Source organism: Miniopterus natalensis, chromosome 1, assembly GCF_054644295.1.
Source record: "Miniopterus natalensis isolate mMinNat1 chromosome 1, mMinNat1.hap1, whole genome shotgun sequence".
NCBI classification, from domain to species: domain Eukaryota; kingdom Metazoa; phylum Chordata; class Mammalia; order Chiroptera; family Miniopteridae; genus Miniopterus; species Miniopterus natalensis.
Genome location: NC_142081.1, coordinates 157,796,535 through 158,084,892, shown reverse-complemented (window position 1 = coordinate 158,084,892; position 288,358 = coordinate 157,796,535). Strand labels below are relative to the sequence as shown.

Sequence of the window (288,358 nt, the reverse complement as noted above, 5' to 3'; positions counted from 1 at the left end):
GTTTAGGCCCAAACCTCAACTCCTCAGGAACTGAACAGAAATCAATGCTGCTTAGTAGGGATACCGAGTTCCTCAGAAATGCCCTCCCATCTATTATCTGCCAACACACGTTTCGCCTTTCCTATTCCTGCCATCCTCATGGTCTGACAAGTCTTATTCAAGCATGACCAGTGTTCAAGCCATTGCCTCAGATGGTGAGGGGAAAAGGAGAGCGAGGGGTAGGGAAACAAGTTTCCTGGATGCACCCCTCAGCCTTTTCAGAATGAAGTACTCCTTCCGGCTCCTTTGCACAGCACTTCTTGTGTACCTGGTGGTACTTAGTTGTCCTTTCCCCGGATCCCAGATGCAGTTGCCATAAGGATACAAAAGGCTACAGGGCTTTGTAGTTAGTTCACCAGGTTAAACAGCATATAAACACGATGCAGCATGGACTGTTTTCTCCAACCAGCAGAGAAAACAGTAGGTGCTCAGCCCCATCAAGGCCCTTTTAGGCCACTGTGCAAAAGCACCTGGTAGGAGTAATAAAGGCACTAAGGATAACAGCCTCTCTGAGATGTGCTCTTCAAAGGCTCCGTGGGTTTGTTCGGTGGTGGTGTTACTGTTGCTTAGCTTCACCTTGCTTGTTGGTTTTTGTTTTTCGTTGCCATTGTTTAGGATTTCAATGAGCCCCCCTAAGGAACTACATGCCACACTTCCCCCTCTGATTCCCACTTTCCCACTTTCAGACTCAGTGAGTGGCAGCCTGGGTAAGGCCCAGGAAATGGGCCAAGTAGGCCGCTGAGATTGTTCTAATTTAGGCCCTAAAGTGGAGGGGCAGGAGGGGTCTTCATTCTTGAGGTCCATCCCACACCATTGATGAAACTTATATGGATTCAGAACAAGGAAGAGGCCATCCCACGCCTTCTATCATTTTTTGTTGTTGACAGTGTTCCAATGTGAAGAGAACAGAGAAATAAATGCTCTTTCCTTAGTTGCTACCTGAAATAAAAATAATATCACAATTTGACAGAAAAAAACGTATTCCAGATTGTTCCAAAGCCCTCTAAAAATCTGAATTCTCTTTAGAAGGTACATTTTTAACATCATGGAGAAATTCACTGAACAGAAGCCATGGCTGAATTTGACTTTGTAGGTCACAGGAATGCTGAGCAATCTGCTGAGAGGGAAGGAGCATTATTATTGGCCCAGAATACCCAGTGTGCTGACTGGGCAAGCGGGAGAAGGGGAGTAGGATGCTCTGGCTGCTGTCCCTTGTCTAGGTTTTGATTGACGGCAAAAGTAAGGAGATACCAGGCACTGCGACCCAAGCAGCTCAGTTCAGTTACCCTCCATCCTAAAGCTGCCATAATGACGCTGTCACTTACACCTGCCCAGGCCCGTTATACACTGTAAAAATTCTTCCTTCTTCACACACTTCAAAGCGCCCAGCCACCGTGGCTCAGCAGTTGAGCATCGACCTAGGATCCAGGAGATGGCGGTTTGATTCCCAGTCAGGGCACATGCCCAGGTTTGGGGCTTGATTCCCCAGTGGGGGGCGTGCAGGAGGCAGCCGATCAATGACTCTCATTGATGTTTCAACTCTCCCCTTCCCTCTCCCTTCCTCTCTCTGAAACCAATAAAAGACGTATTTATAAAAAAAAAACCCACCAAAAACTTCAAAGTGAAAAGACACAGCTGGCTGAGCAAGCTTTGCTGCTTTGTTGGCAGAACAGGCTTCCTGCGAGCCTCTCTAAAGGAGCATCCTGGAGCCTCTCTAAAGGGGCATCCTGGAGCCTCTCTAAAGGGGCATCCTGGAGCCTCTCTAAAGGGGCATCCTGGAGCCTCTCTAAAGGGGCATCCTGGAGCCTCTCTAAAGGGGCATCCTGGAGCCTCTCTAAAGGGGCATCCTGGAGCCTCTCTAAAGGGGCATCCTGGAGCCTCTCTAAAGGGGCATCCTGGATCCTCTCTAAAGGGGCATCCTGGAGCCTCTCTAAAGGGGCATCCTGGAGCCTCTCTAAAGGGGCATCCTGGAGCCTCTCTAAAGGGGCATCCTGGAGCCTCTCTAAAGGGGCATCCTGGAGCCTCTCTAAAGGGGCATCCTGGAGCCTCTCTAAAGGGGCATCCTGGAGCCTCTCTAAAGGGGCATCCTGGAGCCTCCCTAAAGGGGCATCCTGGAGCCTCTCTAAAGGGGCATCCTGGAGCCTCTCTAAAGGGGCATCCTGGAGCCTCTCTAAAGGGGCATCCTGGATCCTCTCTAAAGGGGCACCCTGGAGCCTCTCTAAAGGGGCACCCTGGAGCCTCTCTAAAGGGGCACCCTGGAGCCTCTCTAAAGGGGCATCCTGGAGCCTCTCTAAAGGGGCATCCTGGAGCCTCTCTAAAGGGGCACCCTGGAGCCTCTCTAAAGGGGCATCCTGGATCCTCTCTAAAGGGGCATCCTGGAGCCTCTCTAAAGGGGCCACCACCCTGCAGCCATAGCCCAGAGCTCCCTCAGGTCACCGAAAGCAGGGCTTGACCAAAGCTATTGGTTTCTTCATTTCATAAAAGCCTCTAGTTTAATATTCTGGTTATTTAAAATCCCTCTCCAAGTGCAAATGCTCAGTGGTAGGGAGACTCAGTTGATGTGGGTCAGGAATGTTTAATTTAAGGAAAAATTAAGTTTCATAAAATGTTGACTTTAAATTGTGATAAATCTCGAGGTCTGCAGAACAGTTCGGTGCTGCTGGAGCCAGGTGCTACTTACTGTCCAGGCAGCTGCCATGTCGATTCCTAAGCTTCCTCAGCCACATGATATGAACTTGCCCCATAATAGATATAAAAAATGATGATCTCCTTTCCATTCGGACGTACACGGTCAGGGAAAGAGAATCTGCACCCCCTCATGATTAATGATCACTAAATATTGCGCAACCACACTCACTTGAAGAATATTTTCTTGGAACTGGGCGACAGGTAAAGTAACTGGGCCTGTATGTTTTGGAGGCTGCAGAACAGGTAGAAGCTCCCCTAAGCCCCTCGCAGTTGCCTGGCGCCCTCTCTGCCCCGCAGGGCGCGGCGCGCTGTCACCACGAGAGATGGGTCTGCCCCGGGTCCCCGAGAGGTGCTGCACGCCCGGCGCCCCCAGGCTCAGCCCCAGTATATTCACAGAGAAACCGTGACAACATGGCTACAAAAATGGAGTGTACTTTGTGTTTACACTGATAAAACATAAACTTAATACAATGTAACTGTGCTGTTCACAAAGTAAGTTATAAAAATTCAGGGTGTGTAGTATGAAAATGACACAATTGTATAGTTCAGGGAAAAAAAAACTCCTTTCACTCCTCTCCTGGATCGCTGTGACAATAAATGTAACCTCATTTGCAGTAAAAGAGAAAGTCCCATATGATGACACGAGGCCTAGGCCAGCTGGGTGAGTCATCCTGGGCTAGGCTTCTACTCTCTAAGGGACACAATGGGGTCATATTTTACTTTTTTTTTTTTTTTTTAATAAAGAAACAAGATCATTAAATTTGGTGAGAGAGGGCTGGTCTTAAAACCAAGATGTTGGCAGGATTTTTTCTTCATTTTGCTAAGGTGGCAATATCTCTGGTCATTCAGTATCATGGAATATCAGGGTATTTATCTCATGGTGAGTCAGCTGAACATGAGCTTAAGAGAATTCAACAAGCAGGTGCTACGTATCAGTGATTTAAAATTCCCTTGTGTCAAGTCAGTGAGAGAAAGACAAATACTATATGATTTCACTTATATTGAACAAAATAAACAAACATAACAGAAACAGACATAGAGAGAACAGAGTGATGGTTGCCAGACGGCAGGGGGCCTGAGGGGATCAAGAAGTACAAATTGGTGGTTACGGAATAGTCCTGAGGATGTAAAGCACAGCAGGGGGAATATAGTCAATGATATTGTAATAACTATGGATGGTGTCAGAAGGATATTAGACTTACTGGGGTGATCACTTTGTAAGTTATATAAATGTCTAACCACTATGCTGTACAACTGGAACAATTATAATACTGAATGCCAACTGTAATTGAAAAATAAAATTTAAATTAAAAAAGAAGAACATTTCATATGTTCACAGGGAAAGCAAGAGAAATGCCCTGGGCAAGAGATGCAGGCAATGACCTAGAGTGGCCCACAGACCTGCATCGCCAGGACAGGCTCTGACAGGAAGGAGAGAAGGGCTTTTGTAGAGATTACTGAGCAGCCTGTTTCCCCGGCTTCAGTAGAATAACCCACTTTTCCACATGTGAATAAAGGGCTGCTGTTGGTCAGGGCCACTTTGGGGGATAATTTTGCAATATGGGAAATTTTATGGCAGTGGTTAAAGGCCAGGAACAAAAGAGCTAGACAGCAACCGAAAGCCGGGTGGAAATGAAGGCTAGCTGGACGCCGCAGCTCCTGCACAGGACCCGCGGGCCCAGCTCAGAAGGTGGTGCCAGAACTGAGAGGCGGAGGGCTCCACCGTGGTCCACAAGCGATGGGACGACGCGAAACCACACGGTGTCTTGGCGTCACGGGGCTGCCGCTTCTTACTCATTCCTCACCCAGCAGCCTCATGTCGAAACTCCGTCGAGGCTTCCCTGCCTGGCTCTTCAGAAGTAAGTGCAGCACAGACGTCCTTTGTTCACAAGTTGGTCAGCGGTGCTCAGAATAAAATCCGGTAAGTCTGGCGGCTTACTTGCTAAACTAGTCAAAACAAGAAAAGGAGGCTGTGTTGGAATGTTCCCCTCGGTGAGTGAGGCCCTCAGTTTCATGTCCCCCCCCAGCTCGCTCGGGCCCCACTCAGCGGAGGAACTGCGGGGACAGCAGACTTGCACCAGCGTGTGCCCGCTGCAGCGTGAGGAACACGAAGCTGCGGTTCTTCCTGCGGGAGCTCGCAGCCTCGCTAAGGGTGCTACGTCGATAAGTGCTGTGTTCTGCGGGGCTCATGCCGCCACGGAGGCGGGTGCTCGGCAGGACGGTGGCTGGAAAGCGGGAGAAAGCAAGCTGCTTAGCTGGAATCTTCACTAAGGCTGATACCTGCGCGCCAGGCGCTGTGTCAGATAGGTCACCTCCGACAGCCCGTTTAATTCTCCAGTGACTGTCACGGTAAAGATTAGAAAACCAAGTCTCAAAGAAAGCAAGTGACACACCCAAGGCCATGAAACTAATAAGAGGTAGAGCCAGGGTTCGCGTCTAGGCCTGTCGTTTTAGTTCTCGGATACCCCTCACCAAGGGGCCGATGGCAAGGCCAGCGAGCGTGGAGCTGCCAGGACGTTTGGCCTGCGGAGTAGGGGCATGGAGAGGGGTGGCAGCGGGGTGTGGACGGGCTTGAGCCAAGGACGGCTTCTGCGCCTGGTTGCGACGCACCTGGATGGAGGTGGCAGCCGTGCTCAGGACTGGCCTGAACTCGGAGAGCGCCCTCCCCTCCCACCCTTTGCTCCTGTGCGTCCGCCTTCTCGGCCCCGTCCCCATCCTTAGAGGCCTTTGGGACAGCGAAGGGCACGGGCACTGGTGGCCAAGGGGATTTCTGTCTTGCTTCCTTTGCAGGATCTTGACATCCTCTTTTTACCCTGGGTAGATTCAGGAAAGAGAAAACTGGTCTCTTCAATGAAATGTTGTGATTCTGACATTAATTTTCCAAGAGGCCAGGCCCCCCCCCCCCCCATTTCCACCATTACAGTCTTCATAGAAAAAGTTCTAGTGAATGCTCAAATGTTACTATGAATACGTAGTATTCATACTATATATTCACAGTACATAGTGAAGTTGGGTACATACTTTATTCCGCTGTTTCTTATCGCCGCCCCTACCCTTGAGGCATGAGACAAACTATGATTCAGAAGAGTGGGACACTGCGATTGGGGGGTGGGGAAGCAGATGGGCCCTGACCCTCAGGGACTCTGGGACCACACCCGCTGCCCCGCTCTGAGAATCCCTCCTCGGGCAGGAAAGAACATTAGTACCTCAGACTCTAGCCAGCCTTACAGATGCCCGGCCCTACAGGCTGCTGACGGTGGTGGTGCTAGCTGAGAGAGCAAACCAGAAGAATTATTTTAAAACCTGTTCTCTTTCCTTATCTGTCCTTGTCACATGCATGTGTCATCAGTGGATGTTCTCCCCAAAACTACCTACCTGGCTGTTCTGTCTTTTAAGCTCTGAGTTATCTCTAGCCTGAATGGATCTGACTCTGCCTTCATTCTTTCAGTCTGTTCTCATGGATCCTCTCTCTCCAGGTCTTTCCTGGGTTAACCTCTTAGGCTCTGCTCACCGCCCCCCACCCCCATCTCAAACATAGATAAACAAGAACAAAACTGAAACCCCCAGAGCAGTTACCGCACACGACCCTTAAAATCACTCAGTGAAGTCATAAAGGTAAATTAGACTGAGGAAGACTAGGTTAGAAGATTCCCTTTCACAACGACCAGAAATGAAAATTACCCATTGTGGTTGAAACAATTGCCTCTGAGCCACTTCTATTTTCAGTTTGTCTGAGTTTCTATTTCAGGCTCATGTGGCTTCCTAGGCTACAGATTACTATAGACTATATACATTTGGAAATTTACAGAAGTTCTTGCAAGGACCTTGTTTTGATCGCACGCAGGGTGGAGGAAATTGTTGAAGTTCTGCTTCCTGACCCCAGGGCCAAGCACCAAGTGCTTGGCATAAAGCTGGCATTTGGCAAATGTTCGAGAGAGGTTGCTTGCTTTTCTAGAGTCATGGAGAGACTTTGAAAGATATTCATGCTTTCAATTGGCTCATTCTGTCTAATGGTTCTTTTTTTTAAATCATCTAGACATAGGAAGTTAGAAAGAGGTTCATTCAGTTTAATAGACAACGCACAGACACACAAGGCAAACATTGCTCTTCTTTGCTTTTTTCATTCCCCTAAACACCTACATATACATTCCCCGCACTCAGTTCATGGCCCATGACGAAGCTCTGTGAAGTTTATTGATGACTGAAGTACATAGAAGATGGTTTTTATTACAGGGTAATCATAGCTCCTCAGGGTTTGCAGGGAAGTTCCAAGTCAGAGACCTTTGCATTAAGTGGCTCTAGAAGATGGTAAGATATATTTTAATTAAGAAGAGAATGACTTCCCAAATTTCCATATAAATTGCTAACCACTTACCACCCATGTCAGAAATGTCCTTTTAGAGAATGTCTCTTCTTTGTCTTTAGAAACCAGTTTCCACAGGAGGAAGAAACAAACGTAAAGGGGAGTCTTTCCCTTCCAGTAGAGCAATGTGCGGGCCACGGTCAAAAGTGCTTATTCAAGTCACCATCCTACTTCAAAGAAGCTGATGGCTGTGGGGGATTCACAGAGGCAATTTATGGGAAGTTTGAACTTTCCCCTAATTTCAGCCAATACAAGCATTATTCCTTTTTTAAAAAGTAAATTATTTAAATATAATTGCACATGGCATCATAGTTTAATAAAGCAAAACACAGTATCAAAATGTTGACGATAAATTTACCTCTAAGCCTAAATAACTCTTTCTCCATAGAACAAGACACATTGCAATCCCTTCCTTTTCTGCTCCTGGGTTTAAAATCTAAAAGCCAATGTAAGTACTATTGACACGCCAGTAGCCCACGAGTTATCCCCTCTCCTGCAGAGATGCCCCTCACCAATTCTGTCAGGGGGTTAGCATGTGTGTAGCTCTGTTCTCCAAACCCCAGTACAGGGCCAGTGTTTTTGCTTAGGGCATGTTAAAAACTCTTTGTGCCATGTAAAACTTATCCAGGTAAGAAATGCTACCTGTCTCATGCTATGTGTATCATAATATTTACGGCTTGTGTCACATACTAGGAATGGTTCTCAAACTTCAGAAAGAATCACTATCACCTTGTGGAGATTTTTAACATTGAGATGTAATCGGCATACAACATTGTGTAAGTTTAAAGTGTTCAGTGTGTTGATTTGATATACTTAAATATTGCAAAACGATTACCACCATAGCACTAGCCAGCACCATAGCATTAGCCAGCATTCCATCGCATTACATAATTACCACTTCTTTCTTTGTGGTGACCACACTTAAGATCCAGTCTCTTAGCAGCTTTCAAGTACCTGACACAGTACTGTTGAGTATAATCATTACTCTGTGCAGTAGATCCCCAGAACCTGGGCGGCTTGTTAACCGTGCAGCTTTCCTGGTCCGACCCTGGTCTGGATTTCAGATGTAGTAAGTTGGGCTCTGGAATCCTCATGTGTGTAAGTGCTCCAGATGGTCCCGATGGCTACAGGATCCAGGCCACACTTTGCACAGCCCTTGCATGGGCTTCCCATCTATGTCATTCACCACAGTGACCTTCCTGCCCCCAAGCGCCTGGCACAGAGTCTGTGTGCAACAAGTATGTGCTGAATGATGGACTTGGGAATCAAAAAACCTGGATTTGACCGTTCATTCATCTTTAACTGATCACATACTCTGAGCTCCTAATTTGTTATCTATAAGGAGGGCACAGTGTCTCTCCACACAGGATTCTGAGTTGTTAGTGACAAATGAAAAACAGCAACAAAAACAATTCTGCCTACCTATCAACAGTCATCGGAAGGACATTGGAAGGACACTGGAAATCCAAAGGAAGGCTGTAAACCCAGGGGAAGCCATGGAGAATGGGGCCACAGGAACAATGCCCAGATCATGCCACAGGGTCAGTCCAGTTAAAACAGACTTTGCATCATGCAAGAGTTAAAGCATTGGTGAGAACACTACGGTTGCCATTCTGGGCCTTATGCCCTGACTGCCAGAGGCCTTTCAGATGCTGAAGTGGAAATGAGACCTTACTGTTCCCCAAGACTCTCACATTAGGAGGTTTCTCCAAAACAAGACATTTTGAATGCTGGGCAGCTAAATGTACATTACAGTATGGTTAGCTCTACTTTAAAGATGGAGCAACCCAGAGAGGTTAATAATTTATATACAAGTGGGCAGGGTTGTGATTTTAACTTAGATTTTTTTTCTCTCTCTAGTACTCCTTTTCGGCTCTGTCTTTTCATCATTTCTTGGATTTTGATGACCTCAGGCATCCATTCTTCTGAACCAATAAGGTAAAAAATTCTTGACCAGAAGATTATCAGAAACTGAGAGCTTGCTTCATTTCCCCAATTGTGTGCTATCATGAATCACTTGCTGATAAAACAAAACTGTTTCTCCACACAAATTAAACATTGTAAGAGCCAACGAGTCTTGGAAGAGCAGAGAGAATCACCTTCAGTTTACAGGAAGAAGGAGCCATAACCATTGCATCACATCATCTCCCGGACGTGCCTGCTGTTGGGAGTCATCCCAGAGTCAGAGATTTGCCACTGATGCTGTCACGATGAATGAGTGGACATTCCCTGAGGCCTTGCCATCAAAAACAAAGCTGAGAAGTCCAGGGCAGCTCAAGAACAACAACTTTCACATCTCCAGCTCCAGATTCCAGGGAAAACCTTGGAGTGTGTGAAGATAAGGGTGTTCTTGGGCAAAGAAACACCTGCCAGAGAGGCATTGCCGGCTGGGCAAAAACCTGTCTTCAGGCAGCAGAAGGGAGGGAAGACCAGTGCTGCCCTGGAAGTGGGAACACACAGGGAGCTGCTTGGAAGTGGGAGGACAGGGGTCTACCAGCATTCAGGGCCTGAACCGGAGACTGGGCCGGGTGAGAAGGTAAAGACGGGCTGGGCCTCTCTCTGAGCACCAGCCCAAAGTCAGTGTTGCTCCTGGGTGTCGTGGAAGTCATACTCAGAGCCATGGCAAGGCTGCTTTCCCTAAGAAGTGACAGCTGCCTCCTGGCAACACCTGCTGCGGTGCAGGTGCCTGGGGGCCAGCCTAATGGTAAGAGCACTGGATTTTGAGCCAGAAGGGATAGGTATGGGTAAGTATCTCGAGCGTCTACCAGAGTGAGTTATAAAGAGGAGGAGAGGAGTGTGCTCTTAGATAACCAGCTTCAGGTCATATTCTCCCTCATCCCTGGACACCCGGGTCCATGAGCAACCTCATTTGCCTCGAGCCCAGGGCAAAGGCCCTCACAGCACCGCTTCTCTGGAAGACAAGGTCATTGGAGCCAATTTGTCTCCTCCACAAACAGGGACAACTGTAAAGATGTTGACACAGTGAGCTGGTCAGGGATTCCACTGATACCTGAATCAAAATCATCCATTTTGGCCCTGGCAAGTGTGGCTCAGTTGGTTGGAGTGTCACCCCATATACCAAAAAGGTGGCGGGTTCGATCCTGGTCAGGGCACATACCCGGGTTGCAGGTTCAATCCCCAGCTGGGGCATGTATGGGGAGCAACTGATCGATGTTTCTCTCTCACACTGATTTTTTTTTCTCTCTCTCTCCCCCTACTTCCCTCTTTCTTTCTTTCTCTCTCTTTCTCAAATCAATAAAAAACATATCCTCGAGGGAAGATTTTTAAAAAGTCATCCATTTTGTCAGCTTTATCGTTAGAGCTACGGGCAGCATAGCTCAAAAACTCCCCGTTGGCCGCCCACTTAGAGAAGGCGGCCCGGCCGGCCCGGCCCTGCTGAGATGAACCTCAGGGCGGAGGGCCCACACTTCCCGTCCCAGGGCCCAGGCCCAGGCCCAGGCCGTGGTGCCGTCGCCGGGCAGGTGGCTGTCCCGGCTGTGCGGGCACTGGCGGGCTCCGGCTCCACACTCGGCGACCCCAGGTGGGTCGTCTGAAGATGGCCATGGTGGTACTTACATCGTGGAGACCGGCGAGTGGACATGATTCCCTCGCTCCCGTTCCCTGAGTTAGAGTGGGGGGCTGCTGCTTTGGGCCCCTGCTGAAACCTCGTGGGCTTTGTAATTACGAAAGCAGGCTGTGCAGGAACATTTCAGCGCCCGCGGCCGCGCTGGGTGGGAGCGGTCCCGGCCTGTGCTCCGAAACGCCGGCCCAGGGTGTGCTGTGCCCGCGGGAAAGAGCGCTACATCTCGGGCTGACCTGCGCAGGGGCCGGAGCACGTCCTTTTCTGTGAACACTGCATCATGCTTGGCGGGTGGCAGGCACTTCAGCGTTTGCTCATTTGAAGGCAAGAACGGAGCAGCGACGGTGACTTGGCTCACTCGCGGAGGCGGGACTGGCGTCAGTGACCCGCAGAAGGGGGCAGCCGAGGTGCGGAGCCACAGCCTTCGCGTGTAGCTGCAGCCGTGTGCAGAGTACCGATTCGGCACTTCCACAGCTTTCGCCTGCTTGTCCACAGGGCTGTTACCCCACACCCCCGAGGGGGCCTGACTGATTCCTGGGACATGGGGACCAGGACTGTTAGCAGTTTTTCTCTGGCCTCCTTGTCAAGACATATCACTACTGTCCCGCAAGGGCCTTCTGTGAGGATGCTGCTTTGTCAGCCCGAACCTTCAGTCTTGGAGTTTTATTGTTATTTGCAGAGTAGTTACAGGAAATGGCCTTCTCTCCAGCTCTCTGTCCTACTTCCTAAGACAAAGTCCCCTGGCCTCCGAAAAGCATTCTTCTATCCAGAGATGTTATCACACAGAGAGTCCTCAGCTTCACATTCCAACCCTCTCTTAATGGTCCCAAATAATCTTTCAGCTTGGGTAGGGATGGAGAATTGACTACCCCCATGCTGCTCCTTTATTAGCGCTGTTATACTCAAAAATTGTGGCCTGCATCTTGCGAACAAAGCGACGCTCCTTTGCGTATCACTGAGGCAGATAGAAGGTAGCGTAATAGGAAATAAGGTGGTATTTTTCCTGGTGTGTGTTAAGAGCTAAAGCTGACAAACCAAAGCACTAAGGACATGTGTCCATTAAGAAACCGGCAGTTAACAATCAATACATTTAGGTATTTGATCATAGAGTCTAGGGATACAGGCATAGGCTTTAACCAAATGTCTCAATTGCTTTGGTTGTCACATAGCTTAGAGTCAAAGATTAAGAAAGTATGTTGGTCATGTCCTCGAGGCCTGCCCGTAAGGCAAGTTCCAGGAAAAATGTTTAAAAGTACACTTTGCTTGAGATAATAGAAAAATGTAGCTAGCGAAGCACAAAACAGTGATAGCTTAAAAAATAACAACGATCACAAGATGTTCAGTTTCTGCTTTTTGCTTTAAAGTAAACCATATGATTTCGCTTCGATGTGGAATTTACAAAACAAGTAAACAAACAGAACAGAAATAAACTCATAGATACAGGGAACAAACTGATGGTTGCCAGGTGGGAAGGGGGTTGGGAGGCTGGGTGAAAAAAGTGAAGGGATTAAGAAATACAAATGAGCAGTTACAAAATAGTTATGGCGATGTAATAAAGCATAGGGAATATAGTCAATAATATTGTAATAACTGTGTGTGGTATTGAGGGTGCTAGGCTTATTGGTGGGATCACTTCATAAGTTATATAAATGTCTAACCACTATGCTGTACACCTGAAACTAATATACTATTGAATGTTAACTTTAACTGAAAAATTAAAAAAAAATTTTTAAATCCTAAAAATTATCTCAAAATTTTAAATAAAATTCAAATGTCATTTAAAAAAAGATAATGTCACTGACAATCCTGAGATGTTTTGCAGAATCTTGGTTCCTGAACCTGGTTAGATCATCCAACTACAGTGATGGTGACACCAGACAAGATGTCAGGAACTAAATTAATCAGACTAAGAAAAACTTGCATAAGAACTAACCGATCAGCTTCATGACCTCTATCCCCTAACTCTCAATCTTTGTCTTTAAAAATCCTTGATTAAAACCACTGGGTAGTTCAGGGTTCAAGTGCTAGCTCATCGGTCCCCTAGCTTGGTGCCCTGACAATAAACAGCTTTAGTTTCTCCACTGCCAAACTCAGTGTTCAGTGTTTGGCTCTGCTGTGCAAGTGGGTGGACCCTGATCCATTTGGTAACAATTAGGATGTTTTTTTAAGTAACCAAAAATGCATCTAAAATGTCTTAAACAATAAAAAAATTGTCTGAAATGATTAGGTCATCTCCATTCTTTTGACAAGAAATTCTTCTATGTGTTGCACTTGTTAGTTCTGGAGACGCCACCTAGAATTGCTGTACCCATCTTGTGCATGAGAGGTTGTAGCCTGGGGACAATGTCCAAAGTCAGGAGGAAGCTGTGTCTGATACTATCACTATTTTAACAGTTAAAAATGTCTTCCCCAGACCCCAAACTCTGAAAAGTGGAATTGTCATGATTGGCTTAAGATAATGACATTTCCCCCTAAGAGTCTTGGAATAGCCTCATCTGAAGCACAAAGCTGTGTGGAAGGGTTCAGATATTCAAATTAAATAGGATTCTGTTAAAAGGTGGGCGTGCAGGAATGGATATTGGGTGGGCAACCTGCAGGATCTGCCCTGTGGTCGCATTCTATGTTCAGAGCACCAACAGCACCAAGGCCAACCACCTTCCCATAGATGGCAGCCTAAGAACCCTCCCTTCTCCCCCGTTGCCCCAATCAGTATAAGGGGTGGGGGGCGGGGGACTAGGAGAGATGATTTCCAGGTGTGTAAGAGAAGCTTCTCCCTCTCTTTGTCTTCTGAACTTTGGCAAGCCATTAAAATGATACAGTGCCTGATGTGGTTGGAGCTTGGAGAAAGAGGAAACAGGGAGACAGGATGCCGAGAGAGGAGGTACCAGTGAGGCAGCCTGCTTTCCCACCACCTGGCACAGCAACAACCCCTTAATCTTCTGTGAGTCTAGTGGACACTGGAGATGACCAGGAATAGTTGTCTCACCACTACTCCACCTCCAAAGGGCTGGCATGGGGTGAGGTGATCCCAGCAACAAGTGGCTGTGGAGTGTGCCCCGGCTGTAGGGGCTGGAGAGTTGTTGAAAGAGTTGGTCTAGAGTCAGCTCCTGCATTTTAGGGAGCTGTGCAGTAGGGAGGCTCCTCAGGATGTACCTGAGAGACGCAGCCCTGCCACACAGCTGGCATCCACACACTAGGAGAAAATAGTGATGAGCAATGGGCAGGGTAGGGCTGCCACCTTGCCATGAATGGTAGACATTCAACTCCCACCCCACTTCCCTCCCCCATCAGTAGCAAAACTTATAGTAAATACACAGAAGAAATGAGAAAGGAATCTAAACATAACACTAAAGAGAGTCATCAAACCAAAACATAACACTAAAGAAAGTCATCAAACCACAAGGGAAGACGGGAGAATAAAGGAGCAGAGAGAAACTATGCTCAGCAAAATAGGTCATAGAAAGACAAATATGACACGATTTCATTTATCTGTGGAATCTAAAAACAAAACAAAATCCAAACTCAGAGACACAGAGAAGAGATTGGTGGTTTCCTGAGTAGATGGGTTTGGGGTGGGGGGTGGGTAAAGGGGATTAAGAAGTACAAACTTCCAGTTATAAAAAATGTCATGGTAAGTCATGTACAGCATGGGGAATATACCCAATAGCATCGTATTTACTAGGTGACACATGGTAACTAGACTTACTGTGGGGATCGTTTCACAGGCATGCGAGGGTCCCATCATCATGTTTGTACACCTGAAACTATTATAATATTTATGCCAATTATTCCTCAGTAAAAAGACAGTGGTGGCTTGGAATATGAGGCTGCAATGGAAGCAGAGAAAAGTAGATAACACCAAGGCACTTTAATAGATACAAGTAGCAGTTCTTGGAGACCAAATAAATATGGGGATAAGGGAGATGAAGGAATTAAAGATGATTTATTAGTTTCTAAGCAACTTGGTGAATGATGATACCCTTTACCAAGACTGGGAATGTTTAAGGAAGAGCAGATTTTGGATAAACTAAGCTCAGTTTTAAATTTAATTGGTTGGAGGGACCTCAGAGGTCTCTATGAAGAGATGACCAGTAGGCTGTTGGATAAATACCAATACGAGTGGACTTACATCTAAATTTGAAGCAGGGAAGAGAGGTGCTTGCTTAGGGAAAGCGCACAATGAGAAGAGGCGCTTAATGTTGGGTTAGAGAAAAAGGAGTCACTGGCAGAGGAAAATGACACCAAAAGAGTACCTGGGGGTACCTAAAGTCTAAGGATCAGCAGATATTAAAAGAACAGAGGGATATGCCAAGAACTTTCAAAATTATTAGATGTGTTCTTGCTGGAAGATGAAGCCACTGACTTTTATTTCTAACATCCAGGACTGCATACATGGTTATAACACAAAGATATGCTAAGTGAAAAAAGCAGGTGATGAAATTATAGACATGATGGAATCCGAACAGGAGAAACAAGGTGATTATGCTGTGAACTCTCACCGTGCTGTGCCTTAAAGGGCTAGAAAAGTTGACCAGCACCCTGGCATTGCTATGTGGTGGCCTTACTGTTCTCGGAAAACTTTCTAATCACAGAAGGCTCACTCTCAGCTGTTGCTGAGGCCTAACAGGATTGCATGCCAGCAAACTGATACACAATCTGATTTTGCAACCTCAGGGCCAAGAAGTTGGAGCTGGACCAGAATTTGTTGGATTACTTGAGATTTTTAGGGGTTTTTCTCCACTCCTTGATTAACATTTCAGCCTAATCAAAAAATCTCAAACCTCACAATATATTTTAAATAGCAATAAACCAAGTCAGATAACTGATCTGAATGTTGAAATAATATGCAACTCAGTTCTCTTGCCAGCACCGCAGGACCTGTACCTGAGGACGAGACTTTCCCTTTCTGCAAGCTGGTTTTGTAAGTAACACTGCCACCTAGCAGTCTTCTGGCAAGTTACCATCTCATGAGCAGAAAAGGATTGCAGATGGCCACACTGTCCGTTTGTCTGGGATTCACTGCATTTGAGTTAAACTCGAATAAAACTTGAAATAGAAATACCTTTGAAAAACACCTTTTTCGCAGATACTTGTCTTGAAACCATTGTCTGGCAAATAATAGGCTATTATAAGTAATTCAGTGGAGATGAAAATGATGGCAATAAAACATAAGTACATTTGTAACTGACCCAGACCTACCTAGGTATCTTCTTAGGAAAAGTAGATCAGTATTTTTGCTGAAAGGCGGTAAAAATAGAGGGCGGGTGATCAGTTTCAGAGGACAGATTTTTGACCGGAGGACCTTTAAACTCAAGGAATCATATGTGTCCGATGGAAACCTAAGTGACATTTTGATTCGTGTCAGGAGCTTCAATCACAGACTAAGCCACAGTTGCTTCTTAAGAAAGATAAGTCAGTTCTGGAGCTCCGCTGTACAACACTGCACCTACAGTCAGCAACACTGCCTGGTGCACTTAAAAATTAAGAGGGTAGATTTCATGTTAAGTGGTCTTATCACAATAAAATAAAATAAAAAAGAAAACAATAAAAATAATAAATTTTTGTGTTTTTACAAAAGTAAAAATTATCTAACACTGAGTATTTTCGGTTTGCCCGAACCCCGAGCAGAGCTCTCTCCCGGCACTGTCAGGCTCCCTGCACGCTCCCTAAGAAGCTGTTACTGTTAGACGCCCTCTTGGTGCCGGAGGAACCGAGCCCTGGAGACGTACAAGGCAAGTCAGTGTTGGAGCGGGGATAAACCCGGAGGGTCTGAGTGCAGAACCCGGGCCCTTCCCTGCCAGGCCACACTGCTTTCCTGTTGCGCTGAAAGGTGTGTGGAAGCAAACAGATGTCAGATTCTCAGCAGCTTAAAACATTTGTTAACAGAATAGTTTCTGTTTTCTAGTTGAGTTGCTTTGCAGATGGAATGAAAAAAAGTTCTCAATTTGGGCAGTGACATTAGTCTTGTCTCTTATTACAGACTACTTAAAATTGTAAGATTATCCCTTTTGTCATTTTAAACACTTCCAGTCATTACCTAGTGGCTAGCTAGATTGGTAGGTGCTTGGAGCAGTTCCGCCACCCCTCTATTATAGTGACATTTCACTCTTTGATATCTTGAGAGAGAATTTCCTTGTTGTTCCTGATCTGCATGTAGCTTTCAGTGAGCACATTCGTCCTGTTCGCTTTCACGGAGGAATCTGTGCATCAGACCCTGAGGAGGTGACTTGTGCAAACATTTCTCTGAAAACAATCTGAATATACATGTGGCTCATGCTATACTAGACCAGTGTTTCTCAGAATTTAAGGTGCATTCAAATTACCTAGGAATCCTATTAAAATGCAGGACCTGAGATACTGCATTTTTAATAAGCTCTCTGGGGAAATTGATTGTACTACTTTATGGACCACTGTTTGAGTACTAAGTTCCTCAAAACCACACAGTTTTTCTTGGGTCTGGAGAGAACATCTGGTTTGATTCCAAAATCAGGGAAAAAGCTCTCCCTATAATTTTCTCATTTTCCCTAAATTTTTCTATATCTGATCATAAAAATCAGGTTGGATATAAATCAAGTTATATGTTTTTATGTTTGCAAACAAAAGTATCTATAAATGCTATTTTAAAAATAAAATGTTTCTGTTCGGGTCCTAAATCTATTGGTTCAAAATAGTTTTCTTTTTGCCTTCCAAACTTTTGAAATTTGTACCCCTGATATAAATGAGATTACCGTGTCATACTTAAAACTTCTTGAATCATCTGGCTACCAGAGAGCTGTGCAACCTCCAGCCCCATCTTGGGGCAGGCAGGTATAAGTTTCTTTGGTCAGTATAAGCTAAATCCAGAGCTAGGGGCATTAAAGTAACAAAAATAAAATTTTAGAATTGCTCTGGGATTAGCACCTTGACCCAGCAGTCCTATTTCAACAAGAGTGAATTATGGAATTTCCTAGATTTTTCAGGTGCCTTTGTCCCTATGCCCTTCCTGTTATTCTCAGCATCACTTATTTTTGCTCCAACAAGGAGATATATAGTATACATAATAGAGGCAAATGTAAAACTCCTATACTTGGGTCCCAAGATCAAATTGCAAAAGAGTATAATGCAAGAGACATAGTCAGAAATTGACCATTTTCAAAAGAAACAAAATTTTTGTTGCCTGTCAATGCAATATAAGTGACCAGAACACTGTTACTCAGTTTAGGAATGCATTAATAGAACAGTAGTGCCTAAGGCAAAAAAAAAAGGTAATGGCTTCCTCTACTTTGTACTGGCAAAGCCATACTTGGGATAGTATGGTATTCAGATGTGTGTGCATCATACATGTGTGCACGTATGTTTACGTGTCAGTGAGTCAGAGAGGTATGGGGAGCCAGAAGAAAGGGCATTTATGACTAAGGAGAAACAATGAAAAAGATAAACCAAATGGTAGTTTATCTTTTTGGAGATAAGTGATGAAAAGAAGATGGTGAGTGAGCTTCACATTGTGTTATAAGTGAAAAGACATAGAGATATTTACCTCTGAAGTGTGTACATGTGGGTTTTAGAGTGGAAGTTAGCAAGACATTGATAATGGATGGGTGGGTGGAAGGACATATAGGCATCTATTGAATTAATTCTATGTGCTAGAAACTCTGCTGAGAACAGTACATATACTAAATAATGTTATTCTCCAAACTATCCTTTAAAATTAGTATTATTCCATGTGAAAACTGGTAAATATTAGGCCTAGATAAATTAAGTGACCAGTCCAAAGTCACTGACCGGGTGACCTCATAGTTTGTGTTCTTAACCTCTAGTTTATAACCCTGTGTGGCAACCACAGAGTTCCACTGCTCAGCTCCCCCTTAGAGAAATAACATGCTGGCCAGCTGTGAGAAGTGCAGTTAGCTGACAGCCCCCAGCTGTTAACACCCTCAGAATCTGCTTTGCAGTTTTACCAGAGGCCACGATGCTTCTGAGAGGCCCTGGCCGGTGGCTGAGCATGGCAGGGGCCGCAGGTCCTGGGCATCGCTGCCCATTGTGGGGCTCCTCGAACACAGTCTTCTCGGGAGTTTCCCACTGGTTCCCGTGGACTTTATCAGAGCAGAATTGCAACCTGAGGCTCTCCTTGCCCACTCCTGCCTCTTCCTCCCTTTTTCTATTACAGAAGTTGAAAAACAAAACAAAACAAAAACTTTCATTGCTCCACCATCCATTCTCAGCATCCACTTCCTGTGGGACCCACCCCACATATTTGGAGTGCTGTCATATGAAAGAGCATTTAGAATTGTTTTCATATGGTGATAAGGGGTTAATTAGGACAAACTGACCGAACTATTAAGGAAGCAGCTTTCAGATTTTATATATACATGAATGCTTTCTAATAACTAGACCTGCCCACACAACGGAACAGGCTGCCTGAAGGCCGATGAGTCCTTGCCCCTGCAGTCGTTCAGGCCAGCCAGAGAACTGTTTGTTATAAGAAGGCTGTGAGACATTATCACAGCCCCTGTGTGACACCGAAACGCCGAGGATGCTAAATATCCACAATGCTAACTGAGTAGCCAAAATCAAGTTGCTGAGAAAGCCACATCAGGAAAACCAAACCTCTGATTTTTCCGCGGGTCACCGAGTCTGGTTTCATGCACGCACACCTGCATACTCCCAGGTCAACCCAGTGGTCCTCTGGGACACACCGGCCTTTGTCCACATGCTTTTCTATTTTTTCAATCAAAGAGTTCCTAGCAAGTGAGTTAAGGCAGTGGGTTGATTGTTTCCATGGGTTACCTGGTCAGATGAAAACCAAAGTGCACGTATGCTTTGTTAAACTATAATATGAGTTCAGCACCTGATGAACTTCTAATGACAACTTCCACTGACACCTGGTTCTTAAGCCCCATAAATGTATCCCAGAGCCAGAAAGATTTAATTCCTCACAGCCATCGCCTCCTTCCCTTCATCAAGACACCAGCACACCAATGAAGGGACACACACTTGCCCCCTTCCAGTATTTCCATGATAGTCATGACACAAGTAGCCATTCATGGCAGATAGTACAACAAGAGGCGAGAAAGTCTGGTAAAGAACCACCACCCAGCAACCTAGTCAGCACAGGGATCCGTGTATAAGGAGGCATTCATTAGATCTGCAAATATTTACAGGCCACCTGCCAAAGGGCAGGCTCTCTTGCAGGTGCTGGGGACACAGTGATGGGCCCGACAGAGGCCCTCGTTTCGTGGCGCGTACATTTAAATGCCTTTGAGAGAGCCTGCTGACCCCTCACTGAGAGCAGCACTCCCAGCCATCATCACTGACAGCGACCCCAGGGAGAGGACTGTGGGGCCTCCAAACTGACGTCCTTTCCCTCTCTCCCCACCCCCAAATTCCTGCAGCATCCCTGCCACCATCTACGCCTTCAAGAAACATTTTATTATACTAACACTGCTTTGAAGCAAACTCCATAAAATTTGCAAGAGAAGTTACAAAAAACAATCTCAGCAATATTTGGGGGTTTTTAAAACTGATGATGCAGCTGACCTACTGGAGACAAAGGCAGTGGGAGGGCTCTCAGTGGGGTAAATAAATAGGAGTCTCTGTGCTGAGAACCCAGAGTTTAGACTCAGAGCTGAAGCCTGAACTCCACCTTCAGGCAGAATGAGGTTCATCGCTGGATGCCTGCTTCTCCTGCTGCTGGTCAGCAGCCTCTCTCCAGCCCATGGTGAGAACTTTCACTTCTGTTGTCATTGTCTTTTGAAGAGAAATGGTTTTCAGCCATTTCAATATATTTTTTTCAATTAGAAAATGGGGGGAAATATGACTTAAGGAGGAAAAAACTGCTCACTGCTCCTGGATTTCTAAAACTAAGGTGCTAAGAATTCAACTCTTGGAAGCATTTATATTGTTATGATTGCTAGCCATAGAAAGGAGGATACCGGACGCCCAATGTCCATGTCACCTATTCTTGGTTTGTCTGTCCCTGGCCCTTTTCAGTTTCAGCTCTGCTATCACTAATTCTTTCCATGTACGTCTTCTTTCTTCTGCCTGTCAGTGCTACTCCTCTGACCAAACCCTTGATAGGAGTTAAAGTTTATCGACTTCAGCGGGTTGGCCCAGCAGGGAGCATCTGATGCAATTCTGTACGTTAGCTTTGGCCTGAACCATTGTAAGGCCAACAGGAGCACTTAAGTACAAGCTCTCTGCACAGCAGCCCATTTCCAAGTCTAACTGGGAGGCGGCCTTTGTGTAAATAGGTAAGTTCTGGTTGAAGTTTCTAGTGGTAAATTTCTATGCACTGGAGGAACCAGACGCATGTGCAGAATGATACACTTGGCTTGGGTTTAGAGGACACATTTCTGTTCTTAAAATGCAGGATTTTTTCCCCCCAATTATTATTTTGCTTCACATGTTATTTTCATTCTTCAAGACCCTCTTCTCTTTCCTCCTCCATCGGGCTTTTCCATTGCTCCGGGCAAAGCGCTCTGTTCCCATTATGAGTTTGAACCTTGGGTGACATACAACATTCTGTGGTATTTTAGTTTTTGCTCATTTGTTTCTTCCAGTAAATTGTAAACACCTTGAGAGCTGGGTCTCTTATATTTGCAAATACATGTCAAGCATGGTGGTAGGCACTGGGATTAAAAAGGGAAAAATTCATTAAAATACCTGAGATGGGTTACTAATACTACTTGTCTAGTACCAACTTGTTGTTGGATAAAAATGGGGTTGAATTTTTATTATTGGCCTTTGTTTGGAAATGATTTGCAACTGAGATGGAGGACCAATGTATTAAACAAACACCAAAAATACCTTCTATGGTTATTTCCTCAAACAGAGGTTGACAAGTGGGGGGCGTTGAATCTGATAAGAGGGAGAACTGTCACTGCTTGTTACTGCTTCAGGGACTCTCCGATGAGTTCTTGTCCTCAATTTCTGTGTTAGGAGTGAAGGTCAGTTGGTTTTCTACTGCACTGATTAAAACTGAGTTGTAAGTCCCCATTGTTGTGGCTCTCAAATTATTTGGACAATGACCTGATTGCCAATATAATTCTACCACAAACTTCAATAGGTGTTGTGTTTTACAAAAGCTAATTTTATTTTTCAGATTTTGGTAGGAAGTGTTTTAAAATAAGTCAAGGCAAGCAGAAACACACACTAAAGGAACATGGGTTGAAGCACCAACTAGAAATTTTTAAGTCTTCAACTGCACTGTATGAGCGATTAGTAGTTAAGTTCTAGTTATGAATTATATGCCAAAGGGATGAAAATAACTGATTCTGTGTTTACAGGTGTCCTGGAGGCCAACAACGTATACTTAAGGTGTAGATGCACCAAAACGGCCTCCTTGCCAATCAGCCTCAAGTTTATTGCCCGGGTTTCAGTTTTCCCTCCTTCAAGTGGTTGCTCGGTCCTGGAAGTCATGTAAGTCACAGACACATGGGACTCCTCTCTCCCAGGGAGAACCAGGTCATATCTTGCTACATAGTATTTAACAGTTTTTAAATTTTTCAGTTATAGCTGACATTCAGTATTATATCGGTTCCAGGCATATAGGTAATGGTTAGACGTTCGTATAATTTATGAAGCGATCCCCCCAGTAAGTCTCGTTATCTACCTGATTCCAAGTATTCCAAGCATAGGTCCTACAATATTATTCACTATATTCCCCCTGCTGTGCTTTACGTCCCATGACTGTTTCGGAACTGCCAATGTGTACTTCTCAATCCCTTCACCTTGTCACTCAGCGCCCCAGCCCCCCCCCCCCAGGTCCCCTCTGGCAACCATCAGTTTGTTCTCTGAATCTATGAGTTTGTTTAGGGTTTTTGTCTGTTTGTTTGTTTTTTAGATTTCACGTGTAAGTGAAACTACATGGTATTTGCCTTTCTCTGACTTATTTAACTTAGCATAACACCCTCTAGGTCCACCCATGTTGTTACAAATGGTAGGCCACATAGTATTCTTACCCAAGAGTCTCGAAGTGATGAACTCTGAGGGTCACTGACAACTCTCAAGCTAATCATGAGAATCAGCAGGATTTGTTCAGTTGCGTATCGTGCAGTGGCCCTGAACTAAGTGCTTGACATACATTTACTCATTTCACTCCTTAGCCCTATTAAAGTATGTCTGTTGTTACCATTTCTTTGCAGATGCAGAAATGGAGCCTTAGGGAGGTTAACTGACTGCCCTAGGCACACCATTCCAAAGGGCCAGGGCCAGGGCCCTACTCACATTCCCCCCATTCCCAAACTCCTTCTCGAGTCCACAAAATTCGAATTGCCAGCAGAAACTTGGTTTCCTACCAAATCAAGGAGCAAGAAAAGAAATATCTACAACAGTCCTTTGTCTGAAGGTCTGGTTTATGGAAATGTCCTTTAGCTTTTGGTTCTATCAACTTTGATCCCATACCTCTGAATAAAGAGTTAGGCTAAGGGGAGAGTAGTGGCTGCAAGAAGTTTAATAGATATTTTCTTTTATTGAAATGGAATGACCCCTTGCTTCTGGGACCCTCCCTTTTTTGTAATCCCTGAGAAATCTGTGGCTACTTCTACCACAGCATTTTTCACGGCACATCAAATGAGACGTTGCACATTGCATGTAAAGCCCCTGCCACAGTGTCTGGCCCAGTAGTAAATGTTAGCTGCAATTATTATAGCATCATTGTGTTGAGACAATCAAGTTTTATCCCCCCTCTTTCACTCCTGCCAGAAAACAAGTTCTTTATAGACAGGAATCAGATATTATTCATCCCTCCATTTCCAATGCTTTATCCCTTACCTGGTATGTAGTAGCTGCTCAATAAATATTGGATTGTTACATTGAGTATTTTAAATGGAGCCTGTAGATCGTTTTGCATATCACTACTTAGAACTTTGGTTTCTCCTTCTTGAATCTATCTTTAATGAACCAAGAACCCACAGCACCTTGAAGTATGAGGCACAGCATCTTTCTAGGGCTTTGCTGACTTTGTTTCATTAGAAGCTCTTCCTTTAGACTTCTTTAGATTTTTGAAATGTTTATAAACAACTCACTTTTTGTTTGTCCCATTTTGATATCAATGCTTTGGGCCTCAGACTAATTATATTCAACTTGTAAAAAAGAAATACATAATATCAAAAATGTGTATAAAATTTTTCATTAAAAAGGCATTATACTGCCCGGCTGACATGGCTCAGTGGTTGAGCCACTTATGAACCAGGAGGTCACGGTTTGATTCCCGGTCAGGGCACATGCCCGGGTTTCAGGCTCGGTCCCCAGTAGGGGGTGTGCAGGAGGCAGCCGATCAATGACTCTTTCATCATTGATGTTTCTATCTCTCTCTCCCTCTTCCTTCCTCTCTGAAATCAATAAAAATATATTTTTTAAAAAGGCATTATACTTTCACAATGGTGCTTGCCAATTGGTGTGAACAACAACCATTGTCCTCAAACTCAGAGCTCTGAAGTCTAGCCAGGACCTGTTTGGGAGCAGTTCCTCTGGTGTGCAGAAAACTGAGACTTCTTTCTTTTTATTCCATTTCCTCTGCCATGAGTCAAGGCTCTCACCTCTCTGTCAGGGAAAGTAATGCACTGTAATTTCCTCGGCTTTAACTTCAATCGTTCTGAAGCGACAAAAATTTAATTCCATATCTTCTCACCAAATTCTCCATTACTAAATTATAACCAGATATTGAAACAAAAGATGCAGATTATTGTAAGAAACTGGTTTTCCATCATGAACTCAGAAACCAAATTAGAAGCCTCTGTCCAAGAACCCAACTGTTCTATGATCTCTGACCTCTTATGATTTACTTAACAAGGGTGGAGTTTTAAAGCTAGATGGATAGATCCTCACTATTTGTCATTTTATAGCTAAGATAAACGACACATCAAGGAATTGTGTTTTGTTTGAGGTCACACCAATGAAGAGTAGATTTTCCCAGTGTGCTATCACCTGGGAGACCTCATTTCTTCCACTGCGGGTAAAACATGCAACGCAGTGTCTGCCACTTGGAGACCATTCAGATTATGTCCATATAAAGTTGTGGCAACAAGTGTGGGTTCTAGAGTCAGATAACCTTCATTTGAACCCTGCTCTCTCGTGTATTTATCGTGCAATCTTGGAAAAGTTATATAATAAACTCACTAAACCTCAAGTTCCTCACCTGAAGGTGAGGATATAATTGTTCCTCTTGCACAGAATTTTTATTAGATTAATTGAGACACTTCACTTTACCTGCTGAGCATAATGCCTGGCACATTGTCAGTGCTTGCTCAATATCAGCTATTAATTATCTTTGCTGCTTTTGTTATCACTTAATTTCCTAGAGCAGTGAAAGCCTTACTAACTGGTGGTTCAACCCAAAAATGCAGCTGTCGCTCAGAGCAATCAGCTCTGTAACTTCCCCCACGTTAAAACATTGATTTTTTTTTTTCCAAATAAAAGGTTCTCAAGAGAGTGGGCTTTATAGTCTATTTTGTTTTCCCAAGCTCAATGGTCACAAACATTTAAAAGATTTTATGATATGGCTTTAGAAGTGAGCCAACCTTAGAGTCAGCTATTTGGCCTGTCTCCAACTCACATAAAAGTTGTCAACAGAACATTAACCTCTGACTTAGGAGGTTCTGCCAGCTTTGTAGTCAGTTCCACCAGCTCACACATACACGTCTGCAAATGGTATTTTCATTATTCCTCAGACCTCAGGCTACTAATCACCTACTCCAGATCCCAAACTGCCTACCCTCGGTTCTGCTTCCTGTGGGAATAATTATTTTTATATTCAAGTCTTAAGTGCAGGATTGACTAAAATGTAACACTGCTTTATTTTTATTTTTGTTTCTTTTCTCCCAGAATCTGGTTGAAGAATAAGTCTGCTCTTTGCCTGAATCCTAAACTCCCATGGACACAACATCTGCTGGAAAATATACATAAGTAAGTCAGGCATTCAGAGGGCTTTCAGGTTCTGATTTGCACTGAAGGGTCCCCTCCCTGGCGGCCCAGCAGGCGCGGCTCAGCGGTTGAGCGTCGCCCTATGAACCAGGGGATCACGGTTGACTCCCCATCAGGGCACATGCCCGGGCTCCGGCTCTGTCCTCGGTAGGGGGCGTGCAGGAGGCAGCCCATGCATGACTGACTCTCTCTCTTATCGTGGATGTTTCTGTCTCTCTCTCCATCTCCTTTCCTCTTTCTGAAATCAACAAAAACAGATTTTTAAAAAAATGTGTGCCATTTTAAACTTATGAGAAGTTCCTAAGACAAATGTCAATTCTCCTTTATTCTTACTTATCAGATGGGGTTGGGGTGACTCATTCTAGCAGCTCAATAAACTAAACTGGAAGCCAGTATCCACAATATTCCTTGCTTGATGTCTCCAGGGGAAAGCCACAGTTTCTGGCCTTTCTCCAAACATGACTGTCTTCTTTATGTTTTTGTTTAGCCTTGTCAAAAACTCTCAGTTACCAGCTCCAGTCAAGACAAAGAAGACCTGATGCCAATGTCCCCAGGAAGGACACCTGCATTCCTCCTCATTCCTGCTCTGGATTTAGTTTTATGGTCGGTTGAGTCCCCCCCCCCCCCAAAGAGCATCCCCATTCAAGCAAGCATGAAAATACATGTAAAAATCACCCTTCAGAGGCTGATAGGGCAAACTGGAACTTTTTAAAAATAAAGTATCCTACATACCTGGAGTTGGTATTCTTATTCACCAGGGGGGAAAGTTCCATGTAAGCATCTTTTGATAATATACCTATTGTTTAATGTTAAATTTTCCTAGAAAAATAAAGGAATGAGAACTTAAACCTCAAATCTGACCCTCTGGCTTGAATTAAGAAGGAAATGATGGAGTGCATTTCAATCATTTTACTCCCAAAGAAAAAGCAGCTTCCATAAGAGACTAAAAAAAGCTGCCTGGGAAACCACGAAACCTCAGCCTGACAGGAGACGGGGGTCCACAGCTTCCATTCACAAGGGCATTATTAAGAGGAATGGGGTCCTTTTTTCTACTTTCATAAGTATTATTGCTTCAGGTAAAAACTAATGACATTCAAAGATCCCCAGGCTTAAATTCATAGAATATTCAGGACAGGCATTTATAGGGTGATATTCAGATGTATTCTTTTATATGTTTGCTTTGACACACTTTTTACTCATGTCTTTTGCACAGACTTGCTGTTGTTGGTTTCTGGTATCCAAGCCTATAATGCTTCTTATTAATCTAATGCTATTCAATGAACTTGAGCAAACATTTTACTTAATTATAAGCAATTCGTTCTTAATGGAGCATTTCCTCAAATTTAGACATTCTTGGAATCATCATGATGCAAAGGAGAATTTTATCATGCTCATTTTTATTTGCATGCTTCTTACCTCTTACAGATTATCTAAATTCTATGGCAAAGGGTGAGTGAAGTTATTCCTGGTATTGACACAGTGGGACAATGCTTGACTCTGAGAGCCCCTTTCCCTTGATATATTCAATGTGATTTCCTCCAGAAACTGCCAATCTCTTACTAAAATCCATTTTCACTGTCTCATGATATTGATTCTTAAAGTCTTCAGTTCCATTTGAAAATGTTTTGCATCAGGTTTGACAAACAGAAGTGGCTGATGCGTAACCTCCCCTCCCCTCCCTCCCCTGCTGCAGCCCAGCTCTCGCCCCGCCCCGTGCTGAGTTCAGCTGGGTCGGCACCCCTCCCTCTCCCTCCTGCTTTTGGGGTTGGGGGACTCTCTGGCAACACAACCAGCTTTCAAGTTACAGCTGACTCCACTTTCATTTTTCTCTTTTTATTTAAATAATTTTCTGGGGAGGAAGTAAAAAGCATCAATAAATACGGAGTCGGGCAAAAGTAGGTTTAAACTTGTTAGGGTGGAAAATATTACAATAATTAATAAATAATAATACAAGAATAAACTGTGTTTTGTGTACTCACAACTGTAAACCTACTTTTGCCACCCCCTGTGCTACGTTTTCTGTTGTCTACAATTCAACTTTTCTTTATTACAAACACACACACACATAAAGGATTGTAAAATGTCACCCAAATCCTGCATTCTTAGCATTTTTCAGACTTCAATATTTAGGGATCAGGAATCATTTCATTCTTCAGTTTGATTTTGGTCTTCTTGGAGATATGCAGCTAGACAAACATTCAGGAGCCTCAAATAAAAAATGTTGCCTTTTCATATGAGGTACTATTATCACTGTGATCTTACAGATGTAGAAGCTGAGACACAGAGGGGTTAAGTAACTTACTCAAGGCCTTACAGCTACTCAATGGCAAGGAAGCCAGAACTTGAACCCAGTCAGTCTGGCACCAGAACTCTGTTTCTAACCGCCCCACTCTGCTGACTCTGTATGGGACAGCTGTCAGCTCCACTTCACAGAAGCAGAAATGGAGGCAGACAGACCTTCACTTGCTCCAAAGCATGTAACTAATGAGGCAAAACCACAATTCAAACCCAGAGCCACCTGACTCCTAAGTTAATATTTTTAATCATAACACTACTCTGCCTACATTTTTCTTACCCCTAAATGTGTTTCTTACCACAGCCCCTTGGCTCACCCTCCTTTTCAGGGCCAATCAAAGCCAGGGGAAGGGTGGGAGCTCCAGAACATTCAGCGTCCCCTGGGTGGAGATGTCCGTTGAGTGTAGTGCAATCCCCAGGGGACTGGACAACTGAGAGGGCATCATGAAGGCGCGGGGCAAATGTGGAGTGAGAAACAAACTGCAGGGCCAGGGAGGACTTCTAAACTTGCTTTTCCACCATACACGCACCCATTCCTCAAAAGCCACAGTAGATTTGGGGGCATTCAGCCTGATTTAGAAGACGGATCTTAGCCCATAGTTAGATGCAGGGTAATTTACTGAGCCAGTTAATGGAGTGTCTGAAGAGAAGGGACCTTAGGTAGTCCGAGTGGGTTGGGTCTAGAAAGGGAGAATGGTGAAGCAGTAAGCAGATGCTGGGAAATGTGTGGCTACATATATTCATGCATGTGCAAGTGAATTAAAATCCACAGTGAAATAGAATTGAAGGGAAAACTAAAACAGGACGTGGCTTTCTTTCCCATCACCCTCCTTTCTACAGTCATCTCCCTGCGGTGTGCCATGGAAGGATTGGTATGTACCCCAGGGCTTTCCTGCTCTGAGGTAAAGTTTGGTGGTAACTTTGAACAGAACGAATGTGCTAGTTTACAGAAAACTTTGTGTAACTGAGAAAGAAAGGAAGTCCATGAGTCAGAAGGGTAAGAATTGACAGATCAATTACACCATTTTGTGCTGTAATTTATCCCTCAAGGACAGAAGGACATTCTCCATGAGTGCCATCAGCCGCATCTGGAAACTTGTTAAAATACATATTCTCAAGCCCCCGCCCCAGACCCACTGAATCAGAAACTTGGGGGTTGGGCCCAGCAATGTGTTTAACAAACTGTGGAACAATAAAAAATATACTTGGTCTTTGTCCCTGGTTCCAGGCATAGAGTTCCAAACACCCTCGGAATTTCCTGACTAATAGGAGTGATTTTTGCTATTCACGAATGAGCCCCTTTCAACCATACCTTAGTTTATGCTAGTGAGGTGACTGTGGGCATACCCCTAGACAGCTTCAGGATGGGGGCTGGTTTCCAGAGGAACCAACCATTTCAGCCCCAACCCTGAACCTCCACGGAGGGGAGAGGGACTGCAATGCAATCACCAATGGCCAGTGATCTAATCAACCATGCCTTCCTAATGGAACCTCCTTTAAAAATTCCTAAACAAGTCCAGCCAGGTGTGGCTCAGCGGTTGAGCATCGACCTAGGATCCAGGCTATCAGGGTTCGATTCCCAGTCAGGGCACATGCCCGGGTTGCGGGCTGCAGCCGATCAATGACTCTCTCATCATTGATGTTTCTCTCTCTCCCTCTCCCTCTCCTTTCCTCTCTCTGAAGTCAATAAAGATATATTTAAAAAAAAAAAAAATTCCTAAACAAGAGGATCTGGAGAGTTTCTAGAGGTGCCGGGCGGGTACACCTGGAGAGGGCATGGAAGCAATGTGCTTCACTCACCCATGCTTTCCTTGTACATCTCTTGCAGCAGGAGTCTTCTAACTTGTTCTTTTTCAAAATTATTTTGTACCTAAGTTCTTTGCTTTTCCATATGAAGTTTTGAATCACTGTATCAATTTCTACACTCTCAAAAATGATTCTGATTGGGATCATGCTGAATCTACAGACCAATTTGGGAAGAACTGGCATCTTAATAATACTGAGGACAGTCATGAGGACAGCATCTCCCCCCCTTACGTAAGACTGCTCTAAGTTCTCTCAGCAGCGCTCTGTAGCTGTCCACATTCAGATCGTGCAGTTCCCCAAAGCCAAACCATGAGCTACAGCCTTTGAAGAACATTCATCTGTGGGAGCAATGCAAGCACGTGTGTTCTTTATCATTCATATCATTTGGGAAGTGGTCAGATGTGGCTTCTAGCCTCATTTTAATTGGACAATATTTCTTCCTCCTTCAAAGAAAATAGGCAAATCACTTAAAGCAATTAGATAGGACACCCTCAAATTCTCCCCAGCAGATTTGCAAGTCTACCCAAATCTCCTCCCATTCTTACTAATCCCTTTGGTTACACTTGGTACCCCCCTCCTCATTCCTCCAAGGCCAACCCCTCTCCTTGTGTTTAAATCTCATCTCACCCCCTCTTACTATCTCGGGAGACAAAGTACCAACTCTCCTTTTGTTCTCTGTAATCAACCACTTCCTCCCAATTGGTTTTATCTACCTACTACTTAAACATTGTCTACTCTCTCCCAACTCAAAAAAAAAAAAAAAAAAAAGGAAAAGAAAGGAAAAAAAAAAAGCAAAACAGCCTCTTCCAAGGTCCCCTTCTGGCTGTTGTCTCCTTTTTCTTCCCTCCATCACAGCCAAACCTCTTGAGTTGTCTGTACTTAATGTTATTTCCCCAGGGCTCTCTCACTCTGCAGCACCCTCCAAATAAATAAGGATTCTACTCTATTACTGGTCCCAAATAACTGTCAGTAAGGTCACCAATGACCACTGTAGCAATATCAGTCAGCTATCTCAACAGTGCTCTGCAGCTCAGTGGCTTACAACAAAAGCATTTATTTGTTGACCATGTATCTGCAGGTCAGCTGAGGTTCAGCTGACAAGGGTGAGTTTGGGATTAATTCAGGTGACTTGTTTGGGTCAGATCTACTCCATGTGTCTCTCATTTGGGGGCAGGGAACAGATGTTATTAAAAGGCATATTCTTCCCATGGTGATGGCAGATCCAGAAGAGAGGGGAGCAGAAACGTGCTTTGCCTCTCTGCTCTAGGCTTGGACTTATCAATTTATTACTTCCCCTCATATTCTATCGGCCAAAGCAAGTCATATGGCCGTGCCCAATATCAGCAGCTCAGGAAGTTTATTTCACCTTGAGTGGAACTGCATAACTACATGGCAAAAGGCATGGGTACGGAGAGCAGTCAAGAATCAGGAAAAATAATAAACCTGCCACAGTTACCAAATACAATGATCAGTGTCTCATGCTCACCCTGTGGAACTCAGGAGTGTTCTGCAGGAAAGGAGAACTAGTGTAGTTACAGTTCTTCCCTGGCAGCGCAGAATGGCACACTTCTCCTGGGCTTCCTTTTACCTTTCTCACTACTCCTTCTCAGTTTTAGCTTCAAGTTGTCTGTTTCCCTCATTCTCTCTGATACCCCTCCACAATGCAGCAAACTAAGGTGGCCCTTACAAAATGCAAATCAGATGATGTCACTCTCGCTTCTTTCCAAGCTGAAGGGTCACTTGCTCATGAAAGCCTTCCACATTGGTCTAGCCTAGGCCAGATCTTCTTGTGATATCCTCTCATGTAACGATCTCTTTTCCTTGAAAACACTTACCTGAGTTACTAATAACACACTTGTTAGTGTGGCCATGTAACAAATATCTGGCAAATATTAAGCTATAAATTCCATGAGATCAAAAACTATGGTTTTGCTTATCCTTGTATCCTTAGCATCAATTATGACTTGGCACATAGTAGACCTTCAACAATTATTTGTTGAATGAATGAATGAATGAATGAATGCCTTGTAACTGACTCACGAATTATCATTCAAGATACTACAAGAAAAAACTTTTCACATATTTGTCCTGTTTCTCTAACTAGATCACAAACTTCTTGGAGATAGTGAGTCAGACTTTTATTTCTTTGTCTCCCACATAGCAACCCAGATATGCAGTCAGCAACTCTGATGCAAAATGAAGAACGTCTTCTACAGTATAGATATAATTTGTTTGGAATATTTACAAAACAACATTTTTTTAAGCACATTACCTAGAACATATGACCAGGAGAGAGTAGAACCTAACCACATGTTTGTAACTACCATTGTGCACCTGAAGATGCTGCAGATTTGAATCAATTGATAATTGTCATTGAAATTAAATATAATTGTGAAATATTAAGATCTTCAAGTTAAACTCCAGTAAAATTATGTCATGGTATTAAGGCACTAGCATATATTACCGGAAAATGCAAAATCAATAGTGAATCCATCTCGCCATAAATTCAAGATGACTAACATTTATTAAATTCTCACATACTGTTTAATTTAGAGCCCCATTAGGGAACAGAACACTCAGCTGCAATTTTAAAGAGAACGCAGTGAGGGAACTGCTTCAGAGGTGTGGACAGGGTTAAAGGAAACCACAAGGAGTATTGAGGTACCTGGGGTCTGGTGTCCACTCCTATGCCTGAAGGAAAAAGGGGAGGAAGTGGTGTTATGGGAATGGGGTTATTTGGAGAGCTGTAGCTTAGAGGCCAGATTGCCTGACAGGAACCATGGCCACTGAGAGATCAGCCACAACCAGAACTGAGGGTGACCAAGGACTGGAGGAAATAAATTCTTCTACCTCCATTTCCTCTCACCCTCCAATTTCCTATCCATATTCTACCCCCTCATTGATCAAACTTATCCAGAAGGGGTCAGATGAAAAAACTAAGGTTCAGAGAATACTAACAAAGCCTACACACATGTATTTTTGTCATGTTCCGCTATTGAAAAAAATTGCTCACTCCTGTGGTAGACAATCAATTCGATCAATTTGCAAGCATTTCCCCCCCATCTGGATGACAGCCTCTTCATTTGAAATCTGAAGATCAAAGAAATAAATATTTTATTATAGTCTTAAATACGGTGGAGCTAGAAGCCTCAGGAAAAATCCCTGATATGTCCCTGTCTTCCTATTAAGCAGACAGTGGGACTAACACCTTTCTCCCTCAAAGGCGGACAATAAAGAGGCCCACCTCTCTGGCAGTGTCTCCTTGATCTGATTCTTTCTGCTGATTTCTGGGCAGGGTTCCCAGCAGAGGCTCCAGCTCTGTCTCTGGCACATCCTCTGGTCTGAAGGCCCTTCTTGTTTCGCATCCACTAGCGAACACCTGCCCTCCCCACCCATCCCGAGGCCGGCCTTAGGACCGCTGGGAGCACTCTAGTAACCTCCCAGGGCTCTGTTTCTTTTAAAGAGATTCATCAGCACCTCCTGGTGGCTAGTCCAAGGAATATCATGACTGGGGCAGTGAGGAAAGTGGCATTAACTCTGAGCACAAACTCCCTGCTTCCTTCTCCATTCAGAGTGAGACCCCTAAGAGTGTCTCCTAGAGACTGTGGACAGGTAGATCCCATGTCTCCCTTCTGCCAGCGCCCAAACTCAGGACCCTGGGTCATGCCTCTCAAAGTATTGCCCCTCAACCGGCAAAATCAGCATCATTTGAGAGCAAATGCAGAAGCCGAACCAGAGCCTGCCTTTCAACAAGATTCCCAGATGATTTATAAGCAACTAACACTAAGATGCTCTTTCTTTTATACTTCTCTCTGCCTCCTTACTGCAAAACACAATATGCATCAAATCCGAGGGCACACCACAGTTCTTCCACGCTAGGTTTGCAGTGGGGCTAAGAAGAATAAAAAGATGTGGAAGTTAGAAGACCTTGAATCAAAATTTGGTTCTCTTCGTGATTAACTGTAATATAATTAAATCCTCTCAGTCTCATTATTGCAAATTTTCAGATGAAAATAATAGATACCCCTTAGGGAACTAAGAATAAAAATATTTTCAGGTCAGCTACATCTACCTTGGGGTCATTTCTGGGATTTAAAAATTCCAGAAAGTTAGGATTACATTTCCATTTCTAATGTTGTTCTACTGCCTAGAAATGGTCAGTCAACTCTTGGAATTTAAGCCACAGTCCTCTACTGGCCTCCAGTGGTAAGTGGTAGGATGTGGCAACCACAAACTCACCAAACATAACCCAGCAAGCCCTAGAGGTGAAGATGGAGCTGAAAGCCAAAAGAGACCAAAGAGAGAAATGGAAGAAATCAGACTCAAACTTACTGTTCTGAGCAAAAAAATACATACCAGTTCATTATCAGCTGCCAGGTGCCAAGCTAAAGGAACATGTGCTCGCTTTCTTTCATGCATCATCTCAAATTAGATGTGAAATAATTGCAGAGAGTTCAGTAAAGCTGAGGCCCATTGTTCAGTAACACAATTAACATTTCTACAGTACTTTATCACAAATGACAGGTTAGTTCACTTATCTTCCTTGCCTGAATCGTGGCCCTGATTGTGTCTTTTTATTTGCCTTATCTGCATGTTCTGCCCTTTGTGCCTCCCGCCTCCTGAAAGTAAAAATGAGGATAAGCGAAGAATGGCACAATGGCTCTCACTTTCAGTGGAGGAGGTATGCCATTGACTAGGTATCTAATATCTATGGAGAGCATTCTATACATACTCTGTTTCTATCACTTCAATTTTCCCGATAGACAATCATGGTGCCCAAAATGACAGAGGACATTTTAAACTTTTGCCTGACATCTAGTTTTGGAAATTGTAGTGTGTTCTCTCATTAACTGCAAGTGGTAGACTCGGCCTAGGAGCACATTAAAAAAAAAATCCAGTTTGGAAATTTCCAGCACATCATTTTTTAAAATGAAAGCACCTCCCTGCATTCTCCCACTTAAGATAACCTTCTAGGCAGATACGCTTGTTACTGAAGGCAGTGAGAGCCTGAGATTTCTCAGTTGTGAGGAGGGCACAACCAGGTCAACAGGATTCACTGTGCCGCAATTATTCTAACCTGGAGTCAAGTCTTTGGAGTTTTTCCCCCCACCTTGATAAAGTCAAATTAAAAAAAACTTTCTTATTCATGCCCTCCTTTTATTATCCAGCTACTCTTATAGGATTAATACAAGAGAGAGGTTTTTTCTAAGTACTTAGACTTGAATGTGTGTGTGAAGGAGCCCCCCTGGTGGCATGGCGAGGCCAGCAGCTCTGTCTGCCTCCAGCTGTGGTACTGCCCTGTGACAGACAAGTAAGGTGGTCCCACTTTCTATGAACGCCTGTGATTCCTGGACACACTCTGGCCAGTTCTAAACCCTACTGACTAGAAGGGACCTTGAAGGTCTTTCTATGTTTCTTTTGTCACAGTAAGAAGTAGGTGTTTTTTCTTCCTAGAAAAAGCTAAAATTCCAAAGAATATTAAAATTGAGGAAGTCTCCTAACTCTTTTTTGGCCTCCTCAATTGTCCGTGTGATCCAGTTTTGCACTCTCTGGTTTCCCAGAACAGATCTGGAACGCTGGTGTTAGCCTATGACTAGTAAGATCGTCCAGCCAATTTAAAGTGAAAAGTTTATGTAACTTTGGGAAAACCTTGGCCAAAATCTGAGGTTGGCTATTGGCAATGCTAACGTCAACATACATTAACAACAAAAATGCTGCTTTGTGTTGAACCTGGGACAGGCCATAATATGATCTTGACGTCTAACATTCACCCTCAAACCCAACCTGTGAAACTTGAGGTGGAGTGTGGCATCTTACCAAAGGCAAAGGGACAGCTTGACTGTTGTGCATGCTCTGTTCCTGCTTGGCTTATCAACACAATTAAAAAAAAAAAAAGTCCTCATCTTGTATTATCTCTGGTTGTGTGTGGAATCATGGGGGCAATTTTTCTATTTGCTTGGTTTTTTAGTGTCCCCGTACTAGCAGGACGAGAGTGATTTTTAGCAGGATCCAACTTCATCCTGTCCGCCGGTGAGAGAGATACTAAAAGGAAGTGAATCTAGGAGAAAAGTGTGTGTCTCTCTAGCTAGCTACGTACATTGAAAAAGATGTGCGTGTTTTTAAAGGTTTCTTACTGAAAAAAGAAATCACTTGATTTTTGAGTCTTAGCTTGCTCACCTATAAACGAGAAGAGTTGTTTAGACAACTGCTAAGGCCCTTTCCAGCCCTAAAACTTACACTGCTACCCTGCCCACATCCTTTCCCCCGTCTGATCCTTCCTGTCCCAGGAAATTCTGGCACTATTATCCATGAAAATGTATCTCGAGTGTCACCTTTGACTCTCTCCCTCCCCAACTTTCCTCTTTAAATCATTCACCAAGAGTGACTGTCCCCAGCTCCTCAGCATCTCTGGATCCATCCACTTTATCCCACCGTTGTGTCTGGCCCTGTGAATGAGCACTCCTTTTTTGGGGAAGTAACCTGAAGCCAGGAGGGTTTAGAATTACATTTAGAGATGATGGAATTAGTCAAACTCATGGATGTCCTAAGTAAAAAAGAACCTGGACTCTCAGAAAATTTGAATTGTATAACTAATTTAAATCTGTGATTTTAAGCTGAAAAGTTTATTTAGTATCATTTTAAAGCAAGTTAGAGTAAGAAAACTCAATATGCAAAAATTCATAATTTTATGTATTTGATTAAAGAAGTTTTACTTTCCATGGAACAGACTAACAAATCTCAGAGGGAAGGCAGGGTGGGTGGGGCATGGGGAGTGATTAACCTAAGAACTCATGTGCATACATGCATAACCCATGGACACAGACAATAGTGTGCTGAAGGCCTGGGGGAGAGGGTGCAGGGGAGAGGGGGTCAATGGGGGGAAAAGGGGGACACTTGTAATAATTTCAACAATAAAGATAAATTAAAACATTAAAAAAAAGTTTTACTTTTATTAGTAGGGAAGACTTGTTAAGATTGTGATTTTTGTCTTGCCAAGCATTTAAAATACCTAGAAAAAGCTGGAATATATTACAGTAAGATATTTATCCTAAAATTTTTAAAAGAAATTTATTGAGCCAAGTTCATAAATGAGCTTAATTGTTTAAGGTGAATTTTGGTTGTTGAATTGGAGTTAAACATTATTTAAACATCAAATAAAAGTGATATTAATATTTACATAAATATTAGAATAAAATGAATTGGCTAAACTTGATAAAAATGTACATTGAAGACTTTACTTTTAAAATTCACCTTAATTCTAAACCCAAGTAACTATTAATGGTCCTTTCTGTACTCAGAATTCCCCTCCAGACATTAACCTCACTGACAATAGTAAAAAGAGTTCCCTTTTATCATGGAACTGCCAATGTGTGGGGATTTAGACCTTAATACATGTTTCAGCTCTTAATTAAATACTACGTGAGTGCAAAATCAAACTCAGTTATAGAGCATACACCAATTTAAATACTTTGACTGCAGTATAACTTTTTGTCCTTAATGAAGAGAAAATCCACATGGTATTTCTTAGGGTCCTGCTCAGATTGTGAAACTCCAAATATATTTCAAAAACTGAAAAAATGTCTCAGCAACTTGACTTTCACCAAACTGATTCAGGCTCTCCCAAAGATTTGTCGCTTGCTTTACATAACTAGAGCTGCATCTCGGCCCCTTCTTTAATCTGGCTGGGATTTGCTACTGCTTGGGTGATACTCCCTAAGACGTAGCTGTTACGGGTTGATAACATCTGTGGACATGAACTAAGCCAGCCTAGAAGAAGCATGTTCTCCGGGTCCCTTCTCTGTATCCACTCTGCTGATATCTGGGCCCTGCCATCAATGTTTATTATGTGACCCAGCTAATGTGACTTGCTATTTTAAACTCAAAATAAATGAGCAGTGAGAAGTCCTCTTCTACTTTACTGATTATCTCTTCTTTTGCCTTAAGAAATCCTGGAAGAAATACAGCTCGTTCCACGGACTCAGAGCTGTGCACCAGCTTGCGGAGTGGAAAGCCTGCGGGGAGGATGCCAGGGCTGCCTCACTGCGTCCTCTCACTCTGGGCTGAGCTGAAGGCCCGCAAACCAAGCCCGAGTCTGTGTGTACAGACACCCACTGCGGGCTCATCTCCTGGGCCTCCCCTCCTCTCACGATCTCCCTCAACAGCTGACGCTTGTCCTTCAAAGGACCTGCTGGCATTTTCATTCCTGTGGTGAGGGCCTCCTGCACCCTGGAGATGCTCCCCATCTTTTCCCTTACGCACTAAATCCCACCAGCCATTGGGGTCTGTGGGAACATCTTTGTTTGCCACCAACATCTTACACGGAAGGGCAACTCTCCTCCACTCCAAGAATCACTGGACCTCAGTAGAACAGAGAAGACTTTCCACCACGGTTTTTACTCTTGAACTCTGAGTAGGGGCCCAGCTCTTTGTTATATCTCTGCTTTAACAGACAAATGACCTTGGAAACAAATGAAACAGTGAAGCTAATCTGTGCAGACATTTCCTACCCCGCCCTTCTTCGGCTGAGGCACAGTGGCCCCCGGAGCAATGAGAGGAAGGAGCAGATATTGTGATAGAAGCTGGGCAGAAAAGGAGATGCTAGCACATTAGAATTGGAAGTTATCTCAGTAGTGATCTAGTCAAACACCTCAGTTTAGAGATGAACAAAGTGAAATTGTGAATTGTTACCTGTAAAATATATTCCAAATGTTAATTATTGCTGTGATAATTAGTAGTTACTATATTTACTACTACAATATCTGTCTTAAAATTGCTTAGCCCCATGGAAGGCTGTTTGAGTTCAGGGGTTCACCAGAAGCTGACCCTGACCCAAGGGTCTGGGTGGATGTACTTTATTCTAGAGGTGATCCAGGCAGCAGGGTGAGGATTGGGAAAGCGATGCAGCGCAGAGGCCGTGCTGGGCTACCCGCCCCCCCTTCAGGACTGACGCACTCATTCCCCCAGCTGCCGGGTGTGTGTCCGGCAGCAGCTGGCGGTCTCTGGGAAATGTCATGCTCCCTTCCTAGGAGCAGCCTGTATCCAAGGACTGGTTGATGCAAGGGTGTATAAGTCTTACCACCACCTCCCTAACTCCCATCAAGTCTGAATGGTCACCCCAGCTCCAGAGCTTCCTGTGGGGTCACTGACACCTTTGCTGTGACTGCCTCAGGTTCAGGTTCTCCTTCAGCCCAATCCTGCTTGCTTTCCTTCCCCTGCATGTGTTAATCTTTAGATAAATGTGCTGTTTGCTTATCTCCCTACCCATATGATCACAGGGAGCCTGGCCTGCAAAGGTGGGTACTAGAAGTTACTCAAGAAAACAGAGGCTGACAAGGGTTTCTGGAGCTGAACCCCACGCCAGCCAGCTGTCAACAAGGGCCACATTACTGATTGTACAGGAACCCACACAGCCCCTGCACGAGATAGCAGTGAAATTGTGAATACTTTTCCCTGTTGTGAACCGAAATGGATGTCAAACTGGTAAAAGGAAATGCACCAGGAAGTGCAATGTATCAAGCATTTGAGAAATATGAGGGAATTAGTAATTCTAAGAAAATGGAGTTGGATGGCTATTGCTGGAGGCATTGGATGATTTACTAAAAGATAACAGAAGGCACAAAATGGTGAATCAGCTATTAAAGGTGAGATATGAAAGCTAAAAGCCCTCTTTGGAGCATATTAAGAAATTCACCTCTCCTGCTAGTGAAGAGCAGGGAAATCTGAGGATCTGGTGCCGGACTTAATCCTAACAGTAGCAGAGCAGAGAAGGTTGAACTCTCAAGCTAGCCAGTCTGCGACAATGGGAACCTAAAACCTGAGATGGGGACTTCCAGGTGATGCACTTGAAAATATTAAATCCTCAAAATCCACTAGGACCTTGAACCTGCAGAAGTGGACACCGTTGTTAGAGGCAGCACATTCCGCCCGGCCTTGCAAGATAACATGTGCATCCTTTGGTCTCTGCCCACCCCTTCTCCTGCCACCAGACCAGTAAGTAGAGTGAGCTCACAACACAAATGTTGGGCCTGCCAAGGGAGGGAAGGGACTACACTCTGAAGGACCTGGAGGACCTGGTTAACGCGTGCCAGCAAGACCTGGGAGAGTACATGTGAAAGTAAATTCCTGAGTGCCAAATCAAGGGCTTGTGAGACATAAGGTGGGATAAAGAAAGAGTTTGCCAAGCTGGGAACACTTTCTTGGAATAAAGGATTTAACACCACAGCAAAGACTCCAAGGGAATCACTCTTGGGATGGTTCCCAATCTGGATCGTCATTTTCTCAAGCTCCTAAATGAAATGGAACTGCCAGATGTGCTGTGGCAGACAGTGAAAGAAGGGACCAAAAGTGGGCATGCAGAGTGGATATACTATAACCCAGGAAACCCGTCACACAACCATGGTTGGTGGGAGGGCCTGGAGCATATTCAGTTCACTAAGAGTAAGACATGTGCTGAGAAGCCTCAGCCATCCCAGATGCTCTCTTCCTCTGTCGGTCAGGGCACTTGTAGGAGAAGCCATCATAAAATGGGGCTCCTTGATAAAAATGAGGGTATAAGTTCTAGAAATAATAGAAGTGAGGTGGCAGCAATTAATTACCAGAAGCAAGGAGGACACAGTTATCGCATTGAGTAGCAAGGACAGTGTGGCTCCCAGGAGGCTGAATCACAGGAGCTAAAGAGATGGTTAACAGGACATGTCATCCACATGGGCAAGACAGATGGGCTTCCAGCAAAGGCATTAATCAATCTATATGACCACACACACAAAAATCAAGATGGACAGACAGGAGGCTAAAGTCAGACATTAAAATAAACAGTGATGTTCTCTTGCCCAGTTTTTGGACCTCAGCCTGATTTTGGCCCCATAAATCATTGGCTGAAAAAGGCCGGTTCCCTTGCAGAAAAGACCCTTTTCACGCAACATCATGGGAAGTACATGTAAGAAATGATTTTCCCAAGACAACTCCAAACAGACCTCTGGCCACTTACTATGGAAACTATAGACCGGGGAAAGAACATTACTCACAGATGTTAGGAACTCTTAGACTCACAGGGAGTAAGCTGGCACTGACTCCCAGGCATGTAAAACACTTCACTGGGTAGCCAGTAGATATTATTCCAATCACCAAATGCATAATTAAAATGGGCACACTTGGTAGTTGGCAGAATGCCCACATTGGGTCTCTGGCCTATAGGATAGGAGCTTTTGCAGTGTGAAAGATCAAGTGGACCACTCCCTCCCTTCCTGCTACAATCAGGCAATATAGGAAATAAAAAAAGGGTATTGTATCATGGGGAAAATCGCACAGTTTAGTACCACTCTTAAAGACTTAAAGGGGGCAGGAGTGATGGTTCCATCATATCTTCACTTAATTCACCAGTTTGGCCTATACAAAAGCCAGATGGATCCTGAAAATAGCCTATTACAAGCTTAACCAAATATTTACACTAACTGTACATTGGGCCAGCTGTGATCTCTCTGATACAGTAGATTAACAAGTCCTCAGCCACATGGTATACAGTCATTAACCTGGTAAATATTTTCTTTCCATTCCCATCAGAAAGGAAGATCAGAAACAGTTTAGAATTCACCTGGAACAGACTATAATATACTATAAATACTATATTTCTAGCCTTGCCCCAGAACTAGGTCTACTCTCTTGTCCTCTGTCATAATATAATCTGACATTCCTCTAAAATTTCACCCAGGGTCACTAGCTGACTAGATGAGCAACAAGTGGCAAGTATGCTAAAGATTTTAGTAAAACACATGTGCTTCAGAGAGGGCAAGACAACACCTAACCAAGATTCAGGAGTCAGCCCTATCAATGAAATGTTTAGGGATACATTGGTTGGGACATGCCAGACTTCCCCTCCAAAGTAAAGGAAAAATTATTGCACTGTGTGCTTCCCACCATGAAGAAGAAAGCCCAGTGCCCAGTGGGCTTCTAAGGCTTCTGAAGGAAGAATATTCCACATCTGGCAATACTACTCCAACCAATATACTGGGTAAGTAAATGGATCAGCTGACCATGCATTTGTTCAACAAAAGGCCCCCAATAAAGTGCAAGGTACCCTGTTTCTTGCCCACATGATCCAGCAGATCTTACCATATCTGTGGTGGAAAAAGACAACATGTGGAGTTTATAGCAAGCCTTAAGAGGAGATTGTAATGTAGATCTTTAGAATCAGGATCGAGGACATGCCATCTGTAGTGGAAGATTATACACTTTTTGGAAAAGCAGTCCTGGAATGCTACTGGGCCCTGTAAGCAATGGAGCAATATGCTATTATGTGGCCAGAGCTGCCATCATTAGGTAGGGTCTATCAGACCTATAGGTTGTGAAAAAAAATTTTTAAGTACATGAAATGAGCTGGCCATGGTGTAGGGATGGAGATTATGCATGGGACCAACAGCATGGCCTTCCATTCAACAATGCTGACCTAACTATTGTTACTGTCAAATGAGCATCCTGACAACAACAGAAGCCAATGCAGAACTTCTGATTCTGAAAAGCCACATGGTGCCAAGGTAACGACATTTGACCCCTTTCAACCTAAAAGGAGCAGACATTCATTTTGACTAGAATCAACACATATTTCTGGTGAGGATTTTCATTTTGTGCCTGTAGGGCCTTAGCCAGCACCACTAACAAGGGCTTAAAACGTGTTTGATCCACATAACAACACCTCAGAACAAGGGGTCCCCTTTACAGAAAAGGAGGTACGGCGCTGAACCCAACACCTCTGGGCCTACCTGTGCCGTCCCTACTGTGCCGCCCAGGCGCTGCTCGCCTAACTCACCGGTGGAAGGCCCTTTGAAGGCACAGCTGAGGCGCCAGCTCAGAGGCAACACGCTGTGAGAATGAGGCACACTCAAGGATTCAGTGCACACTCCAGTCAAGGACCACTGTATGGTGTTGTGTCCCCAACATGGAGAATATGTAGTTCCAGAAACCAAGGGGTGGGAGTAGGCAGGATGCTATTCATCATTATTACCACTGACCCTCTTTGGGATTTTTTGTTTCCTACCCTTGCATTTTTAAGTATTCTTGTTCCCTCCTCCCCCCAAAATGTTTGTACTTGGGGATAAAGCAGAAATCGCATTAAGCTTTAACTTATGGAAACCTCTGGGAACTCCAGACTACTCATTCCAAAGCAGAAATAATCAAGGAGAGTCACTATTTTGGCAGATTATCAGGGGGAAGTCAAGCTTCCTTTACACATGAAAAGAGGCATATATAGAAACATGTTTGGCACCCAAGCAATTCACTTAGGCATTTTTTATTATTCCCCTGCACAGTTTTGTTTGTAAATGAATAAGTGCAGCAGCCACAGCTTGAGAAGGAAATGGTGACCAGGCTAAGAGCCCTCAAGAGTGAGATAAGCCACCAAGACCAGCAGAAGTGCCAGCTGAGGCTGAGGGAAATCCATAACGGATAGTATCAGTCATGGCCTTGAGATTAGCACTAGCTATAGGGGCTACAGTGCACCCCCTAACTTGCCTCTTACAAGTTTACCCCAGGAAAAAAGCCCACCAGAATCCTAGTGAATCCGAGCGAGGGATGGACTGTAGTGAATGCTTGTTGCATTGCTCAGGTCCCCCTCCCTGGCAGAAGGGCTTATATCCCAAGCTGCCGGAAGCACTGCTGGACAACAGCCCCCTCCCCACTTAGCTGTCAGCCCTCTCCAAATATTGCCCTCTACTGAAGAGACTCACCTAGCTAAGTCACTCTCCATTCCTGGGGACAGACTGAATTTGATAATAACTTGTCAATGCAGGGGTATTGTGTCCTGGCCTCTTAGTCCCAACTCAGACAACTTTGAAGAGCCATCTCAGTTTCAGATCTACCTATGGAGTCAGCTGGTGCTTTTTGAAAATTATTACATTACTATTCAACTTTTCCCTCAGCCCAACCTTCCCTTCTTCCCTTCCCTTCCCTTCCCTTCCCTTCCCTTCCCTTCCCTTCCCTTCCCTTCCCTTCCCTTCCCTTCCCTTCCCTTCCCTTCCCTTCCCTTCCCTTCCCTTCCCTTCCCTTCCCTTCCCTTCCCTTCCCTTCCCTTCCCTTCCCTTCCCTTCCCTTCCCTTCCCTTCCCTTCCCTTCCCATAGACTAATGCTGAGAGCACTTTGCAGTAAATTTCCTGAACACTAATCTCCTTAGGGTCAGCTCCCTAGGAATCCCTATCTGCAACAAACAAGGGAAGGTACTGACAAGCACATCACTACTGTGGACAACTGAGGCACAGCCTCCCTAGGATCCCTCTCAAAAACTGTGCCAAGCATATCTCAGAATTTTGCCATTGAGGAATGACAATGTGAGAGTATTTATATACTAGTTCCTAACCTTCACTGGCCCAGGGGTGACTCAGGGTTTTAACACTCTGCTACTTTCTTCTTGCTGTGTGTGTGGGTTGAGGAAGTTCCTGCAGCTAGAGAAGCCATTACCCTATAAAGGGGACTGTCCCTAGGATAAGTGTAGGGATTACAAGAGGAACATTGACATATCTGCAACAGAGGTCATGTGGAGCCATGTCATGTATTTCCATCGAGGGGAAGAACACTAAATTATGAATAACAATAGAAATGAACCCAAAATGATTGCTGGGATAAAGTAGCATGTGTTGAAGCCATGAGGAGGGAAAACGTCTAATGATTCTTTGTTATCACATATTTTTAATATGGAGTCCATGAGACACCAAGGGGAGCTTATGGGAGGGTGTGATAGGGTTGCTGTGGAGGGGAGGCACATCATGACCTTATTTTACAAACCTACAAGCATTTCACGGCTCCTGTCTAGAAAGGGAAGGAACTGTCTTGCTCATCTCTGATGTGGTGGAATGTCATAGGTTTGGTGGCCACTCTGCCTCCCCAGGCCACGCACAGTAACTGATGTGATAGAGAGAAAAACTAGGTCTCAGATATCAGCTCTGCCACTGAACAGCTCTGTGATCTGAGCTCTGGTACTCTCTAAATTGCTATTTCCTCACTTATAAAATGAAGATAATAATACCTATTTCATGGGGTTGTTGAGAGGGGTTAAGGAGTGCAAAACAGCTAACATAACTCGGCAGGTAGAAGTCCTCAATAAATGTTCATTGCCCTTTCCTAAAAAATATCTTTAGGGTGAATGAATGAATGGATCGAAACTTACCTGAAAAATTCAGTAGCATCACATAAATCCAAAAGTTGTCATGAAGGGGTTAATGAAGGATTATATTGTGCCGAAGTATTGTTGTTGTCATGAAGGACATGACAATTCTTCAGTTGTCATGAAGGATCATATTGTTAGGAGCCAGATTAGTTTTATGAGTTCTGATTTTAGCAAAATCATCAGAGAAGGCTTCTAAAAGGCTCCAGGATAAACATATTTTAACTTAGTTTTAAACTACAGAATATCTAATGTAAACAAAAAGACAGCCACAGTGGTAATTGATTAGGTCACTTGAAATATATTTATTATTAGCGTCTTTAAAATGTCTTTTTGAGTCAAAACCACTCTACTTGGTCTTTTTATAACTTTGGAATTTAAGAGCTTGTCCTAGTTCTCCAGAGCTGTTTCTAAATTATTTTTAATGTATCATATCCTGAGTGGAAAAATAAAAAACTTTTAGTACTTATTCCCACTATTCTCCTCTGTTGAGTATAATCCATCTTCCCATTTGTTCCCCATTCATTTTACCCACTCTCTGAAATGGAGTTTTGGAAAGAATAAAATAACTTACTCAAGACTACTGGGCAAAAGGACTTCAGGATCAGTTTTCAACAATTTCATTCATCGTCCTGAAACTTCAAATCCTTGCAGTTGTTGGCTATGCCTCAAATCCCTGAATTTGTCATCACCATGTTTTTTAGGGAAATCGCAGAATGGCCTTAAGCTTTGAGGATTAAAAAAAATAGTTTCAATGGAGGGAAGACTTGAGAAAGCCACATACACACCAAGAGAAAAAGAGTCAACCCACAGGGGCTGCCAGGCAAGCAGAGGGGGCTAAGGCAAGTGAAGGCTATTGCGGTGAGAAGTACAGGAGGTGGGGCTGGGCTTTGTAGTCTAATGATTGCTATTTCAAATGAATTCCCAGTCAGGTGGCCCAAAGCCATCTCAATTTTTTTCCAATTGCAAGCAGTAATAATAAAAACAATATAACAGGTAATCTTTCCTGAGATAATGCTCAGTAAGGTACGTTGTATTAATACTCAGTGCTTTGTAATGCTTTATAAGCATTATCTCAAGTAATCATCAGTCTGCCCAATGAAGCAGGCTCTTTTATTACACCCATATTCCAACAAATGAAGAGAAGGAGGCTGACAGATGTCATATTCATCAGGGTTCTAGCAGGAAACATAAAGACTTCTTTAAAGGGTTTAAATAAAGTGTTTAATGACGAATCCCTTTGGCCTTCCTTATACAATCGTGGGCAGAGCTAAAAGGAACCAACCAGGGACCAGCCGTGGAAGAGGGTCCACTGCCAACATCATGGCCCTGCAGTGAAGGGTGGGACCCACTCCCTGCCCTCGCATCTCCTGCCGGTTCCTCCCGTTGGCTAAACCGTCCAGATGCCAGAGGGAAAGGGGGCCCGGCTGCTGCCTGTGGAGGAGGTAAGCCTCCCAGGGCACAGAGCAGGGGGAGGGATGGCTTTGGAAGGGCAAATGCAAAATAACCTCTGTTATGTGACTACATGACTTGCTCGTGGTCACTCACTGGAAATGATTTGAAAACTCATGCTATGGAGCATATCACAGGTCCAAGAAAACTGCTTCATTTTTGTTCATAACACAGGTCCTAGAAATGAAATAGAATATCTTACCCATCCATAGTCCACCTGTGACAAGCTCATCCTTCATCCTACTGAGCCTGAAGGAAGCAGAGACCAGAGGCGGGTAGAGCCAGCTGACTCCCAGAGTTCTCTTAGTGGTGATGAGCGGGGCTGGCCTTCTTTGTAGGTTATGATCTTAGGGGCTAAAGAAACCTTCTATATAAAATGAAATTACCACCCTATTTTCTTTCAAGGCAGGGATACTTCAATTCCAATAGATGAGACAAAGGTTGTATTAGTTTCACCACCATTTTAGCTTCAACTTTGATCCCTGCTTGCTCATTCAACAGAGATACCTAAGGTAAGATGAAATATGATTGGCAAAGGGGTAAATATACTTGGATAGTGTATTTTTATGATAATAATAATAGCATTAAATTTCAACTAAGCAAAGACTCCTGTAACCTTTTTAGCTTATTAGTTTATATGTAAATGTATTAACTCAAGAGACTTTTCAAGCCAACCTGTGAAGTGGGCAAGGCAGATATTGTGAGCCCCATTTATAGGCAACTCTTAAGCGGCAAAGATGGGGTGAGACCTATAAAATCATGTTTCTTGAAATAAATATATCAGTGTATATATAAAACCTCTTTATATAATTTCCTCTTATATATAGCTTTAGAGGCTCATAAATATGTGCATATGTATATGTGTGCTTGTGTGCTTGTGTGTGTGTGTGTGTGTGTGTGTGTGTGTGTGTGTGTGCGTGTTTATAGCACACCAGTCAGGTAAGAATTTTTGTGCATCAACCCTGGTGGAGGCAGAGAAAGAATTATGAATAGATGACAAGTTTTAGAAGAGAAATACTGCAAAAGTCACCCATGCGACCTTCCTCATTACAGACATCCCAGTTTAAAACAGGCCTGAGCTAGAGAGAAGCTTTTTTGGATTAGAGATTTGAAAAATCCCAGTCCTATCTAATACAAACATTTCAATCTTCTTTAAAAAATTAAATTCTTTATTAATCCCTGAGAGTAACTAGAAAAACTATGGTATCTGCACAAGATTTTGTCCAAGTCTTGAGAAGCACAAATGGCAACAAAGAAGAAAGTCGCCTTCTGCACACACCTAAAAAGTCACGCTCGGTCCATCAAGTAGGCACTGAGGTCAATGGTGACACAAAGGCAGTGGGGTGGTTTGGGGGCAGGGCCAACTGGACTAGGTTGAGGAATGAGGGGGACTGAGAAAATGAAGATTGTGAGAGTAGAAATTTATCCTTTTTTAAAAAAAGTAATTCTCTTTTGAGAAGTTTGGTTATTAAGGTAAAAGAAAAGAGGGGGATCGGCTGGAGATGGATGTGAGATCCATGGAGAAGTTTCTTCTATGAAAGAGAATAATGGAAAAGTATTTAAATATTATGGGGATGACCTAACGGAGAGGCAAAGGTTGAAGACAGAAGATAGAAGAGACAAGACACGGCACACCATTCCGATAAGGAGGGAAGAGGGAAGGTCCCAGGCACAGAGGAAGGCATTCAACTCGGATGGGGAGGAGGGCAGGATGGGGGAAATAGGAGGGATTGTGTGAATCTAGAAATGCAAAAGTTCAAATTTTTTTCTAGAATAGTTAGAAGATAAAAGAATTGACCCACGTCTTCACTGATTCTGTCTTGCATGCTAGTGGCCAACAGATACTTGAGAATCCAATAAATGGATAAACTTTGACATCCTTTGTGTTTTCATAATGATTGATAATGCTTTTAGTAACATTGCTGAAAAGAAGGTTTTGAAAATTCCAAATGATCACTTCCAGCTAGCTTTTTGTACCACCTATAAATAAATTGTTTCACAGTTTGGAAGTCCCCTATTCAAATGTAAACAGGACACTCTTACCAATTCACTTTTTTCTTTCTTTATTTTTTTTAAACCTGAGTCAGCAGGGCCCCAAAGTTTCTTTACTTTGAATGTGAAAATCAGAGAGAAGCAGTGGCTGTTTGGAGTCCCTGTGGACATGGACAGATGTTAATTTGCATTTACGGTCTCTGATCCTTACTGAACAAGCAATGTTCACAACCTTTTTTGCTTTTTTAAGAAAAAAAATGTTGATACAAAAGGGACAGAGATTAAATAAATTCCCATGTACTTACTTCCAGAAACAACAAATGTGAACATTTAGTCATATTTACTTCAAATTTTATTTTTTATTTTTACTAAAAGGTATAAAACATAACTGATAAAGTTGAAGTTTCCTTGAGTATGGAAAAGCCAATAGAGAGACAAATTGGAGATACAGCAAAGCAAAGAGTAATTAGTTGACCAATGTCCCTGGAAGGCAACTGGAGGTTCATGGCAGTTTTGAGGAGGAAATGGTGACATAGCACAGGTAAAGATTAGCGTAGGACAGTAGGGGGCTCCTCTTGGCTTTAGCAGGAGGAAAGGAGCAAAGAATGGCTGTCAATTCAGAGTTGGTGGCAGGAAATCAAGAGAATTTTTGTCTTATGATTTCTATTTCTTTCTGTGAGATTGAAGCCTGTTTAAGTCCATTCATTTGTTGAGAGTGAAGGGGAAGATTGTATGCTCAGGAGCTTGGAGAAAATGGAGATTTGAAACAATCCTTGCTACAGGAGGTAAAATGGGACCTGATATGGTTCTAACTCGGCAAATTGCTTCCTCTGGGACTTTAGTCCAATCTCCTGAATTTCTTTTGTAAAACGATACAAGTAAGATAAAGAATGTCTCAGATTTTCTTAAGTCATGAATCATAAGGCCTACCCTCCGGTTCACCCAAACCATTGGAAAGGCTTTCAAAGATTTCTCCCAGAATTCTCAGATTAGGAGTGCTCCAAGGCTCTGCCAACCTTTACAATGTGATTCTATTTCATGGGCTGGTAGGCTTGGCTGGTTGAAAAATTTCAGTGTGTATCTTCTCCTTTTGAAAAATGTGACTTTGCTATCAAGAACTTCATTGTTCATGGAAACATTCTTTTTGGAGAAGAAAGTAGTGACAATCAGTCCAAAGCCCTGAGTATTTTATGTCATGTCAAGAAGCCACAAAATCATCAAATATCACCACTGAAAAGGGTCTTTCAATCATTTCACTCAAACATTTATCCAGATTAGGTATTCATATGGAACATTGCATGAATTGCATTGGCTGATTTTCCATCCTCTGTGATTTTTGGGCACAGTATTATTTTCCTGACCTATGCAAGATAGACTTTACTATGGCAAGTATAAGTTATCAGGAATATTGTAGCAGTATGGACACTATCGCTGGTCTTTGTCACTGTGACAGCAGACAGACTTCTTATACTGTTTAAATGCAGTTCAGAACAGTACAAACTCCATTTAGCAGCAGAAGCAATAAAAAAATTGTTTGCCAATGCTTTCTCTAGCTACCTTTTGGTTGGCTGAAGTTTGCCCTCCAGTAAATTTCTGAAGAAAGGCCCTTGGGAACATTAGTTTATGAGTTCTTACATGTCCAAAACTTTGCCTTTATCCTCGAATGGCAATTTGGCTGCCACTATCCCACCACAAATGACCACGGTCATGAGCTTCTCATTGCATCATTGCATCCTTTCTCTCTTTGAAGAAAGGTGGCATAACCAATTTTTCATGAGCATAGTTAACACTATTACCTGAAGGGCTAAGGAATATTTCAATTAATATTCAGTACAACTCTACAGCTTCTGTGTTTATGCCTTTAGGGAAAAGTGGTGTCTGTTCCCTGAGGACTGGCTATTAAAACAAGAACAAAATGGTCTTGGATGAGAGTTGGCTGGAAAAAATATATTTCTAATCTGTTTATTGTTGGAGAAACAAAACAAAATAAGCTACTCTGTGAATCTTATGATTTGACCACCACATATTTGGTTAGTGGTCAGCAGTAATTATTAACAGTCCACTTCTATTTGCCAATGAGTATTGATTCTAGTTTCCCCATAGAGGAAAAACACACCAGAACCTCTCTCTTTGCCATGAAGCAACTTGTATAACAATATAGTGTTGTTCTCTATTATTGAGGGGATGGTAAAATATCTCTCTAATTGGGACTTTTTTCTTTTAGTTTCAACATGAACTAAATGAGCAGATAGTGTTGTTTGTTCAAGATAAGGATCTTTTACTGGAACCTTTGTAAAGGAGAGAAAAATGAAAGTCAACATACCACAGTGTGGTCATGGATGTGTGACTTCAAGCAGGGTCGTATTTTTGGTGTTGGGCTCACCCTATCCTGAGAAATGTTTCTTTCCCATTATTAAACTTTCTCACTAGAAATGGAGATACATCTAATTTTAAGTTAGTTGGAGAAAACATGATGGAATCACGGACTCTCAAAGTCAGAACAGACAGCAGAGGTCATCTAACCAAATTACCTCCCTCTCCAGATGAGGGAAGAATAATCCACCCTGATTAATAGCCAAGGTCATATCTCTAGTAGATGCAATAATGAAGCCAGGGCCAAAAATGGCTCATGCTTCCTCATATAACCTTTCTTTCACCTGGTCCTAATTTTGGGAAGAGGAAACAAAGACAAAGACACACAACTTGAATTAATTTAGTTTGTTTGAGAGTCTAGTCTTTGAAGTGTTTTCACAAGAAACCATGAAGACTGGTTGTCCACTTCTTACAAAAGAGAAAAGTTCTAAGAAAGCTGAATTAAAAAGAAATATTAGGGAGTTCAAAATAGCAGCATACATCCTGAGATCATCTCCTCTCACAGACACAACAAATCTACACCTACATATGGAATAATTACCTCTAAGGGGGACCTGAAAACTGAATGAACCGAGCATCCACAAGGGATAGCACTGTGCACAGCAGTAGGGGAGAGAGAGAGTCCTGTTATGAAAAAAACACACACCCTACTTGCAGTGTTTCATGGTCAGGAGGGATCTCAAAAGTACAGAACTTTCCCCTGAGGAGTGAGGGATTTATGCTCCACATCAGGCACTCCAACTCTTAGATCCTGCACAGGAATGATGAGCCCCCAAAACACCTGGCTCTGAAAACCAAAGGGGAATACATTCAGGAAAACTATGGAACTGCAGGAAAAGGAAAACCCAATTTTAAAAGGTTCAAGCACATACTTAATCCACACAGAAACCAGTACAAAAACAACACATGGGAAAGGACATGGACAGTAGGTGAAGAAGACCCATTTATTCGTCTTGAATATTCAAATAGAAAAGGAACGAATGTTTCCTAACTCATTCTATGAGGCCAGCATTATATTCTGATGTCAAAACAAGACAAAAACACTAAAAGAGAGAGAGAAAAAAGTCACAGGTCAATATTCCTGATGAACATAAATGCAAAAATCCTCAACAAAATATTATTAGCTAACCAAATTCAACAATACTTTAAAAGGATCATATACCATGATCAAGTAGGCTTTATTCCAGGGATCCAAGCATGGTTCAATATCCACAAATCAATTAATGTGATACACTACATTAACAAACCAAAAGATAAAATCATATAATAAAATTAATAGATGCATTAAAAGCATTTGACAAAATGAAACATCTATTTATGATAAAAAGTCTCAACAAACTGGTTATAGAGGGAGTGTTCCCCAACATAATTAAGGATATATATGACAAACCCATAGCTAATATCATACCCAATGGTGACAATCTGAAAGTTCTTACTCTAAGATCAGAAAGAGGAAAAGGCTGTCAGGTTCACCACTTTTGTTTAACATAGTGTTGGAAATCCTAGCCACAGTAATCAGACCAAAAAAAAAAAAAAAAAGCCATCCAATTTGGAAAGGGAGAATTAAAACTGTCACTATTTTCAGATGGCATGATACTATACATATGTAAAACCCTGGAAACTTCACAAGAAACTATTAAAAGTAAATTAATTCAGTAAAGTTACAGAATACAAAATTAATATACAGAAATCTGTTGCATTTCTACACACCAAGAACAAACTAGCAGAAAGAGAAATAAAAAAAAAAAAATCTCATTTACAATAGCATCAAAAAGAATAAAATACCTAGAAATAAATTAAATCAAAGAGGTATAAGAACTGTATTCTGAAAACTACAAGACATTAATGAAAAAATTAAATATGACACAAATAAATGAAAAGATATACCATGCTCATGAATTGGAAGAATAAATATTGTTAAAATGTCCATATTACCCAAAGCAATCTACTACCCAATGCAATTTCTATCAAAATACCAATGGTATTTTTCATAGAACTAGAAAAAATTCATCCTAAAGTTTGCATGGAACCACCAAAGACTGAATAGTCAAAGCAATGTTGAGAAGAAAAAAGCTGGAAGGATCATGCTTCCTGATTTCAAACTATAGTGCAGAGCCATAATAATCAAAACAGTTTGGGGCTGGTACAAAAGCAGGCACACAGATCAATGGGACAGAGTAGAGAACCCAGAAATAAACCCATGTTTATATGGTTAATTAATCTATGAAAAAGGAAGCAAAAATATACAATGGGGGAAAAAACAGTCTCTTCAATAAATGATGTTGGAACAGCTACATGCAAAAGAATGAAACTAGGCCACTTTCTTATGCCATATACAAAAATAAACTCAAATGGATTAAAGACTTAAATGTAAGAGCTGAAACCATAAAACTCCTAGAAGACAATATAGGCAGTAAATTCTTTGATATTCGCCTTAGCAATATTTTTTTGGATCTCCCTCCTCAGCAAAGGCAACAAAATCTAAAATAAACAAATGGGACATCAAAGTAAAAAGCTTTTGCATAGCCCGGCCAGGTGTGGCTCATTGGTTGAGCATCGACCTAGGATCCAGGAGATCTGGTTCGATTCCTGGTCCTATTCCCGGTCAGGGCACATGCCTGGGTTTTGGGCTCGAACCCCAGTCGGGGGTGTGCAGAAGGCAGCCAATCAATGATGGCTCTCTCATCATTGATGTTTCTATTTCTCTCCCTCTCCTCTCTCTGAAGTCAATAAAGATATATTTAAAAAAAAAAAAAAAAGCTTTTTCATAATGAAGGAAACCATCAACTAAACAAAAAGATAACCTACTGAATGGCATAAGATATTTGCAAATCATGTATTTGATAAGAGGTTAATATAAAAAATATATAAAGAACTCAGACAACTCAATAGCAAAAATAACCAACAATCTGATTACAAAATTGGAAGAGGACCTGAATAGACATTTTCTAAAGAAGACATAGAGATGGTCAAAAGGCACATTAAAAGATGCTCAACATCACTAGTCATAGGGAAATGCAAATCAAAACCACAATGCAATATCACCTCACACCTGTCAAAATTGCTGTTATCAGAAAGACAGCTAACAAGTGTTGGCAAGGATGTGTAGAAAAGAGAACACTCGTGCACTGCTGGTGGGCGTGTAAACTGGTGCAGCTACTCTGGAAAACAGTATAAAGGTGCCTCAAAAAAATTAAAAATAGAACTACTATACAATCCAGTAACTCCTCTTATGGGTCTTTATCTAAAGAAAACAAAAACACTAATTTGAAAGGATAAATGCACACCTATATTAATCACAGCACTGCTTATGATAGATGAGATGTGAAAGCAAACTAGTGCTCACTGATATATAAATTAATAAGGAAGATATAAGACACACATGCTGAAACATCACTCAGCCACTGAAAGATAAACTCTTGCCATTTGCAACAACATGGGTGGACCTAGAGGGTATTATGCTAAGTAAAATAAGTCAGACAGGGGAAGACAAATACCATATGATTTCACTTATATGTGGAATCTGAAAAATGAAACGAAACCAAAACAGACTCACAGGTACAGAGAACAAACTGATGACTGCCAGAGGGGAGGGGTGTGGCGGTTGGGCAAAATAGGAGAAGGGGATTAAGAGGTACAAACATCCAGTTACAAAGCACGTAAGTCACAGAGACGTAAAGTACAGCACAGGAAATACAGTCAATAATATTGTAATAGCTCAGTGTGGTGATAAATGGCCACTAGGTTTATCATGGCGATCACTTAATAAGATACATAAGTGCTGAATCACTATGTTGTACAACAAACTAATATATGTCAACTGTTTCAATAATAAAAAAATTGGAGACAATACTGAATGAATTACATATTTCAGGCACCACAGTGAATGAACACATTACTATGAGGCCAAGAAATCATAAAATTTAGTCTGGCCCCGGCCAGTTTGGTTCCATGGTTAGAGCATCGGCCTAAAGACTAAAGGGCCTCAAGTTGGATTCCAGTCAAGGGCGCCCGCCTTGGATGCAGGCTCAGTCCCGCCAATGGATGTGTCTCTCTCACATCAATGTCTCTCGCTCTCTCCCTTCCACCCTCTCTGAAAAGCAGTGGAAAAAATATCATCAGGTGAGGATTAAAAAGTAATAATAATAATAATAATAATAATAATAATAATAAAAACATATAAAAAAATTTTCTGCATCCCATTTCAGATTAGAACTAGGCCTGAAAAAAACACACAACTCAACAGAATATCCTTGGCACAGTCAAAAGAAAGACCCCAGACCTCTGACTTCTTACCAGCTGTACCATCTTAGGTAAGTCCTTTAACCTCTCTACACCTCAGTTTCCTAATCTATGAAATGAGTATAATAATAGGACTATCCTCATAAGGTCATTACGAGGACCAAACACGTGAATACACACACACACACATAATTTATATATAGAATAATTATATATAATGTATAATCAATGATTTTTTTATACAATATGCTATATTATATATATTTACAAACTGTGTGGCCACAGTGAAACTATATAGGTATTTGCTATTCTACTTCTTGTTACTGTATCTGAAAGGGTCTTATTCAACATAACTCACTTTGGGGAACAAAAGCATAGAAAGGAAGTCTGAATTAGGAAAAAATTCCAGATGAAATTAGGAACAAATTTCCCCCATGGTACAGAATTGCACAACTGAGTAAGTCTGAGAGCAGGAGGTCAAGGGGGAAAGACTTGAGTGTGGTTGCAGAGGTTTGAGGGCACAAACTTTGTGTCCTAAGATTAATCACCTTAGGCACACTAATGTATATGTATATATATTTAAATATATCTTTATTGATTTCAGAGAGAAGAAAGGAGAGAGATAGAAACATCAATGATGAGAGAGTCATTGATGGGCTGCAGCCCACAACCTGGGCATGTGCACTGACTGGGAATCGAACCCTGATCGCCTGGATCCTAGGTCGATGCTCAACTGCTGAGCCACGCCCGGCCGGGCAGGCACTAATATTTTAAAGTGACACTCCCACCCTTTGCCACAAATGCGGGCCAAACTTTCACTGGAACTCTTGGGGTGCCAGCTTCCTAAATGGCAAGCTAGCATGTTGAACAAAATGCAGGCTGAGGTTCTGTGACTTTAAAGAATTTACCTGAGGCTGCAAAGGTAGTTCTTGGCAGAACCAGGGCTGAAACCCAAGTTTCCCGACTCTCAGTTCATTTCACTTCTCCATTCTTGCTCCTATTGCACAATTACTTTTTGTTTCTGTTGGGTCACTTTTTACTTTTGATTTCTCTTCAGCTTTCTTTGAGGAATAATTTACAAAATGAAAGTTATATGTATGTAAAGTATAAACTTGATGTTTCGATGCAGCATGTATGCGTTGTAAACTAATCAGCACAATCAAGTTAATTAACATGTTTATCACCTCACTCCCTGCCCACTTCCTTTTCTTTACTGTGAATACTGAAGGTTTACCCTCTTAGCAAGCGGATCTCATGTTGCCGTTAGTTGCCATGTCTGTTTATCCTTCCAGTTTGGAGTAGTTCCCTAGTCTTTCCTTAATTTTCATGATTGTGACATTTTTGAAGATTACAGGCCAAATAGCTTGTAGAATGTTCCTTCCTCTGTGTGTGACGTTGCCTGTGATTAGATGCAGGTAATGCATCCTCTGTAGGAATATCACTAACAAGATGCTGTGTTCTTCCCAATGCATCGTATCAAGCCGCACAGGATTCTGATTTATGTCATTATTGGTGAGGTTAACTTTGAACACCTAATTAAGGTGGTGTCTATCACGCTTCTTCACTGTCAAGTTACATCTTTATACTCTGTAATTAATAACTATTTTGTTGTGAGTTACTTTGAGTTCATGTAAGTATTCTGTTCCTCATCAAATAAAACATTTTCATGTATGTATTATATCGCTATGGACTCATAGATCTGTTTTATTCAATGAGTTGTAATTTATTACTGTTATTTACTTTGATGCTAAAATTGTGCCAGATTTGGTCAGTGTCATGTGCCTTCAAGCTGGCTTCTGGGTCATGGCGAAATGTCATCACTTTTATTTCTGTATTTCATATGTTTTTATCGATTTTTAGAGAGGAAGGGAGAGGGATAGAGAGAAACATCAACAAGAGAAAGATCATCAGCTGCCTCCTGCACGCCCCCTACTGGGGACTGAGCCTCAATCAGGGCACGTGCCCTGACGGGGACTTGAACTATGACCTCTTGGTACCTAGGTCGACACTCAACCATTGAGCCATACTGGCCAAGCAAAATGTCATCACTCTTAAAGAACTAACTTACTTTTTGGCATAACAAAATGTTCTAGGTTCATCTTGTATGTTCTTGGCTCCAACCCTGGAATCAGCCGTTCTTCTAAAGAGCTTTGTCTCTTTCTAGTAAAGAATGATATTTAAAAAGCTGTATCTGGGCCCCAGGTATATGAATTGCTATTTGAGGGTTGCAGCTCCTGGACTTTCTCAATGGCCAGAGCTGGAGAACATGAACACACACACATTCACATCTATATTTTTGCTCTTTTTAAATTTTAATTTAATTGGATAATTACTTTATCCTAATTTTTTAAAATAAGCTATGCATTCAATTTGAGTCATTTATTTCAATATTTGAGAGGCAACAGGCTGTATGGAAATAATAATGAGTGAAGAGACAGACCTAGATCAAATTCTAGTTATTTAAGAGCCATGTGAACTTGGCCCAACTACTTAACTTTGCTGATTCTGCTTCTTCGTCTAGTCAGAACGAATAATACCCACTTCTCAGATTTGGGTGAGAATTAAGGTAACATGTTTTTCATAGACCTGCCACTCTACATCTCCTCCCGTGTGTTAGCCAGTACTCAGTGATAAGTGATAAAATGTTTTTAGCTTAATTATGAAAGAGAATTTGTGCCATGTACCTCAAGAGGGGAAGGCAAGAAAGGGGGGTGGTACAAGCAGGAAGTGAGGCGCTGTCAGTTTGTTCCCAGGTGAATCAGTTGGAGCCCACGAGGGACTAGAACCAGAGACAGCTAAGAGCAAGAGGATCTGAAGTGGTGATTGAGAGAGAGAGAGAGACGTGCAAACAAACCACGTCCGCTGTCCTCGACTGCAGGCAGGCGCTGTGAGCGCGAGGGTCCGATTCGCATCACAGCAGTTCGATACTCATTCAGGCATGTCTTAGGCCAGGGGTGCAGTATCCGAGTTAATCCCAGCTCACGTAGTATATATTCTAATATCCTGCTGCACCACAGCAACGTTACCATTCTAGACTTTGACTTGAAGAACCAGCAGCCAATCTGACTCCCCTATTTGAGGGCACTGAGGGCATGTCCGTGGGGAATGGAGAGACGGTCAAATCCTACTCACAGTTATAACTCATAGCTGCATCGTCTGAATTGGATGGCCTTGGAGATCCCAGCCAAGCATTACTGAGCTCCCAGTTATGGAACTGGAGGAAAACGTGAATCAGGAAACACAGTCTCCACTCTCGGGGTGCTCATCATCTCCCTGGGAAGCAACTGTAACACTAGGCAAAGGGTAGCAAGAGCTGTGACAAAGGCTCACAAGAGAGGAAGGCTGGACCCTTATTGGATCAACAAGGGAGGATGCACTGGGCTCTGGAGATTAAGTGCAAATATAAGGGACACTAACCTCTCAGGCAGAGGAAAGAGCTTGAGCAAAGGCATGAAGATATGAAAGTGTATGTGAGTAGAAATGCTTGGAATGGAGTGGCAAGTCTCCTAGGTAATGAGTCCGCTGTAGAGCCACAAAATAGGCCTTGTCCTTGTGCATTTCCTTCTTAGCACCTATTTTAATTAATAAGTACATATTTGTTTATTTTTTATTTGCTTATATTTTCTAATTTCTTTATAGGTTTATGGATTTGTAACAATTTAAGCACACACATACACAGGGGTGGGCAAAAGTAGGTTTACAGTTGTGAACACGTGAAACACAGAATTTATTTTTGTATTATTATTTATCAGTTATTGCATTATTTATCTGTATTATTTCCATATGAACAACTGTAACCCTACTTTTGGCAAGCCCTGTATATAAATTGTGTGCTATCACCACACCAGCCGTCTGCCACTCATATTACTTTTCATTTCTAGTAAGGGTTCTTATGTTCAGAATTATAGAAGGAGACAAATATTTTTATCATCATTACTAAAATACCAGTTGAATACCTCTCTTACCAATTATTCCATTTGAATATTTGGAGCTAATGTCTTGAGAATACACTGTTCCTGATGAATCACTTCCCTCTGGCTCCCATTGAGACATCCTGCCTGTGTCAGGGCTTCACAGCCCGTGAGCAGAATCTCCTTGCACGGGTTTTACTTGTGCAGGGTTTGCAGTGAGTTCACTGTTACCTTTGTCCACAAGAGACAAAGGGAAGTAGTGTTTTTACTGTGCGTTCCTTAGAAGTGGCAGAATAGGCATGATTGAACCCAGGACTGTGCAAGAGATTTACAGATTTAGCTGGACAAAAGGGTTTGCCACTACCCCCTCCCCAGGTTCTTCTGTTACTCTCAGAAAGGGCATGGCTCTGAGTTGGTGCCTGTATGGTAGCATTGCATTGGGACGATTCAGCCTGGATTTAACCCTCCAAAATCAGAGCCATTGTCCCTGACTATCTGTAAATGGGATCTAGAACATTGACTTCATGGAAGAACGATTTAAGAATGATTTAATGACTTGACTGAAGAGTGGCACAGATAAAGCATTTTCACCTGGATTCAAACATTACACCAAGCACAGTAAAAGAGAAAATTATGAGACAATTTATCTAAGAAAAAAGTAAAATTATTAGCTCAGATCCTCAGTATCCATCTGTCCTGGTACTATTCAGACATTTATTCAGAGCATTTTGTTATTTGGAAATCAAACCATATCTTCATTGAATTAACATGTGCACATTGCATAAATGTGTGATTAATTATGTAAAGCATTTTAAACATTTTGCATTGTTCTTAAATATTCAGTTAGGAGTAAAGCCCTTTACAAAAACTACTGATTATATTTATGTCTTGTGGCACTCTGAAGTTGGGTATAGCTATTCAAGAGAGTGTCCACTTTTATTTTGCTTTATTATTATTTTTAAAAATTTATCTTTATTGTTGAAAGTATTACAAATGTTCCTCTTTTTCCCTCCCATTGGTCACCTCCACCCTGGATGCACCCCACCCCCAGGCCTTCCCCATACCAATGTCTGTGTCCATAGGTTATGCATATAAGCATATAAGTTCTTTGATTAGTCTCATCCCCTCCCCCACTTCTACCTTCCTTCTGAGATCCTTCAGTCTGCTCCCTGCTTCTATGTTTCTGGATCTATTTTGTTCATCAATTTATTTCGTTCAGTATATTCCACATATGAGTGAGATCATGTGGTACTTGTCTTTCTCTGCCTAGCTTATTTAGCTTAGCATAACACTCTCCAGGTCCTTCCATACTGTCCCAAATGGTAAGAGATCCTTTTTACAGCTGCATAGTATTCCACGGTGTAAATGTGCCACAGCTTTTTTATCCACTCATCTACTGATGGGCACTTGGGCTGTTTCCAGATCTTAATTATTGTAAATTGTGCTGCTATGAATGAACATAGGGGCGCATATACTCTTTCTGATTGGTGTTTGGGTTTCTTCAGATATATTCCTAGAAGTGGGATCATTGGGTCAAATGGCAGTTCCATTTTTAATGTTTTGAGGAAACTCCATACTGTTTTCCATAGTGGCTACACCAGTCTGCATTCCCACCAGCAATGAACTAAGGTTCCCCTTTCTCCACACCCTCGCCAACACGTGTCATTTGTTGATTTGTTGATGAAGCCATTCTGACAGGTGTGAGGTGATACCTCATTGTGGTTTTAATTTGCATCTCTCTGATAATTAGTGACTGAACATTTTTTTATATGTGTCTTAGCCATCTGTATGTCCTCTTTGGAGAAGTGTCTATTTAGGTCCTTTGTCTGTTTTTTAATTGGATTGTTTGTCTTCCTTTTGTTAAGTTGTATGTGTTCCTTATATATTTTGAATATTAACCCATTATCAGATGTGTCATTGGCAGCAAGTGTCTACTTTTAAAAGAGAGATGGTTTGTCTTCCTTTTGTTTCTCCAAAGGGGACGTACAGATGGCCAAGAGACACATGAAAAAAAATGCTCAAAGTCATTAGTCACCAGAGAGATGCAAATTAAAATGACAATGATGTATCACTTCACACCTGTCAGAATGGCTCCATCAACAAATCAATGAACTACAAGTGCTGGCGAGGGTGTGGGGAAAGGGGAACCTAGTACACTGCTGGTGGGAATGCAGACTGGTGCAGCCATTATGGAAAGCAGTGTGGAGGTTCCTCAAAAAATTAAAAATTGATCTGCCATTTGACCAAGTGATCCCACTTCTAGGAATATATCCTAAGAAACCCAAAACGCCAATCAGAAAGAATATATGCACCCCTATGTTCATAGCAGTGCAATTTACAATAGCTAAGATCTGGAAACAGCCCAAGTGCCCATCAGTAGATGAGTGGATAAAAAAGCTGTGGGATATTCACACCATGGAATACTACGCAGCTGTAAAAAAGGATCTCTTACCCTTTGAGACAGCATGGAGGGACCTGGAGAGTATTATGCTAAGTGAAATAAGCCAGACAGAGAAAGACAAATACCACATGATCTCACTCATATGTAGAATATAATGAGCAAAATAAACTGATGAACAAAATAGATTCAGAGACATAGAAGCCTGGAACAGACCGACAAATCTCAGAGGGAAGGCAGGGGTGGTGGGGGTGGGTGGGTAGGGAGAGATTAACCAAATAACTTAAATGCATATATGCATAACCCACAGACAATAGTGTGGTGAAGGCCTGAGGGGGCAGGGGCAGAGTGGAGGGGGTCAATGGGAAAAATGGGGGAAATCTGTAAATCAACAATAAAGATAGAGATGGAGAGAGAGAATGGACAATTATGGTGTCCCATGGGGAAATTTTTCTAAAATGTTAAGTGAAACAGCATACAGCCTGGACAGTCTTAAAGGAATGAAGATGGATAATCCAGGCCAGTGGACACATTTAGCCAAGAGGAAGAGAAGCCACATCCAGAGGAGTGAGCTGAAGCAGAAAGGCAAGGAAGCAAGTCAGGACAATCACCTGAGGCAGCCCCATGACCCAGACCAGGAAACAAAGAGACAGAGGTCTGAGTTACCAGGACTCAAGAGTTAGCCAAAGGTTTTGGTTAGTAGGCATGGAGCCAGGCCAACTGAATACTAAAATATCTTGCCAACTATAGCCCCTGCTCCCTAGTTTTAGAAATGACCCATTTATTTTCTCTCTGAAAGTTTAAAGGTCTCCTATTTGACTCAGGGTTCAGGAATATCATAACGGTATGTTTGATGTAATTCTTTTTCCCCCTTTGTTTTAAACACCTCCTTCATAGGGTTCTATGGAATGAACAATCCCTCTTCAAGATTTCCTTGATTGTCAAAGAGGATTCTACTTTCTCTGGTCCATAAAGTCAGTTACCATGTGTCCATTGTTATATAGCTTCCTTTTCTTCTCAGGTTTTTGCCTTTTAAACAATTTCTTTCATGTCATTTTAGTGGAATTTGAAGATTTTCAATCTCTGTTGGAGGGAGGGCCCCACCATGACTGAAGGAGGGGCAGTGGTTGTCAGCTGGGGCCCAGAGCAGGCCTGGGCAGCTTCCTTCCCCTCCCTGTGCCAGACCCTTCTTGCTCTGTGACTTCCAGTGTCACCCAGCGCCAGCGCCAGCGCCAGGCAGAGCAGGACTTTCCATTTCCAGGTGGAAGGTAACCAAGGATGCCTGAGCCAAATCAAATGTTGACAGTTCTTCTGGCATTTCTATCACAACATTGGAGTTGAGCACAGTGGCCAAATAAAGTTACATTTTTAAAAAAGGAGTTGAGTGAGAAAAAGGGAGACCTCATTCAACCTTGAAAAGTATGGACTCAGCCCCTAAGGCACCGGGAATCCCTCCTCCCCAGAGAATCAAGGCAGCTACAGCATTTCTCCCCTTGGCCAGTGGCATCCAAAAATATTATTAGTATAAATCCATTTGTGATTCATATTCTTGAGAACTGGTGAAACTCAACGACCAGCATTTCAACCACCTTCAGCTACCCCACAATCATACTAAGGATGGAATTTTTGGGAGCTGGCTGATGACCATGGCATGTGATAATATAGTGGATTTTTTGGAATTGCATATTCATCAGCTTCCTGATAATGGCCACTCTTCCCAGCTTACTTAAATGGTTGTTGGCAGGATCAGTTCCTGGCAGGCTGTTGGACTGATAACCTCAGTTCCTCACTAACTGTTGGGCAGAGGAAACCTAGTTTCTTGCCATATGGCAGTTTGATCAAGTGGGAGTACGAGCCAGACAAAGTCACCATCTTCTGTGACCTACTCTCAGAAGTGACATCCCATGACTTTTTCCACATTATATTAAAAATTATAAGCAAGCCCACACTGAAGGGGAGGGTATTACACATGAGCATGCATTTTTAAAAAATAGGAATCATTGGGATCCATTTTAGAAGCTGCTGAACTAGAACTTCATAAATATGCATAATTGGGCATTATTATTTTAAAAGTTGCTATTTATTCAAAGCTTATTCTGTTCTGCTCACTTTTCTGAGTGTTTTGCATACACTTATTTGATTCTCAGAACAATCCTGTGAGGAAAGTATCATCCCTATTTTACATATAAATAATTTCAGAATTTAAGTTTAAGAAATGTAACAATTTAAATAGTTTGCCAAGGATTTGCAGAACGTAAACAGTTAAGCCAGTATTTAAACCCAGGCAGTATGGCTCTAGAGCCTCTCCACTGGCACAGTCTACACCTTCTTATAACAAAATGTAGGACACTAGGGAGGAATGGATTTGTAGCTGGATCTAGACATAGTGACGTGCCCATTAAGTACAACAATATAAAGCAATTTTCTTCTGAATTTTTCATGGTAGTGTTGTAAATGAGACAGAATGATAAATATCTCTATATTAAAGTTACAGTTTCATGAACTTTCTTTTCATGGAAAAATTATGATTAGAGAGATTTGAGTGACTTGTCCTAAGACATTAAACTGCATGCTGTTTTTTTCATACTATATAATAAATATTTTCCCATATCATTAATCATTCTTAAAAATATGCCAGTTAATGTCTGTACTTCTTGAACTTTAACTCAATATTTATAACATACTGCTTTATTGAGTATGGCACTTTAAAAACCTTTTTTTTTTTTTTTTAGATCAGAAGTCCACAGAGCCATTCTTAGAGCGCTTGAAACATCTGAATTAAAACCTTTAAAGTTACAGTGTGTTGCTATGTGGAATTAGGAGTTCTGGGGGCAAACAATGTTTAAAGCACCATAGAGAGCGTCAGGAAATACGTAAGCTAGACTCTTCTCTCCCACACGCCTTTGAACTTCCCACTGGAAGGGAAGACCGATTATAAAATTAGGGGAACAGAGCAACAACTCTGGGACCACTGTCCACATAAAGGATTCTTTGAGGAATTTCTGTTAGATACAGTGGGATAAAAATGGATTTTTATAGCACTGATTTTCTTTTAAATTATTATACAATACTATTAAAGTGTTAAGAAAAAAAACAAGTATGCACAATTTAACATTACTAGCACAATATTTCTAAGATTCATCCATGTTTTTGGCACTAACTTGCTGCATGATCCTAGTCAGCAAACCTTGAGTGCTTTTAGGAGATGTTGCAAAACTTATCACCTCTATAGTTTTCTATATTTACGAAAAAATTATTATTTGAAAATAATATGTGAATTTTTTATCATAACCTATTTTTTCCTTAAATGTGTGACTCACATTTCCCTGTTTATTTTTTATGTATAATAACATTCATTATATGCTGAATACAATGGAATACTACTTAGCAATAAAAGGAACTATTAATAACTATAAAAATCAAGAGAAAAAATGAAAAATAAAAGCAAGATGTAGACATAAATAAAACTAACCCAATAATTACATTAAATTTAAATGATCTCAACACTCCAAGTAAGAGGCAGAGATTGACAGACTAGATTTAAAAATAAGACCAAACTGTATGCAGTCTATATTAGTTGGCTGGGGCTGCCACAACAAACCACCACAGACTGGGTGGCTTCAACAACAAAAATTTCCTTTCCCACATTTCTGGAAGCTGGAAAGCCAAGATGAAGGTGTTGGCAGGCTGGTTTCTCCTGAGGCCCCTCTCGTTTGCTTACAGAAGTGTTTATGTCTTTTTACATTCATACCAAAAATGTACAAGCCTCCTGGTTGCTCCACATGCTTTCTAAATCTCAGTATTGCTAGTGTTGTTAATTTTAACTGTTCTATTCTTTGGGTAATGGTATTATATTATAGTTTCCATTTTCACTTCTGTGACGACTAATGGTATTGAAAATTTTTATGTGTTTAATGGTTATTTATCACTTTTCTTTGTGAAGCATCTACTCAAATCTTTTGTTCATGTTCTTCATTTTTTTTTAATTATAGAATTGTAAGAGTTCTGTATATATTCTAGATACAAGTCCTTTGTCAGATGTATGTTTTACAAATATTTTTTAAATTCTGTGGCTTGTCTGTTTTTATTTTATAATGCTGAATTCGATGAGCCTGTTTTAAATTTTTGATGACATATAATTTAAATCAACTTTTCTTATTATAGTTACTGCTTTCTTTGACCTATCTAAGAAATCTTTACCTACTCTCAAGTCTCAAAGATAGTCTCCTGTGTTTTCTCGTAAAACTTGATAGTTTTTATGTGTAGGCCTTTGATTTATCTCAAACTGAATTTTGTGTCAGATATCAGGTAAAGTCAAGGTTCATTTTATTATATGGATTTAATTAACCTACTTTTTAGATACTGAAAATCTCTTTCTTCCACTTAAACAAAACTATAAGGCAATTCTCATTTTTTGTATAAAACATAGAAAGTAATTGTATCAGTTATTTTGTATATCTTCTCAATATCTGTATCAGTATGATTAGGTTTGCCTGTGTGTAATAGAGATTGGAAGGACTGACTCGAGAGAGCTAGATGTTTCCTTCTCCCACATTAAGGAGGTCGGGAAGCACAGCCCCAGGCACACAGAGTCCCTTAGCAGTCCCCAGACACTCAAGCTCCTTCCAGCCTCGTGCTTGCCACCCCACACGGGTGCCCTCATTCCCATAACCCAGCGTGGGAGGGCGTCTGTAGCCAGTATGTCCATGTTCCTAGCAACAGGCCGGACGGAGGATGGAAAAAAGCATCTGAGCACCTTTCAAGTGGCTTACCAGAAATCCCACTTACATATCAGAGGCCAGATTTTTTCATTTGACTATATAGCTACAAATGAGTGTTTTAGCTAAGCTGCTGGGAGATCCACTAAAGTTGGGGTTTTATTGAGAGGAAGGGGGCATGGATATAAGAAGCACTCAGTACTCTCCTCAGTGGTATCCAGCACTGTGACACTTTAGAAAAAAGTGTCTAACTATCCGAGTTTTAAAAAAATGAAACAGCCCATAAGCTTTTCTTTTTGGAAAAAAATTCACATTTGTTTTTCCTCAGTTTTCAATGAAACTTTTTCATCAGTAATACCAATTATAACAAAAGGTGTTTTTCCTTGCTTTGGTATCACTTCTATCCTTCCTTGGCCTGTCAGGGGAAGCTTTAGAAAAAGTGTAACAACTAAACACCACTATGTAAAAGAGGCTATTTATTTAATACCTACAGGGAAATAATGACCCCAGTTAGAACTGAATCTAAGAAAATAAGGCATTTGAGATCATTCCTAACCTCAATTTTCCCTAAAGTAGGGTTTCATAAAATCTTAGAGGGATTAACACCCTAGACTTAAGTATTTTATAGAACTTCACTACACATATATACTTGTCCCACTTTGCTTTCTTATGTTGTTGTTTTCTTTTCTCCTTAGACCCTAAAAGGCTATTTTAGAATTGCAACCGCTGATTAAAATTGTTGTGAAAAATGGTCACATACACCAAAAGCAAAAGCATCAAAGGCAAAACTAAATACATGGAACTACATCAAACTAGAAAGCTTCTGCATAGCAAAAGAAACAAACAACAAAATGAAAAGACAACCACAGAATGGAAGAAAATATTTGCAAATGATACCTGATAAGGGGTTAATATCCAAAATATATAAAGAGTTCATAAAATAGAAAAAAAGAAATCTGATTTAAAAAATGGGCAGGATAATTGAGTAAACATTTTTTTCCCAAAGAATATATACAGATGGCCAACAGGTACATGAAAAGGTGCTCAACATCATTAATCATTAGGGAAATGCAAATCAAAACCACAATGAGATACCACCTTACACTTGTTAGAAAGGCTGTTATCAAAAAGACAAAAGATAACCAGTGTTGGCGAGGTTGTGGAGAAAAGGGAGCCCTTGTGCACCGTTGGTGGGAATGTAAATTGGTACCACTGCTATGGAAAACAATATGGAGGTTTCTCAAAAAAACAAAATAAAATAAATTGAAACATACTATTTAGCAATCCCACTTCTGGGTACATATCTGAAGGAAATAAAAACAGAATCTTGGAGAGATATCCGTACCCCCAGGTTCATTGTAGTATTATTCACAATAACCAAGATATGGAAACTACCCAAGTGTGTCTGTCAACAGATGATTGGATAAAGAAGATGTGAGATATTATATATATATATATGTATATATGTATATATATATGTGTGTGTGTATGTGTGTATATATGTATATATATATATATAATGTAATATTACTCGGCCATGAAAAGAAGGAAATTCTGCTATTTTGACAACATGAATGAACCTTGAGGGCATTATGTTAGTGAAATAAGTCTGACAAAGAAAGACAAATAAACTTATACAATGTTTTATGCTAATAATATCTCAGTAAAGTTGGGGGGAAATGCAAATATGAAAGTCTAAAAGAAGGTGCGGGGGTTCTTATATATAAACAACCCATGGCAGAGACAGTAATACTTACCGAACAGTCCATTAGCACCCACTGTGCTCAGCCTCCTAGTCCATTGTCCACTCCTTGCTTGGCCCCCTGGTCTATTGGCTCCGTGTGTGCTCAGTCCCCTTGTAGTCAGAGAGGACCAAGTGCCTAGTTCTGATCCATGGAATGTGAAGGAAGTGAATGTGTGTTACTTCTAGGCTGGGGCAATAAAAGCCCACACAAACTCTCCACCTCCTTCCCCTACCTCTGTGATTGCAGAGGAAGTCTTTTGTTCAGAGAGGAAAACCACAGGACCAAACCAGCCTAGATATCTGAGCCATTGCATGGCAGACAGATGCCCTGAAGAGCTATCTAGATCTACAGATGACTTCACATTAGCAAGAAATAAACCTTTGTCTCTTAAACAATTTCTATTTTGCAGTTGTTTGTTGCAATAGCATAACCTAGCTTATCCTGACTAGCACACAACCAACAAAGCGATATACAAATGGCCCATAATGGGAAAATGGTAAGTTTGGTACGCTGCAATTATTTGATGAAGTATTATGTAGCATTGTTACAAAAAATATGTAACAATGTAACAATTATTATGATATAATGTTAATTGAAAAAAGCAGAAAAGAAAAATATGATTAGAAAGGTACGTGGAAATAAAATACAAGGCTTTTCCAGTAAAGTTGACAGAATGAAAAAAATTGTGATTTAGAAGTCTCCTTAAAATGTTTTCCAGAAAACTGTCAACATACCAGAATTTGTGTATTTACTGGGTGGGATGGAGATAGAGAGCGGGGTAGTCCCAGCCAAGCCTAAACCAGTATTCAGGCTTGTTTGGACATATGTTGACTATCTACTAAATACGAAGCTTCTAGGAAAGACTCGTTTTAAGGAAAAATAGAATCAAGACACAAATTTGCTCAGTAACAATCAGTCTTTAGTGTGAAGTGGAACTCATGCCTGAGCACTTGAATTTGTTCTGACCCAGACCCCTTGGACTCATGTCAACACTTGACAGATATTTGGCACATAAGTCTTGTGTGCAATGCTAGGAGCATAAGGCCGTGCTGCTTCGGGAAGAGGACAGGGGTGTGACACAGATGTAGGAGTCAGTGACTGACCTGGATTCAGTGAAGGGCAGCAGTGACCCCGTACACGGGGCCGGAGCGTGACAGAAGATGGCCAATGTCAAAGGCACAGCAACGACATCAGCAAGTCAGCTTCTAGGGAGGGGGCAAGCAGCAAGCAGGGCTTCACTCGGTAGGCTCAGCATGCCCCTGAGGGTACCTGCGGCTTGGAGGCAGTTTTTGAGCCGGGGCAGCACTCCGTGCAGGTGTCGGTGCTGTGGGCGGCAGCCCTTAGTTTTGGGACGGTTGCAACCTCAGGAGTCAGTGGAAGTTGTGAGAATTTATTCATGAGCATATGTAAGTGGTATCCCCGAAGTCTCAGAAGAGAAGGCAGGAGATTTGCAATAAGTCAGGGAGCCTGCAGAAGCAGCAGGAGATCCCGTATCAAGTGAGGAGATTAAGCCAAGGAAACATGGTGTGTCGTTGCACAGCTTAGGACATGTATGTTTCCAAAATGATGGCCATTTAACAGAATAAAGGGATCACTTGGAAACAAGAGTCGGGGAGGTAGTATTTCCTAGAGTTTATCCCTCCAGCACTATCCACAGAAGAGATACTGAGTCAGGGGAGGGGGGCTGACAAAAAGCTTTAGATCAAGGGAGAAAGGTTTATCAGGCCTACATGAAACCTCTCTCTACGAATACCCATTCTGACATCCTAGATGCCTTAATACTTGAAAGATGCTGCTCTGGAGAGGAAACGTAGACATTTGAATTACTGTAAACTAATCCACTGGTATGGGGAGTGAATGACTAATGATAACACAAAGCACATGGTGCCCTGTATAATCATTAAAAAATAAAGAGGCATCCTGGTTATTAGGCCAATCTCTTGGTAAGAAAGAACCTGTTCTCAAGAGACTGAATGCTCTTGGGTTACACTGGTGAGATCATTATTGAACCCACAAAGCTAAGGTTTGTCACTCCAAAGTAATGGCGCTGTGAGACATCTGATCCCAGCTGCTGACTGAATTGCTAATATCACTGGCACACTCTCCAGCGGAAACAAAAATTATAGGCAAAATATCACCCAGTTATTAAAATTTCCATAATGAAAATTAAATCAACACAAATATGTACACGTAATGTGAGAACAAAGGAAAATGAAGAAAAGAAGAGTGCTGGATATTTTTTGTTTCTCCAGAGAATATCTCCACCCTTCCCCAGCCTGGTGGATGACTTCCCCTGACTATACCAACCCAATTTGTTATTGATGACCTTTATCTGTGGAGTTGGCATGGTCAACTCTATCAACATTTTACCCTGCAGTTTATGCTTTTAGGCTATTTTAAAATACCATTTTTATTCCAAAAATTCTAAAAATATTCTCCTATGCTTTCAACTATTTGCTCTGTGGCTTTATTTTATATTATGTCTGTAACCCATCTAGGATTCACCTTTATATGGTATGAGGCAAGTATCCCACTTTTTCTCTGGATAGTAAGCTACTTTCCCTAAATTCATTTGAAAACATTCTATAATTTCCCCATTGATTGTGAAGTTACTTTTATTGCATAACAAATACTTATATGTAACATTTCTGTACTTTGTTCTATTATATATTTTTTTCTATATTTCGTTACATTGCACTCTTTGTCTTGCACTGTGTTTATGAATATAGATTGCTTATAAGTATTCTTATTACCTGTCATATTTTCCAGTGTTGGCTTGGCAACTTTTATGAATCTTTGTTTTTCCAAATTTCATTATAAATTATTTAGGTTTCTCAAATAAACTTGATAGAATTGCACTGGATGTATCAATTACCTTAGAATTGAAATCTTTATAATAACACGTAATACTATCCAGGAATACCTCTCCATTTACGCCAGTATTCTGGTTTGTCATCTACCCTACTTTTAAATTATCTTAAAAGGCCTTACGCATTTTTGTCAGGTTAATTCCTTGATACTTTATGTTTTTCTTGCTGCAGGTAATAGTAAAAAGAATGGGGGTAAATACGGGAACAGACAGGGTTGAGCAGCAAGATGGTAGAAGGAACATGTTTATGAATAGAGCAGGATAAACATTTTAATGGCTGGATAAATGTAGACATTTAGGGAATGGAAAGAATGTTTAGAGAAAATCACTGGGAAGACTTCTATGTGGTAAACTGTCTAAACCCCCCACATTAAAGGTCTGTCTGATTCCTTAAGGCACCTGGAGTCATATTTGTGTTTTCATTTCCTATGACTGTGCTGAGGCTCAGCCACTAGGGCCTTGGCGTTTATTCAGAATATTGGTAAATAAACCCTTTGTCCAGGTGCAAATTAGTTTTACTCTGTTTCCTTTTCTAATTCATCAAATCCTGAGTATCTCATGTGTATCCTTTAACACAGCATTTGCCAAAATGTGTTCAGTGGTTATAAGTAAAGACGGTTCTATAGTCAAAAAAAGTTTGGGATTTGTAGGATTGTACAGTTTTAACATCAGTTCTTTGCTGCAGGATTTCTGAGAGCCTTTAATATACAAATGTTACTATAATTCCCCAAGAAGGAGACATAGTATGCCACATTTCTCAGGATAATACTGTTTCATGGAGCAAACTCTAGGAAATATTCCGATGAATTGCCTATCTTTGTTTGAGTTACAACGTGAACTTAGCAGATACCGTCAAGGGCGACTTCTTTGTAGTTGTTACAAAACAGCATCTTGCCAGATGCAGCCTTCATCACATTACACAATCTAGTAAGTCCTATAACCATGAAAGTATTATCTTTCATTTCTGTCAATATGCATGATCATATTCAATTAGTTTATTTCAAAGCATCTTGTATTCTTTCCTTTTTGCGGCCCCTCGTGTGGTTAGTCTTGTTTTCCTAGAGCGTAATTTCTATAAAAGTTGGAATCATGCCTATACCTTTGAATCAAGCATAGCGCTGGTGCAGTGCCAGATGCAGGATCAAGATTCAATAGGTGCACCTTGATTGGAAAAAAGAAAACTTAAAAATACATCAGAAGCAAACTCTTATAAACTTCTAATATATTTGATAACATGTCATCTAGATACTTCTGGGCTTTAATTATCACTCCTCACTCCTTTTTTCTCTCTGTCCCTTTTCAGCATTAAATAAACCCTGGAAGGAAAATGGGGACAATAAATCTAAGCAAAGCAGCCCTGAAAAGTTGTTTGGTTTTTTCTATTTGTTCCCATATTAAGGATAAATCTTTGGCTACAACTTAAAACTGTTTCAAGTAGGTTTTTGCTGGATTCCCACCCAGTTTATTCATTAATTGGCTTTTCCATTGTTCCTGCTTTTTTGTTCCTTAAATACAATACAGTATCTTTCATGACATTCTCTTTGCTCTGCAAGTCAGGAAAAATTTCCCTACCATTTCTTTATGAAAGTACTTGGCAGGTAAAGTTCTGTTATCATATCCTTGTGTATCAAGGTCCTTAGCTTAGTCTAATGGTGTTTTGCCAAGTAAACAATTTACAGTCTATTATTTCCACTGGAAATCCCCTTTTTTGAATTGAAGAGTTTCGCAATACAAAAGGCGCTGGTCAGAGAAACCCCAAGTTCTTAGCACTGGTATTTAGGTTTTGCAACTTGATGGGGTCGTTGTTCATAGGACAAGTGAGGCGACACCAAGGCATCAAATGTAGAATGAAAGTCGGCACCAAGAGGTTCTGTCAATAGCTTCATTGTTCCCGCTTCCCTTGGCTGCCTGCTCCCTCCCCGTCTCCTTCGTCTACACTCTCACTGGCACCTCCGCAGGGGCCTCTCCAGATCTTGCCTGTTACCCCTCAGCCTTATCTCTACCCCTGAACTTGTCCCTTATCCTTGCTTCTTCCCATTAACGGTCCTTGCCGGCTTCTTTCTTTGTTTCTTTCCAAGCTCCATTAGCTGTCCACATACTTCCCCTTTCTTCCCAAGTCTCTCAAATAGTGGCCTTCGTTTCTCCCACCTCAACCCAGAATCAAGACAAGAGACGTGGTTGGCATACTCCTCTCCGAAGCTTTCAGACCATGGCTCCAAAACAGTTAACCAATAACCCCACTTCTTCTTCTTATAAAGGGTCCTCCCAACACCCCTATGGCCGCCATCGGTCCGCTTCCTTGGTGCCAGGCTCACTATTTTCATTCCTACCACATTCCCTTCTACCCTGTAGATGGAGTGCCATCAAAGCCGAGGGTCCAGCCAACATCCTGGCCTCCCAGCTTCTCAGACATTTCCTCTTCTCTGACTTTCTTATTCAGTCCCACCACACACAGTCATGCCTTAGAGGCTGGCATTGGGTGCTGATCTACCAAACAAGCTGGACTCAGTAGGGGTAATAAGTTTAATATTTATTTTCACACAACTGTCTTTGACTCCATTGAGCTCGGTCAGTCCTACTGCTGAATAAAATTTTAGGTACATCCCATTATTATTATTTTGGTTACTCTCGAGTATTAATAAATAGCCTCATCTTTGATTTAATAAAACTGTTCAATTAAATCTAAATCAAAACGTTACTCTCAGTTCATTCAAGTGTTTCCTCTCCCTTACACTTTGAGCTACTTCCCTCTATCTTCTCCCCCTGTCACTGGTTAACTACCCACTCATTCTGGCCCCTACGGAAGGTGAGGGGGGTGGGAGGTAATATTCAGGGAAAAGGAGAGAAATCTCTTGACATTGATACCACTGAAATACCTCGGTTATAAGCTCATATTCTGGCTCTTTTTCTCTTTAGTGCTTTTATTAGTTTTTAGGAGAACCCGTCAACAGTCCTTTAATAAGGGTGATATCTCCTCCTGATAAACATACATAACATAGCTCTCAGTCCCTGCCTTCTGGTGGTTTCTGGTGGTTTGATCTTACTCTTCCCAAAAGGCCCATATGGTAAAGACACTTTAAGAAAACTCAATATCAGCTACCCATAACTTAATAATAAAAAGACACATTTAATTTAAAATATGGACAAAAAGATTTGAATAAATTTCTTCAAAGGAATATATAAATGGCCAATAAGTGCATGAAGAGATACTCAACATCAATATCATTAGTGTAATGAAAATCAAAACCACAATCATATATCACCTTATACCCACTAGGATGGCTATAATTAAAAAGATGGACAGTAACAAGTGTTGGGAGCAATGTGGGAGATTGAACTCTCATACACTGTATTCCCACTATTGGTAGGAGGGTCTGACGGGACAGCACCTTTGGAAAGCCTGAGAGTTCCTCAAAAGGATGAGCACAGAGAGACATAAGACTCAACAACTCCACTCCCAGCAATTAACCCAAGAAGTTGAAATTAGACAAACAAAAATTTGTAACTCAAATGTTCATATCAGCATTATTTATAATATTAGAAAAGTAGAAACAACCCAAACCTCTCTTAACTGATGACCAAATAAACAAAATATAGTATATTCATATAATGGAATATTATTCAGTCATAAAAAGTAATGAAACATTGATTTGTGCTATAACATGGATGAACCCTGAAAACATTATGCTAAGTGAAAGAAGCCAGACACCCCCCCCCCAAAGACAATATATCACATAATTCCAGTTATATAAGATGCCTCAAATAGGCAAATCTATAAAGACAGAAAGAAGATTTGTGGTTGACTAGGGCTGGGGGTAAGAGGGATGAGGGGTAACTGCTAATGGATACAGGGTCTCTTTTAGGGGAGAGGAAATAGTCCATAATTAGGTAACGGTGATGATTGCACAATTCTGTGACTATAGTAACGTACTGAGTTATACACTGTAAAAGGGTGAGTTTTATGGTACAGTAAAGCTAAGAAGGATGAGCGAGAGGAAGGGGAGAGGGAGGGGGGAGAACAGTTGCTGTACCGGGTCCATCTTGCTGCCACTGTGGTCCTTTCTCCTTACTCTAACTGCTCCGCCTCTAACAAGGCTTTCTCTCGTACACATGTTTTCAGAAGCGCCTCAGGAATCAGCCCCTGTGTCATCCAAATTTCAGGAAGTATATGTTAATCTCTCAAAGTGATTCTTTTGAAGTCTCCTTCTCTTGGCTTCAGTTTGGGAATGGGGGTGGGGAAAGCATCTGCTTACTTTGCATCGTGGAGACGTAGCACACTAATCCTCCAAAGAAATCCATATGTCTGAGAAATCATGAATTCTTAGCTTCTTCTTAAAAAGCTGGTCATTGGCCCAGCTGGTGTGGCTCGACCTGGGATCCAGAAGATCCTGGTTCGATTCCAGGTCAGGACACAGGCCCGGGCTGCAGACTCGGTCCCAGGTAGGGGACGTGTAAGACAAGTGTAAGAGGCAGCAAACAGATGTTTTGCTCTTGAATCCAGAGTCAGTTCAGACATCCAAAGCTTAGGATCAAAAGTCCAAAGGAAATTTCTTGTCTTACTCAGGTGATTAGAAACCACGAATAGAAGATTCCACTCCCAAAGAACAAATGGAAGAAACTCCCAGTAGATTTGCATTTGTACTGCTGCTAGTTATGTGTAGCTAAGTAATAAGGAGCTTGATCTAGAATTTAACCCAAAAAGAGTTCCTAAAAGTAGACTGAAACAGTTTACTAACTGAAATTTGGGAAATGTGATTATGGAAGTGCAGATCTACCTCCATCTTAGTGAAGACCAACAACTATTAGTGTTTTGGTGGGATTTCTGCTATTTCTTGTGTTGTTTTTTAATATTGTTTTTTGATTCTGCATAATCGTTAACAGTGAAAGGAAAAACGAAATCTTCTTTGAGGAGGTAGGGTGGGAGGAAATTATGTTTCTCTTTCCTGAGACTCATTGGAATTTGAACCCAGCTTCCAAATGGAAATAAAATCCAGCAGGTCAAATCCTTGGGGTTTCCAGACACACACACACACACAACTGCTACCATTACAAGGCCCCAAGCTGGGCTCTTACAGGTCCCTTATTCCTTAACAAAGGAGAGTGCTACCTCCATTTTTACTATCACTTTCTTCCCAGTCTATCAAAACTAGGGCTAGCAGCTTGATTCATCTGTGAGTTTCATCTCTGAATGTCCTTGAATAAAAAACAGTCTCTTCAAACCTATAGTTTCAATGTATAGTCTCCAATAGGCTTCTGGTACAGAGAGATCTTGTTGTTAGTAGACTAATAACCAGAATTTTGAATTTGAGACCTTGCTGCGTAGACCTTGTCAGATCTCTCTGTGTACAGATGAGAGAGAGAGAATTTGTGTGTGAATACTTGTGTATGCATGCATGCCTATGTATAACATGGTACAGAAAGTAATGCCAGAATAAAATAAAACTGGCATTTCAGAGAAATTTGAGTTGCTCTCAAAAGTAATATTTGACAAAGGAGGCAAGGACATACAATGGGATAAAGATGGTCTCTTCAATAAATGGTGCTGTGAAAATTGAACAGATACATGCAAAAAAAATTGAAACTAGACCACCAACTTATACCATACACAAGATTAGACTCAAAATGGATTAAAGACTTAAATGTAAGTCGTAAAACCATAAAAATCCTAGAAGAAAACATAGGTAGTAAAATTTCAGAGATTTTTTTCATAGCAATTATTTTTGCTGACATATATCCTAGGGCAAGGGAAACAAAGGAAAAAATAAACAAATGAGACTATATCAAACTAAAAAGCTTCTGCACAGCAAAGGAAACCATCAACAAAATTAATAGAGAACCCATTATATGGGAGAACATATTTGTCAATGATACGTCTAATAAGGGGTTAATTTCCAAAATATACAAAGAAATTATACTTCAACATCAAAAAGACAAACAATTTTTTAAAATGGGCAAAGGACCTGAGTAGACGCTTCTCCAAAGAGGACATACAGATGGTCAAGAGATGTATGAAAAAATGCTCAACGTCGCTAATCATCAGAGATGCAAATTAAAAGCACAATAAGATATCACCTCACATCTGTCAGAATGGCTCCATCAACAAATCAACAAACAAGTGCTGCTGGCGAGGGGGTGGGAAAGGGAGCCTGGGGCACTGCCGGTGGGAGTGCAGACTGGGGCAGCCACTGTGGAAAACAGTACGGAGGTTCCTCAAAAAATTAACAATGGAGCTGCCTTATGACCCAGTGACCCCACTTCTGGGAATATATCCTAAGAAACCCAAAACACTAATTGGAAAGACTATATGCACCCCTGTGTTCACTGCAGCGTTATTTACAATAGCCAAGATCTGGAAGCAGCCCAAGCGCCCATCAGTAGGTGAGTGGGCAAAAAGCTGTGGGGCCTTCACACCGTGGAATACGATGAGGCCGTAAAAAAAAAAAAAAGGAAACCTTACCTTTTGCTACAGCATGGGTGGACCTGGAAATTATTACGCGAAGTGAAATAAGCCAGTTGGAGAAAGACAAATACCATATGACTGACTTACATGTGGAATCCAATGAACAAAATAAACACAAAATAGAAACAGAGGCTGGATACGTGGAACAGAATGGCAACCATCAGAGGGGAGGGCAGTAGGGGGACTGGATGAAAAAAGTACAGGGATTAAGCAAAAAAATTTACATATATATATAAAACACATAGACACAGACAACAGTGTGGTGATAGCCAGAGGGAAAGGGGGTTGAGGGGGGGGTGGAGGTGGGCACGGGGGGGGGGCGGGCATGGAAAGAGGCTTTGCTTGGGGCGACGGGCACATGGTGCAGTGTCTAGATGATGTTTTGTTGAGTTGTACACTTGAAACTTGCATGGTTTTGTGAACCAATGTCACTCCAATAAATTCAATTTAAAAAAGATGTTTACTAAGAAATTCTCCCCCAGAGGCAGCAGGTGAAAAGAGTAAAAGAGATCAAAATGTACAAACTTCCAGTTATCAAATAAATAAGCCCTGGGAATATAATGTACAGCACGGTGACTATAGTTACTAATACTGAGCTGCATATTTGAAAGTTGCTAAGGGATATCTTAAAAGGTCTTATCACAAGAAAAAGATTGTAAATATGTGTGGTGATAGACATTAACTAGACTTATTGCAGTGAACATTTCATAATATATACAAATATTGAATCATTATGTTGTACATCTGAAACTAGTACAATATGTCAATTATACCTCCATAAAAATAAAAGTCCTCCTCCCACCCCCTAAAAAGTAGGTGAATCTGACTTCCTATCAAAGAACACAGCATGGAAATGGAGACAAAGAGGAACTTCACAGTGAGGAAACCTGATAAACACTGTCAAGCAGGTGGTCCAGTCGGCATCAGCAGTGAGAGGTCAAGTTCATAGTACGTACCCTTGATACGATGTAATGAGAATGGCCCTTTATCTCTGTGGCCTTCCTCCCCCATAACTCCTGTCTAGTCATGATTTTCTAGTCATGAAAAATTTTAAAAATCAGAAAAATCCCCAAAGTGGGATATTCTACAAAACACCTGATGAATGTTCCTCAAAGTTGTCAAGGTCATCAAAAACAAAGAAAGTTTGATAAATTAGGTAAAAACTAGGGGATTAGGTAAAAATTAAAGGATCTTAGGTAAAATCTAAGGAAATATGAATAAATTATGGATTTAAGCTAATAACACATCAATATTGGTTCACTACTTATTGAAGATGTGTCATAATAATGCAAGATGCTAATAATAGGAAAACTAGGTGTGGGGTATATCGGAAATCTCTGTACTCATATTATTCTAAGACAAAATGATTATTAAAAATAAAAAAGGAAAATGTTTGTTTTCTCTAGTGTAGGCCCCTAATAGATTATTAAAGAAAATGAACAGAAATGGCTTAGTATGAACTTTGCTATGATAAATCCTTGAGTCCATGTCACAGAATTATTTTACAAATAAGATCATTGGGGGACAGGCTTCTGCTAGTGCCTGTGTAATTAAATGTCCAAAATCGTATCCCTCCCCTCACCAAAAGAATGGGTGGATCCCTGGGTTGCACTGAACTTGAACAGATAACAGCGTCATCATGGTCCAATTTATTGCCCACTCTGGTACTGGCTGAAACCCACTGTTATTTATGCTATTAATCATTGGGTTTTCTTGGAAAAAAAGTTTTTCTCAATGTAATAAAAATACAACAAAGTTCAAACTCTAAATAGCAATAGGCAACTCTTAATAATCCAGTATGCTCCCCATTGCAAAGTGAACTAAATAGGTAAGAAGCTTGTACACATAAAGTATTTGTTTAATATGCTAACCACATTTTTCTGTTCCATTTTTTTCTCAATTTAGGTAATAAAAGTTATAGACTGTCTAATACTAGTTTCCAATCAAAAAGCAGAATCCCTGTAATTGCTCTTTAATTACTTGATTTAGAATGCAAAACTATGTATGTTTTTTTCCAAAAGATGCCACAAATTGAATAATAGGGTATTATAGTTTCACAGATTACTGCCTTCAGAGAATTTAATTATCATTAGGAGTGTTTGCAATTTCTTTGTTAGAAAACAAAAATGCAATAGTGAGAAAAACAGATCATTCGTGCTACCCTTTCAGCAAATACCGAGCCAGCACCTGCTACGTGCCAGCCCCTGCACCGAGCACAGGAATATAGTGGTGGCCCAAAGAGATGCAGGCCCTGTCCTCCTGGGGCAGGATGACATCTGCCAAGTAATTTATTTAAGATTATGCAATCAAATTGACTGAGCAGCCTCAACAACTTGGGTAGAAACATAAAACTATTTTATTTTTCTGGTGTTTCCAGTTCTGCTCTGTCAACCCTCCTTTTCACTGCATATTCAAACCCCTGACATCATCTCAGTCCTAGTCCACACTTTTCTGTCTCTTTAACTTATTAAAACAGAATGTTTTTGCTTAGGACTCAATTCGGTTTATTTTGTGTGTGTGTGTGGCATAATTGACATATAACACACTAGTTTCAGGCGTGCAGCTTAATGATTTGATACTTGTATACAGTATAATTGGACCACCACAGTACGTCCAGTTACATTGGTTATCATACACAGCTACAGTGTTTCTTCTTATGATGAAAACTTTTAAGATTACTCTCTCAGCAGCTTTCAAATATGCAATACAATATTACCGCTTTGGGTAATATGGACGTTTTAACATATTAATTCTTCCAATACATGAGCACAGAATATATTTTCTGTTTGTGTCTCCTTCAGTGTCCTCCCTGCCTCCTTATTTTAAGTGTACAGCTCTTCTGCTTCCTAGAATTTATTCCTGGTATTTGATTCTTTTTGATGCAGTTGTAAATGAAATTGTTTTCTTAGTTGTTCTGGATGGTTCATTGTTGGTGTGTAGAAATGCAACCAACTTCTGCATACTGATTTTTGTATCCTGCAGCTTTACTGAATTCATTTATTAGCTCTAACACTTTTTTTTTGGTGTAGTCTTTAGAGTTTTCTATATATAAACCATATCATCTGCAAATAGTGACAGTTTTACTTATTCCTTTCTAAATCTGTATGCCTTTTATTTTTCTTGCCTAATTGTTCTAGCCAGGGCTTTTAATACTATGTTGAATAAAAATGGCAAGAGTAGGCGTTCTTGTCTTGTTCCTGAACTTATTAGGAAAAGCTTTTAGCTTTTTACCACTGAGTGTGATGTTAGCTGTGGGTTTGTCATATATGGCCTTTATTCTCTTGAGCTGTGTTCCCTCTGTACCAACTTTACTGACAGTTGTTTTTTATTATAAATGGATGTTGAATTTTGTCAAATGTTTTTTCTACATCTATTGAGATGGTCATAATTTTCATCCTTTATTTTGTTAACACGGTGAATCAAATTGATCGATTTGCGAATGTTGAACCATCCTTGCATCCCTGGAATAAATCTCAGTTGACCATGGTGCATGGTCCTTGTTGAAACTGGTTTGCTAATATTTAGTTGAGAATTTCTGAATCTCTGCCCATCCAAGATATTGGCCTGTAGTTTTCTTTTCTTGTGGTGTCCTTGTCTGGTTTGGGTATCATGGCAATGCTGGCCTCATGAAATGAGTTTGGAAGCATTTATTCCTCTTCTATTTTTTGGTAGAGTTTGAGAAAAATAGGCATTAAATCTTTCAGTGTTTGGTAAAATTCACCTGTAAAGCCATCTGGTCCTGGACTTTTGTTTTCTGGGAGGTTTTTGATTATTGATTCACTTTCCTTACTAGTAATTGGTCTGGTCAGATTTTAAATTTCCTCCTGATTCAGTTTTAGATATTATATGTTTCTAGGAATTCATCCATTTATTCTAGGTTGTCCAACTGTTGGTGTATAATTGTTTATATTAGTCTCTATGACCCTTTGTATCTCTGCGGTATCAGTTGTAACTTCTCTTTCATTTCCGATTTTATTTATTTGAGCCATCTCTCGGTCTTGTGGTGTCTATTAAAGCTGAACATATGCATACCCAAAGACACAGCAATTATGTTTCCAGATATACACGCAACGAAGTGAGTACATGTGCACCTCAAAAGGCACAACAGGGTTCATAATAGTATTTTCATAATAGTTAAAACTGAAAAGAAGTAGAATAAATTTAATAGAATGGGTAAATTGTGACATTCACAAAAAGGAATCGTTTGCAGCAAGTAAAAGAGACAAAGTCCTGCTATAAGCAACATGGATGAATTTCACAAATGTGATATTGTAGAAAAGGAGCCAAAAGTTAAAAAGTACATAATGTATAATGCCACTTATATGAAGTTCAAATGTAGGGAACACTGAAGGATGGCACTAGGTGTCGGGATAATGGTAACTCTTGGGGAGGAGGGGTGTACAATGCTGGGAGAGTGGGGTGCGGCTAGTGTTCTGTTTCTTGATCCAAGCGTGTTCATTGAACTCTACCCTTGTATTCTATGCAGTTTTCTGTGAAGTACGTGAACTACACTCCAACAAAATAATTACTTTTAAAAGAAGACAATGCAATTCCTTCATTAAAAAAGTTAGTGGTTGTGATATAAAAACTGTGTCCAAAAAAGCTGATTACCATCTGTGCCTCCCTAGAAGTTAGACATATCCCCAGGGGAAACATGACTTTTCCTTTTCATTTGGAGCAAACTTATCAATTATTTTGCTCATTTTTAATGTTAAGTGTTCTTTGCACGTATAAAAGTAAAGTGAGAACTGTCAATGTGTTGGCTCAAATAGCAGAAAAAGAACTTCTCAAAGTGTTAAATTAAGTCAGTTTTACATCAAAGTCTTCGGATGCTTCAGAGGGAAAGTCAGTTAGATTAAGATCAATAATAGCTCATTGCTTTTTTCCACTGAAGGAAATCAAGGTTAGAAGTTCATTGTGATGAAAGTAAAATAGCTCTCATTACTGTGAGTGTTATTGTAAATTTAGTTTAAATGTCAACATTGAAGATAAATTTACTTGCTTTTCATAGTTACAAGATTTTGTTTTAATGTACATAAGTATATGATATTTTTATGGCAAGTATTTTTAAATAGAACTCTTTTATAGGTATATCAATATAACGAAACCAAATGCTACATAGTTAATAAATTTTAAAAATTTACATAATTTTAATGATTTTACCCACTCCCTGTCAAAAGTGTCCCAGTTAAGTTATATGATATGTATATATATTAAGTTCACTCTCAGTAGTGTCCCAGTTGAGGAGTGGTATCAACAACATGATAGAACTGAGAGCCTCAGACCTCCTTCCCCAACAAAGACACCAATTTAACAACAATATATGATTCAGAAAGCCCTTCTGAGAACGCCAGAAAACAGCCAAGAAGTCACAGTACCCTAGGCAAGCGCAGAGGCAAGAACAACTGTATTGAAATGAGTAAGAAAAACCACTGCCTTTCACCCAAAAACCACTGCCTTTCACCCAAAAACCACTGCCTTTCACCCTTCCCAGAAGCTGGCACAGCTCAGCACAACCAGGAGAAAATACCCAACTCATGGCTTCTCCCTCAGGAGGGAAAGAGTAGAAAATCTGTTCAACTTTCCAGCTTTTCAGGGGCTACCAAGTATAGTTTTTATTAGCCTTACTTGGAACACTGATGGGGAACTGAAATACTTTGGATGCCTGAGGGCTACTGGGGACAGAGGATACCTCGGTGACATATTTATTGCAGCACCAGGGAACCTCAAGTTCAGACAGAAACCTGAGATCATCTCAATTGATACAGAAAAGGCATTCGACAAAATTCAACACCCTTTCATGGTAAAAACATTCAACAAACTAAAACTTGAAAGAAACTAGCTCCGCATAGCAAAAGCCACATGTGAAAGGCCCACAGCAAACAACAGTGAGAGGTTTTTACTAAAATAAGAAAGTCTCCCAGTTATACGTTATGCATAGGTTAAGTTATATTATATGGCCTTCCTACCCATGGCACATAGCTGAATCATTCAATTTTCTTTCTGAGGTAAGACATCTCCAACATTCCTCCCCAAACTACTCTAGAAAATGAATCACACAACGCTGTGTGTTATGGTGAGTCTGCTGAGGTGGGGGTGACAGAAAGAACATTCAAACATCCGTGGCTTTACTTATGCATTTCCCCAATTTGAAAAGTACATGATTTATTTGAGGAACTAGTCTATCTGGTGAGGCAGGAGAATTAAGGGTGAAGGGGTAGGAAGAAGGTGAGGCTAGGAAGGTCCAACTTTATGCAGGGCCTTTCAAAAATCTGACCCCATTGAAAAAGTTGGAAGTTTATCTGCTAGTCAATAAAAAATTATAAAAAGTTTCCACAGAAATGAGTGATAAGATTCCATTTATGTTGCTAGAAAAATAATTTTGATAACTGTAAAGGATGGATTGGCAAGAGCAAAATCTAGAAGCAAGGAGAACAGTTGTGTAGCTCAGCTGGTGTCATCTGTACTTTTGTAAAAACTTTTCTCAAGAAATTGTGGAAGGGATGAATTTAAGAGATGTTTCTGAGGTAGGATTAAGAGTATTCAGTGACTAATAGGTCATGGGATTAACTGAAAAGCAAACAAAGGAACAAATGTAATCCATCTAGCATAGGGCCTGGCACATAGTAGGTATCCAATAAATATTCAGTTCCCTACCTCTTAAGTGCGTATGTCTTACAACTAGAGCGATGCTTCTGTGACTTGGTCACTGAAATAAATATGCTTTTTAAAAAATAAATATTTTCATCTGGGAAAAAATTTAAATACAATGGAAATTGAAACAACGCTTTAGAAAACTTTGGGTAATATTTAGCAACATTGAGTAAAGTTGAAGATACTCATACTCGAAGACCTTGCAGGTCCACTCCTCACTATAACCCCTGAAGAAACTCATGCATCTGAAAGCTGGAACCACCTAAACGCCTGTTATGAGGAAAACAGATAAGTGACTTGTGGGATATCCATATAATGCCATGCCAGACGGATTTGTCAGCACGGATAAACTTCAAAACTGTGAGCAACATAAAATTTAAAAGTTGCAGAGAGATATGTATGATACCATTTAAATAAAGGTTTAAAACCTGTCACATAATACTATATAATAAACATGAAAAGGTTTGTATAGAGCGGGGCACAGCAGGTCTTCATTTATGACACTTAATTTCTTTGAAAGAAGAACTTGAGCAACAATAGCCTGATGTTAGGATCTGAAGAGGTTCACACACTGGTGTTCACGACAAGGTTCTCGGTTCTTAGTCACATGCTTGAAACATTTTGTGATAAAATGGAAAGAAAATGTAGCAGAGCAGTCAAATGCCTAACATCCTCTAAACTCTAGAACAATGTTGTGTCTACTATTTGCTAAAAACTTTAGGACAGAAATGGGTTTACGAGAGGAAACAAGCTGGCGGGTAGGTAACAGCTGCACCCGCCGCCTCCCGCAACCACATCAAAATTACACCTAAAATGCAGAACCACCGTCACTCAGAGCCTCCTGAGAGCCGGCTGCACAGAAGCCCCACAGCCGGGGAGCTGAGGAAGCACCGAGACCGGGAGGAGGGGCGGAGACGCAGGCGGATCAGGGCTGGATCCTGGAGACACAGCTGCGGGCCCACACCCGGTGCCCTGGGGTAAACCCGGGAGGGAATCTCGGCGGTGGAGGTTTCCCAGAGGAGCGAGGGGTCCCAGCCCCACAGCAGGCCCCCAGCCCAGGGCTCCAGGGCCAGGAAGAGACGTCCCCACAACTCCGGGCTGTGAAACCAGCGGGGACTGTCCCTGAGGGTCGCGGAGGCTGCGGGAGCCCCAGCAGCTCCTCTAAAGGGCCCGGCACGGACTCACCCGGACGCTCCCTCTGAGCCCAACGCCGGGCAGCAGCCTGAAAGGACCCGGGACACTCGGGAGGAACTAACCTGCCTGAGATCCGGGCGAGAGGTGAGGGGCGGCTTCCTCCCAGGCAGAAGGGCTGGCGGAGGCCATGGCTCCTGTGGCGAGTCCTCCCCGCACACAGCCGGCAGGCAGGCGCCATGTGTGAATCGCCAGCACCTGACTCGCACCGTTGGCCCCGCCCCCTGATTCCCGGAGGCCCCGCCCCTCCCACCTGCAGCTCATCCGGGCCATTTCCAGGGGCTTTTCTGAGCAAGGGGCCTCTCGAGCCTCATGCTTAGGACTTTCCTAAAATCTCTCAAACAAGCAGCAGCGGGCCCCATACGGCTTGATAAGCGGCCCCAGGCCTGGCACTAGCGGCAGCTGCACTGGCTCATAGCTGGGCCTCTCCTGGGCACCTCCAAGCCCAGCACAAGCAGTAGCCAACTACGGTTTGCTGTGTAGCTCATGCTGGGTGGCCCTGGGCAAGGCACTGGCACAGGCTGCTTTGCACCTCCCTGGAGGCCCCAGAGACAGTGCATCTGGTGGTCAGACTCGACCACGCTGGATTACAACCCTGCCACGTCCACGAGTGACACACTCAAGGGGTGCACTTGGTGAGCACCAAAGCCCCACTGAAGTAAATCCTGTTCCATGGGGGTGTCTCCAGCACAGCAGCTCTCTGCCCGTAGTTGCAGCTGGTCCTCACAGCTGTTTGGCCTGGGGGTCAATTCCTCCCAGGGACGCCAACAGCAACCAAGGCTCAACTACAACAGGACAGTGCACACAGCCCACATAGGGGAGCATCTAGAAGGCCCAGCTCAGGTGACTGGGGAGGCTGAGCCACTGGACCCTACAGGACACCTACTACACAAAGCCACTTGACAAATTCCAGGAGACATAGCAACTCTACCTAATACATAGAAACAAACACCTAAAAGCAGCCAAAATGTGGAGGCAAAGAAACATGTCACAAAGGAAAGAACAGAAGAAATCTCTAGAAGAGGAACTAAACAAAATAGGCCCAAGCAAGCTAACAGATACAGAGTTCAGAATTTTGGCTATAAGGATGTTTAAGCAGACTATTAGGGAAATAACTGAGAAAATCGATAACATAATAAAGTACCAATTTGAAATGAAGGCTACATGAACTGAAATTAAGGATAATTTACAGAGAATGAACAGTAGAGGACACTGAGAATCAAATCAGCAATTTGGAACATGAGGAAACAAAAAACACCCAACTAGAAGAGCAAAAAGAAAAAAGAATCCAGAAATATGAAAATAGTATAAGGAGCCTCTGGGACAACTTCAAGAGGTCAACATTTGAATTATTGGGGTGCCAGAAGGGGAAGAAAGAGACCAAGGAATTGAAAACCTATTTGAAAAAATAATTACAGAAAACTTCCCCTACCTGGGGAGAGAAATAGACTTACAAGTCCAGGAAGCACACAGGGTTCCAAAGAAGAGGAACCCAAAGAGGCCTACAGCAAGACATATCATAATTAAAATGCCAAAGGTTAAAGACAAAGAGAGAATCTTAAAAGCAGCAAGAGAAAAGCAATTAGTTACCTTCAAGGAAGCACCCATTAGACTGTCAGCTGATTTCTCAACAGAAACCTTGCAGCTAGAAGGGAGTGGCAAGAAATATTCAAAGTGATGAAAAACATGGAACTACAAACAAGATTACTCTACTCAGCAAAGCTATCCTTTAGAACTGAAGGTCAGATAAAGAGCTTCACAGATAAGAAAAAGCTGAAGGAGTTCATCACCACCAGACCAGCACTACAGGAAAAGTTGAAGGGTCTTCTTTAAGAAGAAGCTAATGAACAAACGAATCTGACTAACTAAATAGTTCCAGAAACATTGACGCATGCAAAAAATGGTCATATCTCAGAGGGAAAAGGGAAGGGGGGTGGAGGGTGGGAAGAGACTAACCAAAGAAGTTATATGCATATATGCATAACCCATGGACACAGATAATGACAGGGTGAAGGCCTGGGGAAGGGGAGGGAGCACACTAGAGGGGGTCAATTGGGGAGGAAAAATGGGACACCAATTTTATTCAACAATAAAGATAAATTTAAAAAAATAAAAATAAGTAAATAAAATAAATAAAAATAAAATAAAATCTTTGGGGGAAAAAAAGAAAGAAATGGGTTTACATCTTTAACTTTGAATGCTATCCATAGAAACAGCCACAACCTTGGTGCACTGGACAGGGAGTTCTGAGAAATTGGTGCTAAGTTTGGCTGTGATATTGAGCAACTTGACAACTGTCTTATGACCTTGAGCAATTCATTTTACTTGGGTCCTCAATGTCTTCACCTCTTCTCCAACCAATACAACTAAGGGGACAGCCTGAATCTTACAGTAAATTTAAAAAATAACAATAAGGATAGCTACCATACATCACATGTGCCAGAGATTCTGGTCCTCACTTTAATTAGGAGGTTAACTGGTATAATGCATTACTCATGTCCTGTTCCTATCTCTAATCTAAACATCAGGAAAATGAGACCTATAAAGGTTGAATAACTTGTCAATGACACACAGACAAAGCAGGGATTTTAACCCTGACACATCTGTCACTTTCTGACTCCAAAGCCCATGCATGGTCTTAACCGGCCTCAAGGACTCTTGCTAGGTCAGATCCATGCCATTAGTGAGTATCCCTCCTAATGTTCTGAATAGAGCGGCCATGTCACTTATCCTCCAAACCAGGACACTCTGAGAGTGTCCCAGGCAAACTGGAATACATGGTCATCACAGTTCTGACGCTCAAACAAAATCCAGCAGCCTTTTGAGAAACATCATAAAACAGTGGTTTTCTAGTAGCAATCAAGCAGGTCATTTAGACGCCCAGTCTAAGGTTCTGTTGCTATATTAGTACCAGAAGTCCTCCCAACCAACTGGCAGAAGCAGATGGCCGGGATGGTGCCTTGCAATGGCATCTTCACACACAGCTGCTGCCCGCAGAGGGGCACGGCAGCTGCTCCAGAGTCTTTCCGTGGTTCATCTCGTCCTGCCCTTTTCATGTTCTGGAATACGAGTTTCTGCTCCCTTCATCACTAAGGCCTTTAGAAAAAGTCTGCGGCGAAGGCTCCGGCTCCTGGAAGCCCTTGATATAAGAATGGGGCGATGTCGCCCTCTGGTGTTAGCAAGGGGCCGTGGGTGGCTGTGCAGCCGGTCAGGACGAGGGTGCCTCCCTCACGGAGGCGAAGGCAAGGAGAGCAGAGCACTAGCCCCTGCTGAGCAAGTGCAGTAACACACTTGCCTAGTGAATTCTTACGACAACTTTGTGAAGTCCATTTTTATGTTCTCCAATTTTATAGATAAGAAAAGTCATCAGAGAGATTGAATAATTTATTCAAAGCCACACAGCTAGGAAATGGATTGAAATCTGAACCCAAGTCTGTCTAGCATGAAAGCCCATGGTCTTTTCTTTCATCATTCCATAGGCCATATAAAGACTAGGTCCTCAAATAGTCAAAATACTTCCACGGAACACTCTTTTATGCCAGAAACTGAAGTCGAGGATAGGCTGACTTACTCCATTGGCATTGAGCTCCAACATCGTTGTTAATATTTTCCCACATCTTTTATAGAAATTCAGTCTTCGTCACTGATCCTTGTCTCTCTCTTATTCCTGAACCTCCTACCACTTTCCCTGCACCAGTTTTCTCAGTTACCTTGTATTACAGCCACCGGTGCATCTAATTCCTCCGTCCACCATCCTTATACCTTAAATTACATAATAAACTACCTGAAAGCTGGGGCTATTTTTTTTTTTTCCACTTCAAACCCCCACAGCATCTATCACTGCTCCACAAAGAATAAATCATCAACAAATTTGCAGAATTGGACTGCAACCGATGTCAGCCGCTGTCCTGGAGATTTTAACTCCAAGACGTTAGCATCTCCTTCCAACTCAATAACATCTCACCGTATCCTCTTACAGTGTGAATTCGCCCTGTTAAATGTCTGCCAGCCTGGAAAGATGGAAGCTCTTCTAACTTACACCCACATGCTGGCAAAACACAGGACAGTGAACCTTTGAGGTGGGAAGTGGGCCGGAGGCATGGTCTCCCACCACATCCCAAGAGTGGAGGCTGGCGGGGCGGAGGGGCAGCGCTCTGCCATCCTGGCCTCTGTTTTCCTTCCTTTACCCGTCCCCCTCCCCCGTATTTGATAGTTACTATATTTTACCTTAGTACAATCTACCCTCTCATTCAATGGCTCCCTTAAATAAAACCTTTCTGCTTTCTCCTTTCCCTAAATGGCTCTCACGGATCCTGACTCGGGTGTGTCCTCTGTTTTCAGGGAAATGGCTAAACTTTTGACCTCTGATGGTGCTACAGACCAGCTGTCTTTCCGAGGCCTCGCCTTAACCCTGTTTAAGCCAGTCTTTAAATTCCTGGGATGCATGAGCAGCAGCGCCATCTGCTAGGAGTTTAGCCCCAGCTCCCTGGGCGTCACCAGTGGAGTGGGTTAGAAAGCACCTCCTGGGCCTGAGCCACAGAGTAACTTCACACTCCTCTGCAACCGCACTCACTCTCGGTCTCAGCAAAGCGAGTTTTGATATTGAAAAGGGAAAAAAAATTAGTACATTCATGTTTGTTTCAGTGATATATAATAGCAAAATATTAGAAGCATGTTATATTCTCATTAAATACAAATTTCAGCCCTATGACAGCAAAACCAAAACATTCCGAATGGCTTTGTAACATTCTGAGATCCTGAAGTACATTTATAAACCTGGAAACATGCTTGTTACAGTGTTAAGTGGAAAAAGTAGGATATAAAAGTGAATTTAAAACTAGTAATCATTTTGTTGTATTTTCATCCAATCATTTTGGCTTGTACGTATATTCTTAAAAACATGAAAAGAAAACTGCTATTAGTTTAAAAAATACTTTTCCCCAGTCATAGTATTAATGAGTCAACGTAAATGCAGCAGTTGTGCTGCGGGCACAGCATGTTAACCAGCATGAACCCAACAGCTGACAGGTGGGGTAAACCATTTGGATCACTTCCACCAGTTCCTGGAACTCTTTTTTTTCTACTACCAGTTCTCCAACACCACCACCAAAACTCAGCCTTTTCATTTCTCTCCTTTCTTCTTTCTCTTTCTCCCCAAAGTCATCCCCGGCCCTCTTCTTGGCACCTCAGCGTCACAAATTAAGGACGCAGAAAAGCAGAACAAACACTTTTCCCATTTCACCTTTTCACCAAGACTCTCCTCCTTGCATCTGTGAAAAGACACAGGGCACTGCCCCTAGAGAAAAACTGGCTGCCCAGGAGTACGCAATTCCATTAGGTCACAGTCCCACCACTGCCCTTTTAGACAGGCAAGATCAGAATTCTGTATAGTCATTGCCTAATTCTGGCACATGGCACTGCTTTTAAAAACTGTAATAGAAGGCATTCTCAGGCCTTTGCATATATTCTGAAAGGATTTCTTATTTCTCTCGCTGGGGTTTGTTTTCAGGATAGGACAAGAGACACTGAGAGCCCACGTGACCTAACACTTGTCCCTCCAGACAGCTGAGCATTTCCATGGATAGGTGATGGCATTTACTTGGAGGAGCTACTTTAATGCGTATTTAGACAGCAGGTGCTAAAACATAGTTCACCCCTGACAGACAAAGAGCCATTTCCAGTCATTCCATTTGTATTCGGAATGTAATCAGGCCAGAGGAACACACCTGCGTGACATTGGAGAAAAAGAGAGGGTCAGTGTAAGCCGACAGCAGAGCCAGCACCTTGTGGCTTGGTATTTGAAGAGGACATTTACAGAGGGGAGCTACAGTTTCAATTAAATTCCTTGATAAGTTTTCCATTGTTATGAATTCCCACATTTGATTCATTTATTACTCTGTGTGCCTTTAGGGGAGGGAAGCTAAGAACAAAGGGTTAAAGAAAGGCTCAATAATTAATTCCTTTCCCACATAACAATTTTTAAACATTAGAAGAGCCGTCATAGTCTAAGTCTTCTTTAATAAATTCATTTAATAAACATGATTAAGGGCACTGTGCAAAGATGAGAAACACTGCTCTATCCTCCAAAAATGAAAGATTGCAAGAAGAACCTAGTTTTTGGTATCCGCTCACCTCTCTAACCCTATGCAATTCCCAATGCCTCTATACCAACCCCCCACCTTTTTTTTTTTTAAGTAGGCCTATGAGCTGGCCTGCATCCAGATAGAAGAAATATTCACATTTTGCCTTTTTCACACTGAATCCAATATTCAATGTCACATGGTTTGTAAGTGGTGAGTTTGTAAAGTCAGCTGTGCATAGTAATTACCAAAGATATCCCCTTAGTTCTAATGGAAGGCATTACCATGTAAAACTGAGACCCCGGCCATGTGGACAGCTTCCAAACCCCTCAGAAACAACTGTTTGGCCAGTTCTGTTGAGGAGAAACCCAACCTGGAGGGTTACAAGTAGCAGCACATCCTCATGCCATCGGCCTCTCTAGCAAATCTTTCCTCCTCCTACTGGGAAGAAAACAAAGTAAGATGTTCCATGGATCATTGGGCCGGTGCCTGCATCTAACTTTCTGATCACGGAGTAGAGAGAAGTCACATATTCAAAACATAAAGTCCTTCTTTTCTGACAGCTTGATATAGAACGCAAACTTTTCAAAAACTTTCCAAATTTATCTAGTTTTTGGTAGGTATAGTTCAAAACTATTAAGGGTATAAGCAAAAATTTGGGAAAGAATATTTGCAGCTTAGAATAAGACTCTTAAACACAAGGAAGGGGTTTCCCATTTTCTCCCCATAGATTATTTTATAGATGTGGAAATACTAAAAATGAAGATTAAAGTTTCTACAGAAATAAATATCTCAAAGCAGGATTCTCCATACTATTTCCTATCCATGTGTTTAGTACCTCAATTCCACACATCATTTGTGGTCTACTAAATTTAGACAAATCATCTTGGCCACATAGCTGCAAATTACTAAAGAAGACCAAGTTTATAGGAGGGGAGGTGTATGTTGTTCTTTGGGTTTTCTTATTTTCTCATTTAACAGGTAAGTTTTGAATAAAGTAGTCAGAATAAAGAAAGTAGGTAGAATCTTATTTAAAAACTTAGCACTTTAAGTAATTTCATACCTCTCATAAGCTGATATCTATGATGATTTCTTTCTGAAAATTATGTAGGTAACCCTACCAGGAAACAATACTAGGATGATGTAAGATTTGTCTGACATTCATGCTGTTACTACTAATGATATCTAAATAATGACATCTAAATATAGTCATACATTTGCAAGTTTTTCTGAAGCAAGGTCTATATCTATCATCTCTATGAATCCACCTACAGCGCCAAGTGTATACATAATTACAAGAAAGGGATATGCTTCTTGCACTGTTCATTTGAGTATTTGCTCTCAGATTCATTGCCACCCCTCTTTAATTCTGCCTCTGTCTCAGCGTCTGCGTTACCCAGGGCCCCTTGACAAGTGGCTTCTGAGTAGTTTTGGCAAATGAGAAGTGCTGCTCGATCACTTGGGGGACATTCCTTTCTCCACAGTATTAAGAAATGTACTAGTGACAGAAGCATATTTCTGTGAAGGATAGCTGCATCCTGTTATGCAGCAGCATCAGGTTGTGGTTGTATTGAAGTTTAAAATGGTTAGAGGTGGAGGAGGGTTCTGGGAAGATGGCAGAGTAGAAAGCACCAGGAATCTGCCTCCCTACCTAGACAATTGCACTGGCAGGATCTGTTTAATGTAACTATTTTAGGACTCTGGGGTCTATTAAAGACTTGTAACTTCTAGGGGAAGATAAACTGTGATTAATTCTGTTCAATGTCAGCTCTTAGCGTAGTAGAACCCACTCCACCCCCAGCCACACGGCAGGCAGCTGTACACCTGTTCCCGGAGCAGCCGGCACACAGCTTGCTGGAGCCAGGGTGAGCAAAAAGGATCCGCTTCTCTAATTCATTGGGGATCGGTGCTTTCATTGCTCACTTCTGCTTCTGAACACAAAGATGTGGACAAAGAAACAGGCAGCCAATGCTGCTGCACCTCCCCTCACTGTTGCAAGCCCCTACCCCTCTGGCTGAAGTGACTTCCAGGTCATTTAAAGGATCAGTTCCCCCTACCCCTAGCTTCATTTTTCTCTTTTCCCCCTTCTGAGAGCCAGAGAGTAAAGACTAGAACATTGAAAAGCAACCGCACTTACAGCTAACATTAGAATGTGATCATGCGTGATCAGAGAAAGGTGCAGGCTTAGAAAAGACCCAAGAAGACCTTAAGTTTACACTTCAGGCCGATTCTTGGCACAAAGATGGCCTACAACATTAAAAACAAAACCAACAAAGAAAAACCTAGCAAACCCTGTGGAAGAGGGATAAACTTATTTCCAGAGTTACCACATTATTATTTTTTGTATTACTTATATTTAAATATATTTATATTTAAATATACCCCTTCAACAAAATATAACAAGCCACGAAAAGAAATAAAAAAGTATGGCCCATTCAAAGTAAAAAAAAATAAAAATAAATCAACAGAAGTTGTCCCTGAAAAAGACTTGATGACAGGTCAACTAGACATTAAAACAACAGTCATAAAGCTAATAAAAAAAACCTCAAAGAAGATGTGGAAAAGTAAAGAAAATAATGTATGAGCAACATAGAAATTTTGATAAATAGAAAACAAAAACAAAAAATTCTGGAGCTGAAAAGCTCAATAACTGAAGTGAAAAATTAACTAGAGCAATTCAAAGGCAGATTTGAGCAGGTAGAAGAATCAGTAAACTTAAAGACAGGACAGTGGAAAGTATCAAGATTGAGGAACAGAAAGAAAAATGACCAAAGAAAAATTACCAGAGCCTAAGGGGGCTGTGGATTAATATATGCATTGTGGGGATCCCCAAAAGAGAAGAAAGGGGCAGAGAGAGCTTCCAAAATTTGATAAACACCCAAGAAGCTTAATGAACTCCAAGAAAGGCCCAAGCTGAAATACTTTATAATTAGACTTTCAAACGGCAAAGAAAAAAATCTTTTAAGCGGCAACAGGGAAACAACTCATTACATACAAGGAATCCTCAATAAGATTACCAACAGATAATCATAAACTGTGGAGGCCAGAAAACTATAGCACTTGGCATATAAGATAAATTCCTTGTATGTATGTATATATTTCATACATATATACCAAACACTTAAAACTGTGCAAAGCACAGAAATAAACATCTGGACTTTATTTAAAAGGTCAATGTATATCAAATGGTGCAATTTATGGGGATGTGTGATCTTTTCATGTGGATTAGGTTGAGACATGTCTATAATAAAGGATTGCATTAGTTAGGGTTCAGTTGGGAAAAACAAACAAACAAAAAACACAGAAGGAATTTATCATTACCAGAAGTAGCCCAAGAAAGCAAATGCTCAAGATGGGATTCTGGACCTAGATTACTCTCCAGTCTCCCCATTGCTAGTTCATGACCCCAGTGTACTTTTACTAGTGGTAGATTTGAAGTACTGGTGGAAGGGAAGCTTTAGCATATGTGGGAAGCAGTAGCAATTAAACAGTATGGCGCAATGTAATTTTAAGGATTGTGGGTCACCTGTTCTCAAAACGGACTTTAGACACCATGAAAAAAGAAAATGACAGCCTCAGGTTAGCCAACTACAATTTGAAACATGATGTGAAAGTCAGAAATATCCAGGGTAGTGTGTCATGACTATTATTTCAGCAGCCATGGGACAAACAATGCTAAAGATCAGGCCCAGGATTTGCAAAATAGTGGCAGAGCCACAACAAATACAGGCATAGCCTTGAAGATTATGAATTCAAAGTGAGACTAAAACCTAGGATGAGGACATTTGGTAGAAAAGTCAGAGAAGCTGGACCCCTCAGAGCCCTCTCCCTTGCTAAAGGAAAGAAACCTCCCTTTGTCAGAATAACTTGCAAAGTTCTCACTTGTAGCAGGTACTCCAATGACAATGCTTGTCCTCTTGAGCGAGCCATGCATCCTTTCTTTAAGACTCAGGATCAATAACTAGGGTGACAGCACAGCACAGCTTGAGCAGAGCATCTACATCAGAAGAAAATAGCTCTCACATCCAAAGAATTCTAAGACCTGGCCTAACATTATGAACAGGACCTGAAGAAACATGTGGAAGTGGATCTTGAAAGTATTGGACCAGTGAGACCCGAATAAGCCTGCATAAAGAACAATTTATTGACACAGTAGCACTCTAGTGATTCAAGATTTTAAAGTCTTAGCAAGGAGTCCTGGAGGCAGTTCTGGTATCCTCCTTGAAACGGTGTGGCAAGTTGTGTTCGTTGGGAAGCATACTCCAGATGGGGATTAGTACACAGGATATGTATTAATGAGTGCTCTCAGAATCAAACCCTGTAAAAGGAATCAGGACTGAACCAAGGAAGTAGGGGGGTCACAATGCAGCCTCAACAAAGGCACCTTGAAGAACTCTGAAGATGGGATGGCCTTTCAGAGTTGCTGAGGTGGACTAAGACCGATCCTTTATACCCACGCGTTGCGTAGGCATTGGATGTAGGCTGCCCCACTAAAAGGGGTCATTTGGGGCTCAAAGTGCTGGTGTACAAGCAAAAATTCATCACACTGGTGTGAGTAGGTAGGGTTTCCGCTATGCAATAGTATTGCAGCTACACAATTCACTAGGCAGCTCTGCGTTCTTTCAAGCCCAAGGATGAGTGGGCAATTTCAGTAACCAGCGCCCAAGAAATATAAAAATGTCGTTGGGGTGCAAGTCTGGGTCTCCCTTTCTTAGGGAAGCAACCTAAACCCACTGTGTTGGTGCAAAGCTGAGTAAAATTTGAAATGCATAATGGCAAAGGAAAGATGGCAAATACTGACCACAGCCTCGGGGCAGCTGCGATAATGGGCTGTACCTTGTTCCACCGCTCCTTGTAATGAGATTATTGCATCATGACCTAGAAGGCTGTGATGAAATGGACTTAACAGTGGGTCCAAACAGATCTCAGTGGTACAATGGGTACACTGTGTTGTCACTCCTCCGAGCTGCCGCACATGAATTCTTAACTCACCATCTTACTCTCACCACTGCCTTGGCAACCAGTTGCACACAAGAGTAAGTTGATAGCACTTTGCCTCAGCCATACTGCATGGTTGTTTTCTGCACCCCACCACCCCATTTCTCCACTGCTATTGTATGAGATACCTGCAGGAACCTACTTAGAGAATTTGATTGATGTACAAACATGGATAGGAAAAGGAATTAACACGCATGGGGTAACTGTCCCCTCATGGGAGATGGAGCCTGTAAGTAAATTCTCTCCTCTCCCATCCTTCATAAAAAAACAATGTTCTATCTGCTCCTCAGAGGGTCTGTGGTAGCTTTATGGCCTACTTGCCCACAGAGGTTACCAGCTCAATAAAGTACCCTTGACTTGGACTTCTCTCCTTCCCAACTGTATTCTTCCTAGTCCCCTACTCTGCTTTCATGGGATCATTTCTCCAAGTAAACTACCTTCATTCAAGTCCTTGTCTTGGTGTGTTTTTTGAGAGAACCATTTCATGATATTTAGTTTCTTATACCCATTTTACCAATGAGGATGCATTTTGTCCAAGGTCACATGATGAAATGCAAGGACGTTTGGTGAATGTCATAACTGCCCTATCTTAGGAGTCTCTTCTTCATAAGGCAGTATCCTAAAACTTGGCTTCTTCAAGGTCCACTTAAGGGATGAGTAATTCTACTTTTGAAGAACTTCCTCAAGGCTGGACATCAAGGCCTCTGTAAAGAGAGGGTCCTCGAGGTCAGCAGGCCCACATTGAATCCTTGGTAGAGAAAGCAAACCTGTAGGCATTGAGTTTTCACCCTGGAGATTTGTCCGTTAGTAACCTGGTCCAAAATGAGCTGCCATTACCTTCTCTTGGCACTTATTAAGCTGGACAGCTGTGTTTAGTTTTTCACTCTCTTCAGGAATAACCTGGTCTCTATCATACTCTGTCTTAAAATCATTTTTCAACTGGATATCCCTAAACATAGTTTTTGGAATTCCTAAATACTTTACTGTACCCTTTCCTTCCCCCTCCTAACATTCTAAGATTTAAGATAACTTTACACTGAATAAAACACTTCATTATTTCCTCGTGTTAGAAACAGAAGAGAGTTGGAATGTGAATTCTTGCAGGACAGGGAGCCTGTCCGTCTTATACCCCCCAAAACACCTTGTTCATAGTATTTTGTCATCTGACATAATAGTTAAGGTTCTTAAGCACCTCCCTTCTGAGCTGCTACAGACTTAAAAGGCAGGGCTGCTTTGTTTAGGCAATGTTTGTTGAATGAACTTACTCTAGGTTTGGGCAGGTTCACCTGTTTACATTGGGATCTCAGCAGACCTGTGTGAGGGTGTCTAGTAGTCAGGATGGGCTAGATGATGCCTTAACAAACCTGTATCATATTAAGACACTATGATTCATCAGTTGTTTCTCACACTACGCATCCTATGTAGGTCAGAAGGGGAGCTCTGCTCATCGAAGTCACTCAAGTATCTAGGATGAGGTCTGATCTCAACATGTTTTTATGAGCATCAAGGCGGGGAACGGGATTAAGGCAAATTGCACACTGGCTCTTAAAACCCCACTAAGAAGTGACACATGTCCTTCTATGCAGATTTCTTCAGCCATTGTAAGTCTCATAACTATGACTAACTTCTGAATCTATTCTAAACAAAGTAGAATCTATTCTAAATAATGTAGTTTTCACCAGAAGAAAAAAAAAAAAGTAGCATGAATTTGTACTTTTTTGCCTGAATTACCTTGGCTCTCCCTACTTGGCTTTGTAAGAGATGTACTGACCTAGACACAGACACTTATCCTGCCCACATAGAGTAAAAAAACAAGACAAAGGTATGCAGTTGCAAAATGGCCATTTATTGCCTACAGGGAAAGAAAAGTGAAGGAGAGAAGGGGAAATACACAGGTGGGTGCAAGGAAACAAGCATATATTTAGCCCTATACATCATGTGTGAGCAGTACCCAATCTCCAAAATGGAAAAAAGTATTTTGTCATCTGACGTAATAGTTAAGGTTCTTAAGCACCTCCCTTCTGAGCTGCCACGGATTTCAAAGGCAGGGCTGCTTTGTTTAGTCAATGTTCACATTAATGAAAAAAACTACCACTCAACTGTGTCCTTTTGCACACACACTTTGTACAGTGTCTATTGTGAAAAACATCTCAGCTGAGCAGCTTGGTCAAGATTCAGACCTCATCAACTGTTTAACTGTAATAAATAGAAAAATAAATCAGCTGGTGATTTTGTCAAAGAGAATGTGTTCGGTAAGAGTAGAACCACTTTCTCCAGGGATGACAGAGTGTTAAATGATTAGAACACTACAGAACCAATCTATTAAACATTAAACACTAGTAAGCTACAATTACATGGCACTTCATTAAATCTAATTTTTTAAAAAAGAAAACCTTAGATTTTAAACTGATTACTAGAATACAATAACAAATTTAGTGCTAGACTTTTTCTTTTTAGGACAAAAGCAAAATAAATACACAACGGAAAACAGATTTGTTTTGGAATAGTATCAATAGAAACTACCAAGTATTCAGGGAAAAAATTACCAAAACAAGTTGCTCAGTTTTAAACTCATGTATTTGCTTTCAACCATTAAACTAGTTACAAAAACACTTTCTAGGCCACAGAATGACTCAAGTGTATGCAAAACAATCAATTTAATGCCAAGTACTGAAAATAAATGAACCCTTCCCAATTCAAATGATAAACTGAGTAGAAGACTAAGTCATCTCATGGACAATGAGTTGGCACTTGTTTTATAGTCAAAAGAAATCACAATAGAAGATACAAATTAATTCATGGTGAATTTGACCAATACCTGGCCCTTTCAGAGAGAAAAGGTACATATATACTCTTTCTCTTAAAAAAAACCTAACAAAAATCTCCATTCGTACCACCCCACTCAAGATAACAAAAAGCAAAACTGAAATGTACACCCTCCTCAAAATACTTCGAGTGCTCCCATAAACTCTATTCCTCAGTCTCTCCTAGATGAAAGAATCGCTTGCATTTGGACAACTGTACGAATGCCCATAGTGCACTTCTCAGTGCTGCTGGTGTTTACGAAGTTTGCCACTCATGACACCGAACAATTCCCGATCCAGTGTGCAGTATCACAGCCATTCAAACCTCCCCCCCCAAAAAAGCTGGCAGAGCACCGCTCAGGAATTTCAAAGGTAAGGGAATATATTTTTAGCAAGTCAAGCAGAGGAAGGGCAGTACAGTTTCTGCACACACACCCAGACTATTGTATCGCTTACTGCATCAAGGCTGAAACAAGTAGCAGGAAACTAAGCCTATTCAGTAAGAAGCAAAGCCATTATCTGACACATCAACGCTGAGCCAATCCTGTGAATTAAAGATAACTAAACAAATGTGGTACATATAACTACTGCTAGCTTGAAAGCAAACACAGTCATGTATCAGTATTTAGAAATTAACACAAAACTGAAATGAGCAAGAAAGGACCACTTCTTATGCTTCAGAGTTAAAAGTAACAGACATACCAACAGGGAAATTAGCTAAATTTGGGGAGATTGCTATAAAAAAAAATAATTACTAACAGGAGCCAAACTATGCCTTCTGAAAGTTTCTGAAAAGCTGAATGTACCGATGCCAAAAGAACTGTATCACTTGGCATTTGCAGACCTTTTGCAGTGTGATTTATTTCTGATGACATAACTTCTAATTTCAAGACAACGCTGTTTATACTACGTGCCATTAAAAATTAACATTTAATAGGCAGAAATGTCTTTATTTCATATGCTTTGAATGTAAAAACTATTTTACTTAAAAACTTCCACTGCTTCAATGGCATGTTTGTTGAATAAAACCTCAAGGTGCTTGTTTTCCTTTGGTTCCAAGAATAACCCAACTCTAACGAAACAAACTTATTATGCCAAAAGAAATTACTAACTAGGTTAATAAAGCTTGCTTTTCCTGGTGTCTCCCTATTTCTTGCTGTAGGACTTGTGATTTAACAGAGAAACAGACATAAAGACGGTATTTGGTTTAAACAAGAAACATGCACGCTCCCCCTTACCACCTTCTTAAAAAGAAATGTTGGTTCCCCCCGCCCTTTCTTTCTGTGGATCTTGTTCAGAACACTCTGCAGTATAGGTATAAGGATTTTCTTTTTATCCTTAAGCTTTTAGGTGACACCTACACAATAAAGATTTACATTATCATTTTGTAAAATGAAAGATGCTGTTGGCATCCTGTTCTTAAACAGAGTACAACTTTGGTAAATAAGCCAGGTTTATAGATGTACTAATTTACTTATGCTTGAATTCAAATTTGGTGATCATGATGCTATTAAAAAATTTAAATCACCCAAAGCAACCACAGTATAAAATTTCTCAGCTGTGTATAATTCCAAAACTTTAGTTGAAGTTCCTGGCTTAGAAAAATATTCTAATTTCCCTAGTTAATTTGTCTACCAATAATTCAGAGTTCTATAAAAATGATACAATTCAGAAGAAAAAGGTTAAACAAATCTTCTACACATATTCAGAAAGGTTTTTTTTGTTTTTTTTTTAAAGAAAGAAAGAGGAGACTGCCTTACAAATGTGAAAATTCACATTTCTGTCAAAATCATGGATGAATGAGTGCTATTTTGAAAATGTGCCATAAAGTCTTTGCTTGCTATAAACCATTATTCTTATGGCCTGCCAAAGGTATTAGAAACTGGTGATGTTTTCTGGGACTGATACTACTGATCAGTCAATGTATTTTACAAAGCTATTAAAATCCCTCAGAAACTCAGAATATAACACCTTAGAAACAAGTGAGTACTGGGACACAGTCAGTTTTTATTGCTAGAAAATCTAGCCTTGGATTAGAAATGATGAACCATATGTCTGTGGTTCTATCAAACACACTTAACCTATTTTTTTCTTGTGCTTTCTCTGTGCCTTGCTATTTGATTTCAACATATAGGTGGCATTAGTGATTTTTAGAAACTCTTAGAAATTCAAATACAAACTTAATTAGAAGATATAATTTTAAAATGGAGCACAATACGTTTGCCCATGTTCCAGTTTTAATATGCCACATCCTCAATTCTAATATAACCCCCCCATAGAATCAAGTGATATGAACGGTAGATATCTTCCAACTTTCTCCCTCGCTTCTCTGTGATTTAATACATAACCTTAAGACACCAAAGAAAAGGGACAAATTAGAAATGAAGCTTTATATTTCTGCAAACTACAACACTAAAACACAGTGGCTTCTTTAATACATTCACACAGGATGCTTATTAGTAAAATTAAATATTTGCCTAAATATCAGAAAAGTAATTTGAAAACAAAGAACTTGGAACAAGGCAAATGGGAGGGGGAAAGCTGGTCTCAGAACCCATTGTGCCATACCTGACTTTAAACATGTGATATTCAAACAATCGTTCACACACCTTACATCAAAGAAATGAAACAAAAATATTCAGCTACGTTGTACAAAAATTTTTTTTTACATAAAACATCATAAATCTTGAACAGATTTACTATATCTGAATTCTAAAAAGTTGCCTATAGAATGGTGCTGGGATTCTGTTCTCTGCTTGCTTTTAGGCAGTGCTGTTGCTTAAAAGTTGACACCAGGCACAATATTTTAAAACAAAGTCAACAAGCAAGGAGCAGTAAGTGGATCTGAGCCTTTCCCAGATGTCAGTCCTGAGGATGCTGCGATATTCCCCGTCACAATGTGTAAAGCTATGAGGCGGATACTGATGCCTGAGAGAGTGGGTGACTTGACATGCACTTGCATGGCTGCTGTAACGGCAAACAGTGCAGTTTTCCCTTCCTCAAACAACACTGTTTTAATAAACTGAAAGAACACTCCAGTTCTTAGATAAATACCAGAAATCATATTTAACAGTTAAAAAAACACATTAGCACAATCTAAAAATGCCCAAATTTTCTTTTATCTTCAGATAAAATATGCAGCAGCCCAATGGCATAAAGCTTATTAACTTATTCTGAGAACTAGAAAGTATATGAGCATAAATATTTTATTCTCATTGAATATATACCATATGTCATTCACCTCTTCTTCCTTTTGGCTTGTCACTGCCAAAGTTCCAAATGGCATGGGTTTTAACAAGACAATACGGAGGAGAGCAGCATTTCTGATCATCTGAATTGGCAGCTCAAAACAGATACCACTCCTTTTACAAAGGGAACAAAGGGTGAAGGGTGTGTGAAAGTTGGGCAGTAGGCTAAAGGGAAACCGTGCACATGAAATTTGGGTCACCATGCCCCAAGTAAGTGTGCCACCCAAAACATAACACAATTACCTACTTCAACAAAGCTACTACCAACATTTACTAAACCACATTAAAAATACACAGGATAATGAATGGTCTGAAAGAGTGCATTTGGAAGCAGAGAGAACCCAATTACACACCTTCCTGCAACAGAGTGCCTCAATCATACACAAAATAAACTTAAGCTGTTTACAATGTTTCCCAAATTTTTTTATTTTTCCCTCTACATTTAACTATTAAAAAAGTTTTTTATTAATAAATGGGCTCCTCTGTGGTTCATATACAATCATAAGTGAACTTTAAATTCCATTTTATACAAACATCTCAAAAAATATTGGGAGTGAAGTATGGTAGGAAATATTGCTCACATTGCTAATTAACATGCGTATATGAAAGGAGGAAAATGTTTTGTTAGTGCATATACCTCCAGAGCAGAAAACCCACTCAAAACAAAAGATTTAAAATAAAACATACAGTAGCTGATTACAAAAAAAGGTAATGTCCACAAAATTAAGTTTTTCATGCTATTCTACTTTCCAGTACTATGCTTCAGGTAATCAATTTGCATGGCTAGATGTTGAATGCTTGAGGTATATAACAAGGGATACCTGCACACTGAGGAAAATCTGTCATCTTAAGGGTTGTCTCTTTGTGTGTTTATTTATTCTGGTACTTTAACATTTTTAAAAGAATATTTTACTTACATCAAACTTCACTCAACTACAATGACATTCCAATTTTAATAGATGACAAACAATGCCTCATCACTAGGCACTTTTAAAAGGGAGTTTAGGCTTTACAGAAACCTTCTGATGCAATCCCATATATGATATTACACCATCCCACCACCCTCATTCCACTAAAATTACCCTTCAGGGAAATATTATATTATATAGCCTGATTAATTTACTATGGAAGAAATTAGTATGAAATAACCAAAGGAAAAGCATCATTTAAGACTAATAAAACAGCCTAAGATGTCAGGTTTGAAAGAGGAGACTAATTGTATATATTTAAAACTAATTAAATAATTTAAATTTGACTTGTACTTTATATATTAGTGAGACACAAATATAGGCTATTTTCTTTTAAAATTTCATTCACATAATGGAAAATTTCTTGTTTATTAAAAATATCACATTTTGAGACTAGAAACAGTAAAGTGCATGAAAAGTTTAAAATATAAATTCAGAAAACTCTTATAGCAGCAAAAAAGCAGAATAAAGAAAAACTTAAAAACACAGACACAACCTTTTCCTGTTACTGTGCCATAATTAACATCAAGTAGCCAACCAATTTTCCCCCCAGAAAACAATATTGTCTTCACTGCCTCTTGAGTCACAGATTTTCAACTGGCCCTCATGGGCAAAAAAAGGATTCCAACATATCTAAAGAGTATCAACAGTTGGGAATAAACCAGTAGCTTCTTAATTCAACCCTGACAGACAACAGAAACAAAGATTTAAAGCATATAACGGCCATTTGGCAACTAGAGTCAGGAAAAATGATCCAAGATTTTCAACTACTCCCTGTCCCTCTCCCCTAAATCCTTTCTATTGTCGCCTCAAAAAGCCAAAGCCAAAAGCCACTTGACCTACTTTGGGAAATACATGAAATATTTGAATAGCTTTCCCCTTCTAAAACTTTGCTCAGGGTGTTTTCATTCAGTAGGTTTCTTTTAACATTTGACTATAAGAGCAAAAATGACATAAATCATATAATATGTTTCTCCAGCACAACCAGGCAGTAAAGGGTAGATGGGGATAATGAAAAATACTGGGCACTAATTTTGTGGGCTTCCTAAATATACCAGAAAACCCTATTTTCAAAATGTGTGGTAGTAAAATCACCTGCTGTTTCCCTATAAATAAACTGGAGAGACAGGCTTGGAATTAATACTTCTAATAAGGCTACAACTAAAAGGGGAACAAAATTCAGAGTGATTCCTCAAAAAACAAAAAACCAACAAGCATTTGCCCAACAAACTGTCATGTGCCGTTAACTGCTTGATTTTGAAAGCATATTGTGCAACCATCCTAAATTTCTCAATTTTTCCTATTATGGCTAGAGGCTATATCATAGTTTATGTACAGATCTAGTAAATTTAAGTGCTTTGTTAATGTGCAAATGATTTTGGGAGCCAAAAATCAGTTTGTTATAATGGAAAACAAAAATTCCAGAAAGTTTTCCCTGCAAGGCATACCATCAAGTTTAAAATCTTACACGTTTTTAAAAATTGCCCTTTACAAAAATGGTTGGCTCATTTGAAACCATTTAAAGGAAAATATTTGTTTTGGGGGGGAAAAACACACTTGTTGGGCCTCGAATTGGTGATTTATCAATTATGAATGCTGACTCCTAATATAATATGAAGAAGGTCCAATTTAAAATCATGTTATAAATTAAAAATTTGGAAAGAGTAATACTTTGGTTCCAGCTCTAGTGCCAAATGATGCCAATATGCACAAAAATGTACAAAATCTTATAGCAAACACATAATGAAAGGAACCTGAAGAAGCAGCTTAAGGATGGCCATACTTCACTCCTACATACTTTGATTTACAACTGTACAGGTCCATAGCAACGGATCCCCGTCTTTGCGGGGCAGTACTCCACTACCTCCGATTAGGCAAGTGAACACCATTGACAAGAGGCAGGAGTGGAGGGTGGAGTTCAAGTTGTGTTAACAGTGAGAAGTGGTCTGAAGGGATGTGTGGGTGTGGACACCCAGTGATGTTGTTCTCAACCAGCCATTGAGGATCTAAAGGCCCCAGGACACCAAGCACGTTCATATGAGTCTTGGAATAGAAAATGTAGTCAATCACGCCCTGAAAAGAGATTAGGGTTGGGAAAAAGGAGAAAAATATATGCTTAGAAAAAAGAAACACTTAAGGTATATAAAGAACAATCCATAATTTGCAAAAGCCAAATACCTGAGTGACCTGTACTTCTGGTTGTCTTAACAATGGGTAAAATAAAAAGCTCAAGTCTTCAATGGGTATTACGTGAAATAAAGGTGGTTAAATAGGGAAACATAGTGCCCTACTGAAATCACAAAGTCTTACACTTGTGCATAAATGATAAGCAAACTGAGAAGCTAAGCACCCCAAATTATTTCTACGCATCTTTAGAATTTGCTTGCTTGGGTTAGTAAAATCTAACATATCAGTATAATCATTATAGAAATTGCAATAATTCTAATAGTTACAATAAATAAAAAATAAGGATTTTATATGAATACATATATAATTAATGAAAAGGTATCCCTCAAATTAATTCCTTTAATGATAACTGGAATTATTTTCAATTATTTGCACATCAAGATATCCAAACACATCTGAAAGCAGCCATGGTAAAGCACCTTTTCAGAATTGTTAATCCTACTTCAGTTTTCCCCTATTTGTTACATACATACAAAAAACTGCATACAGTTAATTGTTCTAATCTGATCTTTAGAATACTCATTTTCACAAATCCTGGTATACTCTAAATTCTGGATTCCTTCCTTCCTAACAATACCTTAGCAAAAAATATTCATCAGGAACCATATATATTATCAGTTGTCTCTCTCAGAGTTTGTCTGATCAGTAGATTTCAAAACTATCCTGCTTTTACTGCCCCAGGCTGTGTATGCAAGAGTAAAGTCAAATTTACTTCCTACCCATATCAAGAGAGCCTGAGCCTGGCAGGCATGGCTCAGCGGTTGAGCACTGAACTATGATCCAAGAGATCGAGGTTTGATTCCCAGTCGGGGCACATGCCAGGGTTTCGGGCTCCATCCCCAGCAGGGGGCATGCAGGAGGCAGCTGGTCAATGACTCTCTCATCACTGATGTTTCTCTCTCTCTCCCTCTCCCTCATCCTTCCTCTCTCTGAAATCAATAAAAATATATTTTTTTAAAAAAAGAGGGGCCTGAGCCCCAAGCATGAAGAATCATCTCCAGACCTGGAAGTATCTATTTACAAATACTATAAATAATGAGTTTCACAGTTATATGCTTCACAGTGAAATGAGATACTTTACGAAAAAAAAAGGAAAAAAAGAAAAAGAACTTCTAATTTAAAAAAATTGTATCATAAAATTCTGAGAATAATTACCTTAGTTTTCTGATTTTGACAGGGCCAAGACCAAAATAATAAAACAGTTCTTTAACCTTACTTTATCACAAATTAAGAAACGTACTTGAATCTACAAGTGGACTTTCGGCCACTAATACTCCAAGTCCAAACAGTCAAATCATATTAGTACTAGGTATTATCCCTTCATTTGGTTAGTCTACTTTTGCAGTGACATTTTAGAAAAAAGGTTAACAAGGGTCAGAGTGGTCTTATTTTTCTTTATGAGACTACCATTTTCTTCAGCAATAAAGTAAACAAAACACAAATAAAATATTCTCAATTACTTATGTTGAATAAAACCTCCTATATTCTATCACTTTATTAGACTGTCATTATGCACACCAGCTGCTAGTTAGAATCCTCTGCAAACACAGGCCCCAAGAAAAATGTTAGACACTCCAGAAAGTAAGATTTTTTTTTAAACAAATTCTTAATGTTTTTATTAAATCTATTGGTGTGACACTGGTTAATAGGATCATATAGGTTTCAGGTACGGATTTCTGTGACAAGATCTGTATCTTGCACTGTGTGCCCACCACCCAAAGTCAATTAAGATTTAATTGGCGTAATAGCTTGTAACTATTCCTTGGTTTGAAACATCATAGAGTAAAAGCCTCTTATCAAATCATTTAGCAAGATCATGTCTGTGAACCTGCCCAAATATTTGTGCATATGCACATACATTTGTCCACTGTATCATTTTCACAAAGGAGGTTACAGACTGATTCTTAACCTTTTTTGATTCAAACTGTTTCTTTTTTTATAAAAGACTATAATATGGAAAAGTAGCCTTTATATTAGTAAAGACTATATTAAGTCTGTAGACCTGTATTTGGGAAAAAAACAATAAAAATAGCTTACGAGCTAGCATTATGCTAAGCTTTGTTTTGTAAAAAGAAATGTTAGAAAATTATAAAAAATATTTTTCATAATTTAACAAAGATTTACTACTTGACATAGGAATACTGTCCTTTTTCATTAAATGGTTCAGGCACACCCTTAGATTCAGGAAGAGCAGGGTGGGGAGAGCAGCAGAAATTCTGAATTAAGCTGTTTATTCAACTTACGGACTGAATGTTTGTGTACCCCCCAAAATTCGTACGTTGAAATCCTAACTCCTAATGTGATGATTTTAGGAGGTGGGGCTTTGGGAGGTGATTAGATCATGAAGGTGGAACCCTCATGACTGTGATTAGTGCTCTATAAAAGAGAACCCAGAGAACACACTCACCCTCTCCACCATGTGAAGATATAAGATATAGCTGTCTGCAACCCAGAAGAGGGCCTTTATCAGAACCTGACCATGCTGGCACCCTGATCTTGTACTTCCTGCCTCCAAAACCAGGAGAAATACATTTCTGTTCTTGTATAGGCCATACATTCTATGGTACTCTGCTATAGCAGCTCAAATTCACTAAGATACCTGGTCTGCAAGTAATTCTCCTAACTGTTTACCCCTTGGGTCCCTCCAAATCAGTTCTAGATTAAATGAATCTGAGTTCTAAGTACCACTTTTCTAGATTTCTAACTTATTCAAGGACTGATAAAGTAAACAAATGCTAAGTCAAGTAAATAAAATTTAACAATACTCCACTGGTGCAATGGCAGGACATTGCATTTGGATCTGTATTTAATGCTAGTGACAGGACATTTTTATCTTTGTCGTTACCTATCCTTTTTTACTGACTGCTTTTAATATTGGTATATAACTATTTCCCATATATGCCTCTTTTCCACAGATTTCTATACCTCTCCTTTCTCTTCCTATCCCACATACTGAAACAGCAAACAGTCTCTGAGCCATGTACTTTTGGTTCTTTAACTATACTTATTTGGGCAATGTAAATGGTTTGATGAGAATATTAAAAAAATTTTTTTTGTATGTTTTTATTGATTTCAGAGAGAGGAAGGCAGAGGGAGAGAGAAATAATGAGAGTCATTAATTGGCTGTCTCCTGCACACCCCCTGCTCGGGATCAAGCCCACAACCCAGGCATGTCCCTGTCCGGGATTTGAACAGTGACCTTCTGGTTCATAGGTCAGTGCTCAACCACTGACCCACACTGGCCAGGCAAGATTTTTGATTTAGTAACACATGTACGATCTTTTGAAAAACAACAACAAAGGATTTCAAAACAATTCAAATGACTGAGATGAATAATATCCCAAATTTTGTTTCTCTAATTTTAACTTTATGAGCAAGGCAAAAGTAACCTTTATGAAAGCCTAGATGAGGTAGAAATGATTTGGTCTTTTTACCTACACAAATACCAAAACAACAATACAAGTTGTAGAATTACTAACACTTCCTTTGGGGAACTTTATTTTAGGTTTACTGGGATTGTGCTGGCAGAGATGTATTACACTCTGTGTCTGTGTTTGATATATATCACTATAGTAACAAAAATAGGAATTAACCTACAGCAAACTGTGTATCATTAAACCTGGAGGTTTTCCTTTAAGCTTACACAAGACTAACACTGTGCTAGAGTCAGCGAGTACCTGCTTTCTTAGCACTTCATCCAAACTGTGTTCAATGGTATTATGTTAGGAGCTTGAAATCTTCTACAGTGAGAGTACTTACACCACAGAAATCAGCAAACACTACAAATTAGGGCTTAATTTTCCCAGAAAACTAACTATTAAGTATTTACTAGCACATCACTGCATACGAGTGATTTGAACAAAACCAAGTATTGCTGGATAGTATTGTCTACTCTAACAGTAAAAATACTAAAAATTAGATTTAAGTTCTCAACAATTTTTTTCCACTTCATGATTACAAAAACAGACTAGTTATATTAGTACATGACTTTCCTTTCTTTTTCCCAGTATTTGTTCCTTTTAAAGGGTCTAACAAGCACTGAAAATGGAAAAAGGTTACTGGACATGTGTAAGAGCCCATTTCATAAATTTCATTTGGTATTTTGTTAAATTCCCTCTAGGCTTTTTACACTAAAACACTTTTTTCCAACATCTGCATTTTTTTTTCCAGGACAGTTTAAGATTTTAGGATAGATGCCTGAAATGCTGGAAAATCAAACAGGCACAACAGAAGAGCTGTAGGCAGAGAGAATGATCAGAAAATTAGCAAACAGAAAAGAATTAACTACAGAAAACCACTAGTCAATCTTTCTAAAGAACAACTGGTCTTGCACAATAGGCCCTCCATGGAAATATTTTTCCTATTATTAAGCTGGAGTGTTCCACTGCTGAGGAATATTTTATTATGACTACATGGATGTAAAACAGACCCTAAGTACAACCATCTCCCAAAGAAACCTAAATAACTTAAAGATAAATACAATGAAAAGTACTTAGAAAATTTTGAGAGAATACTATATAAATTCATTCAAGGTAAATTTAGTCATATCAGGTTGCTTATTATTTGGATCCTTATTGAGAGTTAGGGATGGTATGAACTGGTGAAATTTAACTGTATTAATAAATGCAAGTGCTTCCAGTGCCTGGCACATACTAAGCATTTTGGGATTTTTTGCTGTTATCAAATATTATTTGAAATTTGAACAAATAAGGGTTTAAAAAGAATTCTTAAGTCAACAATAACAATCACAAAACCTAACAAACCTCTTTACATTGAGGTGCATACTTAGCCAAAACATACTAAGAATCTAAAAATTCCTGAAGATGATGCAATTAAGTATAATATAAAACTCTCTTGTCATGTTTATATTTGAAATAACTTCTATAGCAGCCCAGAACAAACCACTCACTTTGAAATCAAAGGTGTAATTGGTGTAAGGCATCAAGTTATTTTCATAGGCGCTCTTCAGTTGGAAGCCATGTGTGATTCTCCCTTCTGAGCTTCCATTCTTTCCATTGCAGCTGAAGTTCATAAGACACTCATTGTACCTTAGTTCCTTGAAGTCTTTATGGTTATCGGCTACTCCTCCATTGCTTAAATATTCCACAACACCTAGTAGAATAAAGATGGAAGAAACAATACCATTTAGCATTTAGACCAAACACAAGATTTCATGGCCATAATTCATTGCCAGGTGGATGTACCTGGTTCAGAGTGCTTTTTACTAAGTTAAGCAATATGAAATTGCCTTTTTGTTGTTGTTTTAAAAAAAAAAAATCATTTCATCCGGCCAGGAGTGCTCAGTGGTTGCACATCAACCCATGAACTGGGAGGTCAGGGTTCGATTCCCAGTCAGGGCACATGCCCGGGTTGCGGACTCAATCACCAGTAGGGGGCGTTCAGGAGGCAACTGATCAATGACAGCTCATCATTGATGTTTCTATCTCTCTCTCTCCCTCCCCTTCTCTCTCTGAAATCAATAACGATATATTTTTTTAAAAAGTTAAGAGCTAGCTGGTCTTTCAAGTACAAGTAAAAGAAAACTGAAAGCTATAAGGAAATGATGTTATACATACCTGAATCTGGCAATGAGTTAAGATCTGCACATAGCACCAGCGGGATGGAATTAGGATCTGCGGTTGGGCTGCCAGGCCTACTAGAAGCTTTCTCCAGAATGTTTTTCACCTCTGAGACAAACATCATGGTCTGGATGAGTTTCACATCAGAATACTCTGGGTCCCAATGCATGTGGGCATTTGCCACGATAAGCAGCTGTTTGTCTGCAGCATGAATAGGCTTCACACCTAAATTTACACATTAGAAGAGGAGGGTAGTTATGCTTTATGTACCAAAGCAGCAGCATCTGAAGGTTTTTTTCCCCCAACCCAGAGCCACTTCTTTATCTTTTCCATTAATTTATATTGTCCCCTTTATCTCATACATAGTTCTCAGAAGCTAAAGTGCTGAGATTCTGGTAATCCCAATATAGGAATTACTCTAGATCAGGGTTGGCAAACTGTAGCCCGTGGGCTAAATCTGGCCCTACAGTTTACGTGAGCAAAGGCTGCTTTTACATTTTAAACGAGTTCTACAAAAAAAATTTTTTTAAAGACTGCACTAGAGGTCACATTTGGCCCCCAAGGCCTAAAATACTATCTGGACCTTTACAGAAAGTTTGCTGACCCCTGCTCTATATGCCTAAATTAGGAGTTATGCCAGGATGCAACCAATATTTGATTATAATACCTTGACTTGCTGACTTCTTAGTGTAAAGAAGCACTTTAAATATCTGTCATTTAAATATCAATATAACCTACTGAGGCAGGTCTTCAGTTATTTGAGTTATCTAAACCTTAATTTAAATTCTTCCTGCAGCTCAATACTTGTTCATCTTGTATTTCCTGAGCACATTAGTGATAGGTCAATAATGAAAAAGTAGTAACATTAACCTATACAAAATAAAATGAGGAAGTGAATTTCCTACCAAAACAAATTCATACCATACACCCAAAAGGTCATCTAAAAAATGAAAATAAGGGAACAGTGTGCACTCAGTCAGGACACCTGGGTTTTCTACCTGGCTTTATTACTAATTATTTTGTGTGGTCTTGGGCTAGCTACTTTTTGGTGCTTAGTTTCATTTGGACAATGAAGATATTCAACTAGAAAATCTCTAAAGTTCTTTTTTCCTTAAAATTCTGTTCTTTAACTTTGTCAAAATAAATGTTAGCATAGTACTTTCAAAATGGCAGACAGGATAATACATTAAAAACTGAAAATTAAGGCATAAAGCTCAATATGCATGATATGATGCCATTTAAGTAAAACTACATACGTATATCCTTTTTTTTTTTTTAATATATCTTTATTGATTTCAGAGAGAGGAAGAAAGAGACAGAAACATCAACGATGAGAGAGTCATTGATTGGCTGCAGCCCACAACCTGGGCATGTGCCCTGGCCGGGAACCAAACCCCAATTGCCTAGATCCTAGGTCCACGCTCAACCGCTGAGCCACACCTAGCAGAGCCATACATATATCCTATATGTTAGTCATGTGTAAGAAATGAACAAGAGCTACTCCTACAGAATATGAATAAGGGGCCCTCTCACTTTTTATATATTTTTGCACTGTTAGAAAATGAGTGAACATACAAAATTAATTTTTCTATTGAAATTTCTATTAATGTCTCAAACTTTTATATATATATTTTAAAAAACTGCAGGAAAAGACCTAATTTTCTATGACTACTATTTTTGGAAAGTCCCCTTCCATCTTACTAAGCTATAATTATCTTTGAAGTATCTGTATCTGTTATATGTGACAGAAATACAGTGGAACCTCAGTTCTCAAAGGCTGTTCAAGAAACGATTTGTTCAAAAACCGAATCGTTTTGTCCTATTAGAAGCAATGTAAATTGAATTCATCTATTCTGGACCCCCAAATAATTCCCTGCTTTAACCTTTCTCAATTGCCTGTGATTGTTGTTTTGTGAGCACTTTCATACCCTTAGCAACACCACAACTCTCAATGGTTTCTTTGTTTTAAAATTGTGCAAATCATCAATTTTGCCATGCCATACTTAGTAGTCAGATCAGACATGCAAACGCCCCCATCATACTTTGCAATTATTTCATTTTGAAGTTCTATCATTGTTCTCAGAACTTTCCTTTTAACTTTGCTGCTATCACTAACCTTCTTAGGACCCATGGTTACTTATTGTACATATTTCATAATAATAAGCAGCAACAAAAAACCCTGAAAATATTCACAGCACAATTTCCTGAGATGTTAACACGAGGTTTAGTGGTGAACTGAGTCATACTCGTGCATTCTCTTCTTTGTAGCCTGAAAGACGCATGACTGATCACACAGGTATCAGCATGAAAGGGTTGTCCAGTGGAGAACTGAAGTTTTGTTTAACAACCAAGACATTTTTTCAGTGAACTGGGTTGAGAACAAAACTGGTCAAGATGGGAGACGTTTGAGAACCAAGGTTTGTTTGACTGTAGTCATTTTCAAAGCAATTTGATCATAGGATAAAACCTGCAGCCAAAATTCTCTAAGCTTTCTTCTTTTCCTAGAAGTTTTATAGTGTCACTTTTGGCTGTAGATTAAATAAATATTCACTGTATTAAATATTAAAAACTTGACCCTTCAAAGGGGTCATAAGCACTTTTATAATATTAAACTCTTCTTCTAGGAGTACAAGAGTGACAAAGATCAGAATATGTATATGTCCACTGTATAATTTATAGTTACTCTTATGCAAATTAAAAGAGTAAAACTCCAAAAGAAATTCAACTTTCACATTACCAGAACAAAAAAGGTACCAAATTCTTGAGAAGAATGAGACTGGAAAGGATATAAAAGTAGGTAAAAATGGAGAGGCTATAGAGAAGAAAATTTAAAATATCCTATCAAAGGTTGTCTTTGATGATGGATAAACTGAGTAACGGCAAAACAAAAGGAGGCCTGGCAGGTATACGTGGCCTGAATAATTCAAATAAATACTCCAGGCAAAAAGCCCTTTTCTTCTGCAGCTAGCAAGAACAAAAGAATTATAAACAAAAGCCCTGATGTGTTCTTACTCTTACCTAAAGTATAGTTAAATAAACAAGGAAATGCTCAGAGGCAGTCTGTAGAAAGGGGGAGGAAGGTCTGGAAATGCAAAGAACATAATGAGTTTCTGACTTTGATGGAAGCTATAAAAAAATCTAAAATACAAAAGAAAAGTAGCAGGTAGATAAAAGATCTGGCTCTTACCCTGACAATGACTGATATATAACAAAGAAATTAAAGAAAATGTGCCAAGTACTTAACCTTAAAGACAAAAGCTTTTATTCTCAAGAAGCTAAAAATATGAAAAGAACCAACTCATCATAATTTCCAAATTCAGCCTATCTAAAACATTTCCTATTTCAAATAACCTTTGGAATTAATGGCATATTAAAGACTTTTCCTTTTTACAGATTACCTGGTAATATCCCAAGAAATATATGAGGCTTTACACAATTAGTGCTATTTTCCTGCCACTCTCCCTGAACTTTCCACAAAAGACAAGAAAATAAGTGCAATTAATAACAGCAAGATTCTCAGCACTTGTTTGAGACTCGAAAACTTGGGATGGTGTTTATTTTTAGTAAGAGTATTTTAAACTGCACTCACCTGCTCCAAATAGTTCCTTGTGGACCTCTAATACCACAGCAACACCAATATTATCCTTTGTCATCACTCTGTTCAGCATAGCTTCGGATCCATCTGAATTAGCCATTGCCACTTGGTTAAATTCCACTGTATGCTTCTGCACCAATGTAAATCTACAAGGTACAATGCATTATTATTATGATATCATGTACTTGGACTACCATGGTAAAAAAACACAAGATACAGACACTATTCACTGTTTCCCTAATCATTCCTAGCAGCAAGGGGCCATGTAATACAGGTCTGGCCAATGAGATGTAAAAAGTCTAATTACCTACGGTAAAAACTTTCTTGGAAGCACCACCTAGTAATGATGGCATGTTAATTCCTTTGCCCTTTTATACCTTTGTCCATATGGTGAAAAGCAGTAGCACAAAAGCCAAACCACTATAGATGGGGAAGCAGCTGAACCAGTTCTGGATTGCCATTTCTAGATTTCTTGTGTGAGAAAATTACCCTTCCCCCATTTCTTTAAGCTATTGTTGGAATTTCTGGTATTTAAAGGTGGACAGAACCTTAACTAAGTCAGCAAGTTAATGAGAAAGAACAGAATAAAATCCACCTAACCTGTTCGCAGTTTTATTCTCACTTCAAGAGATTTATCAGGAAGATGCAGGAATACACCCTTATCTTAGCTAAGGAGAAGCCAATTTTTCCATCTGGCTTTTACTAGAAAGATGGAATGAGATGTATGTAAGTGTTCAGAGAAACTGCGTCTATAACACGAAGAATGACTCTCCCTGTGATTATAGCTTCTGCACTAATGGTATTTTCTTTCTTTAGTGCCAAATTAAGTATTGTAGAGCTGTAGGGCTTAACAGAACCAAGTCTAGCACTGACATTTAATAGCAATACGACCTCGGTCAAGCTATTTAACTTCATTCTGCCTACTTTTATTAAGACCATGAAATATTTATAAATGGCCAAAACCTACTAAATATACTGTCTACTTTTCACTCTGTGTTAAGTGGAGAGAAGACCTCTTTGTTCTTGTAACAGACTCCCACCCTACCTTCTAGCTTTGAAACAGAATCATGCCTACAAATATTGACTAAAATCTTATTATGTTGCAGGACACTGTTCTAGATGAAACAATACTCTTCTCCCCGGTCCAATTCTGAATGTATCTGATACGCTCAGAAGAAATAGGTTTAGTCATGTGCCTAATCCTAACCTAGAGTGATTAAAGGGAGTATAGTTTTCATCCTCTACTCTAAAGAGGTGACCTTTAAAAGAAACATGACGGATTTGGAATTACCTGGGTGAAGAATGAGATTAAAAGCATTCCAGATAGAGGAAGAAGTGAAAGGCCCTGAGACAGCAAAGAGCTTTGTATGGAAAAGAATGTAAGGTTATAAGATGATGTTGGAGATGAGAGGAAAAGGAACAACAAGCCCCCGTCCAGTGACCCTGGTTGGAGATTCGTCCTGTACACCAAAAAGGTTACAGGCTCGATTCCTGGTCTGGGTGCTGTGCACATGGGAGACAACAGATTCATGTTTCTCTCTCACATCGATGTTTCTCTCTCTCTCTCTCTCTCTGAAATCAATGCACAGCCTCGAGTGAGGATTAAAAAAAGAGAGAGAGAGAGAAACAACAAGGTTCTAAGCAAGGACATGATACTGGATTTATATTTTTTAAGATCCCTCCAGCTGCTTTGTGGAAAATCGGTTATAAGAACCAGAGTGCTAATTATGAGATTAATTAGAAAGTTTCTGAGGTTGATTGGATGACAGTTGATGGTGGCGTGAACTAAGGCAAGAGAAATAAAGAGAAGTAGGCTGATTCATATGTCCTATAGGTAAAATCACCCATCCTCCGTCAGACTTTTTCAAATGCCTTTAAGCAGTGGAATACCTTTTCCAAACAATTTCTGATAAGAATCCCATATATAAAACAGAACAAAGTAGTATCATGTTTAAATAAATATAAATCACTAAAAACAATGAGCCTGTTTTGATGAATATAAAAATTTAAAATGAGAGTGTACAATGATAATTACAGTCTTACATTAGTCAGTCTTAGTATCCAATTTATTTATGCATTTTGTTTTGGTTACATGGTATTGATAAAAATCCTGACTCACATACACACAGATACAGTGGTAAATAACTGGCCTTGAACTGAGGAAAAAAACAAGCAAGCAGGCAAAAACTCAATTCAGGGGTCTCTGGATTTGGGTCCTGCTTGGGTTAATTCTCACAGGCCATTTACGTTCCAAAGCTAAAGGTGGGGTCAGCTGAGGATGTCAGGCCTGAAACACAGCTCCACTCTCTATGCCTAATTCTGCTTCTTCCTGTCATTCCTTTCCACAGTTGTTGATCCCTGATAAACTCCTGAACACCAAACTAACTCAGTCTTCTTTCTAAAGAACCAAAATTCCAAGACACAGTATTACTATTTATCCTCATTACAAAGATGAGGAAAACTGAGGCTCAGAAAGTCTTTTTGAAAAGTGAGATGGTTCATTTATCTCTAATATCCTAGAACTTCTATACTCCAATATTTGTAATAGATTACCCACACCAGTTCTTTAATCATACTTTTGCAAGATCTTTTAGTACAATGGGATATAATTATCTTGATTTGGAAATCTAACTAGTTAAGGAAGTTTAATGACTCTCTTTGGCTTACCAATCTCGTGTTCTTGGTTTGCCAGTCTTCTCTTCACCTGGCCTTAAGCCTTTTCACTTTGAAGATAATTCTCAATAGAGATCATGAATGCAAAATAGAAGTTGTATAGCTCTAATCTCCAATTAGTGATTACACAATCCATAATGGGTATATCTGTCCCTCCTTTACAGTACATAATGTTACTTAAAATATCCTTTTTTTTTTTTTTTTCCTCAAATATATCTTTATTGATTTCAGAGAGAGGCAAGGAGAGGGAGGGAGGGAGGGAGGAAGGGAGGGAGGGGGAGGGAGAGAGGGAGAGAGGGGGGGGGGAGAGAGAGAGAGAGAGAGAGAGAGAAACATCAATGATGAGAGAATCACTGACCAGCTGCCTCCTCCACGTCCCCGACTGGGGATCGAGCCCACAACCTGGGCTTGTGCCCTGACCGGGAATCGAATCCTGATCGCCTGGATCCTAGGTCAATGTTCAACCGCTGAGCCATGACTGGCCGGGCTAAAATATCCTTCTTGTTGTCTTACCACTTTCGCCAAACCTTTCCTTTTTCTTAATTTTCTTGGCAAAAATCATAGATTCATAAAGTCTTTTAAAAAATACATTCTTGGTTATTAACTTTTCTTCATTAAAAAAAATACATTCCTTTAAAATGAATCCAGAACAATTATTCAGATTATTAGATGCCTCCAACTACCTCTCCAACTTTCTTTCTTATTAGGTAGGATAATTTATTATTGTATTCCCAACTTTTGACTTTTAAAACTTCCCAATCTTCTTGAGGTATTCATTTTTTAATGTCTTTGACATCCAAAAGTTCAGAAAAATAAAACCAGTTTTCCTAAACAAAGTACACATGTCATTATAACTAACACTCCTTTCCTTGGCACTTAGAAACACTAAAGGAGACAGAGTCACACTCTCAAGTTTTATCATTTCAGCTTCACCAATACAGTCATGCAGTGCTTAGTAATGGGGATACATTCTGAAAAATGCATAGTAAGGCACCTTCATCCCAGTGCAAACATCATAAAGTGTACTTACACAAACCTAAATGGTAGAGCCCAGTGCTCCTAGTCTACAAGCCTGTTCAGCATGGTATTGCATATAACAATACAAGATTAAATCAAGAAAAAGAGAAAATGATGTGATCAAGAGACACAGTAAACATGAGACGTATGAAGCTGCCACATAATGTTTCGCGGCAAACATTTTTTTTTGTAAGTACAAAAAACATACAGTCAAATAATGATAAAGTATAGTAAATATATAAACCAGTAACAAATTAATTATTAGCAATTATTATATACTGTACATAACTGAATGTGCTATACTTTTATAGGACTGGCAGTGCAGTACACTTACTTACACCAGCATCACCATAAGCACATGAGAAATGTGCTGCGCTACTCTATGAGGGCTACGACGCAACTAGGTGATAGAAAATTTTCAGCTCCATTATAATCTTATGGGATAAAAACTGTCGTATTTGCAGTCCATTGTTGACAGGAACATTGCATGTAGCATGACTGTAGTTGAAGTAGATAGCTGAGAACCAAGGAAACAAAGAAAGTTCCTTCTTTCCAGTGAGAATTAAGAACACAGCTATATTTCTTGAACTTTAAGAAGTTTTAAAGTTCAACTTAAAGAAGTTTTAATGTACTCTGCTTTTAGAAAATGAGAGTTTCAGCTGTATAGGTAGCTGTAATCTCCTATAACTTATCTTGTTTCTGTGTTTATTTTATAATACATTTATCATTATAATACATTTATAGTATAGTAAGAAATAATGATCCATATTCTATTTATACTACTGTAACAATACTACTTCCTACTTTTCCCTTGTACACACAACCAAATGTAGTCCACCCTGCTTCTACTTTCTGTCTAACAGATTTCCATACAGGTGATATTTTGACATATAGAGGTCTTCCTCCATTCTTTCTATTAGATGTTTCTTTTAAATAAGACATACTGGTTTATAGTTACTTTATACTCATCAAGTCTAGGTAATATGTAAAATATTAAACTTGCCTCTCTATTTCATTTTATTATTCCTACCTGTAGCAAGTACACAGATACTATAAGTATTATTAATGATGCTATTATTTTAATCTAAGAATTCTTCTGTACATTCACCTTTAAAAAATCTTATTTCGCTGATGGTCAAATGGATATTAGAGAGACCATATATAATGAGGACTAATATGATCATAAACAAGCAAAAAAGACCCCATCCTATATGATTTGAGAAAGATCATTAGGTTGAATGTTTCTAACACAGGAAGAACATGTCCAAAACAGCCCTTCAAAGAGAACAAAGAAATAACTCAATTTCTTACTATTTTGTGATATAGAAGTAATTTTATGAGCTGTGATGTGATAAAGTTAATGCTGGAGAGAGGACAGTGAACGCCAACTATGAGCAAGCAAAATAATACTGTATAATTTCACTTATATGTGGAATCCAAACAACAAAACAAACAAACAAAACCAAGTAAACTTATAGATAAAGAGAACAACGGATGATTGCCAGAGGGGAGGAAGGTAGGGGCTAGGTGAAAAACAGGAAGGGAAATAAGCAGCACAAGCTTCCAGTTATAAGTCACTGGAATGTAATGCATTGCATAGGCAATATAGTCAACAACATTGTAATAACTATGTACGGTGACAGGTGGTCACTAGACTTATTGCGGTGATCATTTCGTAAGGTATCCAAATGATGCATCTTAGTGTTTCCTATGTAATTCATCTCTCAACTAATTCACAGTATTTTTAAAAATTCAAGCATCAATTTTCAAATTCTCAGTTTTTCCAAGTTTCCTAGATAGCAGGTATAATTGTTAGTTCAAAATCTTAACTACCTGTAGTAAATTACCAAGGCATTTTAGATTTTTCTCTCAAAACCAGGAAGGGAATGATAAAATTTTTCTGTATTATCTTCCTTCAGAAAGAAATAGCAAATGAAAAAAGCTTGATATTAGATATCGCAATGTTATCAGTACTTTTTAAAATATATTATGGTGCTTCAAGTAAATCTGTGTATAAGTAACAAATATCAAATTCAAGGAAATTTTTCCACATGAGGTAACCTTATAAGAGACACAAGTAATATCAGAAGCTCAAATAAGAAGCCTAGAGATTCAGTTAGTACGATGGTTAAAGGTACTGACTCTGAAGCCAGACTGCTCTCAGTGCCTTGTTTTCCTCATCTATAAAAATGAGGAAATACCTCTAATTCCTACCTCTGAGGGTTGATTTAAAATTAAAAAAAATAATTCATATAAATAAAAGGCCTGGCATGTAAACACTATGAAAGTAATTGCTATTATTATTCTAAAATTCGTTTAAAAAATCACCTAGAAGAATTTAGTATATTCTAACCTCAAATAATATAGGGCTGTGTACTAATTATTAACTAAAGTGAGAATATCTCTATTAAAAATTCAAAGAAAAGAGAGGAAAGTAGGTTAAAGTTAATGAAAAGTAGGCCAAGTATCTTTAAAATTCACTGAATTCATTTACTTAAAATAATAGGCTGGTAATATGCCTACATCAATAAAAAACATTTAACTAGCTTTGTTGTAATAGGTATTAAATAGGAAAATAGTCATAAGTATGTATATGCTTATCCTTTGAGTAGATTCTCTAATGTATCAAACCCAAGTAATTCATGAGATTCAACCTCTATCAAACTACACAGTCTTCTATTGAAGATCCTTTCTAATTTTCCACTCAAAAACTGGCAGCCTTTATCAGGCAAAAATATTCTTCTCTCTTTTCCTCATGATGATAACCAAAAGAATCTGCCTCTAACCATCTAGTCACTCAGCCAACATTCAAGAGACACCTTCTGAGCATGTTAGGGCTCTGCACCCTCAAGTAGGAAATGCAGTTCTAAATCCAATGCACCCAACATAATAAACCAAGTGAGAGAGAAATACTAATGTTACAAAGGGCTAGAGAAACAGGAAAATATAATAAAAATATGTTCAGGACTCTTAATAGTTTCAAAGTACCTATCCATTCATTACCTCTTGTAACTATCTCTGAAATAAGCAAGCTGAATAATGTTTTCCAGTTTAAATTCAAGAATATTAAATCACAGAGGCTTCTCTGTAAGATCATTTGTATATTTTGATAAGCAGATTCATAATATTCTCATTTTGACTATACTGTAACCAACTATATTAACAGCCCCCCCCCCCCAAAATATAGGTCATGTGCTCTGTATGTCTGAAAATGACTGCCTTCTACTATCCTGTCTTAATCAATCCTTTAACTCCCCACCTTCATAAGCTTTGTGCCTCTCTTCTGTCTTGCCTTATCTATCCTAATGCATATTTCTACCTTATATATATTATATCGTGATTTTCTTATATGCTTATCTTTTTCTACTAGACTAGAGCTAAGTGGAATTACTGTCTTGTCTATCTTTGTATTAATTGTGACTAGTACAGTACTTGTCACAAAGCAAATGCTCAGTCGTCAGTGATTAAATGATTAAATAAATGTATGAAATATTAATTTAAAAAGACGGAAAGGTTCATAAAATGATTCTGAAAAGGCCAAATAAAAAAAAAATCACAGAAGGAAACTCAAAACTTATTTCTAATCTTAAAAGGCACTAATTACTTTTTTCACACCAAAACTAGTATTTTACTTCATGAAAATATATTTGGAAATATGATTATGACACTATACTCAATTATATGAATTTACTTAAAATTTAATTTTTATATCACTTGCTTTCTAGCTTTTATTTTATAGGATCAAACCAAAGACAATTTCAAATGTGCAGTAATTAAAGGAGTTTATACTATTATGCTGTGTTTCCTTAACTCACTTTTCTGTTTTGAAGAATACTGCACAACCGTCCACATGCTTTCTCTCCTGCTCAGACATGATTTTGGCACGTGACTTTGGAGAAAAAAATCCGTCATATCCACGCTCCTTCAATGCTGGCAGAAAGAGAGTGAAGTATTGCTCTGTTTCCACTTCCTGAGATGAAAGAAAAGTTATTGACATGACAGGAAAACTCTGATAAAGATATAAAAATGTTCAGTATTATGAGTGTGATGCGACTGTTAAAACAATTCACATAACAAATACTATCTATCTTACCTTACTGCTAACAGCTGCCATTTGACAATGGCAGCTTTTTAAACCTGAAAGAACCAGATGTTATATGATTTTTTCATGCTCACACAGCTAGTGGGTCCAAAGCCTTTTGACTCCCAATATAGAGTTCATTCCACTATACTTCCCCACTACTGGTAATTAAACAAAGAAAGTTGATCATGTTATATAGATTAAGTTGTAGGGAATAGTAAATTTTATATATAAAAAGGTAATTAAAATTTTTTATCTTTATCAACTGTGGTGGAAAGGAATGACAACCAAGAGTAAGAAGCTTAAGATCAACATAAAATTCTACTTTAAGGAATTTTTAGGTACCTGAATCCAATGGTCTCTGTTAATTTCGTAATTATTAAGTTAGACTATTTTATTTTTGACCCACAAAGTATTTTTAACAAATCCTTCCAAACAAAAAAAATCAAGATAATGATTTATGTATGATAATGCTCATAACAGAATTTTATAACATGCTGAAATGTCCAACAGTAGGGAAAATGATAAATCAATTAATATATATTCATATAAATAACTGAAGAATTTTAATATAGAAAGTGCATTAAGTTCAATAAACAAGAAACAAAATATGTTAATAGTGTGACATCAACTTTATTTTTAAAATGTATTTGCAAATAAATAAGTGCATTAAAAATGTGTACAAGAAGCACTTCAGAAGTTTTAAAACAGCAACTACCTTTGGGATATGAGATTAGGTGTTTTCTTCCATCATTCTTTATATTTTTTCAAAAATTTTAACTTCTCTAGGATTAATTCTTTATAAGGTAGTATTACTTTTATAAGAATAACGTTTTTTTTTGGTATATAGTTGTATATGATCTATATTTTTAAAATTAGTTCTTATTAACATATTCAGCCATGTCTACTACCCAGAGCAGATTTTAGAATAATGATTTTAATTTTTTAAATTACTGTTTCTAATAATATAACATTTCTTGCTTTAAAAATTTTTTTTCAATTAAATTTATTAGGGTATTAGTAAGAAAATTTTTTTATTATGGCATTTTTATCCTTCAAACTAAACTTTACATAAGAGTGTGAGGCTATTTTTATTACAAATACTAAATCAAAAAGGAGACAAGTAATAATAATAAGCCTGATTTTGTTTGTCCCCTCGTTTCCCCAATTCTGTGTCAGTCTGTGTTCAGAAGAAAATTTAATTTTTGAAGATTTTTATTTCTTATTATTTCCCAGGAAGTCATATAAACCATGGACAACATAAAAATAATCAATCCTGGCTGGCATGGCTCAGTGGTTGAGGGTCGACCTATGAACCAGGAGGTCACAGTTCCATTCCAGGTCAGAGCACATGCCCAAGTTTCAGGCTCGATCCCCAGCAGGGGGCATGCAGAAGGCAGCCAATCAATGACTCTCTCATCATAGATGTTTCTATCTCTCCCTCTCCTTTCCTCTCTCTGAAATCAATAAAAATATATTTAAAAAAGAAAATAAAAATAAATTATCAAGCTGTACTATAAAAAAAATTTTAAAAATAATTTCTTCTCAGGCTATGCTGAAAAGGTGTGAAACTATAACACTTAAAATTCTGAAACACCTTTAAAGCATTTAATATGCTTTGAAAGTTGCTAATACAAAAAATTACTAAAATTACCTAAAAGCTTTCTTGGCTATTCATTACATGAGTGTTGAAAAGAAGCAACGAAATGTATATTTCAATGAAAGGTGCTTCTTCAATTAAATTTATTATAAATAAAGTGTTATAAAACAGGAGAATCTAAATTTCAGAGGTGATTTTTAAAATAACGCAAAACTGCATCATCTGTAGTAAAATATTTTTAAGTGTTTAAATGTTTATTGGTAAGGAACAACTGGGCAAGCAATTTTTTTTTAAAAATTAAGAGTTAAATTTATATTCCTAAAAGACATAATCTTCTGCAGTTCTCTTTTTTGGCAATACCAATAATTTGTGGTTAAGATGAATTGTTAACATGAATAATGCGTGAGATAATTTTCACTTAAAAAATAGTAAATGAGCCCTGGCTGGTATTGCTCACTGGTTAGAGTGCCAGCCCTTGGACCAAAGGGTCGAGGGTTCGATTCCCTCTCAAGGGCACGTATCTGGGTTGCAAATTCGATCCCTAGCCCCTGGTCCGGGCGCGTGCCGGAGGCAACCAATGCATCTTTCACATTAATGTTTCTTTCTCTCTCTCTTTCTCCCCCTCCTTCCCTCCCTTCCACTCTCTCTTAAAATCAATGGGAAAAATATGCTTGGGTGAGGATTAACAACAACAAAAAAGTAAATGAGTGTAAACGGATGGCTGTACTTAGCGAAATAGTTTCACTGTGGAAATTTCTTACATGCTTATTAAAACTATCCATTTTTTATGAGTAAACAATTCCCTTTGAGTTTTGCTTTGAACACAGGATCTCTCCCAGAAGTAAGATCCTTTATTTTCAAGTTCACCTTTAACTTAAAGACAATTCAATTTCTATTGTGTTACCTGAAGACTAATGATATCTGCGTCACAGTTAACAATTTCTTCCATAATTCCCTTTTTCCTGTATTCCCAGTTTAATGCCCAGGATGGGCAATAGCCATATAGCTGCCGGGTGGCGTATTTATCACATAACACATTGTAACACATAACCGTGAATGATGCTAAGAAGTGGGAGAAAAAAACAACAGACAAAAGGGAGAAAATTAGGCAACTTTTTCTAAAGCAATTATTATGTGCACAAGCACACAGGGCACACAAACATACTCAAAATATTATCACTGTGAAATGCCTTGGGCAAGAATGTATTAAATGGTTATCTACTAAAGCTTCACTGGAGTCCATCACACACCAAAGCAATTTTACTAGAATTAGACTAACAGTTCATATTTGAGATTTTTAGGAACTTTATTTTAATAAATAAAAATTAAAATTTTAAATAAGAATGCTAATTTTTTGCACATAATTTGTTGAGTTAAGCTCCATATAAATGAAACAAAAGTAAATTTTAGTTTTATTCTCATTACAGGCTCTAATTTCATTAATTTTATTTAACAAAATATCCATACTTAATATTTCTGTGGACCTCTTACTGTTCTCACTGCTCTGAGCCAGAAGAATATGGACTAACAAAGTTTAGTTATAAGAGAATTCTTTTTGCCAAGTCAAATGTACACTGGTGAAATTAAATTCTCATTTTGAAATGCCTTTGAACTATAAAAGGACTGTGAACAAACTAATAGTTGGGAGAAGATGGTTTGTATTCTTGCTACTAAAAAGTGTGCTCTCAGGACTGGACATCAGCTATCTTAGAAATGCAGAATCTTTAGCTCCACAAAAACCCACTGAACCAGAACCTGTGATTTAACATAATGCTCAAGTGATTCATATGACATGCACATTAGTTTGAAAAACCCTGATTTTTACCAGTAATTCTCTATCCTAGCTGCCCATTTGAATCAGTCTGTAGAGCTTTAAAACAAACAAACAAAAAGCTACTCCATACAAATGAAGTCTGTATATTAGGGTCTGTGTATTTATATTTATAAAAAGTATCCCAGATGATTAGAATGGGCAGACACAGTTGAGAATCACATATTTAAATAAAAGGTGAGATATCCAAGTAATAAAGCAACACTTTATTTAAGCTGGTTCAGATTCAGATGACAATAAAAGAATTAAGGGAAACTTAGTTCAATGGTCCCTTAGGGATTCTGACTGGTGGCAATTTTGTATACTGGTACCTTTTTTCACTATTTGGTACTTATTCTTAGCTTAATAATTAGAATATTGTGGCTATAAATCATCCTTAACCATCACTAGTTATTATACACATCTCCCTATGCACCAGAAGTAAAAGACGTATCTTTTTTTAGCACTCAGATTCTACTCAGGGAAGCACCATACATCTCAAGAAAAATCCATACTAGTTTTCAATAAGGAAAACCCAAGAACACATTACTCTGAGAGTTCAACAACTAATGAAAACATTTTTCTGTTGTTCCTTTTCTTAATGGAAATGTAGATATGCAATATTAGAAAAGCTTTTCTTCAAGATTATGTTTACTCATGATCGAAAGGGATTACTTTGAAGAACTAGAAAATGGTGTTTTTAATACCAGAAAGAAACAAATTAATTGCACATTAGGGAAGGCTAAATAAAATAAATCTGCCTAACTTAAGGTTTGTAGAAAACCTTAGGTATTCTTTTTTTCAGACCATCAATGTGTCTCCTGATAATAGAAATGTTATTTGTGATAACATTGACACAGTGCCTCTTAGGACAGGCTGATACTGTGGCTGTAGACTGTAGTGGTTTTAAAATTATTACTTCTGGAAGACAGAAATGTATTGGTATAACAGTATTTCTCAGCATTATTAAAATGCAAATAGGACCATGACAATATTATACTGCCCACATTTCCCAATACCAAAGCAAATGATTTTTTCTGAATCCTCTTATTTCATAACTTAAAAAAACCTCACAAACAGAAGGGTTTAAAATGTATACAATAAACTGTGATTTCCCCTTTAAAAACTATTAAAGTATCAGTATTCAGTGATTGGTTTAATCTTCATATTAAAACAGTAAAATTTTTACTTGTTAATTTTATAATGAAATGAGATACCATGAAAATTACTACTCCTGTGATTAAAAAGAAGCCATCTGGAGAAATACCAATTCATAACAACTTATTAAAACTTATTTTAAGTAGCCCAATCATAAAATGTCTAATAAGCAGTAAAAAGCCCTATAAATGATGTCAAATCAGTATTGGTCTCCACAAAGAGATGAAGGTTTATATTTCCTAAATTACTACAGTACTAGAAGTGCTAAACCATATCCTTAAATTGCTCAAATGCTAACCCTGTACCATTTCTATACAACAGGCCTGGTATCATATTTTGTTTCCAATATAGCAAATACAGACTCAGTCTAAATTATTCTTTCAAAAGTGTTATCAGTCTACCTGCTCAAGAAAGATTAAGTACCTAAGTAGGTTAAAAATTTTCAAAAGAAAATTCATTACTACTCATTTTTCTTACATCTTCCAATATGCTGTAAAGATGCCAACTGGAAGGCTGTAGTACAAGGAATCATTTTAAAACTAAGAGTTACACCATTGTGAAAGACAGGAGATTCTTGTACACAGCCTTAGTGTGGATTTTTTAAAGTGTATTCATCAGTATTTTTATACACCTACCCAGGGGAGGTCAAATGAAGGTCTGTTCATTATATCACAATGCCCAAATGGCATTTTAAGTATTTCTGAAAAAAGTCAAGGAAGAATAAAAACTATTTACCTGATGGCAGAATTTGGTCTCGTTCTTTTAATGTAATCCATGGCCTCGGAGGAAGCTGCTCTGGATGAACTGAAAAACATTTTGTTAACATAAATTAATTTCATGTGTTTTTAAAATCAGTTACCATTTACTCTATAATGTCAAATCAACTTGTGTTCTCTTCACCTGTAATGACCCACACACTGACTTAAAAATATACTGAAATATAATAAAAATTTAGAAGCCAAAGTATTAAGAAGAGCTATACACAAAACACATAACAAATACACAAAAAAGAATATTAGGAAACTCAATGGCATTTCCACTTACATAGTATTTATGGAAAGTAACTATTTAAAACCTGAAGCAGGTTCTTATGTCTTAATTACACATTGACTCAGCCTAAGTTCCAACATACTGATGAACTAAAATACTTAAATATCTTTAAAATAGAAAACAACACATATGAATATATAATAAATTTTTCATTTCCTAATTTAAATATCTCTCTCTCATAATGTCCATGAAAAGCAAGAGATTAAAACTAGACTGTACAGAAAAAGAAAGGCATTGGTTAAACATTAATTGCTCAGATATGGTTATCAATACCATGGAACTAAATACTACCCAACTATCAGATGAAAGAAAATTCACTAAGTTAAGATTTAATTACCTCCTTTTTGTCTTCCTTTTAAAAACATTTTCCATTACAGAACAATTTGCTTCAAGTTATCTGCTCAGAGTATTTAGTGGCTGAGAAATGTATTCCTTTAAAACAAAACTCACCATCTTCATCCAGCCACAGAAATTTTTATGCAAGTATCCAAGACCTTAAAAAGTGTCAGTTTACTAACCATTTTTGTGTCAAAAGTCTACCTAAAGGATGCCTGTTTTAGCATCTATACTTTTCAAAAAATGAAATAAACATCACTTTGTATAATCTATATATTGCTACGAAAGGAATGAAAGTAATAAGATGACAAACCAACCATTCAGCTGGTTCAACACACTGAGTTGTAAAAAATAATCATGCCTGCTAAGAGTGCCATGCCAAAATGACAACTATCTCAAAAACGGAAAGCCCAATACACAAATACACTGAAGGGTAAACATGGTACTTTCTAGCTATAGGGATCCTTATTAGCAAATGGTTAAAAATTCATAAATCAAGAAAATTCTCAAAATAAAACAAGGTGATGTCAACATTTTGGTGCTTCCCAAATCTAAAAATAATACACTTTAACTAATAATACATCACTGTAAGTAAAATGCGTAGTAGTCACTAACATTATCAGAAAAGCCAAAAACAGGATAAGACATTCTATCTCACCAGTAACCAGAAAACAGAAAAAGATGAGATAATATGTTTTTTTCCAGGTTAACAAAAACATTTTAATTTTACTAATATCCATGGATGGTGATGGTGACAAGAAACACATACATGTACAGCTGATTGGAATATAAAGCTATCTGGAAGGACTGAGTAAATCATCTTTGAAAATTTAAAACATCCACGTCCCTGTGACCAAAAATTCTATTTCCTGGGATCAACCCTATCTGCTTAAAGCAGTAGTCAAATAGATATTCATTACAGCATTGTTTATAATAGCAAAAACAATGGTGAATGGCAAATACCCATTTTACGAAAACTCTGTGCTAGAGTTAAAAAAAAAAAAATAGATACATGTATATTAAAGTGGATATATAAAAATCTGTTGAGTACAACAAAAGGAGAAAATATATAATGCTAAAATATGATTTAATTTATTAGAAAAAGTTTTAAAAACATACTTAAGGAGTAATACTATATAATTTCTACTGGTATAATTTTTGGATGTAAAAATGTCCATAAAAATGTCTACAAGGACACACGCCCAACCTAGAAGTATGTTTATTTACATGCTAACACTGGAATTAAAGATAGTGGTCAAAGGAAATTCTAGTTTTAACAGGAATTTTAACATTTTTTTACAATGAGAATAATATATTCAAGGGTGACAGGTACTGAACATCAATTTGTTTTGTTTCTGTATTCTGAAGCCTTTGGTCTTGTTTGTATATTCCACTTTTTAGTGTGGAAAATTTCTAACATATACAAAGGTATAAAGAGCATCATGCACTGAATCTCTAATATCCATTACCCAGCTTCAATAATTATAAATCTTGATTCATCTATACTTCCACCTATTCCATATTCCCTATTCCCTACACCTGGATTATTTGAAGCCGATCCCAGACATTTCATGTCTTCAATAAATGTTTCAGTATGTATCTCTAAAAATTACTGATGACATTATCACATCTAAAATAAATCAACAGTGATTTCTAAATATCATCAAATCTCTGGGCAGTACTCAAACCTTCTCCACTGTCTCAATTTTTTTAAATCACTAAAATATTATATTTGTTCCTAAATCAAAAAAAGAGGAGTTTCTCCACTGTACACATCTTCTTTGAATTCTTGTTGCTACTCATATAATTTTCCTTTATATAGCTCACTGTTGTTTAATTCTAAATATATTCCAATTTCTATTCCAATTTCTTTTTAACTGAATAATTGATCTATTCCCCACTCTTTGTTTATGTTGTTGTTGCTTAACAACACACAATATTTTTTTCCTTTTTACCTTCACCCATATCTCCCCTCCGCCCACCCCCACCTCTGGCAACCACCAATCTGTTTCCTACCCATGAGCTTGTTTCCCCCCCCCATATAAGATCATATGGTATTTATCTTTGTCTGATTTATTTCACATGATATAAAGCCCACAAAGTCCATCCATGTTGTTGCAAATGACAAGACTTCATTCTTTTTATGACTAATATTCCATTGCGTATATATACATCACAATTTATATATTATATATGTATAATTTTTCTATTATAAATAAATATATATAATTTGCATATATATGCTAATTTATGTATCTATGCATCCATTGACAGACACTTAGGTTGTTTCCATACCTTGTCTGTTATAAATGCAATGAACATAAAAGTACAGATATCTTTCCAAGTTCCTGTTTTAATTTTCATTGGATAAACATTCAAAGGTGGAAATTGCTGGAACATACAGTAGTTCTACCTTTTTTGAGGAACCTCCATACTTATTTCCTCAGTGGATGCACCAATATACAGTCCCACCACAATTCACAAGGGTTCCCTTTTCTGCACATTCTCAAAGCACTTGTTACTTCTTGTGGTTTTTTATAATAGCCATTTTAAAAGGTGTGAGGTAATATTTCATTGTGGTTTTGATGTTAATTTCCCTGGTGATTAATGGTGTTGAGCATCTTTTTATGTATGGCCAGCCTAAATGTCTTCTTTGGAAAAATGTCTATTCAGATCTTCTGCCATTTTTTAACTGGATTGTTTGTTTTTTTGTTATTGTATGAGTTTTCATATATTTTTTGGATGTAATCCCTTATCAGATATGATTTGCAAATATTTTCTCCCATTCAGTAGGTTACCTTTTCATTTTCTTTTTAAATATGTTTTTATTGATTTTAAAGAGAGGAAGGGAGAGGGAAAGATAGAAACATCAATGAGAGAGAGTCATTGATCGGCTGCCTCCTCAATGCCCCCTATTGAGGATCGAGCCCAAAACCCAGGCATGTGCCCAAAACCCGGGAAGCCAACAGTAATCTCTGGTTCATAGGTTGACGCTCAACCACTGAGCCACGGCGTCCCGGCCCTTCTCATTTTCTTGATCTCCTTTGTTGTGCAGAAGCTTTTTAGCATGATGCAATACTTATTTTTGTTTTTGGTGTCAGATTCAAAAAATCATCAGCAAGACCTATATCAAGGAGCTAACTGCCTATGTTTTCTTCTAGTTTAATGGTTTCAGGTCTTACATTCAAATTTTTAATCCATTTAGAGTTAATTTGTGTGTATGGTTAAGATAGTGGTCAAGTTTTATTCTTTTACATGTGGCTGCACAGCTTTCCCAACAACATTTATTGAAAAGAATGTTCTTTCCCATTGTATATTCTTAGTTTCTTTGTTGTAAATTAATTGACCACATGTATGTGAATTGATTTCTGGGCTCTATTCTGTTCCATTGATCTATGTATCTGTTTTTATGCCAGTACCATACTGTTTCAATTACTACAGCTTTGTAATATAAGTTTAAAATCAGGGGGTGTGATACCTCCAGCTTTGTTCTTCTTTCTCAAGACTGCTTTAGCTACTTGGGTTTTCTTGTGTGGTTACATACAAATAATATGATTATTTGTTCTAGTTCTTTGAAAAATGCCAATGTAATTTTGATAGGGTTTGCATGGAATCTGTAAATTGCTTTAGGTAGTATGGACATTTTAACAATATTGATTCTTCCAATCCATGAATATGAAATATCTTTCCATTTACTTATGTCTTCTTCAATTTCTTTCATTAATGTCTTGAGTTTTTCAATATATAGGTCTTTCACCTCCTTGGTTAAATTTATTCCTAGGTATTTTATTCTTTTGATGCAATTGCAAATGGGATTATTTTCTTTATTGCTTTTTTTTGATACTTCATTATTGGTGTATAGAAATGCAACAGGTTTTTGTGTATTGATTTTGTATCCTTCAACTTCACAAAATTCATTTATTAATTCTAACAGTTTTTTTTAAGAAGTCTTTCAGGCTTTCTAGATATAATATGTAATCTGTAAGTAGTGACAGTTTTGCTTTTTCCTTTCCAATCTGGATGCTTTTTCTTTCTTTTTCTTGCCTCACTGTTCTGGCTCAGACTTCCAATACTGTGTTGCATGGAAGTGGTGAGATTGGGTATACTTGACTTGCTGCAGCTCTTAGAAGAAATGTTTTCAGACTTTCAGCACTGAGTATAAAGCTAGCTATGGCTTGTCATTTATGACCTTTATTATATAATGAGATACATTCCCTCTATATCCACTTTAAGGGTTCTTATCATAAAATACATGTTGAATCTTGTCAAATGCTTTTCTGTATCTATTGAGATGATCATTTGATTTTTCTCTTTCATTTTGTTAATGTGGATGGTGAAACATTTTCACATGTCTGGGATAAATCCCACTTAATCATGATGTAAGATCCTTTAATATCTTGTTGAATTCCATTGGTTAATATTTAGTTGAGGATTTTTGCATATCTATTCATCAAGGATACTGGCCTGTAATTTTCTCTTTTTGTGGAATCCTTGTCTGGTTTTGGTGTTAGGGGAATGCTGACATCATAAAATAAGTTTGGAAAAGTTCCCTCCTCTTCCATTATTTTAAAGAGTTTGAGAAAGACTGGTGTTACACCTCATTTGGATATTTGGTAGAATTCAACAGTGACATCATCTGGTACTGGACTTTTGTTTGTTGGGAGGTTTTTGATTAGTTGTCAGTCTGTTGAGATTTTCTATTTCATCATAATTCAATCTTGATATGCTGTACGTTTCTGGGAATTTATTTCTTCTAGGTTTCCAATTTGTTGGCATATAATTATTCAAAGTAGATGCTTTAATGTAATTACTGTTAGGTATGTAAGTATGGCCATTTTGTTCACTGTTTACCAGCTGTTTTTGTAGTTCCTCTCTATTCCTTTCTTCTTCAGCAATGTGGATGATTCAATGCTGCTGATGGCCACCACTCTAGCAGAACCCAAGAGAGCCAACCCAGCCCAGACCTCACAGTGGTCAGTAGCACTGAACACGTTGCTCACAGTAAGGGTGTCACCTGCATCTGAAAGGGCTAACAGAACCTAAATGCTAAAACTAAACTGGGAAACTGCCTGCTAAAACTGAGATTTAAAAAAAATTAAGAGTCCCCTAACATAATATTCTAAACATCAGGGTACAACTGAAAATCACTGGTAATACCAAAGACCAGGAAAATCACAACTTACATAAGAAAAGACTCTGACAAACGCCAACAGAACTCAGATGTTAAAATTATTGGACAGAGATTTTAGAGTAGCCATCATAAAATTGCTTCAGAAAATAGTTCTAAATTCTCTTGAAACAAATGAAAAAATAGAAAACTCTAGCAAAGAAGCATAAGAGATTTTTTTAAAAAAAAAACAAAAACCAAACTGGGCACTCAGAAGCCATGTGAGGACAGGGGCAGAGACTGGGGCGATACAGTCACAAACCAACAAATGCCAAGAATTTAGGGCGTCCCTGAGAAGCTCAGAGGGAAGTCTGCAACAGATTCTTCCCTGAGCCTTCCTGGGGGAACCAATCCTGTCAACACCTTGATCTTGTACATCAGGTCCCCAGAATCATGAGAATTTAAACTGTTATTTATAAAAGAAACAGTGCTTTGGCCCTAAGCCTGGACATCTGGGACATCGGCCTCACTCACTAAAACCAGTGTTTTCCGATGACCGTGTCTTGGGTGGCCACCAGAGCAGCCACCTGGATGGGCAGAGGTGTTCTCTCCGTGGCCAAGGACAAAGGCCACATCGGTGCCCAGAACAAGAAAGGATGTACCCCATATGCTACGCCTCCAATTCACGACCCTTCCAAGGTCCTAGATATCCTAATGTGTCTTGCTTAACTTTTGGTCACCTAAAAATTAAAATGTTTTTCAAAGTGAAAAATAAAAAATAAAATAAAAAGAATTAAATTGAAATTATTGAACTGAAAAAACACAATAAAATAACAAAACTCACAGGAAGGGCACAATACTAAAGATTTAAAAAGAGAAAATGAATGAATTTAAGAACCAACAAAATTTATCCAATATGAATAAAAGGAAAATAAACTGGAAAAAAGAAGTGACTGGAGCTTGAGGAACCTGTGGGACTATCACAAAAGCTCTAAGATTCATATCCTGAGAGTGCAGAAGAAGGAGAGAAAGGATATAGATTTAAACAGTATCCTTAAGAGATAATGACTAAAAATTCCCAAATTTACATATACCTACAAATTCAAGAAGGTAAGTAACCCTTTATAAGCAGAATAAACCTAAACAAATCCACACCAAGATTCATTACAATTAAACTGCTGAAAACTAAAGACAAAAACTCTTAAAAACAGAGAGGAATGGCACATTACTTGTAAAGAAAACAACAGGTTTCTTTTCTGAAAACAATAGGTTTCTTTTCGGAAAGTCTTGAAAGAAAAGAAGCATCAACCATGAATTCTGTATTCAATAAAATTATCCTTAAGAAATCAAGAGGAAATAAAGATGTTAACAAAGGAAAACTAAGAGACTTTGTTGCTAGCAGACCTGCCCTTGAAGAATGGCTAAAGGAAGCTCTCTAAACAGAAAGAAAATAATAACAGAAGAACTGGAACATCAAAAGGAAAAAAAACAAGGAACGAGTAAAAAATCATGGGTAAATATAATAGATTATCCTTCCCCACATGAGCTTCTTAAATCATATATGACGGTTGAAGCAAAAATTGTAACATCTGTGTGGCTCTCGGTATAGATAGAGAAAAGACTAAAAGACCATTATATTTAAAAGTGGAGAGGGTGAAGAAACATAAATGGAGGTAAGGCATCAATAGCTCACTTAAGTGACAGAACACCATTATCAGCAGACTGTGCTAAGTATAGATATTGTGATATCTAGAACAACCACAGAAAATATAAAGACAATATGCTCAAAAACTGCAAAAATAAAACAAGATGGAATCCTGAAATATGTTTAAGTGACCCATAGGAAACCAAGAAAAGATAAACAAAAAGAAGGAGAAAGGAAATAATCAGAACACATTTTAAAAATTTAAACCATAACCACTCAGAGTATGTTCTCTGACCACAATGGGATTAAAGCTAGAAATCAATGACAAAGAAAACTACAACTCCCTTGGAAATAAAGAAACTTCTGAATGACTCACCAGTCGAAGAAATGGTGAGAGCTATTAGAAAATATGCTGAACTGAATAATAATGAAAATAATACAAATTAAAACTTGTGGGATGCAGCTAAAAGCCATGTTTAGAGAGAGATTTATAAATACTTTGGAGGAAAAAAAGTCTAAAAGTTAATGATTTAGGCATTAGAAAGTTTAAAAAGGAACAGCAAATGAAACCCAAAGAAAGCAAAAGGAAGAAATAAAGATAAAAAAATTACTGATACTAAAAAAAATAACAGAACTAACAAAGCCAAAAATTGGTTCTTTTTTCAAAGACAATACTGATAAATCCCTGGGCAAGACTATGCATGAAGTGAATAGAAGCAACACAAATAACTAATATCTGGAATGGAAAAGAGATATCACTATACATAAAATAGACATTAAAATATCATGAAAGATATTCTGAACTTATGTCAATAAATTGGAAAATTTAGATAAAATGGGGGAAATTACCAAAAAACACAACTTTCAGAAATTGATAAAAAGAGAAATGGAGAATCAGAACAGTACTATAGTTATTAAAGATATCCAATTGGTAATTGAAATTTTCCCACAAGGAAATCCCTGGCTCAGATGTATTCTACAAAACATTTAAGAAAGAAGGAATGCCCACCGTACATAAATTCTTCCAAATAATAGAAAATGAGACAATCCCTCCCAATACATGTTGAGACCAGATAGCTTTTATAACAAAACTTGACAAGGATACTGAAAAGAAAATTACTGGCCAACTTCACTCAAACCCACATGCAAAAAATCCTAAGTAAAATATTAACAAACTGAATACAGGGATATATAAAAATGATAACATATTATAAGCCACTTGTGTTTATTTCAAGAATACAAAGGTGGTATACATTGAAAAACAATCAATGCATTTGCCAAGTTAACAAAATAATGAAAAAAGTCATATATTCATCTCAACAAAGAAAAAGCATTTGATAAAATTCAACATTTATTCATATTAAAAAATAAAACGCTCTCCTAGGAAACTAGAAATAGAAGAAAACTTCCTTAATCTGATAAAAGTTATCTATATAAAAACTACAATGAACATCATAGTTAATCATAAATTATTAAAAGTTAATAAATTATGAAATTAGACATGGATGCTCATTATCACCACTTTTAGTTAGCATTTTACCGGTGGTGGTAGCAAGTGCAATGAGGCAAGAAAAAGAAATAAAAGACATAAGAATTAGAAAGAGAGTAATAAAAGTGTCATTACTTGCAAATGATACTATTGTATAAATTGAAATAAAACATTAGGATTAAAAAGAGTTTAGCAAAGTACTGAATTTGTACTTACCAAAGGCATTTAGCAAGTGCTCAGCAAGGTGGCTGAATACCAATAAATATACAAAACTCAATTGTATTCCATAATCAGCAATAACCATTAAGATTTATTTTCAAAAAGACTGCTTATAAGAGCATCAAAAAAGTCAATACCTAGAATAAATGTAATAAAAAATGCACACGACCACTGCACAGAAACCTAAAACTCAATATTGAGAGAAATTAGAGAAGGCACATAAATGAAAGAATATTCTGGATAGTTAGACTAGAAGATCCAGTGTGGTAAAAATGTCAATTATTTTCAAAGCAATCTATAAATTCAACATATTCCCAATAAAAATCCTTACATTTTGGGGCAAGGAGAAATTTGAAAAGCTGATTCTAACAATTTTAATGAAAATTCAGGATAAAAGAAGCATGGGGCAAAACCAGCCAAGACTACAATCAAATCAAAGGGAAAGACTTACTCTACTGGATCGTAAAGATGTTTTATATAGCTACCATATGACACTGTTATACTGTCACAAGGACTAGTAGAAGAGAGTCTAGAATCCAGAAACAGACATGTACATACAATAATGATATATGACAGAAATGGCACTAAAAAACAGTAGTGAAAGGACAGTTTTTCAATAAATAGCTCAGGGTCAATTTAATTTACATATGTAAAAATTATAAAAATTGACTCGTACATTACACAAACTTCAATGCCAGGAAGATTATAGCTCCAAATGTTACAAGTAAAAAATGAAGCTTTTAGATAATAACATAGGAGAATACATTCATGAGATTGAGGAAGGGAAAAATTCTTAAAGAGGACACAAAAGCAGTACCATAACAGAAGAGATCAACAAATTTAAGTATGTTCTAATTTTTTCTGTTCATCAAAAGACAAATTAAGAGAGTGACAAAGCAAACAACATGGGAGAAGGTATTTGCAACATATAGACCAACAAATGGCTTATATCTAAAACTTATGAAAAACTTGAAAATTACACACACAGACACACCACGCACATTCCATATGGCTGGGTCAACCAGCTACATATATAGACATGAGAGATATTTAATTTTAAAGCAAGAAGAAAAAAGCATACATATACTATGAATACAGCTTAATTAAACTGCCAAATACTCTTAATTTTTTACTAAAATGACCTCTCTACTAAGTTTATCTCTCTCCCATCAATCAACTTTTAGTCTTCTTGTTGTTGTTAATCCGCACCTGAAGACATTTTTTCCATTGCTTTTTCAGAGAATGTAAGGGAGGGAGGGAGGAGGGAGAGAGCGAGAGAGAGAGTAAGAGAAGCATCAATGTGTGAGAGACACATTGACTGGTTGCCTCCCGAATGTGCCACAAGCGGGGGTGGGGGGGTGGTGGTGAAGGACAAGGGAGACCTGCAATCTAGATACAGGCCCTTGACCAGAAATCAAACACAAGACTCTTTGGTGCACAGGCTGAAGCTCTAATCACTGAGCACACCATCCAGGGCTCAACTTTTAGTCTTTATAGCCAAACATTTTTTATAAATTAATTTGGTTTCACCTTATATAAAGCTTACTATTTTTAAAAATTGTGTATGTAAGTATCCTCTATCATGGAGAGAATTTCAGAAAGTATAGCCAAAATATTGTGATGATGGCCTCTATGCTAAAATCTAGATTTCTCTAGCTATTTCAGGATTCTCTATTTTAGGAAGACATTATCCTAAAATATCTGAATTTAATAGTATTTCTATACTTTTGCCCATATTTTGAGTCTTAAGCAAAAAAAATTTAAGTCAAATACTTAATAGCCTTCTTATATTTAAAAAAATCCATTTGGAATACAACTATTTTAGTCAGATAAATCTGGTGTTCTTAATTAAAATCCTGCTAGTAAAATTTTCACAAATGTGTAGTGAATCAAACCAGTCATATCTCATTCATAAACAATGTGCACAATGTGTTGGTTCTACATAATCTGCATCAAATTTGAACTGGTAACTATGTATCTTTATGGTTAAGAAAGAGAAAATATTGGGTTCACTTATAGCTCTGTCATTAATTAGCTGTGTTTACTTGGGTAAACTGCTTTATTTCTGAATCTCAGAATTTGCCTGTACAATGACAGTAAAAATTCCTACCTCCTAGGTTCTTAGAAAGATTAAACGAGATAATATAACTACAGCTCCTTACAGACTGGTTGGTAAACAGAAAGCACTCAATATAAGAAAAGAAGAATGTTGCACTACCCTGGGATATACGAATGGCAGGAACGCCAAACCTATAAGCACTTATACAAAAATGGAGATATGTGCCCTGGCTGGTGTGGCTCAGTTGCTTGGAGTGTTGTCCCGTGCACAGAAGGGCCTCTAGTTTGATTCTTCGTCAGGGCATATACCCAGGTTGTGAGTCTAATCCCCAGTTGGAGTGTGTAAAGAAGCACCCAATCAATGTTTCTCTCACTTCGATGTTTCTCTCTCTCTCTCCCCCTCTCCCTTCCTCTCTCTCTCTAAAAATCAATAGAAACATACCCTCGAGTGAGGATTAAAAAAAAAAATTCCGCTGCTCTTAAGCAACATGTGATATATTAGTTAATAATAATATATGTAGAGTTTACTGCTTTGCCATTATTAGTTACCTGCAAGATTGTCAAGCATGAAGTTCAGTAGCTTTCGGGTTCCATCTGGGTCCTGGTATAAATTGAGAATATCCTGTGATAAAGGATTGCCTAAAGCAGAAGACAAAAATATAATCTGTAAGACTTGTAATAGTAAGACCAGACAAAGGTATACAATGACAAATAATAATTTTCTATAGTGAATTTTATTATATTTAATCTAAACATAAATGTAAAGAAAAGTAAATTTAAAGAAATGCACCCCTATGTTCATAGCAGCACTATTTACAATAGCTAAGATCTAGAAACAGCCCAAGTGCCCATCAGTAGATGAAAAAGCTGTGGCACATTTATACCACAGAATACTATGCAGCTGTAAAGAAGGACCTCATACCATTTGGGACAGTATGAAAGGTCCTGGAGAATATTATGCTAAGCAAAATAAGCCAGGCAGAGAAAGATAAACATCACATGTTCTCATTTATATGTGCAATCTAAAGAACTTAATAAACTGATGAACAGAAATGATTCAATGACATGGAAGCATGGATCAGACTGATGAATCTCAGAGGGATGGAGGGGGGTGGGTTGGTGGAGGGGGAAAGATTAATCAAAGAACTTATATGCATATATGCACAACCCAAGGACACGGACAATGGTGTGGAGAGAGAGTGGGTAGGGGGGTGGGGTGGGGTGGAATGGGTCATTGGGGAGAAAAAGGAACATCTGTAATATTTTGAACAAAAATTAAAAAAAAATACTCTGTTAGGATACTGATAAAGAAAAACTTCAAAAGTTATTTCTTTCCACATTTCACTACTTATACTATTATCCCTAAAATTTACATTTGTCAAAATCACAAGTATACATACATATATAACCTTATAAATATTAATCTTGGTAAATTCTGAAGTATTATCACAACTTGGCACTTGAAGTAACTCTTAACAGGTTCTACATTTATCTTTGAAGACATCAACGTGAGAGACACATCGATTGGTTGCCTCCCACACACAGGGTGGGGATCGAACCTGCAACTGGGGTATGTGCCCTTGACCCAGAATCAAACCTGCGACCCTTTGGTCAGCAGACTGACATTCTAACCATTGAGCCATACCAGCAAGGAGTGAAGACAATATTTTAACTGAAAGACAAAAAGCCCTGTATGAAAAAGAATGAGTGATAAAAAAAAGAGGAAGGGTCATCCTAGTTGGAATAGTTATATTACATATGAGAAAAGAAAGATATTTCAAGAGAAAAAGAAAACCTGTTACCAAGATGAGTTAATAAAATGTGAGAGGAAAGTAATGTTTTATGATTCTAATCAGGGATATCTGAGTACTAAGAGTACAGACTTATCAGATATCAAAAAAACAAGCTTATTGTTAACAGTCTCTATATTCCCTTAAGAAATAAAGGAAGTATTTGTTAAGACAAGCATACAACAACAGTCTGGCAAGATTTGAAAAAACAAAACCATGGAAATTCCAGAAATGAAGGTTCTAACTATTAAACAAACAAAATCTTCAATGCAACACCCACCCACCAAAATGGCTAAAATTTAAAAATATTAACCACCAAAGTGTTAGAAATGTGGAGTACTTGGAACTCTGATAAATTGCTGATGGAAGTGTAAAATGGTACAACTATGGTGAAAATCTGGTTGGCAGTTTCCAATAGCCTTGAAAGTAGGAAAAGGAATTCTTCTGGGATGACAAAATGTTCTGTATCTTGAGCTAGGCAGTGGTTAGATGTGTGTATAGTTTTATCAAAATTAATCAATAATTATACATAAGTATAATTATAACTCAGTAAAAAACTGAGGGAAAAAATGATGAAGAATGTGTCAGGTGGAGATTATACACAGCTAAAAACAAAATTAGCGAACAGAAAAAACAGCAAAGAAATTACCCAAAAGGCATCATTAAGAGTCAAAAAGATGTAAAATATGAGATAGTAAAAGATGAGAATTAGAATAAGAAATCCTACTATACACTAATTGGAACTCTAGAAAGAAACAACAGGACTTTGGTTTCTGGTCCAATATCTAAAGAGCTTGGAAGCTGTCACTCCCATCCTAATAAATGAGGTCATAGGGTAAACTGCTACCCTGAACACAAACAGGCAGATACAGAGATCACAGCCTAGTAGCAACAGAAGCCCAGATGCAGAAGCCTAGAACTAGAACTAGTATTAGTTTGAACACTATATATAATAATTGACAAATTGGTGGAGGCTCAGGGAAGATTAGCTTGAGAGTTAAAAACTCAAGGGGACCTAGTCTGAGGGGCCCCACACTCCTGAGTCCTACCTCCAGAAGCCCCACCAGGTTCTTACTATAAAGACTGGAGAAAAGCTGCCTGTTCTTGCAGGAAGAGGGGGAATGTAATGTTCTCTTTAATAAGTCCTATCCACAAGGAAAGTATTTTACCAGAATATGATAAATTAGGGTCTTACCAAAATCTAACCAATTGGGTTAAGTGAAATATCAGACATTCCAGGTCCCTGTAGTCTAATGTGGGTGAAGGTGAAACCAACTCAGGCTCACTAAAAGACTGACACCTAATCATAGGCTCCAGAACTCTAACTTAAATATTTAACTGCAAGCCTTAGACCCTATTTAAAGAGTCTCTGGGAAAACCCACAGACAAGAGAGGAGATAAAAACAAGGACACTGGAGGAAATTTTGGATTCTAACATATAGCTACTACAGTAAATAGTAAACACAGTCTAACTTCTCACCAGAAAGAGAGTTCAGAAAGAGAATTAAAAGAGGCAATACTTGAGCGGGGGGGAGGTGTGCACAAAAGGCTGCAAATGTTCAAAAGCTCATTTAAAAAAAAAAGAATAAACTAAAACATGAAGCACAATATATACAAAGAAGTTTATGAAAGGATTTCATTTTACATCATACTGAAAACTAGAGAATGCCAAGAGCAAGCAGAAGACTTTAACACCAGATAGGAAAAAAGGGCCAAATACTTCAAAAGAAAAAACATGAGAATGGCAACAAAATTCATTAGCAACAATGGAAGCTAGAATGTAGAGAATAATATCTCCAAAGATTGCATGATGGTATTTGAAACTTTAACATTCCTCTACTGGTTATCAACAAAAAAAATCAGTAAAGATGAAGACCAGAACAACTCTATCAACCAACTTGATCTGGATACCATTGTAATTAGCTAATTATTAACAACAGGAAAGGAGTAAAGGGAAGGCCAGACATTATAGACATGTTTCCTGCAAAACATCAGGGGAAGAAGACTGGATGAAAGGAACATAGACATATGCCCAGTAAAACTGTGGTGACAGGGAAGATACTTGCCTGTCAATCACACCTGGAGATAAAGGTGGTTGGCCAGAATGGGCATGGCCACTGCAAGCCCATGAATATTTGGGATACTTAATTCCTTGAACAAAGAAACTCACTATATTGTGCTTTTGGCACACTGCACTTGACTCCTGGTTTGTGGGGTTCTTTCACTTCTATTCCTTTGCATTTTTCACACACAATGGACTAATGGACTGTAGCTAGCCGGAAAGAAAATTCTGGACACTGGCTTGGCTTCTAGTCTACTGAAACACCAGTTATACTTTTTCTGTAACTAGACAAAGAGAAATAGAGCTTTGGAAACACCGGGGTTTAATTCCATGCAAATAAAAACCACTCCTTCCCTGTGTGAATCTCAGAAAATTCTTTTTCCTGGGATATCATAAAAACTCCAGCCCAGCAGTGCCCAAAGGGGAAGAGGACGCCCCACTTCATCCAGTATCTACTCAAAAACAGAAAAATATACATTCTTTTAAGGTGAACACGAACAATCACCAAGAAAGACATGTTCTGGGTTATAAAACAAATTAATATATTTAAAAGAAATGAAATAATACAAACCATACTATTTGACCATAACAAAATAATATTAGTAGGGATTCCAAGATGGTGGCAGATTGAGTGGAAGCCTCAATGACACCCTCCCAGGACCAAACTGAAATTACAACTGAAATATAGAAAAAACATCCTGAATAATCAACTGAAGACTAGCTGGAGAGCACCCCCATGACCAAGGACATAAAGTGGAGACTGCAGAGGGACTGGTAGAAAGTGCAGAGGCGCAAGAGGGCTGGCCTGGCTCCCACAGGCAGCAGCTGAAGGTCTGGAGGGATATCTCAGCTGTGGGGGGTTCCCACTGAGAACTCTGAGGCCTAAACCCAAGCTGGGTTTCCCAGCCCACAGCACTGAGAAAGGTACCCACATAACATCTGGCTGTGAAAAGCAGCCGGGTTTCTGTCTGCCAGGGAGAGACAGCTGGAAGTGCAGGTACCCTCTTAAGGAGATAGAGCTCAGAGGGCAGCCATCTAGATTCCTGTGCTGAGTAATTCCCCCAATACTGCAGAGGATATCTTCCTCAGGCAGACCTTTGACAGCCAGGCAGCTTTTCCCTGGGGGGCAAAGGGGGGGAGCAACTACCCCACCCACTGACACACCTCTCGCCCCACCCTGTGAAGTTTACATCTTGTGGTCCACAGCCTGAGGCTCATTAAGACACTCAGATCAATCAGCCTGCAGGCAGAGATGGACCTCTGGGTGCTTTGAGTCTCTGCCTTATCTGCTTCTGGGCCCTGGCCTTGGAAAAGTTGAATTTGGTGTGTGTCTTGGTCCTATCCAAACATACTGAGTCCCAGCAGAGAAAATAACAAGCCAGTCCAGCAGAGTGAACCAACAAGCTGTGGGTTGTTGACAGCTCCAAAGAGGGTAATCAAGGCCAGTAACAAACAGCAGCTGACATTGGCCTGTAAAAGAGACCCTCTAAAAAGACAGAGTCCTAGCAGATCTACCTAATGCACAGAAACAAACCCAAAGAGGCAGCCAAAATGGGGAGACAAAAAAACAAGCCCCAAATGAAAGAACAAGAGAAAGCTCCAGAAGAAGAGAGAAATGAAGATAAGCAATCTATCAGATACAGAGTTCAGAATACTGATTGTAAGGATGCTCAATAGCATGAAAAAAGATATGCAAACTATGAAGGAAATGAAGAATGACACAGCAGAAATAAAGAATACATTGGAAGGAATAAACAGCAGATTAGAGGAAGCTGAGGATCAGATCACCAAATTAGAAGACAGGGTAGAAAAAAATCACTCAAGCAGAGATCCAAAAAGAAAAAACAATTAAAAAACAGGAGGTCAGTCTAAGGGAGCTGTAGGACAACATGAAATGTAACAATGTTCACATCATAGAAATGCCAGAGAAGGTTGAAAGTAAGCATGGGTCAGAGAACCTGTTGGAAGAAATAATGGCAGAAAACTTCCCTAACCTGGTCAAGGAAAAAGTCACACAAGTTCAGGAGGCACAGAGAGTCCCAAGCAAGAAAAATCCAGAGGCCCACGCCCAGACACATCATAATTAAACTGCCAAAAATTCAAGACAAAGAGACAATATTAAAGGCAGCAAGAGAAAAGCAAGCTGTTACCTACAAAGCAGCTCCCATCAGGCTGTCAGCTGATTTCTCATCAGAAACCCTACAGGCCAGAAGGGAATGGCATGAAGGATTCAAGGTAATGAAAAGCAAGGATCTTAAACCAAGACATAGCCTATCCAGCAAGGCTATCATTCAAAATAGATGGTGAAATAAGGAGCTTCCCAGACAAGACAAAAAAAAAGGCTAAAGTAGTTTATCATCACCAAACCCACATTGCAAGAAATGTTAAAGTGGCTGCTGTAATAAGAAGTAGAAATAGAGAGAAAGAGAGAAACATAGGCATAAAGAAATAAAATAGATAAGTATGTATCAATAAGAACCTTAAACGTAAACAGATTAAGCTCTCCAATCAAAAGCCAGGGTAGGTGAATGGATTAAAAAAAAAAAATGACTGGAATATATGCTGCATACAACAGACCCACCTCAGAACAAGAGACTCACACAGGATGAGAGTGAAGGGATGCGAAAAACTTTTCCATGCAAATGGAAATGAAAAAAAAGCTGGGGTCGCAATAGTCCTATCTCACAAAATAGACTTCAAAATAAAGGCCATAACAAGAGAAAAAGGTCACTACATAATACTAAAGGGATCAATCCAACAAGAGGATATAACCCTGATAAACATATATGCAACCAATATAGGAGCACCTAAATTTATTTAAAAAAAAAAAATTCTGGAGGACTTTAAGGGAGAGATAGACAGCAATACAGTCATAGTAGGGGACTTTAACACCCCACTGACTTCACTGGATGGGTCTTCCAGACAAAAAATCAACAAGGAAACAGTGACCCTAAATGACACACTAGATCAGATGGATTTAACTGACATTTACAGAACATTCCACCCCACAGTTGCAGAATATACGTTCCTCTCAAGTGCACACAGAACATACTCAAAGATAGACGACCTGTTAGGACACAAAACAAGTCTACAAGTTCAATAAGATTGAAATCATATCAAGCATCTTCTCAGATCACAATGGCATGACATTAGAAATCAACTACAATGAAAACACTAAAAAACACTCAAACACATGGAGGCTAAATACATGGAGGCATGTTATTAAACAATGAATGGGTTACCAATAAGATTAAGAAAGAAATCAAAAACTTCCTGGAAACAAATGAAAATGAACACACAACAATCCAAAATCTATGGGACACAATGAAAGCAGTCCTAAGAGGGAAGTTCGTAGCACTACAGGCCTACCTCAAAAGACAAGAAAAACTTCTAATAAACTATCTACCCTACAACTTAAAGAATTAGAAACAGAACAAGAAGAAAAGCCCAACATAAATAGAAGGGAGGAAATAATAAAGATCAGGGCAGAAATAAATGACATAGAGACTAAATAAAACAAAACCAAGAGCTGGTTCTTTGAAAAGATAAATAAGATTGATGAACCTTTAGCCAGACTCATCAAGAAACAAAGAGAGAGGACCCAAATAAACAAAATCATAAGCAAAAGAGGTGAAGTAACAACTGATCCAACAGAAATACAAAGGACTGTAAGACAATACTATGAACAACTATATGCCAACAAGCTGGTCAACCTGGATGAAATGGACAAATTTCTAGAAAAATACAACCTTCCAAAACTCAGTCAGGAAGAGTCAGAAAACCTGAATAGATCAATAACTACTGATAAAGTTGAAGCAGTAATCAAAAAACTCCCAATACACAAAAGCCCTGGTCCGGGCGCCTTCACAGAAGAGTTTTACCAAACATTCAAAGAAGAACTAATGCCTATCCTTCTCAAACTACTCCAAAAAATCCAAGAGGAAGGTACACTTCCAAGCTCTTTTTACAAGGTCAGCATTAGCCTAATTCCAAAACCAGATAAAGACACTACAAAGAAAGAGAATTACAGGCTAATATCACTGATGAACACTGATGCTAAATTCCTTAACAAAATATTAGCAAATCGGATCCAGCAATGTATTAAAAAGATCATACATCATGACCAAGTGAGATTTATTCCAGGGATGTAGGCTGGTAAAATATTCCCAAATCAATAAATGTGATACATCACATAAACTGAAAGACAAAAATCACATGACCATATCAATAAATGCAGAAAAAGCATTTGACAAAATCCAACACCCATTTTTTATAAAACTCTCAGCAAAGTGGGAATAGAGGGACCATACCTCAACATAATAAAGGCCACATATGACAAACCTACAGCTAACATACTCAGTGGGCAAAACCTAAAAGCATTTCCCTTAAGAACAGGGTACAGCTAACATACTCAGTAGGCAAAACCTAAAAGCATTTCCCTTAAGAACAGGGACAAGACAGGGGTGTCCACTTTCACCACTCTTATTTATTCAACATAGTATTGGAAATCCTAGCCACAGTGATCAGACAAGAAAGCATAAAAAGCATAAAATTGGAAAGGAGGAAATAAAACTATCGTTATTTGCAGATGACATGATATTGTACATAGAAAATCCTAAAGACTCCACCAAAAAACTACTAGATTTAATAAATGAATTCAGCAAAGTAGCAGGATACAAAACTAACACCCAGAAATCTATGGCATTTTTATACACCAATAATGAACTTTGAGAGAGAGAAAGTAAAAAAACAACCCCATTTACCACTGCAACAAAAAAATTATGATACTTAGGAATAAAAAGTTAGCCAAGGGGGTAAAAGACCTGTACTCAGAAAACTACAGGACAATGCAAAAAGAGATAGAGGACGATATAAACAAGTGGAAGAATATACAGTGTTCACGGATTGGAAGAATTAACATCATTAAAATGTCCATACTACCCAAAGCAACTTATAAATCTAGTGCAATCCCTATTAAAACACCAACGGCATATTTCAGAGATCTAGAACAAACACTTCAAAAATTTATACAGCCCTGGCTGGTCTGGCTCAATGGTTAGAGCGTCAGCCCATGGACTGAAGGGTCCCAGGTTCAATTCTGGCTAAGAGCATGTACCTCAGTTGCAGGCTTGATCCCCAGCCCCAGTTGGGGCGTGTGGGGGAGGCAACCAATCGATGTGTCTCTCTCACATCAATGTTTCTCTGTGTGTGTTTCTCCTTTCCACTCTCTCTAAAAAGCAATAGAAAAAATATCCTCTGGTGAGGATTTAAAAAAAGAAAAATCTATATGGAACCAAAAAAGACCCCGAATAGCCATGGCAATCTTGAGAAAGAAGAACAGAGTTGCAGGGATCAAATACGATATCAAGTTATACTACAAAGTCACTGTAATCAAAAAAGCCTGGTACTGGCAGAAGAACAGACATATAGGTAAGTGTAAAGACAGTCTCTTCAATAAGTGGTGTTGGGAAAATTGACACGTACATGCAGAAAATGAAACTAGACCACCAACTTACACTGTACAAAAAATAAACTAAAAATGGATAGAAGACTTAAATGTAAGACATGAAACCATAAAAATCCTAGAAGAATATGTAGGCAGCAAATCTCAGACATCTCTCGTAGCAATACGTTTGCTGACACATCTCCTAAGGCAAGAGAAACAAAGGACAAAGTAAACAAATGGGACTACATCAAAATAAGAAGCTTCTGCACAGCAAAAGAAAACAAAAAGGGAGTCCACTGTATGGGAGAACATATTTGCCAATGACACATCTGATAAAGGGTTAATATCCAAAATATATAAGAAACTCATTCAACTTAAAAAAAAGAAGACAAACAATCCAATTAAAAATTGGGCCAAGGACCTAGACACTTCTCCAAAGAGGACATACAGATGGCCAAGAGACATATGAAAAAATGCTTGAAGTCACTAATTATCAGAGAGATGCAAATTAAAACAACAATGAAATATCACCTCACACCTGTCAGAATGGCTACCATCAACAAATCAACAAATGACAAGCGCTGGCGAGGATATGGAGAAAAGGGTATCCTAGTACACTGCCAGTGGAAATGCAGACTGGGGCAGCCACTATGGAAAACAGTATGGAGTTTCCTCAAAACATTAAAAATGGAACTGCCATTTGACCCAATGATCTCACTTCTAGGAATATATCCTAAGAAACTCGAAACACCAATCACAAACAAACCCCTATGTTCATAGCAGTGCAATTTACAATGGCTGATATCTGGAACAGCCTAAATGCCCATCAGTAGATGAGTGGATAAAAAAACTGTAGTACATTCACACCATGGAATACTATGCAGCTGTAAAAAAAGGAAGGATCTCTTATCCTTTGAGACAGCACAGAGGGACCTGGAGAGTATTATACTAAGCTAAATAAGCCAGTCAGAGAAAGACAAATACCACATGATCTCACTCATATGTGGAATATAATGAGCAAAATAAAATGATGAACAAAATAGATTCAGAGACATAGAAGCCTGGAACAGACCGACAAATCTCAGAGGGAAGGCAGGGGTTGTGGGGTGGGTGAGTGGGGAGAGATTAACCAAAGAACTTATATGCATATATGCATAACCCACAGACAACAGTGTGATGAAGGTCTGGGGGGCAGGGGTAGCAGGATGGAGGGGGTCAGTGGGAAAAAGGGGGACATCTATAATACTTTCAACAATAAAGATAAATTTTTAAAAAAATCAATGGCAATTTAATTCTATACAATATCAATAAATAACTGGAAATTTAAAAACCAGTATCACAATAGCATCAAAAATATCAAATAAGTATAAATCTAGCAAAATAATTGCAAGATCTACATGCTGAAAACTACAAAACATTAAAAAAATAAAGACCTCCATAAATGGAGCCATATACTGTACTCGTAGATTGGAAGATGCAATATTAAGGCTCAAGATTAAGATACTGAATCTCCTCAAACTGATCTACATATTCAACACAATCCCAATAAAAATTCCAGCAGGATACTTTTTAGAAATCGTAAGCTGATTTAAGAAAAATAAAAACTTATTTCACACAGAAATGTGTGTTCAAATGTTTATAGTGACTTTATTCCTAACCACCCATAACTGGAAACAACCCAAATGTTCTTCGACTTGCAAACAGATAAATATCTGTGGTACATCCACACAATAAAATACTACTCAGCAAGATAAATTAACTACCAATACATGCAACAACATGGGTGAACTTCCAATGCATTATGCTAAATGAAAGAATCCAGACTCAAAAGAGTACATACTGTATGTTTCCATATATGACAGTCTGGAAAAGTAGTAGCTGAGGGCTGATCAAGGAAAGGTGTTCACTTCAACAAACAGAAATGAATTTTGAGGGGTGAAAGAACAGTTCTATTTCTCAATTGTGGTGATAGTTATGCAACTGCATAGGTCTGTCAAAATTCACCAAAGGGCACAGCTGGGTGTGGCTCAGCAGTTGAGCATCGACCTAGGATCCAGGCAATCAGGGTTCGATTCCTGGTCAGGGCACATGCCCGGGTTGCTGGATGGATCCCTGGTTGGGGGCATGCAGGAGGAGGCTGATCGGTGACTCTCTCATCACTGATGTTTCTAACTCTCTCTCTCCCTCTCCTTTCCTCTCTCTGAAATCAATAAAGATATATTTTTAAAAAATAAAAATAAAAAATAAAATCTCTTTGTTTAAAGAAAAAAAAAATTCACCAAAGGGGTAAATTTAGCTAAAAATAAATTATAACTCAGTAAAAGGGTTGCTGAAATTTTATTACTTTCAAAAATATATTCCAGGTAAAATTTCAAAAGTCATCACTTAAGAGTCGGAAATAAGATGTACAAATTCCAAACCAATAGAAGAAAGTATACAGATTGAGAAACAAACAAGGGAAAACACATACCTTATTTTTATAAAGCCAAAAAAAGGAGAAAAGAAATCACAAAGAGTAAAATCAAAAAGTAGGATAGTAACAACACAATTAGGTAAGGCAACTGGTCTGAACCCACATTAAAAACAAAGTAAAATCAGACTGGATTAAAGACAAAGTCCAGCTATATGTTATTTGTAAGAGATACACCTAAGCATAAGTACACAGAAAGGTTGAAAGTAAACAGATGAGAAAAGATATATTAGACAAACATTAACCAAAAAATACTTGCATAGCTATAATATTTATATAGACTATAGACAAAAAGCCTAACAAAGGAAAAAAAGGTTTACTACCTAATATCAGGTTTAATTCACTGGCAGTATAGCAGTATATACAATATACAAAATATATACATATACTTGGTACACTTAATTAAATAATCTCAAAGGATACAAAGCAAAATCTGACTGAATTACATAAGGACAAGAACAAATCCACTATTTTAATGGAAATTTTGGCATAAATATCTTAATTATTACAAAGGAAAACTGTCAAAAAATTTTGAAGATATAGAAGATTGGATCATACAACTAACAAATTTGATCTAATGGAAAAATATATAGAGCTGTGCCCAACAGTGAGAGGAACAATATTTTTTCAGATACAGTATGATATTTACAAAAACTGATCACATACTAGGCCACAAAGTAACAATCAACAAAGTCAAAGAAATGGTTCATACAAGCTACCTTAACTGCTTGAAATGCAATTAAGCTTAAAGCTAACAATAAAAAAAGCTAAATTTAAAATCATACATGTATGGATGTTTTAAATAACTGATGAGTCAAAAAAGATATGATAACTTATATGAAAAATACTTAGGCCAAAACAGCAGAAAAGACAAATCTGAATAAACCACATACCTAACTTAAAAGAGAAAAAAGAAAAAATATAATAAATTCAGATAAAACAAAGAAAAGCAGAAACAAACCACTTTTTAAAAAATAAAAGCCAATAATGAGTCACTGAAAAAAACATTAACTGATAAGCTCCTGAGGACACTATATCAGAAAAAAAAAGGCACAAATAACTAATCTTAAAAACGAAGTGGGGGTAATATAGCTATAAATAGAACAGAATCTAAAACTATATCAAGAAAATATTATGAACATTTTTATGCAAATAAGTTTGAAAACTTAAAAAGCTGACAAATTCTTATAGAACAAATATAGTCGAACAAAATTCGCTCATTAACAATTAGAAAGCCTCAATAGTTCTTACAACTGCCAATCCTATTAAATGGGAATAATAATATAATCATCTCAATAGATGAAGTAAAGCATTTAATAAAACTCAGCACTTGAATAAGGATTAGCAAAGTAGGAATAAAAGAAAACCTCTAAAACTAAAAAAATATTTTATCAAAAATACAGAGCAAATATTCTTCTTTTTTTTTTTTTTTTAAATATATCTTTATTGATTTCAGAGAGAGGAAAGGAGAGGGAGAGAGAGAGAAACATCAAGGATGAGAGAGTCATTGATTGAGCCCGCAACCCGGGCATGTGCCCTGACGGGAAATCGAACCCCGATCGCCTGGATCCTAGATCGACGCTCAACCGCTGAGCCACGCCTGGCCGGGCACAAATATCATTCTTAATGGAAAAATATTAAAAGCATTTCCTTTAAAATTGGGAATAGACACATGTCCACTATTAATGCTCCTATTCAACACTGTACTAAACACATTAGTTAGTACATTAAAATAAGAAAAAATATTAAATATATAATAATTTAAAAGGAGAAAACAAAACTATCACCATTAGCAGATGAAATTATTACCTGCATACAAAACCAAAAAGTACTTCCAGACAAATTTTTAAAAACAATGAGAATTTAGCCAAAAAGCTTACTATAAAACCTATTTTTCAAAGAATCATATTTGTGTGCCACAAGAGCAAATAAGCAGGAAAGGCAACTTTTAAAATGAAAGAGACATATAAAATTAGGGGGAAAAACTTATAAAGTACCTAGAAACAGAGCCAACAAAAGATGTGCTTAACCAGTGTGCAGGAAGTTATAAAATTTTCTTCAAAACCATTAAACAAGATCTAAATAAATGCAGAGAATGGTCAAATTCATGGTTAGGAAGATTCAATATAATTATGATGTGAATTCTTCCTAAATTGATTCAGACATTCAGTGCAATCCCAAAGTCACAACAGCTTCTATGAAAGGTAACAAGCTGTTTCTTATGTACGAGGAAGAGCCAAAACAATAAAACTACTAAGACAATGCAGAAGAAAAATGTAAAGGGAATTCCCAAACCACCTATCAAGTCTTAATATAAAGCCATAATAGTAATTATGATGCTTTAGTAATTAGCATAGGGTTAGACAAATTCACTACTGGATATACAGAAGATTCTAGAAACAGACCTAGACATAGTTGATATATGAGAGGTTACTTTGCTGATAAATGAGAAAAGGGAAAACTCTTCACTAAATGGTGTTGAGACAATTTGTTATTCATAGGGAAAAAACATTAGGTCCCTCCCAAAATTAGAACCCTCATATGAAAAACCTATTCCAAAAGAATGAAAAAATTAACTATGAAGAGGAAAACTTTACAAAACTTAGAAGGTAATATAGGAAAATGTCTTTCTCACCTGGGGTAGGGCAGGATTTATTTAACAAGACATAATGTGCACTCACCACGAAAGGTTTTTAAATTCAACTATAATAAAAATATCAATTCTAGCCATTAAAAGATATTAATAAAGAAAACAAAAAGAAAAGCTTAGAGTGGAAGGAGACATTCACAATACAAAATAGACAAAAGTTAAGAACTCCTACAAATTAATAAGAAACAAATATTCCAAGTGAAAATGAGCAAAAGTCATCAATAGCAATTTCATAGAAGAAACCAAGCCAATAAATATATAAAAAGATGCTCAATCTTCTTAGCAACTAGGAAAATGCAAATTAAAAGTACAACTAGAAACTATTTCATACTCAAAATGGGCATAATTTTATACATCTGACAATATTAAGTGTTGAAAAGAAGAAAAATGCGAACTATATTACTTTTGGGAATGTATTTTAGTTCAACTACTTTGCAAAACACTATGGCATTACCTAATAAAGCAAAGGATGTACAGGTCTCTACAACCCAACAACTATACTATTAGAAACTCTATAAAAGGCATGCACAAGAATGTTCATGGCTGCACTGTTTATAGTAGCCCAAGGGGGGGGGTGGGGGTGGGAGCGACGACTAAGTACCTACAGTAGAATGAATAAATTACAGCATATTTATATATCAGAATACAACACAACAATGAAACAAACTACAATTACATGCATGCATGAACATGGCCGAATCATAAAAACATAAAGCTGAAAAAAAGCAAGTCAGAAAATTATAGTCAGGAGATTCGATTTATATAAAGGTTAAAACACCCATAACAGATACATACATAAGCCCAGTACCTAGCTCATCAATATCTGTTGAATGACTGAAAGAAAAGTAAAAGAATAGCCAGCACACCATTCAGGACAGTACTAACTTCTGGGAGAAGGGATGAAGATGCAATCATGAAAATGAAACCAGGAAACTTAAAATGTACAGAAGGTCTACACCAATAAGATGTGATGAATTGTTCCCAATAATCTCACCAACAGTTATTTGACAAAACTTTTGGAATTCATGAAAACTGAGTATAGTTTCAATTGGCATTATTAATGTTACGCATAAGGTTATCAACTTTCTATATTTTATAGTTATCTGTATATTCTCTTATATGAACTATTAAACACCTTGCTGACTGGTCATTATGGAAAAGTAGCCGGCCGCAAGGGTGAGTTCTGGCTGGAAATAGCCAGTGAGTAAGGTGTTTAAACATGCTCTGTACTAGACTGTTCTCTTACTTACTGATTTCCAGCTCATTATTTAACACAGAAATAAGTACTCTGACTCTTTATGAATGACAATTAGATTTTCAAAGTGTACTTTTAAAAAAGGTACTAAGAACATTATTTGTTTTATTATTTCCTTTTAAAATGTATGCAGTTAATCTTTTATATATTTCATGAATAAAAAAATTTTACAAGTAAAAGAATCTATTGCCACAGCCCATTTTCTTTTAAGGGAGATAAGTAATCTTGGAAGAAACCTAGACATTTTCATAATTATTGAAGGTTTTAATTTTTTATGAACTGAGACATCAATGCCTGAGGACAACTCTTTCAACCATATGTCAGAAAAAGAACTGCCTAACACATTAGGACCTGAATTCTAAATTATTTAAAATAACTTACACCTTTTCTTCCATACAATTAATACGCTAGGTTTTTAAGTAACTTAAGAGAACACTTCCAATTTGCTGGACTGGCCATGTCTGTAGTTTTTAAACTGGACTTTTTATCCTAATTCCTCAAATACTCTACTCTTCACACACATTCCTTAAATCTCAAAATAGAACTTCTAAAAATTAGCTTGTTGAGCCAAGATAATCAAAATCATTATCAAAACTTCAGTAACTTCAGAGGTAGACAAGGAAATGGAAAAAAAGGCACTCCTTTTGCCAGTTTCAAGACAAAATGGAATTAAAAAAAAAAAAAAGACAAAAAGGAATCTCACAGGTGGTTCATTCTCATTGTTTTGTTTAAGTACATCACAGTGCTATTTTAAACCTCCATTCCACTCCCTCCCCCCTTTTTAACACAAAGTACCACTATGTAGCTATTAAAACTAAGAAATTATTTCAAGTTTTACCTTCCTAAGAATGTAAAGCTACCATTCATTAGGGACACTTTATTCTTTCAATTGCTTTATAAAACCAATCCTGTTTTTACCCTCTTTAACTTTTGAAAGAAGGCAGAAAGGGCTCTGAGATTTTCTTTCATTTCTAAAAGGTCTTTGCTCTTCTGTACTGGATCACTTGAACAAAAAAGTGGCACTGCCAGAAAAACAGACTCTCATAGAAAAGGGCTGCATATAGGTATTTACCATAGAACAAACTAAATTTAATGAAAAGGAATTTATCTATAGACATGAACAAAGCTGAGTTAAAGTTGGCAAGATAGAGCTGGTGCCTCATCTAAAAGACTAGAGGTCTAAGAAGAGATTTTTAACAACTGTGAATCAGTAGACAAAAGGACACTAGGATCAAAGGCCAGACAAAGAAAATACAGTAGTCTTCCCATTATAGCTTCAGTGACACGCTTGCCAACCAAGGTCCAAAAATATGAAATAAAAAATTCTAGAAATAAACAATTCATAAGTTTTAAATTGGATGCCGTTCTCTAAGTAGCATGATGAAATCTCCTACCATCCCATCTAGATGGTGAATCATCCCTTTGTCCAGTGTAACCACTGTGCATACACTACTGCCTGTTAGTAACCATCTCAGTTATCAGATAAACTGTAGAGGTATCACAATGCTTGTATTCAAGTAACCCTTATTTTACTTAAAAATGGCCACAATGCACAAAAGTAGTGCTCCTTGCAATTCCGATGTGCCTAGAGAAGCCATAAAATACTTCCTTTAAGTGAAAAGGTGAGTATAGTACAATAAAATATCTTGAGAGAGACCACAGTTACATAACTTTTATTGTAGCATTTTCATAGATGTTCTATTTTATTATTAGTTGTTGTTAATCTCTTACTGTGCCAATTCATAAATTAAACTTTATCACAGGTATGTACATACAGGAAAAAACAGTATATATATATAGGGTTTGGTATTATCATTGGTTTCAGGCATCCACTGGAGGGTCTTGGAACATATTGCCTGTGAATAAGGGTACTGTAGTTTAGCAGACTAACATTTTAACCAGTAAAATAGAATGAAGGACTAAGAAGATAATAGATATTCAGAATGATTCATTCAGTTGATACTTAATATAAATTTTCTGGGAACATGTCTATATATGAGATAGCATGGATTAGAGTTATGAAATAGTAAGATATATAATATGTGCTTTTTCAAGAATGCTGAATGCAGTACAAAGGGTTAAGTTCACTAGATTCAATAAGTAAATTATTCACTTATCACTGATCTGTTCTCTATCAATCTTAAAAGGAGGAAAACGACTGTTCTGATTGATGTTAAAAGAAACAATGGTTATTCCTAGAGACAAAAATAACTGATTATAATCAGTATAAAAATATGAATTTCATACTTCATGAACCTAAGGTTATCAAAAATGACAACTATTTCATAATATTTTTTTAGTAAGGAACAGACCTGACTCTATTCCAACTCTAGTTGGACGGCTATTTTAACTATATTTATAGAAAATAAGATATAGCACATACAGAATTAGGCAAAATATCCCAACAGTTAAATTTCAAATGGCTTGGGTTAATTCTCAAGAAAATATTTTTCCACTTCATACATAATTTTAAAAATCCAAAATATCCTACAGAGAAACTAAAAACTAAGACTTCACCATTCATATAATTATCTAATTTATAAAGGGTTAACTGTATAAGGGAGCCTAATACCATTTCTGTCATTTCAATCAATAATGTCAGCATTCTTTTCACCCTTAATCAAGTTTCATTTTTAATGCTTCATTATATGACAAAGGCAAATGCAAACAAAACATGTTCATGGACACTCAATTTTTGAAGGAGAAAACCAAAATATATGAAAGTGTATACTTTATATGCTTTGATTTAATGTCCATTCCTCAAGAGCATAGAATAAAATGTTTAACCAATACAGTATGTCTGTATTTAGTCCTCTGAATTCAAAATAAACCCCTCTTCCTATGCTATGCTATAAGAGAAAATTATACAAATTTCAGTACTTATATAAACTGAGTATGACTTACATCCCAAACTAACTGAGATAAGATTATCAGTGGAGCATGCATTTTGGATTAATACATTTTATTTAGAATAATTATACTCACTAGGAATAGTTCATTTTTACTGTTACAATGTTTTCCCTCTTACAATCATATAATATGCTATTTTAATGCTATTTTATCTACTCTATTAATACCTGATATGGGATATTCCAGCTAAGGTTAAGGTTTACTCTATTAAGTCATTCTTTTAAAAAAAGACAACAGAAAAAAAACTAATATTAATTTGAAATGTCTCTTCTAAAAAATTTTAGAGTTTTATAGAAAATTAAAGGTAAATATAAAAGCAAAACATTCCCCCATAAGTTTGTTAAAATGATGGCAGCATGTTGAAATCCTGAAGCTCAATTCATTACCAAAAAACCACTTTTTGCTTGCAAGAGAAAGTATAGTCATATTTTCAAAATTACACTAAAACCTGACTTATATTGTAACTTAAATGGTATTTAAAAGGCTCAGAATACCTCAATACTGAGTGTTAATGCTACATTTAAAAAAAAAAAAACACTCACCTTTCAAACCTAGAGTTTGTAGCTGGAAGAGCCGACCAAGTTCATAAGGCAAAACCCGTAACAGATTGTTATTTAAAAGCAATTCCCTGTTTTTTTTAAAAAAAAAAATGTTTTAGTTGAATTTATCAAGCATTATTAACATCTACGATTATTTTCTTAGCCTTCCCTCTAACATACCATGAGTGATGTATACATTCAAGGCACATTTTTATATGCTTATCTAAAACTGTTAATATTAAAGTACTCCAAACTGTGTAACTGCCACAACTTTTAACAGTATTTCTATAATTTACTTTTTCTAGCACAGACTATTAAAGGTGTAGAAATTGTATATCATTTTCAGGCCTAATCTACTCCCTTTTCTCTCTCATCCTAATACCTATCAGATCAGAGTGACAGATATTCTTAGTGTTCAAAGACAACAGATACCCCTGAACCTAGCCTAATTCACAAAAAAAGTAAAATATTTACAAAGTTCAGGATTTAACTATAATTAATAGCCAATCACCTATATCAGTTTTTATTACTGATTACAACCATAATCACATCAAGATACTGTGATGAACAATCAGTGACATAGAACATAAACATTAAAAGTAAAAACATAGGAGCCCTGGCCAGGTAGCTCAGTTGGTTGGAACATTGTCCCAATAAGACAAGGTTGCAGATTCAATCCCTGGCCAGGGTACACACAAGAATCAACAAATGAATGCATAAGTAAGTAAAACAACAAATCAATGTTTCTTTCTCTCTCTCTTCCCCCCTCTCTCTCTCTAAAAATCAATAAATAAAATTTAAAAATAAAACATTAGGATAGTATAAATAATATAATAGCATAGGTAAGGTCTGAGTTTATGATCGTAAAATTTTGTGCAGACTATAGGAAAAATAAACAGCCCTCTTATTTAATAACTAAAAGGTACTTTTTAAAAATAGAAAACCAACAAAGACATATAGTAAGAGGATAGTGAGAAACCAGATTTTAAAACCATATGTTTAAACAGGACAAAATTTTTTTTAATTACTACTCAGCATATAAACAATATAGAAAAACAATCCTTGTTTGTATTAGGAACATTTATACAAGGTCTTTAGATTTCTACAAAATTTTCTCCTATGAAGAAATTCTTAAAGAACTCTGAAAAACTAGAAATAAATCCATTTATCAAGTTTTAAGTTTTCCTTAAGGAGTTGTAATATATAAGTATTATTTAAAACAGATATATTCCTAAAAGTTTTACTAATAAGCACATTATGTTTTCCCAATTATTTCTGATTATATTCTTATGATCATACACTTGAGCTAAAGTCAGACTTAGTATTGTAGTTCCACCCCACCTCAAGTCTGTCAAAAGAGCGTCGAAAAACAAGCACACTTCTAGTCAGAAACCGCCAAATTTAAAGGAAAAGAAAAGTTCAAGGGAGGCCAACTTAAGCACTGTGATCAACTCATATCATTTGATCTTGGAAGCACATATGGAAATCCTATTGTAAGATAAGTAACATTCCATAGTTTTCTAATTTGGTAAATTTAGAATTTCATATAGTGAGTCATATCTATAATATTTCCTCACCTGAGAGACACCATGTTTCCTAGTTCTGCTGGTAAACTTCTGAGTTTATTGGATGACAGATCCAGGTAAACCAGATTATGAAGCTTGGCAATATCAGGTGGAATGCGACTAAGAAAATTGTCATTTAGGTGCAGCGCTGTCAAGTGTGTCAATGACCAAAGTGATGTACTTAAGCTCCGCACTCTACCTAAAAGGCAAAATATTGAAGCATTAAACTCTAGGCCCAAGACAAAGACTGAACTACAAGAACTAAAAAGTGGTAGAAGAGCCTGCAAACTTATACAGATATTGTATCTTTGACATTTTAATTTTGTATTTAATGCCATTTGCCTGCTTTTCCAAACACACCTGGCCCTTCTTTAATTTCAGGCCACTTTCATCTGACAACCATTCTTTCTCATGGACCTTCCGTGTACTAAATGAGATTTGGAATAATGAGAAGACCCTTGGAATCAAGGTGATCCTATGGTCTCAAAGATAAAGCTTGGGCTAAATTGAGCTTTTGTGGTAGAATAATCATGATTTTTTTTTGAGTCATAGTCCTAACAAAGGTATTTCTCATATACTCAATAAAAAATAACAGTGCAAGGTTTATCCATATCTAGGGCCTGGATTAGTCTACAAACTTAAATAGATGAGTAATTACTATGATATAGAACCAACCTTTGATTAGTCACCAGAAAAACCATTTAACCCCCCAAAGAGACATCTTCCCCGGCTTTCCAACGTTACAATTATACATTAACTCCAGTTTAATATTTCCACTAAGTAAACATACTCAAGGAAATCGTTACCCATTAAGTTTTACAAATCATTCAGCATCTTATACCTACGGTGGAACACATATTAGAAAGTCAGAAGACATAGTTCAGATTCCTGATTTTTGCCATTTATTAGCTACACAAGCCTGGGCAAATCACCTAGCCTCAGCTTCTATAAAATGTAGTAGTATGTTAATAATTTATATGAAGGTTATTTTATAAACTTTACAAAAGTAAAATGGTACTTTAATTACATATCACTTTTCAAACAATTGACTTTTATTTAAAAGCAGTAGAAAGTAGAGAGGGCACAAAAATCTCAAAAGGGAAATGCTACTTTTCATGTAGCTAATGAGCAGTAAATTCAAACTTAGATCTTCTGTCCAGAGTTCTTTCTACCATAGGTTCCTTCATGCTATCTATAATCAGGCTTAAAATGCCAACTAGGATTTTGCTTTTTAATAGGAAAACAAAACTTTCAAGAGGAACTTATTTCAGTTTTACCCAGGGTTTAATGGAGTGGATCTCAATCAGGGACAATTTTGCTCCCTGAGGGAGTTTGGCAATATGGAGACATTTTTGGTTGTCAAAACTAGAGGAGTGCTACTGGCATCTAGTGGGTAGAAGCCACGAATGCTGCTAAACATCCTACAGTGCACAACAGCCCTCAACCACAAAGTATTGTCTGGCTCTAAGTGACAGCAGTGCCAACTTGAGAAAACCTAGGTTAACCCAATATGATTTGCTCATATTCATTCTTCTCATTACCCATCCATCACCTATCCACCCAGTTCCCTTTTTAGCTAAATGTACAGGTGATTCTTGCTATTGACAATGTGGGTTTAACTCTTCCAAATGAAAGCCTACTAGGGAAAAACCACATTCTCTCTATATAATCTGTACTGTATCAATTCACAAAAGAAAAACTACTCACATTCTATTTTTAATAAAATTTTAACTTTATAATAATTTTAGATATACAGAAAAGTTGCCATAGTACTTTCATTAAAACTAGGAACTAACATTAGTACAGTACTATTCGGTAATTTAATTAGGTATTTTGTAAAACATCCTTCAGTTGAGTTTGTCTTACGTTTCTCACAACTAGACTGGGGTTATTAGTTTTTGGAAATCATATTCAATTTTAGCAAATCCTAAATATGTAAGATCATTAACACAGTTAATATATTTATTAGAACAAAGTTTCTAGACTTCCTACTCTGCTAACATTGGGATGATAGGGGTGGCAAAGATTTCAATTTGCAAAAATAATTATTCTGCAATAGCCAAAACAAAATCTATTATATCAAAAAACCTGATTTTACTTAGAAACTGAACTCCCGATGTCTTTAATTCTAGATGCCAACTCTGGCTCAAGGTATTATTCCCAAAAAGGATATGAGCAAATATATTTAGTTATAAATAAAACATTAGTAACAGATAAATTAAACATTAGTATCTCAGTGTATTATATTTTATTGACTAGTTCATCTAATTAAGAATATACAACAAAAAAATAAATATAACAATACTCAACCCTTATTCATTATTGCTATTATACGCTGAGTTAAATGATTCAGATTCCACTCACCCGAGATTTCTAATTCTGCCCAGTGAGATTTTTTCCCATTGGCTACCTCCTCTGCTGACATGATGGTATAAATTTTGCGAGGATCTGGAGGATCATATTTTTCCTTTGGCATCCCTATTAGTCTGAAAAAAGAAAAAATCATTAGCCTTATAGGAAAAAAAGCAAAAACTGGGATAGTAAGTTTTCTTTTTGTCTCCCCTTGCCAGACTACTAAGTAATTTTATACTACAAATTTTCACTAGAAGAAAAATACCTCTGCAGTATACTAGGCTCTTACAGGAACTCAGTAAAAGATGGGTAGGGGAAAATTCAAACAAGAAATAACACTGAACTTCACAGTGAACACTGTGGTTGCTTCCCAATACATTCATTCTACCGATTCCCCTTCATTTAGCTGCCTTGCTTTCCAAGGCAGACTCACCCTACCCCAGTTTTCTGAATGGACTCTGACTAATCCAAGAGAATCAGGATACTCCCATCCTCCTTGCCTCAGAGATATCAAGATATCCCATATCAAAGAATCAGCATATGGCATTCTCCTAGTCACATAGATTAATTCAGAAGTATCTACAATACCGAGACTTAAAACTCTTATATGTTAATGGGAGAAGCAGGTCCCTCTCTCCTGCTGATCACCAATGAAGAGGAATATAACCCAAACTGCTACTGGTAGCCAACCAACAACTATAAGGGAATTCAGCCATAGAAGTCAGCCTAGGAAATAGAGAAAGCAAGCTGGATTCCTTACCAATCCATAACTTTAGCATTCCCAAGCTCTACGTTTTTTGGGTATGCAAGCCAATACATTTCACTTATTGTTTGAACTAGTTTGAGTTATGTTTTCTGTTACTTGCTATCAAAACCTTACTAATTAGTACAATCATATATATTGTGATTTGCATGGGCCTGTCTTGGTTTATATCTGTTGTTCTTAGATAATTATTAATATCAGTCCTTTTCACTCTCAAAAGTATCTGATTTGAATGATGAGTTTCATGGCCACCCTAATTGAAACTAATGTACAGTCTTCACGTAATTAACAAAACAATCACTGAACAATCCAAAGTGATAACCAATGAGACATAAAACTCTAGTATGTATATATGAAACACATAACAAATGGCCCTAAAAGTAATTATTTCAGGGGGCCAACACAAGAATTACCAAATCTAACAATAGTAAATAGCAAAGTCCTGAATCTAATTAAACTCCCACATGCTATTAGTAAATTGCCTCATAGTATTTATAGTTGATTCTTTGCTCACATTTTAATACACACACACACAAACATATACACACCAAAACCAAGTGTCTATATCTGGGAGTGTTTCTAAGTAGAATTTAGAATTTATATCTAAATGGAAGAGTTACTTTCAGGTGGTCTGAAATTTGCTACACAGAGAGAGAAAAAATTACAGGTATTCTATCATGTTTCAAGAAATCAAAGCTAGTTTATAAGAGTACAATCAAAGTTTCCCATACCATAATTTGCCCTTTTATTTCTAAAGGTAAAACAGTCAATCTTTACCCCTTACTAAAAGGGGCAAAGAGAAAATTTTCCACATTTGTTCATCTGTTAACAGTAATTTGCTTCCAAGTTTCCATATTAAACCTTTCTGTTTTAATGTTATCATACAACTTGGGTGATACTAAATTATATTTTATTTCCCATAACTGTCCCAGATCTCCTAACAGCACTAAAGTATAGGATGGTTTTCCACATGGGAAAAAACTTGATTTCTACCACATTCAACCTCTGTAAAATACCTCTGAAAATAAAATTTTTAGATAACAAGGTTTTCAGAATTTCTACTATTCACCATAAAACACGTGTCTCTCTTTGGGTAGTTTTGTAAGGGTACAAAAGCACAAGATCAAAGCTAAATCAAACAGATCCAAATTCAAAGACATGCTACAAATCCATTACCTACGATGAGGATGGGTAAAAAACAGACTACAAAATTTGCAAAAACATGCTTCATTAATTTTAGATCCTTTTTATAAAGCATAAAGCAGCACAGGATTAGAGGTCAACTTAAATTTGGCTATTTTAATCACGGGCTCCCACTAGATGGTATGTTTCTTTTTTAAATTTATTTCTATTATAGAAAGTATTACAGATGTCCCTTTTTTTCCCATTGACTCCCCTGCACCCTGTTCCTACCCCTTCCCCAGGCCTTCACCGCACTATTGTCTGTCCATGGGTTATGCATATATGCATGTAAGTTCTTTGATTAATCTTTTTCCGAGCCCCTCCCTTCCCTCTGAAATTCATCAGTTTGTTTCAATGTCTCTGGATCTATTTTGCTCATTGGTTTATTTTGTTCCTTAGATTCCACATATAAGCGAGATCATGTGATACTTGTTTTTCTCTGACTGGCTTATTTCACTTAGCATAATACCCTCCAAGTCCCTCCATGCTGTCTCAAAGAGTAAGAGATCCTTCTTTTTTACTGCTGCATAGTATTCCATAGATGGTATGTTTCTTAAGGGGACTATGAGTTATTTCTGTGTGGAGGAATATCCTTTTTATATCTCTATACAGTTCCTACCATATAATAGGCACTTAATATGTATTTATGGAATGTAATCCAAAAATCTACCACCTTTACTCGCCCTTCCCATCTCACAGCCAATTAACAGACAATGCTTTTCTAAAAATTAATCTCAAGAAATGGTAATAAAGCCACATGTTCCATTTCCCTAAATATTTTTAAAATATCTCTTGACCCTCTAATTCTAATATTGAAAGAGCTACTATATAAAACTATATATTTTTAAATATTTCACAAGTTTCCAACTTTGAGAGTCCATTAAAATTTACAAAATTTGTTTCTGCAAAACAGATCCATAAAATGTTTACCAATGTCTGCAATACATAAAAACCAAAATAATATTAATGCTGCCATATAAGGGCTGGTCTGAGGTCTCTTTTGCCGTTGATTAGGAAGCCAATAAAACTACGAGTTACTTAATTCCTCAAAGTCAATCTAAATTTGGATAGCCTAACTAAGCTAAAACATTTTTCATTTGGATTAACTAAGTAATTTCATAGAATCTATAGTTCCAGCAATCACTACTGTTTGAAACATGAGGTTTTCAAATGCACTAACTAAAAAACCCTGAGAAAGCAAATTTAGAAAACTGGTATTATTGAATCCTCCTACACAGCTTTGTTTTCCATCTCAGTTCCTCAGCATCAATCACCTTGGAGACATACCACAAAAACCTATTTTGAAATAACTTAAAGTATAAAATAATAATTCAAAGCTATTTTAAATCTCTAAATGTGACACTGATAATGTGGTTTCTCATACATAGGTCATCCCAAGGCTTATGTACGAAGTGATAAACACTTTTTATCCAAGAAATAGAAATGTTTCATTTTGGAAAGCATAATAGCTACTTCCTTTCCCACCTTCTTTTTCAAATTGATTAAAAAAAAAAAAAAAGGCAGTTTTGGGGATTTTTTTACCATTTAAAAAATGTTTTTTTAATACTGGGTAAAAATATACTCCCTTACCTTTGAAAAAAATAATAACTAGGAGGGCTTCAAGGCATTATTTTTATTATTATTTCTTTTATTTTTAATTAAAGTTTACATTCAATATTATTTTGTATCAGTTTCAGTTATACAGCACAGGGTCAGACAACTGTACACTTAAAGTAGTCCTCAATATTTCAAATACCCGCCTGGCACTGTACATAGTTATTACAATATTATTGGACTGTATTCCCTATGCTGTACTTTACATCTCTGTCACTACTTTGTGACTACCAATTTGTGCTTAATCCCTTCACCTTTTACACACAGCCCCCCCAACCCTCCTCCTCTCTGGCAACCACCAGTCTGATCTCTGTATCTATGAGTCCGTTTCTATTGTGCTCATTTGTTTATTTGAAAGAGACAGATTTTTAAATTAGTTTTTACAAGAGTTTCTAATTTCTACATCTTACATCAGTTCCCAAAGGATCCTTCCATTACATCAATCTAATTTATACTGGAGATCCTGATCATGTAACAAAATAAACTAAAAGCCCCTTCTTGACACAACCTTTTACTTTTTTTTTGGTAGTTTTTTTAATTGCATTTATTGGGGTGACACTGGTTCACAAAATCATACAGATTTCAAGTGTACAACTCAACAGAACATCTGTACACTGGATTGTGTGCCCATAACCCCAAGCAAAGTCTCTTTCCATCCCCATTTTCCCCCTTTTGCCCACCTCCACCTAACCCCCACCTTCTTTCCCTCTGGCTATCACTACAATGTCAACTGTGTCTATGTGATATAGAGATATAGATATAGATATACACACACACACACACACACACACATATATGGGATTTTTTTTTTGCTTAATCCCTTCACCTTCTTTCTTCCCAGTCCCCAAACCCCCCTACCCTCTGATGAGGGTTTGTCCCATGTATCCATGTCTCTGTTTCCATTTTGTTTGTCAGTTTATGTTGTTCATTAGATTCCACAATAAGTGAGATCATATGGTATTTGTCAACACAACCTTTTAAACTTCCCAGTCTTTGACCCCATTTCAACACTATGAGAAATACTCCACAAAGCTCCCCAAACACCAACTACATAAGCTTCTTTGAACCTACTCTCCTCCATTCCTTGGACCTTAGCCTATCACTTATATGCAGCCTTCCTAGATTCCAGTGCAAAATTTCTGTGAGTAACTGTCAGTCCTGGACACAATAACCTATTAACTCCTACTTATTAGTTCCTATACAAACTATCCTGAAAGTAAACAAGTTTTAATCTCCATCACAGGAGCCCTGAAAATTTTAAATTGGGAGTTTTCAAAACCAAAATAAAATACAAGATAACTACATAATATTTTGTTTCAATGAATAGCATATTACAAAATATATATGAAATACACCCAAATATATTATTGTTAAGAAATCCCGCCCTAGCCAGTATTGCTCAGTGGTTAGAGGATTGGCGCGAGGACTAAAGGGCCCTGGGTTCGATTCCCGCACGGGATCATACCTCGGTTGCAGGCTCGATCCCTGGCCCTGGTTGCAAGAGGCAACCAATAGATGTGTTTCTCTCACAGCAATGTTTCTCTCTCTCATGGATCTCCACCCCCACTCTCTCCTTCTCTCTCTTCCAGTGTCTTTGAAAAGCAATGGAAAAAATATCCTCAGGTAAAGATGTAAAAAAACAGAAAAAAGAAATCTCAAATCTCAGGTTTTATCTGGGGCTAGGAAAATAATGCAACATAATTATCCCCCTCCCCCACAAAAAATATAATAATCTGGGCCAAATCAGAGCAAACTGTTAAAAGCTAGAAATAAACTTTTAATATTGGTCATCTGAAGCAGCTTACTGAAAAAAAACAGCAGGTTCTACAGTGCATATAAAGACAGAAGTCCTTATGATGTTAGACCATAGACTCCCCCTCAGCAACCTAAGTTTAGTCATTTTATCTCAGTCTATAGTTCAGCACAATTAATATTATTTCATCATGCCCAGCCAGGCATGGCTCAGCGGTTAAACATCGACCTGGGATCCAGGTGATCAGGGTTTGATTCCCGGTCAGGGCACATGCCCAGGTTGCGGGCTCTATCAATGACTCTCTCATCAATGATGCTTCTATCTCTCTCTCCCCCTCTCCTTTCCTTTCTCTGAAATCAATAAAGATATATTTTAAAAAATATATATATTATTTCATCTTTTTACTAGTTTTATTTTTTAATTACAGTTTACATTCAATATTATTTTATTAGTTTCAGGTATACAGCATAGTCAACAGCCGATTATATACCTGACAAAGTGTTTCCCCCAATATTTCCAGTACCCATCATATATAGTTATTACAATACTGACTATGCTATACTTTATACCTCCTGACTATTTTGTAACTATCAATTTGTGCTTCTTAATTCCTTCACCTATTTCACCCAGTCCCCCAACATCCTCCTCTGTGCCAACCATCAGTCTGTTCTCTGTATCTATGAGTCTGTTCAATTTTGTTTGTTCATATACGTTGTTCTTTAGATTTCACATATTGGTGAAATCATTTGGTATTTGTCATTCCCTGAATGACTTATTTCATTTAGCATAATACCCTCTAGGTCTGTCCATATTTTTGCAAATGGTAAGAATTCATTCTTTTTTATGGCCAAGTAATATTCCATTGTATATATGTGCCACAACTTTCTTGTCCACTCATCAATTGATGGGCACTTGGGTTGCTTCCATATTTTGTTCATTGCAGCACTATTTACAATATAGTGCTGCAATGAACACAGGGGTGCATGTTTTACTTTATTTTGAATTCACACTAAGAAAGAGAGAAAGCTACAATCATCAAAGAGTGTTTCATAATGAATTAGAAACTTCTAACACAATGAATCCAACCCTAAAATACAAGTCATTAGACATGAATTTATCTCCATAGAAATATTAACTGATCATCTCAACATGAGTTTCCAAAGTAATCTTAAGCAGAGATGCAATTACTGCCAGAGTTCTCAAAGTTGAATGACAAAATTAAGCCTAAATTAGATATTTCTTACATTTTAGTGCAAGAGGTCAATGACATCATATTTTTATACATTCTCAGATAAATCTGTCTTCTATTGACATTTATTCCCGAAGATTATGGAACCCATTATTTGTTATTTGTTATGTTCACCTTGACTAACATCCATCCTTCCCATTTGTTCTTAACCATTAAAACCATCTTCCTTTCTGGGAAAATAGTCCAAGTTTACCTCCCTTAATAAAGCAAAATAACCCTGCATTGCAGCATTTTCTGAAGTTTCTATTTCCTCATCAATATCTACTTTTAACTATACACAACCGTTAATTATCACAAATGTCATAAAAATTTTGTTACCTTCCCTGAATGGGCTTACCAGTTGATAACTAAAGAACAGCACCTACCAAATCATACTGCATACAGTAAGATCATATTGATAAAAATAAAGGTTGATAGCAATCAAAAAAGTTTAGAAAACACCCTGAGATAAATAACAATTTTATTAATATTCCCATTCTACCTTCTATTCCAATGGCCTTTGGATGGCATTTGTCTTCAAAGACATATTCAACTAAAGTCCATAAATGAAAATAATGCAAACATTCAAAAAGAACCCAAAGTTTTCATGTTATTTCCTGCCCTGTCACCACTCTCAACAAAACCAAACCCATGCTTTATGATGATAAAGTCACACATAATTATGACAAAAATAACATTCAGATTTTTGGAATTTCATGTTTCTGATCACTTTAATATTTGTTAAACAAATATGTATTGCAGGCATACTATCATGTATTATACCAATTAATGAGTTAGATAAAGAGCTCAGTGTCCCATTTAAACAGTGATATATTCTTTGATCAAAGGCAATATGTTTAAGCATTTTTGTAAAATGTTTAGCTATTATAGTTTAAGACCACAGAAATATACTATGGCATATATTTTCTCTAAGGTTTATTCGTCTGTTGCACCCATAATATTTTTTCTGAAGTTTTTTTCCATATTCTGATTAAGGAAATTAACTTGATTTTGCTTAGGTATTAAGCTAAGCTATAAATGTAGGATAATGTAGGATATTTTTCTTCCAGAAAATCACTCATATACACAGAACAATATTTTAAAAATCATTTGACATTATAAAAATATTCTGATAAGGCAAACCATGTCTAAAGGAAACAGATGTTTTTAATTTATAGATTCATAACCACACTTTCCAGAAAATATACATACACACACATACATCTGAAGCATAAAGATTATATTCAAAAACATGTTTTAAGAACTTACTACCAGTAAGACTTTACATTGTATTTGTTCTTTAGTTTTTCAGTAATTTTAAAGTTCACTTATGACTGCCTAAGGACAACAGACTACCTCAAAGCAATAATTTCCTCTCTTGGGATAGGAAATGTCTGTTTTCCCAACCACCTCTGAATATAACATAAGAAGTGAAGTCATCAGTAAAATATCTGATTCTCCGTCTGTTCTTTTTGAAACCAAAGTGCAATGACATGAAAGAAAAAGTTTAGGCCTGGGTGTTTTCTATTGAAAACTTCCCTAGATGCCTAAATCTATGGCATTTATAGGCAAGAAAGTATTTTTTTTAAGCCATCAGTTTGAGCAGTCACCAATAAAAGATGATCTATTGACCAATCCCAGTAGCAGCAACTAAATCAAGTAGCTATACCAGAGTGAAAATATGAGAACGATCTATTGAATAAAACTAATGGCAGTCTAAAATGTAAGTACTGATTAATAAAACTGTCATGGCTTACTCAAAGAAATACTAAAATAACAAATCACAGTCTTCTATCACAACACACACTTAAGTCCCCTCTAAAAAAGTAGTTCTCCACCAGATATGATTTTGCCCCTTGAGACATTTGGCACTCCACCAGGTATGATTTTGCCCCCTGAGACATTTGGCAATGTCTAGAGACATTTTTAGTTGTTACAACTTGAGGGAATGGATGCTGCTAAACATCCTACACTGCTCCAGACAGACCCTCACAGAAATATCTTGCTCAAAATGTCAATAGAACCAAGGTTAAGGATTCCTGCACAAAAAAAATGACCTAAGCATGAGTCCAGAGTATAATATGTGTTAACAACACAAGTGCTTACAAAGTCAAGTACTACTGGGGGAAAAATCATATGATAAGAGGGAAAGAGGAAAGTCAAAGTTATGAGTTCTGTATATCCACAAGTTCTTGACCAAAGAAGACATCTTGGCCAATTAAAATTGTCTCTAGGTGCTAAGAGAAGCAGATAGCTATTCCACCAAAGGCTGGGGTCTCAGCAATTTCCAAGGGAGACAAATAACAGGTTACAACTATAATTCAATTAGCACCAACCATATGAAAACATTATCCATAGTGTTTTATATGTATTAATTCACTTAGTAAACACAACTATTGTAAGTTGTAGGTATTTTAATTATCTCTGTTTTAGAGAGGTACAGGAAACTTATCTCTGGTTACATGACTAGTGGCTGGAGAGCTGCAATTTAAACCAGGCAGTGTGATTTTACAGTCCCAGTCTTACCCAATACACCACACTGCCTCACATGCCGGACCTGGAAAAGTCTGAGGACAGAACAGGAGAACAAAGAGAAACTTCACAGAAACTCTGGGCCTTTTCCTGAGTACTAAGCAGTAGCCATCAATTGCTAGGTGTTGGGCAGGGGAAGTGAGCAAGACAGCCAATATAACTAGCTGTAGAAACTGCTCAGTATCAGAAGACAGATAAGGGCTCTGGTGTGGAAGAGTGTGTGAGGAGTCTGTGTATGTGTGATTTGTTATGAATTTCACTAATAGTGTGTACCACAAAATTAACAAATAATAATAAAATATACATCACCTATTATTGTACATCCCATATAGCCAACTGACTCTCACAGAATGTTTTAGTTGATTTGTTGCTGAACTCTTGTTTCTGTAGCCAACCTATGGTTGCAACTGGCAAATGAGTGCAGTACCACATGCATGATGGAATTTATTTCATGTACATTAAAAAAATAAAAGTGAAACAACAAAGACTTATGTCAGAACTTCACTTATTTGCCAATGACTTCAGCAATTATCTTTGCTGATAATGGTTGTCTAATACCGGAAGAATATTTCCTTAATTTTTTTGTGCAATTAACAACAGACTTAGAACATGAAGTTTAATCTGGATTATTACTATATCCTCCATCACTTTCTTAAGACTAGACAATCAACAAGTTAAGTTCTATTTGTAGCATTTGCCTGTTTCTGTGGTACAAATACTCCCATCTGCATTTGTGGTACAAAATCTCCCCTATAAATGGCAGATTTCAAGCTATCAACAGGATGCCCAGTAACACAATATTATATTGTATTTCAGAAAATAACAGTAAAAAAATTAGGAAGTGATGTTTTGAGTATTTCTTTGTTTCTAATATTATTTAATTTTATGTTATATAATTTAATTTTATAGGTTATATTTAGTAACTGGCTTGCAAAATTCCTGAAAAATTAATATCTGGCACACTCAAACCAGCATAAGTCAACTCTAGCCTACCACTGCAAGTCTATGAAATCCTGCATTCCCATCTACTATAGACCCTTAGCTTCTTGGAGTCAATTCTGCTTCAATGAAGTATTCAAACATTGGCTTGCTCTGTGTTGTACCTAGCAAAACTTACTTTACCCACTCTACCTCCAAGGAGGTTCATTCATTAAGTAATAAGACAAATGAGTTCTCTTCATTTATAAGAATGTACACATTCTATTATATGAGAACAGAAATAAAATTTTAGAAATGGGAGGAAACAAAGATCATATACGGTCCAGTCATTCTCAACTTCAGTTGGCCTTTACCTACACAAACTCTTCCATAAAGTTGAGGTAAACTTTACCCTAATACCAAAACCAAAGACAGCACGTGAAATGTTTTGTAAAATTTTAGCAAATCAAATCTAGTGATGTATAAAAGAGATGATACATCATACCAAGTGGTGATTCTCACAGGAATGCACAGCTGCTTAACGTTCAAAACAATCAAAATAATAATCCACCTACACCCTCCAAAAAATGTATACACACTTTAACAGCTGATAGCTCAATTCTGAAAATGAAATGTATTTTAATAAACACTGCCTTTATAAATATCCAAAGTGTGTGTATACATTTTTTGGGATACCCTATAAATACATGATCATCTCAATAGTTGCATAAAAAGTATCTGAAAAAGTCCAACAGCCATTCCTATTTTAAAAGAGTAAAAGTCATTCAATGCAAATCAATACCACAATGAGAAACCACCTCACACTAATTAGAGTGTCTATTACCAAAAGGGAACAAATAGCATGAGTTGATGAGGATGTGAAGAAAAGGGAACACTTATGAACTGTTGGTGGGACTGTAAACTGGTGCAGCCCCTATGGAAAACAGTATGGCGATTCCTAAAGAAAAATATACTACCCCACAATTCCACTTCTGGGCATTTATCCAAAGAAAACAAGAACACTAATTTGAAAAGATATATGCACCTGTATGTTCACTGCAGCAGCATTATTTGCAATAGCCAAGATACGGAAGCAATACAGGTGTCCACTGGTAGATGAATGGATAAAGATGTGATATATATATATCACATATATGTGTATATATATATATTGTGTGTGTATATATATACACACACAATGAAATATTATGTAGCAATAAAAAGAATGAAACTTGTGATTTGTGACAACATGGATAGATCTGGAGGATATAATGCTAAGTGAAATAAGTTAGGCAGAGAAAGACAAATATCATATGGTTTCACTTATATGTGGAATCTAAACACAGCACAAGTGCCTATCAGTAGATGAATGGATTAAAAAACTGTGGTACATGTAAACAATGGAATACTATGCAGCTGCAAAAAAAAAGGATCTCTTACCCTTTGAGACAGCATGGAGGGACTCTGAGAGTATTATGCTAAGTGAAATAAGCCAGTCAAAGAAAGACAAGTATCAGATGATCTCACTTATAAAGGAATCTAATGAACAAAATAAACTGACGAACAAAACAGATCCAGAGACATTGAAGCATGCAACAGACTGACATATTTCAGGCGGGGGGGGGGGGGGGGGGCAGGAAGAGATTAACCAAAGAACTTATATGCATATATGCATAACCCGTGGACAGACAACAGTGTAGGGAAGGCCTGGGGAGGGGGTGGGAGCAGGATGATGGGGGTTTATGGGGGGAAAAAGGGTACATCTATAATACTTTCAATAATAAAGATTTAAAAAATATTTTAAAAAAGAAACAAAAAAATTAAAAAACAAAAACAAGCTCATTTGTCCTAGCCAGGTAGCTCAGTTGTTAGAGTGTTGTCCCGATATGCCAAAGTTTCAGGTTCATTCCCCAGTCAGGGCACATACAATAATCAATCAATGAATGTATCAATAAGTGGAAAAACAGATCAATGTTTCCCTTCTTTCCCTCTCTCTCTCTCTCCCCCTTCCTCCCCCCCAACCCTCTAAAATCAGTAAAATAATAAAAATTAAAAATAAAACTAATAAGCTTATAGAACAGAGACCAAAGGGTTAGTTACCAGAAGGGAGGGGGTTGGGGAATGGGTGAAAAGGGGAAGGAAAATATAATCAATAATATTGTGATACGTTTACACAGTGGCAGATGATTACCAGAATTAGTGGTGTGATGACATTGTAAGGTATAAAAATGTTAAATCACTATATTATACATTCGAAACTAATCTACCCAATATAAGAGTGTATAAAAACTATACATAAATAAAATATAAATGTAATAAATAAAATGAAAATTAACAAATAAAAGGAAATATGCTCAGCCTGAAAAATGGTATCTATAAAAAATCTATAGCTAACTTTATATTTAACAATTCAATTCTGAATACTTTCCTGCTAAGATCAGGAACAAGGCAAGGTACTGAAGATTCTAGCCCATGCAATCCAACAAGAAAAAAATATAAAAGGCATTAAGATTGGAAGAAAGAATTAAACCCATTTTTATTCTCAGATCACAAGATTGTGTATATGCAGAAAATCCTATAGAATCTACAAAAGCTACTAGGTTTGAGATTAAAGATGGTGGCAGAATGAGCAGAAGCTACACTGACACTCTCCCAGGACGAAACTGGAATTTGGTCAACTGCAACTGAAGACGAGCTGGAGAGCATCCTCATAACCAAGTAGGAAAAGTGGAGACCTCATAGAGACTGGTAGGAAGTGAGAAGGCACCAGAGGCTGGGACCCCACAGGCGGAAGCTGAAGGGATATCTCAGCTATGTAGGGATCCCACTGAGGGCTCTGGGGCCCAACCCAAGATGGGTTTCCCAGCCAAGAGCACCAGAACTGAGAAAGGTGCCCACATAACATCTGACTGTGAAAAGCAGCCAGGTTTCTGTCTGCCAGTGAGAGACAGCTGGAAATGCAGGCACCCTCTTAAAGGGCCAACACACAAAGTTTCCTGGGCAGCTACTCACCTTGGGCTCCAGCAGATGGAGGGCAGAGTGGACTGGAGCTGTGTGAGGAGAATCTAGGCCTGTGGGCTCTGGAGATAGAGCTCAGAGGGCACGCCTCTAGATTCTTGTGCCGAGTCATTCCGCCATACTGCAGAGGCAGACATTTACCTTCCAAGCAGCTTTTGCCTGAGGGGGAAGAATTGCCCCACCCTGCTGGAAGACCTCTTGCCTACCCTGTGGAGTTTCTACAACCTGAGGCTCATTAAGAGAATCAGATTAATCAGTCTGCAGGCAGAGGCAGACTTCAGAGTGCTTTCAGTCTCTGCCTGATCTGCTTCTGGACCTGGGCGTTGGAAAAGCAGACTTTGGTGTGCATCTTAGTCCTGTCCAAACGCACCCAGCCCCAACAGAGGGGACCTCAAGCAGTGGGTTGTTGATAGCTCTGAAGAGGGTACTCAAGGCCAGTCACAAACAGTGTCTGACATTGGCCTGCAGCAGAGATCATCCAAAAAGACTGAGAGCTCTAGCAGGCCTACCTAATACATAGATACAAACCCAAATAGGCAGCCAAAATGGGGAGACAAAAAAAAACCCCAAATGAAAGAACAAGAGAAGTTTCCAGAAGAGCAAAATGAAATGGAGATAAGCAATCTATGAGATATAGAGTTCAGAATACTGATTGTAAGGATGCTCAACAGCATGAAAGAAGATATGCAAACTATGAAGGAAATGAAGAATGACATAGCAGAAATAAATAATACACTGAAAGGACTGAAAGAAATAAACAGCAAATGAGAGGAAACTGAGGATTGGATCAGTAAATTAGAAGATAGAAAAAAATTACTCAATCAGAGATCCAAAAAGAAAAAACAATTTAAAAACAGGAGGACAGTCTAAGGGAGCTGTGGGACAACATGAAATGTAACAATATTTGCATCATAAGAGTGCAAGAGGAGGTCGAAAGTAAGCAAGGGTCAGAGAACCTGTTGGAAGAAATAATGGCAGAAAACTTTCCTAACTGGGTGAAAGTCATGCAAGTTCAGGAGGCACAGAGAGTCCCAAGCAAGAAGAATCCAAAGAGGCCCCCATGCCCAGACACATCATAATTAAACTGCCAAAAATTCAAGACAGAGAGAGAATATTAAAGGCTGCAAGAGAAAGGCAATCTGTTACCTACAAAGCAGTTCCCATCAGGCTGTCAGCTGATTTCTCATCAGAAACTCTACAGGCCAGAAGGGAATGGCATGAAGTATTCAAGGTAATGCAAAATAAGAATGTGAAACCAAAACTACTCTATCCAGCAAGACTATCATTCAAAATAGATGGTGAAATAAAGAGCTTCCCAGACAAAAAAAAAGGCTAAAGTAAACCAACCAACATTGCAGGAAATGTTAAAGGGACTGCTCTAATAAGAAGAAGAAATAGAGAGAAACATAGGCATAAAAAATTAAAATGGCAATAAATAAGGACCTATCAATAATAATCTTAAGGACTTTAAGGGACAGATCAACAGAAATACAGTCATAGTTGTGGACTTTAACACCCCACTGACTTCACGGGGTAGATCTTCTAGACAAAAAGTCAACACAGAAACCATGACTCTAAAAGGCACACTAGATCAAATGGATTTATTGACATTTACAGAACATTTCACCCCAAAGCTACACATAGGTTATTCTCAAAGACAGACCACATGTTAGGACACAAAACCAGTCTCTACAAGTTCAAGAAGACTGAAATTATATCAAGCACCTAGGGTAACAATGGCATGAAATTAGAAATCAACTACAGTGAAAACACTCAAAAACATTCAAACACATGCAGGCTAAATAGCATGTTATTAAACAATACATGGGTTACCAATAAGATCAAGAAAGAAAGAAAGAATTCCTAGAAACAAATGAAAATAAACACACAACAACCCCAAATCTGTGGGACACAGAGAAAGCAGTCCTAAGAGGGAAGTTCACAGCACTAAGGGCCTACCTCAAAAAGCAGGAAAAATTTTTGTAAACTACCTAACCCTATAACTTAAAGAATCAGGAAGCTCCCCTGTAAGGCCCAAGCCATGGCTTTTGTTTGCTGGGAGTTTTTTTATTACTGCTTTGATTTCATCAGTTATTAGCCTATTCAGGTATTCTTATTCTTCCTGATTCAGTTTTACATGATCTCACTCATATGTGGAATCTTATAAACAAAATAGACTGAGGAACAAAATAGGTCCAGAGACACAGGAGCATGGAACAGACTGATGCATCTCAGTGGGAAGGCAGGGGTGGGTAGGTAGAGATTAATCAAAGAACTTATATGCATAACCCATGGACATAGACAATAGTGTGGTGATACGTGGGGGGGGGTGGGACAAATGTGGGGTGGAGGGGATCAATGGGGAAAAAGGGGGGGATATCTGTAATACTTTCAACAATAAAGATAAATTTTAAAAAGCTACTAAATCTAGTAAGTATAGCAAGGTTGCAAAATATAACATAAATATACCCCCAAAAACCTTCTGTATCTCTATCTACAAGTATCAAGCCATCAGAACTGAAATTTTTAAAACACTATAACAGCATCAAAACTTACACAATTCTTAGAGGTTAATACGAAAAAAAGATGTGCAAGACCTGTACACTGAAAACTGCATATTGCTGATAAAAATTAAAGTGCCAAATAAATATAGACATACATCACAATCATAGAACAGAAGCCTCAACATTAAATTGTTTGAGGGTAGTTTTTATCGTGCGCTCCACTACCAACGTAAAACGTATAAATACGTTTCCCGCACACGATGTGTTATGATGTTAACTCTACCCAAATTGACTTGTAGATTCAACCCAATCCCAATAAAATCCCAGCAGGTAGTTTCTATAGAAACTGACAAGCTTATTCTAAAATTTGTATGGAAATGCAAAGGACCTAGAACAGCCAAAACAATATAGAAAAGAAAAAATAAAATTAGAACATTTATAGCCTGACTTCAAGAGTTATTAGATTACAATAATCATGGTAATGAGATATTAGCATAAAGATAAACAGATCAAGAGATCAGAACAGAGAGTCTAGAAGTAAATTCACACATACATGTGTGAATTAAATGGTCAATTATTTTTCAACAGAGGTGCCAAGGTAATTCAATGCCTTAAGGATAATTTTTAACAAATAGTGCCTGAACCTTTACCTCACACCATATATAAAAATTAACTCAAAATCAGTAACATGTATTAATTTACATGTATTATTAATTCAGTTAGTAATCACAATTACTCTAAGTTGTAGGTGTTTTCATTATCTCTATTTTAGAGAGGCACAGAAAACTGCAAATGTAAAAGCTGAAATTATAAAACATCTAGAATACACAGAAGAAAATCTTAGTGACCATGAGTTTGACAAAGATCTAAAATAACAGAACGCATGATCCATAAAACAAAAAAACTGGTAAGTTGAACATCATCAAGATTAATAACTGTATTATTTGAAAGACATTAAGAAAAAGAAAAAACAATCCACAGATAGGGGAAAATATTTGCAAATCATACAATAAAGAATGGGTATGCAGCATAAACTAAGAACTCTCAAAACCCAATAAAGAGAATTTTTAATGAACAAAACATTTTAACATATACTTCACCAAAAATGATATGTGCAAATAAACACATGATAAGATTCTCAATGTCATTAGTCATTAGGGAAGTGAAAATTAAACTACAATAATAAGATACCACCTACACACCTACTAGAATTGCTAAAATTTAAAAGACTGACCAGGTGAGAAAGTGTAATAACGAACTCTCATAAACTGCAGATAAGAATGAAAAATAGTACAACTTTGAAAAACAGTTTCACAGTTTCTTAAAAAGTTAAAAGTATAACTATGATATGACCCAGATATCCTACTCCTAGACATTTACCCAAGAAAAATGAAAATATATGGCCAAAGACTCAACTGACCCCAAATGTTCTTAGTTTTATCTGTAATAGCCAAAAACTAGAAACAACCCACATTTATTAACAGGTTAATAGATAAAAAAAGATGTGGTAACTATGAACAATGAAATATTACTCAGCGATAAAAAGGAATAACTCATTGACACACATGACAACATAAAAAATTTTCAAAACAATTTTGCTGAGTAAAAGAAAACAATTTTGATCATTTCAGCAAACTGGTTTATAGGCAAATTGATTTTCAAGAAATTGACCTAGAAATAGGGGAGTTGAGGAGTAGAAGGTCCATACAGGTCTTGATTTTAAAACAGCCCAACACAGGTCCTATATATTAATAAGTTGTTAATACAATTATCATTTTTCTTCATATGTATAGCCCTCTTAGAAAGCCCAAGGAGGCAAGTACAACCCAAACTAGCAGGATATATGGATAGTTTGTCTACAGAACCAGAAATACCCAAATCCTAATACTATACTCCTGATACCCTGAAGTCAAGTAACCTGAATGGGTGCACAGTAACTCAGAAAAAGTTCATTTCTCTGACAAAGGAAAAACAAATGTAACCCATTACAGTGCAGCTTACTATTCAACAAACTTAGAGATAACACAGGGGAAACCATGTTCCCGTTTCCTAATAAATTCTCACACTAGCAGTTCCTCTCTTCATTTCCTACTAAAGATATTCAGTCACTACTAACACAGACACTAACAAAAATAAGAAAAATGGTTTGAATTTTTTTTATTTGTACTCTTGTCCTCCAAATTCTCTGTCAGCCTAACTCCAATAAATAGAGTTCATATCCCTATGAAAGGCACAGTTTTAAGATACCTAAGTAAGCAAGAAAAAAGCCACAGAACGAGAACCAAGTTTCCATCCTGTTATGTACCCAAGATGCTATTACATAGGTAAGAAAGATCTATCCAATACATCTGGCATGTATTCAAGGATAAACATTCAGTCATTTGTCTATTCTCCAGTGTTCTCCCTAACATACAGACCATCAAAGATCACTGTAATCGACTGCTGCAAATTGTCCTTTGAATTCCTCTTTCCCACTACAATTAGCCTACTAAAATTAAGTGGGAGGGGAAAAGACAAAAGCAAGGATGTCTACAATTTAAGATCAGAAAGTTTACTGAAATTATTCTCCTAAAATTGCTAATCAATAACAAGTACTACTCAAGAAAAGCATTCTCCTAAATCAATTGGCTGTGCAATCTGAATGAGTAAACAAGAATTCACAACACAATGTTCAAACCCACCAGAAGTGAAAACATCTCTGCTGCTACAAATTCAAGAGTTAATAAGTTCAGACACAAACTGAGACAACTGCAAGGGCGGGTGTAAAAGGGTCACAGGTCATCTGATAAACCACATTGTTAAAAAGTGAGCATATCAAAAGTATGAGAATTCCTATCACTCAAAGTAACAAATCCACTAGAAAAACTGGATTTAGTCCAGCATGTTTAAACGTGAAAAGGACTGAAGTTATATTCTAACACTTCATACAAAATAAAATACTTCATCTTTTTCCTTCTCCTATCTCCCAATTTCAGGCTCTGCCTCTCTAGTGGTATACAAAAAGCAAAGAACTGAGTAATATTTCACAAATATAACGTCTTAACTTTGTTTATGTAAGCAAAATATCACCTCTGTATAAACTAGGAATGTCGTATTGCATCAAGAAAATATAAACACTAATTCAAGAAATCGTTTGGTTTCTGTTACTAGAAAAGTGAACTTGATAATATCAAAATCTAAGGATTTAATTAATGAATCATTTTCATAATGAATAGCTTTTCTATTTTTTTGGAAAGTAACTGCATTAAATCTTTAATACAAAGTTGACTATGAAAGTCTAAGAGTAACCATAGCTATACCATACTTTTGACCAAACCAAATAATCCAATGCTTCAGCATTAGATGTACACAGCAAAATATACACAAAAAGGTGTTAAAACTAGTTTTACTTTCTCTGAGAACCAAGGTTTAGAATTTGGAAAAGCTATATCTAACTCTGTAAGGCTCTATTAAAAACTGTGTAGTAAAACAGAAAAACGTTAGTAACCAAGCTCTCTGTCTGGGATAAAACTTGATAACGCACAACGAAAAGCTCCAGCCAGGAAAGGATTCTAAGGTGCCAGCAACTTAATTATGAAAGAATTTAAAAGGCAGGGCCAATGCTGACTCGCATTGATCCAAAGCAGATAGCATTAAACAATAGAGCTAATCCTTAACTTTTTTAGTATGAATAAATGCCCGAGAGTACCCACACCACTCATACAAATGACTGCCAAGAAGGTGGTGCCTTGTACTGAGCGGAAAAGGTTTGAAGGGAAGGGGTGTCAGCTTTAAAACAGTTCCTAAAATAGTTGCTTACAAGGATAAAGAATGAGAGAACTTACAAAGGCTTTGAATCAAGCTTGGTTCCAGGAAAAGGATACTTTGGCCCCATGTGAAAGCAAAATGAACCATTGTAAAATACAGATACCCAGATTTTGTCAGCAGAAGGAAGAGTATTGTTCATCATTTCCCACAAAGGTAGCAGAGACTTTAACTTGGATTCCTATTTTTTCCTGGCATGTAGATACTCTGCAAAAGCAACAAAGCAAACTAAATATAAAACTCTTCTGAATTTCAATACTACAGTCAAAATGCCAACTTCACAAACTCATCAAAGGTCACAGAGGAACAAATGTCCTGTTTTGTTACTTAACCTCATTACGTTCCTCCTTAGCTAACCAACACAGAGTTTCCTTCATGTTTTGAGGCTGACAAAATGAGGACAGTATACTTACAACATATTAAGGACAATAGGCAGTTACCCAGAGTCAAGGAACAGAATTTGATGTGATTTCCAAAAACCAAGTTGCACATAATCCATGTTTATTACTTCTCCATTTAAGAGCTGAATAAACTTTTTTTTTTTTAAATCCTCACCCACCTGAGGGTATTTTTTTCATTGCTCTTCAGAGAGTGTGGAAGGGAGAGAGAGAGAAAAACATCGATGTGAGAGACACATCGATTGGTTGCCTCCCACACTAGCCCACACTGGGCCGGGGATTAAGCCTACAACCAAGGTACATGCCCTTGGCCAGAATCGAACCAGGACTCTTCATTCTGCAGGCTGACGCTCTAACCACTGAGCCAAACTGGCTCAGGTTAAACAAACATTTTTCATTAACAACTTTTTAAAACTTTATTTTTAGCCCGGCCAGGTGTGGCTCAGCAGTTGAGCATCGACCTAGAATCCAGGAGATTGTAGTTCAATTCCTGGTCAGGGCACATGTAGGGTTGTGGGATCGATCCCCAGCCAGGGCCGTGCAGGAGGCAGCCAATCAATGATGACTCTCTCATCATTGATGCTTCTCTCTCTCCCTTCCTCTCTCTGAAATCAATAGATATATATTTATAAAAAAATAAAATAAAAAACTTTTGTTTTTAGGTTGTTTTACAAAAAGAGAAAAAGAAAATGTAATTATGTGTAAGCATTTATCAAAAATTCATTATTTTTAATTATTAGAACTGTGTTCCCTGCCCTAAAAACTTTAGTCTATGAAAGATGAGAAAAATGTAAACAATGACTATTATATTGTAAACATTTATGTATTTCCCATTTCTTTCTAAAATATATTTAAGGTTGTTTTCCACAAAGGACATATAACTGCTTCAAAATAATTGTAATTTAATAAAGAATTGTGTGTAAATTCCATAAAAGAACTACTGAGAATAAAATTCAATTGGAGCAGTTCTTGAGTAGGTTGATGATTGATTATAAAATGTGCTGTAAGTACTGAAATTCTTAACTATCAGCTGATAAGTGAACAAAATATAGTATATTCACACAATGCTATATTATTCAACCACAAAAAGGAATGAAGTAATGTTACATGCTACAACATGAAATAATCTTGAAAACACTGTGGTAAGTGAAAGAAGCCAGACACAAAAGGTCACATATTGTATGATTCCATTTATATGAATGTGTAGAATAGGAAATCCACAGTGACAGTAAGTAGATTGATGGTTGTTGACAGATGCTGGAATGAGCAAACTGGAATTGCTAATAGGTATGAGGTATCTTTTGAGGGTGATGGAACTATTCTGTAATTGGATAGCAGTGGTGTTCACAATACAGAGAAAATACTTTTAAAGGGTGAATTTTGTGTTATGTGACATATCAATTTTAATTCTATAAAGTTTTTAGGAAGGAGACTTTACTTGGGATGGTGCACACACAATACAACATACAGTTGATATATTATAGGATTGTACACCTGAAAACTATGTAATTTTATTAACCAGTGTTACCCCAATAAATTCAACTTAAAAAAATAAAATAAAAATGTTAAAGCATAAGCTATACCTATTGATGGAAAAATGGCCATAATACGTTGTTAAGTATAAAAGCAAGTTTAGCCCTGGCCAGGTGGCTCAGTTGGCTGGAGTACAGTCCCATACACTAAAAGGTTGCAGGTTCAATTCCTGGTCAAGGCACCTACCAAGGTTTTGGGTTCGATCCCGGGTTGGGGTGTGTATAGGAGGCAACTGATCCATGTTTCTCTCTCACATCAATGTTTCTCTCTCTCCCTACCTCCCTTCTTCTCTCTAAACATATCCTCAGGTGAGGATTTATTAAAAAAAAAGAAAGAGCAAGTTTAAAAACAGCAAACTATATGATTCTATTTATGTATGTTTATGTAGTTATATAAGTACATATTGCCCAGAAACAGATAATATATATCACAAATATATATTATATTATCACATATATGACACACATATACATATATATGTAAAAATAACAGATAATGGTCATATATATGTGTGTGTGTGTATTTATTTATTTATTTATTTATTTTATACTACTAACAGTCTTGATGACAACCAGAAAATTACGCACTTCAGTATCATTTTATTTTCTTACAAAGAACACATATTATTTCCAAAAACAGAAAGAAAAACAATACCATCTGAAAAGAAAGGTAGAGTACTATGACAAAAATACAGAGAATAGATTGAAACCAGGAGACAATATAAGCAAAGATTTTTAACCTGGGGTCCATAAACCTCAGAAAATCTGTAAATTTGTATAGAAAAAAATTACATCAATATTTTCACTAACCTCTAATTAAAATTTAGTACTTCTTTCAGATAAACCTAGACAACCTACCATAATAACGGTAACTGTGATTTTTGTCACTAACAGAAATTAATCTTCATATCACATAATAGTTGTTACAGATATCTCAAAATATCATTTATCTATATCACTACTTCAAATATCTATCTCACTATATATATCATCTATATGTATCACTACTTCAAAATCATGGTAGTTATTAGACTCACTGCTAGATCTTGCTATTTAAATGCATTGATAGAGGCACATGTATTAATATATCACAAATTTGTTTTTATATATTCTTGTATTTCAATATAACATCTATTTTCTTTCATTCATTTAAAAAATCACTATTCTTAAAAGGCTCCACAGCCTTTTCCAGACCACCAGATGATCCATACCACCAACATCCTCCCACATCTATCCATTCATTAAAGGCAGGAAGGGAAATCAATCATGAGGATATTCTAATTTTTCAGGTAATAAGCATTAGGAGCTGAACTCAGGCAAAAATAGAAATCATTCCAATTTTAATCAATTTATCTAATATGAAATTCCTTATTTTCTTTCCCAAATTTTCTCCTTCATATTTCTCAGTCATCTCTGACTTCTTCCTTCACAATCAGCAATGTAAGTTAAGAGCTTTCTTTTCTATCCCAATTGACACAAATCTATTTCTTGACTTATCACATCATGTTTTAATTTAATTATTTAAAAAAAAGAGCCTCCCTCCTCCCATTCTGGTCTCAACTCATTCTGCATACCTCACCTAGATTAATCTTTTAAATAATTGTTTTCAAACTACCAACATGCTCAAAATCACTCAATGTTCCCAATGTCTTTAAAAATAATGTTGATAATTATAAGATTCTAGAGACATGTTTACAGTAACTATTAATCAAAACTATCATATAGGTACGCCCTATAAAATATCAGCTAAAACAATATTATAACATAAAACTCAGGTATTAATAAGAGAACTTCAATTTATAGATGCAAAAAAATGCTGCTCTAGAGTTGAACCTAGTAAGAAATTTTAATTCCTTACCCAGGCATTCAAACCCCTCCATAATAATCATGCTCTAATGTGCCTTATCAGCCTCCTTCCCACTGAAGCTCTGAAAGTTAATCAGAAATTAACTCAATTTCCCTCTCATCCCTGAATCTAGACTGATGCCTTTCTGCTACTATGTATTTTTTGATATAATTTCTACTGCTTGCAATGCCATTTGATTATTCATTCATTTAAAAAACAGTTATTAAGCCTCTAATATATATCAAACACTTGAGGTATAAAGGTGGGGTATCTCCGCCCTTAAAAACTCACAGTCTAATGGAAAAGCAGAGACATAAATCAGGTAAACACAAGACAATGTGGTAAATGTTACGAAAGAGAAATGCACAGGATGCTAGGGAAGCACATAGAAAGAGTATAAAGCAAACATGGAAGTGTCAGTAAGGTTTCCCAGAGTAGGGAGCATCCGAGGTGAATTATTCAAGCAGTCAGTGAGATCATAAAATATAAGGTATTGTAGGCACATATAAAATACAAACCGGGCTGTAAGTCACTCAGTATAGCTAGGCTAGGGAATACGTTCAAGAGAGGAGTAATGAATGATAAAACTGGAGAGGTGCACAAGGACAAGATCATGAGGAGCCTTACATATAATGCTATGAAATCTCCATTTTATTCTAAAAGCAATAAGGAGCAACAGGATATCTTGGAAAGTACACAGGTTTAGGAATTCCAATAACCTAAATATGAATTTGAGCTCTGACATTTACTTGCTGTATGACTTTAAACAAATCTGCCTCTTTTAGCTTCAGTTTCCTCAACTATAAAATAGGAATTAATATCAATTTTGCCAGAATTTTATTAAGTTAATTCATGTAAATCTCCTAGCACAGGGGTCAGCAAACTACAGCTTGGTTTGCCATCAATAAATGGCTTTAACCTTGAAGGATTATTAAAATAAAAAAATTAAAAAACCAAAAACATAAAGAATACAGGACAGAGATCTTACATGATCCAAAAAGCCAAAATATTTACTGTATATGAATGGTCCTTTACATTAAAAAAACTTGCCAACTCCTGCCCTTACATATAACAGGCAACCAAAAAACAGTAACTTATTAAAGGATTTTATGTAGGGAATTTAAGCAATGTCCAATGACTTACAGATTTCTCTGGTGACAATTCATACAAAGGAAAAGAAGTTAAAGGAACAATAATGGATGATGGGATATAAGCAAGGAGGACGTTGCAATAATCCACTAACTTTCCTTCCTTCTCCTAAGGATAAAGTTGAGGTCAACTTCTACACCTCTTCTCTTTATCCATCCCTGTAAGGTTACAAACCTGTATGTACTTTGTATGTTACAGCATTTAATATTCTTTGTTGCTTACCATAATCTGCCTTCACTTGTTTGCTATTTACCTGGGGTTAAATACCCTCTAAGTGTAAGTAGTGTAAGAGTATTTTGGAGTCAAACATCCTGTTTTAAATATTTGCTTTACCAACATCTAAGACTTATTATTTAACTTGTATGTCTCCTAATAAGAACAGTAATAGCTAATTTATACAGTGTTTTAGTTTTTTGTTTTCTTACTACAGTGTGCCACATTCTAAGCACTTTATGGGTATTATTTCATTTAATCCTCCCAACAACCCTGTAAGATAAGGACTATTATCTCTATTAAAAGTAAGGACACTGGAGCATGGAGAAGCTATATGAGTTTCCCAACAGCTAGAGAGTAAAGCATCCAAAGCTCACATTCTAAACCAGATTCAGAATGAGAATCGTACTGTCTAAATTACAGGATTTTCATAAGGATGAATTTATTTTTTTTAATTATGTATTAATAGTTTTATTAGTTGTGACAAATGTTCCATACCAAGGTAAGATGTTAACAAAAGAGGGAAATGTTTGGGAGATATGTGGAAACTGTTGTTCTATATTTTCATCTGTTTTTTAATCTAAAACTCCTCTACAATGAAAAGTTAATTTTTCAAAAATTAACTTCCTTATCACATAGAGATGCATTCATGAATGGTGTAGGTAGATGAGATCTTCCAGCTGTCTCTTTTTGGACCTAGAAATGAGTAGGTGCATGAGACTGCACCCAGTGAGTCAGAGGAGACTCCACAGTGGCGAGTGCTATGGGGTTAGAGCCCTGCCCTCAGCAGTCTTCATAGATTTTGTTATTAATAACTCTTACTGAACACAAACAGGTAACAGCTGTGATTATAGACACCCATACAAAACTATTTACATGACTTGTAGGTATAGCTGGTCAGCTACCCTTTGCTTCCTCTGCAGCCACATCTCACACCACTCTTACCTTGTTACACTCTAGTCATAACTATTTATTTTAAGTTCTTCATAGATATCATGCCCTCTTCTCGCCTCTCAGTCTTTTCCCTCTGTTTGCAAGACAAATTTAGATTACATAGTTAAAGGGGAGGATATGGCTTTTCAGTCCTTAGTACTCAGAGTAGTTCAATAAATATTAATCCATTTCCTGGTAGAAAAGACCATATTCTAAACTTTTTAGTCCCCAGAACCCCGAATACAATAGCTTATAGCTAGTAAACACTTAATAACTATATATTAATATGATAGATATGCTTTTGGTGATTAAAATTCTTGTAGTATCTCAAGGTTATCACTCTGTGCATAATTCACAATATATTATTTCATAAATTTCTATATAGATGCTTAAGACCACTAAATATGAACCTATAGCAGCATATACCATCAGTTTTTTCTTTTGTTTTGTTTTGTTTAATATAAACATTAAGATCAGATAGCAATGAATACATATGTAAAGATCCCAACAAAGTCTTTGTACAGACATTAAAGTTGTTATATACTAAGTTCAATCCTACTCTCTCAGCAGTATTTATAACTAGTATTATATAACTCTGATTTGTGTTTCTCATTTAGGGAATCTAAGTAATTTGGGAAAAGAGAAATAAGATTCTAAATTGTAAGATTACAGAGAGAGAGGTTCTCTCTGCAAAAGATGAATATAAGGGCGCGGCCGGGCATGGCTCAGCCACTGAGCATCGACCGGTGATCCAGGAGATCAAGGTTCAATTCCAGGTCAGGGCATCTGCCTGGGTTGCAGGCTCGATCCCAGTCCAGGGAGTGCAGGAGGCAGCCGATCAGTGATGACTCTCTCATCATTGATGTTTCAACTCTCTTCCTCTCTCCTCCTCTCTCTGAAATCAATAAAGATATATTTTTTAAAAAAAGAGATGAATATAAGGAAGATAAAGTATTATGACTTACATTTTGTGTCACCAATTTCTATTGCTATTAAATGAAAACCCAAAATTAGTAGGTGTCTATTCAGTATGAATGTGTCACAGAGCAAAGTGAACTACTTATTTTTTTGTAAAAAATTAGAAATAAGTTTTTAATCTGTAATGAGATTTTTTAAATGACCAAAAAAATTTAATAAAAAGTAATAATCTGGCTACACAAGAGAATACAAACAAAATTCTATTACCGCTTTCTAACTCTGCCTTAACAGAACAATTCGGAACTAAACTCAAAGTTGTTTAACTTCTGAGATATAACATGAAGGACAGAAATAAAATTTTTTAAAAATATTTATCTAGTCAAAATGTAGCTACATGGAAACACAAAGTTTCAAAAACTAAACAAAGAGTAATAATCACATCAAATGACACATAACCTGTGTAAAGCAAAATTTCCTTAGAAGAAAGCTTTTAAATTTTTCAGAAAACTTACAAAACCAAAACCATTGATGCTGAAATATTTTGGGGAAAAAGTCAGATGACTGCCAGGTTCAAAGTGAACATAGAATTCTTCATTAACCATACCCTCAATATCACAAAGGTTTGTTCCCTTCTTTTAAGTTTTATGATAAGCACTTCATCTTTTTATTTAATATTTTCTCTGCTTCCCATGTTCCTCCTTCCAACCTAGCTATCAAATTAAGCAGAATAAAATTCTCCACAGTTTAGTTTTCCAAAATAAGCAATATTCTCCATTGCTCAATAAATCTGAATTATTCAGAAAATCTTCAGGCCTGGCTAGGCGTGGCTCAGCAGTTGAGCATCAACCTAGCATCCAAGAGATCAGGGTTCGATTCCCGGTCAGGGCACATGCCCAGGTTGTGGGCTAGGCAGCCGATCAATGACTCTCTCTCTCATCATTGATGTTTCTCTCTCTCTCCCCCCCCCTTTCCTCTCTCTGAAATCAATAAAGATATGTTTTAAAAAAAGAAAAAAAAAAGAAAATCTTCAGTAAAGGTTTAAGAGCCTGCCATAGGTGTGTATGGATCAATGGAAAGACAATTAGAAAGCATTAAAGGAGGAAGAAGGGGAGGAAGGACAACAGAGGGGAGATAAGAAGGGGGAAAAGAGAAGGGGAAAGCTAGTCCTTCTTTTCCAAACAAATTAAGCATTATTATTGCCACCCATTACTGGACATAGCATCTTCACTTTTCCAAACCATATTTCATACTTTCATCAAAACTCAACCTAGCACCCCTTCATGATAAAACTTTTAACAAACTAGGAATAGAAGGGAACTTCCTGAACATAAGAGGCATCTATGAAAACCCCACAGCTAACATACTTAACAGTCAAAGACTTAAGACTTTCTCCCAAGATCAGGAACAAGACAAAGTTATCTGCTCTTGGCACTTCTTCTAGCAATGTACTAGAGGTTTTAGCCAGGGCAATTAGGCAAGAATATGAAATAAAATGCATCCAGATTGGAAAAGTAAAACTATATTTATTTATAGGTGACATGATCCTTGATATACAGAAAATCTTACATAATCCACTAAAAATCCACTAGAACTAATAAACAAGTTCAACAAGCCTACAAAATACAAAATCGATACACAAAAATCAGTTGTATTTTTATACAACTGCAATGAACAACCCAAAAATGAAATTAAGAAAACAATTCCATTTACAATAGCATCAAAAAGAATAAAATATTTAACAAATGCAACAAAAGAATTGTAAAACATAATCTGAGAACTACAAAATATTGTTGACATAAAGATCTAAATAAATGGAAAGATCCCATGTTTGTAAATGGGAAGACTTATTAAGATGGCAATACTCCAAACTGATCTACAGATTAACACAACTCCTATCAAAATCCCAGCTGGCTTCTTTGCAGAAATTGACAGACTAATTCTGAAATTCATAAGGAAATACAAGAGACATCTAATAGCCAAAACAATATTGAAAAATAACAATGTTGGAGGACTCACACTTCTCAATTACAAAGCTATGGTAGTCAAGATATTACTGGAATACGGAAAATCATAGAGTTCAATGGAATAAAATTTAAAGTCCAGAAACAAACCCTCACATTTATGGTTAAGTGATTTTTGACAAGAGTGACAAGACAATGCTACAGGGAAAGAATAATCTTTTCAACAAATGGTACTGGGACAACTGAATATCCACATGCAAATGAATAATGTTAGACTCCCTACATCAGGCCATATACAGAAATTACCTTAAAATAGATCCAAGATCTAAATGTAAGAGCTAAAATGATAAAACACTTAGGACAAAACAGAAGGGTAAATCATTGTAATCTTAGATTAGTAAAGGGTTTCTTAAGTATGACACCAAGAGTGCAAACAACAGAAGAAAAAATAAATTAGACATCAAAATTTAAAACTTTTGTTCTTCAAAGGGCACTATCAGGAAAGTGAAAAGACAACTCACTGAATTGAGGGAAATATTTGCAAATCATATATGTGATAAGGAACTTGTACCTATTAATATACAAAGGACTCTCACAACACAATCATAAAAAGATGAAAAACAATTTTAAAATGGTCAAAAGATCTAAATACACATCTTTCAACAAAAAAATACACAAATGGCCAATAAGCAAATGAAAAGACATTGCCAAATCATTAGGGAAATGCAAATCAAAATCACAATGAGATACTACTTAACACCCACTAGGAGAGCTATGATCAAAAAGACAAAAAACAAATGTTGTCAAGGATGTAGAGAAAGTGGAGCCCTTATACACACTATTGGTGAAGATGTGAAATGGTGACACTGCTTTGGAAAAGTCTGGACATTTGTCAAGAGTTTAAACATCAAGGCACCATATGACCCAGCATACCCCCAAGAGAACTGAAAACTATCCACTCAGAAACTTACATATGAATGTTCATAGCAGAATTATTTACAATAGCCAAAAAGTAGAAACAACTCAAATTCCTATCAGCTGATAAAATATGGTATAGCCATACAATGGCATATTAAAAAGCCATAAAAAGAATAAAGTACATAATACGAATGAACCTTGAAAACAGAGTAAATGAAAGAAGCCTGTGATAAATGACTACATATTACATTAATATTCCATTTGTATGAAATGTCCAGAAGAGGTAAATACACAGTCAGAAAATAAATCATTAATTGCCTGGAAATAAAGGTTTGGGAGAATGAGGGTTAGCTCTTAAAGAATACAGGATTTATATTTCAGGTGACTGAAAGGTTTTACAATTGTGGTGATGGCTGCACAAATATGAATATACTAAACACTACTGAGTTATATATCTTAAATAGACTATTTCTACGGTAAGTGAATTATATCTCAAAAAAGCTCTTACCAAAAAACTTTTTCTTTAAGTAGTCCCTCACCTACCTACCATTCCATTCTGTTACTCCCTCTCAGAGCAGCTTATACTATAGTGACTTGCACTTATTTATTGTTTTGAAATAACTTAAATTGTTTTATCTTCCTTACAAGAGTGTCTTCTACTTCTTTCATACTTTTCTTTAGAACTAAATATACTAATGGGTATAGAATGGACTCCCAAATAAGGTTTTCAATTCTCAAAATACAAAGTATTAGAAATATTTACCATGGAGAAGTTAACCAGACTGCTCAAAAATCTTTCTTTGGGGAAATACAGACATATATAAAATTCCCCAGATTCCTAACTAAACTCTTCAGAATAAAAATAAGTATAGGTGGAACAGAGAGCTGCAGTTTTACTTTACAAGAATACTAGGCAATGAAAGAGTAAGTTGTGATTCAATTAAAATTAAAGTTGTCCAGAAATAAAATGCACTTAATGTCTTAGAGGTTCGATGTTAGTATAGTTAAAGAAAGTTGTAGTATTTTCATAGGGAGACAGGAGCACAAGTTAATAATTAAGGTTTTGTTGTTTACTGGATGATTTTGTTGTTCTTTCTGGGTTAAGGATGACATATCTTATGATTACAATGACTTTAGAATTACAAAAACAGCAACAGCAAACAATAAAACATAGTAAGGTGTACCTAAATGATATTTCTTTAAAGTATAAAGTAATAATAATTATAATGCTTATCTCAACAGAAAAAGAAAATTCAAAAATGTGTTTCCCATGAAACTATACCCCAGAAACTAAAATTCAAAGGCAACTGATTTCAAAGTACAAGGAGAAACAACTCAAACAGTCAAAACCCAGTACACCTCAATGGCAATCAATAACTGGATAGGAAAGAAGAAACCCACTAAAGATTATTAAATACAATTATAATGTTCTCTCAACTATTTGTATCTTTAAATAGCTGAATTAACTTGTCACTCAAACTCCTCAAAGAAGAAAGCTCCTGTTTCCTCCTCTTCCTCCTCTGGCTCTACTCCTGCTCTTCTCTTCCCCCTCCCCCCAATTTCACTCTTTCAAGATGGAAAACAATTTTTAAGTATTATAATTTAGTTTTAGACATAATTTCATAAATATATGCTACCATCTAAAATAGCATCATGCAAAGCCCCAAGCTGTCCACTATCCAGAGACTACATTTCTATCCCCCTTCCATTCAGATAAGATTGTGACAAATTCTTACCAATGAAATGCAGGCAGATGTTGGTCACTTCAAGTCTGGGGATTTTTTAAAAATTTATCTTTATTGTTGAATGTATTCAAGATGTCCCATCCCCCTCCCCATTGATCTGTCTGGGGATTCTTAAGACATGGTCTGTGGGTAATAGGCAGGGCTTGGAGGCCTTAGGGAATAGTGAAGCTATAAGATGTAAGGAGTCTGGGTCCCTCAATTACCACAGGGAGGAGAGCCACAAGCCTGCTAACCAGGAGCACCTGCACTGTACTGTTAGGTGAGCAAAATATAATCCTATATGTATTAAGCCACTGAAATTCTGGAGTGTATTTATCACCCTAATTAGCATTACCCAAAGTAATACATAAACAAATTCTTAAGTATTTCAATTCCCTCTAATTAAAGACTTTTATAAGGGATATTTTAGAAAAATTGTTTAAAAGCCCATTTCAGTAACAATACATTTTAAAATCTAAACAATTTGCCACTTTGACTTTGATGTAACATAATTCCTTTAGTTTAAACAATGATAGCATAAGCACTGTTAATAAATGTCACTGTCCACATATCTTAATATTAGTTTAGTATCATCTATTTTCATATTATAGAGAAAATTTTCCTCAATTTTCCTAAATTATGAAGTGTTTTAAAATACTAGTGTTTTAAAATATAATTCATAGTATCTAGTGAAAACTACCAAATACCTAGTTAACAGCAAAATTCTATTTTATTGTTTTCAAAACATTAAAAATTACCATTTATAATTTTTAAGGTAAGATTCTTCCTTTAAATAGAACTATATGGCAGATAATTCTATTTGTTATAAATGCACACATACCCATAATGCACTCATTTTAACAAAACCATGACATTTTGCATTCTAATAAAGTTGTCCCTACCACCCTTCACAAATTTACTAAAATTTTAGTGCCTACTAGGTTGTTGTTTTTTTTAAGCCTAACTGGTTAACTTGGTATTAGTTACAAACTTAAGACATTACAAACTTAAACCAATAAAATGTCTTCAATATTCTCTTCACCCTGCCTTCAACAAAAAAAGAGAAAAAAAATCATTTATTTAACCTCTGTTGCCTCTGCCTTAAACTCCATGTCATTGCTTTTTTCACAATACAACTAAAATTAAATGGACAGCACATTTATTACTCCACACAGAGTAATAAAAATGGAAAATTATTGAAAGTTGATAAGAGAATTCTTGCTTCCATTCAGGAAAATATTCCAAGAGGTTTTGTTTACCAGAATCAATCAGCCTAAACTAAAAGAATTACATAGCAATATTTGTGGCACTTATACTTTGTGGACCTATATAAACAAACTCTAGTTCTTTGATCTTTTTTAACGCTTGACTGTATTACAACATGTATGTGCTACAAACAGGTTAATTTTTTTCCCAGGGCTACATAACAAGAACTCATAAAAAGAGTAATGAAACTGAGAGATGGCCCATTTGAAAATATGAAAAAATATTAATTAAGACTATATAGCCTCTATAAACTAGTACACTAGGTATTTTAATGACAGTCTTATTTCTAGAAATAAAAGAATTCTAAAATATATTTTTAAAAGCTGTTTATATATACCTTATGTATATCAAAGGACTCTGAAATGTTCTATTGCCTTGATTTAAAAAAAAAAAATCTTTATTGATTTCAGAGAGAGGAAAGGAAAGGGAGAAAGAGAGAAACATCAATGAAGAGAGAGTCATCTATCTGCTGCCTCCCGCAGGCCCCCACTGGGGATCCAGCCTGCAATCAGGGCTGGCATCCCTACCAGGAATTGAACCGAGATCCCCTGGATCATAGGTTGATGCTCCAACTGCTGAGCCACGCCCAGCCGGGCTTACCTTGGTTTTAAACTTAGTTACATAATATTGCTCTCAGTAATTACATGAGTACTTATACTTATGTTTTTCAATGCTCAGTCAGGACTGCAGGTGGAGGAACTAATATTTAACTAAGCATCTACTATGTGTAAAACGTTTCTCTATCTTCAGAAACCTTACTATAAATGTATTATCTCCTTCTTGCCGATGAGAAAAAAAGAGGTTTATAGACATTAAATACCTTGCCTAAGGTCAAATAGCTAAGAAAAATGTCCCAGTTGGAATTCTGAGGTCTGTAAAACAAATCCTTATTCCATTAAACTATGTGTGTGTCGTTTTTCCAGTGGTGGTCACAGAAAACGGCTCTCCACCCCCTACACGCCCAACCCCCATTCTTACCCCCACTTCCCAGTGAAAGGCACGGGAACATTTCTTTGTGAGACCAGGTTCAGAAAAGACCAGTCTCTGGCCATTACACAAAGCACGGCCTGCAAGGCTCGAATCTATATCATGATCTTCTCCTGAGGGTTTTAGCTAGGTGGGCTCACTAGATACAAATGGAAAGAGGGTGGAGTAAAGTAAATCAGCAAATAATTATACAAATGCCACTTATATTTAATTCTGAAATGCCCTGTACACCTATTGGCAGATTTCTCTTCAGAGGTGCATTTTAGACTACTCTCAAAATAGCTTTTCAGGAGTACACTCTGCGTAGACAACACAGGCTGCTCGATCTAGACTTTGGGGACTATGAGGGAAAGTGTGTTTGTGCACAACTATCTTGACTGACAATTAAGACACCTAGAGGTAATTAAGGTAGTATCTCCTAAAAGGTAGAGGGTACTGTGCTTCCAGTGTGTACAGACGGCTCAGCTAAACTGCCAGAACACAAACCCATCTACAGAGCCCAAGCTAAGCGGTCCCGGGAGTCGAGGATGACAGCTCCAGGAACTTCCTCTTCCTCGCGGCGCTCAGCCCGGCGCGCACCCGCCTTTCCCCCAGGAGGCAGGGTAAAACCATTTCAAATGCACGAAACCGACCGATCGCACCCACGCCACAGCGCGGCGAGGCCAGCTTCCATGGCTTCCCCTGCCCCTCCGAGAAAAATTTTATCTTTAAAAAAAAAAAATGCGTACGTGTTACCAACCACAAAGTATTTGCAACGAAAAATGAAAATATGTACTTAGTCCCTCCACACAGCCTTCAGGGAAGAATGAAAAGAAGGGCTCTCGACACCGCGTATTCCCGAGATTTACGGCTTTGATTCACTTTCCCTCAGGTCCCACCGCCGGCGACGGGGAGCTTGCAGTTTCGACGACAAAATATGCCTTCGCCTCCGCTCAGGAGACGCGGAGGCGGCGGAGGCGACATCAATCAGGACGTTCCGCCTCCGACCCTCACCTGCCCAGGCCCGAGACCGCGCCTTGGGCCCGCGCGGCCGGGCGGCCCGGGAGGCGTCTCGGAGGCCGGCGGGAGGCCGCGAGCGCGCGGGCGCTGAGGCGGTTAGGCCGCGCCGCAGGCCGGCGCGCTTCCTGCCGCGGCCGCGAGGGCAGAGGCGCGGCCCCCGCCGCAGCCCTCCGGGCCCGGCGGCCGTACGGGTGCCCCACACTCTCCCGCTGCCCGGCCGGGCCCCCGCGGAGCAGCTCTCACCTGCGGGGCTCCGGAGCCTCGGCCACAAAGGGGGAGGGACACGCCACTCGAGGGTCCGGGACACACGGGTTCCCCGGAGTCCTGGGCCCCGAGCGCAGACCAACCCCGGCCCCCAACACACACCCGGAACCTCTGACAGAGACCCGGGCCCCCTGACAGAGACCCGGCCAGCCCCGCGCCCGACACACACCCACTCGCGGTGGCTCCTCAGGGCCGCCCGCCAAAGTCCCGACTCGCAGCCCACACTCACGGTAGCCTTTCTCCCACCTCATTTCCCCGGGGACGCGCTCCTCTTCCCAACACTCGGATCCTACTCGGAGGCACAAAAACACTCTACCTCATTCTCTTCCTCTGGCCCAGGAGGAGCAACAGCAGCCATTTCCCCGCGGCAGGGGAAACACACACAAACACGCGCGCGCGCGCGCTCCAGGCCCCCCCAGCTGCTCCCCCCGGAGCCGCGGACGCACACGCAAACACAAACACCCACAGGCGGGCCCGCTCCCGCCCGCCCCGAGGGAAGCCGCCGCGGCCGGCGGGGCAGGGCCCGGGCTCGCGGGCGCGCAGGGCCGGGGCCCCGGAGGGCCTTCGCCCCCTCCTCACCTGCATTCAGCGCACCGGGGTCCGGGCGGCGACGGCGGCGGCGGCGGCGGGGCGACTGGTGCTGGTGCTGCGGCGGCGGGGGAGGCGGTGGCGGCGGTGGCGGCGGGGCTGAGGGCAGCAAAGACATGCAGGCAGCCCGCCGGGGGGGAGAGGCACCGGCCGGAGGGGACGCGGGGCGGGCGGGCCGGGCCGGGCCGCCTGAGGAACGGCAGAGGCGGCGGTGAGGAGGGCGGCAGAAGGGATCGAGGAGACGGACGGGGGCGGGGAGGGGGGCGAGGGCCGCGCCGCCGGGCTTCGGGGACGGGGACCCTGGGCGCGCAGGAGAGGTCCCGCGACCGCTGACGAGAAGGCCTCCGCCAAGGGAAGCTGCGCCCCCGCAGCCGCCGGAGCTGCGGCTACTACAGCGAGAGCCGCGCTAAGCCTGGCCTTGGCCTTGGCCTCCCGGCGCTGGGCTGCCGCCGCTGCGGGGGTTGCCGCCGCGCTCGCTGCTGCCGGGGCCGAGGCTGCCACAGAAACGCCAGCGTCCGGGGCCTTCGCTCTCGCTCACACACGTTCACACCCCCGAGGGCCGGGGGAGAGGCGTCCGCGCGATATCGGTGTTGAGATTAATAACAAGGTGCAGAGAGTGCGAGAAGAAGGGTTGATTGACGTGGAGGGGCTGGCGGGAGTCAGTCACTCCCCTGAGCGGGGGGCGGGGGGCGGGAGGAGGCGGGGCTCCGTCGCCGCGCCTGGGTCCCGCCTCCCGGCTCCGGCGCGCGTGCGCGCTCGGCGGCCAGCGGTCTGCGCGTTTTCTGTTTGACTCTTGGGCAGTTTTCTTCTCTTTCCTTGGCTTGAGTGCCGGGCAGAGCTGGAAAGGCTGGTAGGGTATCAAAAACCCGCGTCCCCAAACGCATGCTCGGGGGAGAGAGGGACTGGCGAGCGCCTCGCCCCGTGTTCGCGCGTGGACTCGGCGCTGTTTGCTGCACGTCGCCAGCGGCTGGTCCGGGTGGTTGAGGTGCCAGGTGAGGCCACGGGACCGAAGGAAGTGTTTCCTGACATCTCCAGTGGGTTTTTTTTTTTTTTTTTAGTGTGTAATATCTGTAGGTGGTACAGCGAAAGGTAAATAAAAGAACCTGTGACTCAGCGACCATCACGTCCTATTTGTAGTCAAATTTTCCCTTCTCGCGATAGAATCATGTTTCTTTGGCTGCAGAATGAAAACATCAAAATGTAAACTAGAAATATTAATGTTTACTTGGTGAATATGACCTTGACATTTTAAGTTTCTGGGGTTTAATTTTGTTTTGTGGGTCAGCTTCGTTCAGCTGTTACCACCAGCAGTCCAATAACAAATCACACCAGCTGTAGAGGCAGAACACTGCTGTTGCGATTTTGCACAATCTCTTTCTCGGTGCATGCTCCAGGCTTGTCTACTTAACCAGTGTTGGTCAGGTATGTATTCGCAAGTGCTCAGTATTTTTTCCTACAGGGATGTTGTTTAGCACACTAAGCACTTGTGTAGGGTTGCAATTAATCTTAGGCCCTAGTATCGAATGCAAATGTCTTCGTCTCCTGGGGAAAATGGTGCGGTAAAAAATGCAAATCATCATTTAGATAGTACTGATCAGCTATTAAAAGAGTTCACCACTGCAGAAGAATAATTACACCACTTTCATCTTTGTTACCAGGAAGTGTGTGTGAATGAGCTGAGAAGATCCGTGAGGGCATAGAGGGCTATTTTGTTTTCCACCTGTGTTAAGTTTCCATTTCTCTCCCTAGCAACAACCCCCCCCCCATACTGTGTAATAGGCGTCAAAATGGCTTTAATCCTGGAAGAAGTCCCACTCTTGAGTCTAGGCTGACATAAAATGAATAATTATCTTTGGCTTTGTAAGCAACAAAGCCAAACAAGTCACTTCAAGAACCCAGAGTAGTAAACCTGCCTCAATGGCATCTTGCCACAGCATTTCTCCTTGCCACACACTCTTTCCCAAGGAGAAATACTACCAAATATTGAAGAAAAGAGGGAAATAAACACCTGGAAAATATGAATCAGATGATGGGATATTCTCACAGATATAACCTGCAAATACCTATAGCTATAAATTCCTAGCCATTCATATACAATAAACAAACATCTCTGGAGGGTGTATTATGGTCCAGACATTGTATTTAGCATCAAAGATAAGTATATGTAGTGCCTAGCTCACAGTCATAGGGGAAGCAGACACATAAACAGGAAATTCTCACAAGACAAACCAGAGATGAAAGTATGAAAAGTAACAAAATCAATAGTCACAACAATGTCCAGGAGGATAAGACTGATGGCAATGGCATTTTCACTTGAGCAATATGATACCTGCCACTTTTACAGCAGTAGCGCCTGCAGTGAGGAAAAAGTGGAGAGCCTTTGTGGATATTAAGTACTAATAAATGGCAAGGTTTGCTGGTCCAGAAACTCAGGTTTATATAAGGGCTCTTCATTTTTGACCTTTAAGTTTTAAATACTAAATGAGTCACAATTCATTGAATAATTGTAATTGTGACATTCAGAGTTAAGAATAGAGGATTTTTATTATAAAAGGTCAATTGAATGCAGGTTAAATTTAAACAATCTGTATTCTCAGGGATGTTTGCTATGCAACACAGAACAAATGAATTGACTCACTAAAAACAAAAGGAAAGCAATACTTTTACATATTATGACTACATCACATTTGCAGTGAGATTGGGATTAGAGAAATAATAATTTTCAAATAGTTTTTGGCACTGTGAAAATGCTGAGAAATTAAATCTTCATTGATGTAAAACCAAAACCTTTCTCCTAAGACTCAATTCAAAAGACATTCCAACAAAAGAGTAACAAGCCATTTTTTAAAAGCAGTTTTTTGTAAATCAATGTTTGCAACAAAATTTTAACCTTTTCATATTTCATAGGAATTTTTCATGTTTGTCAGATGTTGTAATTTTTAAGTAAGATTAAAAAGAAGAACACAATATGAAAATATCTCTTTAAAGAAATGATTTATCCAAGTGAAAACTTCTGGCTTAAGTAAGGCCTTTTTGACCAAATTGGTTTAATAGCACTGCTGTGTAGGTACAATTTGTTCTGTAATGACACTTATGTTTTTATTTGTATTATTACAGAATTGGTTGATTCCTTCTGAATTAAAAAAAAAAAAAAGTAGTTCATGTTCTAGTGACCTGTGTCTTTTCCAGATTAGCAATTGATATTTGATCTGAGTAAATCTGATCTCTCCATGTTTTTCCGTTGGTAGCACAGGTAGCAAGATCTGTAAGATTCCTTATAATTATATTTCTTTGTTTTCTGAAATTCCTTTGACTAACTTGCTCAAAAAGCAAAGATTTAAAACAATTTTAAGAACATTATTACTCTTTGATAAAGAATCAATTAAATTTGATTTTACTGATTTCAATATACACTTTTGTATTAATAGCAACATAGCTTTTGAGGAAGTGTCACATTTAAATTATTCAGTAAGGTATAATTAGTAAAGTAATTAAATGTAATTTATGTGATATTCATTAGTACAACTTTTGAACAAGTAGTCAAAATTATGTGGAATTTTTACATCCCAGACTTCCTGACAAGGCTTCTACACTATATTCTACCTTTTACTGAACTACGCTCCTCTCCATCTTCTAATCTTTTGCTCATCTTATTCCTCTTCCTCCCTCTCCCTGTATCCCCATTACTTTATTTTATCCCCATGTTTATCCCCATTTTTTTTAAGATACCACCTACCATGGGTATATTTTTCCAAGAAAGGAGACTTCATTCATCTCCTCTGTTCCTTTCCAGGTCCATCAACTCTCTTTCCACCAACCTTCTCTTTGTTCCTTTCTCTAGAATAGCTCTGAGTGACACCAAGGGCCATCTCACTACCTTAGCCAAATATGAACATTTCCCACCATTATTAGTGTGCCATACGATACGTAGTCCTAGATAAGATGGCTAAGTAGGCCAAGTTCATCTTGGTGCCCTCCTGCCTACTCTTTCTACACTCTCTGTCTCAAGTCTCTGGATCCCTGAATATTCAGAATCTCTACCCCAACTCCATCAACATCAGCACCACTCTTTCTAGCACTTCCTTATATTCCAGAAATGTTCTACTCGGTTAATGCACCACCACCACCATGAATAAATATCTAGTGCTTCAATTTGTCAAGGACTTGCAGGCACTTGGCATGCTATCCTATCAATAAAATCAATTATTTAATGCCATATTCCAAGGATCCTCATGGGATCTTCAAAGGTATGCTTCAGAAACCACCTAGGGTACACAGAGGTGACTGAATAGGTGGAACCTCAATTTGAAAAGCCTCTGTTTTTATGTTTTACATATTGACCATCTGTTTGTCTGCCTGGTAACTTTCATTTTTCTGTGAGCAATGCTTCTTTTCTTTGGGAAAACTATTTCTGCCTGTACTATAAACATGTGAGTCTAGTGCCAGCTACAGCTCAAGAAAGTCCCCCAACTTCTTGGCTGCAGGGTGGCAATATGACTCAGGCCAAAGCAAGAAGCGTTCTTTCCCAGAATGTTTTCAGGAAAGAAAGGGGAAAAGGGCGGTTCCATCATATGGCAGTCTGAGACAAGAAGGAGGGAAAAAGGAAGTCGTGAGAGTGGCCAGCAGCCACATACTGCCTTGTAGAATGAAGCCATCACCCAGAAGTGAGGAGCAAAGAGAGCAAGTCCTGGTGATGTAGCAGTCTCATGTTCTAGTCATCATTGGGTCTAGCTGCACCTTTTCACATAGTATAAATTAACTAGTAAGTTCGCTTCTACATCTAAACTAATTTGAGTTAGACCCCTGCAACCAAAACATCCTGATAACACTGTTTCTGCATGAAAGTTCTTTCAAAGAAGGCTGACTGCTGCTAAATAAGTTTGAAAATCACTGAACTAAACTCCGATGAGACATAATATTGGTTGAATCACAGTCTACTAAACACTGAAGTTCGCCTGGTCTTACTTCCTCAGTTGCCACAAGAGGAACTAAGGCAAAGCAACTTGCTGAACATCATCTGGGCAGTCAGTGGCTAAGGCAGTGCTAGAAACTGATCTCTGGATACCTAGCTCAGTTCTCTTCATCAAGCTACCCTGTTGTCTGTTTTATTTCTCCCGAAGGTATTTTTAAGAGGCAATTACTTAGAGCTACAACCTTAACCTAAAGGAATAAATCACAACAATGGCAATTTCAGACACTGACTGCTTAGTGGGAAGATATTTGGTGGCATGGAGGCCATAACAGGCCTCTTTTCTTTTTTGAGCCTCTCACATGTTTTTCATATTGGTCCCAAACACACTCTTTGAGTCTTAGATAGTCAGATATACAAATTTTAACAGTAGGCATACCTCATTTGTTTGCGCTCCACTTTATTGAGCCTCACAGATGTGTTTTTTACAAATTGAGGGAGAGACCCTCCACCAGCAAAAAGATTACAACTTGATTTATTGAGATACTCTATTAAGATGGACTGGAACTGAATTCCCAATATCTCCACGGTATGCTTGTACTATCTTTATGCTTATATCTCCCAAATCTACACCTCCAATTCAGAGTTCTTGCCACACATTCAGATCTATATCGTCAATTTCCTCCTGGGTGTATCCACTTAGACAGTCTGCACATATTTCAAGTTCATTATATCTAAAACTGAGCTGATTGTCTTTCCTCCACAATCTATATCTGACCTTGTGTGACCCTCTCTCAGTAAAAATTGTACCACTATGCTAATGGTCATGCACTCATATGAATGATCACCCAATGTAGAATCCTAGGAATCATCCTTAACTTTTTTCTCTCCCATACTCACCACAATATACCAATTTGACCTACGAAATATTTTCATTAATTGATTCCATTTCAGGGTTCTGCTGTCTTAAGTCAGCCTGTCTCCTCTTGCCTGAGTTCTTACATTTTGTCTATTAATGTGTCCCTACAAGGTATAATCCCAACATCCTCCTAAAACATATTCTATTCATATCACTCTGCTCTTTAAAATATTTCAGTGACTTCGCACCATTTATAAACTAAAATCTAATATCACAAGTATATTAGTAATTTGCCTTTCTTACCACCACAACATGCAGCCGCTTAGCTGTCAGTCTTCTCTCCGCCTCTCATTTCTGGAACAACATGCTCTCTTAGATACCCTTGTGCATGGTCTTTCCTCAGCATGGTACGCATGCTCTTTCCCGTTTTGTCTTCTTGAGATCATCCTTCAAAAGTTAGCTCAAGCATCGCTTCCTTTGTGAAGCCTTCCCTAAAAGCCCTGCTGGGTATTTCCTTAGCACACTGTGCCCACCTCTGTTACAATAAGTATAAATAAATAACTAATAAGTTCTCTTCTGCATCTAAATTCATTTGAGTTAGACCACTAAAACCAAAACATCCAGACTAATACATTGTGTTTCCCCATGAGGGTTCTTTCAAAGAAGGCTAACTGCTGCTAAAATAAGTTTGGAAATTACTGAACTAAACAACAAGGCATTATTATTGGTTGAATCTTAGTTTTTTATTTTTATTTTTTTTTATATATCTTTATTGATTTCAGAGAGAAGGCAGCAGAGGGAGAGAGAGATAGAAACACCAATGATGAGAGAGTCATTGGGGATGGAGCCCGCAACCTGGGCATGTGCCCTGACCGAGAATCGAACCCGGATTGCCTGGATCCTAGGTCGACGCTCAACCGCTGAGCCACGCCCAGCCGGGCTGAATCTTAGTTTTTAAAAAGAGGCATCCCAGTCCAGCTGGCGTGGCTCAGTGGTTGAGTGTTGACCTATGAACCAGGAGGTCACAGTTCAATTCCACATGTCCAGGTTGGGGCCTCCATCTCCAGTAGGGAGTGTGCAGGAGGCAGCCAATCAATGACTCTCTCTCATCATTGATGTTTCTATCTCTCTCTCCCTCTCCCTTCCTCTCTCTGAAATCAATAAAAAAACCACATTTTTAAAAAGGGGGGGTCCCATTTATGGAGATGAACTACAAAAGTTTAACTCTCTGGGTGAATACAGTCTGTCAAAGCACAGCCCCTACTCAGCTATTGGCCACATGTCTTTGTGCAATATGCAAACTAAACCACTATATCACAGTATAGTATAATTATCAATGTAAGTACACATCTGTCTTTCACATCCTAGATTGTAAGCTCTGTCTTTATCCCTAGCATATCACAGAGTATCTGATACGTAATGCTCAAGGAATATTTATTTAATTAATTAGTAGCAATTCTCAAAACATGCCATGTGTTCTTAATTTCCTGCAATTAGCTGCCAGTAAAAGAAATCTGAAATAACAGTGACAAACAAAATATTTTTTTTCTCTCTCACACAAAAGAAGTCTGGAAGTAGTCCATTCAGGGCTGATATGGCACATCCATGGTCAGCAGGGACCCTGTTTCCTTCTCTCTTTGGCTTTGCTTTCTTTAGAGCATGGTTCCCTTTCCTGCCTCATAGTCCAATGTGACTGTCAGGACACCTCATATAGTTGTGCAGTTTGTTTACTGCAAAGGCACCAGATCAAGAAGTGAGTGGGGTCTGTATAGTGTGATGTATTACATCTACCCAGAGGAGGAACTTTATCAAATTCATCTGCAAAGATGAGTGCTCTTTCTGTTCTGTTCAAATGCACCAAAGAGGTTAACAGAGATATTATGGCCATTGGATTCCAGCTATCACATCCATTTTCCTGGCAGGAGAAAAATTACCACTACCACTAAGCACTTTCCTGGAAGGCCCACGCAAAAAAATATTTGCTTAGATTTCATTGGCCAGTACTTAATGACAGGACACAACCAGCTGAAAGGGAAGCTGAAAAATAGTGCTTTAGTTAAACATACTGCCACCATAAATAAACTAGTGGGCAGCCTCAATGTAGGTGCAGCATAAATACAATCCAGTACTTCAACATCAGATGACTGATGAGTCTAAATAAATAGAGTTCAACCATTGTATTGAGTTTCATAACTAAAAGTTTTACCCTAGTAAAGCAAACATAATTATGTCTATCTAAGTTAAAGCAAGAACTTAAATAAAACTTTCATTGTCTGTTCTTAGAAACCAATATTTAATGTCTCTATCATCTATCTATCATCTATCTTATCTATCCATCTTAATGAAAGGTCAATAGAGTTTGTTCTTGATATCTCAAACACCACCTACATTTAAATTCTGAGTTGTTGAGTAGAGGGTTCCCTTACTTTTTATAAATTGAAAGGGGGAAAAAAACTCCTCTTAAGAAGAGAGTTATTCTCCTAACCCAGATACCATTGAAATTTTAGGAGTGCGTGTGTTATATTTGTATCTCCTGTAGGCCAGTGATAATTAGTAAAGGCTCTCACTGCCTTTTGTTCAAGGACCTTTATAACCTCAAACACCTTGCTAAACTTTGCACATTTCTTTTTCATTCACCCTAGGTTCCATCCAAACTTGTTACCTATATGTACTGACTTTCCTCTCTGTACCTTTGTTCACATTGTTTTTGGTTTCCACTTCTCCACCTTCCATTCCCACATGATCAAAACAAGCACATTCAAGCACTAGCTCCAATGCTCCTTCTTTCATGAAGCCTTACTTGGTTCCCCTCCCCATCAGATATACCTCCCTCCCCATATGAACACCCACAGCACTTTGAGAGAAGGGACTCTGACATGTAAACTTGGTGTAGTAGAAATCCTATGGCTTTTGGAGTAAGACAGATCTGGATACAAATTCTGGCTCTGCCACTTACTACCCACTAACTATGTGACCCCAGGCAAATTGCTTCACCTCATCTGAAACAGAAGTATAATATGTACTTGCAGGGTTGGCATGAAAACAAATGAAATACTAAATGTTAAGTCTGACAACAGTACACAGTGTTTCTTGTCTAAATTAATAAATATAGTATACAGGTTTGTGCTGATTTATATTAATATTATATATTTTTCAAAGCTACCTTAAAAAAGCAGCTACTGTGCTTTATCCTGTAAGATTTTATCATAAGTAAAAAATCATAAAAACAAAATACGTTGGCATGAGGAAAGGACATAACCACAAATAGAAAATACTCAAAGCATGGGTTTAATTCAAGTAATCTCTTTACAAATAATCTTCAGGTAGCCATAGACTTAAAAATTGTGGAAATACACAGATCTGTTCATATTGGGTGGGGAGGCAGAAATGATGATTTCTATGACCAATTCTGTCATGAAATAGTTTTGCTACCTTTGGCAATTTGCCAGGATTTTCATTTCTCACTTTCCTGATCTATCAAAAATAGAGGGGGAAAAACAGGGTTTTACGTGTTCTAAACAATTTGAAGATGAACATAATCAAGTGAAAATATTATGAGAAATGATAAATAACAGAAAATGTTATATATTGCTATAGGTTCTGTAATTATGTTATACTATTACAATAAGACAAATAAATGGTCAAAAGAAATATCTCATTGGGCTCTCTTCCTCTAATGAATTTCTTCATTATCAGCTACAATACCTTGTTTTCTGATGGTACAACCTAATCAGTTCCCCAGAACCAACCTATCCACCTACCTTGCTTTTTTCTTCCTTCCTTAGAGTACAGGATTTATAACTGTCTGATCAATTAAATTAATACTTTTACATGACCAATCCTTTTGGTAGATAGAAGATTATATGCTAATGCATGGATTGGCCCACATCGCTGCTTTACCAAAAATACCAAATGTCACCATGTTTTTATGCTAAAAGCATTGAGAAAGGGCACACTTTTGTTTTACTGGTTCTTGTTTCTCAGGGCAACCTGCAATTCTGCATAGCAAGGATGAGCTAGAGATTGAAATCATAGAAAGATTATATGATATTATCTCAGGCCTGACACTTATATATGAATCTGTTAGTAAAGTTATAGTTAGTTGCTATGGGGATGATTTTTCAGATAGGAAATTTCCATGAAGTTCCAAATTTGCAAAAAATATAGATGTTCAACCTTTGGATTTATTTTTGTTTTTATTTTTATTATATGCTTTTAAATTAAAATATCAGCACATTCAATAGAGAAATAGGAGTGTCTAAAGAAGTAAAGAGGTGGAAAGAAATAATACATTTTATCAAGATTTTACTACCTGGTATGTTAGTTTGAAAGCATGCATTGTACTATAATTTTTGTAAAGTATTGTGAGAAATTTTTATTTCATATGCTCTAAATTTTCTATTTGAAGCATTTTTATGTTTCTTTCAGAAACCAAATACATCTTTATGGAATTTTTCCCTGTCAACAAAGGACATTTAATATATAGGCTCTAAAAATATGTCCTATACTGTGCTAAAGACTGTTAAACTAGCTATGCTATTGCAGTGAGGCCAAAGTGACTGTCCAACAGAAATGAAGACAGCTGTTGGCTGACTTACCCCATCGCATGTGAGGAGCTTGAATAGCAAGAGAGAAAATGGTGGACAGGCAGCTACAGGTGAAAGAGAGAGAGGATAGTAGGCCATTTCCTCCTGGTGGGAGACATGAGGGAGGTTCTGCTAGCATATTGGATATCCACCTAACATATTGGAGCTAGACATATGGTCTACTCCATCTGGTGTGGGAAAAGAAATGCATGCTGAGTTGCACTTGAGACCCAGCAACCTACTCATTGATAAATTGTGCTCTAGTAAATGTCAAGCTCTAGCCCATCCGCTTGGCCACTCCTCCTTCCCAGGGCGACAGTAAGGGCCCCAAGAGAGAAGGAGTTCCATCCAACACTTCCTAGAGTATGGAGCAAAGCTGATGTCTATTTCTCTGTCTTTAGGAGACAAGGAGAAGAGTTTACACTTAACTTATGGAAGACTCCCAGAAATAGGTAACTGATGGAGGAATAGGAGGATAGGAGTGGCCTTGGGCAGAAGCATTTTGCAGGAGACTGGAGATTCAGCATTCACTCATAGAATCAAGACATTGCAAAACGGGTTTTGTCATATACCCTTGCTAATATACAGCCTGGTAAGTCACAGGGAAGCTGTCATTTCCTTGAATGCCATGTATTTTGTTGTTGTTCTGAATAGCCCTTTATTTATGAATTTACATTGTAGAAACTTCAGGGAAGCAAAAATAAGAACATTATGCATCCACTATATTTAACATCTAGTGGTGTAATGTTTCTGGTTCTTTCTCTGTGTATTTTTTTAAACTAAATGAACTCATACTGTATATATTTTTTTATAACGTGGTTTTATCAGCTGATGAGGTCCACCTATCTATTTTAGTAAATGTTTGTTTTATCTAACACAAGATATAGTTTAAAAAATTCCTTAGTGACACAAAAATATCCTTTAAAGTTGGTTTGCCTGAACCAGTCTCCCATCCAGGACCTCACATTGAATCCAGTTAATATGGCTAAGTCTCTCTTCATCTAGAACTACACTTTTTATGACCTTGACTTGCTTAAGAAAGCAGAACAATTGTTCTAAAGAATATCACACTTCTGGTTTGTTTAATTGCTTCCTTGTGTTATCATTCAGTTTGTTCCAATCCCCTGTGTTTTCTGTAAACTGTGTTATATCCAAAGATTTGTTGGATTCAAATTAAATGTCTTTGGCTAGAGTACATCATAGGTACATTCTACATGTCATGTTGCCTCCCATCAGAAACCACGTAATATCAGGTTGACTCAAAATAAATGATACTGAATTTGGACCCTGGATTAAAGTGGCAACAGTTTCTGCTCCATAAATCTAGATCAATGACTTATACATGTAAAGCAAGGGTGGGGAACATCTGGCCCACGGGCCGTATAAGGCCCAAGAATCATTTAGTCTGGCCCTGCCAAGGCTTCACCAAAGAGAAGCAGTCCAGCCATCACATTAGGGGTGAGTTAATTAAATGTTTGACCAAATATAGCAGGCTAATTTTTAAGTTGATAATTTTTTATGGCCCTCGAATGATGTTATAAATATCCAAATGGCCCTTGGCAGAAAAAAGGTTCCCCACCCCTAGTGTAAAGACTTAATAGCTGTTGGTAAATATAGACTTCAGTGCTGTTTATGCCCTTAAGGACATTATATGTTTGTTAAGCCTTAACTTTGTTTTAGAACCCATTATTTGACTGTTTATTTTAGTTTTTATTTTGATGGTAGATTAAGTTTTACTTGTTATGTCATTAAAATTAGTTTTAATAAACCATCTTGTATAGTAAACTGACCCAGAAACACACTGTATGGCAGAGCAAATAAACTAGATGTTAAAATTTTTCAACAGATATTCTACTCATTAAATAATTTACACTTTGAAATGTGAGAATTCTATAATCTAAAATAACTCTTTAAATGTCAAACATCCAATTTTTTTAAAACTGATACCAACTGCTGATATACCAACACAAAAATTTGGTGAACTTCTATCAGCTGACCTTTAAAATAACCATTAGTTAAAGAAATTATGCTCTTTTCTGCAATAGGAATAATGTTATTTGTGTTCTTTCTAGAATTATACTCCACTTTTTTAAAATTTAGCTCATATATATTGGTGTTGTAATCCCCCCAAATAATCAAGAAAACACAATATTTCTAATTTTTCAAGTCATCTGATTTCTTCCTATTTATTTTCTATATGTAATATTACATTCTTTCTATATCTGTACTGTGCTGTTTTTCTAGGGAGATAGGAGTGGTGTGTGGGGTGGAAGCATTTTGCAGGGCATTGGGTGTTCAGAATTCACTCATAGAATCAACACCTGGCAAAACTTAGCTTTTGTCATCTACCCTTCCTAATATACAGCCTGGTAAATCACAGGGAGACTGTCACTTACTTAAAGGTCATATATTTTGTTGTTGTTGCTCTGAATAGCCCTTTATTAATGAATTTACATTGTAAAAAATATAGGCAAGCAAAAATAAAAACACCTTTCAGATTTAAGTTTTTTAATTGAATACACCAACCAAACATGGTCTTTTTGGACAGAATTTTTGAAATAGACCAATCTTTTGATATTAGGAGAACCTCTCTTTCACTTTATAGCTCAAAAATGACTCATGCTCATTACACAGTTTAATTTGCATTGTTTCGTTAACCTTTCAGTTCCTTCTTTCTGTCAACGTGAACTTACAAGTTAGGATGTGACTTAAGAGAATCACTAGACAGAACTATTGCTTCTTTTAATGCCTGAAAATTAACCATGGAGATTCAGTCCTTTGAAAATAAAAGCTTTTCTAAAACACTGTATTAAATGTGCATCATCTTTACTTACTGTGTCCAACACCTGCTATGCAGAAAGCTACTTCCATGAGATTTTCAGATTATAGGGAGAAAGGAGATTCTATGGTCAAATATATACAGGAAATGCTACACACTATACTTCTTTTGAAAACTCAAAATGCTCTTAACTTTAGCAAGGAAATTGAAATGTCTTACTTAAAGAAACATGTTTAACTTCACCCAGTTTTTTCTCCGATATTGACCACAGAACCCTATTTTCTTAACACCTATCAGTGGCCTATTGTATCAGTGCTCTATGAAGCATACTTGGGGAAGCATTACCTGAACCTATAATCAGCAAAGTCTTGCTTTAGAATCAGAGAACCAGAAAGCTGTAAATCTTGTGTTAATGATCATGTATCTTAGGCTTATCAGGTAAAGAAAACAGGCCATTAAAAGTAAAGTGACTTGGCTTAAATAATAAAGCCACAATTAGAATCCATATTTCATTTCTCATCTTATTCCTGGGAACTCAAACAATACACTTCTATAATTCTCCAACTGAAATAAAATACACAAATTCTTTGGTCAAGTTGCTCCATAGAACTGTAGAGCATATAAGAAGAGACCCACCTCTTCAGTTGAGTTACTATGATCCCATAAGATATTATAGGGGAAGGAGTGTGAGTTCTTGAGGTTTTTGTTTGTGTTAGTTTATAAAAATGACACCAATAGATAATGCTTGAAATTTACTTTTTCCACTTGACTTTATATTGTTAATATATTTTCATGACATTAAATATAATTCTAGAACCTGGTTCTCAGCCCCATCAGACTCAACACTCCCCGTTATAGCAAATATTTTGTAATGCCTTCTTTATTATCCTGACATGAAATGCATAGGTAATGTATTGTATGAATATGCACAATGTATTAAAAAGCAACATAATGCCATAGCTATAGTATATAGGATAATTAAAAGGAAAACAGTTTATAATGAAATAGTATATAAAATGCTCGGGCATGACTTTATCAGAGGTTAGAATGAAGAAGTTAGATGCTTATGGCTTTAATGTGAATGCCACATCTACAAAAGCAGACAGATTTACAGATGTGTTGATTTGTCATAGAAGTGACATTGTCATGAGTCAATAATTTTACCACAATGGTAAACTACTTTTAGTAAGATTCCAAGCAAAAAATTCTTTTCTCTATTCACATAATAGCTGCACTCCTAGAAAATTCATATTAAAACCATGAAAAATGTTTTAAGTGAAATAGAGTTGAGGTCTAGGTTCATATCATTTTACACATGTTTTTCTAGACATTCTAGACATTCGTGTAGGTAAAACTACATGAATTCTAAAGGGATATTTGAAAATCATGCAGGAAGCATGGACATGCATTCTTTTATGTGCAGGACTTTCCTGAGAATTCTAGAATATCTAGTATCCCTAAGCTCTGTCCACTAATCTCAAGTATCACTTCCTACTCTTTGCATGACTGTGATGTCCAAAAACCTTCCCTACAAACTCTAAAAGTGCAACCCCCATCCCTGAATGGGGAACAGTTAAGAACTACTGCTGTAAAATATATTTTAAAGATTGCTTAGCATTTCATTGAATTAATATGGCACTAGTGGGTTACTATATATTCACTGAATTCAAGGACACAATCTCCTTAAATCACTTACTAATCATAATAGGAGCTACTTACTAAGAGCTCTCAATGTCCCAGTGGCATTTTCTTTGTATTTTCTTATTTAACCTTTATAATCACTGTACAAAAGTAAGTAGTAGTAATATTTCCCCCCATTTTCAGATGAGAAACCTGAGGCTCAAAGATGTCAAATAGCTTTCTTCAAGGGAATCAGGACCCAAATACAGGTCTTATTGATGTTTAAGTCCATGTGCTTAGCCAGAACAATATATTGACTGATGAAGTTTTTATTACTTCTTAGAGCAGTCATTCTCTTTCTGTTCGATTCTTTTCCTACCTTCTGATGCAGCTTCCTTTCATAATTCCCTTTTCTTTTTGGTCTCCTGAAACAATTCTTTTCTGGAAACAGGAGGCTGTTCCCCACTCCCTCCTCTCCCTGCCTTTTAAAGTGGAGATCTGTGTTAGATTTGGATCTGCTACAAACGGTTCTAATTAACGTCCCAGCCTTCAGGCTGTCTCTGAATGAATGACTCAATATAACTGAGCAAATTCAATTTTTAAAGGAGCCTAAGAATTTTTAACCTGAACCAACATGTTCAGGGAGAATGCTATTACGTTTATTACCTCTTTTTCCTCACCAGAAATTCACTTTTTAAACCACTGGATGGTTGCTTTTACCCCTACTGTTGTCATCTGAAAATATTATTTCAGTGGATATGAATGACCTCCTCATTAGTGAAGTGTTTTTTTCTCCATTAGTAGAGTGGAAGTAATTTGTTTCCTCTATGATATATTGTAATGCTTATACATAGTAAATTCACAGTAAATATCTATTGAGTAACTACATTAAGCTGAGATCAATCTAATTCAGCACAATAATTATAAGCTAAACATGAACCTACATCCTCACTTAGATCTTTGTGTTTTGTTTCCACATCTATAAAATGAGCTGAATTCAAAGGGTTGTTGTGAAGACCCAATGAAGTATTTGAGTGTTGCTAGAGCTATACTAGCACATTGGAGACGCTTGAAAAGGGTAGTTTCTCTTCCTGCTCTATCTCTTCCCCACAACCTTGTTTCCTTCACAAAATGCTTTGAGCCAAAGTGTGGAAGATTCAAATTTTGAACTTGTATACATAGAGGGTTCCCCCCCCCCCCGTGACATGTATATGGAATTTGGTGGGAGAGCTGAACAGAATGAACAAACTTTGTTTTATATTGTTCTGATTATTTTAATAAATACAGAGCCCATTTTCCTAATTAAGAATAAAAGAAGAAACTGGTGAAGAAGAACATAGCACCCTCATGGTATAGACTTACTTTCTCACCTATCCTGTTACTATATGTGTGTATGTCTTCAGAGAATGTTCATCTTACGCAGTCTAAAGGATTATGTCTTTCTTGTTGATAATTGTCAAGGAAAGAGGCTAGTTCTCAATCAGGAAAGTTTTACTGAATGGGTGGGCCCAAAATAGATATAAAATGAAATTTGATCTCCAAAGGTGAAGTCAGAATGTTTGAACATGTACTCTTGCATAATGACTATTGAAGATGACTAGATGATTCCCATGATCCACCATATGGTAGCAAATGGGGAGCCAAGAAGGAAGGACATAGACAAGATATCTTTGATTTTTAACTTTTTCTCCCCTCCAGCACATGAGCTTTGGAGACAAGGTGTAACTTCAACCCAGATTATTTAAATGTAGGTTTGTTTACCTTTTGTTATCCCCCAATCTTAAATAATTTTAGCTGTCTTACAGGAAGCAGGGGCAATACCAAAAGGAGGATCTGCACCTCTTCCAGCCCCCACCCCCACCTCAGTATGGTTGTCTCAATGTCAGTCAGTTTAAATTTAAAGGTCCCAATGGCTAGGGAAAGCCAAGGGGAAAAGGCAGGGCCATGTGATCCAACTATCTCCTGATTATCAAAAAAATTTTCTAATGCCAAACTTGGAAGATCTTGGTTATATTTTTTTAAAGAAAAACAGAAGCCTAACACGTGATTCATTGCTCTCTCCTCACAGCCTTTCCAGCACGTGGCGCTCACTAAGGATTTGTAAAATGAATAAATAAGCCAATACATACATACTTATTGAGATTTGTCTTGTTCTGTTCCTATCACTGTGCTTCATAGCCCGCTGGTATAGTACAGGTAACATGGGGGGTTTTTGTTTTTAACCCTCACCTGAGGATATTTTTCTTTTCCCATTGCTTTTCAGAGAGAGTGGGAGGGGGGAGAGAGAGAGAAACATCAATGTGAGAGAGACACATCAATTGGTTGCCTCCCACATGAGCCTGCAGCTGAGGTACTGTGCCCTTGGCTGGAAATTGAACCCAGGACCCTTCAGTCTACAGACCGACGCTGTAACCACTGAGCCAAACCAGCTACGGCAGCACAGGTACCTTTTATTGAAGTTCAACTCAATAGCCACTGAGTACCTCCTATGAACAAGGAACTTAACTAGTTGCCCTGGGGGCACAAGTATGAATAAGATATCACATCTTGCTTTAAGGAGCTAAAAATCTAGTGGCAGAGATAGACACAGACATAAATATCTCTTTTTTTAACGTGTAACCTCAGGGATGTCTGAAGTCCCTAGCTCATTGCCTTCTCTCTTTCTGTAAGTATTTTCAATTTCTCTCACCCTTGAGAACACTTGTGCTGTGTCTTTTTTGCCTGATTTACTCCCTGGATGCCATTCTTATAGTATTTCATATCAACAATTCGGATTGTTCTAATAGCTCTTTCTTCTCTCTTTTCAGCGAGCTCTGAGTCCGTCCTTCTTGCTGGACAGAGAAAAGAATTTCCCAGAGGCTTTTATTTCATTATCTTTCAAGTTTGGTTTCTTTTCATTTATTTCAAAATTTTCTGTATATCCAGATGGCCATCCTACATTTTGGTAGAACAGCCCTCTCTGTATTTTACCCAGAAGGTATTTAGTAAATGTTTTATTAGTAAAGTGAAAAATCTGTACCTAGTGTGTTTCTACCTCTCCCCCCCCCCCCCACCTTAATACATATCACAGAAGCTGGTTAAAATTCTTAATGGAGTGGACAGACGCATGGTGTCCTATAAACAAAATTGCCTTATGAAAACCAGAGGAGGCAATAAATATAGTTATCTGAAATCTGAGTTATATAGCAAAGCTTCAATAAAATAAATTAAGGCAAAAATATATATATAATGCCTTTCTAAACCTCTCCAGTTTGGGTGAAAAAAAGAAAATGAAATATTACTTTGCATTTTTACAATATTTTATTACCATGTTTCTGATTTTGTATAGCACTTTAAGAAACTTTTTAATGTGTAATCAGCTCATTTGATCTTTGTAACTATCATTTTTAGCAGATAAAAAAACTCAGAGATGCCAAAAGAAATCTCCAAATTCACAAGATCTACTTATATGTAGCAGATATAGGACTCCAATTCAGGCGTTCTTACTTTTAGGACACAATCCTTCTGTCTCTTCATGATATACATTATTTCACCAGGCTATTTATATTTACCATTTAGTGTGGTTTTAATTATCATGAAATTTCTAAACCATACCCTTTATTGTAGAAATACTGTTCACTAAACCCTTGTGGAGAAAATTAATATAGATTATTTATGTGGTTATCTAGTAGGACTAAACTTTTCACCATATAGAATTCAAACTTAGCAAAATCTAATGCAGATGGTGTTGCTGGAAGGAGCTGGAGAAACCCAGGAAATGGACTCTATGGATCCAAATAACTTCACTGAATCCAAAGACAACTCTCTAGTGAGTTCTATTTCAAAGACTTTCAAAGACTGCATTAGAGTGAGAACACTTTCCCAATTGTCTATGTCAACAAATTAACACCACTTATCAAAATATTGGAGAGTTAAAGGGCCATTATATTGTTAACTGACTATAAAAATGATCTCTTTATTCAAATGAAGTTTTGTAGTATTTGTCTCATTAAATATTACACTATCTTGAGGCAGCTACACTTTCTTAAAGTCAAGGTAAACAAATAGAAATCATTAGAGTTTTTATTGTGATATAATTTACATGTAACATTATATTAGTTTCAGGAGTATAACATAATTATTCAATATATGTATATATTGGGAGCTGATAACCACAATAAGTCTAATTAACATCCATCACTGCACATAGTTACACATTTTCCTTTTTCTTGTGATAAGAACTTTTAAAATCTATTCTCTTAGCAACTTTTAAATATAGGCTACAGTGTTATTAACCATAATCACAATACTGTACATTACATCCTCAGGACTCATTTATTTTATAACTGGAAGTTTGTACATTTAACCACCTTTACCCATTTTTCTCTCCCCAGACCCCTGCCTCTGGGAACTACCAATCTGTCCTCTGTATCTATGAGCCTAGTTGTTGTTGTTTTCCGCCTTAGATTCCACATGTAAGTGAGATCATATGGTATTTGTCTTTCTCTGACTTATCTCACTTACTATAATGCCTTCAAGGCCCATCCATGCTGTCACAAATGGTAACATTTCCTCTTTTTTATGGCTGAATAATATCTCATTGTATATATGTGCCACCACTTCTTTATGCATTCATCTATTGATGGGCATGTAGGTTGTCTTCATATCTTGGATATCGTAAATAGTGCTACAACAACATGGGTGTGCAGATATCTTTTCAAGCTAGTATTTCATTTCCTTCAGATAAATACCCAGAATTGGGATTGCTGGATCACGTAGTTCTATTTTTCATGTTTTGAGGAAACTCCATATTGTTTCCCGTAGTAGCTGCACCAATTTACATTCCCACCAACAGTGCACAAAAGTTTTCTTTTCTCCACGCCCTTAACAACACTTGTTATTTCTCATCTTTTCGGTAATAACCATTTTAACAGATGTGGGGTGATATCTCTTTGTGTATTTGATTTGCATTTCCCTGATGAGTAGTGATGTCGAGCCTCTTTTTGTGTACCTTTTAGACATCTGTTATGTTTTCTTTGGAAAAAAATGTTTATTCGGATCCTCTGCCCACTTTTAAATCAGATTGTTGTTGTTTTTCTTTTGAGTTGTATGAGTTCTTTATATACTTTGGATATTAATCCCTTATCAGAAAGAGATTTCTAATAGAAGTATTAGATTGAAATGACAAACTAAAAATGAAGAAAAAAATTAAAGACTTCATAATGTATTTCCTCCAAAAGTCTTCACTAGTCTCACCTATTTCCAGGACACTTAAGACTAAGTCTCGTGAATCTCGTAAGTACAGAAAAATTTTAAAAACTCTTTCTTATGCCTTTCACATAAGACAAGACCCCAACTAACAACAAAAAATTCTTTCCAAAAGTTTATTTTTAAAATAGTTGTCTAACAGTCTATTTTTATATCTTGGGTATTTGTGAATTGGATATTTGTCACTCAGGGAGTACCACAATGTCAAAATCAGGTAAGAAAATTTAGTAAGGTGATTTAGGATATGGATTAAAATCTGTCAGTTCTTATTCTATCATATTTTTATCCTTAAGATTATGCCTTTGCAGACTAAGATGTGCCAGAAAGAGAGCATTAGAATAGAAATATCAGCATCAATTTAATCCTTATATAATTGAGAAGAGAGCCCGGCCCAAGACACTTAATAAATGAGGCAGGCCCTTCATGTGCTCCTAGAATTTTGCACTGGGTTTTGTTCTGCCTTTTGGAAAGTCTTTTGATCTAAAACATGAGCACTTTGCGTGGGCATATAGAGTGTTTTACTGAGAAAGGAGACTAAGTTGTTAACCTTGCCTTTGATGTTTCTTGTATGTTCCTGTATTTTTCTGCTCTCAGTAATAATTTCTTAGAAGTCATAAAGGATTGTTAAGTGCCTAATCTTAAAATGTTGTGTTTTTTTCAAATTCTGTTCTGTTTTCTTGGGGAGCTTACATCTCCAAGAAGTTCCCTTCCCTGCTGTAGCCCCCTAACCCAGATACAGACACAGGTCCTGGGTTGACTCTTCTTAACCGGCCAGCTGTGTAATTTTGGGAAAACCTCTTCACCTCTTGGACCTCAACTTTCTTATCTATAAAATGAGAATTTTGGCCTTGATGTCCTCTCAGGGTGTTCCTTCTTAAATGTTCATTGACATAAAGCAGGTGTTCTAAAATACTCATTGAGGAAATAAGTATTAACCTATTTTTTTTACAGCATATTTGGCCAGAATTATGAGGGTCTCTTAGACATCAATAGAATGAGAGTACTAGCTGGGGAACAGGGCCTGTTAAAGGCCTCCTGGCTGGTAATACCCAACATGTGGTGTCATGTATTCAAGTGTAAGATCATTAACAGGATGTGCTAAAGCCTTGTGAAGACTAGTGACCAAATTTTGACACTGTGATTGTTTTGAAGTTTTTAGCTCTTACTTATATGGACATCAACACGACTAGGAAGGGGTTGAATAGATATGTTCTCTGTACCCAGCTATTCTTACACTACTGTGGCAAAGAAGCACAGCAGACCGCTGATAACTGAGAGAGGCATACAATGTTGGCTGTACACTGTTGACAGTCTCAGGCAACTGCAGATTCTCCTGCTCTCATCAATTATAGAAGAGGTTTGACTGTCAAATTTCCCAGTAATTTGGAAATTTCTATATTCTTGGGTCACCTATTATAATTATTGCATAGAAAAAATTTGGATGAATAAACATATTTATAGTGGTTACTCCAACGGAATGAGATTACTGGAGAGAGACTTCCATTTTTACTTTACATTCTTTGAAATTATTTGTATTACTTTTATTATTTAAACAAATGAAGGTATTATATTAACAATCCCAAACTGAAAATAGGCTTGTTATCCAGACATTTCAGTAAATGGGTATGATTCTCAGGCTGGAAAAAAAAATATTCTCTACTTTCTAAAGTAAATTTTACCAATATGGCTTTCATTCACTTCTCTCCCTTCACCAGCATTTCATTATTTCATTGTATCCATAGTGTTATATATGCTTAATTTGTCAAGGGATAGACTTTATTCTTGACACATAGTAGGCGATTATTAAATGTTTGCTGATTTTAATACATTAAATAAACCTTAGCCCTATTCTATTTTGCAATCAGAATAACTTTTTAAATAGGATACCAGTTTTTAAAAAATAAAATAAAATAGGATACCAGTTTGGGCTCTGAAACAGTTTTTTTCCTCATAATAACATAAGAGATTTTAGGATATTTCTAAAAGTTTTGTTTAAAAATTCCCTAGTTGCCCTGGCTGGTGTGGCTCAGTTGGTTGGAGTGTCCTCCCATACACCAAAAGGCTGCAGGTCCAATTCCTGGCCAGGTTACATACCTAGGTCAGGACAGCATGTCCTTGGTTGAGGATTTAAAAAAATGAAAAGCTTTGCTTATAAAAAAAATTCCCTAGTTATCTTCAGGGAATAGTTTATATAATAAAGAATCTGATTTAACAAGTAAGTTGTATACAATATTTTAATGTCAAAAGGAATTATCAAATAAAGCACTTTATGTTGGCAAAGATCTTTCATATGACTTAATTAGCTTTTCCTTAAAACTACTCTGGTATCCCCTTTGAGTTCAAAGGGTGTGATTAAATGAATGAATGGATGTATAAATAAATCCTTTGCTTAAGATCCCAAAGGTAAGGAATGGCAAAGACTGGTTAGTGTTCATTGACCCTGTCATCCCAAACTACTGTTTGGTCCCCTGAGCCCTGTTGTTTCCCCAGAACAAAGAGGCTCTGCAATGCTTTTTTTCTGCAGCAGTAAGTAAGTGGGTCATTTGTTATAGTAAATACTTGTCAGGAAATGATGCAAGAGTAAGCCAGATAAGAGATATCTGCTTACTACAGGTACAGTTTAGCATCTTGGTTTATAACCAAATAAATGTTATTATCATCATTAGTGAGACTTTGCAGTCTTTAAATGTTCAAACTCACATTTCTTGTCCAGTGCCAAAAGATAATTTCCCTTTGTTATATGCCTGGGAAAAGGGAGAGGGGGGAGAAAGAGAGAGAGGGACAGAGATCCAGTCAATGTTTTACTTCTTTCGATAGAGAAAAGCTTCTTTTGTAACTCAATTGGAATCAGTGGTTGGTTAGTTAATCATATAAAATGATAACTATATACCTTAAACATTTTTTTTCATTTATAATGTATATAACTTGCCCAGCATGGCGTGGCTCAGCGGTTGAGCATTGACCTGTGATCCAGGAGACTGAGGTTTGATTCTGGGTCAGGGCACATTGTAGGGGTTGCAGCCTCGATCCCCAGCAGGGGGCGTGCAGGAGGCAGCTGATTAATGCCGCATCATTCATGTTTCTGTCTCTCTCTCCCTCTCACTTCCTCTCTCTGAAATCAATAAAAATATATTAAAAAATAAAACCAAAAAACATCAAGGTTGAAGTGGACAGACTCTTGATAAATTTCCTAAAATATGAAGGGTTCATGGACCTTATCTAAGATTTTAGTCGGACACTTACAAATGGTCATTTCAAAGCTTTAGCCTCATGTTTTTGCTAATGGAACATCATTAAAAGATTTATTCTTCAGCAGTAGGCATATTTCTTATTCTGACAGACTCTAGAGGACATAATTTGAAAAAGAGTGGGGGTAGTGGTTGCAAATTCAAGTGTCTCCAGGGCCTAGGAAGACCCTGTAAATGAGTGACATGCCTAGAGAGGCAACACAGAGTGATGATGATTGAAACCCATGGGGAGTATTTATTTATTTATTATTAATCCTCACCCAAGGATATTTTTTCCATTAATTTAAAAAAATTTTTTATTTTTTAGAGAGATTGGAAGGGATGGAAGGGGGGAGAGAGAGAGAAGCATTGATGTGAGAGAGACACATCAATTAGTTGCCTCCCACACGCACCCCAACCAGGGCCAGGGATCAAACCTGCAACCCAGGTATGTGCCATTGACCAGGAATCAAACCCAGGACCCGTCAGTGCATGGGCCGACAGACTAACCACTGAGCAACACCAGCCAGGGCCATGGGGAGTATTTAGGTGCCCCATCTGAAACGTGGGTCATTGCCATGTAGAAATATGGGCCCAGTATAGTTTAGTCTACTGATTACTTACAAAAGAAGGAATAAATTTAGATTTTTAGCTTGCCAGTTTAATTAAAAAAAGAAATATTTGTGAGCCAACACTGTATTAACAAAGTACTTTGTCTTTGAGAATTCGTATTTCTGCTTAGGAGGGGTGTGTGTGCGCGCGCGCGCGTGTGTGTGTGTGTGATTGAATAGTTATCTACTAGACAACTGAAAGAAAAAAGAGGTGTTTTTGCAACTCACACTTGAGGGAAAAGTTAGAGGACCTGACTGCAGTGCCAGTGTCCTCCAGAACTGTTCCTTGCAGAGTGCTAATGGACATGACAAACTGTCTTGTTGGATTCACTTATTCTTGACTATACAGTTCCAAATACTGGATACGTATTGTGTTGGAAAAGTTGTAGATCACAGAGTACATCCATCTGTGTTATGTACGGAAGGGGCTTCAGCAAAGGCTGAACTTGTAGCATTTTCCATTGCAGATACAATGAAGGCGATGTTCTTACAGGACAACACGGACCCCAGGACAGAGTTAAGAACTATAGGCAACCATGAAAGACCTGCTGTGAATGGTTTGACTTCTTGCCTATTTTTCTTCTGAACTGTGGAAATTGTTAATATTAGCATAGTATTAAGATTTTTTCACCAACATATATAATTCTCTTTATCTCATCCCTTCAGTTAAAGTCTGACCGAGCAATATATTGACTAGGTGTCTGCTTTCAGTTACCTTCTGTGTGTAAGAAAGGGGCTCAGTGTGTCACAGGCTACAGCATGCTGCATTCGAGAATTTCTCTCATGTCCTCTCTGTACCTGGTTCCCATAAACAAGAAGTCCTGTGCTCACAGGTCCCTCAGAGGTTTCCGTGAAATGTCTCTTTTACATAGTGTTTTTTGCCTCGCTGCCCAGGAGCTAACACTTATCCTCAGAAGGCACTGGGCAGAAGCAGGGTCCTGAGGAACACACTCAGAATTGCCTTCCCTTTCATGCTAGTCCTGTGCCCTTCAAATAGTCTCACCTCCCTTAGGGTAAACTGCTCCTCAGAGCCAGGCAAAGACGCCGAGCAGGTCCTCTGTATGCCTACCACCTGTCTGTGTCTCAGGGTGCACACAGCTTGGGTTAGGCAGAGCCTTCCTACTACATAGCTGCCACTTCCTGCATCTGGTCTGTCAGCTGTTTAAATGGTGAGTGTGGTAACACTGCAGAAGTCCCCACCCCCTGGTCAGCCACCACACAAGGCATCCAGCCTCTGTGCAGAGCAGAGCCTTGCGAACCAGCGCACCTTACTCTCCCTAACCTTCCCTAGCCTTCCTTCTGGAGCACGTTCAGGAAAGCAATGCCTTCTTGTGTTTTCTTGAAGAATTACATGGTTTTATTGTTGAAATCAATTTCTAGGCCCAAGATGGAGCTGCTCCAGCCAGGGGTGCCACATCAGCAAACTGAAACTTAGATCAATTTCCTGTCCCAGTAAATGCTCAGCTTGACCAGAAATGCAGTATGTATATCCAGTCAGCTAATCCCCAAACTCTTAAGCCAACTCTGGGCCTTCTCACCCCAAATAAGGTTGACTATGTGGCACCAGTCCATCGGATATTTTCTGTTTTCCTTTCCTTGTTCTTTCCCCTATAGAAGCTCCCTACCTTCTGTCCCACTTTGCAGTTCTCCACAGGAGGCTGTCCGCTTCATGTAGTGTTAAAGTTTTTGTTTGCATCACCTCAACTGTCTTCTTTCATCACTCCTTAAGATACCATTTATGATGCTTCAAAGGAAAGGTAAGCAATTACAGCACATATCTAGATTTATTATAGCTGAATAGAAGTTTTAGTTAGTAACCCTTCTATCCTTATGTCTGTGCCCAGCCATTATTATTTTCCTTTGACCTATAGAGAAATCCATTAATTTTCCTGAACACAATCTATTTTTCCTGATGAATCAAGATGCCAGGTACTCCCTCTCCTTGGGTGTATCCATTTGACCTTTTTCTCTCTCTTTTTGCTTGGGTTAGAGCTCTGTCATCTCTCCCAGAGGAGCCCCCCAAAAGCAACTTTTATTTATCTATTAAAAATTAACCCTTAATAGTTACCTATGTTTGTTTAGCATGAATTAACAAGATGCCACTGGAGCTGAGGAACTGCAGTGGATAATCACGTGCCACACAAATGTTGTCGTTTCTATTTTCAGGTGGAAAAACAGACACCAATGAGGACACAACTCGGCTGCAGTTAGCCATGCGGAGAGCCTCATGTGAACCACTGGCTTCTTGATTATTAAAGGCCTCTCCAGTCGGAATCTCTTTTCTTCCCATCTCTCCCCTCATTCCCTCCAGCACTACAACTATTCTGCCTCTACCGCTGAAGACTATAGGAAGAAGAAAAATGCTAACTCAGTAGCAACAATAGGAAAACTGTTAAATGGAATAAAATAATTTAGGCACAGATGAGATGCTACTATACTATACATGTGTGAATATTGGAGTATTTGGGCTCAATATTTTTCAGATAAAAATGACTAAAAAACAATTTCCAACATTCCCTAAAAACCTTAGGCTCATTTCCTGAAGCAGTAAAAAGGAGCCATCTGGAGACAGAGAAAGAGTTTATTAACCCCTAAGCTCCTGGAGCTTGGTGAGGAAATCAGCCTCAGTTTGAGCTAATCTAAAAGAAAGACAGGACCTGAAAGGAGTACGGCAGCAAAATGTCAAGTTCGCTTCTAAGGCTACAAAACAAGAAAGCCACACAGTACAAAAGGGAGGAAGAGAGTCACATCCTTTCAGTTACTAACAGCCTCCTCTTGTGAGTTGTGCACACTCTTCTATAAAAATAAAACGTCTTCCTGGGAATTGCTTTGTTGATATTTTTACTTTTTCTCAGATCTATAAATTTTCTTAAAATGCATTTCCATATTTTAGATAAATATTTCAAACAAGTTTTACTCCTGCCTGCATTAGAGATAAAAGGAATTAACTCTAATTAGTGTTTTGTTGGTGCTTGTGATTTACACGCTTGGCTTTGAAGATCAAAAATAATGTACACGTGCATCCATGTTATTTACTTTTTCCCACACACTCTGATATTATCTGGCCATTTTCAAATTTAAAACATTGGCATCAAAAATATTGAGTCACGGGTGTTTGTACATAAACAGCAGAGTTTCAGGGTGGCAATAAAGCAGGAGGAGAATGCAGTGATGAAATGCACTGGCTCTGCTGTTAGGCTCGAACACTACTCGTGAGGCCTTGGGCAAGTCACTAACATTTTGGATCCTCATTTTCTTCATCTATAAAATGGGAATTAAGCAAGATATTATATATATATAGTGTTTTCACAGCGTGAGCATGAAATATGTGTTCACATTAACAGTGATTAAGAACATAGTCTCTGTAGCCAGGTACCCTGGGTTCAAATCCCAACTCAACTACTTATTAATTGGGCAAATTACTTTTCCGTACCTCTGTTCCTTCATCTGTAAAATGAGAATAATTATAGTGCTTATATCATAGGGTTATTGTAAATATTTAAAAGGTAAAATATGTTAACACCTTAGAAAAGCACCTGGCATACTGTATGTGTTCAATAAACATTAGCTATTATTACTCTAAATTTGTGCTGACCACTAAGGTAGCCAAATATGGCTATTGAGCCTTTGAAACATAGTTAGTCTTAATCTTAATGTGCTTTAAGTGTAAAATACATATCAAATTTCAAAACTTACTATAAAAAAAAAGAATGTAAGATATATCAATGATTTTTATATTACATGTTTAACTAATATATTGGGTTAAATAAATTATTAACATTTTACTTATTTCTTTTTGCTTTTTAATGTAGCGCCTAGAAAACTTAAAAGTACATATGTGACTTGCATTTTATTTGTATTGAACAGAACTATTTATAGAATATAAAAATTTTAAAGCAAGAAATTCATCAAAAAACCCTTACCATTTAGTTTAGTTAAAAATCTAGAATATTTTTGCTATGCTTTTCATCATAAATAAAGAAACACTGCAGAAAAGCAAGGGAATCACAAAGTAGAACTGCCAAAGAAGTTATGCAATTTTAGGTTGCATTGACTTTCCCAGGAAAAAATAACTATTCCTTTCTCCTCTGGAGTGTATTTGTTTGTTTTTGTTTGTTTGTTTTAGGATTACAATTTAAGAGAGATATAGACAATCTAGAGCATCCTTGGTGAGGCTTCTTTGAAGATGAGAAGTTCTCATCACCACCCACAGAAGGGAACAACTGTGGGTGAGTTAGGACGTGAACATACACAGCCAAGTGAGAAGACTTAAGAGGTGTAATAGCTGTTGTTATTACCAGGAAGTTTGCCATGTGAAAATGAAACTAACCCAAAGGTTCAATTAGGTCCAAGTTACAGAGAAAATGATTCCAGCTTTAATACTACATCAACAATTTTAACAATTAGAGTTGTCCAAAAATGGAAGGAAGGAACTACCTTACAGGATATTCAAGTTTGTTGCCAGCTCTTTAAGCAGCGAATTATACAGAGGGTTATACATCAGGTAGATAGAAGACCTTCAAAAGCTTTTCAGACTCTGAAATTCCATGATTAAGGCTTTATTTACAACTAATTCTGGGAGACAGCTGCCAATGCATGCATTATGACGAGAATAACTAGAGTTCCATGATTTTAATCAGTGTTTTGTTTGTTTAAAAGATATAATAATTCACTTGCATGAGTTCAAGAAAACAGGGGTTATTGTAGGAAAATATATGGTAGATAGGGATCTCACAAGACACAGGGAGAGCAACAGTGATACAGCAGACTTGACGGAAACTGTAACCGGAACTGAAGCAGCGAGCGGTGCTATCTTCCTCTCAGAGGCTGGTCCCTCTCCTTCTTCGTGTATCTGCTGTTCTCGGCATTCTCGCTCCGTTCTATTCTAGACACTCACTGGCTTCGTGTAACTCTGCTCAGGCATCACTTCTGCTTGCTAATTAATTCCAGCTTGCCTTTCAAGGCTTCTCTAACCTTGAATCTACTCCATAACCTTATAGCATGAGTCCTCCCACAACAAAGAAAAATGTTGTCTTTCTTTTTTTGTTCCAGTCTTTTCATTTTTCCAATCTCAGTTTCATGAGAAGAACAACTGGCTCAACTTTTCTTTTCCATCCCAGATCACTGGCTACAGAATGGATGGACTTTCCTTGGGTCAGATGGCTTCCACTGGTCAAATAGCTGGGGCTGGGGAATGTTACTTATGTAGAAAAAGGAAGTTTTCTACCCAAAGCAGATGTGGGTAGGGCAGGAAATTATTGATATTTCTAGTATCTACCCTGAAAGTTGGAGGTCATGGAGGTTATACCTAGAAATTTGGGGATCTACTTAAGTTATTCTCTGTATAGGAAGAGAGAGCCTATTCAAAAGGGTCTGGTTTGGAACTAATGATAAAAATACAAATTTTGCTCTAGAATGTGTTCTGGGATCCTGCTACTCAGAGTGTAGCCCATGGACCAGCAGCTTCAACATCACTTAGGAGCCTGTTAGAAATCAGAATCTAAGGCTCCACCCCAGACCTACTAAATTAGAATCTACATTTTAATGAGATTCCCAGGTGATTTGCCTTCATAATGAAGTTTGAGAAGTGTAACTCTAGGATGAATTGATTTGGTTTAGTCCTTCTGAAAGTTACCAAAGGCTTTTCTTTTACCAGCAGACTTCCAGTAGTGTGCTATAGCCGTGTGAGAACCAAGGGTTAGGTTGTCAGAAATTTTGTGAGTTGATTTCATGTTTGGTAGCTTAAAATTGGCTATTGTGTGGTTATTTAAACCATGGAGATGGCCAAATGTTACAAATTCATTTCTTTTGTACTGGGAGCCAGTTGTTAAACATTTACCAGCAATTCCACTGGACAGTTCTAAATCTTTCAATTCAACGTGGAATTAAAAGAATCTCCTAGGGATTTTTGAACAGAGAAGCTCCCATATATGGGGGAGGGAGGACAGACAAAATGAGTTCCAATTCTTTTCAAACTTTCAACTTTATGACAAAGAAATCATTATTCTGGATAGTCATTTCTTTATGGAAAAAATAATCTGAGTCTGAAGTAAGCCCAAGGAAGGAAGGGAATTTAGGAGCTGGTAATACTTAAAATCCAGATAGGCAGGCAGGTAAACACCTGAAATTTGCCCAGCTGACAGCTGGATAGTTTTGGAGCTGAAATTCAGGTGTGGAGTAGCAGTTTCTGTAGAGAGAAGAAAATAAAAGTTGGTAGATTCTGGTCCTAAAGACACCATGTGGGAAAGTTCATGTTTTTATTGCCTATATTATGTGGAGCATTAAATTGTTAAGCAAAACAATTCCTCCCCAAGTTAATGGTTGGTATGGATGCAAATGTTTTATAGTATTCCAGATGGAATGGTATTTAAAGTGTGGTCCTTGGACCGGTACATCAGCATCACCTGAAAACTTATTATAAATGCAAATTCACATGCCCGCCCTAGGCCTACTGGATCAGAAACTGTGGGGCGGAGCCCAGCAATCTGAGTTTTAACAAGTCTTCTGGGTGATTCTGACGCACACTACTGAAGTAGGAAGTAGGAAGTGTCATAGAGTTCCTTATTTTTGTTCAATAAGTAAACCCATTTTCAACTTGAACCCTGAATGAGAAGTGACTCTTCTTGCAAGAAGTTTTCAGTTCAACTGGAAGATGGTTGGGGAAGGCAGAAAACACAGATCTAGAGAACCACGGGGCTAAGCAAATATTTAGAAGTTTTTCCTAGCCAAGCAGGCAGGCAGCTGGCATGTTGCCAAGACTCCTGGAGCATATAAGCCTTCCTAGAAATCAACTGGGAAAAGTGGTTTTAAAGTGAACGTAGGAGACGTGCATAAATACAGTCTAAAGATTTTCTTCAAATACTAAGGAAAGTTCTTTATATAAAGAAAGTGACATCCTAGCACATGTAGGGACAAAGAATAGCCCGTATCATATTAAGAAATAAGCAGATATAGAAAGAAGGGATACTAGAACAGCTTATTCATTTTGCCTCTCTGGTTAAGAACTCTCACTGGGTCCTTACTAATGACAACATTTAACATTAAATGAGTGTTTGTTCTGTGACAGGCCCTATAGTAAGTACCTTAGTAAATTATTTCATTATTTGTTGCATATCACAGATGAGGAATCTGAGGCTCAGAGAGGTGTAGTAACTTGCCTAGGTGACATGAACAGTAAGTGATACCGGGATTCAAACCCAGGAAGTTTAGCTTAACCAGAATGCTCCACTGCCTCTCTTCAATGAGAACCTCGTTATGTATTAAATAGTTAGAGCCTTGGAGCTCCCATTTCAGAGTATGGATTTCTGTAGTTTTTATAAGTCTCAAACTAAATAACCTCTTTATATATTGTTATATATGTGCAATGGAACTCTGAACCCCACTTGACTAAAGTCATCAAGTTCTGGTGCTCAAAGTGGGCAATTAGGTAAGGTGCACCTCTATAGGACATTGCTTTAATAAGGTCATTACTACAAGCATACTACGTGAGTTCCAATAATGAATATTTAAATTCTCTTGTTTAACAAACCTAAATAAGTACACAGATGGGGGCCAATTGACTCTGGCTTCAGAAAGGGAGGGATATAGAATCTAAGGACCAGCATCTCTAATCTGGGTGTTTGTTTTTGTCTGAATGGATTTGGTGAACTTGCTCCAATTCTGGAATTTATCCCCAAATGAAATTCATTTTTAAGTATCGTGATAGCAATGGTTGCTTTGGTTTTATTCACCAGATCTATGCATAGTCAAGCACATGACAAGCACTCACATATTTGTGGAAAGAAGGAAGGAAAAGAATGAGGGAGAAAGGGAAATTATAACAGTAGATTCAAGTTGTTTGGATTTTTTTGTATAACAGTCATAAAAGGGTGTGGAATATTTGTAGTAACTGCTTAGGTGTTAACAAGATAGGCCAACAAATTAGAAATCTTATTCTTGACGCAGATAAGTGCAATATATAAATATGAAATAAAGCATTTGTGAAATTCCTAATTTTGGTCCAGCCCAATTTCCTGTAGGCAGCTTCACAGAAGCAAGTTAATTTTGCAGGCTTGCTCTTCTAAGTGAGTCACTAATTCATGCATGCATATATTCATTTATTCAACATTTATTGAGAGCCTCCTATGTGCCAGACACTGTAGAATGTGCGACACTTAAGAAAACAAACAAGACATGATTTCTGCCCACACTGAGCTCAGACTGGTGGGGAACACAGATATATTGTGGTGATGGTTGCACAACTCTGTGAATGTTTGTATTGTACAATTTAGTTTGATGAATTGTATGGTATGTTAATTAAATCTCAAGAAAACTCTTTAAAAACAAACAAAACCAGATATAAGCCCTTGGTACTGTACAAAACCATGAAGAGCTGGCCATAACTCCGCCTGGGAAGAGAGATGGGAGGCTTCATTGGTGAGAAAAGCCTGAGCTGAAACCTGAAAAAGTTCCCCAGGCCACGCAGTACAAGAGGCGCCAAACAGGGCACAGAATGAGCAGCGCGGAGGGGAGCGCCCCGAGGTGCGGGAGGGGGGGTGCTGGCAGGAAGACTGGGGCTGGGGAGGCGGGGGGAGCCAGACACACCTCCCGAGGCCGTCCCTGGAGGGTTTTATTTACACTGGGAAGTGATACAATCTGCGACCAGATTTGTTTTAGATAAACCAGACCAATAACTGTGACATAATGGAAACCATACTGATTCTTTTTTTTTTTCCAGTCAGAATAACCTGTCCCTAGGTCTCAGATTTGCCATATTAGAACTAGAAATGTTATATAAACTTGTTAAGTATTGTTTATTCAGTTGATCCTAACGCCACAGTTAGCTAGCAGGGGCAAATGTGGTGCTGATTAAGGTCAAGGTTAACTGGAAAACCCGCTGATCTTGCGCTGAGTGAAAAGTTGGTTATGGCCGGGACACCCACCTTGGGCGGTGGTGGAAAGCCTAGTGAATTTTTAAAAGTCTTTACAAGGCTAGAACTGGGGCGGTGGAAGCTGGTGAGATTCTTCAGATTTTCTGATTTTCATGCTTCCCTGGGTACTCTCGCAATCTGTTAAGACGATCGTCCTGAGTACGCTTGCGGAATTTTAAAAGGTTAAAACGGTTAGGACCGTATTCTGCAGCCGAAGAGGTTCGGGCTGTCCCACCGGAACCATGAGACACAGCGTCGCGGGCAGCCCGGAGGACGGGCGGTGACACCGCCACGGGGCGCCGGCTCCCGCGCCTCCCCGCCCCGCCCGGCAGGAAAGTCTGTTCTGGTTCCCGCCCTTTTCTTGCTCCTTCTAATCCCTTCCCCGTCAGCCAACTCCAGAAGGGAACCCTTTCAAAATTGCCTCTCAGCTGAAGCGTAGGACCGGTATCACCCGCACCATCCGGCATGGGCAGCATGGCGGCGGCCGTCCGCCCCCTCGGCCGAGGTAACGCCAGGGGTGTGCGGCTTCGGGGCAGAGATCCCTGGCGCGGGGTCTCCCGCGGCGGCGGCGGGCGAGCCGGGCTCTGCTGCGCCGGCGTCTGCCCTGGGGGCGGGGAAAGCCGCCTGCGCTTTCTGCGCGCTGAGTTTCCCAGAGGGTCAGCACCTCTGAAAAGCGACCTTGTCAGCGGCGTCACTTCCCCTGAAGCCCCCCGCCCCGGCGTGCAGTGGGGGGATGTGCGTGGGCGCCCCTCCAGCCGCTCGGGGGGGCCGAGGCGAGCACGGGGCTCCGTGTCCGACCCTGGGGTGCGCGGGGCGCGGAGGGGCTGGACCCGTGAAGTGAGCTCCGATAGGTAAAGGCGGTGTAGACGTGGGGCTGGACCCGTGAAGTGAGCTCCCATAGGTAAAGGCGGTGTAGACGTGCGGCTCACACCTGGGCACGCTAACCTTTACAAAGTGCTCCACGGCGCGTCCGGAGTGCCCCGTGACTGCAGGCGGCTTCAGTTCTTCAGCTTCCCAAGACGGGTCTAATCTGGGCCAGCCTTTGCCATTTGGCTGCTAATTCAGGCGTACTTCTTGGTAGCAACTCTTCTGAGCGTTTATTTAATAAGGTCCGATTAAGGGCTAGGATGACAGCCCTTTTTTGATACAATGCGTTTTAAATTTTGTTTTGTGTTTTTGAAGCACTGTGATGTGTGTTGTTATTTAATTAAGACAGATATTTAGGTGGAGGTAGCATCCAGCATCACCCCCATTGTGCATGTTTCAAATACCCATTTGCGCACGAATCTGTTGTTGGGCTGTTGATTGTATTATTAGTTTGTCTTTCTAGAATTGGGCCAATGCCACAGTGTCTTAATTACCACAGCTTTGTAACAAGTCTTGATCTCTGGGAAGGCAGTTCCCTTCACTTTGTTCTTGTCTTTCAGAAGTACCTTGAGCAACTCTGTGAATGTATTATCTAATTTTAAAAAATGAATACAATTTAAATTACTTTAAATATTCAGGATACACATACATAGTCTGTAATAACAGAGCTAACATACTCTGAGCCTGACCTAGATTAAGTTAAAAATAGGCGAAGACAAAATTGTTGAATTAGTTGTGTTTACTTGGCTTCAGTTTCAGGAAGTGGAGTGTCCATTATTACACTTTTTAAACAATGCTTAAGAATCACAAAATACTGATTGTTTTTGTTTTGGAAAACACTGATTAAAAATATAAAAATTATGAATGAAATTAGTATTTAATATTAATATTTTATGTTTTTTCTTTCAAGTATTGATACATCAAAGGCATAGTCTTCCCAAGATCGCTTATCAGACACCTGTTTATCCTTGTTCTGCACGTGTTCAGGTGCCCAACAGACATTTTGCTGCTGCTGCTAGGAAGTAAGTATTATTATTTTTTAGTTTTTCGTTTGCTATCATTTAAATTTTTGATTAAAAAATATTATGCTCGGTTCCATAAACAGATACAGGGACATATAGTTGTAAAAGTCTATCATCTCTACTTCTTTGACCTTATAGTTCTGAATGAAAGATATGACTTATTATAATAATATTTAACATTTATTGAACACTGACATTCAATTATGAGTTTAATCCTTACAGCAACCTTATGTAGAAGCATTCATTATTAGAGACAAAAAGGAAGGCACCGATAGATTCTGTAACTTACCCAAGGTCACAGAGCTAGTAAGTGTTGGGGCTAGGATTTTGTGACATAGTACATATTTATATTGATCTCTGCCCAGTTCCTGACACAGAAGTCCTAAAACCCTTGTAAATCTCCTGAGTGATAGTGATGCAAGGAGCTTATTTTATTCTACTATCAGGTATATGACCCATTTCCTGATATGGAGCTCCTAAAGCCTTTGTAATTTTCTGGGTAATAGGAGCACCTTTTTACTAATGAAGCAGCTCTTGGTGGGCTCCTGGATTGTGGCTCGTCGCCAGAAAGGCCAAACCATGATTAGAAGCTTGGAACTTTCAGCCCCACTCTTCATCCTTCAGGGAGGGGAGAAGGCCTAAAGGGTGAGTTCATAATTGATCATGCCTACAAGATGAAGCCTCCACAAAATTCTCTGAACTATGGGGTTCAGAGAGGTTCTGGGTTGATGAACACAATCCACGTGTCAGGGGATGGTGCTCCCAAAGCCAATGAGACAGACCCTTGTGGATCTCGCCCTACATACCTATTTATCTGACTGTTCATCTGTATCCTTTATCATCCCTTTATTATATAAGAAACTGGTAAATGTTAAATAAGTGTTTCTCTGAGTTCTGTGAGCCATTCTAGCAAATTATGAAGCCTTAGGAGGGGGTTGTGCTACACCCTGATCTAGAGCCTGTTGGTCAGAAGTCCTGGAGGCCAGACTTGTGATTGGCATCTGCAGTGGGGGCAGTCTTGTGGAACTGAGCCTGTAACTTGTGGGATCTAATGCTAAACCAGGTAGATAGTGTCAAAATTGTATTGAATTGTAGGATACCTAGCTGATGTCAGGGAATTGGATGGTGTGGGGAAAAAACCCATGCATTTGGTGTCAGAGTTCTTGTGATTAGAGGAAAATAGTTTCTATTTAACCATATACCCTGTTCTGTACTTGCTTGCTTTAAACTTAACCACATATCTTAGAGATTGTTTCAGATAGAACTGTCTAGTCATTTTTTTTTTATTGAGTTATAATTGACATAAAACATACTAGTTTCAGGTATAGAGCATAATGATTTGATATTTGTATATGTTGTGAAATGTTCACCACAGTAAGGCTAGTTAACATCTGTTACCATAGAGTTACATTTTTTTCCTTGTAATGAGGACTTTTAAGATTTTTCTCTCTCAGCAATTTTCAAAAATACAGTATTATTTACTACAGTCACCATACTGTACATTGCATTCCCATTATTTATTGTAAAATTTGTATCTTTTACCAGCTTCACCCATTTTGCCCACCCCTCACCTTCGGCCTCTGGCAGCCGCTAATCTGTTCTCTCTCTTTTTTTCTCCTTATTCCACATATAAGTGAGATCATCCAGTATTTGTCTTTCTCTCACTTATTTCAGTTATCATAATGTCCTTAAGGTCCATCCATGTTGCAAATGATAAGAGTTCCTTCTTTCTTATGGCTTAATAATATTCCACAGTTGTGAGTATGTGAAACACAGAGTTTATTCTTATATTATTATTAATTATTGTATTATTTTCCATATGAGCAACTGTAAACCTACTTTTGCCCTCCCTGTATATACCACGTTTTCTGTGCCCATCCATCCATCAGTTGATCTTAGGTTGCTTCCACGTCGTGGCTGTTAGAAAGAATGCTGCACTGAACAGGGGTATATTTCATTGTGTGAATTTACCAGAACTTAACCATTTTCCTATTGCTGCACATTTATTGTTTCAATCTTTTGGTATTACAAATGATCCTGCAGTGACTAGTCATGTATAGATCTTGTCAAACATGGATATATTTGTAGTATAAATTCTGAGAAATAGAGTTGTTGAGTCAAAAGATGTGGCATTTATAATTTTGATAGGTAATACCAAATTGCCTTTATAGAGATCTTGCCAGTTTATGTCCTTACCAGCAAGTATTATTAGAATGCCTATTTTCCCATATACAGTGCAGTCAAAATTTTTTATTGTTGCCAATTTGATAGGTAATAAATAGTATCATTATGGTTTTAACTTATATTTCTCTTATTATTGAGGTTGTATATCTTCTATATGTTTAAGAACAATATGTATTTTTCTTTACTGTGAATTTTGTGCTCATGTCTCATTCCCACTTTTTTGTTTGTTGATTAGCAGGAGCTCTCTATACATTATAAATTAGCACATGTCTGCACGATACCTTTAACGTTTTAACTGTTATAGTAGAGGAATGGACCAAGTGCTATGGGATCACAGATGAAAGGTCAATTAATTCTGTCTGGAGGAGAGTAGTGCAAGAAGTATTTGAGCTGCGTCTTGAAAAATAGAGTTTTGTAGGGGAATTTGAGAACGGTGTTTCAGTGGTATAGAGACATGAAAATAAATGATACGGTTGTAATACAGTCTGATATGACTTGAATATAGGATAAGGAGAGAGATGGTGGAAATACAACCATCAAGGAGTCTTCCTTTGAGTGTGAATAGTACCTGGGTTCTTTTTTTGTTGTGGAGAAGTTGGAGAAGTATTGGCTATGCCAGTTTACATTCCTACCCAGCAGTGAATGAGTGCCCAGTTTTCCATATTCTTAACAACCCTGGATATCATCAGTTTTTGTGTATGTTTCTTCAGTGTATTTCTAATTTATATATTTTGCCCATGTTTCCATTGGGTTGTTTTTGTTTGTTTGTTTTGTTAAAGTATTTGTTTATTAGGGATATTAATTATTTTGAGAATATTTTATCTTAAAAAATTTTTTTTATCCTACAGAAATTTTTCATTTTATATTTTCTTCAAATTCTATTCTAGTACAACTTTTGAAACAATTTCACTTATCTAAAAATCATAGTATAAGAAGTATGCATACTTTAAAAAATGAAAAATCATTAGCAATTTTTTTATGTCTGACAATGAGTTATTCAGTAGCTTGAAAAGGATCATAGTATTCATAATTCTAGTTACAGTTTTAATTTTTTAATCTACTGACTTTATAATATACTAAAAAATAGTTCTTTCATGGCTAATTTTTTTTTTATCAGGATCTGAGACAGAGTGGCTTGTGCTTACTTTTTTCTCTTATCCTTTGTCATTCTGAATCTTCCCACTTTTCCATGCATATGCATATATATACCCATGGTTTGCCGATGGCAGATCTTGTTAAAAAATAAGGCCACTGTGTCATCTCTGACTGGTTCTTTTCCTCTCTTGACATGACAGTAGGTTATCTTTCTTGCTTCTTCAAGTATTTCAGCATTTTTTTGTGGACTGCCAGACATTTTGTGTAGAACAGTCCAGACTGAAGTACACAGTATTTATGCCTGGAAATGCACATGCCTTTTCTGTCATGGCCTTGAATCAGTCCAGTCAGTTGATCTAGGTTTTGGTTTTGTTATTATGGTCACCATCAGCTTCAAATTTCTGTACTGTACACTTTGTGCTTTGGGTGGGGGCTGGGCTGTGGAAGGTTTCTCTCGGTGTTCCTGGTCCTGATCAGTTTTCTGTCTTGCCTGTGCAGCTGTGTGTGTGGGGGGTGTCTCTGCATACTCTTGCCCCTCCGCTAGTAGTAGACGGCTGTTGCTTATTACTCAGTGCTTGTTAGGGTGCGGAGAGGTATGTGAGAGATTCTCTGGTTTTTCAAATCCAGCCTTTATCTTAAGTAGGCCTTGGGGATGGGGTCTTAATATTTCTGTCCCTTGTCCCCATGATATGTATTTATTGCATATCTTGTGCGAGAATGTTCGAGCCCTTCCCCAACTTTGTTGGTAGAGGATACTGCATGCAGAACTGTTTCATTTCCTACCCCCAAGGATAGAAGTTTTAGTGTTTTTTTTCTTCTTTCTTTCCCCTACACAGAATGATTGTTTACCTATGCCCTAGAAGGTTTCAGGGTTACATGCTTTTCTGGCAGCAGTGACTGATCTCCTCCTTGCCTGCACCCTCCAGGGAGGATTTCTAGTCTCCTGGCCTGCTTCAGTGTTTCCCAGGAGTATCTGGTGGAGGTCTGTGGAAAGGCCCTATGGACTGAGTGTAAACTCCCCTTGTGTTTGGATCTCCCTGGTGGTTTATACTATCACACTAGCCCTCAAATTTTAGCTGATTTTTCCCCCTTATCTGCTTGCCTTTCGCTCATACTCTGCTATAGGTGAGACTTGCCCTGGTGGTAAGCATGTGGGATGGGGGGGGGGGGGGGCGGAGTGTGAGTTGACTCCTTGGATTTCAGGCTAGTCAGTTGCCCTGTGATTCCAGGGATTCAAGAAAAATTGTGATTTTTTATTCAACTTCATTTTTTAAAAAAATTATCTTTATTGTTGAAAGTATTACAGTTGTCCCCCTTTTCCCCCCCATTGATCCCCTCCACCCCACATCCATCCCACCAGGCCTTCTCCACACTATTGTCTGTATCCATGGGTTATGCATATATGCATGTAAGTTCTTTGATTAATCTATCCCCCCACTCCCCCCATCCCACCTTCCTGCTGAGATTTCTTATTGTTAAAGCTCTTTCCAGCTTTTGTTTTTTTATTTTTATTTATTTGTATTATTAATGACTGGGTTTTATTCTGTCAGCTTTTACATTGTAAGTGGAAGCAGAATTTCTGCATTTAGTTTAATGAATAAACCAGAAATCAGAAATGTTAGTGAATTTGTTGATGTAATTTACACTGAGAAGTATGAATTCCAGACATTTGCATTCCATTAATAGTTACATGCCCTAGGTATTTTCTTTTTAGTTCTGTTTAATTCAGTTTAGTTTGACAGAGGTTGTATGCTCCCCATAACCCCCAATTTTTCAATATAAAAGGTTTCTTTCCTTCAAAGGACTTGGATCTCTGGGTTCACAGATCCTCAAAGATCTTGAAGTGAGCTTTATTATAGTACTGATTTTTTTTTTCTTATATTGTTTTATTTGGGTGTAAGCATGGATGTTCCCCCTCTTTCATGCTTTTGGAGTTAGGGGACAGATGTGGCAGGGAGAAAGTTATTACCTGAGTACAGTCTCTTTTACTTATTTAATTTGTGTGGTTTAGTTACCCAGGTAACTGCAGCTAAATTCTGTTCTCTTTGATTCAGACTGCCAGGTGTTTCTCCCTCATTTTCCAAAAAAAACCTTTCTAGTATGATTTATTTTAGGCTCTGAGAATTATAGTATTTAAGCTCTCCTGGTAGGGCCTTATATAATACATGAACAACAAAGTTCTTCTGGATGTGATTCTTATGAATAAAGATAGACATTTTTTGGAGGGTCATGGAAAATAGGCAGTGGGTCTATGAAATTATTATTGATAGATTTTGTTCAATTGCAGTTTTTTAATTTTTATTTTGGAAGAAAGTGTTTTCCTTAAAGTCCTATTCAATCTGTGTTATAATGACTTATACTTTTTTTGTTTTTTACTAAAGCAGTGTTCCATTTGTAACTTAAAAATATTTTCACTGAATCACCTCAAATATATATTTTGTTAAATAAGGTCCAAAGTATAAATAAGTAAATTGTTGTATACCCAACTCAGTTTCTTTATGTATCAGGCTTTTGCAAATATTTATTGATTTAAAAATTGTATTTCAGCCCCTGGGCATTTCATATTAATTGCAAATTAAATGGACAGGTTCAGCCATGATTAAAAATTTAGTGGTGAAATCACCATTTATGTAAAGTAAATCTGTAGGTTACAGCTAGGACTCTTACTCCTTTTTTATTTTAGGTAGAGAGTTTATTACTAAAACAGGCTCTCTAGGCTTCTTTTTCTGTCGGCTTCACTGCTCTTTTACTAATATACAATAAAAATGTGATTTCTCCAGTTTGAAAGGTTTCAGTATTTTGTGGAGTACTTCCCAGGTAGCTGAGGCATGTTGCATCCATACACTTGGGCTCCTGTTTTGACTTGCGGTCAGTCCAGAAGGACACCTGTGTCCCATTAAAAACGAGCACTGGCATTACCTGCTATTCTGTTAAATTACTCATTAGCTGAGAGGGTATTATTATGATTATTGTGGTAATGAGGTTTCATTGAGGGCTAAAAGTGAGAATAGAATTATACTTTGGAATGATTTTTGAGGTCCCTTTTTTAAAAAAATTATTTTACTGTCATCCACTTCTTTCACATAAATTTTATAGAATCTTATGTTAATTTTCTGTTGCTGCTATAACAAATTATCACAGATGTTGTGGCTTAACACAAGTTTAGGGAAGAGATTAACTAATGAACTTATATGCATAGCCCATGGACAGACAGTAGTGCAGGGGAAGGCCTGGGGAGGAGGCGATAGCGGGGTGGAGGGGGTCAATGGGTGACAAAGGGGGGATGTCTGTAATACTTTCAACAATAAAGATAAATTTTAAAAAAACAACACAAATTTATTATCTTACAGTTTTGTAGGTCAGAAGTCTTGTAACATGGGTCTCCCTGGGCTAGGAACAAGGTGTCAGCAGGGCTTCATTCCTTTCTAGAGGCTCTAGGGAAGAATCTGTTTCCTTGCCATTACCAGCTTTGAGAGGCCACCTACGTTCCTTGGCTCGTGGTCCCTCTTTTTCCATCTTCAAAGCCAGGACCAGCATATTGAGTCTCTTTTCGTGCTTGAATTCTCTTATCTCTTCCCATCTCAGTCAGATGCAGGTGGGAAGGGGGAAAGTGTCTTTGCTCTCAAGGATTCAGTGTAATTAGATTAGGCCCACCTGCATAATTCAGGATACTCTCCCCATTTTGAGGTCTTTAACCTTAATCACATCTGCTAAGTCCTTTTTGCCATGTAGATATGGACATCTTTGTGAAGCCATTATTCTGCCTACAACAGAACCCAAACGTCTTTATAGAATATTATTTCACTAATTTAAAACATTTATGGTTAAAAGATTATAGGTGTGATTTGACTTTTATATCACCTATGGTTCTCTTTTTTTCTTAACTTCAAACTCTTACCTGCAATTACCTGTTGAACATACTTTCTTAGATATTTTATAAGCACCTTGTTAGCTTTTGCTTTATAACAAACCACCCCACAATTATTTGTCATTGACCACACGTCTGTGTGTCAGCTGATCTAAGCTAGGTTTGGATGAGTATCTCAGATGACCTTGGCTGGGCAAGTTGTGCATGTGTGAGTAGGCAGGTCAGGTGAGAATTGTCTAATCTAGCCTGGGGCTCTGTGGGGGCAGCTGTTTCACATGTCCCATCTTCCCACCTTTGGGTTAGCCCAGGCATGTTCTTACTAGAATGGCAGAAATACAAACATAAGTGGAAACACATGAAGCCTCTTATAACCTAAGCTTAGAATAGAGTAACTGTCACTTTTGCTTATTCTATTGGCCAAACTAGTCACATGGCTAAACCAAGGTGCTAGAAAATATAGTTTACCTTTATAAATGGGAGGAACTTAGCAAAGGGATTTGAATGGAGAAAGGGGTGTAAAAATAATATAAATGGAGCTACTTTAAAATGGAGTTGGAGCAGCCATCCCAGAGAAACTTGCCTTGCAGGTCTACTCCTTAGACCTTTGGAATGTTAAAACTGGGCAAAATAACCTTTAGACTGGGCCTAAAGCAACTTTGTATCCCAAACTATGTTTGCAAAGATAACAAGAAAGCAGATAATACAGCTATGACTATTTGGGTTTCTGCCTGGGTCAGTTTTTCCAGAATTGCTATTAGTTTGGATCTCAAATAAATGCTCGTTGCCTCTCTCTCACTTTGGCCTTTTGTTTTTAGGTTAACAGGGAAAAAGATACTCATCCAATGATGTAACTAACCCCACATTCAACTCTATATTGCCCCAAACTGAACTCACCACTATTACTACCTTCCTGTTGATACTACTCTATGCCTAGTCATCCAAGCCAGAAACCTAAGAAGTATTTTAGAATCTTCTCTTTCCCCTTTTCCTATATTCAATATTTACCTTGTAAATACTTTCTACTCTCTCATCTTCTTTTACTTAACACCCTCACTGTTCTGGTTTAGCCTGTAATCTGCTTGAAAAGAGAGGGAGGAAATAGCCTCTTGTCTCTAATCTAGCTCCCTTCAAATCTATTCTTTGCAGCTGGAATACTTGAGATACATTGCCTCTCGAGGGTGCCCTCTGTGATTGAGATTCACCAACTTCATCTGTTTTCTGTCTTCTGCTTTACTCTTTAGTTCAAGACTCAGCAAAATATAGCCAGTGGGTCAAAAAATCTGGTCTGCAATTCATTTTCGTATGGTTCATGAGCTAAGAATGGTTTTACATTTTTAAATGACTGGAAAAAATAAAAAGAACAGTGTTTTGTGACACATGAAAATTATGAAATTTAAACCAGTGTTCATAAATAAAGTTTTATTGGAACAACTATGCTCATTCATTTTTGTATATGGCTGCTTTCATATTACAGTGGCAAAGTTGAGTGATTGAGACCAGAGACCGTAAAATACTTGCTATATGGTCCTTTTCAGAAAAAGCTTGCCAACCTCTGCTCCAGTCAGGTAGAACTTATAATAGCTCCCTTTGTGTACCATTCTGTTTCATGCCTCAGTACTTTTATTATGTTGTTTCTTTGCCTGGCCAACTCTGTTTTTTTAAATAATAGCTTTGTTGAGATATAATTTACATACACAACTCACCCACTTGAAGTGTACAGTTTAGTGGTTTGTAGCATATTAACAGAGTTGTGTAACCATCATAACAGTTAATTTTAGAACATTTTCATTACCTTCCCAAAAAACCCCCACATTTATTAGCAGTCACTCCTCATTTCCCTAATTCCCTTTCCCCCAGCCCTCTATGGCCACTAAATCTAGTTTCATCTCTATAGATATCCCCATTCTTGATATTTCATATTAATGGAGTCATAGAGTATGTGATGGTTTGTGACTGGCATCTTTCACTTAGCATAGTGTTTTTAAGGTTTATACATATTGTAGGACGTATCACTATTTCATTCCTTTTTATTGCTGATTAATATACCATTGTATGGATGTAACATATGTTATCTATCCATTTGTGAGATGATGGACATCTAGTTTGTTTTTACTTTTTGATGATAATGAGTAATGCTGTTGTGAACATTTGTGTACAAGTTTTTGTGTGGTTGTGCTTTTTCATTTCCCTTGGGTATATACCTGGGTTAATTCTTCTTTATCCTTTAAGAACTGACTCTGGGCTTATCTCTTCCAGATTCCTTTCCTAGCTTCCTAGGCTAGATTGAATGTTCATTCCCTATGGCTCAAATAACACTTGTAATACTTAACACATTATACTGAAATTATCTGTTTGCATTTTTATTTCTCCATTCCACTAAGTTTCTGGGGAGTAGCATCAATGCCTTATTCTACTTTGTATCAACAACAAACAGTACAAAAATTTGTATCTGTTGAACTACAAAAACTATGCTTTTGAATTAAAATAAACTTTATCTTTTGTTATTTTTCCTGTCTTATGTACCTGGATTTATTTATTTTTTTTATTTTATTTTTTAAGTCTCTTGGAATACGTGGTGAGATAACTGATCTGGAATTTGTCTTTTTTCAAGGCTTGAAAAGAAAACCAAAAAGGGTGCCAAAGAAAAAGCATCAAATGAAAAACAAGATGAGATAGAAAAAATAAAGTCATACCCCTTTATGGAAGGCGAACCTGAGGATGATGTCTACCTAAAACGCTTATATCCAAGGCAGATATACGAGGTGGAGAAAGCTATTCATTTACTTAAGAAGTTTCAAATTCTGGACTTTACTAATCCAAAGCAAGGTGTTTATCTCGATTTGACACTGGATATGGCACTGGGGAAAAAGGTATATAGACTCAATTAAAACAAATTTATTTATGAACAGCTGTATGAATTGACATTTCTTAATTTTTTTAATTTTGCCTTTTATAAATTTTTAGAAAAACGTATGCTCTTTCTGTACTTTAGCATGAAAAGTGTTTGTTGTTTAACTTCCAAATAAAAAATAGAATGTTAAGCATACTCTGTATAGTTGATGAACATATATCTCCTATTCAGAAAAAAATCATTGGTATAAATGTCAACAAAAGTAGCAGTAAAATTAATTGAGGTATTACTGTAACTTTGAAAAATTATGTAAGCTGCCCTGGTGTCATGTTCCTTCTATGGAAATGAGGGCTTTGTATTAGCTCAGTGGCCTTCAGATACTTCCTTAGAGTCTTGGATTGAGACTAAGTTTGCATGAGTGGGGTGTCAAACCCCTCGCTTGCTTCAGTCAGAACTCTCTGCTTTATCTGTGTATATATGGCAGTTCCATGGAAGACTTTTGTTTATAAAACTCTAAAAGTAGGCAAAACACTAGATTAGAATTGATGTCCATTATAGCTCTAAATTTTGTAAGCCTCTCACTTAAATCTAATTTTCTTAGAAATGATATTTAAATTTTTATTCTCAGGATGTCTGTTTTCGTCAAACTAGAAGGTGTAAGTTTTTTAATACAGTTGAACAACCTCAACAATAACAACAATAATTGAGCATGTAGGAGGAGACAGGATAGCTCTGGAGTCAGATTCCAGTATATGCCAACATCCTGATGTCACCACTTATTAACTCTTTGAGCTTGGGCTTCTGGTTTAACCTCTTCAAATCTATTTTTTCATCTCTTTTAAAAAGGGAGATAAAATGCATAGTTCATATGGTTATAGCAAAGATTGAATAAGATCATGCATGTAGGAACTTGGTAGGTGTTTAATAATAACAGTCAACATTTACTGGAAACTTTTTATGCTGTGTATACATTTTCTCATTTAATCCTTTCATAATCTCAGAAGAAGCTGAGACACAAAAAGTGAAGTAACTTGCTCAAGGTCAGAGAGTAGGGGGTAGGGTTAGGATTTGAATCAAAATCTAATTTCTTAGTTTTTATTTATTAGAAACAGTTTGTACTAGCCAAGTTATAATTTTATTTTATACCACAGTGTTACTATTAGTTTGTTTATATAAAAATGTTGCAGATTCCAAGATGATCACTTTCTCAGTCAACTGTTAATATATTTCATAAAGATGTTTTGTAGTACTACAAGCTTCATTTCATAAATGAAAAAAAGCCTCTTATAAACTAGGCACATTGAAAGGGTACTGTTGTCATCCTAAGATATTTTTAAAATCTTGATAGACTGCTTGTACAATAAGCCAGTGTTCCCCCAGGGGATGCTATTATTATGATTGCTTGCCATTGGAAAATTTACTGAAACCAGTTGTGACATGTTAATGGCAAAGGAATGCCAGTGAATAAAATTGAATTGCATGTCTGGTAGAACGTGTGCTTAAGAGTTTGTGCCTTCTTCTCCGAAAAGAAATCCTCAGGAGGTTATCTCTACTCAAAACAAACTAAAAATACAAACTTTCAGTTTTAATTAGAGAACAACCACTTTTCTCTTTTTTCCATACCTTAAGACTGCACCAAACTATGGACCTAGAACTTATTTTCATGTAAAGTTTCCCTAAGAGATCTGAGCCACAATCCTAGAAAAGTCCTTGACCAAGTAACTGAACAAATTAGTTCTGAGGCCCTGTAGAATCTCCACCCACATAAGGGCGCCTCAAGTGCATGCCACTGTTTATTTTAGATTTTTCCAGTTTTCTTCCCAAATATATCTGAAAGTGGTAGGTGGTTTCAGTGTTTTCAAAATAGATCCACTCAGAAGAGCCTTTCAGGCTTCGCATTCTGTCTTGGATTTAGAGTTAATATCACCGAATTGTTTAGATCCAACGATGGAGATTAGGGGTGACCTACTGAGCAGATCAGCTGGATATTATCTATTGTTTAGTATGCACAGTTGCACTCGTGTCCTACTTGCTGGTGTCAAAAGATTACTTGTTCTTTTAAATTTAATTCAGGGTAGCAAAATTTATTGGCATCCATGCAGAAAGCATTGTACTAGTTGCTGGGGAAGATATGGATATGCAAATACATCTCTAAATATATGAGAGACTGATTGATGAGTGATACAGAGATAAAAGCCAAGTGCTATGGGAGTATGAAGCTGGGAAGAGAGGTTTAGATTTTCATTATGGTTTCTTACAAAAGAAATATAATCTCTTATTCCTTAAATTGTAATCAGTGAATAGTTCTGGATTAATGAGAGGATATGTGGTAGAATTAAAACAAAACATGTCAGTCCTGTTTTTTATGGATGTGAGAGATACAGAAAAATGAATGAATTTTTCATAATCATTTTTCCATTGTGTATTTAGAAAAAAGTGGAGCCATTTGCCAGTGTCCTTAGTTTTCCATACCCATTCGTTTCAGAAATCAATAAAGTTGCTGTATTTACAGAGGTGAGTAAACTTAATCAACTTTTTAAATCATCTAATTTGTTTAATATAGCACATTAATAAGTGATTAGAATAACTGAATGAGTAGAGTTAGAGAAAATTCTAGCATTCATCTAGTTTTGTTTCCCCCATTTGAAGCTTGGAGCAGTAAGATGACTCATTTATTAGCGAGAGGAAAAGCTGAACTAGAACATTAAGCTCATCATTATTGGCCTGCCACATTACGCTTCTCACAGAAATGAAAGAGAAGCGCAGAATTTACCCTCCTACCGGCTCCTGCTTCCACTCAAACTTCTCACACAGCAATAGAATGATTTTAAAGCAATGGGCCTGCGTAGTGCTGTAAAGACACAGAAACCACACTTTTAAAATTATCTAGTGTGGAAATAAACATTTATTTATCGTGTGTTTATGAATTTGTTTTATAAAGTGTTTTGATTCTTGTCCATCTGTCTCACTTTCAAGGAAAGAAATTCTTTACTTTTTTCCAGAAAAGTAGAGCATATACCTGTTAGAATGCCACAGAACTTGAGTAACTAAGGCAGTACTACATTTTCACGGAAAAACCAAATGGTATAAACGGAACATAGAGAAAGAAAATAACTAATGCTGTGTATTTTTCTTTGAATTTTCAGATAACAGGCTAAATTTTGGTTCTGTCATTTATTAAATAAAAAATTTTTTTCTCGTTGTGGCTGGTGTGGCTCAGTTGTTTGGGCATCGCCCCATGCCCTGAAGGGTCGCCAGTTCAGTTCCCAGTCAAGGCACATGCTGGGATCTCCGGCTTGATCCCTGGTAGGGGGCGTGCAGGAGGCAGCCGATCGATGTTTCACTCTTTGTTGTTTCTCTCTCCCTTTCCCTCTCCCTCTCTCTCTAAAAATAAATTTTAAAAAAATCTTTAAATAAATAAAATTTCACCTTCTGTATTGGTTTGATAAAATGTCTCAATTTATGTTAGCAAAACTAAATATAATTTAATATTTTGCTTTTGGAAGATGGTATATTTATGCTATTAGAGACTTAGGTTGAACCACTCAGTAGGTTCCGCATCCTTTTTTTGTATTTGCTCATGTTACAAGAAATGCCTCAATCATGTACAAACTAAACTTGTTCTGGATGTAATATTTCTGATACATCTCATTGAAAATTGGTGCTTTTTTTTTTTTTTCCAATCCTCACCTGAAGATATTTTTTCCATTGCTTTTCAGAGAGAGTGGAAGGGGGGGGGGGGGGAAACATTGATGTGAGAGAGACATCAATTGGTTGCCTCCCGTACCCACCCTGACCAGGGTCGGGGATCGAGCCTGCAACTGAGGTACGTCCATTGGCTGGAATCGAACCCAGGACCATTCATTCTGTGGGCCGACACTAACCACTGAGCCAAACTGGCCAGGGCAATTGATGCATTTTTAATTAAAAGTAAAAGCCACAATTTTTATTTTGAACTGTGATATTGTTTCTGACAAAATACTTGAAAGCAGACTGAATTTGTTTAAAGATTGATGTTTAAACTATTGTATTTTGGTAGAATGCATCAGAGATTAAAATAGCAGAAAATAATGGAGCTGCCTTTGCAGGAGGAACTAATCTGATTCAGAAGGTACAGTGTTGCTTTCATGTTCATTAGTTACAGAAATTGTTCTGTTATCTTTACTATCCATTTATTTATTGCATGTGGAACATAGCCACTTTATGCATATCTTTTGATAAATGGTTGGTAGAGCTTTATGGTAGGGATGAACATTTTCCTATTCTTTTGTGTTTCAAAATCAAGCTAAGAAAAAATTATCTGGACATTCTGATATTAATTATACTTGAGTTATATTGTGATTGCTCTTTTTCTTGCTACTTGTATGTTGAATATGAGATTTAAATGAAATCCAAAAGGTAGCACACATGGATATCTCTATTCATGTTTTGAAGATCAAATATTTTGCTTCTTTGGAGTAAAAAGTGTGGTTAACTTTAGTAGATCACAAAGAATAGTATCTGACTTCTATAATATGGTACTTTGGGTTACTCTTAACTTTTAATGCCCCACCCCTCACCCCTTCCCATCAGGTCAGAGTGGCATAGGCTCAGCACGGAGGCAACAAATGATTCTGTAGCCTCCCTTGAGAAAATAACAAAGAATTTGTGGATCTTGTTCGAAACAGGGCTTTTTTTTTTTTTTTTTTTAAATAAGTGGGAAGAAGAGGCATGTCTGTTGAATTTTGAGAGTTATTTCTGAAAACACAAATGATTTCCCTTAACAGTCTCTAAAGTCTTTTCCAAATTTAATCATTTAGGTTATAGAATACTTTTTGTTGTTGTTTTCAGAACAGGAAAAAGTGATTGGAAAATTTATCTTTTGTCCCATTTTCAGATTTTGATTTGGGGGAAGTTTTAACTGGGCCCTTCCTTTGGAATGTATAACAGTGCTTGTAGTTTGTTTTTTTCTATCTCAGTAATACTATAAATTTGGTGTGGATTCTGGACTTTTAAGGACAGTCTCCAGAATGATTGTTGGGAATAGAACTAATGGGAAATATGAAGAGATTGTTCTTTTTTACAGATTCTAGGTCAAAGTCAGAGAGTGGTACCCAATTCTTACTGATGTATCATGAATTTTAATAGAGTTATTTTAACTATTAAAAATAATACCACAAATTCTTCAGAGTTTGAGAGTAGAGCTTGGTGTCTGGAGTGAGAGAACTATTCTTACTTAACTTGTATACTGCCTTCCACCTGTTTTCTTCCTGCAAGCATAAGAGTATCTTGTAGAACTGTCATAGCATAAATGGAGTTTAAATAGATACCTCCATTCTTTAAATGTTAAGTAAGAAGTTATTTTTCAAGAAAGTAATAGCAAGAGAGCAGAAAGTGTTCTGCAGCATTAAGTTCATTAAATAAAACATATTTGAAAAAGTAACCCAAATAAGGAAACCAAGTACACTTTGAAATTATTTGATAAATAAAATATTATAGGTACAGAGTTTCTCTTTCAGTGCCCCAGTGATGCTGTTATTAGAGGGGAAAATGCCATCTATATAAGGCATCTTAACCAGTATCATTTTGCAAGTTATCCCCTAGTATCTTTTAAAACTCATCCATGTTATTTTTAGAAGGTACTCAGGTAATGAAGTAAATTCAGTACAGTTTTGTAAGTAGTAATTTGGCTGCAGTTTTCGTTCACACATTCTTTTATTTTTTAACTAGTTTAAATACTAATATTCTTTAGACTTGTAATAGGTGAATGTAGAATAAATTTACTAAACTTTTATTTCTCACGTAAGACCTTTATTCACTAAATTTATTTTCCTTTATTTTGTAATATCACAAGTATGCTTGCTTCTGAGGCATTTTTAAATAATTTTGTTTTTATTTGTCTCTAAAGCATAATTTCATTCTATTTAACTTTTTATTCCATGATGTAATGTTAAGGTTTACTATAGCGTAGCTTTCAAATGTAATTTTAAATTTAATTTAATTCAAAGAAACATGTTTTAGGATTAGTATTGGAAAATCTTGGAGTAAAAATTTCACATACCATTCTTTGACATTTCAAAATAGCCTCTTCCTCAATATTTCTAATGATGAGAGCCCTGGTTCTGGATCCATACTGCCTTTGTTTCAATTCTGGGTCTGCCCCTTTAAGTGCATAGACTGACTCATCCTCCCTAAATCTTCAATTTTCTTATCTGGAATATGTGGTTAATATTATTACTTGCCTCGTAGGGTTATTTTAAAGACTGGATGAATTGACCACATTAAATATTTAGCTGACTGCTTAGCATGTGATTAAGTGCTTGTTCAATGTGAGTTATTGTTAAGAGGAACACAGTATGTTATTTAGAGAGTAAAGAATTTGGAATAGTAACAGGAAGATAAAATTTCAGAGTCACAGCTTAATTTGGCCAGAGTTCAAGTCTTTAGGGTTCACTGTAATCTCAAACCACAACTTTGAATGACATACTGTGGTAAGATTCAAGCAAAAAGAATCACTGGTAAAATATTTGTTGCCTAGGCAGTATTGTTCTAAAAAGTTGCTTCATTTTATAATCAACTAAATTTTTAAATGGAGTATATTGTAGTAGTATAATAATTATGAATGTCTGCCTAAATTAATTTAAAATGCCTTTAAAAACCGATATTATTTGCTCTTAGAATGGGATTAGAGTATGGAAAATAAACTGTAAATGAACTCGTTTTTACAGTTCCATTCTTTTATTTTTAGTTATTGGAGGCAAAGAGAATTTTAGTTTCAATTCTTTGTGAAAATAATTACAAATTCAGTTCTCTTGATGCTCTAACTTTAGAAAGGGAGTGTAGTTGCTAGCTATTTTTCAGCTAGTTGTTACATGTGTCTATTGCAAAATTTTCAGCACGTTTCTTCAGTTTTAGTGGACATATGAATTCATCTTTGAGATTTATGAGCCACATACACATCAGTATGATGTGTTAGCTTCTAACACTTTTATGTAACCTAACCCCACAGAAGAATTAAACCCATTAAATATATATATATTTCAAATGGATGTGACTATTTTTAAGAGAAAAGATCAGAAAATGTTTTGCTTCTAATGGTTTTTATAATTGGGAAACATGTTCATACGACCCTTGTGTTTGAAGGAAAAAAATGTGCATAATGTCTGTTTTCTAAATTATAAAGGAAATTACTACATTATACTTTATTTTCAGAAGGATAATGTTTGTCATATTATCTAAGGTTATCTTTTTTCCTGATTTTTAGATTTTGGATGATGAAATTAAACCAGACTTTTATGTAGCTGTTCCAGAAATGATGCCCGAGCTTAATCCATTAAAGAAGAAACTGAAAAAAAGATTTCCAAAGCTTACTCGAAGTAAGGGAGAATTAATTTTATTATTTCAATATGCTATCAACAACTTTCTAATATATATGTTTAGTTAGAAAACAAAATTGCTAATATATATGTAGAATAAATAATATGTCCTGGTATTTGAATTTTGTGTTACATAAGAACATGCAGATTTGATTTTTTTCCCCCTTTGACATTGATGTTGGTAATCTATTATAATTTAAAACCACTTACTATATAATACTTCAAATTTAGGCCATATTCTAACTTGAAATTAATTGAATGTATTGCCCGCTAGGTATATTATCATCATATTGTTTTATACCTCTTTATCAATATAATATGTATGCTAATTTACATCAACATTCAACACATATATGAATGTTTACAGTGTGCATGGCTCTACAACTTTTCCTCTAAGGAACTTTTCCCTTATGGATATTTGTCCCTTAAAAAATCTATTAAGAGCCCAGCCGGGCGTGGCTCAGCGGTTGAGCGTCGACCTACGATCCAGGCCATCAGGGTTCGATGTGGGCTAGGCAGCCAATCAATGACTCTCTCATCATTGATGTTTCTATCTCTCTCTCCCTCTCTCTTCCTCTCACTGAAATCAATAAAGATATATTTTTTTTTAAAAAAATCTAGTAAGAGAGGTAAGGTTGCTACAAAAATAGCTGTGCTATAAAGTATAAAATATTGAGTGATAAATTCACAAGGTGCTGCAGGTGTTCAGTAGAAGAGGAATTTACACATAGGTGAGGAAATTAGAGGAGGCATTCTGAAGGGGCTGACATTTAAACTGACCTTGAATAATGAATGAGTAGATTAAGGGGAATATTATTTTAAGTATGGAACTGAACCCAAGTTCTCCTGCCTGGCACATCGAATGCCAAACTCATGAGATAGTCACTGGTGAGAAAGTGGTTTATTCAAGTTCTGGCAACTTGAGAAGGTAGGAGACTCCTTTCCCAAAGCCCATCTTAACAGCTCTTGTCAAACTAGCTAATTATATAGAGTAAAAAGGAAGTGGGAGTTGAGTTGAGGGGAGTAGCAGGGGATTTTTCTGTGGAACAGATGTGCAGTTTGACTTGGGTAGTCATCCTGTTCCTGATACTAATTTTGCTCTTTTATGCTCATATTGTGAGTCTGCACATATGGTGGTGACTGGAAAAAAGAACAGTATGCTCTGCTAAGATACTTAACCAAAAATATATGATTTTCAAGCATATAAATTTCTACTTTATTGTTAGTAAACTGTTACTAGGATTTCAAGGTTAGCTTGGCAGTAGCAAGTAGAAAGAATATATTAATCATAGACATTGAAGTAAGTCAGAAATTATAGTCCACGTACAAGAAATATCACTTAGTTCGCTTTAGCTGTATTGAAAGGTACCCCTACAATGATATGAAAGGGAATAATGGGAAATTGTGTTGGAAAGGTAGATTAATATCATGTTGAGAAGGATCAGGAATAAGATCCGAGTAAGCTTGGGCGTTTGTTTTTTTCTTCTGTATGCAGCAGGAATCCCTTAGAAGGTTTTAAGGTGGGAAGTTCTTTAGAGGTTTAATCTTGCAAGAGTTCATAAACTTTTTGGCATCAAACAAAACTAAAGGCAGGGAGATAAGTTTGGGTGCAATTGCCAGAGACTAATAAAGGTAATTGAAAAAACTAAAGTCTTTATAATGAGACTGGAATGAAGAGGACAAATGTCAGATATATTAGGACTGCACTAAGTAGTTAGTAGTGGACAGTTTGGAAGACAGAAAAGGAAGAGTCCAATGATGCTGAGATTTATAGGTGGTACGGGATATTTGCTGTAGATAGATGTTATTTCAAATAAAATTTCACAGTGTAAACGGAACACATATTTTAAAATTGTTTTAGTAGATTGAAGTTCCCATTTCCACTCGAGCTGAAAAATCCTGCTAAAATTCTGCATATGTGGTAGCCACTAACACTAACCTGAATTATAGATTATGTTCTGTACTTTAAGCAATTTCATATGTACTCTCCAATTCTTTTGTTGTACTAGCTTTATTTATTTTTTGATAGCCTGCATTGAATAACACATCCTTACTAGATATTGGAATGAAGTTTGGCACTTTTTATTAGGGATTTTCATTACAGTAGTGTTTGTTGTCATGGAATCAGACTTAATCTTTCCAAAGTAAGACATGAAATTGAACATTATTTTAAAAATTAATCATGAATTACAGTTCAATTTGATGAAAATATTTCTCATAATTTTTTCTAATTAAGTTCAATCTTAACAAAACCAAACAGTACTAAGTACAGTCATTTAAAACTTAAACTACTAAATATATCTGTATTTAGCTAGCTCCTTTCTTTGCAGGGTGAACTGGTTTTTCAGAGAAGTTAATTTTGCCACCTTTGCTCCTTTATCCATTCTCTGAATAACCCTTTAGACCTTTGTTTTTTACAGTCTTGAAGGTTTTTTTAAAATTATGATTTACATCACAAAATTTGGCACTGTTGTTTTTAGTATGAAAGGTTTTCAAATAACTTCATTTCAAGTAAGAAAAGTTTCCCATCAAAATGCTAATTTTTATTAATGGGTTTTCTTTTTACTTTCATAATGAGTCATAGTTTCTGTACACCAGGGTCAAGTTACCTAGGTATGCTCTCCCCCCACCTTTGTTTAACAAAGCATCTTGAAAAAACAGACAGACCTTTTTCCTTCCCTAACTTTTTCTTTTCACCCTCACATGATCTGTGTAACAGCACTGGCAAAACATTTGTGTTCTTTAAACATGAAGACAAATGATTAACCTGTCAAAAGTGTTAAAACAAAGTATACCAGATGTGCATTAGAACAAATGAAGCTTGCATTATGCATTTTCAGAGCTTGTTCAGGTTCTTGTTTAGGAACATTTGATTCCCCTTATATCCAAGAAAAGACTTTAGGGTAAAATACAAATTACATTTTGAGTAAATGGATGAAATTAAAAAACAAACAAGCCCCCACAGCTAAGCTTATTAGTTTCCCATTTTGTGCTACATTTTGTTTTACTAATGGGAGTGTGTGTAACCATCTTGGCTGGATTGAATATTCACATTTTGCAGCGTGTTTAATGTTAGAGCTTTATTTGTTTTATTTTTTATCTTAATTGCTTATGTAACTGTAGGCAAGTTCTCTATTTTTAAATGCACATTTGGATTGTTTTCTTAGTATTTCTTTTTTATTCCAGGAAAAAGACACTTAAAACGTGCTTTTTAAAATTTCTTGGAAGAAAATGGGCTTCATTTTGCTTGTAAACTAGCTTTCCCATCCCCACAATATAAGTGCCCTCAGAAATTCGTTTAACTCTAATATAGATATGTTTTGTTGATATTTTGATATTTTTATTCCTAATTTTATATATTATTTAGAATTTACTTAAACAAAAAATACTGGTATGAAAAATATCTTGACTTACTGGAATAAATTTTCTATTATGCATATTAAACCATGGTAGATACTATAGGATATATGGAAATAGTTGAATTCTTTTAAACCACACTAAGTTATTAGCAGATAGGTGGGAAAGGGACATGATTGAAAAATTGGACCACTGCTGTGTATTTTTCTTAGAATTGAATATCAGTGCTCCAGTTGGAATCTTGTCAAAGGATATTCCAGCAAACTTGTCCAAAGAGTATTCACATCTACTGAGTAGGGGACTGCCTTTTGTAAGAAAGTTGGTAGTGTATCATGTTTGAGAGATGTAAAACTATTGAAATCTAATGTGAAATATTTTTAGCACGTAGACTGACATGGTATTGCTTGCATTATTTAAACAGTTAGAACTCTGGTTATATGAAGAAAAATACTGAAAAAGGAATTTTTGCAGAGTAATCAGTTTGAAATTTTTCTAAATTTTTGCCTCTTGTGCATTAGTTTAAAAAATATTTATGTGTGAAAAATTCTGCTGTGTTCCAAGCCTGGAGTGTGATGGCTGTGAAAAAGACAGACAAGGTCCTTGCTGTCTCCGAGCTAAGAGTTTTGTTTTGTGCAGTAGATAAACTGGCTTAACTAAGCATTTAATCATGCTGGGATTTCTCCAGTTAAATAAACTGAAAACAGAACACATCCCCTAAAACTTTCATTCAATTCAGCTATCCTTTCTAGCTATGACCTTAGTCCTTTCTGTTGTTTCATACAAGTTTTTCAAATAAGTGGTCTTTTGTGATTGGCCGTCTCCATTTCCTTATCAAGTGTTACTCTTCTTTTAACCTTCTCTTCCATATTCAGCTAAAATGTCGCTTAGTGATAATCATGGATCTTTCTTTTGCTGCATTAAGAGATCTGTTCTTAGTTTTTTCTTTCTTAAAACTTTCTTTTCACTATGTAATCTTTTTAAAAAAATTTTTTTGTAAGTTTTTATTGATTTTAGAGAGAGGAAGGGAGAGGGAGAGAGAGATAGAAACATCAATAGTGAGAGTCATTGATTGGCTGCCTCTTGCACACCCGCTGCCGGGGATCGAGCCCGCAGCCTGGGCATGTGCCCTGACTGGGAGTTGAACCATGATCTCCTGGGTCATTGGTTGATGCTCAACTGCTGAGCCATGCTGGCCAGGCTACACTATGTAATCTTAACTTACCTCCTTTCTCAATAGCTATTCCTTCTTTGTCTTCCCTGGTGTCTATTACTCTACTCGCTTCTTCCCTGTAATATTCCCTGGTAAAGAAGAAAAGAGAAAGTACATCAGGGTGAAAACCTGACAATATAGTTTCGTACATGTTATGTTCATTATGGAAATTGAATTAGAGGAAGAGAAAGACAAAGAAGTAAGAACAAAGAAAAGGTAGAAGAACATAAAAGTACAGAGAAAAAAGGAGAGCAGTTACATAGCAATGAGAGATAGCAAAGCCCTAGAAATAACAGTGAAGATTTAACATCGGGTTATACTGAAAAACAGAATAGAATAGTGGTTAACATAGACCTCTCTCAGACTTGACTTTATCACTTACTGTGCCCTTGAACAAATTTTTTTAAACAGTTTTGTGCTTCTGTTTATTCATCTACAAAATGGGTTTTATGCTCCCCATAGTGTTTTTAGTATAATGTATTCAAGAGCTTCTCACAGGCTGGGTATATAGCAAGTTTGTAATATATGTGCGCCTTTGTTATTATTGACTCCCTACAAGTCCTAAAGTAGCTTTCATGCTCCATAATTACTTTATAACTCATTCTTTTTCATGTCTTCAAATATCATTTTTACCTTCATAACTCATTTATTGAGTGCCTACTATGTCCCAGGCAGTACACTTAGTACTGAGGATTGAAAGATGATAGTTCCCATCTTTAAGGAGATAAAAATTGAATAGTGAGAGAAATGAGAACAAAGTGCTGCACTAAAATGGAGAAAGTATTCCTGTGGAAAAGTACAAAGTGCTAAGAGGAATGAGGGACTACTTTGTAGAATCAGATTATATAAAGAAGGTACCATCTACATTGAGCATTTAAGCATGAAGAGGCGCTTTCTTTCCTGACGTGCATGGGGAGAACATCGCAAGTAGAGGAAGTGGCCTATCCTAATGCAGGAAAGCGAAAGTGAGCCAGTCATGTTCCAGAAGTTAGAAGGAGTTTTCTGTTGTTTGGTACATAAAGTGTCATCAGATAGTGGTGTTCAGCGAGCTTAGACAGTGATAGGCAGTGGGCCAGATCGCGGAAGGCTTTGTGTGCCTTGGAGGTTAGATTTTATCCTGTATGCAGGTCCGAGCCGTTGAAAAATACTGCTCAGGAGAATGATGGAAGATTGGCTCATTAGAATGACTACTTGTGACAGCTGTGTAAGTGAGACAGTGGTGGTTTGAGGAAGATGAAACCTTAAGAACAAAGACAAGTGAGGCCAGTGCAGTAGGCTAGGTAAAAGGCAGAATCTGAACGGAGGCCGTGATGACGGAGAAGGAGGAGGCTGTGGTGGGATACGGAGGAGGTAGACTCAGCAGGAGTTATTGATTAGCTGTGGGGGTAGGGGAAAAGGAGGACTCTAGAATGATTCCCTGATTTCTGTCTTGAGTAGCCCAATGAATACTATTTTAAAGAGAGATATACAGAAGACGAAGCAGATTTGGACATGATAATATCATGAGGTGAGGTAGGGCGGATGAGATAGGCTGGCGCAAACTTACTGTTTTCCTTGAAGTCAGCCAGTATGTAGATGAAGTAGGCTGCGATAGGTAAATATGTACATTGTAATCTCTAGGGCAAGTAAAAGTCACATACACAGAAAGAGATAGACCTTCAAACTAAATAGAGGAATAGAAATGATATGCCAAAAACTTTTTGTTTCAGACAAAAGAAGGCATTAAAGAAAGAACAGAGGAACCAACAAGATGAGACGAATAGAAAATAAAGACCTAAATCCAGCCATAGCGATGGTTAGGTTAATTGGAAATGGAATAAACACTTCAACCAAAAGGCAGAGATTGTAAGATGACAAAAAAGCAATCCAATTATATCTTTTCTACAGGAGACACACTATAATGAAACACAAGTAGGCTGAAAATAAAATGAAAAGCAAAGATATACCATGAAAACAGTAAGTGTTAGAGAGTTGGGTTGGCTATATTAATACCAAACAAAATAGACTTTTAAGACAAGGAATTTACTAGGAAAAAAGATATCTTACAATAAAAAAGGACATGTTCATCTAAAAACAGAGCCACAAAATACATGAAGCAAAAACTGAAAGAACTGAAAGAGAAATAGACTGATCATCAAGTATAGTTAGAAATTTTAATATTCTATTCCAAGTAACTGATAGAATATATAGATAGAAAATCCATAAAGATATAGAAGACTTGAATAATGCTATCAACAAATTTGGCCTAATTAATATTTATAGAACACTTCATCCAACAATAAAAGAAGTGCTGTTTGGTCTACACTTTTAAGTGTACATGGAACTTTCACCAGATTAGACCAGACCATTTACTGGGTTATAAGGCAATTCTTAATAAATTTAAAAGTATTGAAATCATACAGAGAATGTTTTCTAATCACAGTAAACTTAGAAACCAAAAGTAATATGAGAATTCTCCAAATACATTAAAATTAAAAAACCTATTTCTACATAACTGGTAGATCAAAGAAGAAATTCCAAAGTAAACTAGAAAATGTCTTGAACTGAATGGCAGTGAAAACAACACTACAGAACTTGTGGGGTGCAGCTAAAGCAATGATGTAAGGCACCATTGTAATCTGCAAAGGGAAATTTATAGTGTTAAAGTCTGATTGGAAAAGAAAGGTTTAAAATCATTGTTCTAAGCTTTAACCTTAAGAACCTAGGAAAAAAGAAGCAAATTAATAAAAAGAAGAAAATAATAAATACCGTGGCAGTCAATGAAACAGAAAAAGGACAAACTAGAGAAAAGCAATGAGAGGAAAATGGATTCACTGAAAAGATCAATAAAATTGATAAAATTTTAGCTGGACTGATTTTTTAAAAGAGAGAACACAGATTGTCAAGATCAGGAATGAAAGGGGGACCTCAATACCTAAACCATAGCCATTAAAAGATAATAAGATGATATTATGAACAACTTTATGCCAATAAATGTGACAACCTGCATGAAATGGGAAAATTTAAAACTTATGAATTGTTTATTTCTGGAATTTTCCATTTAGTATTTTTGGACTACAGTTAACCATGGGTAATTGAAACCATGGAAAGCTAAATGGTGGATTATGGGGGACTACTGTATTAGCATTTTACTGTTTAATATTATACTGTCATACTGGTTAGTACTCAATTACGTCAGAATGTGATATTAAAAAAACTTTGTATTTTTCAGTAGATGTTTCCTCTTCACATCCCTTTTCCCAATTAGATTTGAAGCTTCTTGTGGGTAAAGTGCTCCTTTGCCATACCAGACAACTCAGATGATCCTTAGAAGTAATATATACTGAGTGAATATTATGCTTTCTATGTAATGAGATTTAAAAATAAATTTATTGAATTTATCAGGATGACATTGGCTAATAAAAGTATATAGGTTTCAGGTGTACAGTCTACAACACATCATCTGTATACTGTATTGTGTGTTCCCCACCCCAAGTCAAATCTCCTTCCATCACCATTTATCCCCCTCTACCCTCTTCTCCCTCCCCCACCCCCTTCCCTCTGGTAATCACCACACTGTTGTCTGTGTCTATGAGATTTTTTTTTTTGCTTAATTCCTTAGCTTTTATCACCCAGCTCCACAACCCCCCCCCCCCCGTCTAGCAGCTGTCAGTCTATTCTCTGTATCTATGAGTCTGTTTCTATTTTGTTTATTTTGTTTATTAGATTCCACACCTAAGTGAAATTATATGGTATTAAATTTGAGTTAAAATTTTAATGACTAAAGATAAGGAATATTAGCTTATGTTTGGAGTCTCCTGTGTGATCCTTTGAAAATTCTTAGTTTTTACCTTGATTTCATTTTTCTCCTTTCTATATTTAATTGCATCCCTTTTTTTCTACTTTAATGGATGACAAAGTGACATTAGAGTCCAATAAATTAAGTTTTAATTCTTAACTCTTTTTTTCATGCCAGCTTCTTTACAGTCATGAGCTCTGTCATTCACTGTGATGTCATTTCCACTGCTAAATCTTGCTACTTTTCCTAGCTCCTTACCTTCCTTATAGTAAGGCAGATCAGGTGAATTTTACTCAAAGGTAGGTAAAATGTTCTTATAGACTTCAAGACTCCACTGTTACCTTTTATTATGGATTATTTTACAGATTTTATTTTATTTTGTCATCAATGTTTCTAAAGTAGACAAGCAGCATCATTGGATATACTTATTTATTTAGTAGTTATCTATTACAGTGCAACAATATTACAACAAATTTAGTGGCTTAAAACAACACACCTTTACTGTCTCAGCTTCAGGGTCTCATAAAGCTCCAGTCAAAGTGTGGACTAGGGCTGTGTTCTCATCAGAAACTTAACAGGGGAAGGATCCGCTTCCACATTCATGTGGCTTTTTGGCAGAGTTCAGTTCCTTGCAGGCAGCTGGACTGAGGGCCTCAGTTTCTTACACTGTGGCCATCTTCATGTGCACCTTATAACATTGCAGCTACTTCTTCACAGCCAGTAGGAGAGTCTCCTCCAAGATAGGCATTGCGGTTTTATGTAAGGTAATCATGTACACATAATCATCCTGTTGGTAAGAGCAAATTGCAGGTCCCATCCACACTCAAGGGGAGGGGATTACATTAGGACATGAACACTGGGAAATGGGGCCACCCTAAAGTATCTCTGCCACAACTTATTTACTATATCTTAACACGAGATTTAGCTTGTCTTATTCAGTAATTTTTGCTACTTGTTTAGATGGAGTGATTGACTTTGGATTTCTTATTTTTCTAACCAGATTCTATTGGCCGTGACATCCCCAAAATGCTTGAGTTATTTAAAACTGGAATTGAAATTAAGGTAGATGAAGAAAGGGAGAACTTTCTCAAGACCAAAATAGCAACAGTAAGTAACAGTGGAAATTATTCAATAATTGCCTCCCCCCTTTTTTTGCTTAAGTGATTCATTAATAATTTATAATATACCAGTCCTTTGAACTTGTTCTTGTTACTAGCATTAGGAGTGGCACTAAATATACACATAGATAATTTCTTTATTGATTGGACTCATAAATGTTAATGGTACCATAGAACTTCTTCCGAGTTGTGTGCCATCCACTAATATTTACTTGTACTTTGCCTTATTTGATTATTCTATATGTTATTTTTGTGCTCTAATATTTTAAGCTTATTTGGAAATAGGGTCTAGATCTCATATATGTCCTGTAGAACTTTGCATAATGCTGATCCCACAGTAGGTATTTAATACTACTTTAATGGAATTGAGTTAACTTGCTTTATTTTTGTGAGTTATTTCTGATTATCTCTCAATGGGTTTTAAAAACGTTTTGCTTATTTACAGAAGATGCTAGAAATCAATTTTCAGAGGTACTTTTAGGACACTACTATAGATCTGTCAAATTTTTATAGGATTGTGTTTTTAAATACATAGCTATTTGCTAATATCTTTTTTATACTAAAGAATCTCTAAAATACCTATTTAATATGTGTAGTTTTGTTCCTGTGCAATAACTAGAGGGACAATAGTTATATTGATAGCAAAATTCAAATTGCCTGCCAAGTACCAGGCACTATTCTAAACACTTTTTATATATTCTGTCTCTTAATCCTCAAATCTGTGGGAGGTAAATTACACCATTTTATAGATGAAGGCATGGAAGCCCAGAGAAGTTAAATACTTTTTCCAAGACCTCATAGCCAGTATGAGGCAGAGTAGGTGTTTGAACCTTGGCAGCCTCTCTCCTCGGGAGTCCAGACTCTTTACCTCTATCATCTAGCCTCACGGCTGGAATTATCTGAGCAGCTAGTACTCCTCCCATCCTGCTCCTGAGAGGAATTCTGCATGATAGCCAACAGGTCCGAGCGAATTGAACTGTGCCCTCTGTAGATCATCAGAAGTACAGAATAGGTGCTCAGCTACTTTTATGGAAGGAAAACTTGTTTTAGAAAGGGGCAAAACAGGTTTAATCCAGCCGTGTACTGGGAAACTGCGCACCGCTGTCATTACCATCAAAGCTCAGCTCCAGTTCATTTGGCGTTGAGCTGTGCCAGGATCTGATGGAGGAATTGCCTTGCTCCCCGAAGGCGCTTGGTAGTGCTTCTTGTTTCCTAGGGATGACAACTTTGTAATGTAAAAAACATAAAAAGACAAAAACAGATTTTAAGAGAATATTATATAGGGACATGGGTTTGAATACCAGCCCTCCTACTTAAGGAATGACAGACTTTAAACAAGTTTCTTAATGTTGTGTTTCAGATTTCCTCATCTATAAAATTTATATGTTAATGTCTGTTTCACATTGTGGTTTTAGAGATTAAATAAATTTTAAAATGGTAGCAGCTATTATCGTTACTCTTTTGGCTGGACTTTTTGGTACCATAGAATATGTTTATAAGACTCTTTATAGCTAGGTTTTTTTCTTTTTCTTAACTAATGTTTCCAGTATGTTCAGTGGTTAATAATTTATATAGATGCTGACACAGTATACAAAACCATGGCATCTTACTCGTTCTTTTCACAGATACCATAATGATTAAGACATGGGTTGCCCATCAGACTGCCTGGATATTTTAGAGATATAATGCTTTTTCATAATGAAAAAGGAATTATTCTGTGTGTTTAAAGAGAATCTTTTTGAATACTACTTAAATATTGTGGCATAATAATGGGTTTCAGATTCATACTTCTGAATCAAATCCTAGTTCCAGATTAGAACTGTGCCACCTTGCTCTCTGAGCTTCAGTTTTCTCTCATATCCTCTATATGTAAAATGAGGTTAATAATGATACATACTTTCTAGGCTAGGGAGGAGTAGATAAAATGATGTAGAAACTGTTAAAGACTTCTGCTTTGGGTTGAAATGGAGTAACAGGGACCTGATTTTCTCACCTACTAAAGCAATTAACATTACCTTGATACCAAAACCAGGCCAAAAAAAAAACAGTCCAATATTATTCATGAATAGAGATGTTAAAATTATAAACTCAATAATAAAACAATCCTCTCTGAAAAATCAGCAAAAGATTCTTACACACTTCACCGTGTAACAAACACATGGCAAACAGGTGACAAACACATTGGAAGATGCTCAGCATTATTAGTCTTTAAGGAAATACAAATTAAAACCACAATGACATATCACTACACGTCCATTGGAATAACTAAAATAAAAAAGATTGACTATACTAAGCGTTGGTGAGGATGTGGAGGGACTGGACTGCGCACACCCTGCTGTGGGGATGTAAGACACTGCTGCCGCCTCTTTGGCAGCTTGGCAGTTTAGGAAGTTAACATCCACTTCTTATATGATCCCACCGTTCCACTCTAGATAGTTACTCAGGGGAGATGAAAACATATCTCCATACAAAAACTTGTAAACAAATGCTTATGTCAGGTTTATTTGTAATAGCTAAAAATGGAAACATTTTTCATATCCAGTGACAGATGAATGTATGACAAACTTCGCTATATCTCTATAATAGAATATTCTTTAGTAATAAAAAGAAACTACTGGTACATGCTTTAACATGGATGAATTTTAAAATAATTATGCTGAGTGAAAGAAGCCAGACAAAAAGGAGTATATACTGTATGATTTTATTTCTATAAAATTCTGGCAAATACAAAATAATATATAGTGACAGAAAGCAGATTGATAGTTGCCTTGGGGAAAAGGGTAGGAAGGAGAGATGATGAAGGAGCACAGGTAATTTTGAGGATGCTTGACATGTTTGTTATCCTGACTGGTGATGGTTTCATGAGTGTGTACATATTTGAAAAGTTAATAAATTGACAATTTAAGGTTATGCAGCAGATCCCATAGAATACTATTTACAAGTAAAAAGGAACAAACTATGGATACATGCTACATTATGGATGAACCTCAAAAACATTATGCTCAGTGAAAGAAACCAAACACAGAAATCACTTACTGTATGCTACCATTTATATGAAATATCTGGAAAATGTATTTCTTTTTAAAGACAAAAGGTATATTAGTGGTTGCCTGGGCAGGGGGCGGGAAGAAACAGGCATAACAGTAAATGTGCATAAGTGATCATATTAGGTTGATGAAGACATTTTAAAACTGGCTGCTGATAATGGTTGCTCAACTTGGTAAACTTATTGAAAAACAATTGAATTGTAAATTAGAAAATGGTGAATAATATGAAATGCAAAATATGCCTCAATAAAATTATTGAAAATAAGCAGTGAGTCAGGAATATCTCAGTAAAGTTGTTCAAAAAGGAATAAAAATCTGTTAACCATTGTATCTAGTACATTACAACTATCCCATAGAAATATTGGTTGTAATTATCAGAGAGAACAGATTTTTTTAAAATCTTCAGAGAATTTTTTTTTCATTGATTTTTAGAGAGAGTGAAAGAGAGCGAGGTGGGGGGAGAGAGAGAAACATCGATTTAAGAGAGATGCATCGATTGGTTTCCTCCCACATGCACCCCAGCTGAGGCTGGGGATCAAACCTGCAACCTCAGTGCTTGGGCCAACACTAACCACTGAGCCACACTGGCCAGGGTGAGAACAGATGTTTTTTAAAAAACATTTCAAAGCACAGTAATATAGCTTTCTTAAAAGTTTTAGATTTCCCTGAGTGATACTCTTCTTACTATATAGTTGGAAATACTGAAGATGTTTGTTGTTGCCACCTGTATGATATTAGAATTGGATTTGGTATGAATATGGAGATGAAAGGCAACTATCACAGTCCTCATTTGGGAAGAGGTTCTCCTTTAGGATACAAGGAAGGTGTCAAGACCATGGTCAAGAGACGATAGCCCATGGATCAAATCCAACTGTGACTCATTTTTATGTAGTCTATGAGCTAAAAATGGTCTTTACTGTTTTAAATGGTTGTAAAAAACAAAATAAAACAAAGAATTTGCTACAGAGATCATATGAGCCCACAAAGCCTAAGGTATTTAATATCTGACTCTTTAGGGAAAAAGGTTTGCTGACCGCTAATCTAGAAATATGGTTTTTGGGAGAGCGAAATGTACTGTATTAATTTTGTGTTTTTATTTGCCTGTACAAGAGAGACTATTTTAAGTTTAGTTGAATCATCTTGATGTCCCTTGTTACAGTTCTGCAAAGAGTCTGCACTGCCACATTGCTTCGTGATCCATTTCTACTGTTGATGTAATGTGAAATTCATCTTGAGTAGTTTAAGCTGGTTTTCCTTCTGTATCAAAGTGATAAATACAGTCAGTTTAATTATCTTTTATAGTTATCTGACTTGAGGATTAGCACCTTGGGTATGAGAGCTCAGCCACTTATGATGCCTTTGTATATCAGAACTGTACTAACGTGCTTTAGCCAGTATCAAACATTTGTGAGCAGTACTTGCAGGTAAATTGGTTTCGTTTTTCTTTCCTACCATTTGTACCTATGATTTACATACTTATAAAATTGGTTATGTATATGTCTACATGCTATCGGATTAAATGCTCAGTGAAAATGTCATTCACAGGATAACTTTGGACATCATGGAGACAGACAGTTTATAACTGATTGTAAAAGAATATTTTTTCAGTATTTCCTTTTTCAGTTATATTGCTATCGTATAGTTACCATTTATTTTCTCATCATGAAGAATGAATTGGTTGGGATAAGGGAAAGATCTTAAAGCATAAAACTAAAAATAAAGGTTTACTGGGAGAAGAAACATATTTCTACAACTGAACCCTAACTTTTTTTTTTTTAAAGTCATTGATCTTTCCATGAAAAGAAAATGAAACTAAGACAGATTCTCAAAAAAATGAAGCTGAGGCATAATATGTACCTGTCAAGTATATATATTCTAAATAGCAGTTTAATTTCAGATAGTAATTAAATAATTTTAAAATGATTTATCCAAGTTTATAATGTAGAAAACTATAATAGCCATAATTTTGCTGCCCAGGTAACTGTTGACATTTAAAATTTTTCAAATTGATATATGCACTTGGTTAATTTCAGTTTATAAAAATATGTAAGGAAACACTAAAGCCCTTTTCTCTGCAATTGTTTCCTTGTGGGACTTCTATTAATAGTTTTATTTTTGTCCTTCCAGAAATGTTAAGACATAAACATAAACACCCTCTAAAAAGTCATGTATGTGTAAGATTTTATGCCACAAACACTGTGCTGTACCTTTTCCCCCAATTTAATATAGCATAGATGTCTTCAAAGATGCAGAGACCTGCCATGCTGCTGTGTTCTTTTTGTTGTTGTTAACCCTCACCCAAGGATATTTTTCCATTGATTTTTAGAGAGTGGACGGGGGGGAGGAGAGAGAGAGAGAGAGAAAGAGAGAGAGAGAGGGAGGAAGAGAGAGAATGAGAGAGAGAGATCAATGGGTTGCCTCCCACATGTGCCCTGACCAGGCCAGGGATGGAACCTGCAATCCAGGTATGTGCCCTTGACCAGGAATCGAACCCGAGACCCTTTGGTCTCGGGCCGATGCTCTAACCACTGATCACACCAGCCAGGGCTGTCACGACCTTTTTAATGGCTTCGTAGAGTTATATTCCATTGTGTGCATGTTCCATAATCAGTTCCCCATTGATAGTTTCCAGTTTGAGGCTATTACAAGTGATACTGCAATGACATGCTTATGAATACAAATTGCCAGTTTTTTTTACAAGTATACTTATAAGGTAAATTTCTAGAAATAGGATATATGTTGAAAATTTTATCATAAATATTACCCAATTACTCTCTGAAATGTTTGCACCAATTTATAATTTATCCAATATTGTGTTAAAATACCTCACACCCTTACCAGCATTTGATATCATAAAACATAATCATTTTGTCAGTTCGTTGGGTGATATGTTACTGGTGTGTGTGTGTTTAGTAGCTTAAAGATTCTAGGGTGAAGTGAACATTACCATTGTTTTCTTCTTAGGACAAAATCATCTGTTCTACTTCTTAAGATTTTAAGTTTCCTCATCTATCCCCCATTCTTATCCTTACCCTTTCTTCTCAAATACAGTATTCCTAGGCCTGACCTGATTCTCTACCTCTCTCTCTTTTTTTGTGGGGGGTCCTGTGACTCCCTTTACTGTGGACACCATCTGGCTTACCTCTGCCATGACTTGCTTTGTTTACTAGTGCCTACTCAATGGAATTGACAAGAGCCATGTTCATAGAAGGTGAGCTGCCCATAAAATTGAGGTGTTCACAAACACAGATTGCCTGGTATCCATTAACTATGGAAAACAAATACTTTTCTATCCAGTGTTTACGACTGATATTTTTTCTGACCCATGATGTATTAGAGATTTTTATTGTATTCTATATATTTTTAAAATTATCCTCATTTATTGACTTTTCTTAAACTTTATTCTCTGAATAGGAAAAATTATTATTAACTCATTTATAATCTAGCCAGAAAAAGCAAAACAAAAAACAACCAAATTAATGTGCAAGTTCTGTTTAACAAATATTTATTAAGTAGTACTGACTCTGTACCAGGCACAGTGTAATGCAAAATAGAATAAGACCTTTTTTCTTAAGAAAGACATGTGTGGTAGGAGCTACATATGGGAATAAATTATAGAAAAGTGTGATAATAGAAATATATATATAAGATAGAAGGAAGTTGCAGAAAAGAAGCAATGATTGATGTGTAATTATGGCATGGAGTAGATCAAGGACTATTTCTAGGAGTTTGAAAATATACACCAGGTAAATTTAGAGTCATTATTTCATATTTTAAAATAATATGTAAGATGATGAATGGACTGCTTTACATCTATATTGGTTCAGGTGTTTTTAAAGGGACCAAATAACAGTGATTTAATCATGACAGAAAGTTATTTTTCTCCCAGTTTGAGCTGGTGTGCAGCTCAGGGTTATTCTGCTGCACAAAGTTAACCGGGGATCAAGGTTCCTTATCTCTCTGTTTTTATTTTTTAAATTTTATTCTGTGTAGATGAATCTTGCTGATACCAAATCTGACTTATAGCCAGTGTGAAGGAAGCAAGAGGAGGTGGACAGCGAGCAGCTTTCTTTCAAGCCTGTGAACCATTGGCCTCATTACTTCTGTCCACATTTCATGGTCCAGAGTTAGTCATGTGGCTTAGCTGAAGGTCTTAGCTAAAGGCTGGATGGCCATGTGCCCAGCTAAAACTTTATGTAAAAGAAGAAGGGAGGCCCTGGTGTGGTAGCTTAGTTAGAGTGTTGTCCATCCCCATATGCCAAGGTTGTGGGTTTGATCTCTAGTCAGGGCACATACAAGAACCAACCAGTGAATGCATAAATAACTGGAACAACAAATTGATGATGTTTCTCTCTTTTTCTTCCCACACCCCTCCTCTCTAAAAATCAGTAAATAAAAAATAAAAGAAGAGGAGATGGATTTTGGAGACAAAGTTTTGCCACCCTTTAGGAGGAGCCAAGAAACAAGAAGGGGTATGTGTGTGCAGGGAAGAGATTAACCAAAGAACTAATATGCATAACCTATAGGTACAAACAATAGTGTGGTGAAGGCCTGGGGAGGGGGCGGGAGCAGGTGGAGGGGGTAAATGGGGAGAAAAAAGGGGACATCTGTAATACTTCCAACAATAAAGATTAAAAAAAAGAGAAAGAAACCTAAAAGAATAAGAAAATAAAAGCTAGGAATATTTGTTCATGTGTTTATTTCTGTATCCCCAGTTCCTGGAATAGTGTGTGGCAAATAGTAGCTGTTCAGTAAATAATTGTTGAATGAATGAATGTACTAATGTACAAATATACAAAAACTGCCAATTGAAGATCAGTTAGAAATTACTAAAAGATACTGTTCTACATAATATATAATGAATTAGTGTTTTGTTTCATAAAAATTTGACTGATTTACACTAAACTTTTCAACCAATCCTTATGGAGTAATATAGAAAGTAAAAAATTTAATTTCTGGAATTTCACAAAATGAGTCAGAACGATCCTGACCTCTATTTATTATGGGAATACTTAGCCAGGTGTATATTTTGACATTTCACAAGAAGATTAAGCAGTGTTCAGATGTTATAGCATACACCTGCCATAATAAAGACTTTGAAGTAATTTTCAAAGGGTGCCTGTTAGTATTTTATAACATACCACAAGTCCATTTTATGTTACCTTTGAGGCTCTCAGAACCTGCTTTGTTTTTTTCTCACTGATGGATTCCTTGTGTGATTTAAGATACTTGGCCTCCAGCCCACTCTTCCAGAACACTTGTAAGGGTAATTTTAAGCCATTTGCATTGTTGATTGGCTTTCTTAACTTGTCCTTTATTATAAGGTAAAAGTTCTTTCTAATTTTCTGTTAGTATTGACTTTACCCTTTTACAGGAGGCACATGTAATACTTTTATATTTGACAAAACCTAAAATGGTCTCTCTCCTTTCACTTTGGTTAATGTTAACTGCCTCACATATTTCAAAAACAAACAGATGTGATAACGCTGTAATAAAATATGGCACATTAAGACGTGTAATAGGAAGCATTTATCCAGAAGAGAGGACATGAACTGTAGATTAAAGGAAAATTTGGAATGTGCTTATTTGGTGTATTTAACCTATCATAGTATTTAATACCAGAATAAATTATATGACTCTCATGGCCTGTTATATATACTCCCGAAAGAGCCTATAAAATCCAACCCATGTTTTTGTATATCTTTTCAAACAGCAACTAGCTAACTTTTATGCTTGAAACTAGTTAAATAGAATCTCACATATGTTGAAGTATTTCAGCAAACATAGATTTGCATTATAATGCACACTGGAGATTTTAAAGAGTATGGTGTACTATGAAGTCTTCTTAGTTTCAGGTTATTTTTTGTAGTTTTGGCCCCTTTATAAGTGCTTTGCTGTCAGCACAGCAACTTGGTAGAATTTTTCATACTTTATAACAAGTATTTGGCCTTCAAAAGAATGTTTAGTGAAGACCTGCTATCTAGTCCAATCAACTTTCTATTTTAATTTTGCACTCAAAATAATTCAAGTATACATATACCTACAAGTGAGGCTTTTTAAAAAGACTTTCCACTATAAAAATTTTCTGAAAACCATAAAATTAGGAATTTTGATGTTTTATCTTCATTTTATTTTAGAACATTGGAATGCCCAATGTCCATAGCACTTTAGAAAGGAAACTTTAAAGAGAAGTTAAACCGTATTCATAACATTTCAGGTAAGAAAGTAATGAAATATCACACATTTTCGTAGAGTTTATTGCTTCATAAAGCCTGACCTGTAGTTAAGGTGGTATTTGTAAATATCTTCAATGTCTGCATATCTTTTCAATTCAGTTTTTATTTTGAAAATTTTTAAATGAATGGAAAAGTTGAAAAAATAGGACAGTGAACACCTATCTGCTCATCATGGCTAGAGTCACCAATTTTGTCACAATTTGTTTAGAAAAACTAGTAAAAGTAGTTTGCTTAGAGAAAATAGATACTCTGTTTTCTGAACCACTTAAAGTTAAGTTGCAGACATTATAACACTAGTATACTATAAAGTCCAGTAAAGGAAATAAAGTATTCTAAAGAAATGATATACTTTCAAAACACCCATGTATGCCACTCATTCTGTTTTAGCTTAGAATCTTACTATTTCTATACTTTTATTAATATGTAATTAGAACATAAGATCTCGAATAATGTGGAATGGGGAAGACTTCTAAATATGATTGAAATTTTGAAGAACATTTTTAAAAAATGTATCATGTAATAGCCTGGCTTTGACATGACATATCATAGCATTAAAGGAAAAACAACTGTAGCCCCTTTAAAGTCATGTAAATATCCAGACTTTGAGGATTTATAAGTAATAATGGTATTGGCAAATCAAACCTAACTCATTTTTAAAAAATATGTTTTTATTGATTTTAGAGAGAGGAAGGGAGAAGGAGAGAGAGAGAAACATCAGTGAGGGAGAAACATGGATGGGCTGCCTCCTGCACGCCCCCCACTGGGGATCGAGCCTGCAACCCAGGCATGGGCCCTGACCGGGAATCAAACCATGACCTCCTGGTTCATGGATTGACGCTCAGCCACTGAGGCACACTGGCTGGGCCTAAGCTCATTTTCTAAAAAGAAAAAACAGAAGGTCGGGCAGCTCATATTTATGTTTATACCAGATTATGCCAAGACCTGAGTGCAGTGATGTTTCTCGTCTGGGTTTCCGATGTACCTGGATCTTGGGCATACTTAGTATAAAGGCAGTGCCTTTGATGTGCTTTTCTCCCCCTTCTTTTTAAAAGTTGTAGACATGGTCCATTCATAGGTATGCATCACTGTACTTTGCTTGTGTAACAGTGAATTATTTTGTGGCAAGAATATTATCAACCTGGAAGTTGATAAAAGATGAAGTATATTGTAACAAAAATAAGTTCAGAGCAAGAGAATAAGCATCATAAATGTTGTGCTGAAATCAGTCTTTAGTTTTAGCCAACATGTTAGAACAGGAAAAATGAATGTGTTGGAGTTCATTTAAACAAGATGTGAATAGTATCGTGCATGGAAATTGAAGGCTTATTTTGAAGCAACTACATCCATAAGTTGGAAAAAATGGCAAGCAAGGAATATTGCTTAAATCAGTTAGAAACAATAGTTGGCTAAAGAGGTGGCAGCTCGTTAGCTAAGGGCTCACTGCCATTTTCCCCCTCCATTCCTTCCCGCTGATGATTAAATTTTCTTTTGTTGCATTATTTTTGGTATACTATAGTGTGCTTTGTCATAGATAATGGAATTATAAAGAGAGGAAGGTACACTGTAGAATGTAAAAATCTAATTTTGTACTTGTTAGTTCTCATCAAAGTTAAAGGAAATATATTGGCAATAAATCTTAGATGTCCAACAATATGGGGCCAAGAAAGAGGGGAAACTAATATTTACGCAGAACTGAATATGTGTCATCATTTTTCTTGATACATTATTGTGAAAGATATATATTTAACTGGGATGAATAATCCTCATGGTATTTTAGGTTGTATTCTTCGGATGGATTTTTATCAATATTCTTACCAGTAGGAATATTAGAATGAAAAATAGTTAGCTATCATTTTCAGTTTTCTTACCTATCCTGTTATAAAATCAGGTGATAATTTCCCAGAATTTGGGGGAATTGAAAGTGTGACTCTTCCCCCCCTTTAAATACAAATAATGGCATAAGAAAAATCATGCTATTTGAGAGAACAGCGAAATTTTCTCTTTAATTCATTGCATTAACTCAACAATGTAGTGATCACTGATCAAGAGAAAAACACAGATGGAAAATACAAGCGTTGCTTAATGTATAAAAGGAAAGTAAACTGGCGTGCTTTCCTTTGTTGCCAGTCCATTTGTTAGTAAGTAGTGGTCAGTATTACTGCACACACAGCTTTCTTTTGTTAGCTTTATTAAAAAACCAGTGATAAGTGTGATAGCTTTTATAGAATTTTGTCTTTATCCAAATGCTGGGAGGAGAAATTGAATGGCTCTGAAAGATAATTCATTGTACATTCATTAATGTTATTTCTAAACAAATAATAACATTCACTAATGTAGTATTTACAGTAAACAATAATACATTTATTAGTTTCTATTATGGATTATTAAATATATTAAATATAAAAACAAAATTAAGCATTTTTTAAACAGCTTTATCATAAGCAGTGATGAAAGCTCCTTGTTCCTTTTGATTTTGGTAGATAATTTATTTGTTAAAGTGATGCAAAGCATAACTCATACCACAACTTGTCTTTACATGTGTTTTTACATACTTGTAGACAAAATAATTGGCAAACCATGGCTCTCTGGTCTATTTTCAAATCATATGTGAACTTAGAATGGTCTTTTAAAGGGTTGTAATTTTTAAAAAAAAAACCAGCCTAGCCAGGCGTGGCTCAGCAGCTGAGCGTCGACCTAGGATCCAGGCGATTGGGGTTCGATTCCTGGTCAGGGCACATGCCCGGGTTGCGGGCTCGATCAATAACTTTCTCATCATTGATGTTTCTGTCTCCCTCTCCTTTTTTCTCTCTGAAATCAATAAAGATATATTTAAAAAAGAAACAACAAAAAAACCCCAATATGCCGCAGAAATCATATGTGCCTCTCAAAACCTAAAATATTTACTATCTGATCCCTTTCAGAGAAAGATTGCCAACCCTGTAATATAAATACATAACACATAAGCTTGGGAAGTTCCAGTTCCAGGTGAGAAGGTGTATTCACATCACCCCCGTCTGTCCCATGAATATAGCTGTTATAAAACCTGCACAGAATGCAGGGAGCAGCTGTTTGAAGATTCTGAAAAGTAAATAGTGGCAGAGGAATTAAGGAAGACCAGAATTTGAAGTACCACCAAACTGGCGGTGAGTTTGCCATTTTTCCCTTGTATTGTTGCATGGCCTGGTGTCAACATAGCCTGAAACCAGGGAGCAGAGAGAGCTCCAGGAGAAGCCCTCTCCCTACTTCACGCTTGAGAATAGAGATCATGGCTCCGAGTAGGAGCAGGTACAGAGGAGGACACAGGTGTCTAAAATTTTGAGGTAGGAGACCTTCCTTTTTGGCTAGAGGATCTGTAGTCACAGGAGTATGGGGCACACTGCCTTTAGTTTTTTTTTCTCTCTCTCTGCCTGCCAGTTGGCCCCCACTGCAGAACAGTTGCAGAAAGTAAGTGGCAAAGTACGGGGTAAATAAAGCGCCAGCTTTCTGGGCAGAGTGCCAAAAGGGAGAGCCCCAGGGAACGAGAAAGCACTAGGGAGACCAAGGAGAGTGGGGAGCTTGGGAAAGGGACCTCTGAAAATTATTATGTCTTGGGAGACATGAAAATTACTCTGTAATGCTTACTACAGAGCTTGACTAATAGTAAGACCAATAAACAACTACTTGATAAATCAGTTATCACTTTCCTTAAAGTCATGTAGGAAACACACAGATTATTATCTTTTCTTGGTTGAGACTGTTAGGAGTCATGGGGATTAAGAGTATTGGCCCATCTGCAGCAACCATATGCCAGGCCACATTTATATAATCTTAGAACATTGCACATGGAAGGGATTTGGAGGTCAGATGTTCTAACAAGTGCTTATTCAAAGGAGCAGTCCTCTCTGCTGTTCCACTTAGAGATGATCAGTCACCTAGAGACTGTCAGTACATTTACAGTGACAAAAGCCGGCCACTTCAGGAGGGTCATGTGATTGTTTAATAATCATGTATACCTACTTTGCCTTTTTTTTTTTTTTCCTATCCTCTGTAAAATATAAAATATTAGGTTGAATCCCTTTTTCACACTGTAGTCCTTAGTCATCCAGAATATTTGAACTGAATTTTATATTGGCGATTCTCAAAGTGTGGCCCGCAGATCTCGTTTAACTGACACACTTTTCTCAGGACCCTTTCTTCTCTCTTCACCCTTCTTTTAATCCATGAAGATGTACACTAAAATTTTGGTGTGTGTCTGTGCGTTTTCCCAGAGTGAGGTTTGATAACCTGAAACACCTTTAAGAATCACTGCCTTGGACACGCTCACAACTACAGTTTGCCCTGCATACTTCTGTATCTCAAAGGAACAGAAAATGGTCAGAACCAGTTTTTTAATTTATTATTATTTTTCTCTCTTTACTGATTTCAGAGAGAGGAAGGGAGAGGGAGAGAGAGATAGAAACATCAATGATGAGAGAGTCATGGATCGGCTGCCTCCTGCACGCCCCCGACTGCGGACAGAGCCCGCAACCCAGGCATGTGCCCTGACCGGGAATCGAACCGAGATCTCCTGGGTCCTAGGTCAATGCTCAACCGCCAAGCTATGCCCTGCCGGCTGTTTTTTAATTTTCTCATAATGGTAGAAAGTCATTGAAGACAAAGGTTAAGAATTTCACAGAGGGAGGAAAATCTGAGAGTTAAAGCAAAGAGGTAGAGTTCACCTGTATCCATCCCCTGAGTCACCAGCCTGATGTCTTTGTAAGTCTTCCATGGAGTCTTCTTAGGGAGTTATTTCTGACATAGTAAGGAATGGTAGGCAGAAGGTAGGATTCAGTGACGCAGTCTTTTCTTGAAAATATCTATGCTACAGATTGAGAAATAACTATTTTGTCCTGCAGTAGATAATTATTTTAGTTAAATATAGATAGTATTGTGACTGTTACATATTCATTATGCACACACACACAGACATGGTGCTTAACACAGTTCAGTCATCCTTCAAGGTCAACCCATTCCTGTTTTGTTGTTTTTGTTTTGTTTTAACCTGCTGTACCAAGTCTCATGCTCTGCTCTACTACTGAGAATAGTACAGGTATTGTCTCCTCATAATGGTCTTCTTCGACTTCCTTTGTAAGACCACAAAAGTAATTGCATTAGAAGTGCAGAGTAACTGAGATATAGGCAGAGAAACTGGCAAATGTTGCTTTCATGAGTTATCTCTCAGTAGTTATCAGTCCAAATAAATTTCTCTCCTGCAACCATACATTTTGTAATTGTATGTAGCTATCTTGTCATCAGTAGCCAATTAAATAATCATGTTATGCCCATAAAATAGGAAACTTTTTCATAATTTTGCACAATATCTAAAAGAAAAAGTAAAATGAAGTATTATGGCTACAAATATATTTTTAAATTTAGTAGAGACAGTATTTAGTAAAGATAGAGGTGGTAAAATTTGGGGTAAAAGTGTAAACGACTTTAAAACTAAATGAAATCATTGAAGCCATCCTACTAATGAAAGTTACAGGGAGAGTAATTGTTTTTCATTTCTAAAGCCATGTCATTCGTTATTAGCTGACTGTAGGAATGGCAATATAGGTCAGTAGAAATTATATAGTAACAAAAATCTGGTAAGTTTTTTGTAGTATATGTAACAATCTACTTAAAAAGTTATGTCGGGCATCTTGCTTTTCCTTGGATCTATTGCAATCCCAAATTTAAGGTAGGTTTAGGTCTTTAACAAAGGGTAAAGGAACTTATGAGATCTGTGGTGGTTATTTCAGTTGATGTAGAAGGAAGGACAGTTTGAGGTAAAGTGGAGAATTAAGAGGGGAATGAAAGGAGACAGGGACACATGTTGATACCCTTGGCATTTGTTTTCTAACAGCAAATGTAAGGTGCCCTGCCTGCCAGTGTACTACTTGTTACAGTGCAGATTAAAGTCTGTAAGGTCCATGGACTTAATAAGGTGAACTAAAATAAGGCTGGCTTGATATTTTTCTTCCTAGAATCCCACTTATGAATTGGCATAAAGTGACAATTCCTCCAGTAATGTCCACACCTTCTCACTTAGGGTTTGGTGCTGCATCATGCCCAAGAGAGTGTCTGATGAATGTTTTCTGACAAGGATGAGAATACTTTTTTCAGGAGGAATTCTCTTTATGGTTATGTGGCACATTTCTCAGAGTCATTGGAAAATAGAAATCTTGTTTGAACTTGAACTTACTGTGTGATTTTTGCTGGTTATGCTATTATAAGTTTTATACAAATGTTTAAAAATGTATTCATTTTGTAAAGTACATAATCCTCCAAATATTGAGATGCAGTAGAACTGGTTTTAACTGGTGTATTTAAGAATAGCATGTATTGAATTTGAATGATAAGCATAAGGACTTTCCAAAGGTGTGAGTTTCTCAGAGTTTAGGAGTTCTATGACTAGATCTTGTTCCCTGTATACATTTACTTGCTGTATTTTTTGCTAAATAGCAGGATAATTATTATTGCATAGTGTTAGCATAGATAGCATCCTGAAAATGTCTCTGTGTGAGATGTGTCTGAATGTGTGTAGTCAAGTAGTTTTATTTTGAACATGTGAAAGCATTAACTTCTAAACATTTTTAAAGTTTCCTTTAAAAGTAAATCAACAAGTGCTTCAAGAGAAAATATCACCAATTCCTTGAGGGTTAGGGGAAAGAGGTGTGGTGTATTCTGCCCCAGGATAAGTTTTGGGGAAATCACTTGGAAATCAAAGAATTTGAGTGGAACAACTTCAAAACACTTTGCTGTAATATGTTCTGTAGGGTAATTAAATCTTGACACGTAAAGACATGTAAGTGTAGCATTCTGAAAGAAGAGTATAGAAGGTTTTTCTTTTACAGTAGGATCCCTTAATAGATAATTTGCATTAGTTGAATATTTGAAAAACATTGTCTAGAATAAATATTGATACAATTACCAAAATTTTACTGTTTTCTCACTTTCATGCCATTAATGCTATACATCTTTTTTTTTTTTTCTTTTTTTTTAAGCTGGATATGTCAAGTGACCAGATAGCTGCCAATCTGCAAGCTGTTATCAATGAAGTTTGTAGGCACAGGCCGCTGAATTTGGGTGAGTGGGTAGCTGGGGTAAACTTCCCTGTAGCCCTGTGATACTTTAAAAATGTAAAATATTTAGAAAACAATCAAGTTTATACGCAACTACAATCGCAACAGTATTTCCAGCGATTGAATAACATTTAATTCTCCAAAGGATTCCTAATTGCCTTATTAACAACCGTAGTTGTTTAGAGAGGAGACCTCTTTAACATTAATGGAATACTCAAATCCTGAAACCTTTGTAAATTCCCACATGATTTCTTCTATTAAATGTAGTAAATAAAGTTTGAAGGAAAACTGTAACTGATTGCCTTAAACTTACAATGGGTTTAAACAGAAACTAAAATCATTTACGCAGTATTGATGTGAAGCCACACCATTTACTTTGTCACTGGCACTAGCTTTCTAGATCTTATTTATTTTAGGAAAAGACTAGGTTTTAATCCTGTCATAAGAGTCACTTCTTAAAAACAGGGTGATTCATGGAAAACAGTGAAACTTGATCGAGATATGGAAGCTGTTAGTAGACTAGGCTCACGTCCAGAGCCCTTATCATTGCATCATGTGCCACTCACATTCCTTCCCAAGGCGAATTTCACGCACAGCTGTTTGAAGCCAAGCAGGTGTCTGTTACACTCAATAGACTATCTACTTATAATTTTGTCACTATAGGAATCTGTCACTTTGAGTTTTATAACCAAGTGTCTAACTAAAACACAGTCTTGCACTATTTTTCACCTTCTTTGAGAGTTAAACACGCTGGTGATAATTACTTCCTTTGTTAATTCTGTTGTCCTAGGTTTGGCTGTTGTGGTTAGCAATGGTATGTGTATGGATTCTTGTATTCCATGGAGAACTTTGATTTGAGTATAGGGTCCTCTGAGACTATAACTGGAGTAGAATGATGGATAGTTAATCTCTAAAAACAATATAGTTATCTGGGTTTTTCCATTTTAAACAAAGTCCCTAACATGGTTCATAGGAAAAGCTTTTTAATTTTTAAAAATTTTATTAAATGTTTGTTAACACAAAGGTCACATCTGTGTTGACTATTTTAATTTAGACTATTCCATCAAATGTAAATATTACCACCTGCTCCTTCACTGTTGACTTTACAATAAAATAAATTCTAAATGACTGTATTCTGGCAGAGGGAAACGAATTATTCGTGAGTATGTGCAGTTTAAAGGATAAATCTCTAATATTCTAGAGTGTAGCTGGTTTTTCTTCTATTCTAGAAATGACCTTTCTTTTCTTATAAAATACTAGTTCAGTAATGTCAGTACTTACCACCTATACCATGAGTTCTACAAGGCTCTTGCTGTATGTTTATATTTGCTTATTAGTTATCTGTGGAATAAAATGAAAGGTGATGCTTGTTTTTGTTTTCAGGGCCCTTTGTGGTACGAGCTTTCCTTCGTAGTTCGACAAGTGAAGGTTTGTTACTAAAGATGGAGCCATTGTTACCTAAAGAAGCGGAAACCAAAGAAAGTAACAGAGAAGCTTCCTAAAAGTGTTGTATTGTGAAAATATTTTTAATGGATGAATAAGCAACAGAGAAAATGATAAAATTGTGTCATTTCTATGTTTGGTGTCTTGTTATTTCATGATCATCATACTTGGAAGTGGATTTTAACGCTGGAAGATCTCACAACACTTTCAAAAATAGGAAAATAAAATTTTCTTTGTGTCTGAACTTACCTTTTAGATCCCATTAAATCTTTTTCCTTAGAATTCAGATTTTATATGCTGGTAATTATAGCAGCAATTTTTAGCTTAATAACTTTCCCTTGAGAACTAGACCATTTGAGGGAAGAGGAGCATCCTCAGTTCCCATGAGAGAGAGAATGGCAGAGTCATGAGCTACATTATATGACTATTTCTAAAGAAAAAATGTGGAAAATGTTGGGTAACGTTCATTCTGAAAAATTCTGTCATTTGTGATAACATGGAATATAGAAAATGACTAAGCCATTAAAATTAGGTAGGAAATCTTTTTTTTTCCTCTTAGGAATCAATTTATAATATTTATATTTTTTATAATAACAATACTGTATATTTTTATGGTGCTTTGTGATATACAAAGCACTGTGGATAGTGTTTCTATGTACTTAACCTCATTTGGTCCTGAATTCCTCTACTTAATAGGAAGTGATCGGGTTGGTTAGTGTTGAATGAACATCCCAGGAGGTGGATAGAACAACCTCCTTTATGGATGAAGAATCAGGCTAAGTAGTTAAATGTCTTTCATCAGTGCCAGTTTGCAAACTGGTGTTGGCCCTTGAGTGCTTCCTGGTATGTGACAAAACAGGAAAAAAAGAAGGATGGATAATTTTGGCAAGCAGTTGCCAACTGTCCTTTCTTGGGAATGGTTGCCCATACTCTGAGACTATCTATCTTTCACTTTTTTAGGGATGTTCAAATGCCTTTTATGAAATAATAGTGCTGATAAATTTGTTGGTGGCTTTTAGTAACATCCAGTTTATAAAAAATATTTTGACAGCTCCATGGAGTTCTCCCAAATTGTTTTTTGAAATTTTTGTGGTTTGAGAAGTCCAAATGACTGAACAACAACTGTACCCCACTAAACTTTTTTCCTACAGGGAAATTAAAATTTAAAGGCTGTTTACCAAAAACAACTAACTACATTAACTACAAAACAGTAATCGCAGTCACCTTCTATTGAAGGCCTACTACTGTCTTATGCTTTACATGTGTCCTCTCATTTCATCCTCACAGCAGTCCAGTGAGGAGGGTGTTGCCCCCACTTTACAGATAAGGAAATTTAAACTTGGAGGAGGTCCCAGAAGTGGCAAGCTCAGGTTCAAAGCTAAATCTATCTGATTTTGAAGTCTGTTTTCTTAATCAATAGGCTATTTTACTTCCTGATTGTATATTCTAAGATAAGCTGTTTAACTGAACACTGAAAATTTTAAAATATTGAATAACTACACTTCGGTTTCTTAGCTTCTCTGATTATGGGGCTATGACAGCTGATGGGAAGAAAGTAGAAATAAAAGGGTTGGAAGGAGTGAAAGGAGTGAGACGAGTAGTGCAGGATGGAGAGAAGAAAGATCTACTTGTTTCCCATGATTGCCATCTTTTGAAAGCTTACTAATTAATCATTATTTGAAGGTTCTAGTTCACAGAGTAGAAGCTCTCTTGTATTTGTAGATTTTCTTCTGATTAATAGAGTAAATATACTCTTATTAATGTTGACAATTTTAGAAACACTAATAAATATTTTTAAAATCACATAACCCTACCACTCATAGATAACCAGCATTAATATTTTGATGCCTTCCATTGTCCTTTTCATTCGACAGAGACAGAGAGAACATGCACACACATGTTGTTATCAAGCGTTTCCCCATATTAAAATTTTATATGAAAAGCGTTGTTTTAATGGTTGAGCAATATTCTATCCTGTTGATGCTTTAATTTGTGGAGTCATTTTGGGATACCCCTCCCCCTCTGTTATTTTTATTGCTTTAGAGTAACTCTTTGGGAATAACTTATTTTCCTCTCTATTTCTAGAAGTGACATTCCTGGGTTAAAATGTATGATATGGCTATAGGTCTTACGTGTTAGAAAGGTGCCTTTTGATCAAAACAAACCCACCCAAACAAGGAAATATGGTTGGAAAACTTTCTCTGGGCAAAAATATTCCAGGGTCTTATTAACTGGCCTATGAATAATTCCCTACCTTTCCATTAGAGCAGTTTTCCTACTGGTTAACTAGAACTAATACTGAGTGTTTATAATGATATGCTTCTGGGAAAATCGTAGAATTGTACTAGATTACTCTTTTTTGTTGTTCTTTAAAATTTATCTTTATTGTTGACGGCATTACAGATGTTCCCCCTTCTCCCCCCATTGGCCCCCTCCAACCTCCTGTTCCCTCCCCAGGCCTTCATCACACTTGTCTGTGTCCATGGGTTATGCATATATGCATATAAGTTCTTGGGCTAATCTCTTCCCCCCCATCCCCTCCCTCTTAAATACTTTGGTCTGTTTCATGCTTCAGTGTCTGGGGGTCTATTTTGTTCATCAGTTTATTTTGTCCATTAGCTTCTTCTTAAAGAAGACCCTTCAACATTTCCTGTAGTGCTGGTCTGGTGGTGATGGACTCCTTTATCTTTTTTTTGACTCATGAAGCTCTTTATCTGATCAATTCTAAATGGTAATTTTGCTGGGTAGAGTAATCTTGGTTGTAGGTCTTTGCTTTACATCACTTTGACTAATTCTTGCCACTCTCTTCTGGCCTGCAGAATTTTTGCTGACAGTCGTATGGATGCTCCCTTGTAGGTAACTACCTGCTTTTCTCTTGCTACTGTTAAGATTCTCTCTTTGTCTTTAACCTTTGGCATTTTAATTATGATGTTTGGGCCTTGGTGTGGGCCTCTTTGGGTTCCTCTTGTTTGGGACTCTATGCTTCCTGGACTTGTAAGTCTATTTCTTTCACCAGGTAGGGGACATTTTCTGTCATTTTTTTCAAGTAGGTTTTCAATTTCTTGCTTCCTCTCTTCTCCAGCACCTCCATTATGAGACTGTTGGTGTGCTTGAAGTTGTCCCAGAGACTCTTAACACTATATTCATATTTTTGGATTTTTTTTTTCTTTTTGCTCTTCTGATTCGGTGGTTTTTGCTTTCTCATGTTCCAAATTGCTGATTTGATTTTGGGCGTCCTCTACTGTTGATTCCCTGTAAATTATTCTTCCTTTCAGTTAGTGTAGCCTTCATTTCTGACTGGTCCTTTTTTTATGTTGTTGATGTTCTCACTGATTTTCTTGAAATTCTCACTAAGTTCCTTGAAATTCTCACTAACCTCCTTGAGCATCCTTATAACCATCGTTTTGAACTCTATCTACTACTATGTTTGCTTCCATTTCATTTAGTTCTTTTTCTGGAGATTTCTTCTCTTCTTTCATTTGTGTCATGTTTCTTTGTCTCTGCGTTTTGGCTGTTTCCCGATGTTTGTTTCTATGTATTAGGAAGAGCTGCTATGTCTCCTGTGATTGGTAGAGTGTCCTTCTGTAGTAGGTGTCCTGTAGGACCCAGTGGCTCAGCCTCCCCAGTCTACCAGAGTTGGGCCTTCTAGGTGCTCCCATGTGGGCTGTGTGCATGCACTGTCCTGTTGTAGTTGAGCCTTGGTTGCTGTTGGTGTCACTGGGAGGAATTGCCCCCCATGCCAATCAGCTGTGAGGGCCAGCTGTGACTACAGCAGAAGACCTGCTGTCCTGGAGACACCCCTATGGAGCAGGATTTGCTTCAGTGGGAACTTGGTGTTCACCGAGTCCACCCCTTGACTGTGTCATTTGTGGATGCTGTTGTAATCCAGCGTGGTCGAGTCTGACCACCAGGTGCACTGTCTCTGGGGCCTCCCAGGAGGTGCAGAGTCAGCCTCTGCCTGTGCTCTGCCCAGGGCCGCCCAGCATGAGCTACACAGCAATCTGTAGGTGTCTGCTACTTGTGTTGGGCTTGAAGGTGTCCAGGAGAGGCCAAGCTATGAGCCAAGGCAGGCTGCCACTAGTGCGGGCCTGGGGCCACTTATCGAGAGGTTTGGGGCACGCTGAGGCCAGCTGCTGCTTGTTTGAGAGATTTTAGGAAAGTTTGAAGCATAAGGCAAGAGAGACCAGTAGTATGGAAAAGCCACTGGAAGTGGCTTGGATGAGCTGCAGGTGGGGAGGGGCGGAGTCTCAGGGAATCACAGGGCGGGTTGATGGAGGTTCAAATATGGCGCCTGCCTGCTGGCTTTGTGTGGGGAGGGCTCGTCAAAGGAACAGTGGCCTCTGCGGGAGGAAGCTGCCCAATTCCAGGCAGGTTAGTTCCTCCCCGAATGTCGCAAGCTCCTTTTAAGCTGCTGCCCCGCGCTGGGCTCAGAGGGAGCGTCTGATTAATTCCGTGCGCGGGCCCTTTAAGAGGAAAGCCTGGGACTCCCCAGCCTCCGAGACCCTCAGCCACAGTGCCGCTGGTACTGCAGCCCTGGGCAGGGGTCTGATGTGGGGCTGGGACCCCTTCCTCCTGGGAACCTTCACAGCCAATACATCCCTCCCGATTTGAATAGCCACACGTGGGTGTGGGACCAGCAGGCTCCACAATTCGCCCGGCATCTCCCCTCCGGGTCTCGGTGCTTCCTCAGCTCCCGGGCTGTGGGGCTTCTGTGCAGCCGGCTCTCAGGAGGCTCTGGGTGATGGTGGTTCTGCATTTTAGTTGTGATTTTGATGTGGTTGCGGGAGGCGGCGGGTGCAGCTGTGACCTACGCCGCCATCTTGACTGGAAACCTTTCTTTTTTGTATTATTACTATTGTATTTTCTTCATAGCAGTAAATTAAATCTTATATTTAAAAAGAGTAAAAACTTTCCAATTTGATAGTAAATACTAGTGATTCTCAAACCTAAGCCTGCATCCAAATCACTTGGAGGGCTTGCGAGCACAAACTGGGCTCCACTCAGCAATCTGGGGAAGAGCCTGAAAGTTTACATTTCTGATGAGTTCCCAGGTGATGATGATGCTGGTCCAGGGACCACTCTGAGAACCACTGGTATCCACTAATGGCTCTTCTAACCATGGCTGAATTAAAAAAATCTTTGGCTTTGGTACGAGCATCAGTTATTTCAAAAATTCTGTACGTGATTCTGATATACCAGGGCTGAGAATCACTGGTATATGCAATTAGCCAACTTATAACAGATCTAAAAATTGTGATAAAAATCAAAATTTTAAAAGACTGAGATGAAAAAAAAGATAATGCACTATATTTGAGAGCCAGGACTAGTTTCTAGGTTTATGGTTTATGTGTAAATAATTTAAATTCCGTGTTCTAACACAGGGGGGAGGGGGATTTAAAATCTGGGATCTTTTATAAAGCAAGGACATCATAAGATGATCACCAATGTACTTTTTAACAAAAGTTTGATATACCTTTTGCAGATGGCAATTCATGCTTTTAGAAGTGATGTACTATAACACTATTAACATTACTAACATAAACACACATGTAAACATAAATTTAATGGAATTAGTTAACATTAATTTGTTGAAGACCAAAGGCATAGGAGAACATAGTGATTTTTTTATAGCAAGTAGTTAATCACAGTGTCCAGTAGGTGGCGATAATAACCTTTCATACAACTTTAAAATAGTTAATTTACTGGGAAATGATTGCTTTTTCATTTGACTATACAAATAAAATAGCAAAAATACTTATAAGCCACTTGGCACTTGGTTATAGAACGAATATTTTTTGCTTGTTTATTTTGTTCTGTTTTGGGCACCTTACAGGGGTTGCTTTAGGTGTCATTGTAATAATGCATATTAAAGATTGTTTTATGTTTCTGTTTTAACTTTTATTATAGAATCAAATATACAGAAAATTAAAAAAATAAAATAGCACCTATTTAGTCACCACCAAGCTTTAGCAATTACCAACATTATGCTTTTGTTCTAGTTACATTTATCCCTTCCATCTACCCACCAGCCTCAGCTTGTCCTCAGTCCTGCTGGAGTAATTACAAGGAAAACACATATATCATATCACTTAAACTATAGAGTTTTAAGAATAATCAAGCTATAATTACAAGGAAGATTTTAGGTCCATTTTACAGAACCTATTGTTTTTGTATTCTACTCAGGCCATTGAAGGCATTTAGTTTTTTTTTGTATTATATTTTTTTTATGTAATAATGGAAAAATTATTTTTAGTGTTTTGAGAACTTAGAGAACATAGTAATACAATTAGCCACAAAGGGTTGTATGAAATGTCAGTACTTAAAAGAAGAAAGAAATTGGTATTTTCACTTAAATTTTTATTTTTGAATCGAAATATAAAACTGGAAATAAATTAGAAATTTAACTATGATTATAATAGATTAAAATATTAAATTTTCATCTGAGGATATCCAAAAGAATGAAAGTTTTAATGTATTTTATTTTAAAAATAGAAGCACATTAAATAAGGTTGGCAAGTAGAGAAAAGAACACAATGAAGAATTTAAAGAAAACAATGACCCACAATTCCATAAATAACATTTTTTTTTATACTTCTTTTTTTTTTTCTTCTCCCTATGTGGAGGTCTTCTTTTCCCCACAATACAGGGTTGTGATCATGTTGGATGTACAGTAGAAAGGAAGATATCTTGGCTCCAGAGGTTTTCCACATCTCCAGCTGTTTAGTCACTTTCAATTGAAAAAAGCTAGCCGAAATCCTCTCCAAATATTTGCTAAATAAAAGGTCTAACTCTTTATTTCAATATGTGCTATATAAACTTTATAATATTGTTTTCTAAGTTGGTAACTACTTTAATGAAAAGTAATTTATACAAATATTTAAGTTAAGTAGAATAACCTAGTGTTTCCCAAAGGGCAATATGTATACCATTAGTGGCATAAATCAACTTTAATTGTAAGTGAACCATATTTTAAATTAATAGTTAAGTATGTGTGTATAGGAAAACATAAGTAACGCATAAAGACCATGATTTCATGGGTATCATTGCCTAGGATGATGTTACAGCAAGTGATTCTTTGTAGTCCATTTTAAAATATTAAGTAAATTATATGAATATGTAAATTATACGAACTGCTTTTAGAAGTGGCTGCATCATTTTACATTCTCTCCAGCAATGCATAAGGGTTCCAGTTTCTCCACATCCTTATCAACACTTGGAATTGTCTGTCCTTTATATCACAGGCATTCTAGTGAGTGTGTGGTCATCATACATGTTTAATTGAGAAAATGAGTTATTTTGCTGAGAAAGTATTTAGAAATGAATAATAGTAGTTTTAAGTATATGCCATTTGGAAGGTGGAGCACATTTATACTATGAGGCTCCAGAAGTAGAGCTAAGATTAGTGTAGACTATAGAGAAAAGCAAATTCTGGCACAAAGTTAAACAAAATGCTGCGGAAGCTCTTGCAGAGTAGTAGTGACCTTTTTATTGTGCGTATTTACATGCAGCTGTATCAGTTAGTGTTCTTCAGTTACAGTCAACAGAAATGACTGACGGGCTAAACCGGAGAGGAATGTATTGTAAGGGTATGGGGTGACTCACAGAATAGGAAGTAGCTCAGCTCAAGGAATCTATTAGCAGGAACCAATGGACAGTGTCCCCAGAGAGCTACCATCAAGGTGAATCAGCTGTTTTCTGACCTTTTGTCACTCCACTCAAGATTCTAAGGGTTGAGAGTCTACTTGGCCTATTTTAGTTTACATGCCCACTCCTTGATCAGGAGAAGGCAGGATTGATAATCTCACCAAAAGTACATGCAGCAGTGTAGAAGGAACTCCACAGAATATTGAAGTACGTTTACCGAAAGAAGGGGCTACTGGGTGCTGGGGCCAGCAAAACCAATAAATGCCCACTTCACCAAGTCAATAAATGCCCAGTGATAAATATTTAGGAAGAATTAGTGACAATGACAGGAGACTCCACAGATCTCTAAGGCCCATTCATTCCCTAAATATTTATTCAATGTCTCTAAGATGTCTATGAAATCAATAACTATATTTCATTTAACTCAAAATACATTGGTACTCTAAAAGTATTTTTACATAGCAAATATTTTTTTAATGTAAAAGAAACGTTGCCTATTTTTTTGGAGGGGAGAACTGTCCATTTCATTTTATTAAACATAAACATGTGAACAGATTCCCATGGTAAAAGATCAATCAGAACAAAATGTGTGTGATTTCCTCACCCAGCCTCCCTTGCGGCTTCATGTGGATCTTCTATACTTGTACAAATTATGTTCCTAGACCTACACAGTTTATTGCCTGTTGGCGTATGGAGGCTTTTTTGGATTTAAAAATAGTATTATACCATATACATCATTTTGAAATTTTTTTTTTTTACTCAACATTATCTAGAGCAGGGGTGGGGAACCATGTTTTTGCTAAGGGCCATTGGATATTTATAACATTGTTTGTGGGCCATTCAAAATTATCAACTTAAAAATTAGCTATGAAAAAAGCTCCTAGATTTATTGAATTTCTAGTCCTGCCTGTGGTTGCCTTGGCAGGGCCAGACAAAATTATTTCACCACCATATACGACCCGAGGGCTAGGCGTTCCCTACCTCTGATCTAGAGCATTATTTCATGACTACTGCATTTTCAAGAATGCTTTATAGTGCTCCATAATATGAACATACCATGGTGTGTTTTAGCAGATACATGTTACCAGTCCCCCAGTGACCGGCATATCATATTGAAATTGTTGAGAACCAGTGATAAAATGAAACTCTTAAACGCAGCCAGAGAAAAAAGAAACATCAGGGACGCCAAGATAAGAGTTACTACTGATTTCTTGTTGGAAACCATGCAAGCCAAAAGGAATGGAATGATAATTTTAATGTGTTTAAAAAAAAAAAAAGTTAAGTCAGGATTCTAAGTGAAAATATCATTCAGTAATGAGAGTATCATAAAGACTTTTTTAAAAGCACAAAGAACTTTTTCCCCAGCAGACCTGGATTACAAGAAATGTTAGAGGAAGTATAGGGAAAGAAAAATAACAGATATAAAATCAGTTCTGTACAAGTGATGAAGGATAATAGAAATATGTGGAAAATACAAAAGGTGTTTTTCTCATTTCTATTTAAAAATTACCTTTTAAAAGCAAATGTAAAACACTATAGTGGGGTTTATAACGGTTTGAAGTAAAATATATGAAAATAGCACAAAGGTTGGCAGGGTATATATTTATACATGGCTCACTTCAGCTGGGTGCAGTTTTCTTTGTTTATCTGGAGTTTTCAGTGGATGAGATCACACATAAAATCAAAAGTCAAGTTATATTTAAAAATTTTGCTATAGTGATAAAACAAATTTGCATTTTCCAAAATAAGCATTACAGTAGAACTGACTGTATAGTTCACTGAGCCTGACAAAAGTTTATACCCATGTGACCATGATGAAAATCAAAATATAGAACATTTCCATCACCCCAAAAAGGTTACTTGTGCACTTTGTGCTAATTTCTGCCTTCAGCCCCAAGCAACAATAGATTTGCATTCTGTCACTGTAGTTTTGCTTGCTGTGGAATTTCATATGAATGGATTGTACAGTGTGATACATGTGTTTTGTCTGGCTTCTGTTGCTTAGAATAATGTCTTTGAAATTCAGCCATGTATCAATAGGTCATTCTTTTTTTATTGCTAAAATACACTTCAGTGTATAGATACGCCAAATGTATATCTATTCACCTATTCATGGCTCTTTGTGTTGTTTCCAGTTTGTGGAGCTACTATGACTAAAACTTCTATTTTTATACAAGCTTTTCAGGGTAGACATTTGCTGTCATTTCCTGTGGATAAATAATGGGACTGCTAGGTCATATGGTAAGTGACAGCTTTCATAAGAAAAAACCAATAGGTCTCCAAAGTGGTCGTACAATTTTACACTCCCGCAGCAATGTCTGAAAGTTGAAATTGCTTTATATCCTCAGGAACAGTTGGATTTTTAATGTTTAATTTTAGCTATTCTAGTGGGTATGTGGCGGTATCTCATTGTGCTTTTAATTTGCATTTCTCTGGTGACTAATGATATTGGGCTTCTTTTCATGTGCTAATTAGCTATTCTTATATCTCCTTTGGTAATTAGAACAAAGTGTCTTTTTAAATCTTTTGCCCTTTAAAAATATTGGGTTGTTTTTTATTATTGAGTTGTAAGAGTACTTTATATAATCTGGTCTCAAGCCCTTTGTCAAATATATGTGTTGCAGATATTTTCTTCCAGTTGTGAACTGACTTTTCATTTTCTTAGTTGTGTCTTTCAAAGAGCAGATATTTATAATTTTTGTAAAGCCCATTATATTAATATTTCTTGTACGGTTAGTGCTTTCTGTGTCCTAAGATATCTTTTCTTTTCCCAAAGTTGCAACATTTTCTTCTATATTTTCTTGTGTTACATTTCTCCTATATGGTTTATATGTTTTAATATTTTCTTTTAGGTTTGTGATTCATTTTAATTAAATTTTTGCATGGTGTAATGATCAAAGTATACTTTTTCTACACAGATATTGAATTATCTCAGCATCATTTGTTGAAAAGACTGTCTATACACCCACCTTTGACACCTTGGTCAAAAACTAATTAACCATGTATGTATGGGTCTGTTTTTGAACTATTTTTTTCCATCGATCTATTTGTCTATCCTTATAGTAATACCAAACTTTCATAATAACTGTAATTTATTATAAGTCTTGAAATCAGATCATGTAAGCCCTCCAGCTTTATCTTTTAAAAAAATTTGTCGTGGCTGTATTAGGTCATTTGTATTCCTATATAAAATTTCAAATCAGCTTGTCAATTTCTATAAATAGGACTAATGAGATTTTGATTGAGATTTTAGTGACTCTATATTTTATTTTTAAATTTTTGTTTTATTTTTCATTTACAGTTTACTTTCGATATTATTTTGTATTGGTTTCAGGTGTACAGCATAGTGGTTATAAAGTCATGTACTTTACAAAGTGTTCCCCCTGATATTTCCAGGACCCTCTTGGCATTTCCAGAACCCTCCTAGCACCATGGATAGTTATTGCATTATTATTGACCATATTCCCTATGCTATATTTTAATTTAGAGAGAACTGGTAGCTTAACAACATTGAGTCTTCTAGGTTAAGAAAGTTTCTTTCTATTCCTAATTTGCTGAGAGGTTTTGTTTTGTTTTGGTGTTCATGAATAGGTGTTATATTTTATCAAGGTCCTTTTCTGCATCTGTTTGGAGAGCCATATGGATTTTCTTTTTTAGTTTGTTAACATGGTGAGTTACGTTGATTGTTTTTCAAATGTTAGACTAATCTTCTGTTCCTGGGATAAATCCCACTTGGTCATGATGCACTTTCCTTTTTATATGTTGCCAATTTAGATTTGATAATATTTAGGAACTTTTCTGACTAGGTTCAGGAGAGATACTGGTCTTTAATTTTCTTGTAATAGCTTTTATTTTGGGTATTGGGGTAATGCTGGACTCAAAATGAGCTGGGAAGTATTCCCTCTATTTTCTGAAACTTTCTGTAAGATAACTATTGCGTCATCCTCAGATGTTGGATAAAATTCACAGTGAATCCATCTGGAATGAGGGTCTTTTTGTGGGAAGGTTTTAAGTCACTACTTCATCTACTCAAATGATACAGGGCTATTCTGGTATTTTTAGAAAAGTATTTTCTTTTGTGCCAGTTTTGGTTTTGTAAAATTTGGCTTTCAAGGAATGGGTTTATATTTTTCTAAGTTGTCAAATTTATTGCAATAAGTATGTTTAAAGGATTATTTTTATCCTTTTAATAGCTATAGTATCTATGGCGATGCCTTTGTCATTTCTACAGGTAATTGGTATCTTCCCTGTATGTTTTCTTGATCCTTCTAAGCTGGGTTATTTTTTTTAAAGAAGCTTTGGATTCATTGATTTTTCTCTTTTGTTTGTACATTTTATTTTTAATTAAAACTTTATAGCAGCTTTATTAAGGTATAATTCACCCACTTAAACTGTACACTTGTTTTTTTGTATACTCAGTGTTGTGCAAGCATCACCATAATGAATTTGAGAAAAATTTTATAAGCTCCCCACCTCCCAAACCTATTCAGTCGCTCTTCATTTTCCCAGCACACCCTACCCCAGCCTTGGGCCACCACTGCACTACTTTCTAGCTTTATAAATTGGCCTAGTCTGTATTTTATATAAATAGGATCACATAATATGTGGTCGATTGTGACTGGATTCTTTCACTTAGCATATTGTTTTTAAGGTTCAAGCATGTGTCAGTACTTCATTTATTTTTAGTGTCGAACTACTATTCCATTGTCTGGCTACATCACATTTTGTTTGTCCATTCACCAGTTGATGGGCATTTGGATTATTTCAGTTGCTTGACTGTTACGGACAATGGTGCTATGGACATTTATGTACAAGTTTTTATGTGGATAAATGTTTTCATTTCTTCTGGGGCCTACGCCTGGCAGTGGAATTGCTG

At 37.8% G+C, this 288,358-nt stretch overlaps 3 protein-coding genes and 1 long non-coding RNA gene across 5 annotated transcripts; 3 read left to right on the top strand and 1 right to left on the bottom strand.

Moving 5' to 3' along the window:
* The first annotated feature begins 20,270 nt into the window (after positions 1-20,270).
* Positions 20,271-26,408, top strand: CXCL13 (C-X-C motif chemokine ligand 13). The gene is made up of 4 exons (XM_016207510.2): positions 20,271-20,367; positions 21,935-22,067; positions 25,473-25,553; positions 26,059-26,408. The coding sequence occupies exons 1-4, from the start codon at positions 20,304-20,306 to the stop codon at positions 26,108-26,110; spliced, it is 330 nt and encodes a 109-aa protein (XP_016062996.1). The 5' UTR covers positions 20,271-20,303; the 3' UTR covers positions 26,111-26,408.
* Positions 26,409-97,728: 71,320 nt separating this feature from the next.
* On the bottom strand, positions 97,729-196,645 carry CNOT6L (CCR4-NOT transcription complex subunit 6 like). Of its 2 annotated transcripts, XM_087826804.1 has the most exons (12): positions 196,570-196,645; positions 161,579-161,700; positions 159,227-159,413; positions 157,653-157,738; positions 139,077-139,166; positions 127,359-127,427; positions 124,560-124,717; positions 121,790-121,944; positions 114,279-114,430; positions 110,687-110,914; positions 110,020-110,222; positions 97,729-104,996 (listed from the first exon to the last, which is right to left on the bottom strand). In XM_087826804.1, the coding sequence occupies exons 2-12, from the start codon at positions 161,688-161,690 to the stop codon at positions 104,784-104,786; spliced, it is 1,653 nt and encodes a 550-aa protein (XP_087682930.1). In that variant the 5' UTR covers positions 161,691-161,700; positions 196,570-196,645; the 3' UTR covers positions 97,729-104,783. The 2 variants fall into 2 exon arrangements, with proteins under 2 accessions (XP_087682930.1, XP_087682938.1); XM_087826812.1 differs by lacking the exon at positions 196,570-196,645 and having other exon boundaries at positions 159,227-159,409; positions 161,579-161,647.
* A 667-nt stretch (positions 196,646-197,312) lies between these two features.
* Positions 197,313-221,726, top strand: LOC107532980 (uncharacterized). Its single transcript, XR_001602804.2, has 3 exons — positions 197,313-197,428; positions 207,334-207,524; positions 220,884-221,726. It is a non-coding gene; the product is annotated as an uncharacterized LOC107532980 (long non-coding RNA).
* A 7,973-nt stretch (positions 221,727-229,699) lies between these two features.
* On the top strand, positions 229,700-276,086 carry MRPL1 (mitochondrial ribosomal protein L1). Its single transcript, XM_016207517.2, has 9 exons — positions 229,700-229,830; positions 231,103-231,214; positions 240,973-241,231; positions 243,643-243,726; positions 245,252-245,323; positions 248,456-248,567; positions 257,913-258,019; positions 274,318-274,399; positions 275,779-276,086. Exons 1-9 carry the CDS (start codon positions 229,791-229,793, stop codon positions 275,895-275,897), a joined length of 987 nt encoding a protein of 328 aa, XP_016063003.1. The 5' UTR covers positions 229,700-229,790; the 3' UTR covers positions 275,898-276,086.
* Positions 276,087-288,358: the final 12,272 nt, after the last annotated feature.

Excerpts from the sequence above, each read along its gene's own strand:
- CXCL13 (XM_016207510.2), top strand. The coding sequence starts at position 20,304 with ATGAGGTTCATCGCTGGATGCCTGCTTCTCCTGCTGCTGGTCAGCAGC. Across the intron at positions 20,368-21,934 it reads CAGCCTCTCTCCAGCCCATG|GTGTCCTGGAGGCCAACAAC; the intron begins GTGAGAACTTTC and ends CTGTGTTTACAG. Across the intron at positions 25,554-26,058 it reads CTGCTGGAAAATATACATAA|CCTTGTCAAAAACTCTCAGT; the intron begins GTAAGTCAGGCA and ends GTTTTTGTTTAG.
- CNOT6L (XM_087826804.1), bottom strand. The coding sequence starts at position 161,690 with ATGCCAAAGGAAAAATATGATCCTCCAGATCCTCGCAAAATTTATACC. Across the intron at positions 159,414-161,578 it reads GGCAGAATTAGAAATCTCGG|GTAGAGTGCGGAGCTTAAGT; the intron begins GTGAGTGGAATC and ends TTTGCCTTTTAG. Across the intron at positions 104,997-110,019 it reads ATTACACCTTTGATTTCAAA|GGCGTGATTGACTACATTTT; the intron begins GTGAGTGGTTTG and ends ATCTCTTTTCAG.
- MRPL1 (XM_016207517.2), top strand. The coding sequence starts at position 229,791 with ATGGGCAGCATGGCGGCGGCCGTCCGCCCCCTCGGCCGAG. Across the intron at positions 245,324-248,455 it reads GAACTAATCTGATTCAGAAG|ATTTTGGATGATGAAATTAA; the intron begins GTACAGTGTTGC and ends CCTGATTTTTAG. Across the intron at positions 258,020-274,317 it reads TCAAGACCAAAATAGCAACA|CTGGATATGTCAAGTGACCA; the intron begins GTAAGTAACAGT and ends TTTTTTTTTAAG.